This window comes from Fusarium musae, chromosome 7, assembly GCF_019915245.1.
Source record: "Fusarium musae strain F31 chromosome 7, whole genome shotgun sequence".
Classification (NCBI taxonomy): domain Eukaryota; kingdom Fungi; phylum Ascomycota; class Sordariomycetes; order Hypocreales; family Nectriaceae; genus Fusarium; species Fusarium musae.
Window position 1 is genome coordinate 3,088,718 of NC_058393.1, and position 224,933 is coordinate 3,313,650.

The window sequence follows — 224,933 nt, forward strand, 5'->3', positions numbered from 1 at the left end:
GATATAAACAGTGATCTTGATGCCTGCTGTTGATTGTCGTCACTGATTGACAGCATGTGGGCATGGACATTGATTAGGCGCCAAGCCCCTGGCGGAGGATATTGTGAATGATGCTCGAGTATCGAGCTACGAGGATATGACATCTCAGCACTTGCAGTGAACAGCAAGTCCTATGACGTTCCGGCAGGGGAACGCGCTTGGATGCCGTGAAGAGCATCCGTATCCAATAATAAATGTCGGCCCTGACCGGCCAACTAGGTGATAACTGTCAGTGACAAAGAACGCGTACTGCGGTATAAAAGCCCGATCGATCACTGGGTTTCCGACATTTCCACAAACCCAAGTCCCCACAAGATCCAAGAAAACTCCAACAACTATACTAAAACAAGAACACCATGTCAACCAAAGCCGAGATCCAATACCAGATAACCTGTCTCGGATACGAGAAGGAGAGGCTGGAAAGCGAAACAAAGGCTGCGAACGATTATACACAGCACATAACGCAGAAGAAGTTGGAACAGCAGGCAATAGTCTACGGGCCCTACGAACAAGACAGAAAAGACGCGGCCCAGAAGGAATATGACTATTATTGTGGAATTTTGCTTGATCTCCTTGATAAAGCATCAGAGCGACTAGATAGAATGCAGGAGCTGAGGGATAGAGAGAGAACGCTTTCTATGCAGTTACGGTTAGCACGATAGGTGACTACTTGCAGAAAATAAACAGAGGCTCCCGGGATTCCTGTATAACCTGAGAATTCAAGGTTGTTGAGAGAATGAAGTCGTGCAATATCAGAGAGACATTGATCATCAGTCAATCAATATTGGTCATCACATAGCTAACTCAATGATGCTTTGGCTTGATGCTATACCCACTGGAGCGAAGAGCTAGATGGGAAGCAGGTAATATCTGGTGGGTACACCGAAGCGACGGCGCCCTGGCACGAATGACCAATAATCATGATGCCAGCCGCTGTTTGTGTTTGTGGGCAGAATTAGCCGTCAAGTTCTTGGGGATCGTGATTACTGAAAGGAGGAAGCGAGCTAGGCTTTGGTGGAGAGGAATTTGAGGACAACATCCTGTGGTTCCGCAGTCCGTGAGGGGCATAAATATCTAAGGCACAGAGCGGCAATACATTACCCGCGATTAACTGGAGGAGATTAAGGCTCTCAATCAGGGAGATTAAGGTAGTTTGATATCTATATCTAGTAATTGAGGTACTGAAGCAAAGATGGAACGAAACTGTAACCACTTTGGTAGCGTATGTAACAGAACTTGATATCGCGATACCTTCTAATAAGATCCAATAGTGAGGTCTAAGGTACAAGTGTGAGGCGCGTGATGTGAGCCATCAGCTGAGGGGACTATCAACTCCAAATAACACTCTTATAAGAGTCAATCCGGGCAGTATAGAGGTCTAAGGTACAAGTGAAATAATCGCGGGGTAATAACAACCAGGCTGCAGGTGTGACGTGGCAGACGCACCTCCAAGAATACAGGTCATCAACGCTAATGCGAGTCAGACACCATTATATAATCCTACAATACTTGATTGCTCCTCCAATTCCCCTCTTTTCAGCACTTCAGCAATACGTTTCGCGGTAGAACTCTTATAACTGCCAGTAGAAATGGACAAAAGCCAATATGTGTACTCTGCCTTGAATGGGGATAACAATATCCGGTTACTTCGCCTACTGCCAAGTCCAGACCCATCAACTCGACTCCAGGGTCAGCTATTCGAGCATCCTTTGGCCCAAGGCATGCAGACAATGCACCTGTACGAGGCCTTGTCCTACACTTGGGGTACCTCTCAAAACAAAAAGTCAATTATAATCGATGATCAAGAACTCCCCATTACCGCCAACTGCCATAGTGCCCTTCTACAGCTACGAGATAGCTTTTTTGAACGGGTCTTATGGGTAGATGCGATCTGTATCGACCAGAGCAACATAATCGAGCGAGGAAAACAAGTCAGAATCATGGCAGAGGTTTATTGCAAAGCCCGACAAGTCATAGTTTGGCTTGGAGAAGCAACACCTGATAGTGAAGTGGCCATGCAGAAGATCAGCAAGGTTGCTGAGGGACATTATATCCCGGCCGAAGAAGACAAAATTATCCCTGAATCGATTGCTGCATTGCTCAAAAGACCATGGTTTCGAAGAGTTTGGGTAATATTTAAAACACTATTTGCAAGGCAGTGACTGATACAAAAGAAAAATAGGTACTTCAGGAAGTGGCCGCCGCGCAACATGTCCTTCTAGTCTGTGGCACGTCCCAGATTGATGGCTATGCTTTCTGTCTTGGACTTGCGCCGTACATGGATGCCTGTGAGGGGTTCGAATTTGTTTCCTCCGTCGAATACCTGATCAGAGGATCCATCTTTCGTCCCAAGTATAATAAGACAGATTCAGGTCTAATTACTTTAGGCATACGGTCTCTTGGCGAACTTATGGACATGTATCATGCCCATGAGGCTACTGAGCCACTCGACAAGGTTTTTGCCCTGCTTGGAATGAGCACTGACGGATTATCGACATCAGAGCTCAGGCCGAACTATAACATCTCTTGGGACGTCCTCTTCTTCAAACTCATCACTTTCCTTCTCGGGTCCAAAGTCTCAGTGAAGATATCCAACGGTAATAAGGCAGCTGTGATTAGCGGTCTGGGAACTATTGTTGGCAAAGTTACTTCAGTGGGACCGAGGAGCAATCGCAACCGGGACTTTCAAGTGACTATGGAATATACGAAACCTTACCAAACTCTCTCGCCTCGGATCGACCGAGACCTTCATGCCGGCGTCAAAAGAGCAAGGGAAGGCGATATTCTATGCTTACTAGAGGGTGCTTCAAATCCTATGCTAATCAGGCAGGAGGGAAATTGCTTTTCAGTAATTATGATATCGGTCCCGCCAACTCCCATAGAGATAAGACTACTTCAGACATCGAAATTACATAAGCTAGTTATTACCTGGAACTTGGAGGACTCGCTAAAAATGGCAAATGACATTCATCTCAGAACATGGCTCGACACGGCGACTTTGGCATACGGCGAGCCACATCCTGAACATGTTGTCAAGAACAGCCATATGTTGATGCTTTCGGCACATGTCCTGTTGGTAGGAGCCAGTATGTTCGAGGCTGCCATCGACCTATTCCAGAAAGCAGTTGAGGGCTATAATCATCATCTCGCGACGGACGATACGAACAGAATCAAATGTTTGGTCGCGATGGCAGTAGCTTATGGCTCCTTGCAGAGATGGCATGAGGCAAACAGAATCTGGGAATCTATCATACGCACGTGTTATGCCTCAAGCTACCGCCTTACGCAGACGACTGACTTCTTGGATTATCTTCTACCCATTGTTCAACAAGATGAGAACGACTACGATAGAAAGAAATGGCAAGCAGTTCGTGATGCAATAAATGCGGAACGACCCCAAACACCCCGACAGAAAAACCGCGTCCCGGACTTGGTAGACTATCTCGATTCTCCAATTATGAACATCTTGATTGATCAACAACCATATCCTTGGCCAGTCGTGAGAAAGCAGACGGCTGCTCCCGGAACCGAGATTAGCAGAGAGACGGTGGTGAGAGTGTTCCTTGATCGGCTAAGCGACGTGGAAATTACCGAACAGGTTTTCATTGCTGCAGCAAGTAATTTCTCGCACGGCCAGAAATTAATGGATATCATGCTTGATCGACAGGGCCAGGATGTGGAAATTACAAAAGCTGTTCTCAGATCGGCAGCGGTCAATAGCCGCAGCAAGAAAACTCTTATATCTTCACTTTTGGGACCTCAAGATATTGAAGTGTACTCGGAAATCGGCTCCGACGACGTCTGGGAGGCACTATCATCACTCATGTTAGGTTCCGAACCAACTAACGCGAAGTTGGATGTACTGTACCTGGCCAAACTCTACTCAACGACGGATGACACCACACTCCTGCGAACGTTGTATTCAGCTACGGACCCTCTCATCATACCCTATTTGCGGCGGGGGCTGTACCAATTTGCATGGGATGAGCAAAGATTCGGGCACTTAGACGAGCTTGTTCAAATGCTTCCATCAGCGGTGGAAGATGTCATCGCGACGATTACTAACGCACTTCTGTCAAATGACAAGCATACGGTTCACAGAGCAATCGAAATCGCTCGTCGCCAAAGGCTTGATACAACGAAGACAGATATGGTAAGTGAGGAAGTCGTCAATGGTTGTTCCAAAGTTATCGAAACCCGAAGTCCAGCGAAGTTGCTACAGTTCTTGGATTGTCTTGATGAACTCGGCATCTCATTTAGCTGTCAAGGCGAAGCTGAGTCTCCCCCTACCCAATCAGCGATACTTCCAGCAACAGTATCCAAAGACCCTCGGTTTCTCAAACTTCTTATTGAGAAAAAGGTTGTATCCCCGCGTATGCGACCTTTCACAGTATCCTCGCATTGTTGGTCGAATTTCGGTGTCAAGGATCAAGGTGTCCGCGAAGAAAGATGCCCTCCCATCGGGATGCCCGATTGGCCGCTATACTGTGCGATAATTCTCGCTGTTGACTCGGAATTCATACATTTCCTTTGCATCTCGGGTGCCCGTGTCGACCAAGACCATTCTAGTGCCAGTCCAGGGGGAAGAGAAGGCTCGATAATCAGCCGGCTAGAACATATCACAGCCTTTGATGATTTCAAGGGCCAGTTTCAGAATTTGACAAGGTTATGTCGTAACATGGCAGGCGCACAATTGGATGCTAATTATAAGGACTGGGATCTTTCAAAGGTTACTGATTTCCATGTTTCATGGGAAAATTCATTTGAACAGGCATGGAGGTCAATGGATAATGTGCTTCAATGGACTAATAGTGATAGGTGGCTGGATAACTATGATAAGCTCCCAGAGAGACTGAAAGATGAAGGGATGTGGAATATATGGCGTAATGAAATCCTAGAGATACTAAAGTCTTTTTAGAAATTGTATTATGCTCTTCTGGAAGTTATTATCTGCTTTCTACTAATCTGCTTTATATAAGTTAGTTATAGCTATCTAAAGGAAAGTGCAGTATATTACTTTATCTTATATAATTACTTAACAAATACGAGAGATATCTATATTAATCCGATTCATGTCCTGAATTTCACATCAGATAAAAAATCGTACTAGGCCAAAGGGAGACGTTTTTGATCCTATCTTCTCGACCAGCGCCACTTACGACATGGTTCTAACTTGAGGTCTAGCGTGGGCGCTTATTTGCAGCTCGATCCCCTTTATTGCTTTCAACCCGATTCACTTCTTAAGCCCAAGTCTTCCATGTCTAATGGAGTCGCCATCAGACATCGTCCTCTCGACACCCGGGTACTACGGGCCCGGGTCCATAGTGGCCTGGTACTGCATCGCAGCAGCCACAGCTATATCCTGGATATGGAACCCCGCCCATCGCTTCCAACCAACCTCGGATTTCATGGCGGCTATCTTGTATCCGTTCATCGCAATGATACACTTCGCTATACAGTTATGGAACTTCCCTTCCGATAAGACGCAGTATCTCAGGGCCAACCTTATGCATATCCTCATTGGAAATGGAGACGAGGGCCCTGTCTCTGCCAAATATGATTATCAGTACAAGAACCAAGTGCTTTTCGACAAGCCAGGTCCCGACATGTTCGAAGTTTTCCCACGTGTCGTCACTATCGATGCTGCTTTTCGAATCAACGATAATTGCTTTTGGCTCTGCTTGATTGCGCTTGGATTTCTCTTAATTGAGAGAAGGAAAGGCTGGACAGAACAACAGCTCAAGGGTTTCAACCGCGTTGAAAAATGCCTTGTTGCTGGCGTTGTACTGTCTTTAATGAACGGGATATTTCTACTCATTACTTGTGGCGATTCCCGAGCCTTTTGGATCCCTTTAGAGTCTACTCTCTTCAGATTCATGGCGGTAACCATGGGCATGTGCCCAGTTATGGTGGCATTCTTCATATATCTGCCACTAGAGACTGGAGATATTTCGTTCTCGGGGATACTGCCTGAAACAAAATCCATGAAACACTTTCCTGTGGAGCTCACTGTGAACCTGTTTCATCGGATCCGTAAAATTCGGCTGCTACATTTCGGGCTTGGTATCCTCTATCTTGTCTTCATTGGTATCTTGACTTGGGGCACAGTGAAAACCTTAAGAGTGGCATATCCCACTCAGCTGTTCATTCCAGCCGTCGGTATTTCGATTTTTGAGATGGAGCAAGTAGCGAGCTTGTTTGGGGGTATGGTCGTCTTGTTTTATAACATCCACTCAATTTACTACCCGCATTAGAGGTCGTTGATTTATATACCCATAGGACAATAAGCAATCATAAATCTCGTCTCCCGAATTCAATTTACTCCGATAATTGTTCCATGTCTTCTGCCGCTGTAGCACGCACCTTGAGCCCAAAATCGCGAAACAAGGCATAGCTCTCGGATCGCATCGGACTCAGAGGTTCTGTAAGTTGAAAGTCAAATGCGCGTAACAACTGTACCACCATAAGTCAGCAAGAATCACAAACAAGGGATAAACCCTGTGGGGAAGCAAACCTCAAAGTACACTTTTTGCAGCTCCATAAACGCCAATGGTTTTCCGGCACACATCCATCGGCCATGACCAAAGTTCATCTCAACGTTGCGGCGCATCTCAGCGAGATCGGAGGCTGAAAGGCCGATGAAACGCTCTGGTCGGAAAACATCGGCGTCTGGGCCAAAGAGGGCTTTTGAACCTAGAATAGCCGAGAAGTTGATGGCGATGGATGTGCCACCGGGGATGAAGTACCCGTTTATGGTGTCTCCTCCAGCTGGCACCTCTTTGGCTTGCTGTCCTGTTGTCACTGGGCGCATGCGAAGGCCTTCATAAATGACTGCCTGGTAACGGAGAGTCAAGTGTCAATCTTATTGTATGGGGTGAACTATACACGAATGGACTTACTTGTAGATAAGGCAACTCGCGTGCTTGAGCAGCAGTAATTGGATTGGACGCTCTTCCATCACGTATAGCATCTCGAATTTCTTCCTTGAGCTTACGGTAAACGCGGGGAGATGACATGAGGTAGAAGAGGGTCATCCGGATTGCGGATGCTGTGGTGTCTGAACCTGCGACAAACATGAAGAGTGTCTCAGATTGGGCGTTACCTTCTGATAGCCCGTGGACTTTGAAAGAGCTCTGATAAGAAGAGATATCAATCACCGTTCAAAAAATATGTCAGATAAGGAAGGTAGGATGCTCTGACGTACTAGCATATCTGTCTTTTCTGTTTGATCTTGACTGTAACGCTGGCGGACATTATCATTCGTAACCCTAAGCGCGATAGGTTAGTCTAAAGACTTTAATTTCCAGCGAAATACCCGACGATCGAACCGAGTGTGACTTACTTCATCAGTGGGCCAATTCCGTGATCATCAGTCTCGCGTGGCCCAAAGTACTTAAGGAATGTGGTTGAGTACATGATGGCTCGGATCCACGGAACATCACTCGTCAGCGCCATCAAAGGCATGTGCTCATCCAACCCTTCATAGAATCTATACGGATCCGAGTCAGAAGTGCAGCAACCAAACTCTGTGCCAAGCGCCACTTTGGAAATGACATCAAGGGTGAAGTACGACAAGACGTTGAGGAGTGGCAGTGTACGAAAGACACCAGCCGCAGGCTCTGAGAGATATCGGCGGCGAATCAAGGATATGAGGTTATTGACCTGCTGATCGACAGCGCCCTCGAGATTAGGCGTGTCACGACCACTATACGCGGGCGCAAGCCTTGCTTTCGCACGATCATGCTGTCGTGGATCTCTCACCGCAAACATAGTCTCGTGATACGGATTGAAACGCACGCCATCAACCCAAGAGGACTTGCCATAAGAGCTCTTTGTCGCCGACATGCGTTTGACAAGCTCAACATCTGAAGTGAGCAGAACCTCTGGCCCGATTCTGACGAGTGAGCCGTATTTCTCGTCGAGAGCGACGAATACGTGATGCTGTTTGCCACTGTAGGCAGTCCGGCCGATCCATATGTAGCTGAGTCCTGCGAACCAGGGGCCTGGGACGTGGCGGAGGCGATACCATGCGAGAAAGGTTGTGATGAACCACCATGATGATAGTAAGCAGAAGGCCGCTATGCCGATGCCACTGGAAGTTGAGAAATCTGATACATAAGAGAAGGCCATCGCTATCAATTGTGCTGTGCGTTCCTGTTGAATGGTGACTTGGGGCGTGGAGCTGAGAAAGGATGGAGGATTGAGCTGCATCACAATTGGGTTTCTGACATATTAATACACACAAATCAGGCTGTGAGTCTACAGTCTCTCTCTTGCAGATCAAACGCAGCTTGTATCAACAGTTCCGTTGCTTTGTATTTAGCCGGTTGGTAGTAAAGGCCAGCCATATCTACCTTTCCAGCCTCGCGCATATGCAGTTGCTTTGTCACGCTTATGCATTGCATTGCAGATTGGCATAAATACGACCGTATTCAACAGCCAAGAGCCAATGATTGACCTCTCGTTTATCATATACGTTCGCGAGCGTATCACTTGACTTTTTGTCCCTTCTGGGTCTGCAGGTAAGAAAGTCACATGCTTTGCATGCATATCTCAACGTCATACATCCCGGAGTAAAACCCGGAAAAGAACTTCCTGGTCGGAGTTCCTGAAGCTAATTCGACGTAGAAGGCCTCAAAATGGAATACTGCAGCTTGAGATGCAATATGCTGTACTTGAAGCATTGGAAGCGGATTTCTATAATCACTGCGCTCAGTTTGCTTCCTGTCTGGTTCCAAACTGGGATGTTGAGGTACTAGGATGTCTTTAAGAGGAAGACTCTCTATATATCCTGGTGAATATCAGTGACCAATGGTTGTATGCTGATGCAAAGGTTCGCATATTCTTGACCAAGTGTGGCAAATGATCATCCTGTTATTTGACTCTCAAGATAACGTTATCCGTAGGCAGTAAATATTCAACTGGCAAATCAACCCCACCAATCAAAGCCCCTAGCATCGTGTGTCGGATGTTCTCTGCGTACCTTGCTGTATATTGCCTCATTTCGACAGATATGCGCATATTGGTAGATGCTAAGGGCACTCTCGATCGAGGACCAGAGAGTCGGCCCGGGCTATCATGGCATGAGGTAAACATTCTAGAAATGCTCGGCTGAGTTTTACGGACTACTGAGGTAGTACTTTCGACGAATTGTTCCTCTCCAAAAAGTGATTCAAGTTCCGAGGCGGACATCTCCATCTGAAGTGCTACGCTCGTTGTGAGTCCCGCAGGTTGCGTACAAACCGCGGTCGTCTCTGCCATTACTACCCATGCATTGAGAGAACGCTGTGGCCTTGTGGTTCGGAGGTTTTGTCATGCAGGACTTACTACACGAGCCCTAATTTAACATCACGCACGGTGAGCCCAGGCTTGGCCCATACAAACCCGTGAGCCAAAATAGCTGAAACATCGCCGTGGGTCCGGGAACTTTTCGCTAGAGGTTACTACTTTAACAATATCAAACTTCAAAGTGCTAGTTGGAAGGATTTAAAGTTGATGTGATAAAGCGACCTAGTAAAGACTGCCTTGAGTACAGAAGGTTAGAATGATAGGTTGGGTAGGGCTGATAAAATTAAGCTTGACCTCTACAGACAGAACTTCGTCTTGACAGCCTGCACTTTTAACACTCTCCATAAATTGTCACTGAGAAGGTGGATCCTCGATGCTGATCGTCGGGGGATTTCTAAAGATAGTAAGCCCTGAATGGAGTCTAATGGACAGCAACTCGGAACTAAACGAAGTGCCATAGCGTATCCCTCGTATTCACTACGACTAGCAAGGGAGTTTGCCGATCAGCACGGAGGAGCCTACAAAGGCAGGATACAGATATATAACTATTACAATCCAAATGTCGATATGTTAATTACCTCTTGTAAGCCACTGAACTTTTCGAATCTTCGGAGTTTTAAACCTATCCTGTCGTTCATTCAGTTGCCTCTCGCCAAAATGCGCTTTTTCTCTCTTACCTTTCCCGCTGTTTGCGCGGCTGCAGCAGTCTCCAAGTGCGAAAACCCTACCAAGCGTATTGAATGGCGCGAGCTTGATGATGCAGCCCGCCAACAGTACACCGACGCCGTTCTGTGCCTCTCAACCAAGCCATCCCGTCTCGGGTTGAACACCACTCTTTACGACGACTTTCCCTACGTTCACGCTCATTTGGACAAGCAGAGTAAGTAAAAGTCCCCCGCTCGCGATTGCAAAACAATGTGCTGACAGTATATGGCGTCCAGTCCACGCCGTTGCTTCGTTTCTCCCCTGGCACCGATACTTTGTGCATGTCTATGAGGGTGCCCTCAAGGAATGTGGCTATGAAGGAGCTATGCCGTGGGTTTCTCCTCCCAACAGAATGGCCGCGATGAACTTCCTAACATGAATGTCTAGGTACTGGGACTGGTCCCTCGACGCCGACGACACGCCCAAGTCCACCATCTGGGATCCCAAGACTGGCTTCGGCGGCAACGGCAGCCCCAACAAGACCGAGTCTATCTACGATGGGCGTGCTGTTAGAAAGTGTCTCGACGACGGACCTTTCAAGGACCTCTTTCCTGCCTACCTGACCACTGAGTACGATCCCCATTGTCTGGCGCGAGATTGGAACGATGGAAGTGAAAATGTTGGGAATATGTTGTCGGAGAACTATAACAAAGAGGCAGTTGCAAAAGTTCAGGCGGTCAAGGACTATGATCACTATCGTCAGAAGTTGGAGGCTGGTCCTCACGGTGCTATCCATAGTGCGATTGGTGGTGATATGATTCCCAACACGTCCCCCAACGGTACGTCCCGTCTCCATACTCTCGTTCAGAAAGATCATGGCTAACATATCAGATCCCATCTTCTTTCTTCATCACACCCAGATCGATCGACTCTGGTATCTCTGGCAGCAGGAGAGCCCCAAGGCTCGCAGCATGGAGTTCGCTGGCTACAAGACTCAGGATCAGTTCGACGGAACCAAGCCTCCTCCTGCTTCCCTCGAGGATACACTCCTCATGAATGGCTTGGCGGATGACTTGAAGGTCAAGGATTTGATGATCACTCAGAGCTCACTTCTCTGCTATTACTACTAGTAGCAGAATTGGAAGCTCGGCGTGAAGGGCTCGTCAGATTCCTGCCTGGACTTGCTATATTAGTTTCGACCCACGCGATGAGCTTCAGATCTTACCTGGGGATTGATGGAGTTGTATTTGCACTGAAAGTTATCTGTTGTCTCGCAGTGTTGTCAATTATCGGAAATTGTATGCTCCATGCATCATGAGTAAGTTAGGTTCTGTCTGCCGGAATAAGCTCTCAGCCACAAGCCAAGCCTCAACTGCAAATAACACGAGTAAGAGAAGTGTGCAGACGTCGCAAATTACCAGTGTCAGTAGAAGGTATTCGCTTCTGGTGAGCTTAAGAGCTTGTATCAGCATGGAGAATGACGATAATTAGAATTCCAGGATATCGGAAACTGCTGTGAGTAACAAACGTCGAGAAAAGGATTGGGTTACGGCTCACCGCACACTGAAGTCTGATGAACAGCGTGGAACGATGGGGCGAGATAATGCTTGGCACACCGGCGGTTGGGAAACAACTCAGTGACATTCACGTTGGAAAGGCACCGATGCCCAGCAACGCTATAAGAACCAAGTTCAATTTACCTATCTTAACCCTCTGGTTCGCTCTCTGCGGTTTCCAAAGCTGTCTAATAACAATGGTCCTACAGACATGGGAGGTGCGTGATGTGGTCCATCAGCTGCGGAGTCTATCAACTCAAAACACCACTCTTACCAATCAGTCCGGGCCTTAGTCCGTATAATAACTGAACTAGGCACATGATACCTACTCAAACAGTGGCCATTCAACCTCCTCCCCTTTTCTCTACGGTACTTCGTTGACCTAGTAAAGTCAGTAACATATCTTTTCAGGATGGAGTTTGTGTATCTACTTACATCCATCGGCTAGAGGAGGTATTGGATGGCCTCGGCTCAGATCAATAACAGCTTCAGCAATTTCCCTAAGCTCTTCACTTGTCCTCTGACGTTTGCATGGAGGCTCAGCGTCTGCATCACCCGGTCGTGCACTCTCTGGACTAGAGTTCCGTAGTGTAAGCGTGTCAGGAGAAGATCCAGTGTCAGTCAAGGTGCTCCAAAGGCCAGGTGGAGTGCTATTCGAATCTCCATGGTGTGATGGATCACCAAGAATGGCTGGATCTTGAGCAGTGGGTTGCGGTGCCTGAGAAGAGGGCACGGCGTTCGTAACCGGAGAAGTCAAGCGGATAACTTCTCCATGGTGCGGCTGCACACGCTGTTCCTCTCGGCTTGGCTGTCCACGTTGAACAGAAAATCCCCAATATCCACTCGAGGGCCTAGCATTGTGGATTTCGCAAGGCCTATCAGGAGTTGCCTCATACATTGATGTATTCCTTCCTGTGGATGTATGTCTCCCGTGTTCACCGTACATACTACTCGGTGGCTCTAATTGCAGAGACATTCCATGCGGGGCCGGATGCGCACTTCCAGCTGCAGCCCGGTGTGGATCTTGGGTCGGGTATGACCTTCCCAGGGCCTCGCCGTACTGTCCAGAATGCCGATACTGGTACTGACCCTGATGCCTGGCGTCTCTGGGACGAGAGTCTTGATGCGGGAGGGGAGTTCCAGGGGGATATCCGCCTCGTGTAGAGTACCTGTTTCCCGAAGTCTCATACTCATTCCCATTCCTGCCTACCCATGAGGGTTCCCGATAGGTGGAGTTGTCTGGAATGGTTGGTCGATACGGACTTCTAGGTGGAGGTACAGTTGGATATCCACCATGTGTAGGGTTCCCATTTCTCAAAGTCCCACGTCCATGCCCGTCATACTGAGAACGTGGCTGATTCTCGCCGTAGGTTGCCCTGGTAATCCCATAGTCTTCGGTGGGAGGAAACGTTCTCATCGAAGGTAGCGGCGTTGGTGGTGGGCTCGGAGGGGTATAGGCGGGCGAACGACTTCCCGTACTGGACTTTTCGGTTCCGTCACCGTTGGGTCTCATGAGTAGCCTGGTCAGTTGTGGCGTATCAGTTGAAGAAGTCTGTGCCGACGGACCTTGGACCGGTCTGCCAGCAGGATCGTGATGCCCCCTCGGCGGTTCATGATCAGGATACCCCTGGTCGTGATAACGTGATGGTGGTACATAACCATGCTCAGACCGAGGGCGCTTGGCGGGTGTGCAACTCAAGGTAGGTACCGGACATGCAGCCCTTTCGTGGCACTTAGGTGGGTGACCACGGTCTGGTAGTCTGTGTCTTCGTGGAGTCTCATTGCTGGAACCTGGGTGAGATAGTATGCGGGAAAGTGGAGCTTTCCCGCAAGATTGACTCGCATGCCTATCGTCAGTAGACTTTGGATCAGGAGCTGGACGTTGAGATTGGCTTGAACCTTCATGGCGATGTTGGCTTGAGGGTCCACCGTTCTGATCATTCGCGTATCCCTGGTTCTGTGATGCTTGTGGCATTCGTGGGTGACCTAGGGAAGGTGGAGGAGGTAGCTGATGGCGTTGGGCCGCTTCGAGATGCCTGTTCTCAGGTCGACGGCTTATCTCCGACAATAGCTCAGCCATGCTACGAACAACCAAGACACGCGTGCCCTGAACCTTCATTTCCATGGAATTCTGCTTTGGCATGTACAATATGGGCTCCGCCTCAGCATTAATAATACCAGCAATGTCCTTCTCTACCGAACACCCAACGATGACAGCATTTTTCGGAGATACTCCGCAAGCATCCAAAGCCCTTTTGAACACCCTGAGGTCTGGCTTGCGCATCACCGGATCTTTCGTAATGATATTGGCATCAACGTACTGCCAGAAGTTGAGATCTTTCACGGCATCCCACTCAAGATCATCGTCGGCAACAACAATCGCATAATCGAGACTCTTCAGCTGCGCAAGGGTTTCAGACGCTCCGGCGACTTCAAACCGGTTGCGGTTGAATTCAGTTCCAAACTCTCTGCCGATGAGGTACGTGTCACTCCGCGACGGCGGTTCGAGGTTGAGCTCCCGAAACATCATCTCAACTTTATCCACCGGACCTTGTGTAGGATGACAGCCTAGTGCTGAGAGCTGGGAGTGGATGTGGTTTAGATACGCAGCGGCCATGCCATCATGATAGGCTCTCTTCAGTTCATCCATAGATTTGTCTCGAAGGTCTGGGATGAGTTGCTTGAATCTTATCAGACCGCGTTCGGTCGCAAAGTCGCGGTTGAAGAGGGTGTCGAGGGTGAAGAAGATGGCCTTGCCGCCTCGGAGATCGGGTTCCAGCTTATCTGGAGGAGGCAGCTCTGTGTTGGTAGACATGGTCTCCTTGCTTGAGCTTGGCTGGGAGGACACTTTGTAACGAGAACCTGTTGAAGAACTCTTTAGAGGATTTGGGAGGAGAAAAAGGCCCTGCTTTTATAGAGAGGCACTCGAAGTGAGGCAGGAAAAAGGGTTTTTTTATTAAAAGATAAATGCATTATGGGTTTGTTTTGTTTATTCGCGCAAAAGGATATGTTCCTACAGAGCGCTCTAGGTAAGATATAAATACATCATAGGCTTGCTTTGTTTATGCGCGCAAAAAGCCATATTCTCACTATGCGCTTGAGATGATAGATGCTTGCAGGCGTTAAAGACTTAGACTTTCATAATTCAATATCGACTTGAACTCTGTCGTCGCGTCCGCTAAGAGATCGATGAATTATACTTTTTAGAGCAGAGCTGAACCGGTGCGCTGTCCATATTGTCTTGAAAAAGTTGAACTTAATAGCAACTTTCCAGTGTGCTGGCTGGATACGTCTCGTCGACATCTCGTAAGCTTCGACTATTAGTCTAGCCAACACATGCTTGACGATGTAAGTTTGCTTCCACCTTGATTGAGGTCATATCTGCCTCCGATTGCAATCTAATTCCCTTTCGCGCCTGCTTTCTCATCACGCTGTCGTGATATTTAAATTTGTTATCTGGAAAAACACCCGTGATATACATAACGCAAACAGCATGACATAGACTTTCAGAAGCGCAGATAGGAGCGCGAGATATGATTGGTGATGCGAAAATGAGCTGTCAGGTCTGCCACAGCCAAATAATCGCGCCATAAACAGACTTCAGGCAGCACACCACATGGCACAATAATATCGGGACCGCGCCCCGGCCCAAGTGTGCAGGGTAAGAAGATTTGTTGTCCACGAACAAAGTGGTTACGGTGCCCACCGTGTCAGACTCTGAGTACTTTGGCTGATGGTAGAAACTGCACATCTCCATGGGGGTCAAGTTTTGTCTCTACTTGGTCAGACTCTATTGATGCTGCACTTTCCGCCTTTTTGGTGCTCGAAGGGCTTGCCCTGCTAGTTCATTCGACTGGAATGTGTTTGCCTGCTGATATGAACGTATAATACGGCGGAGAAAATTGTCGCATGTCCCTCTGCTGACGAGATTAAACTCACATATGTGTAGCATGCTGGCTCAAACCAATTGGCGGAGAGACAGTTTCGCAGTCGCTCCATCAACTGGCACGAACTAATGGTCGTAGACTCTGAAACTCGAGCCACCAATCTGACGAACACTCAGACTGGAATCTGTTTCGGGGGTCTGGTAGCCGATTGCAACCCCAAGGTTACCACTGACCAGATTGATCGACATGCTCATTTCGGTAATGGTGATATCGCATAATCGTCGGGTCATCTATTCCCGCAGCTCAACATGTATGATATGATAGATAAAAATAACCGACACTGGGTATCCACGTATCCACTGCACCTTGGCCATCAAGGCTCTGCTAAGGTATTAAGGTCATGATTCGGTTGGCGGCTTATCGAGCACGTGGGCTGTCGACGGCCACGTCTCTTGCAGGAGCCATGTCACGGTACCATCACAAACAAGGTTCAGGTTTATAGAGTTTCCCGCCAAATATGCATGATTTTGATAAGCTTGATGGTATTTAACTAGCAAAGTTTGTGCGAAATGCGCGAAACTTCGAATCTGGAAGTCTGTTCATCTCAACGCCACGATGAACCAATCAGCGCTGACCGTTAATGTGCGCACACATGTCCCTGCAAAGTTTAAACTACCATTCTTCAAACACGATTCGTGGAAATACTACTGATGACTCGTCCTAGATAATCAGGGACCACCAACTAATGCACCACGAACCGTGCCCTATCTCGGTCCCTAACACGTTTCATGATCAGCGCGAGTCATGTCTCATCTGTCAAACTGCGGGACCCTTGCATTTATCCTTGGGATTACAGGGCAAAGAGTAAATGCCGGGTTGTCACGAATGCCGTTGTCCGAGGAATACGAACTTCTTGATTGGTACTGACTTATCACCACTGCTACTCTAATTCTGCACTGTCCTTCAGGGTCCTTTTAACAACAAGGCCCTCCCATACTAGTTCGCCTCTGCTCCCTGCGCTCCACATTTCTTCTCACAGTAGTAGGTGAACTGGGATTCATCGTCAGTTGCAATTCAACATAACCCCAGTGACTTGGTCCGGGGATAGTGTGCTACGTTACTCACCTCGTCACCGCCAATATGCCAGCCATTAGATCCACAGACAAGACCATCCTACTCCATGTTAGCACCTCATTCCATCAAGACATTTGCAACTGGGGTTACCCACAAATTTACAATCAGGGCACTTGTCCCACTGGTTGTTACCAGTGTTGCGGTTCTTGTAGTAGGCGCAGGCGCAGTTGGTGGCGTCGGGGAGAATCTCATAGTTGACTTTCCAGTTGTAGCTGGGGCTCCATGATGTTCCTCCGATGGGGTCGTAGCGACGGTTGGTGACGCAGACAGCTTGGCTGTGGAGCTTTGCTGAAGCGCTGTTGAGACTTTGTTAGTTGTGGGATATTTGGGGAGGGTTTGGAGATTCGTACAGAGTTGCGAGGGCGAGGAGAGAGGTAATGCTGAGGAACTGCATTGTGATGATGGAGATAGAACCTAGAAGATTTGAGAAAGGAAGAAGGGAGACAAGAATGTGATGCTGGATGATATGCGCTTCAACAACGGGATCGGGAGTGCTTATATGTTCAACATCACGGCTAAAACTCGAGGACGACTCCGATGACGGAAGCTCCAATCCTTTGCTGCCAACTCATGACCCAGGCATCATCTGACTGTTATCTGAAGCTATACCCCTTTTTTGGACCTGACCTGCCAATTTCGTACTCGAGTCATTCTATACGACAGATAACCAGGATACATCATCTCACCAAGTCCTATCGCTCTCCCACGAGGTCCGGCAGTTGCCTCGCAATCAGAACTCATAGACGAAGACACCATGAGTAAAGTGGTGATAGCAATGGCCTTGCAAGATGTCTGACCAGTAATAAATTCATCCGTATCCCGGACCGACACATTAACCTTGTTGTCTTGATCATCGGTGTCAGTTGGACCCGTCGACTAGTGAGCCACCTTCCTAATGCACCAGAAGCTCGGGTCTTACCGAGACTTGGTCTGAGTGAATCCACAACCACCGATACGTTGAGCTTCTGTAAACTGACGATCTTCATAGCCGCGCAAATAGCTTCATGTTGAGTAACTTGAGAGATTACGAGGGAGTTTCCGGAATCGGATGAGAAGCAACTGCCGATGTTGTGGTGATGAGTGAATTATCGAGGGCTTTCATAGGAGAGATACTTTGAGAAGTTGAGCTTCCAGTTGGGTGTTTCAGGTATAAAGAGCTGAGCTGCTCCTGGCAACAGAAAGCTTTCATCCTTCACCCAACACCCTTTTTCCAACTCCTCAACAACCTCTTTTATCTAGAGTCTTCGAAGATGATTGCCCCTCAGTTCATCCTTCTCAGCCTGGCCGCTGTCGCCAGCGCTGCTCCCTTCATGACAGAGCGCGACCTCAACTCCACCATCTGGACCCCCGACCACGTCCTCAAGCAAGATGAAGTCATCCTCTACGGTGAAGGTCGCAGTAAGTCACTCCCTCCCTCTTCAGATCTCATCACCATTTAACATACCCAAGTGGAGGTCGTTCACGTCAGCGTCTATGAGAAACTTCTCGAGTCAGAGGGCATCAACCCCAACACTCCCGAAATCGATCACGACTGGCTCAAAGCCGGCTCCAAGGCTGTCGCACCCCGCGATCTAAAGGAACGTCAGTCCTGCGGTGCCACAACCTCCTACGTAACCGACCGCACCCAGCGCTTCGTCGACTGGGACGTGCAAATGTCCCCCGTCGTGATCGGCGCCGGCAGCGGCATCGACGTCAGCGTTGCTTCGTCCTTCAGCATCTCCAACAGCGTATCCGTCAGTGCAGGTCTCGATCTGACGGCTGTCAAGGACCGTCTCGGCGCTAACTTTGGTATTAACTACTCTCGTACTTGGACTACTCAGGCCACCGTCACTGTCCGCGGTACCGTGCGCGCTGGTGAAACTGGTGTTGTTATCACTCGGCCTTGGACTAACCGTCGTTATGGACGTGCGTTTAGGGGATGTGTTGGGTCTATGCAGCAGACTGGTACGTGGATGGCTGACGCGCATGAGGAGGGGTCTTATGAGGGTGTTAGATGGGTTGCTGGTGCTATTACCATGTGCATCAAGAGACAGAGCGGCATTCCTCTTTCTCGATGCAACGGCGGTGGAGACTTCCGATAAATTGCTGTCGATGGGTCTAGAGCCCGACCTGGGATCTTGCGTGGCTTGACGGGCGGGGAGGGAATGTCAACGGGTATAACGCGGAAACCTGGCCATGTGGTGACCATTGATGCAACATTGGGGACGTTGAATATCCTTGGTTGAACAGTATTGCCTCAGAATCTTCTTGGCGGATGAGAGCTTTATAGCTTGTTGGTACCAGTTGGTAATGCAGGTAGCTTGAATATACAACCAATAAGCTGAAATGTACCTATCTTTCATGATTCGCGACTTGCTTATGAAGTGAGTGGTCTCATTTTTCATCCCCCTCTCTCACCTGGAATATACAAACAAGCCAGGTAGTATCTGCATCAGTATCTGGCCCACGTTCCTGAGGACAAGAGGCTATTTTAATCTGCTTCGTCGAAGCATCCATGATGCGGGGAAAATGGACACTAAAGGCAATGGACCGTGAAGCGCGGTCTGTGCGGGCAAGCCTAGCCTCGGAGCGATGAAGCTGAGATGGTGAAGCATACCTTCTCAACTCCTCTGCTGTCATGTGGGACTGAGAAGAACGTCAAGAGTCTAGTTTATTTTCTAGCCTGGCGACCCTAACCCAGGAAGCATATTCCGCTGCGAGCTTGTTTTGTTGAAAGGCGAGTGCTTGCTAACAATGCCCAAAGACTTTTAGATACTAGAGCCTTTAGATATTAGCTTGGATCTTTTGTAAGGCTGGCTATAACAAAACCTAGATTTTTGTTGTGAAAAGAATTGAATGTTGAGCAAGACAGCTGGGCATGAGATGGAGAAATCTTGCAATGTGGGGAAATAAACTCTAAAGGCAGCTTCAGTATGGGGTATGGGGTTCCAACTATGCCTCCAAGAGTCTAAGCATAATCTAGCGTAAACTCTATTACCTGCCGTAGACATTTGCCGCCCTTCCGAGCCGAGGAGGGTTTTCGATTTATGTCACTTGACTGTCAATGGTTGATATTAAGCCGATATGCCGATGGAATATATTAAGCCAATATGCTGCAAGCCCACATCCTGTGAACTCACGCGAGATAACTGCGGTGGGGACCAACATATCACGTAGCGATGAAGTCAGCTACCATCCCAACACTATCTCTTGTAGAGAAGCTGGGTCTTGGGGTAAAGATACTTCTTCGTAAGTTATCCCTTCACACTACCGTTTCGTTGGCCTGCGTGGTTGACTCACAGATTCAAAGTACCCGGAACCATCGTGGGCATTCTCATTAGAGGCCTGCCACTTGCCATCAAATACAAAGTCCCGTTGAATCTCTGGTTTAGCTGCATGGTCGGACGCATCCTCCTCGGTAACTTCAACCCACGCCAGATCCAATTCCTCTCAACGCCAACGATAGATGCCTACACAGCCTGGATCAAAAAGCAGCGAGACCAGGGTCGTCACTCTCGTCTAAGCATCGACATTGAGCCGCTTACTGGCACTGAAGCTTCCATATTATGGATCGGCAATCGCAAGAAGGCATCTAAATTCGTACTCTTCTTGCATGGCGGCGGATACGTTGCGCCCCCTCTACCGGGCCACTTCACTTGGTGCTGGGAGACGTACGTCAACGGTGGACCTGGGACGGAAAAAGAGGTTGCTGTTGCGTTTTTACAGTACACTCTGGCTCCAGGTGCAAAATATCCCGATCAACTCCGTCAAGCTTCCGCCGCTCTGGACCATGTACTTCAAAGCGGCGTGAACCCAAGTGATCTGATAGTCGGTGGTGACTCGGCTGGAGGGAATTTGGCAGCTCAACTCGCTTACCACCTCCTACATCCGAACCCAGCTGTCCCAGAAGTCAAGCTTGAAAGACCATTAGCAGGAATGTTCTTAGTTTCTCCATGGCTAAGCGACCGAACAGACACGGCTTCCTTCAAAAGCTACGGCAATGTCGACATGCTTTCTGCAGGCTTGCTCCAACACACGTCCATACACTCATTCAGCAGTGAAAATCTGAAACCAAAAGTCAACCAAGCTCACCCCGCTCTCCCCATGGATGGAAATTTATCATGGTTGAGCGATCTCCCAACGATCACGAAAGCACTCTACGTTACCGTTGGAGCACGCGAGGTCTTTTGTGATGCAGTCGTCGAATTTGGGAAAGCTGCTCAGGAGAAATGTCGGTCGATTCCTGTAGTGCTTGAAGTTGGTGAGCGTGAGTGTCATGACTTTATACTGATTGAGAACCAAGCGGAGGTGATAGGGGATGCTACGGAGAGGATGAGGAAATGGGCGTCGAGGATATTAGTGGACTAGTGGTATTGGGCCAGAGAATCATTGGATTTTAGTGGATGGAAAGGATAATGTTCACACGGCAACAAAGTAACAGCACGGACAAGACTTGAAGAGGAGCTTTGGTGGTTTTGGTACAGGTTTAGCAATATCAGACATGGCAGCAGTTGGTATATTCTACGCGGAGAGCCCGTTTCAGAGAAATACCATTTGATGGCTTGCTACTCCACGCAGCTGAAGCCTATGGACCATTTTAGTTCAACAACATTGATCTCCGCTCTTCTCCATAAGTCACAGTTTAAGTAGATGCCTTCATCACCTCTGTCAGTTCAGCCAGCATCTTCTGCCCATCAACAACCTTGATGCTAGCAATGAGCAACGTAGAAGACATGCTACCGACGCCAGTCTCTTTGTTCGAGTCGGTAAAGCGAAGATACTGGGAGACACAGCCAGCACCGGAGCCATCGGGTGCATCCCAAGATTGGAGCTCTTTGGTTTCGTGGATGGTCGTTTTATTATCGACACGGAATTTGGCGATGATATCTGTGAATGATTGTCGGGTGAAATGATCATGGTTGATTCTGAGTTGCGCGATTAGTTTTGTTTATGATGAGACTTGCTTTGGAGCTTCACTTACCTGGCTGTAAAGTCTTCTGCTATGCACTCTTTGATGGTGTTTGCTGAGATTTCATCGTCTGGCTGGACGAAGATTCGGGCGTAGAGATCTTGCATCCAGCTCCCTAGGGCAGAAACGGGAAGGGTAGATTCGAGATTGCTGGCCATGGTGGGTGGGTAGCAGGTTCGTAGGAGCTTTGGGAGGTTGAATAATGTTGTGAGATGGAGGGGGAACAGTCGATCGAAGGCTTCATCAGCATTTATTTATACCCAGGCCATGATAGACATTGTCTATATAAGTCGGGAGTGGATCCACACAAGGTTTGAATCTAGCGTGCGGAACTCCGCATCTTAGTCAAGCTGGCCCGGAATGGTCGGGCTCAGCGCTGAGCGGCTTATTTTCCAGTGGCTACTATCTGGAGCACCATTTTTCTACTCCTGAACAACACTAGCCAGGATTAACACAGAGTTTTCTAATTTCATCCCTCAGGCATGGTTTCATCCAGACAAAAGTCATGCTCGGCCTGTGTCCGGGGTAAGAGGCGGTGCGACCTTGGATTTCCGCAGTGCGGACGCTGTCTTGCGAGGCGGCGCACCTGTGTGTATGCTTGGATGTCGCCCGACGACGAGCAAGAGACATCGGGAATCTCTGATGTGACTGTTTGGAATGATCAAGCCGACACTACCGAAACATCTCGACCCTACCATGAGTCGCGTACGCCAGAAGTGGACCATGATATTTCGCTGTTTCCAACTCCCACTACCATTCCGCCTCCTCTCGTGCCACTCATAGATGAAATCACCGGCCGCGGAAAAACGATATCATTGTTCACACCAGATCCTTGTATTTCACAGACGCTCTACGCAGGGGTGATCGGTGATACCACCTTGCAACCGTCGCAGGTGTCCCGCAATAGACCTGTCTATATAAACAATACCTTGAAGGAGCGTGCAGAGTATGAGGCAAGTCGACTGGCTCATCAGGTCAAGACCTTTGCAGAATCAGGGCAAACATGCTTCATCCACTGCTCTCAAACCGGCACCTCTACTGCACTACGCGATGCTTTCGCTGCTTGCTCCATCTACGCAGCACGCAACTCAGCGAATGCATCTCTTGTGGCATCCGAGATTTCGCGACAAGCGGAACTACTCTTGCAAGCTACAAACACGGCAATCGCTCTATGTCCTCCGAGCTCTCCGTGGACTCTGAGTCTTGACCTCCTACCCTCGGTCCAAGCCATGCTGGTATACCAGTGTATGCGGCTCTTCTCAGGTGACGACTCGCAAGAAGGACAAGCTGTTCAGGACGCCAAGTCGCTTTCCAGATGGGTTGATATCTTGCAAGCACAACCTCCCTCCAGCAATTCAAAGTCTGACCAATCGTGGAAAGATTGGGTCCGAGCAGAGAGCATCCAGCGAACCATGATCTTTGCAGATCTTGTCGAGAGCATTTACACATTTCTCAAATTCGGCTGGTACCAACCCAGTCTAAGGCTCGCTGAGCTAGGCTTCACAGGCCGCGCGAGCATATGGGACGCAAGGTCGCTGGCAGAGTGGCAACAAGCAATCGAGCTGAGGAGCTGGCTAAGAGTGGAGATGTCAAAGTTTGGTGATAGTGTCAAGGGGGCTTCTTTGGATGAGCTCGATGAAATGGGGATAATGATCTTGGTCAGCTATGAGGGTTTTGAGGTGTTGAAGAAGTGGGCTGGTGAAGATAAGAAGCTCATTGAGAGATGGGGTTTAAGCTCGGGAGGTAATAATCCTTTTGCATAATTCTATAAGTCTAGATATTAGACCTGCAACTTTGACTGCAATACTAATACAGCAGCTGCGTTTAGAACAGGCTCGCGAGCTGTGTTACTATGTACCCTATATGATGGCACTGAAGCCAGTATACATAAAATGGAGATTTGAATTGCCCCAGCAACTAGTTCTGAGTTGGCCTATCTAATATCTACCCCTTCCATTCAATCTTTCTCTTTCGACCACAACTTTCTTACATCAGGACGTCAAATGTGCTGTTTGCAGTAGTGACTTGTGGCTGAGGCTTATCTCGGCAAACAGAACTTAGTCACAGGAAGAAACATACAACCTGTCATAACTACTCCTCATCCTCCAATCCAACCAACTTGTTCGAGTCCTTCCACAGTCGCTCCGCCTGCTCAACGTCATACGCGTGTGGGGCATACCCAGGCCCAACGATCTTATCGTCCCCAGCAACAGACGCCTTAGCAATATCGCAATCAACGAGGTACTTGCCACCATCATGCTTCCAAGCTTCACCGACAGCCGCCCAAACTGTAGTGGCAGCACCTTGCTCCACGCTCTTCATCATAGGATAGATGTGCTCCATACCCTTGAAGGCGTCGGGGGGCATATGTCTGGTAAGTCCTGTGGTGATGATACCAGGGTGGACGCTAGTCGCGTGCAGGTGCTGTGCGCCGTAGCGGCGCTCGATCTCGTTGGCCATGTAGATATTTGCCGTTTTGGACTGAGCATAAGCGACCTTAGGTTCGTAGCCTCCGTGCTCAAAGGCGTAGTTATCAGAGTCATTGATGCCGCCGATGTTATGGGCGGAAGACGAGAGCACCACAACGCGAGAAGGTAGGTCAGGCGAGGCAGCAGCAAGGAGTGCAGGCTTGAGAAGCTGGAAGAAGAGGAAATGAGATAGATGATTGGTGCCGAACTGAAGCTCATGACCATCCTCAGTAAAGCGAAGGTCGGGAATAGCCATGATACCAGCATTGGCAATGAGACAATGGACCTTGGAGGTCTTCTCCAGAATACCTGCAGCTGCAGCGCGCACAGATGCAAGAGACCCCTGATCCATCTGGAACAGTTCCATGCGGGAGGGGTCAAAGATGCCATCTAGGGCAGTCATGGCCTTGTCGAGGTCTCGGGCTGTGAGGTAAAGAGTTGCTCCTGTGGCAGCAATGGCGCGGACAGTTTCGATGCCGATACCAGAAGATACGCCTGTGATGGTGAAGATTTGGCCCTGGCGCTTTTCCTCGAGACCTTCGTCTTTGATGATCTGGAGGGCTGTTGGGCGAGCGTCGCCTGGGCCTTTGGTGTCGGCGTGGACGGCGGTGTAGCGAGACATGATTGAATGTAGATGTGAAGAAGAGAGCTGGAAAGCTTTCAATAGTAGAGGTTCTCGAGTTGTTGTGGTTGATGAGAAACAAATGCTCAGTGTTGTTGAGATGAGGGCTCTTATATCATAGCTCTTAGTTTAAGCATATGATGTAGTTTTTATAATTGATCACTGTTATACGGCACTACATTGAAGAGAATCATTTACAAATCACCAGGTAGTATGGAGTTAAATCTTTGCACACAGCATTATCTCCGTGTACCGAAGGTGAAGCCTGAGAAACATAGATCGTGATTATTCAGTATCGAACTGTAGGGTGAGCTGGTGTACCTGGCTGATGACATTCCTGCCTTTCTAGGTCTAGCTTGTCCGACCTACAATCTAAGTCCGAAGGTGGAGCTGATGACAGATTATCCTTATCCAGTTTAGCTTGCGGGACTTGGGTGCTCCTCTAGCGCAGACGGAGAATTCCTCAGCTCGCCCAAGGAAGTTGGTCGCCGATTTCATCTCTTTACCATATCTCAAAGTCGGTAATTCACATCCCATGGATCCAAGAGATAACTACTCCGCGATTGCCGAAGCGAATAAGCAGCGAAGAAAGTTGCAGAACCGGAAGAACCAGAGAGCCCGTCGTGAGTTAACCCTGGTTAGATGGCTGGAAGCGCTTATTAATGGTTTTAGGACAACGAATTAAGGGTAAAGACTTTGAGATAGATCAGGTGTTGAGTTCGTTTGAGGTTAGGCGCTGGCGGGTCGATGAGGTTGATGATGACTCTTCCCAAGACAAAGACATAGACTCAACTGCCGTGTCAACAAACGATCATGCGTCTCATACACTTCCCTGCACTACCCAGAGTGCCGTTGCTTTTCAACCACCACCCACAGATCATACCGATCATATCATGACCATGCACTCAACCCCCCAGCCCACTAACATCACCTTCCCTCTCCCCTCAGACCAACTCCTCCACCTCATCCAATTCAACGTCTACCGCGCCTTCATCTCCATCAAACGCACCATAAACACAATATCACTAGACCCAACAACCTGTCCCGTCTTTGGTCCTTGCCTAGACGACACAACCCGCTACCCGCCTAACCCCAATATTCCCTCTTCTCTCGCACCTACGGCACTGCAGCTATCTCAATACCATTTCCCCTGGATCAACATTATGCCATTCGCCCGTTTTCGCGACAATCTTATACGACGTGAAGGTCGGTTTGACAATTTCGAATTGTGGCGGGATATGGTTGGCGATCTTATGAGCTATACTGCTGCGCCCTGGCAGCGAGGAACGCCTTTTAGCTTCTCTGCCTCCACCACGGAGCCCGAAGAATCACGGGGTTTGATGTTGGAGGATTACATAGATACGGATGAACTCACAGCTGGGCGCAACGGCCTGATCATTTGGGGTGAACCGCACGACATGCAGAGTTGGGAGGCTACACCTGGTTTTCTGACAAAGTGGTCATGGGCCGTCGAGGGCTGTGAAGAGCTCGTAGACATTAGTAATCGCTGGAGGACAAGAAGAGGGGCGGAGCCGATGCGTCTGTCGACGCGGCATTCAGGGCGACTGGTTGAGAATGGCAGTCTGTCCTAGTAGTCAAGTGTAAAACATAAACGTTTTAACGGAGAGTACGATCCGACGGAGGATATCATCCAAGATAACTGCTAGAGCTTCAATCGCCATCTGTTACTCCTCCGCGTTAAACCGAACAACTAACTTGCCTCCTGCTACCTGACCCGCCCGCAATTTATCCAGTCCCTCAAATATACCATCGAACCCACTCTTCAGCTCAATAGTCGGGATAGGTTTCAGGATGTGCGTAATTTGCGGTAGTGTCTCGTAGAAGCGAACAAGGGCGGCACGATCCTGTGGCCTGACTTCAAACTTAGGTCCAATTGGCGGTAGCCGCTGAAAAGCGTGGCCCATAGCTGTATACGACATGACAAGATCGTAGGTCACGCCAGGAGTACTGGACTTGCCGTTGGGCAATAGTGTAACCACCTTACCGCCATTGGGCTCGAGCACATCGGCGCAAACGGACGTTGATTTGCCTTCGGAAAAGCAATCCACCGCTTTTGTGATCTTGGGATACTCTTTAATAATGTCTTCTGCAACGGAGGGTGAATTGTAGTCAAAGACAGCATCGGCACCGTATTGTTTCACTAGCTGGGTCGAGCGTGACGAGGTAGTTGTGACGGCTGTGTACCCAGCTGCTTTTGCCAGTTGGATATTGTATAGGCCTGCGCTGGTTGACCCAGCGTAAATGAATATAGCTTCATCCTTGGGAGACAAAGGCTTTGTGTCCACGAAGGGAACCCTGTGGAGGACATTCAGGACCAGCATAGCCGTCACAGCAGAGACACCATATGTAGTTGCCTCAGTATCACTGATGCCCTCAGGTACTTTCCATGCCAGATCCGCATCAATCTTCAAATACTCGGCAAAAGCGCCCTTATCAGGATACAGCCCGCCATGCACAGCGCCAGCAACACGATCGCCAATTTTCCATCTATCGTTGACAGAATCTCCTACTTGATGAACAACACCTGCGTAATCGCATCCGATGATCGAGTTGGGGGGAGAGATGATGTCGAGATGTTTAAAGTCTGTCGGGTTGAGGGCTACGGCTTTGACTTTGACGAGGATTTCGTTGGGGTTGATGCTGGGGATGGTTACATTGTCTTGGACGCGACCGCCCTGGCCACCAATGGCTTTGAAGCGCGTGGCGTTCACGAGTCGTGTGACAATGCTGCGATTCGAGACGAGAGCTTTCATGGTAGTCATGATGACAATAACGATTTGGAATGCATAGAAGTAGAAATTAATAGACCTGGGCGCCGAATGCATGTTTTATATGCATTGTCGGTTTAGTAAACACGTCTTAAGCTATTCTTTTGCATTAAAGAGAACCGCATTTATCAATTTGTCGGGCAGCATGATGATATTGTTGAGTAATCGGCTCTGTACTTTTTTTAGGTTCAAGCCATTGCCGAATTGACATCTTCTCGCTTCTGATGTCCTGCTTGCGGAGCAACTATCTCCCCGAGACCAGGACGCTAATCTCAAAATTGGTCCGTCCCAGCAGAGTTTCGGGTCCGTGACCCGGTGTCTTGAGCAACGCTGCCGATTGTCGACCGGAGTAAAGCAGAATTTGAAGAGAAGTTTATAGCTATCTCTACTAACCTCCATTGTCTCTTGAAAAAGGGGCCAGAGCTACTGAAGCTTGGACTGTTTGGACCTGCTGATTGGATCAAGTAACGCCACTTTAAGGATAGTAAAACTTACTTTATCCCTTGGAAACTAAAACGTGTGCTGAGAGTAGCTGAATTGGCAGACCGTAGACATAATATAAAACTGCGAGCGCTGCTATAAAGCTTTAAGACTTCCCAAGGGATAAGCTAATCTGGATAGACATTATACTAAGAGGTTTATTTATAGTATTGATTGAATATCAGGGTAGAATTAGGTTTAAAATCCAGGAATAACGGGATAAATATTGCCCTTCAGCTCCAGGGGATAAAAGTTAAATTTCTGCAAGCTTGTATACTTAGCGCTATAGTATAATACATTACCTGTTTTTGATACTAAATAAAGTCCTCATGTTATACTGTTTATTATCAGTTTGTTTTCTTCTTTTCTTGTTTATCTTATTTCCAATTTTTATTACCACTTTTTATTAAAATGTATTTTGGATCTATACCTATTCCTGCTAAAAGATCTAGGCTAAATTTACGGCCAGTTATCCTTATACTACTGGTGAGCTCTCTTTAAAATCTAGCCGAGCTTGTGACCGTATAGCTCAGACAACTTATATCATATCAGATACTAGGTCTACTAGTATATCTAAGGCCTGCAAACCTTTTCTCGGAATCTTGGTGCAATGGATTCGATTTCAGGTCTCAGAATTGTCGTGCGCGGCCGCCTGTCGCATCTGACGTAGGAGAGAATGAGGCTTTGCTAAAGCAAACACCAACCCCGCCGCCATACCACTCTTTACGCGTGAACGCTACATTTGTCACCCTTGCGCGGAACAGCGATGTCTGGAGCATAGCCAAGTCGATACGACAAGTTGAAGATCGTTTCAATAGAAAGTACGGATATGATTGGGTGTTCTTGAACGAGAAGCCCTTCGATGCGACCTTTAAAAGAGTCACTAGCGCCCTTGTATCCGGCAAAACTTATTACGGCCTGATCCCGCCAGAGAACTGGTCCTTTCCTGATTGGATTGACCAGGATAAAGCGAAGAAGGTTCGGGAGGATATGGCCGAGAGGAAAATCATCTACGGAGACTCTGTGAGCTACCGTCATATGTGCAGGTTTGAATCAGGCTTCTGTTTTCGACAACCTCTCATGATGAACTATGATTACTACTGGCGGGTAGAACCAGACATTCAACTCTATTGCGATGTTGATTACGACCCTTTCAAATTCATGATAGAAACCAAGAAGAAGTACAGTTTTGTGTTGAGTCTTCCCGAGTATATCGAGACGATTCCCACCCTTTGGGACACTACCAAGCAATTCTTTGAGAACAATCCTGGCCATTTAAGCCCACATAACTCCATGGACTTTTTGAGTGATGACAACGGGGCAACATATAACAAGTGTCACTTTGTACGTCATCGCACGATACCAACCCAGTGGCTAGTGAGAACGCTGACATTTGGAATCTAGTGGTCAAATTTCGAGATTGGCGACTTGAACTTTTTCAGAAGTCAAAAATATATAGACTATTTCAACCATCTCGATCAAGCCGGCGGCTTTTTCTACGAGAGATGGGGTGACGCTCCGGTTCACTCTATTGCAGCAGGGCTCATGCTTGACAAGTCCGAGATTCATTTCTTTGACGACATTGCGTATTGGCATAACCCCTTTACTCACTGTCCAACCGATGCTAAGAAAAGACTCGAACTTCGTTGCCACTGCAATCCAAAAGACAATTTCGATTGGAAAGGTTATTCTTGTAAGTTCCCAATGACTCGTGATTAAGACGGCTTCATTAACGCAGACACTAGGTACATCAAAGTTTTTTGATTCTCAAGGGATGGAAAAGCCGGAGGGTTATGAGAACCAACAGGATTGATGGCGGAAAGGAGTTCTAGCGGGTTTTACATGAAATTGTAAAGGAGAATGTCCAGTGAGTGACTGCAACAGAGGTACTCAATGCTGACTTTAGTTGAACTTGGCTTTTAAATGTATTTTCCTGATATAGTGCCTAGTACCAGTGATCTAGTAGGTGTTAAAGTCACTCAGCCAGCCTCTTTCGCTTAGAAATACCATGTTTCAAAGCCCCGAGATGGTTATTCGACGCCTCAGTTGAGTCGAGTGCCAAACTCTCATACTAGAATCCCACGTATTGTTCAGGTACGAGGTGCTCTCAAGTCAAGGCTTAGTTTCCATCAAATCATGGCTAGACTCTCACAGACTGGATGGTCCAGCCGACGTTACATGCACATGCTTATCTGATAAGTTTAGACGAGAAACACTAGAGGGATAGGGGGACCGTAGATAACCTCAGCTGTGATATGTCTAGCAGATCTAAGCTCCAACAGTTGCCTTGATAAATGACTGAAACTCATCCATGTTTCGCGTCTGCACATAAACCGAGCCGGGACCGGTGAAACGGCATACCAGGCCCTCGCCCGTCTTCATTCCAGTTAAAGCTCCCCCGCCAGCCTTTTCAATGGAGTACTTGCAGCTCCAGGCCACGAGATGCCCGTTATCAACAATATGTTCCTCTCCAGGTCGAAGCTATTCATTCAGAATCAGTAGTGCCCGGTAGTAAAATGGTTGGGAAAACTTACATCTAGTCGGTCGACAGCACCAAAGCTCGTCAGCCACATAATGCCTTGACCCTCAATACGAAAGACAAAGAGATCTTCCCCCGAGAACAGCGCCTTGCCGATACCCTGAGTCTCCCTCTTCTTCGAAACCTCAGAAGTGCTGGCCAGGAACGCATCTCTGCCGATAGTCCAAGACTGGTGACCGTCGACCGGTAGGGTAATGATATCTCCAAACAGCGTTGGGCCGAGAGCGACACGTCCTGGGCCGGTGTACGTCGACTCATACAAGTTGCCGCCCGTGAAGAGCTTTCCAAGAGAGAACTTGGACTTTCCAGCTAGTTCGATCGAGCCAGACATGTGAATCATGGCACCCGACTTGGAGCGCACCATGGCGCCTTGCTGGAGGTCCACATTGAGAACGGCGTTGGTGTCGCGGTGGGCAATGCTGTACGTGCCGCCTGGAAAAGCACCTCTGTCATTGCTTGCGTGCTGCATCTGCTGTTGTTGCTGCGGGTATCCTTGTTGATGAGCCATGATGATGAATTGAAACGTAGAAGCTTGAAATTGAAAGATGAGGGGTTGAGGTAAGGAAGATGGCAGATGTCAGATCTATTTATATTTATTTAGCTCTGCTGACACTGATCTTATCTTTTCGCAGCAGTGACATAATGTTCGGTACTTCGGTAAAATGGAGCGCTCAGCTTTGCTGATCCTAGTAAGCCTTGGCCCGTTTAGGCAAGTCAGAAATGGAAATGTGCCTTGTCTTACCCTCCTCAGGACTAGAACAAAAAGTACGGAGGTTCCGTGCAGGGGCTTTTGACAAGTAAACAGCCTTATGTGCTTTAAATCCCCGAGCCATCCCTGTACTCTGATGATTGATTCGTTGTGAGTTGAGGTAACTGATATATAAGTCTGGTCAGTTACTTACGCAACTGTAATCACATGAAAATGTCATCTGCAAGCCTGTTTTGGGCACCCTCCTGCTCTATTATTGCTAGTATGCTGGTCATTCTGGAAGGGCAAATGCGATTCGTGTTAGACAAGGCTGCCGACTGCGCTGGTCGCTTCAGTTAGTAAAGTAAACCGCCAGTTTGAGTAGAGGCTAGTCCAACAGAGTATAAATGGCAACTGCTGCACAAAGACCAGGCCGGCGCTTTCGCTATATATTTAATTGTTATTCCTGAATCACCTCTAAAGGCCATAGTAGCCATTCCCTCCAGTAGCCCCCCAAGATATCTGCTATTACCTCCACTATCGCTTTGCCCAGCCCTCCAAGAACCAATAGTCCCTTATCTTATGTAGCAGTGCCCCGAATAGGGAAAACAAGATCAAAGCTGGCGGCTGTCTCTGCCGCAGGAGCGAGAAATATGATTCGGGTGCAAAATGGATGAACATCAGAGGTGCAGACCACTCTTTGTTATATCCCCAGTTGCTTCTGGTCTCGGAGTCCATTTCGCGGAACTGTGACGAGTAAAGTCGGCATTTGCGGAGAACTCGGAGGGCCTCTTCATAGACCTCAGCGCGGTCAGAGTCGCTCCAAGACTCACGGGCACGGCAGAAGTGGGCATCTTCAGGGTCCTGACTGCCCTGCTCTGGATCGAGTCCATCCCAGTTCCCAGTACTTATTATGGCCTTCATGCTGCTAGATCGTAAGTTATTATGGGTAGGCGCCAATACAGCTTCCAGACCGCGCATCATGGGAATCCATTCTGTGCCCAAAACCTTCTCTTTTTGCGCCGATGACGAAGAGTTGGCGCTTCCGTCTATACCCTGGTGAAGGGGGTTTGATGTAGCAAAGACGTACAGGACATTGCATATGGACCAGGTGAATAATGCTTCGCTGTTCTCCTGTGTGATGGTAGATAGTTCGCTGCGGAATCCAGTCAGGGCCTCGTTGTGATGATACATGCCGACTAGCCAGTTCCGCGTTCGGTCTGTTGGCGACGTATAAGCAATATGTAAAGCAGCGAGGCCTAGTAAAGCATGCAGGACGAATGGATATTGGAAGCCAATCTGAGGAAGTGCTTCCTGCCAGATGTACAGTGTCTTGGAACATCTGCAGAGGTCAACGCTTGTGCGGAGTGTCCAATGGTGAAGTAAATGTAAGTGATTTAAGTCCAATGCTTGGCTAGTCGCATGGCCAAGACTCTGAAGTGCTGGAGCTGGGGTTCCGGCTGATCCCGCCGGCGACGCTGACACACCCGGCGGTGAATGTACAGATGCGGAGGGCGGTATTATAGACTCTGGTGTTGTAGTAGATCCAACCGCGCCGTCTGGGTATTTACAAACAGCTCTGCGGCTCAGACATGCCCGGCATGTCGGGTGTTCCTCAGTACACTGACAAGGGGGGGAAAAGCTTGTTTCAGCCTGGGCCTGGCAAAGAGAAAAGGAATTCGGAGACAAAACAAGCTTACCTTTACTCGACGTTTTCTGCAAGTGAAGCAGCCATTCCTTGACTTGAGGTGCGGCCTCCGCGTCCGAGGTCTTATTGGTGATGGCCCCATGATTGATGCCTTGCAGACAGAACAGTAAGCAGTAAGCAGTCAGCAGGGATGGGTGCCGAAACTCTAAACGACGTATGAAAAAGAACGAAGAATGGGATCAAAAAGCGGTTTACAACGAAGACAAGACTGGAAGAAATCGTGTTGCTCAGCCTTGGCTGGCAAAAAGGAGTTCGGCAGATCACTTGGTGGGACAGTCTTGGAGAGTTTGATTGCTTTGGGCTCCATACCTCGTTCAGCCTCGTTTATTTCGTTTATTCGTTTAACGTTCCCACAGCTGATATGCCCTAGTGTCTGATCGCCGGTATCCCCGCCACCTCGATGTTTCGGCATTTACGCCCTCGATGGGTATCCTATCCAGCTAGGTTGAAAGACATTAGACGCTGGGTCTGGGATTAACCGCCACTGCCCATGATGATCGTTCAGTCAGGTCGTCACCCTATTCACTCCAGAATTGAAGATTAGTCAATAGGTAAGGAAAAACGTAACATTTTCGCCAATCACATGCCTATATTGCGTCTTGGGTGACGGAAAGTCCCTTATTACTCGACTTGCGGCATTCGTCGTTCTCGTTCCCATCGTCAGTACTCCTAACCGAGTCAGTGCCTACTAGACCCATACTAGTACGTTTTACTGGAATGCCTGACTCCATTGATAAAACCGAGCCGCCTCCAACTCCAACTGGCTAGCTAACCACAGCCCAAAAACACAAAATCATCAGACGTCACCGCTGCCTCCGCCAGTCGTCTGTTCTTGCAATAATCCCCCCCACGACCAGACCATCCGCGGTTGCGCAATGTCTGTAAACGCAACAGACAATGCGCCGCAGAGGGCCTCAGACGAAGGTGGCGCCCTTCTCATCAAAGGCCATGGCACTCACCTGGATACCGCAGCAGCTTTGAACGGTGAGTCTCGAGGATCAACGGCCCAACAACTTCAAACCGAGAGATGACGGCCATTAACACGATTGTCTGCTCAACAGATGAGGCCCGTGTCGACTTGACCTTTGACGGCAAAAGCTCCCTGCAGCATGTCCTGCAAAACGCGATGCCGCCCGAGTCCTACGCCAGCAACGCCGCGATACGTCCCCATCTCGGCGCGCGGGCGCCTTGTGCGCTGAATATTGTCCTGCAGATTGTTGGCAGCCGAGGTGACACCAAGCTCCGTCCAGACTCGTGTTTGCATTGGTCTAGCTAACCACCTGCTCCTAACACGCAGGCGACGTCCAGCCCTTTATTGCGCTCGGTACGGAACTGCAGAAGCACGGGCATCGCGTCCGCATTGCTACCCACGACGTCTTTGCCGACTTTGTGCGACAGTCCAACCTCGAATTCTACCCCACGGGCGGAGACCCTTCGGACCTCATGGCAGTAAGTCTGGCACCCACATCAAGGGGCCTTTGCCACTGTGGCGTATCTAATACCGCGAATCAAGTATATGGTCAAGAACCCCAGCCTAGTCCCCTCTGTATCTTCGCTTATGGCTGGCGACATCAGCCGCAAGCAGGATATGGTTCAAGAGATGCTAGGCAAGTTCTGGCTGTCATGTATCGAACCTGATCCCATCTCAGGAGCCCCTTTCATCGCCGAGGCTATCATCGCAAACCCCCCAAGCTTTGCGCATATCCACCTGGCAGAGGCTTTAGGCATTCCAGTGCATCTCATGTTCACTATGCCTTACAGTCCCACCCGAGCCTTTCCGCATCCGTTAGCGAATATCAAGCAGTCAAACCTCGATCCGAAGCTTACAAATTACTTGTCGTATGGAATGGTGGAGACGCTGACATGGCAGGGGCAAGTATTCTATCCAAGACAAGCATTCCAGGACTATATACTGAACTACAGCGTAGTCTCGGAGACATCATCAACGACTGGAGGAGGAAAACACTGAACCTGGACCCCGTCTCGTCTGCCGACGCACCCAGCCTTCTCAGCACCCACGAGATACCATATACGTACTGCTGGTCTCCTGCCTTGGTACCGAAGCCTCCAGACTGGCCTCCTCACATCGGTAAGTCCTTGGATCAGTATTATCATACAAGTTGAGGATTAATAGACTGGTCCTAGATGTCTGTGGCTTCTTCTTCCGGGAGGAACCGCAATACACGCCGCCCGATCATATTACCCAATTCCTTCAGGCAGGGCCAACCCCTATTTATATCGGCTTCGGAAGTATCGTCATGGATGATTCCGCAAGGATGACCGATCTGATATTGACGGCGTTACAAAGGTCCGGCGCCCGCGCCATTATCTCCAGGGGATGGGCCAAACTTGGTGAAGGCCGCAGCGCTGAAAATGCCATATTTATTGATGACTGTCCTCATGGTAAGCTGACAGACGGCTATAATATCTGATACCGGCCTTTGCTGAAGTATTCTTACATCTAGAATGGCTATTCAAAAACGTTGCGGGCGTGATACATCATGGCGGAGCTGGGACGACAGCATGCGGGCTGCTCAACGCCTGCCCTACCTTCATCGTCCCTTTCTTTGGAGAGTAAGCACACACATCCAACCAACCCTCTCCTCAAGGCGCGACATGATTAACGAGTACCTAGTCAGCCATTTTGGGGATCGATGGTAATCAGCCAAAGCCGGAGCTGGCCCATTCCCGATCCGTCACAAAGAGCTCGACATCGACAACCTCACCAAGGCTATCGAGACGCTGCTTGCACCTAACACAAAGACGGCAGCACTCCGCATATCAGAAACCATGCGAACCGAGAACGGCGTCGCGCAAGCCGTGCAGTCGTTCCACCACCATCTCCCGCGGGACACGCTCACGTGCGACTTGTTGCCCGGCGAGGCAGCCGCCTGGACATATGATGCCAAGCGATTGGACAAGAAAGACAGGAAGAGATTTAAGAATGGGCTGAGGCTGTCTCCTAGAGCCCTGAGCGTCCTCAGTAACCGCCAAAAGATCGACTTGACTAAGATGCAACTGTAAGTGACAATTCCTGCATGCTCGGCGACCTGGCTTACCAACGCACGGCGTAGGAATCATCCCAAGCCGCTAGACATCGAAAACCGCCGATGGGATCCATTGACCGCAACATCGTCAGCCCTCCTAGGATCGCTCGTCGAATTCTCCAAAGGCTTCGGAAGCCTGATGTCCGCTCCCGTCATCAAGGTCCGGCATGAGACTGCGAACCGGGAGAAGAGACACGCCGCAAGAGCAGCCCTCAAAGCTGATTCCCGGAGCAGATCGCCCGCAAGCTCCACAACAGCCATGGACTCCCAAGAGAGGAGCGCAGCAGATTTTTCGAAAGGAGACCGAGATGTATCTGCGTCGTCCAGCGCCGGGAAATCCGCCGGAAAGGGTATCTCCAAGATGACCTCGAGCGTTCTCAAAGGGTCACTAGTTGACGTGCCCCTCGCTCTCACCGAGGGCCTACATAACCTGCCCGGACTATACGGCGAAAAGGTCCGGAAGCACGACAAGGTGACAGACTGGAAAAGCGGCACCGCTGAAGCTGGTAAGGTATTTACTCCCAGAGCAGTCCCTCTCTATGTATTTCCAAAATTGTAGCGACTATATAAAGAACAGTGGTAACATGCCATAGAACTTTGCGTACAACTTCCTCGACGCCTCGTGGTGCCTGTTCAAGCAGCCCGCCGTCGGCGCAGTCAAGGGAGGCCCCGTGGGATTGGTCACGGGTCTCGGCAAGGCAGGCTTCGGGCTGATTGCCAAACCCGGAAGCGGTAAGTCTCTCAACATTCTGTACCGCTTGTTTGGACCAGGCGGTTTCGAATCTTTGCTGATGGGTTTGGTCTTGACTCGGTTAGCCATGTTTGGCCTTCTTGCATACCCTGCACTAGGCATTTACAAGAGTATTGTAGGAAGTCTTCCAAAGACCGAGAAGAAGGTCCTAGAAGCGCGGCTTGCGCACGACGAGTGCTTTGCCAAAATTGACCCAATTAGGGACCAGGAGATAGAAGTAGTCTTAAGATCACTTGGAGTGGAACAGCAGCACAGTTGGTGCATTTCGAAGTAGGCTTTGCAGAATTACATACAAAATATGGCTTTTCAGTGCCCAAGACCGTCCTTTGTGTACACTACAATCCAAGTGGTAGTCTACTGACAACCCCTGGCGACTAAGTGTGACGAGCCATTTCATTCGGGTGGCACTGACGCCGGGCCCTATGATACAGTGTTCAATCACTTGTAGTATCTCTATAGCAATGATATGAGACGTATACAATTCCATGGCTTATTTGCAGGTCATGCGCGTTTGAGTGCACACCCTTGTAAGAAGCAGAAACCGTTTCGAGACTGGATCTTGTTCTACTCTCAAATGTGACCAATTATTGTCTCCTCCGACAATTCTTGGTTTTCACGCTTCTATGAAGCTTTCACTGTAAGGTTGCCGCAGCAGCGTCCCCAGCCCAAGCTCTCCGTAGCATTTCCGAAATCCATTTGATTTCTAAAGGGCGTGGATTGGGATATTGGTTGCTTGTGGCGATCTGAGCTGCCTTCTCAATATCACTTTCTTTCATTCCCAACTCCTTCAATCCGCGGGGTACTGGCAGTTTCTCCAGAAGTAACTTCAATCCTTTCAGCGCATCCCCGTCGCTTCCAGGGAGGACCGCGGCTAGTTTGGCCATTTGGTCAGAGATACAGGGCGCATTGTAAGACAAGGAATACGGAAGCATGACGGTGTGCGTCTCAGCGTGAGGAAGCCCGAATGATCCACCGAGCGTATGGCAGATCTTGTGATGAAGTCCCATTGATGAGTTGCCTAAGACTGTGCCGCAAAGCCAAGCGCCATATAGAGCCTGCTCTCGAGGGGCGTTGGAGTCTGGGAGTTCGACGATCTGGGGTAAAGCTTCAGCCAATGACTTTATTCCCTCAAGGGCTAGTATCGAAGTGATGGGGTTAGTATTCTGGGCGTATAGTGCTTCCACTGCGTGCGCTATTGCGTTGATTCCAGATGTACTGCAGATAACAGGCGGTAGTGTCAAGGTGAGGTCCACATCGTAGATAACAACAGCAGGCAGGATCTTAGGGTCAGATCGAGTAGTTTTAATCTCATCTTGCGTCTCGCCGAGAATGGGAGTCATTTCAGAGCCCGAATAGGTCGTTGGAATGCTGATGTGAGGCACGCCTGAACGAATGGAGATGGCTTTTCCCAGTCCAACCACCGATCCTCCACCGATAGAAACAACACAGTCTGCTGATACAGGTCCAAGGAAGGCAGTTGCTTGTTCCGTTACAGATATTGGAGTGTGCGCTGTGGCGTGGGCGAACGTGCCAGCAACTTCGAGAGAAGCATCTTCGATGATAGCGGATAATTGGTCGGCGAGGTGGCGTTTACCTGGTGTGCAGAGGAGGAGCGGTCGGGAGATGTTGAGGCGCTTGATCTCGGCGGGGAGTTTTGTGATACTGCCGGAGCCAAAGATGACTCGGTTCGTCTGGACGTTGTACACGAAGTCTTTCATGTTGGGCTGGCACGAATCGCTTGAGTAACTTCCAGAGACTGTTAGGTCGAAATAGATTAAATTACTTTATTTAATTCTTTTATCACATATTCGGCCGGAAGATCCGGAAGAGTCGGAAAACTTGAGGTGTTGAGACCGGAAGACGGAAGATTTGGACTTTAGCTCGAGGTTTTCCGAGATAATGCGTGTTCTTCCGGAGGCTAGACCAGGACTTCTCGACGCGGGGCCCCGCGTTATAGGGTGATCGACGACTACTGTACATCGGATCGTTCATCCCATCCTACCGGTATTGCCCCGCATCCGGGGATAGATCCGGTTACAACACCACCGGAGATACTGAACCGGGTTGGGGAGATTAAACATAAAGCATGGACGTCCCCTCTGTTGCAGATCCTCTTGAAGTTTGGGCAGGCCATTTGTAAGCGCCGTTTGTTTCATTCAATCTTAATAACAGGCTATCCTGCAAGCCACTCACACTTGTATGAGTTCAAGCCAGTATGGACGATATCAAACCCAAGCAGTCAATAGATGAAGGCGACGCTGCACTGTCCTCGGATCTCAAAGATTCGGAAGGCTACATAGCTCAGGTTGACACAGAACACCATGGCAACCTCAAGCTCGCCAAGGATAGGCATACCGTTCTGATTCCCCAACCCTCTGACGACATACGCGATCCTCTTAACTGGAGTCCTGTCAAGAAACACGTTATCCTCTTCATCATCAGTTTCGCAGCCTTTCTTCCCGATTATGGCAGTGCCGTCGGCGCTGTTACTCTCATCCCCCAGGCAACGTGAGTAAACACCTCTTTACCAGAGGGATCATTCTGTTGATACGACTTTAGGCAATGGAACATGAGCCAAGACACAGTTAATCACTCCCAAGTTGGCAATGTCTTCATGCTCGGCGCAGGCGGTATCTTTGTCGTTGCCCTCTCCGCATGGGCAGGCCGTCTCCCCGTTTTATTCTACTTCCTTGTCATCGCTTCAGCTACGGCTGCTTGATGTGCTGCCGCTACGACATTTGAGTCGTTCATGGCTGCTCGAATCTTGAATGGCTTCTTCAGCACTGTCTCGCAAGGTGGAGGATTGATGTTCATCTTTGACATGTTTTATTTCCATGAGCGTGCTCGCAAGATTAATATTTGGGCTGCTTTCATCATCCTCTCTCCGTACATGGGTCCATTATTTACTGCCTTCATCATTAATACAGAGGCCTGGCCTATTGCGTTCTGGGTGTACTTTACTGAGGTATGATTGACGGGCCCGATGACTTTGGATTGAAAACTGACTGTACCATAGACCTCGCTCGTGCTCATCCTTACGGTCCTGTTTGTAGAGGAGACCTACTATGATCGTCGAATCCCTGCCGCCGATCAACCGCCCAGAGGATCACGTATCGGCAGCCTGTTAGGCTATGCCCAGTATCAATCTCGCCACCTCCGTAACAGCTTCGGTCAAGCCTGCATGCGCCCAATCCGCGTCATCCTCAAACCAACCGTCTTCCTGTCCTCCTTTTACTACCTACTCACCTTTGCATGGGTCGTCGGTATCAACACAACCTTGTCAATCTTCCTTACACCACTATACAACTTTGGTCCTAAGCAGATCGGCTTTTTTTATTTCGCACCTGTTGTTGCCGCTATTCTGGGAGAAGTTGTCGGCCACTGGCTACACGATAGAATTGCCACGCAATTCATTAAAATGCACAATGGTCACTTTGAGCCCGAGATCAGATTGCGTGCGATTTGGTTCAGCACCCCGTTCATGCTGGCCGGTTTAGTCGGATTGGGCCTCGCTCTTGAGGAAGGGTACCACTACATGATTACAGCCTTGTTCTGGGGCCTGTATGTCTTTGGTATCATGGTTACTACAGTTGCTCTGAACGCATATAATCTCGACAGCTATCCAGAGGCATCGGGGGAGGTGTCTGCCTGGATCAACTTTGCGCGAAGTAAGTCAATATTCTACTACTCACAGAATAGATTCAGACTATTGCTGACACGACACAGCTACTGGAGGGTTTATCATCAGCTATTTTCAAGTCAAATGGGCCAACTCGGTTGGGGCTAGAGTCAGTTTTGGTACCCAGGCTGGTATTTGCGCTGCTGCGTTTCTTATCATTCTTGTGTTGCAGGTATTCGGAAAGAGAATGAGAGAGAAGAGTGGAAAGCTATCCTTCCCTACTGCATAAAGAACTTGCTTTCAATAATATCATACAAGGCTGATTATCCTTCCATTCAAAACCCTTACCTAATGCAAAGTTTATTCATATCATTAAGAATCTGATTTCACGTAGCTTCTAGTAATAAATGGACAACAGATGCCCCAAAACAGCGACGCTCTACCAAAGCCAATCCTTAAATGCTTCCAAACCTTACTCCAATGTATCAAGCAGAACTCATTCAGGAGCCCAAGACCCAAAATCTGTGTCAGCAAGTCTCATCGACATTTGCTGCTGGTTTATTGTCCCGGCCTTCTCGGTTGTTTATTTTCGCAGGTGCTCGATTATTCTCAAATCGTAGATGAAATACGTTGCAACAGTGGCTATAGCCAGAGGCAAAGATACGGCGAAGTAGACCCAGAAGTGAGAGTGTCCAGGACTATAGGGCTCTGCCATACTGAAAAGCGAGGAAGCGAGAGAGAGTGGCACAAAAACGAGCCCGACCAGGACAAGCACCCTTACCCTTTTGGCTTCCTTATTTGACGCAATTGCTTCCTTGTTTGCAGTAGTTGCATGTGCAAGACTGACCAACCCTGCGATTGAGGAGTTTACAGCCCTGCATTGCTGCAGCAAATCTTGAAATCGGCGATAGAGGGCCTCAAATTTGGGCCTTGTGTCTTTCCAGTCTCCGTTTGCACTCCCAGTCCTAGGATTTAATAGGCTTAGACGGCCAATAACACGACTGAGTTTATCGCAATTATCTATCGAGCTGTCCTCGTTACAGTGGCCATTCTGTCGACGGGCCTCTAAATCTGCTGGGGTCAATGTTTCTAGCTTACTGTTGGCCATTCTATACTGAATACTTAAAACCTCGAATTTGAGTACATCGTGTTGCCGAAGGAAGTGTTGCAGGACTATTTTTTCGATAAAGAACGTCGGGGCACTGGGCTCTTCTAAGTTGAGGTAGCTAGAATGGCGTTTCAAGTAATAGTGAAGATCATCAAACATCGAAGTCCTAGGCGGCCCGGTGAGGCACTCTATCTGATCCTCGAAAGGCAAGATGTCATTATATCCACTGGCCCAAGGCTGGAGAAATATTTCGCTCTCTTCTGAGCCAATTACCAAAGGCGGGGGATCGCAAAGTATGACGGCTAGAAGATGGTCATATCAATAAACGGTGTTCCCATGCAAGGACGTGTTCGACTAACCGTTCCAGCTCCCATTTGCAGACAACATCGAGGACCAAAAGCTGCACTTGCGATCAACGGTAAGTGACGCGGAGTCACCCTCCAGGACATTCTGAATTGTAGTTCTGCCAGTCTTTAAACAATTAGACCAGTAAGAGTTGTCGTCGTCCGCATTTAACCAAAAGTCTTCAGGATACTCGAAGCAAATATAGTCCTGTGCACTACTGGCCAGGGCTATGTTATCGATGTTATGTCCTGTACTGGAAACGCTCTTCCACCAAAGATGATCGGTGAAAAGAATTGGATGGATCATGAGATGTCCACCAAGGATGGAAATAAACTCAGGATCAAGGCCTTCCAAGAGATATATTATTCGCTTCTTCGCGCTTTCCTTGGCTTTGTACTCTTGGAAGTGTTGGTCTAGTTCCCTTGGATCTGAGGTCTCCAAACACTCGTGGACGCTATTGCCTTGCATCTCCAGAGCCACAATGCGTGGGTTGTAGCAAGTTGGTGGCCAATCACTCTCGTTCGTTTCATCGCGGCTCCTCAAGTCAGGGCGACTTGCACAAAGCGAGCGGATTAGGTCGCGATACGGACCAGGGGCAGAGAGCCATGAGCCATCATTTTCTGATGTTGAGCGGCGAAGATAGCTAGAGGCCCTGGATGACCGCCGGGATGATGAAACACGAGACATAGTTAGAAAATGCAAATGTATCGAGCCAGGAGGTAAGATTTGAGGGTTGAGTAGTTTAAATTAGTTAATGGAGAGATGGCGATGATTAAATCAGTTTCTATGAACACCTCGTTAGGCATGAATGCATGTATGTGGCGCATTTAGGCCAATACATTCAGTTTGCTCGATTGGATAATTCCTAGGAAATAAGTATCTTAACATTCTCTAAAGCTCTTCTTCAGAAATGATATCAATTCTTAAATTACATTCCATTTCCTTTCAACAAAGTTAGACTACCCGTTGGCTCGAGCCGGGGGGGGGGGGCCAACTAAGCAAGCTCATACTTGCCTGTTCCCTCAACCACACTCAAGGATTTCGCTTAACAATTGGCCAATAACCAGCAGGGTAATCGGGGTTTTATTTATTCAGCGACGTCCAGCAACCATCCCCAGATTTTGAAATTGCGGGGTGTTAGCATGAATACCAACTCGATGCAGTTAGTGGATCTGCTTCGGCACTTTGGTGCGGAATTGACGATCTACCTCGAGCAAAATAGAATGGAGCTCGCTCGGACGGTCGTGCTGTTGAGCAAACTTGGACCTTGAATCCCGCATTTCCCGGTCTATTTTTGAGGGGTTCAACGAAAATCGAAAAATGTCTACGACTTCGACGACCAAGAAATCTAGCAAGAGGGATGAGTATACCTCTCATGCTTGGTAAGTGATTTATGTGCTTAGACTGAGTTTAGCTGACTAGGATCAATGCAGCACAGAGTGCCAGCGACGCAAGGTCAAAGTTAGTCACATCCACTCAGTCGGTATGGTTACTTCAGTGCTGAAGCTACATCGCAGTGTTCTGGACAATCCCCATGCCACAACTGTCTCGGCAGAGGTGCTGAATGTAGTTATCAAGATCCATCAAATGGATCTAGCAAGAGGAAGCGAAAGAGAGCGTCGTCAAATCCAAATAAGTATGATAGCACCACAGTGCATATGGTTCCTTCTTTCGTGCTATAAACTGACGGCCATCAAGAAGACGCGTAGTTCCCTCGTCAAGTGTGTCCACCTCTGCGTCAGAGGAGACAGCACTCCTCAAGGAGCAGCTTCAACGACTGCAGCAAGGCCTAGATACCTTGATGATGCAGCAATCACTCAGCTTTGACTTACTCACTTCGCACAATACTCCGCCACTGCCGGGTCTCTCACCAGATGAACCATTGAATCAATCCATCGAGGTATTTGAACCGCGGAGTGCAGCAGACAATCTTGGAGAAGAATCACCGAGCTCTTGTCAAGATGAGGTCACCTATGCCGAGACTGACACCTTTGTCCCCGGGAACAAATGGCTGAACCGATTCGCTGTTGCTTCGCAGATTTGTGATCTACGCTCTAGTGTCGGCGCAGATCCTGTTCTCCCAAATACAGCTCCCGCCAAGACCTTTACCGTTGTGCTCCCTTGCCCTAGGGACCTGACGCAGGCAATTAAAATAGGCCTGGCTGAGATCGACTGCTTATTTCCTTCCATCCATAGGACGAGGCTGGTAGAAACAATTTCACGAACTTTGGAGGCGCTGTGCTACTCTTCTACTACCCAGTCTATCGTCGTGACGGAACAGCATCACTTGATTATATCAATTCTTCTCGTCATCACTGCAGCTGCACAGCTCCTTGACGAAAAGGCCGCTCTCGATATGTATCCAGACAAGGCGTGGCCTGGCTCAGAAGCTTATTGGCAGAGTAGGAAGCTCGTTCAGCACTTTGAAGGAGGCAGTGAGCTGCAGACACATTGTGTCGTCTATCACTGCATTTCCGCGGCGTATCTCCTAGCAGCAGAGAGGTTACGTCTTGCCTCGACACACGTACTTAATGGGCTTCATTCCGCTGTCAGTTTGGGGCTAGGCCAAAGCCACAGATTTCCGACATCGTCAGAGGACGTTGTAGATACCCTGGCATTATGGGTTCATCTCGATTTCCTGGACAAGCGCATCACTCAGAAATGTGGCATTCCATACTTTGTTGGAAACAGTCTGGGGCATGTGGACTTTGAACACGAGGCCAGTCCTCACATCAACATGAAGGACAAGGCGTACCTGAAGACCATGTTCAGTCATGCTAGGCTTTGGGCATCGGTATGGGATGGGTTTCTGGCTCCCAATGCCCCGTTGGCGAGCGATTGGGTTGAGATCCAAGCATTTGATGCCAAGCTCCTAGCTTTTAGGGAGCAATACCCCGACATTCTACCATGGAACGGGGAGTCAGTGGACGACGCCATTTTCAAATCTCCTTCTGAGACAGAAGATCGACGGCGTCTTCTTGTTTTCCTGGTAAGTCTCGAAATGGCAGTTGCACGTGATGAGTAACGCAGCACTAATCAAGCACACTCTAGAGATATCAATCTCTCAGACTGAGTATCCGCCAAAAGACGCTGAGTCCACCAGAGACGAATGCCAGAAGGGCAGCGTCTTGCTTAAGTATTTCCATCGAGTCCCTGGATGCAATGGGGCATTACCTGGACAACTGGGGCGCAAACCCACGTGGTGGCTACATACTAACGTCTTCTCTGGTCGAGTCGATATACTACATCACCCTCGGACACCGGGAAGGTGTTTCTATAATCGACCCCAAACCATTCTCTCCAGCGCTTCGTCGAGCTAGAAATATGCTGGAATCTCTGTCTGCGACAATCATGTCGGCAGCTAGAGCCTTCAAAGCCTTGCAGTGCGTGCTGGATTTTAATTTTCATGAGTCGCGTCCGGATTATGATCTCATATTCCCACTGGAGAGTTTTCCAGAGTCCAACATGAACTTTGAAATGCCGCTTGATCAGGTTGATTATCCCTCAAGTACAGAGACATTTGATTTCGCCAAGACGTTTGACGCAATTATTCCAAACTCGATGGCGGGATCTAACCCCGAGGTCAGCTCAGTATTAGCTGGGATATTTAGTGAGATAGAGGCTAGATAGTCTTTCTATAGAGTGTATATTTCTGCTGTAGCTATCTCAACAGACTGCTTCGAAATTCAAGGCTTTGACTAACTACTATGAGCCATGGATGTTGACGTATGAAACCTTTGCAATTGCACTCGTAAGAATTCCACCACTGCCTGAATCCCGATATTGGTGACCTCGCCCAGTGGAATCAGTGTAAAGGCATGGCAAGCACCCTCAACAACATGCAGCTGAGCTTCACTCCCAGCGTTGATCCACCTAGCAGCCATAAAAATACTATCATCGAGTAGCGGCTCAACATTCCCCACGAGAAAATGCGCCGGCGGCAGGTCACTCAAGTCTGCATACAATGGTGATATGTCAGGTCTTTTTCTGTCACCAAACGGGATATGACCAAACGCCGCCTCAGAAAACTTCATCATGATCTCGCGACTGATGACTATATTTCTGTTATGCGACAGCAAAGAAGGCGTGTATGTCAAGTCATATATCCCATAGCCAGCACTTATTGCAGCGATTTGTGACCTGATGTCGATCTCATACGTATCCCGTAATTCTAGCGCAACTGCCACGGCGAGCCAAGCGCCAGCTGACTCTCCACCGAGTACTCGCAAGGGAGCTCCAAGATCACTAATGCCTCGGGCAGAAAGAGCATAGAGAGCAGCGTCCACGCAGTCATCGCGACCCGCGGGGAATGGATGCTCCGGCGCGAGGCGGTACTCGACAGACGCCACGGTGAGGCCGGATGCTTCGGAGAGGCGCGTCAGGTACCCATCGTAAGAAGCATTGCTCCCAATGACAAAGCCACCTAAAGACTGTCACTAAACTTGAACAGTTAGGCTAGACTAGCGCGTTGTCATACCTGCATGGAAGTGGAGGAAAACACCTTTAGAGGGTCCAGGCGGTCCAATCACGCGGAGTTCAATCCTCTGCCCGTCACGTCTGGTGGCATAAACCAAACGGGCTTGGTCATTGAGTTTTGGACGATCAAAACCGTGAGTTCCTTCTGCTCGTGCATTTCGATAGTCTTGAGGGTTGTCAAAGTCATACCATTGCTTGGCATTTGCTAATTGTTTCTCGAGGCGGTCGACAAGTTCCAGGCGGGTGGCACGGACTTGGTGAGATACGGGCTTCGGGCGTACGTTGACCGACATGTTGGAGCTGCGAAAAGCCAGGTTTCAAATTTTTAATATCAAGATGCGGTTCAGCCTTTAGAATATGTTTTGGGGGAGAGATATATTAGCGGAAGTCTTCTGGCCACAATGCACGGATCTGTTGATTCTTTGCCACGCTATCCCTGTTCAGCCTCTGACGCATCTTAGAGATGCAATTGTGATTGCAAAATTGCAACGGAACTGGTGATTCCGTGGGATAGCAGATTCCGCGGGCGACTCCGTATAGCCCGTTTTTCCAGTCTCCTGGTCGGTCCGATAATTAGTGAACTCTCTGATTGGTTGCAGTTTTGTAACCGACCAAGCCTCCCGGGTAAGTTGTGAACATGACCTCAGCATAATGGTCCTGGGAATAAAAGTAAGACACACTGAACTAAAATATAAACAAAAATAAAAATGCTAGAAGATAACTTCTATTTTGTACTTCTTCGATCTTGTGTATATAGCTTAAAATATATTTTCTACACTATAGATACTTCCCTGTTGAAAAATACATTGAATTCTGCCGGCCGGCTGAAACTTTCAGTCCATGCCTCCGCTAGAAAACCACACCTTGTCGTAAAATAAAGGCTGGCAGCTTAATCAACAAACTAATACCAGTCTTTTTTCCATCATGGCTTAGAGCTTTGTGAGAATCTGAGTTATCTGGGGTCGCGAAATAAACTGTGGCCAGGCCACATCCACGCCCAATTCCTGAGCGACCTTCAGAACCCAACTCGGCTCTTTCAGGAATTGTCTACCGACCGAGATCAAGTCAACGCAACCCGCATTACCCTCTTGAACCAAGTCTCTAGCCCTAAAAGCATCCGTAATCTCACCAACAGTACCTATAATCATCTTCTTACCTGCCTTCTCTAGTTCCTCGCTCACCCTCGCAGCCATGGCAGCTTGCTCTTTTCCGGCATCGAACACAGTGTGAGCGGCTTGTGGGTGATTGCCCGCGGAGCTGACGTCGAGGACATCAACGCCCAGGTCAGGAAGAAGCTTTGCGAGGCGGATCGTGCTGGGGAGGTCCCAACTTCCTCGATTCTTGCCTAGGGTAGTGTTCTCCATCCAGTCGGTTGCACTGATCCGGACGAACAGAGGCATGGATGCAGGTATAACACCTCGAACTGCTTGGATGATCTCAAGAACCAGCCGAGTGCGGTTCTCGAAGCTGCCGCCGTACTTGTCCTTCCTCTGATTCGTGATAGGACTGACGAATTGATGAAGGAGGTAACCGTGGGCCACATGGATCTCCAGTACATCTACACCGGCCCAGACAGCTCTCTCCGCTGCTTTGGCAAAGCTTTTGACCAAGTCGGAGATTTCGTCAATGCTCATCTCTCTGGGCTCCCAGAACCCTCCTTTTGGATCTTGATTAGACTTTCCATCCCAGACAAAGTCCGGGCCTCCGGATGGCCCAACAACGTCATTAGGCCACCCGCCTTGAGATTCATCAGCTCTAGCACTTCCCTGTCCCATACGAGTAGCAACCCACGGCGCCAGAGTGCTAGCCTTCCTTCCAGCGTGGCCAAGCTGCAACCCTATAAGGCCGCCCTGAGAGTGCACAAAGTCCGTAAGGCTCTTGAGGGCATCTCTCTGCGCATCGTTCCAGATTCCGGGACAATTGACGCTGATACGGCCATTCGGTGTAACACCAGTTGCTTCCAGCATGACCAGCGCCGCGCCCCTGAAGGCATAGTGACCGATGGTAGTATGGTACAGAGGAGTTAGAACGCCCGTCTGCGGTCCAGTTGCGGCACATGAGTAGTGACACATGGGGGACACACAGATACGATTTCGCAGGGTGACGTCGCGGATCTTGAGGGGGCGAAAGATTGTAGGAGTGTTTGGGTCAAGTTGCTTTGCGGTGCCTGTGCTTGGGTCCTGAGCTGGCGCAAAGAAGGGGATGCCTGGCACACCAGCGTTGAGTTGCAAGTCGCGAACCATGATGCCTATTGTTTGAACGAAAATGTTTGGGGAGGTTTTGATGATTGAGCCGTAATCAACATGCGATAGATGACGGATTGGTAGAGGATTATCATCTAAATCAGCAAAAGCTGCATTATGTAGTCCTAGTTCTCGAGTTCTCTCACAAAATTGAATGTAAGGTATTGTGCATACGTCTAGCCTTGACGAAAAAGTGGTCTGATATGTGTTGGCTGATTCCACGGAAGCAGCACCTTATTATCTTTGGGGTTTTCGGAACTTGACAATTTCCGAACCATGGAAGGGCGACAAGCACCGAGACTAAGACTTATCAGCCAAAGCTTGTTCATTCGTCGATTGATATTTATTAATTTAAGAACACCACGTTATTTCATAATATACGCGAAAACCGAATCATAATACCATCCCTTCCCTTCTCGTTTACCCTGCCCCAAACAGAGAGGCAAACTCAAGATGGCGACACATCAACCAATGAGCGCGCGAGACCGTGCCATCAAGCACTTCCAGAGTCTAGCTCCCGGGCCAGCCAAGCCAGGAGAAGCCACAGAAGTATACAAGGATGTTGATGATCTGGCCTATGCACTATCTCGAGTGCCCACGTTTACGCCCCGACCAGTGCGTATTATTGCAATTGGTGCGGGGTTTGCAGGTCTTTCGATAGCCAGGGCTGTTAGCGTTGGAAATCTTCAAAATGCTAGCCTTACGGTCTATGAGAAGAACAGTGACGTTGGAGGAACATGGTATGAGAATCGCTACCCAGGGTCAGTACTATATAGAGTTTGTCACGGCAATCCATCGAATTTCCGCTCATCTATCCACTTCATCATATACCTAGCTTTAGCTTCGACTTGATCTGACCTTCAAGCTAACGGTCTGCTAGATGTGCCTGTGATATACCAGCACCCAATTATCAAGTGAGTGAACCACAAGCTGGCTAAGTGTCGAACTCTGACGAGTCTACCAGTTCTCCTGGGCACCGAACCCATTCTGGAAATCGTATTACGCCAAGCAAGAGGACATCCATTCGTACATCAGAGCAGTAGCTAAACAGCATGATCTACGGCGCTACGTGAAAACATCTCACAAGATCACCAACGCTTCTTGGATCCCAGAGCGTGAGGTATGGCAAGTCACTGTCACCAAAACCGACGGCCGGGACTTTGTCGTTTCAAGTCCAGGTGTTACAGACGGTGAGACATCTACCACCTTTGTGGAAGAATGTGATATCCTCATCAACTGCACCGGTTTCTTCAACCACTGGAAATGGCCCAACGTGAAAGACAGAGAACAGTTTGAAGGGCGAATGCTCCATTCAGCAGCCTGGCCAAAGGACGCTGATAAAGACATCAAGGGGAAAACAGTGGCATTGATCGGTAATGGAAGCAGTGGCGTACAGATCCTACCTGCTATTGTCAACGATGTAGACAAGATATATGTCCACATTCGAAGTCCGACATGGATCACTACCAATTTCGCTTCCAAGTTTGCAGGTCCCGGGGGGGCGAATTACGACTATTCTGAAGAACAAAAGGCTGCGTGGGCGAAAGATCCAGATGCATATCTACAGTACAGGCGCCTGATTGAGCACGAGCTTAACAGTCGGTTCAAGCTGTATGTAGATCACTCTCCGGAGCAAAAGGATGCGCGCGAGTATGGAATTCAAGAGATGGCCAACAAGTTTGGGGAGAGGCAGGACTTGCTGCAGGCGCTGCTCCCGAACTTTGCTGTTGGGTAAGTCAAGACAAGAGACGACATGGAATGTGTTATTGACTTCAATGTACAGATGTCGTCGTCCAACACCTGGCAACGGGTATCTTGAGGCTCTCACGTCTCCGAAAGTAGAGGTAATCTGGGGCACAGTAGAGAGGTTCACCAAAAAGGGCATCCGCACCTCGTCAGGCCAGGAAACAACCGACGTCGACACAATCATCTGCGCCACCGGCTTTGACCTATCCTGCGCCCCTCGCTTCCCCATCAACGGCCTCAACGGAACCAATCTCCAAGACCTATGGAACGAAAACCCCCGGTCCTACCTCTCAGTAACAGCACAAGACATGCCCAACTACTTCGGCTTTCTCGGTCCATTCTCTCCCCTCGGTCATGGAAGTCTCGTAACTTCGATCGAAATGGTGACCAAGTATATCACCGACTTTGTGACCAAGCTTCAGACTCAAAACTACAGCTACTGCGTTCCCAAGACTCACATTCCCGCTGCTTACCAGAAACAAGCGCTCGCATGGCTTAACAGGACGGTTTGGGCGAGTGACTGCAGCAGCACGTATAAGAACGGGACAACGGGCGGACAGCTTAACAGTTTGCATCCCGGTAGTCGGGTCCATTACTTTGAGCTTTTGCGTACGCCGAGGTGGGAGGACTTTGAGTGGAAGAGCCTTTGTGAGAGTGAGGACTTGACTTTTGCTTGGCTTGCGAATGGGTTTACTTATAGGGAGAGCAATCCTACTGCGTATCCGGATACAACGTAAGTATTGGCCTTCTGTTCTTACCTTAATCTGAGTGGTGCGAACTAACAGTTGGATTTAGCTGGTTTATCAACTTTGACGAGCATTCAAAGCAGATCGAAAGGCGTAACATAGAGTAATATGGTAAAAGTGTTGTAAACGGGACAACAAAGCCCACAAAGGTATAGACGCATTAGCTAGACTGCATATGCTAAGTTAGATGAATATATGTAAAAACTTCTACTTTCTTTAATATCCCTGTCAGCTCTCTGTAGTTTGTGAAGGTTGTTGGTAATGTAGGTTGATAGCATAGCTTTGCAGGCCGACCATTGTACAGCGCAAAGTAAGCTAGTAATACCACCTGTAACACTTAGATCGAAATTGAGTACTCGACACGTTCTGTCTTGACATTTCATTAGTGCGATCATTATGGTAAAAGTAGTAATAAAGATGATCCAGGACAGAGTTGAGAGGCAGTCAGAGACAATATTACTTCAAAATAGTTATAGCTTAGAGGACCCAGACACACTCGCCTCGTCTCCCACCAACGTCTTTGCAAGGTTGAGTGTGGCAACGGCTGTCTTGGCTCTTGCACGGGTTGATCGGCCCTGGGGACCAGCATCTCCCAGTATGTGCACCTCCCTCCAACTCCCAATATCGCCAACCTCTAGAACAGTCCCCCCAACGTACTTAGTCTCAGTGAGCAATGCCATCATCGCCTTCACAACTTCCTGAGGAGGCAACAAAAAGTCATGGGATGGATCAACGTGATTCTGTGATCCCGAGTTATTACGAAGCAGAGGCGTGTCAACTAGCCTTGATATTATAAGTAAGATCAACAAATCAGGAGGGAATATGTACTTACCCTGGCGCAATGCCAACTACTCTGATACCGCACATCTCGTCGAGCGGTGCCATGCAACGGACGAATTGGCTGATAGCAGCTTTGGATACGGCATAAAGTGGAAGAACAACCGAAGGCTTTTGGGCTGTAATACTTGAGAGATGAAGGATGGTGCCCGGTTTTTTGGCCTCTCGCATCTTTCGGATCGCGATACGTGTCGTTCTGATAGGGTGCAACACATTAATGTCAAGAATCCCGTAGTTGAGCGTTTTGTCCTTGTCATTCCAGAACCCAGGAAAGGACCCTTCGTACACGCCCGCGCCTGGCACTACGATATCAGGTACTCCGCCGATCTTCTTGCCAAAGACCTCGAACATCTCGACTAATTGATCCAGTGACGTTACATCCGTCTTGTGAAATACCACTCGGGGGCTGGCTTGGTTTCCAAGAGACTTGAGCCATGCTGCGGCAGTGGGAGTCAGTGCGATGTCAGCGATAAGGACTGCGCATCCCTTGTCTCTAAGAGCCTTTGCAAGTTCCAGATTGATCCCTTTGTTTCAAAAGTTAGATGAAAGAACAGCAAAATGTAATGATAGTCGTCTTACCCGAACCTCCTCCTGTAACTAAAGCTGTTTTATTGGCAAGGTCACTCATGGTGACGGGATGAGTTGATGTGCAAGGGATCAAGTGGTGATGCTATTGGTACTGTATGTAGAGCTCCAAGATCAGTAGTGAACTGAGATTTCGAGTTGATAGGCCAAACTCACCAAATCTGTTTCTTGGCTGGAGGTCGGGGACTAAAGTTTGTTGTTGAGGCGAGGCTATTCCCTGTAAGCTCTAAAAGCGGGGAGGGCGCAGTGTTAACAGGCCTCCTTTACTTCCGAGTTCCGCGGGGCATGTACACGGAAACATTAAATACAACACCCCTGAAGAATAAGTAAGCTGATTCCATGGAAACAATATGACGGGGACAGCGTCTGAACACTGTAGTAGATAGTTTGACTTGACATCTCTATGTGGCTAGTCGATTGCTGCCTATGGGGTGAAGGGTGAGACTACCAAGACTCGTCAACTTTAGTTGCATCACAATATCGCCAGGGTCTGGAAACGCGGGGTGATAGGGTGATCAGCCACTATTCCGATCTTCCGAATCTCGCGGCGACCACGGGTTTACCCTGGCCAGAATCCAGACATGCAAGTAGATACAAGCAAACTATCTTTACTATATCGCACGTATTTAATCTACTCTTCCGTGGCATCACAGCTTTGTCTGATAAGCTCGAATATTACAAAACTCTACCACATTTATCGACTATGCCTTTCGGTACTCTCAAGACAAAGGAAGCTAGAGGCCCCATCCCTCTCTGCTCTCCGCCCTACCCTGTTGGCCTGGATGAATTCACCGACGTCACAGTTCTTTCGGTCAAATATCATACTATATACGATGCCGTCAAGGACATGATCCCCGAGGAACTAGAGCTAGAAGATGAACCCATTGTCACCCTCACCCTCTTCAACTATGGCATGAGTCCTATTGGCCCGTACAACGAGTTTGTCTGTGGAGTCGAAGTCAAGTTCCAGGGTAACAAGATGCCCTTTTCCATCGAGCTTGTCCTCAACAACGAAGGTGCCATTTATGCCGGACGAGAGCGTTGGGGTATTCCCAAATTGATGGGTGTCGTTGAGTTTGATCCCTCCGCCACGAATTCAGCTCCTAACGGAATCATCACGGGCCATGTCGAGCGTCCCGCGGGGTGCAAGCTGGTCCAGTTCGGGTTCAAGCCGCTCAAGAAAGTTCAAGACTGGGGTGTTCTTGACGGCATGAAGCGCCAGAGTCTTCACCTCCGCTCCATTCCTGCGGCGAATAGTCATGATCCCCCAATTCTCAGGGAGTTCATCCCTACCTGTATGGAGATAACTCATGCTGAGGTTTGGACTGGCGAAGGATCTGTTGGTCTCTTTAATGTTTCCGAGTTCGACCCGGTTCATCGACTCAAGGTCGTGAAATACGTTAGCGCAACTCTGTGCAGAGGTGCTAGAGCTGTTCTGCACCCAACTTCGAAGACCTTTGCTATCTGAGGACTGATGAAATGGCATTTAAGTGCCGCATTTAGTTAATAAGCATCTACATAAATACTACATTGCACTTCAATGCTCTATTTCGAGATATTTAGATGTGCGTTTTGACTTTGTGACTGTATATATACTGGTTTGCACATTATGTTGTAATGTTGAGAGTATTAGTTCCAAAGACTTGCTATTGAGAATAGTATTATGATTAACCGCGGTGATCATTTGCTGTCCTTCTTATAAAGAAGTTTAACCACAGTGACAGTCCTAAGATATAAGCAAAGATGCCAAGCTACATTTAGCTTTCTTACGTTATAAGTGCAGCAGTAATCAAGGATCAAGCAAGAAGTCGGTCACAACCGTATAGAGTGTAACATCATATTGTGATGTATATAGAAGTAGGACATTCCAACAGTGGTAGGTTGGCATTGCCACCAAAGACTTGTCATCAGATTCCAACTATATTTTACACTAAACTGAAGATCCCCCATCAATTCGAATGATCTGGCCAGTTATAAAAGCCGAACTGTCACTCAGAAGAAAACAAATCAACGCCGCAACCTCCTCGGCTCGTCCCTGTCTCGAAATCGGCTGCTTTGTAACCTTTTCTTTTAGAAACGCCTTGAACTCCTGGGGAACACTCTGAGTCATTGCAGTATCTATCGTGCCACTCAATCATAAGTTAGCAGAGCTTTACGCTTCTCAGAGTAGGATTTAATGCAACTTACGGTGCGACTGCATTCACTCTAATGCCATTCTTGCCCTCTTCTCTGGCTCCTGTTTTTGTGAGACCGACCACTGCGTGCTTCGAGGCCCCGTATTCTGCTGCACAGGGAACTGCTATTACTCCAGCCAGGCTTGCCACGTTGACGATGCTGCCGCCGTTGGTCATGGCGTTGAGTTCGGCTCGCATGGAGTAGAAGACACCAGTGGCGTTGATGCCCATACACAAAGCCCAGCTATCATCAGTCAGGTCGCGGATTCTGCCCTTGCCCATTTGGACAGCGCTTATTCCTGCAGAATTAACTGCGCCATCGAGTCTGCCAAATACCTTGACAGTATCTTCAATCCAGGACGTGATCCGGGCGCTAGATGTGACATCGACCTCTGCTGTCACGATATCTTGTTTATGTCGGTTTGGGTGCGTGGCAAGAAGGGCTTGGGTGGCTTGCTCAAGTGTAGTGAGTGATCTATCAGACAAGGATAACTTGGCTCCAGCTGCAAAAAGTAGCTGAGCAGTTGCAAGACCAATTCCCGATGCTGCACCCGTGACGGCGATGACTTTACCTTGGAAGTCTTGCATTCTCGTTAAGCTTGGTTATCGTAGTGTCGTGATGTTATTAGAGGTCGTATGAGCTGTGAACTTGCGATCTTGAGTCAGCTGGTTAATGCGGGGGAGATGGGAGTCCAGCAGCACAGTTTGCGCCAGCTATCTGCTGTTTTAATTGACTAACAGTTACTAAAGAATAGCTTGCATGTTGGAGGAGTTAGCCGAAGTTTTGTTTCGGAATAGTTGAGCAGAGCGCACTAACCCCCCGCGGAACCCCAGGCTCGGAGGGCAATGTTTAGTGCCCCCATCGTTGGGAATGACCAAAGTGGACCTGTGATGGCAGTTCCGCGGAAACAAGCCATAAAACGAACGTCGGTCATTTCACAGGCAATAATGACATAACTAGGCGTAGACTTATGACCAAGATATATTACAAAGTTATCGAGATGCAAAATCCCACCTCCCAGATCAATTATCAATCCATCACATACTAACAGAGTATAACCATATTCACTCTACCAACCGGCAATATGTCCTTCATTCTGTATCTCAGTTCCATGTCCTGGATTGAACTATCAGCCGGTGGCCTTTCTATCGTTCTACTGCTCTTTTGCCTATACAATCTCGCTCTTCCCAAGCCTATTCCCGGAATACCATACAACAGAAATGCCACAAAACGACTCCTTGGAGACCTTCCGGACTTGATAGAGTATCAGAAGAAAAATGGGCAGCAACGCAAATGGTTCCGGCTGCAAAACCAGAAGCTCAACTCGGCAATCTCCCAAGTCTTCGTCCGCCCCTTCGGAAAGCCGAGAATCGTTCTGACGGACTTTCGAGAAATGCACGATATCCTTGGGAAACGATTTAAGGAATTTGACCGCAGTGATAGAGGCCGGGAGGCATTTGCCGGGATCATCCCCCATCAGATGCTTTCGATGCAAACAGTGGATCCCAGGTTCAAGAAGCACAGAGAGTTGATGAAGGATCTCATGACACCAAAGTTTCTGCACCAGGTAAGGTAGCTCGATGCCATTGGAAAGCAATCTAACCGGCCTCAGAACTCAGCTCCCGAGATATACCGTAAAGTCAACACTTTGGTCAAACTCTGGCATGAGAAGTGCGTGCATGCCAACGAGCTTCCGTTTGATGGAAAGAGAGATATTCAGAGAGCTACCCTCGATGTCATTACAGCTACTTCCTTTGGTCTCGACGACGAGAACAGCGCTACGAAACGGCAGCTGGATGACATGTTGGCGCGATCTAATGCAGGTGTCAAATTCACGCAGCCCGGCAAGAAGGTTGTGGATTTTCCAATCCATCCCTTGACAAAAGAGTTAGATGCAACTTTGACTATTGTTGAGAGCTCCGCTGTTGGTTTCTCGTCGCCGATGCCCCGATGGCACTATTGGATCCTGAGTCAATTCCCGTACCTGAAGAATGCCGCTAGAATCAGGGAGGAGTGGACGCGACGGGAGATTGACAAGGCGGTCGCGGCAATTCCCAAAGATGGCTCAGAGAATACGTTGGCAATGCGTTCGGCACTCGAGTTCATGGTACTTCGCGAAGCTGCCGCTGCTCAAAAGGCTGGCAGACCGCCGAGGTTCCATCGTCGGCGAATCTATGACGAAGTATGCCTCCCCGGTCTTGTTCTTCTGCCGAGTGATAACTAACAATTCTGAATAGCTGTTTGGATTTATTATTGCTGGGCACGATACAACAGCTGCTACTCTCGAGTGGGGTGTCAGGTACATTGCGGATGCTCCGCATGCACAAGCAGAGCTCCGATCAGCTCTTCAGAATGCCTTCTCGACCGCTCTTGCGGAGCACCGCCAGCCAACGATAGACGAAATAACCAGCACGTCTATTCCGTATCTCGATGCTGTCATCGAGGAAACACTGCGCCACAGCGTGGTGCTCCCAATCGTAAGTCGAGTAGCAATGAAAGACACCACGATTCTCGGACACGCCATTCCAAAGGGCACCTTTGTCTTCTTTATCCTAAACGGACCCAGCCTGATGAAGCCGGCAATCGAGGTGCCCGAGACCGCTCGGAGTGAGGCCTCGCAGGGCACCAAGAATCGATACGGAGAGTGGCGAGCAGACGATGTCGAGAAATTCTTACCCGAGCGATGGATAGATGTTGACGACAAGGGTGTTGAGACTTTCAACGCCTTGAAGGGGCCGTTCATGACGTTTGGCAGTGGACCGCGGGGCTGCTATGGAAGGAGACTTGCTTACCTGCAGCTTCGGATCTTCTGGGTATTGCTTATATGGAACTTTGAGTTTCTCCCCATTGACCCGGAACTCAGGACCCAGGATGTTGTAGAGCATGTTGGGGTAGAGCCGTGCCAGAGTTATGTACGACTGAGAAAGGTAGCTTTGTAATATACAGAATGTCAGATGCAATAGTCTTGGGCACAGAAACCCGATATTCCTTATGCATTGCTTGCCTGTTAATAGCTTGCTCTTGAATCTCGATGGATTTCCTTGGGCATTTCCAACAGCTGAGCGGACGCCAGTACCTAAATCCTATAGCCTAATTGTATTGCCTTTCGACAGAGCAGACTGCGACAGGACCAAGATTAAAGACGCAAATCCGAGGACAATTGTAAAGGTCACCGCCATCTAAACTGGTGTTAGTAAAACCTTGTGACATGGAGAACACCACTTTCCTTAGAGTTGCCATCCCACCAGCCATCCTCTCTAGGCTTCGAAGGACCGAACTCAGTGCCAGCCCATATCAGAATTGTCAAGCCGATCACCATGCAGAATATGGCCAAGACCAGAAACGCAAGGCTGAATTCCCAGGCGTATACCTGCAGCCAGCTAGGTCGAGTCTTGATATCGGATTCCCGCCTTCGGCCAAGGCTATTTCGGATCAAAGTGAGGCCGTCGGGATGAGCAGATAGGCGGTGCAGTCTCATGCTCTGAACCCCTGCAATGACTACAGAGAAGAGGGCAAACACGAGACCGCTGAACCACATGGTTCGCACTGACCAGGGCTTGTTGCGGCCATTGGGGAGGACATCTGGCCAGGAACCTGTTGTGCTAAGACAACTTGCGAGAAGAGCGCCCTGTGTAGGACGAATGTCAGTGGGTATTAGACGAAAGGATGTAGAAGTCGCTTACAAGTGTACCAACGAAGTTCAATTCCTGCAGCTTATGGTCACGCCAGTTCTTTGTCATTTCGTCCTGCTCAGTCTGGCTATCTTCATTCAACATCTGAATGATAGTGTCGGCCGAAGTCGAGGTCTCTCCCAAGAAGCTGAAGTGAGGCATGGTGGCTGTTGTTCTAGCTCATATCAGTCTTATTGTACTAGAGCCTCCTCTTTGGCAACGAATGAATTTACCTAATGTTAGAATATCTTTGGCCTGCTCAGAGATGATAAAAAATTATTAGTTATACAATGATGTAACGAGGAGAAGGGAGAAAAACGCGGGGAAGTGGAAAGATCCCGCTTTCCTACAAGGCTAGCTAGGGTAGGTAAACATGGCGTCATTAGTCTGTAATGGATTTTATTAAAGTGATAAAACTTCTAACAATTGCTAGCTATCTGAATATCAATAAAAGATTTAATTAACAAGCGATCTTAATCACGGTCTTCTTATTTTGGATTCCTTAGAGGGGGAATGATTAAAAGTGTCGTTATTCCTGAACCTCTGATGCTGACGATTGTTATCTGTGTCGTCACTGGAATGCCCATCCTCTTGGCATTTTCTTTCAACATGACCTGCCCCGAGACTCAGACTCAAGCCATGATGACTATGTATGTGGCCTCCGGCCAAAACAAGCCCTCTGCCTTTGTGTATCAGGTCGCTCTCTGCATCTCAGCTATTTATGCCATGTGTAGCCCTCATATGGCAATCGCATCTTGCCTAGATCATTGTGCTCAGTCAGGAGTTCCTCATAGAAGACTCACTCATCAGCAACTGGGTTCAAATCAGACGTTGTAAATGCAATATCTTGATTATTAAGAGACTAAAATAATTGAATGAAATAGCACCGCACCTCAATACCCTATAATACCCCATAACACTATAGTAATGCATAGGGATCCTGCGAGAATACTGAAATCTTGTCGCAGAGACTTTCAAACATCTGTTCCGCCAATTCCTTGCTTACATGTCCATTCCCATTGTAAACCAAACAAACTTCAGTGCTGTCGACATTTTGAGGCGTCGTCACAACACTGAGATCAGCACAGTCTTCCTGCGAACCCATTGCGCCAACTTCGTACCTGTTTCCCCCCATCTCGAAGCTCTCTGTTTGCGGCATACTCTGATGCTGAACAACAGTAGAGAAACCATTGACTCCATCATCATCCCAGTCGGTGCACTTGCTGATGATCTCTCTGAATCCCAGTGTTTCGTACGGCATATTGTCTACCTGCTGGTTCTGTATGTATTGGGAGAGATCCAGAACGGTCCAAGAAGATTGTTGCCGAACACGTACGGGAACGATGTCAAGGCAGGGACCGACAATGCTTTGGATCCCAGGTATGTTGCTGGCATTCCGTCCGCTGATAACGTTCCCGAAAATAACGTCAGTTTTCCCTGTGACCTTTGCCAATACGGTTGACCAGGCAGCCTTGATGACCGTTGAGGTTGTGATGTTGACCGACGCGAGTGAGGGCGTAGATACGGTCTTTCTCAAGACTAGGGTAGGGCTTGTTCTCAAGGATGTTCGCGGTCGTTGGATGACGTTGGTGGGAGCGGAACCCTTTAGAAGGGCCGTCCAATACGCGTAGCATCGTTCCTTGTTCGCTCCCAGCGCCGTCTGGATGTAGCTTGCGTACGAGGGTGTGGGATAGATAGGTTCTCCATCGAATGAGGCCTTAAGACTCTGTAGGATTGTCGGGAAGCACACGCCGTCGTACTGCGCGTGAGATATGCGGATGAAGATTCGATGACGTTCTGATGACTTCTGTTGCGCTACTATGAAGCGGAGTGAGGGTATGTGGGGATGCGGAACCTCGTGCTTATGGGCCACCTGAAGCTCGGAAGTGAACTGATCTATACTCTCCACATCTTCAACAATGACCGTGGGTTGGACGTGGCGGAGGATGACCTGCAAATAACGGCCTTGATGAGAGACAAACACAGTGCGCAAGATGTCGTAAGCGGCCACGACGTTTGTGATAGCTTCTTGTAGTAGAGTCATGTCAAGCGAGCCCGAAGAGTCCAGATGGAAATAATTGAGCTGCCATCGTGACTCTAAAAGACCTCCGTGGATGGCCTGGTCTTGAAAGTCGGTAGTAGGGAGGACGTCGATGATGCTGGCTCGGGAGACCCCGACAACAGGACAAACATGGCTTCGCACGAACTGCTCAGTATCATCTGCGTCAAGCATGGAGAGCGGCTTGTAAGGCTGGTCAGTGATGACATATTTCTCCTTCTTGGAGACCAACATCTCCACGTGACCATGGATAGATGACCTGTCACTATCCTTGTACGACTTGTCGTTAAGACAATCTAACAAGGAACCAAATTCGGGATTCTTAAAAATATCAGCCACAGTGAGCGGCAAGTCCAAGTCTCTGGCATTGCCAACCATGGACATGGCGATAATCGAGTCACCGCCAGACTCAAAGAAATTGTCGGTAGGCGAGATTGCACAACCTTCATACTCGAGACTGTCTCTCCATAGTGCGGATAGTTTGTTGTGGAGATGTTTTCTGTCGCGGGAAAATGAGTTGCACATGTTGGATGACATGGAGGCTGCGTCGCCGACGTCAATCAAAGTCGAAGATGCACTGATTCCTGAGCTCTGTGCTTTGGGCTGGTTGTTCGTGTCGTCATGCTCGGACGTCCAGCCGTCAACCTCGGAGGATTGTGTGTATGTGCTGCGAGCCATTGGTGAGATCTGTGATAGCCGGAGATGGACCAGAGTACTCTCGCTGTAATCAATGAAGTCCTCAAGGAGTTCAGACATGTCTGTGGCGAGCTTCTGGGCCTGCAAGCTTGAGAGTATGTTGGTCCAGTAGCGGAGGACAATGCCTTCGTCACCACGTGTAGCATTGGCATTGAGAGTGACGGCGTATTCGCTTGGATCATAGGCATTGACTGACTCGTAGGTAAGCGAGTCTGGCTCGTAGACACTTGCTACACCGGCGTTCTGGATGGACACAGCCGTATTGAAGAAGCCCCGCTTTGATTGGCCTAGGGTATGGCTCACACGAGCCAGAGAGAAGTGCTGGTGCGGCAGACTGGCCATGTAATCATCTCGAGCGGCGGAGAAGAGTGTCTTGAGAAGTGTCTCAGTTGTGAACTGGAAGCGGAACACAAGCATGTTGATGAGAGGACCGACAATACCATCGACTCCAGTGATACAGGCATCACGTCCAGAGGCTAGATAGCCAAAGCACACGTCCTGGCGGTCTGTGTATGCTCCAAGTAACAGGGCCCATGCCACCATGACAATGTTTGAGAATGTCACGCCGAGTTTGGATCCAAGAGCTTGAAGCTCCGAGAACCGTTCGAACTGGACAATGACAGACTGTAGGCGGCGGCTAGCTATCAGTTCTGGATTGAGTGTTGGAAATGCTGTGTGTTGTGACTCCCAGAGATAGCCTGTCCAAAAGTTCAGGCTTGAAGCGGTGGATTGATCGGAAATGTATTTGATGTATTCCTTATAGCAAGGAGCTGGAGTTGGAGACAAGCTGTCGGTGTAGGCGTTGGAGATGTCTCGGAGGAGGATTGATGTGGAAGCACCGTCGGTAACTGCGTGGTTCAGCTCAAGCTTCATGAAAACCTTCCCTTGTGGTGTTTCGCAAATAGTGATCTGATAGGGGAGCATGGGACCATCGTGTCGCTTGTTGGTCTCACCGAGCGACATGGAGTTGAGCTCGGCCATGACATCAATCTCCCGACACTTGATGGTGCTGACGCGAGACTCAAAAGGCCGCAGAACGACTTGATCGAACGAGTCGCCTTGACGCAGGCTATCAATGAAGATGGTCCGTAATGCTGGATGACGCTCAATGACTCTGTGACAAGCCTGGACGAGTTTTGCAGTATTAATTGCTGAGCCGTCGGGAAGAGTGATTTGAAGAACAACGTGGAAAAGATATTGAGATGGATCGAGGAGCTGGCTGAGCAATATGCCAGTTTGAATAGGCGAGCATGGATAAATATCTTCAACCATGCCAAGCGACACATGAGCATTGGGGAGATGTGTGGTCGTTATCTCGTGCAGATCCGTGTAGCTGATAGGTAATAGAGGAAAGTCGCTGAGCGTCGGGGTAGAAGGGGTCTCGGCAAGTTTTCTGGTAGTGTTGATGAGAATCTGCTTGTAATTGGATACCCACTTCTCAATACCGTCTTGGTGAAGCATGTGTCGATTATACATTAATGTAAACCCGATGCCATCATCAAGGACGGATATCGAGATCTCGAAGAGAGCTAGGCGGGAGGTCTCAGGCGCGACGTCGGAGAGGGCCAGGGTGTCCTCCTCCGTAAATGGAAAGTCAACGGCTGTGAAGAGAGCGTCTCGGTGGTTTTTTTGTTGAGTGTGGCCAAGGTAGTTCAGCAATATCTCGATAGGTTCATCATGGACACTCTCTGAGCTGGTGAGATAGTGGTGAGCAAAGTACGGGCGGCCATTATTAGGAATGCTACGCCGGACATCCTTTACCCTACGAACATGGTCAACCTCATCGCCGAAGTCGAGGCTCTGCCGTTTAACGTGAACAGGGCACAGCGAGGTGAACCATCCGACGGTTTGAGCAGGGTCAATGGTTTGATCCCAAGGTTCACGACCATGACCCTCGTTGAACAGTGTTGGCAACTCCCGGCTGTCGAAGGTCTGTGCAAAGGATTTTAGAATGGCCGTGATGAATAGATCGAGTGGCTCGGTCTTGAGGGCTCTGTGCGAGTCACCCAGGATGGAGGAGACGACGTCAGGGTCTGTGATGACGACCGACTGTTGTCTCATGTCTCCGTAGACGTTGGAAATCTTTGACATGCCCCAGAAATCCAAGTCGGCAGGTTGTACAGCAAATGGTAGAATTGCTTCACGACTTTCGAGGGAATTGACGTGTTCGATCTGTGAAGCATTCCATCTGCGGAATGAGAGGGGCTTGGTGGGTGGAGAGTAGGTAGAGGTCAGTAAAACCTCGAGGTCGTGGATAACATTAATCCAAGAAATGATGTCAATGACGAGATGATGAGCTACAAGTGACAGCACTTGAGACCCGTGAGGCAGTGCGAATAGGTCAACCGCAAAAACGGGACCAGAAACATCAATGCTTCTTTGGCTGGCGGCTATGATCGGTATCATGTCAGGCTCTGCAATAATCTCATGGCGTTGAAAGCCATATGAACCTTGGACATGTGAAACTATATGCTGTGTCCAACCGGCAGCAGAGGACTTGTTGAACCGGGCGCGAAGCATTGGATGTCTTTCAACAAGAGCATCAAGAGCCTCTTGGAGGGTGGACACGTCGAAAATCTTGTTGATGGATAGAAGTTGACTTTGGTTGAAACGGTCCCCGCGGCCCTTATTAGTGCTGTTGCTGAAGAAGAGACGTTGGATTGGTGACAGCTCGAATTCTTTATCGTCGTCTTCCTCGTAGTGGTCGAGCACTGGCTGCTCTTTAAAGGCGGCGAAAGTAGATAACTCGGAGATTCCCTTGGCCCTCATGATGTCCTGCATAGTCAATGAAATGGACTGGTCATGACAGCGTGTAAGTATCTGAATCGCCATGATGGAATCACCGCCGAGGGAAATGAGAGAGCGGTTCGTAGGGGTTTCTGTCTCTGGAATGTTAAGGGTTGACGCCCAGATGCGCCTGAGCTGTTGGATAACTGGTGTCATCACTGAGTCCACCGCATCTTGACCATCACCCAAGTCGACAGTAACCTCGCAAAAGTTCGCTTGTGCATCGGCAAGCCAACTGCTTGCACTCGTTCTGTCAAGCTTTCCAGATAGTAAGAGTGGAATAGCTTGGACTGCGAGCCAAACTGACGGTATCATGTAAGGTGGAAGTGTAGCAGCCAGATCGTGTTGTACGGCGCGGATCTGTGTTCGGGCAGTATCCATGGCGGATTCGAGGATAGGGACAAAGCCAGACGTGGTAAGAGGTGCTTCGGTGGATGAGGGACCCTCGAGAGAGGTGATGGCAACCAGGCGGCCCTTGAAGATGCCTGACTGCGGAAGGTTGACCAAGACCTGGCGAATACGCGGTTCAGACTCAAGACGAGCCTCAATCTCACCAAGCTCCATGCGCTGGCCATGAAGCTTGACTTGATGATCCTTGCGCCCAAGATACATGAGTGATCCATCAGGACAATATCTGACCAAGTCGCCTGTCTTGTACAGACGCACTTGCTCAGTGGTGAACAAGTGCATCCACGCTGGATCCTCGATGAAGGATGCCGCCGTCCGTTCTGTGTCGTTCAAGTACCCGCGGGCCACGATGGGACCACTGATGAGGAGTTCTCCAACACACCCCACAGGGACAAGAGAGTTGTGGTCTCTCGGATCGACGACCCAAGTGTGGTTCCCGTCCATGGCGTGACCGATATTAGCCTTGGCAGTAGAAACAGAACTGTTTGCAACCGCAAATATGGTACACTCTGCTGGCCCGTAGCCATTCATCAGCTCGACCTTGCCTCCCCAGGCACTAATTGTTTCGGGTGTCAGAGTCTCGCCTCCACAGACCAGGGTCTGTAATGTGGTGAATTTGGAGGAGTCCTGCAGATTTGCGACCGAGGGCGTTAGGAATGCCCAAGTGACACCAAGGGAGTTCATGGAACCGGCGAGATCCACCATTCTCATCTCTTCGCTAGGGATGCAGACACAGGCACCGATGGTGAATGGAGCAAACGTCTCTCCCATGGCAATGTCGAATGCGTAGGATCCAAAATGGAATACACCGGAGTCCGGACCTATGTTCATGCGATTCATGAAAGCCCTGGAGCTTGTCACAAAAGAGCCGTGTTCAATGACAACGCCTTTAGGCTTTCCAGTACTGCCCGAGGTATAGATGACAAACGCGGCATCTCGAGGTGCGACGACTGGTAGATCCTGCGTGAAAAGCTCGGGGGTAGTGAACGAGTCGGAAGTGACCAAGACAACAGTCTCGACAAGGCCCTGAAAGCGGTCTTGATACTGAGGTGCGCACAACGCAACACGGGCCTTGCAGTCGCGTGCGATCTCGGCGTGACGGGCGGAAGGATGCGCTGGGTCCATAGGAACGATAGTGCCCCCGACGAGTATCACAGCGAGCATTGAGACTGTCGTCCAGAGAGATTTGTCCATACAGCATGGAACCAGCTCATGAGCGCGTACACCATGTCGCATGAGCATCCTGGCGAAATGCGAGGCGTGCTGGGCAAGATCTGTGTAGCTAAGTTGACCGTCCCAGGCGCGAACGGCGGTCTTGTTGGGCTTGGTTGCTACTGACTGCCAGAACAGGTCCGGAATACTCTCTTCTGAAGGCTGTAGGACAAGGCTGTTCCATCCTCTGATGGTCTCCACGTCCGCTTGGCTATAGAGCCGAAGATCCGATACCTTGCGAGCGGGTCCTCCAAGAGATAGGTCCGTCAGTTGACCTACCAGCGCTTCGAACTGCTGCGCGATGTGCCGTGCGTCCCATCCAGAGATGACCTTGTTGTCGTGGTGAATTGTCAAAATGAGCTCATGCTTCTCAATGGAGCATTCCACAACCAGTGGATATGTGAAGAAGTTTTTCTGGTCAACTTCATGTTGGGGAGAGCTCAACAGGTCATTCGGGCCCGTTACCTGGTCAAACGACTGTATCACCAGTAAGTTCTGGAAGTCACAGGCGACTGCTATGGCATCGCCTAAGCGACTAATACGCTGCAGACCCGCATGTTGATGAGGGATCACGTCCGTGGCCCGTTCACGAAGGTTCTTCAAGAAGTCACTAATGGTGCTATGGCGACTGATATGAACTCTTGAGGGTACCGTGGTCAAGGTAGGTCCAAGGATGTCTTGTACATGGTCCAGGGCGATGTCACGCCCAGATAATGTTTCGCCGAAGACGACATCGTCAGATCCAGTCTGAGACCCCAGGACAAGCACCCATGCTGCCCGGACGATTGTCGGAACGGTTATATCCATGCCAAGGTCGTTTCTGTTGTAGTGCACTGTATGTGTCAAGGTTTCATGATGTGATTGCGCAGCAGACGTCGAAGAAACTTTGGGGAAGTGAGATACCAGAGAAGCGTCTTGGAACCTGGCCCTCCAAAAGTCATCAGAGGCTTCAGTGTCAACCTCGGCTAGGTACTTGATGAAGTTGGCGTATTGTCCCACAGGCTCATGGGCGGTATCTCCGTGGTAGAACTGCGACACAAGTTTGAGGAGAGATGGCATGCTCCACGCATCATAAAGCGCGTGATGGACAACCCATATAAAGTGACAAGGCCCATCATCATGTGCCTCGACGATACTGTAGCGGGCTAGAGCTCCTCCATTGTGATCAGGTACCGATACAGCCTTGACAGTAGCTGACTCAAGGTCGTCATAATGATCCCACTGAATGTCATGAGGGGCAAGAACGAGTTGGTATGACTTGAGCGACGTGTTGACAATGCGGGTTCTCAAAATGTCGACTCGATCAACAGTATTTTGCCAAGCAAGCTTGAAACGATCAATGGAGATGCCCAAAGGAAGGTTGAAAACATAAGTAGCGACATATGCACCCGGTTGCTGCAAGGTCGAGGCAACAAGACCCTCTTGGAGGGAGCTACAAGGGTACATATCGAGAATCTGACTCTCCTGCACACCACAACGGCCTGCAACCTCGCGCAGAAGTAACGAAGGATCTTCAGTATCTGGAAGAAGCGAGAACGGGTCTACACTTGAGACAGGAGCTTCATCCGAGTGTTTGCAAGACATTGCCATGTCTGAAAGGACAGGATTGTTGAAGATAGCCATGACTGTGATGACAAGGCCTTCCGCCCTAGCAGCCGGAACGAGCTTCATGGCATCGACGGAGTCGCCACCGAGTCTGAAGAAGCTATCGGCTTTGCTGATCTGGACAATAGGAATGTTCAAGACTGCAGCCCAGGCTTTCTGCATTTTGCGCTGCATTGCCGATGTAGGGTGATCCCCTCTTCGAGATGAGCCAGAGAGCTTGTAGGAGGCCATCAGCTGAGCTGGCACGGATTTGGCTATGGTCTTGAGTCTCTGGCGATCAAGTTTGCCAGCCAAGGTCAATGGCATCTTGGACAGCGGTATGTAGATGGCAGGGACCATATACGATGGGAGAGAGTCTCTGAGGGCTGACTTGAGGGATTGGGCAAGGTTAGTCGAAGCACTCGACATGCTTGCAAGAAGAGGATCAACGTTTTCGGTGAGAGTGTCCCCGAAATCATCGTCGCTGGTAAAGAAGACGGCGAGTGCCTTGGTTGACGTCTTGCTCTGCGGAACAACTATATCAACAGCGGCTTGAATGCAGTCCGGTAAGTGAGCCTGGACATGGTACTCGATCTCCCCAAGTTCAATACGTTGTCCATTAAGCTTGATCTGTGTGTCCTTGCGCGACACATACTTGAGCGAACCGTCCGAGTTGTACATGACCAGATCACCAGTCTTGTATAGACGATGTGTGCCATCTCCCTCAAGATTCATGTCTGCACGCCAGGATGGAGGATCGATGAATGCCTCTTCCGTCTTCGTCTCGTTGTTGAGGTAACCTCGGGCAACAATAGGCCCTTCCACGATTAGTTCGCCGATGCCGCCAATTGGCATCAGGCGATTGTGGTTGCGCGCATCCACGACCCAGCAACGACTACCAACAGCGTTGCCGATAGTAGATGGGTCGCTGTTGAGGATATCTCCATCATGATCAACCTTTGTGCTCGTTGCAGCGATAACGCTCGTCTCACTGGGGCCATAAGCATTGACGAGAGCGGCATGGCCAGCCCATTTCGTAATGTGATCTCTCGACATTGCCTCGCCGCCGGTGACGAGGACCTTGAGGCAAGGAAGACTGCCCGGCTTGAGAACACTCGCGACAGACGGTGTGAGCAATGTCCAGTTCACGTTGAACTTGGTGATGACGCCTGACAAGTCGTTCATGCGGTCTTGCTCGTTGGGTATGCATATACAACCGCCTACTAACAGGGTGGACAGGATCTCCATAACGCTAGCATCGAATGTGTGAGACGCAAACTGCAGCACTCGCGAGGATGATGTCATCATGATAGCCTTTGCATGAGCGGTTCCTCCGGTGGCAAAGGATGCATGCTCGATTATCGTTCCCTTAGGAACACCCGTCGTTCCTGAGGTGAAGATGACGTAGGCAGCGTTGTCAGGCCGAACAATGATGTTGGGTGAGCCTGGAAACACGGAGGGCAGCATCGACATGGTTTCCTTGCCAAGAGGAATAGCCGGAAGATCCAAGCTGTCGAACTTGGCCTTCAAGGACGAGGAGCAGATGACTAGCTTGGCGTTGACGTTGCTGACCAAAAACTTGATGCGGTCGGGTGGATGAGTAGGATCGAGAGGAACAAAGGCTCCGCCGGCTTTGAGGACTGCCATCATGGCAACGACTGTCCAGGCTGACTTTTCGAAGCACAGTGGGACGTACGCCTCTGGCCCGACGCCGAGAAAGACGAGGTACTGAGCGAATCGCGAAGCAGCTGCATCAAGTTCAGAGTAGGTAAAGGTGGCGTCCCAGGCGTCGATAGCGGGAGTATGGTCTGATAGTCGTTGACAATTATTCTCAAAGACGTGGTGCACACACTCATTCAAGACCTCAGGCTCAGCGTTGTTCCACGTCATCAGTTGCTGTCTACCGTGGTCACTGAGAATGTTCAGTTGGTTTAACGGAAGTGCTGTGTCGCATGTCGCAATCGAAGAGAGGATCTGGTCAAATGTTGAAGCAATATTGACAGCATGCGCGTCTGAGACTTTGTCTTGCCAGTAACATAACTGCAATTCCACGTTCGAGTCCCAGACTTCGACGTTGACAGTCACGTCGTACTCACTAGGGTCCTGCGCATCCCTGACGTCGAACGAGAGAGTACCTGTCGCCATATTCTTGGACACTGACCTACGCTGGAAAGAATAGGCGGTGTTGAAGAGAGGCTCGTTGGTGCCCACGGCGTTTTGAAAGTTGGCAAGCGAGACATTCTTGTAGTTCATGGCTGTAGCGAGATCGTCCTGCATGGTTCGCAGGGCGGTGTTGAGAATGGTGGACGGATCGAGGCGGACGCGACAGACGAGCATACTGATGAATACTCCAATTGCGTCGTCTATACCACTGATGGGTACATCTCTGTCAGCGACGAGATAGCCGAAGCACACATCGTCAAGGCCTGTGTATGCTTGGAGGACCAGTGCCCACGCCAGCTGCAGCAAGTTGGATAGAGTGATGCCTCTTTCGGTGCAGAGTGACTGGAGCTCAGCGGCATGCGAGATACCTTGGGTAAGGGTTCGAAGGGTCCTGGGCGCTGTGGTCCCGTCTGAAAGGAGGGGTAAGCAACAAGGCTCAGCGCCGTCCAGATACGCCTTCCAGTACCTGGCATCCTTAGAATCACCATTTCGCTGCAAGAAGGAGACGTAGTCCCTGTAAACGGTCAGGTTGGCAGTATCCAAAGTGCGCTCGTACGCTTGGCCAAGATCGCGGAACAGGATAGGCATAGATGTTCCATCAGAGATGGCATGGCTCATCTCAAGCACGCACAGCACTGTGTTCTCTGTGGTGTTGAAGATTGTAAGACGGTGAGGTGGCTGATTGGTAGGAAGGCCGAGCGGTGGATGGTCATTAAGCCTGTGGTCTACCTCTCTGGAAGGACACTCAACGATAGAGACGTTGGCGTCGTGACTCCTTAGAACGACTTGACTGACAGCTCCCTCCTGTAGTGTGCTGTCGACGAACGCAGTTCGAAGGCTGGAATGGCGATGGACTACACGCTTCCAAGCTTCTGAAAGTCTTTGCACATCGATCGCATCGCCTTGTCGTGTGGATGTAACTGAAAACGTGATGGAGTAAGAGTAGTATCCAGGGTCCTTGATCTGGGACAAGAGGATGCCCTGCTGAACCGAGGAGCATGGATATACTGCTTCAACGTTATCAGGAGAGATACCCAACTCAGTGAGAGCCTGCGTAACCTGGGACTCTTTCTTGAAGGCCAGAGGAAGTAGAGATAGATCTTGGGATAGCTCTCGTGTATCTTGAGATATTACTTGAGCTGCTCGGTGTATACAGGCACTGCAGGTCTCGATCCACCTGCTGATAGACGGCTGGTGGCGCATGTGGCGGTTGAAGGAAAAGTCAAAGATCAGCCCTTCTTTGGTGAAAGAAGCTGAGATCTCGATGAGTGCCAAACGTGGGACGTCGGCCCCGATATCGGACTGCGAGCTCAAAGAGTTCAACATGCTTACGTCGACAGACTTGAACACAGAATCCTCTGCTCCAAACTCCTGTGTGTGGCCAAGGAAATTAAAAGCAATCTCGACCGGGAATTTGATCGGGGATTTCGAGTCAGCCAACATGCTATGAGCAAAGTAAGGTCGACCGTTGCCAGGAAGCTTTCTCCGGTAGTCCCGTACCCAATGCACAACATCAAGGATGTCGTACTCGTTAGGAATAGTCTCAGGGAGAACGACAGGACAGAGGGTGGTGAACCATCCAACGGTGCGTGATAAGTCCAGATTGTCATCGGGAGGCTCTCTTCCATGGCCCTCGTTGAATATAGGGGGTATCGAAGAACGGTCTGGAAAGGTTTGGCGGAAGGATGCTAACATTGATGCCAGCAAGACGTCGACGACATCATGGCTACTACCTGAGAGCAGGCTTGATGTGCCATTGGGTATCGTCATAGTCTCTGTGACTGAGTCGCCATGAAGATTCGGTACATCTTCCATCCCCCAGTACCGGCGGTCTGATGGAGGGACTGGGATATTGTGGAATACACGCTCCAGTGAAGCTTTCTGAGCCTCGTCGCGTTGCTTGGAAATCCACGTCTGGAAGGAGACAGACTTCGCAGGTCTGTAGGTTGATGCTGACAGGAATCCTTCGAGATCTTGCAGGATGATGTTCCAAGACACGACATCAACCACCAGGTGATGAGCCACGAATGTAATAATTTGGTCACCAGTTGCCTCTATCTCAAACATGTCGACAGCCAATATCGGCCCATCGACAATGCTTAGGGTAGTCTGACTCTCCGCCACCAACTCCAAAAGTCGTTCCTCATGGACAATGCCATATGAACGGAGAGCGTAGGATCCAGCGACATCGCTAGTAATCCGCTGCGTCCAGTTTCCGTCAGCCTGCGAGAACCTAGCACGCATCATGCTGTGCGTCTCGACGATAGAGCGGAGAGCATCCGATAATTCCTGCGAGGTGATGATGCGGGTCGTAGCCAGGGTCATGCTCTGGTTGAAGTGGTGAGAGTCTACACCAATATCCTCGAAGTAAACCTTTTGGATAGGTGATAGTTCAAAAGGTTTCTCCAGCTGTTCGTCGTCGTACATGGCTTCCTCGACGTTGGTGACAGCAGACGCAAGGTCGATGATGGACTTGGCTCGCATGATCTGGCTGACAGATACAGCCATGTCTAAGGAGCGACAAACAGCCATCAACTTCATAGCGGATATCGAATCGCCGCCGAGATGGATGAAGGACTGCTTGAATGGAACCATATCGGCCTTGAGGTTAAGGGCCTTGGCCCAAGCAGCCCTAAGCTTGATCTCCATCTCCGATGGTTCTCTATCCAGCGCAGACGCCTCTTCCTGCGCGTCAAGAACTAGATGGTATTGTTCATGAGACATATCATCGACCCATCGGACGGTGCGCCTGCGGTCAAGCTTGCCAGAGGGGAGAAGGGGAATATGGTTGACGACAATCCATAGAGATGGGATCATGTAAGATGTTACATTCCTTGCAAGACCTTCACGAATACCCACCAAGAGGGATGGAGGGTACTTGGTTATGGACTGGATCTCTTCTTCTCCGTTGATGGTCGTGAGAGAGTGGAGAGATAGAATGGCCACCAGGCGGGCTTTGAAGGGGCCAGAGCCCGGGACTGCGGCTAGACAGGACTCGACGGCTGGATCTGCGCTCAAATGATGTTCAATCTCAGAAAGCTCGATTCTCTGACCATTGACTTTGACTTGATCATCCTTGCGCCCATGGAACTCAATACCATCCTCGGTAAGTTTGACCAAGTCTCCCGTCTTGTAAAACCTGCGTTCCGCGCCTGAAACAGCCGCTGGGAACTGTTGACACCACCTCGGGTTGGTAACAAAAGATCTTGCAGTTCGCTCGGGGTCATTCAGATACCCTTGAGCGAGGATCGGACCTTCTATCACGAGCTCGCCCACAGCGCCGATGGGCATAAGTCTGTCGTGGTTGTCGGCGTCAGTGACCCAGCACATGCCCCCGACAGCATGTCCGATATTCGAGGGAGAAGAGTCCAGTGTAACGCTCGGGTTGACGGCAGCTACCACTGCAGTTTCACTGGGTCCATACGCGTTCATAAGACGAACTGACGGCGCCCACGAAGAGATATGAGCAGAAGACATGGCCTCACCTCCCAGCACGAGAGTCTCAAGACCAGGGACTATCGAAGGCTGAAGCAGCTGGGCCACCGAAGGCGTTAACAGAGCCCAGTTGACGTTCATTCTGTTGATAGCCCCGGAAAGATCGTGGAGACGCTCGTCGGAACTTGGAATGCAGACTGTCCCGCCGTGGATGAGTGTGGTGAGGATCTCCATGATGCTGGCGTCAAAGGTATAGGAGGCAAACTGCAAGACGCGTGATGACTCAGTTATGCCCATGGCGCTACCGTGTGCATACGCGCCAGTGCAGAATGCGGAATGGTCGATAACGGTTCCCTTTGGCTTTCCAGTTGTGCCGGAGGTGAAGATGATGTAGGCTGGACTGTTGGCAGATAATGATAGAGGTACGTGGCTGGTTGCATCGTCGTGACTGTGAGTCCTACCGTCTGCCAAAGCCTGCGAGACGGAGATGGCCCTCGATCCGAGGTTCTTCAAACGCTCGACGTGTTGATCAGACGAGAGAACGACTGTGGCCCCAGTATCAGCAAGAATGCCGTTGATCCGGGCATCGGGGTGCGCTGGGTCTAGAGGCACGAAGGCAGCACCTGACTTGAGAATAGCCAGGATGGAGATAACCACTAGAGATGACTTGTCCATGCAGAAGGGAATGACGGAATGGACTGAAACGCCATTTGCCACCAATGAACGAGCAAGACGTGTAGATTGAGAGTCCAGATCAGCGTATGTGAGGCTCTGGTCCCATGACACGACAGCGAGCTTATCTCGTGGTTGAGCCACTGCCTGAGCCCCGAACACGTCGTGAAGGAGTCGTCTCGATGGCGAAGGGATAGCACGGTTCATTTCACGCAGCGTCTGTAGGTCACTGTGGCTGATCAAAGGCATATCGCGAAGCTTCTCATCCAGCAGATCAGGCGACGACACGGACTCCAGCATCAGTGCAAAGTGATCCATTATGCGCTGCATCTGAACCTCAGGTATAACGTTGGGATCAAAGTGAACGACAGTCTCGAGCTCACCATCTGTAAAATGACACGACAGCATGAGAGGGTACGACGAATAGAAGTTCGTACCAGCCATCTCGTTTGACTGCTCGAACCAAAAGGCATCCGTCGACTCTCGAGGTCCATAGTTGATGGCCAAGAGGTTCTGAGCGCCGCAAGCGAGGGTTGTATCAGCGTTGATGTTTCTGATGCACTGAATTCCAGCAAACTGATGTCTTCTCACAGCCGCTGAGTGATCCTGCACGGAGACAAGAAGCTCAGCAAGGGTGTGTGAAGGGTCGATGACTACACGTGTGGGAACAGTCGCCAGTGTGATACCAGCCATGTCCTCAATCCCGACAACAGGAGCATCGCGCCCCGTCATGGTCTCCCAGAAGACAACGTCGTTGGCTCCAGAGTAGGTAGACACCGCCATCGCCCAGGCTGTGCGGATTCTAGTGGCTGCAGTTATCTCTGATCCTGACGGGCTCGTCAAGGTTGCTTTGTGGACTAGCAGACTCGTTGCGGAAGACTGGTAATCGGCGTTGGGAAGACGTGGGAAGTGCTGGGTCGAGATGTCGGAGAGATGGGACTCCCAGAAGTCGATGTCCTGATCCCGGTCAAGGTCTGTGAGGTGCTTAATGAAGTTGGTGTAGTCAGGGCCCTTTATTTGTGTGGAACTCAGATTGTCGTGGTAGCATCGTTTAACCTTGTCGAGGATGAGAGGAAGACACCAGCCATCATAGATCGCATGATGGATTGTCCACACGAAGCATTTGCCTGTACAACCATCGTCAACGATACCGTAGCTGGCCAATGTCGCACCATTATACAATGGAAGCTGGCGCCGAGTTGTGTCGGTATCTGAGAGGCTGGTAAAGGTGGACCATTGAGGTGTTTCTCCGGCAACAACAACCTGCACAAACCCAGCATCTTCTGTATGAACGATCCTTGTTCTCAGCATTGGCTCGGCTTCCACCACAATTGTCCAAGCCTCCTGGAACTTGTAGACGTCGATGTCGGCTGGTAGCCGATAGACGAGTTGCGCCACGTAAGCTCCAGGCTCCTTGGTGGAGAGAGCCATGAGACCCTCTTGCAACGCAGAGCACGGATAGATGTCCTGAACATCACTAACGTCGATGCGAGCAGAGCCGGCAACTGTTTGTCGCAGCTTATCGACAGAACAATCGCCGGATAACAACGAGAATGGTTGGTATGTTGTAGTAGGCGCTTTGGATAACGGAACCGCGGACTCGGCCATATCCAGCAGTGATGGCTTCTGGAACACCCCAGCAACAGTCAAGTCAATGTTGGAACATCGAGCCAGCGTCACCAGTTGCATGGCCCCAATCGAGTCGCCTCCAAGTTTGAAGAAGTGATCCTGGACTCCGATAGACACCACGTCAATGTTGAGCAGCTGAGCCCACATAACAGCCAATTGCTTCTCCACCTTGCTGGACGGCGCTCTGCCACTCTTGAGAGCAAGCTTGTAAGACTTCATCTTCGCTGCAGGCACCGACTCTCCCAGAAACCTGAGACTGCGCCGATTGAGCTTGCCTGACGAAGTGAGAGGCATCTTGGAGACGGGGAGCCAGGCGGATGGGACCATGTAGGCGGGGACTGCATTGAAAAGCACAATCTCGAGCTTCTTGGCGTGAGACCTGAAAGACTCATCCATGTCCAGCAGCATGCTGTCATCGCTGGTTTCTCTGAGGGAGATATCAGCATCTGCACAGATAAAGCAGGCGAGCAGCTTCCTGCCCTGTGATGTGATGAGCTCCACGGCAGATTCCCAGCCCTTGGGGAGATTCTCCTCGATGTGGTGCTCAATTTCTCCGAGTTCAATGCGCTGGCCATTGAGCTTGACCTGGGTATCCTTCCGCCCGAGGTAGGTAAGTGTGCCGTCCGAGTTGTAGCGCACAAGGTCGCCGGTCCTGTAGAGCTTGCGATCCAGTCTGCCATTCTCAGTGATTCCCTCAATGCAGGCGGGCGGAGGAACAAAAGACTGGGCCATCTTGTCTGGGAGGTTGAGGTAACCTCTAGACACGATAGGGCCATCAATGAGGAGCTCACCAACGCAACCAATTGGGACAAGAAGGCTATGATCGGTCGCATCGACTACCCAAGCGACGCTACCAATGGCACGACCAATGTTGTTCGCCTTACCTGGCTGGGCGATATCTCCAGAGAAAGTCGAGTTGACGGAGCATTCCGACGGCCCGTAGCAGCACCGCAGAGACACAAAGTCGCGCCAGATGCCAACGCACTTGGTAGTCACCGCTTCACCCCCAAGAGCCAGAGTCTTCAAAGTCGGAACCTCGGATGGCTCGAGGAAGCAAGCCACAGTGGGCGTTATATCAGCCAACGTGACGCTGTACCGATTAATTGCTCCCGCTAGGTCGTTCAGCCTCTCATGGTCCGATGGTACGCATACGCAGCCTCCCAGACTGATAGTGCTGAAAATCTCTGCGAGACTATTGTCAAAGGTGTACGAAGCGAACTGCAACACCCTCGAGTCTGAGCCGTAGCCTAACTTGGGGCCTGAGTACATGGCGTTGCTGGCGATGCCTCTGTGCTCGAGGACTACACCCTTGGGGCGCCCTGTGCTACCAGACGTGTAGATAACGAAGCAGGCGTTGTGAGGTGTGACTTCGGGAAGAGGCGACTCAAGTGCCGTGCCGATAGTCTGTAGCAAATCTGCGTCTACAGCCACGACTGTCGCAACAATAGAGTTGAGCTTGGGTACTAATGAAGGAGATACAAGAGCGATAGTAGACGCTGTATCTTCGATACGAAGACGGTGCGCAGCCTCCGGATGCGCTGGGTCCAGAGGTACGCATACACCGCCAGCTTTGAGAATGGCCAGCATAGAAACTATGGCAATTGCAGATTTCTCGAAGCAGACGGCCACAAAGGTCTCTAAGCCAACGCCTAGAGAGGCAATATGATGGGCCAGCTTGTCAGAGGCGTTATCAAGCTCGGCATAGGTGAGGTTCGTGTCCCATGAAGCAATCGCAGGCCTGTCAGGCCGTGATGCAACCTGCTGTTTGAACAAGCCGTGGACGCAACTCTCAATTGCATCAGGAATACGCTGGTTCCATCGACTAATTTGAGAGCTATGCCAGGAACCCAAATGGTCGAGCTGCGCAATGGGCTCGTTGCAATGATGCAGAATATTGCTAAGCGCATTTCTAAACGTGCCAGCAACATTGGCAGCTTGTCCATCAGAGAGAGTATCGGACCAGTACATCAAGTCAATCGCCATGTCATGCTCGCCGGCCTCGATATTGACCGACACGTTGTACTCATCAGGATCGTAGGTAGGGCAACATTCCTCAAACACGAGGTCCGTCTGCGTCGTTGGTGGTAGCTTTCTGTACGACAATGCTGTGTTGAAGAGAACAGCGTCGGAGAGCTGAAGGGCGTGGTAGACCTGGGCTAGCGGCGTATGGCGGTACTCTAGACTTTCGAGATAGTCCCTCTGCACTGAGCCCATCATGTCTGTCAAGCTGGTAGTACTATCAGCATTGACACGGCATGTGACCATGTTGATGATGGGACCAACGGCATCTCGGATACCTTCGATTGGCAAATCACGAGCCGATGTCAGATAGCCAAAGCAAACTTCGTCAGAGCCAGTGTATAAACGCAAAGTGACTGCCCAGGCAGCATAGATGGCGTTGACAATAGTGACTCCCAGTCGCTCACAAAGACTCTGAAGTTGAGCGAGCTCATCAAATCGGACCCTCAAGTGTCGCAGCTCCTTGACCTCTGCAGTCTCCCCATCATCCAGAACGGGGAAGAGACAGGGCTCGAGACCAGCTAGGTAGGACTTCCAATACTCGATACCAGGTTGTACCGGCTGACTTTGAAGGGCTTTGATGTAATCGCAATACAGCGGGCCTGTTTCAGCCTTGAGGATACCTTGATATGCCAGGGCAAGATCTCTGAAGAGGATTGACAGCGAAGTTCCATCCATAATGACATGACTAATGTCCAATCTGCAAAAGACCTTGCCGCTCATTGCTTTGCAGACGTGGAAGTGGTGTAGTAGTCGGCATGCGTTGTCGCCATGGTTCGTAGGTAATTTGAGCGCCGCAATCGCTTCCTCGTCTGTGCTACTCTCAGAAACAGTGAACGGAACTTCAACTTCCTTGAGCACGACTTGATCGTAGATGGAATCCTCCAACGTCACGCTCTCCAGGAAGATAGTCCTGAGGATCGGATGGTATTGCACCATGCGCTTCCAAGCAGCAATGAGCTTCTCGACATCCACAGTCTCTCCGCTCCTGCTCTTGACCTCATGGAGCGTGTAGGCAGCATAAGCGATGTTCTCCCTGGTGGTGCTGACCAAGAGTCCGGACTGCATCGGAGAGCAAGGGTATGCATCTTGGATAAGACTGACGTTTGAGATCCCAGCCTCGGGGAGTTTCTCCTCTGTGAATACTCTCAATCGATCGTAAGTGAGGGAGAGGAGCGGGAAGTCGCTTAGAGTAGGCTCAGGTTCCATCGAAGCTAGAGATGTAATGACTTGGCCGAGACTCTGTTCGCAGCAGGAAATCCACTCGCGGATCTGCGGCTGGTGTTTCATGTTCTGGTTGAAACCAAACGAGAAGCGGAGAGATCCCTTGACTACGACAGCTGACACCTCGAAAAGCGAGATGCAAGCTGTCAGAGGCCCGATGTCTGCACCTTGACTAGCCTCTCTAATCTCACCTGCGATATTGCTCTCAGGCGTGAAGAGAGCACCCTCACGCTCCAATTGCTGGTACTGGCCCAGGTAGTTGAAGGTGATCTCCAGAGGCCAGTGGTGAGAAAATGCTTCTTGACCCTCCTTTGTCAACCAGCGGCTCGCAAAGTAAGGCCGCCCGTTATCAGGAACTTTGCGTCTTCCGTCTTTGATCATTTTGACAGTGTCGATGAGACTGGTCTGCGAATCTGATCCAGCAAAGACTGGGTAAATGGTAGTGAACCATCCGACCACGTTAGACAAGTCGATTGAGGTGTCCCAGACTTCTCTGCCGTGACCTTCTGCAAATATGGCTGGGATTGAACGGTCGGTGAAGATCTGGCCAAAGGAATACACCATCGCTGCCATGAGAACATCCGGGATCTCGGTCCGTAGGGCGCCATGACATTTGGATACAAGAAGAGATGTTTGTTGAGGCCCGATCTCGAAGCCTTGACGAACCATCTGCCCATAGATGTTAGGAGTGTCTGCCATGCCCCAGTACCCAGCATCACCGTCGGGAATGCCGTGAATTGGCAGGACTTTGTCCGGTATCTGTGCCTTGGCCTGTTCAGACTGCATCTTACACCAGACCTGAAACGGAAGCGGAGGATCAACTTCCTGCAGAGCTTCGGGTCGTAGTAATGTCTCCTCGAGCTCTTGAAGGATAATTCTCCAAGATACAAGGTCGATTACCAGGTGATGCGCCACGACGAACAAGAGCTGTTCTTCTGTCCTTCGGTCGATCAAGTCAGCAGCGACAAGTGGGCCTCGGACAGGATCTAGGCAGGTTTGGCTATCGACGAGCGAGTCATCAATGTCCTCCTGCAGAGACAGTTCCAATGTGCGCAGGCGATATGACGCCGCAACGTCGTTGGTAATGCGTTGCTTCCACTCCCCATTGACTTCCTGTTGGAACCTCGCGCGAAGCATAGAGTGCCTGCAAATAATAGCCTCCATCGCCTTGCGCAGATCTACTTCATCGATATGCTGACTCGTCCGTAGCAGGAAGCTCTGGTTGTAGTGACCCTGATCGTAGTTCGGCCTCGCGAAGTACAGCTTCTGAATAGGCGAGAGGTCAAACGGCTCTTCTGCCGTCTCATGCAGAAGTACAGGCCTTTCGATATCCTTGACCCGTAGCGCCAGTGACCTGATGGACTTGCAGTTGATGATGTGCGAGACTGCCAACCCGAGTCCACGTTTCTTGCACTCGCTCATTACTTGCATGGCGGAGATGGAATCTCCACCGACGCTGAGGAAGGATTGCGTGAGGCCGAGCTGTTCTTCTTTGAGGTTCAGGACATACGTCCAGATCTTGTGTAACTCCAACTCAATCCTGCTTTCGCACTTGAGATCCTCGGAAAGCTGAGTCGCCGCTATTACAGGGTTGAGCTGTCGATACAGAGCCTCGCTCATGCCATCGACCCATTTTCCAGTTTGCTTCCTGTCGAGTTTCCCAGATTGGAGACGAGGGATGAACTCAACGGCAAGCCACATAGAGGGTATCATGTACGAAGGTAGCCTCTCGCTAAGTAGATGCTTGACCTCTGCGATATTGTTCTGTACGATACTCTCAAGATCGCCTTCGATGAGCTTAAAGGGCTGACCATTGGGCACGAGGTCCTGGTCCAGGGCACCGCAGAGCTGCACGATGGCTAGGAGTCGGCCCTTGCAGAAACCCTCTGTCGGTAAGACAACCATTCCGTGTTTGATACTGGCGCTAGCATTGATGTGATGCTCTATCTCTCCGAGCTCGATCCGTTGCCCGTGAAACTTGATCTGTGCATCCTTACGGCCGGCGATGTGAAAAGTTCCATCGTGGTTGTACCTGACGAGATCACCCGTCTTGTACATTCGTCTAGAACGAGCCCGCGACAGCTGGTTCTTTGCCCACGATGGATCTTCAATAAAGGCTTCGCGCGTCTTCTCTGGCTCCTTATAGTACTCGCGTGCGAGCGTATGGCCTTCGATGACCAACTCGCCCACTGCGCCAACGGGCATGAGACGGTCGTGATTGTCCCGATCCACAACCCAGCAGTTTACACCGACCTGGTGGCCAATGTTGAGAGGATTGGTCCCTTGCACCATGCCTCGATGGACATGGGAAACCACAGACGTCTCAGCAGGGCCGTAGCAGTTGATGAGGTTGATGTGCGACCATGAGCGGATGACAGCCTGCGTCATCGCCTCTCCGCCAGTAACGAGCGTCTTCAAGGTTGGGACATTGGCGGGGTTAATGAACTTGACGAATGTCGGGGTCAAAAGCGCCCAGTTTGCTCGGAGCTCGGTGATTGCCTCTTCAACTGCGTTGAGGCGAGCTTCTTCGCTGGGTATGCAGACACATCCACCCAAAATCAAGCAGGTCAAGATCTCAGTGATGCTCACGTCAAAGGTAGAAGCAGCGAATTGAAACGATCGCGTGTTGGAGTCCATCATCATCGCAGGCCCATGAGCAAGTGCGCTCGACATGAGAGCTCCATGTTGTATGAGGGCTCCTTTGGGCTCGCCCGTTGTGCCACTCGTGAATATCATGTAGGCTCCGTTCTGCCACGATCCACAGTCGACCTCGTCGCTCTGGTCGGGCAGCTCGGTGAATAGCTGCTCATCAACGGGGATCAACTCTGGCGCTATGCTTGCTAGCATGTCCTGATGTTGAGGGGAGCACAAGATGGTCGTAGCATCCACCTTTTGCGCGAGAGACTTTAGACGAAGCAGTGGTTGCGAAGGGTCAAGGGGCACAAAGATACCGCCTGCTTTGAGGACTGCCAGCATAGAAACAACAACCCATTTGGACTTGTCGAAGCAGATGGGTACAAAGACCTCGGGCCCAACACCCGAGGCTTGTAGACGACAGGCAAGACGATCTGCCAGGGACAAGACTTGTTGGTAGGAAAAGCTTCCATCCCAAGCGCAAACAGCTTCTGCATCGGGTTTCAACGCTCCTTGCATTGACAGAGCCTGGTGGATGCACTTGCGCACATTTCTCATGGGGCTGCTATTCCAGGCCAAGACTTGTCGTTCGTTTTGCTCACTGAAGAGGCTGATCTGTGATACAAGAGTCTCCGGGTGGTTGTTTATTTCCCTGAAGATTTTGTCGAAGGTGCTGCTGACATTCTCAGCCTGGCCGCGACTCATGAAGGAAGAGTCGCATATCAAGACAGTTTCGAGCGTCACGGGATCTACCGTCATGCGAATTTTACACCACAAAGGATGTTCTCCACTGTTGCTACTACGCTCATCGCTGTGGTTCTGGATTGACAAAATCGTGTTGAATGCTGTTTTGGCTTTCTCATCGCTCATCAGGACCAGCGACGAAAGGCTGCCATTGAGGATTTCTTCCACGCGCTGATTGGCAGGCAGCCGGACATGCAAAGCTTGTCTCATGCGCTCTGCGTGTCCCGACGTGTCGGTAACGCTGTGCTGACTGTCAAAGCCGAAACACACACCATCCAACCCGGTGAAGCAGCCAAGAAGGATCGCCCATGCTGCACAGAGAGCAGCGCACGTGTCTCTCAGGTCGTCTTGTGCAACGTGGTAGATCCGGCTGGCATATTCCAGGCGCTCACAACCTGTCTCAGACAGATCGAACTGCGGAAACATGGCAGACTTCAGATCCGGCATTGACTGATCGGCAGTCCTGACACAACCGCAAGAAACGGTGGGTGCCATTGTTTAGGTTATGTAAAATGATTTGGTGGGTATTTGCTGTTGGTGACTTGTGTGACAGACACTTGTAGACTATCAAACGAATAGAGCGTGAAATTCGTGCGTCACGACAGCAATAATTTTCTTTAGGGTGACTGCATCTATTTGGATGGAGGTTACAGCAGATATATCCTTGCTACAGATCAGCAACATCACTACTAAGAAACAGCATTCAAGGTGTCATTCAGGGATATACACAGAAAACCCTACCGAATTGGAGGACTACTTTTCAGCTCTACAGCGACCTGCAGCCTCTTTCGCCAAGCTGGCTCCCTTTTCTTGCTTCTAAACTGCAAGACGATAGTTGTCTCCGCCCATTGGCCACTCACAACGCCGCTACACCAATGATAACATGGTAAGTCCAAGATTCCCGCTCTTTTCTGTTTCTCCCTTTCCTCATTTCACGCATCCCACCATATACGAACAAGTTTTGTGACTCGGAAAGCGCGGATGTAGCCCGAAGTGGCATGGAGCCCGGAAGTATCTTGTTGACTGAGACATTAGAGGCGGATGAGAGTCTAGGATGCTTCAGGCGATCAACTTGACAAAGAAAACTTGGCCAAGCCAGTGTTCAGAGCACGTAGGCGGCGCAGCCCGACCAGAAAGAAATCGGATAATCCGAGTGGATCCATGATGGCAAATCTATCCTTGTCACTTAAGTGCCTGATTCACACTCAACGAGTGTTGGACTGACAAATGTAGCACGCAAGGGCCAGTAAACTAGATGATTCATCTAAATACCTACTCCATTAGCCGGCTTGGGGCTGGGAAACTGCAGCTAGTCATGAGCCGCCCATGCAGCCGTTGCGGCCGTTATTTTCGTTTGGTGGGGAGACGCAGCTTTGTTTTCACTAGTTTCTTGGCGGTGGACGATTGGGGCTGCGGAGGCTACCTTGGTTCGGTTCCGCTACCAGGAAGAGAAGTTTGGCAGGCCTCATGAGAAAGGCATTCCGCACGTCATGACTAGGGTGAATCTATGTCAGTGCGCAAGGGGGCGCGGTAAAGTATTAGGAGCTGCGCCCTAGTCAATGGAAGGTTTGGGGAAACTTAGCATAATTCGGTAAAGGTTTCGCAGATCTTAGGCTAAGCTTTCTAGTACCTTGATCTAATATCAAAGTTCTTTTGCACCCCGGCCTGGTGTGACAAGGTGAGGTCTGGCTTACAGAAAGTGAGGTCATATGGCGGTTGTAGTACCAATATGAGAGAAATCTTTTTTGATACGACTACGTGTTCACGCCGAATTTAGGATTTCACGTAGTCACGGACGACTCACGGGGCGCATATGCATGTAACGTGCCGGTATGGACTTTGGTGCAACACACAGGGATAAAAGACCTCAGAAACTGAAATACGAGCCTTGAAGTGGAACTAGTTATCTAATTTCATGACCCGAGCAGGCCTACTCAGTGGGGACAGAAAAAGCAAAATATTGATGATCAGGGCGTTGAGAGAAGTGATGATCTCTCTCAGTCTCGTAAAGGAAGGTAAAGAAGAGTATATCCAGATGGCGCAAGATCCGTACTTAGCCTTCAGAACGGGATTGTACGGCATCTTTCTCAAGAGCCAATCAAGCGATTAGGCACTAATAGCCGCTGCCGTGCTTGCATTAGTCCGCGCCGGTGAGGTGGCGCCCTAGCCGCCTAGCTATACCGGTCACGACTATGATCGCCGCTAGGGAGACAGCTGAACACTACCCCGGGAGATTTACCCTAGAAATCGCCGATCTTTAACACATCAGTCCCGTTCCTGATCCTCCGAAAGGTTGCAGGTTGATCATATCATGGCATCTCGGAGTCCAGATATAGAGTACGTACCGAGTATCGCTTGCGACCGGGCCGCCGGATCATTTCCACCGGCTTCGTATCTCGGCCATCCATTTGTACTACGCCGTTGCGAGCCGTGCTGCGTCCCTTGCCTACCTACCCTGTACGTAAACCCTTGCACCATGTCTGACGTGGCTCGCTAACTTTGTCGTTTATCCTGGTTTTCAGCCTGTGGAGCAGTTGCTCGGCTGGCAACAGCAGGGAGAGATTTCTCGTCTCGTTTAGTTTGTAAGCAATCAATTGATACCCCGTTGATCAAACAACCTCAATCGATTCTTCCAAAAAATTTGATTGTGATTACAGATTGTAAAACCTTTGGTCTCACATCAGGCACAATCATGGTCTCGTTGTCGTGCGACGACAACTCTTTTGGCCCATATGGTCGTGGTTGTAGAGGCGGTTTCGACTTTACACTGCTTTTTGAAGAGTCAATCCTCACTATACCTGTCACTGCTCTGGTGCTTCTCGCTGCCCCATGTCGAGTCCTGTACCTCTTGCACAAGAATAAGGTCAAGGTGGAAAATAGCCGCTGGCTGTACTGTAAAATAGTGAGTTGATTGATGTGCTCGCATGTCGTGTCTCGGGTACTAACAGCCTCACGACATTATGTCTCGGTCTCCTAGCAGCGCAGATCAGCTTTCTCATCTCGTGGACTCGCTCTTCCGCGGTTGCGACCAGAGCCTCTCTTGCAACCGCTGCCTTATCTTTTGTCGCATCGATTGGAATCTTATGCCTATCCTACGTCGAGCACGTCTATTCGTATCGGCCGTCAACAGTGCTCATCCTCTTCCTGCTCTTGACTGCTCTTTTCGATGCTACACGTACACGGACCCTATGGCTTCAGGGCTACAATCGGACCGCCGCAACCACTGCCCTTGTCGCGACGGTGATAAAGATTGTCATGCTCGCGGTCGAGGCAATCGAGAAGCGTCGTTTCTTGCGGCCCCAGTACCGTGCCTTGCCCCCCGAAGTCACTGGTAGTGTCTTGTCGCACTGGTTCTTCTCTTGGCAGATACCGCTGTTTCGCGCTGGCTATTCTAAGCACCTGGAGATCGAGGCGTTGTTTCCTCTCGAAAAGCATTTCAAGTCTTGGTATCTTCAAAAGCTTTTGCAGACAGCGTGGGCTAAAGGTTTGTCATTCTGCCAATTCTGCAGACAACATTTGGCTTACAGGATACTGACAGTGGCATAGCATCTAGGAAGGGCAATCATGCTCTGATGCTTACAGTCCTGAGGACCTTGAAGTGGCCGACCCTGTCTATCATCTTTCCACGTCTGTGCTTCATCGGCTTCACCTTTTGCCAGCCATTCCTCATCTCTGCAACCCTCGAGTGGGCAGAGAACGACAGTGACTCTGACGACATGGACCAAGGATATGGCCTCATAGGCGCATGGTTTCTGGTGTTCATGGGTCTAGCAGTATGTGCATATCTGTCACTATAGGCGCATCCTACTAACGTTTCACGCCACAGGTGACGAGTGGCCAGTATCAACACCTCACATATCGCGCCATCACCATGGCACGCGGCCAGCTTGTTTCGATCTTGTTTGACAAGGCCACGGATATCAGTATCGCTGCTGCTGATCCTAGCGCAGCCCTGACTCTGATGAGTGCCGACATTGAAAGGATCGACACGGGCTGGCGCACTGCCCATGACGTTTGGGCCAACTTGATTGAGATTGTTATTGCAGTCTACCTGTTGGGACGCCAGCTCGGCATTGCGTGTCTGATTCCCGTCGGGGCAGCAATTTGTGAGTCAATCTTGAAACGGGGAGCAATAGAGAACGAGGAATGAATGTACTGACGCCTGTAGTCTCCATCATTGGGTCTGTTATCGCGGTCAGTTTTGTCATGGCTCGTCAAGCGGCATGGCTAGAGGCCATCGAGAAGAGAATATCTGTTACGTCGCAGATGCTAGGCAGCATCAAGGGCGTCAAGATGTGTGGACTGACCGACGTGCTTAGCACTCGTATTCACAACCTGCGAAACGACGAGTTGCGTATTTCCGGCAAATTCCGTAGGTTGTTGATCTGGAATATGGTCTTGGGTGAGTGCTTCCCTTGCATGGTTCAACCCGCTTCGATGGAACGGTTTCTTACGAGACAACCATAGCATACCTGGCTCCTATCTTTGCCCCAATCCTCACTTTTGCAACGTACAGTCTTGTCGCCCAGTCACGGGGAGGAGATAACAACCTGGACGTAAACCGCATGTTTACGTCTTTATCACTGTTTGCACTGTTGAATGAGCCTATTTCTTCGTTTGTTACGTCGTTGTCCTCCTTGATGGGGTCCGTCGGGAGCTTTGCGCGTATACAAGCTTTCCTCAACACAGACATCCGCATCGACAGCAGAATCATCTCATATGATGACAAGAGCGGAGGCCCATCAACCCCAATTTCTCTCCGCAGCGAACAGGAGAAGGATTCGGTATCGTCCGAGAAGGAGCCTAACACTGCCCAGAGAGGCCCATTGCCGGTCGATTCTCTGGACGGCAACTGTATCGTTGTCAAAGCAGGCGCTTTTGGATATGATTCTACCCAGAAACCCATCCTCAGTGGCATCACCGCTCATGTTCCACCGGGCAATCTTACCCTTGTCGTGGGGCCAGTGGGAAGTGGCAAGTCAACTCTCCTCAGGGCATTTCTCGGAGAAGTGGCAGTCACAGCAGGATCTATTCATGTGATGGACTCGGAAATCGCCTACTGCGACCAAACTCCCTGGCACATGAACGGCACCGTGCGAGACAGCATCATCGGCTTCTCACATGCCGACGAACGTTGGTACCAAAAGGTCCTACAGGCTTGTTCTCTGACAGAAGATCTCGGCCAACTGCCCAACGGCGATCTCAGTAGGATTGGGAGCAAGGGGATCGCTCTCAGCGGAGGTCAGAGCCAGCGGGTCAGTCTAGCGAGAGCTGTCTACGCACAAAAGAACATTGTCCTACTTGACGATGTCTTCAGTGGTTTGGATATGCACACTGAGAACGCTGTCTTCCATAGCCTACTCGGCACTGATGGCCTCTTGCGACAGTCGAATACAACCGTCATCATGGCGACTTCTCGTGGTACGTTGCACACTCCATCCTCCCTATCCTACTTATGCTGACACTGCTGCAGCAAATCGACTTTCCTACGCAGACCACATCATCAGCCTCGACGGTACTGGTGTAGGATGTGTACAGGGAAGCTTTGACAAGTTGACCAAAGCGGACAACTACGTGTCCCGCTTGGCTGTAGGGTCCGCGAATTGGACCTATAGCCAAGCAACTTCGGTCTCTTCGTCAGAACCTTCGGCTGATGCGTTGCTGGATGCAGAGGTACTCCTCTCGGAGGAAGCCAAGGATGGCGCTGGTCGTCGCACTGGTGACATGGCAATATACCTATACTACATTCGCGCCATCGGCTGGGTTCCAAGCTTGATCTTCGTCTTTGCCATATGCGCCTTTATAGTCTGCCAATCCTTCCCCACTATCTGGCTCAACTGGTGGGCCGCCGCCAATGCTAAAGACCCCTTTGCACGTCTGGGTTATTACCTGGGCATCTACGCGATGCTAGGTGGGCTCGCGATTATCTTCCTAGTCCTCAGCACCTGGCAGATGGTCGTCACCATGGTGCCGTTGTCGGGCAACAGCTTCCACCAGAGTCTTCTCAAGACGGTGCTCAACGCCCCCATGTCCTTCTTCGCTGCTACAGACGCTGGCGTCACCATCAACCGCTTCAGCCAGGATCTTCAGCTCGTCGACATGGACCTGCCACTGTCAGCGCTGAATACCTTTGCCACGTTTGTGTTGTGCATCGCTGAGATGGTTCTGATCTCTGTAGGTTCGTACTACACAGCCATCGCTTTTCCCTTTCTGTTCGTCGCGTTGTGGGTGGTCCAGCATACATACCTTCGGACATCTCGGCAGCTCAGATTCATGGATCTTGAGGCAAAGAGCCCGCTGTACGCCCTCTTCACAGAATCTATCGCTGGACTTGCGACACTGCGTGCCTTCGGCTGGCGTGATGCACTGGAGAAGAAGCATCATGACCTTCTAGATCGGTCTCAGAGACCGTTCTATCTTCTCTACGCGGCTCAGAGATGGTTAACCCTTGTTCTTGACTTGTTTGTAACAGTCATTGCTGTACTGGTCGTGGTGCTTGTCACACAGTTGAGAGGTGTGCTGCCGACTGGGTTGATCGGCGTGGCTCTTGTCAATATCATTCAGTTTAGTCAGCACCTAAAGCTACTGATGACATTCTGGACGACCTTGGAGACGCATATCGGTGCAATATCCAGGATCAAGTCGTTCACGTCTGAGACTGCCTCGGAACACGAGCCGCAGGAGAAGGAACAGCCGCCATCAATATGGCCATCAAAGGGCCAGATTGTCTTCGACAATGTTTCTGCCGGATATACGTGTGTCCACTCTCATCCAAACTCGGAATAACTCGCTGACCAGTTTGTTCATAGGCCGTCTGAGAATGTCTTGAAGAGTATATCCTTATCGATCGAGGCAGGTCAGAAAATTGGCATTTGCGGACGAACCGGAAGGTAACATGTGATCATCATTCACGAGTAATATCTAAGCTAACCTGAATCCACTTACAGCGGTAAAAGTTCCATGGTCTCTTGTCTTTTCCGTATGGTGGACCTTCACAATGGTAGAATCCTCGTAGACGGGCTCGACATTAGCACGCTTCCCCGTGAACAAGTTCGCACTCGACTAGTTGGCGTGCCTCAAGATGCATTCCTCATCGAAGGAAGCAGCGTGAGGCTGAACGCGGACCCTGCTCAGGCACTCTCAGATGCTGCCATTGAAGACGCCATGAGGGCCGTTGAGCTCTGGGACATTGCAGCTGAGAAAGGCGGCCTTGATGCGCCCATTGAAGAGCTTCACCTCTCCCATGGCCAGAAGCAGCTCTTCTGCATTGCACGCGCTATCCTGCGCCCTTCGCCTATTGTAGTCCTGGATGAAGCTACCAGCAGGTAAGCCGTAACCGTTCATTTGCCGCCGTCTTGACATCAAGAACTGACATCACGACTAGTGTTGACTCGCATGTTGATAAGCTTGTGCAGCGTGTCATACGTGAGCGGTTTGAGAATCGCACAGTTATTGCAATCGTGCACAAGCTCCAGTCAGTCCTACAGGACTTTGACATGGTAGCCGTGCTTGACAAGGGTGAATTACTAGAATTTGGACCTCCACGACAGCTTCTGGAACAGGGGCCTGAAAATTCTGCATTTGCTGCTTTGTATGCGAGTCTAGATACAGGAAACGAGGAAGCACCGCAAGAATGATGAAAAATGGGATACTGTTAGAAATGTATGATGGAGCGTGGTACCATTCGCTTCGGCGCCAGCCAATGGATTCTGAGCTGGACCAGTGCACTTCTTCCTACAACTTCTAGCAGGTGGTTTTGCTTAGAGCTTTAATTATGGTTACTAAAGATCCAACATAAGATCGCCAGCTAAACCACCTGAAATATCTTGCGCTCCAGGCTAGAGAATCAGTCAATGGCCTCATACGCCTACCCTGCATTGAGAGATCAAGCAAGGGCTTGCGTCAAGGCCAGTGAAAATGTGGCCATATCTGGAGGAAGTACGAAAGCCTCCTATGTCATATTCTTATGCTTGCCGTGCTACCCACTATCGTGGGGCCTCAATTTCAAAATTTCATCTTGCAGCTGCAGCCACAACTACGAGACCATGTATTTGCGCCAAGTCTTATCTGCTGTCCTATTATTTTACCGGAACACAGAACTTCCGATAGCCTCACTTTCCGCGATCGACATGGTAGCATTACAAATGAACATGTCGGATTTCTCGGGCTGTTTCCAGCTCCAGGCGTTGGACCGGAGCTATATTGTGTGCCGTGAAAAAGCCTTGCAGCATGCAGTAGTGCATTTGGTGGCTGGCTGATCAGATGTCACTCACAACAGGCCCTGGCTGCCCGCTATTTTGCTTCGTACCGCCCCCAGCCGTGCCGTACTAGCCGTGTTCCCCCTTGCGTAGCTGTGCCCCGGGGGTGGCCTGCCCTTCGCCTTCCAGGTTGTTTACAGCCCTATAACCGTAACATGCGTCTACCTGTCTTTTGCAGGTCACCACCATCAACACATCCACCATTTTCTGTGCCACCTCAGGCCTTTGATTACAGGCGACCATGCGTCTCACTGTCAGCCTGATCCTGTGCCTTTTTGCCGTCCCGAATGGGATATCGGCTTATCCTGGCCCCGCTGGTCCAGCAGCGCGACCTCATTCCCTTAAGCGCCTTTCAGAGTACAAGTCCTCGGGAGCAGGATGCAGCTCCGGTAAAGAGGTACTCGTCAAGGCACCAGTGAAGAATATTTTTCAAAGTCTCACTGATGAAGAATATGCCCATGTTACGGCGTATCTTCATGAGCAAAAAGACCTTAACTTGACTGCTGTCGTTAACTCTACCTCGTGAGTCTCAGTTTCGTTTACCTCCTTAACCAAACTTTGTTGAACATCTTGTGCTTTCTTCTTAAATAGATCTATCGTGAAACATGAGCTAATGTTGCCCAGTTGGGACAATGTCATCGTGTCTCTTGACCTATTACAGCCGAACAAGACAGATGCATTGGCTTACCTTGAAGGCCATGGTCCTGCTCCAGTTCGTTATGCGAGAGCGACTCTCCAATTCAACTCAAATGTGCAGCCCTACATTCAAGAGTACATGGTTGGACCATTGCCAATGCGGCAGGGCCTGACGCATCATGAGGAACTCAACTACATGTTCACATCTGGCCGAGGCAGAATCAATGTCTACAACGCTGACGGTGAAGCCATCGCTGCTTTCAACCTCAAGATTGGCACCGAGATAAAAGACATCACCAAGGAACTTCTCAACGGCGTTCGTATACCCCTCAATTATGCGTCGAGAAACACCTCGGCTAACGACGTCAACAGACCGCAACAGGTGCCGAAACCGATAATCTGCTGATTGCAGGCAGTGACCCTTTGATTCACCGTAACGATAGGGTCTACCAGTGGAACGAGTTCTACTCTGCTCATACAGGCGAGTTCTACTCAGAGACAGTACTACCCACCAGTTTGCAATTCAAGGTTGACCTCACGGGCCGTGACCCATCCAAGTGGAAGGTTGTGGGCTGGTACTACGACGGTAACTTCTGGCCAACGACTTCCGCCTTTCGCAAGGGCATCAAGACATTGAAGCGAAGGCCAGGACCAGTCGTTGATGGATCCTGGACTTCTACTGATCAGCAAGGCGATAGCTTTCCTCGCGATCATCTATACCCTCCCGTTTCAGTCCAACCTGATGGTCCCCGATTTGGAGTAGATATAGAGCAGAACTACGTTGAATGGAGTGAGTTCTTTGGACATTGCTTTGGTAGATCTAGCTGACAATACTTGAAAGTGGACTTTAGCTTCTTCCTTTCTAATCACAAAGAAACGGGTTTGCAGTTACACGATGTTCGATTCAAGGGCGAACGTCTGATCTACGAGTTTGGTCTCCAGGAGGCTCTTGCACATTACGCTTCACAAGACCCGCTGCATGCCTCATCGGCATATCTTGATTCATCCTACGGTATAGGCACCAGTCAGTGGAACCTCGTCGATGGTTTTGACTGCCCATCTCACGCTACCTATCTCAACACAACGTTTTACATCAGCGAGACTACCCATGTGCACCCCAACAGTTTGTGTCTATTTGAGTACGATACCGGCTATCCTATTCAGCGACACTTGACCACGGACTATGTTTCTGCTACAAAGAATATCATTTTCACCGTACGCAGCGTTTCCACGGTGGGCAACTATGACTATCTCTTTGAGTACTCTTTCTACTATGATGGATCCATCGCCGTTACTGTTAGGGCCTCGGGCTATATCCAGGGAGCCTTTTGGTCAGGAGACGGTGATTATGGTTATCATATTCATGATAATCTGTCTGGATCTATGCATGACCATGTCATCAACTTCAAACTGGACCTGGATGTCAAGGGTACGAAGAACAGTCTGATGAAGACGGAGTTTGTACCACATACTCAAGTGTAAGGTGCAGTCCAGCGTTTGTATTCAGCCCGCTGACTTTGTATAGCTATCCATGGTCTGATGGTCAGTCTATCAATACCATGAAGGTTAACCGCTCGTACATTGCCAGCGAAGACGACGGCAAGATAAACTGGGCACCAAATGGAGCTGCATCATATTCCGTTGTGAATAAGGATGAGCTGAATGACTTTGGAGAGGCGCCCGGTTACTCCATAACCCCAAGTATGATACCCATCCCGTACGCATGATCTCACATGATTACTAACAGAGTCTGGAGATAGCGGCAGCACTGCGCATCTGACTGTCAAGTCATCTTCAGCCCTCGGTCAAGCCGCCAATTGGGCCAACCATAACCTCTACGCCCTGCAGCACCACGACACTGAGCCCAAGAGCGCATACGCCTTCAATAGCCACGACCTGCAGCACCCAGCTGTAGACTTTAACAAGTTTTTCGACGGAGAGAGCCTGGACCAGGAAGATATCGTTCTGTAAGTACCTCCTACGGAGACGTGGCCGGAGCTAATACATATTACAGATATTTTAATCTGGGCATGCACCACCTCCCCAACACAGCCGACCTACCCAACACTGTAACTACAAAGGCTGTCTCTTCCATGATGATCTCTCCGCAGAATTATTTTGCCGGTGACGTATCACGACGAACAGTGCATCAAGTCCGAATGTCCTTTGACAAGAGCTCCAATGTCACCGAGGTCAAGAGGTTCGGTGTAAAGCAGCCTACCTGCGCCGTTGATATGAAAAGTGTGGCACCAGATTTAAGCAAGTTTGTCGGGGAGATTGAGATTCCCAAGTTTCCCTGGAATCCAAGCGGTAGTCTGCAGACAAACCCTGGTGGCTAAGGAAGAAGGACAGTGATTGAGCAAAGTCGGTGTTGTGTATCTTAGCTTAGAAAAAAAAAAAGTAAAGAGGCATAAAAAGTAGGTTGTTTAGACAGCAATGTGTGAAGGACAGATAAGAGCTGCAATTTAGATAATAAACAAATGGTGGAAGCTCTAGTCCGAGACGCGCTATAAGTGAATTGGGATCGAGTTTTGCTGACCGGACCTAACCGCACCGGAGATTGTCGGCCGAGACAACAGTTATGGCCGGGCATCACGATCGGAGTTAATGGCCGTGAAATTATGGGGAACGGAAATCCCGGGCAGTACTAACTAATGTTCCCGATGAGCGGCAGAGAGGACGACACTGCATTTTCCGCTGCAATTCCTCTATTTCAGCTATAAATGCGTAGGAATGTGACTTAAAGCTTAAGAGGTAAATATCACTAGGCTCTCGATCCGTCTCTGTTCCTGTTATATTCACACAGTTTTTACTCTTGACTTACCCTGTAAGACAAAGAAGTCTAGCAAAATGGACGGACGCAAGCTCGTGCTTGTGACAGGTGCCAACACCGGTCTCGGTTTCCAAATCGTCAAAGCTCTTTGCAGCTCTGATAAGGGTATATGGTCTTGGTTGGAGGTAGATCCCTTCAAAAGGCTGAACAAGCCGTCAAAAGCCTCAAGGAAGAGTTTCCCTCCAGCTACCTTCATGCAATTCAACTTGATGTTGAAGATGATATGTCTATTGCCGCTGCAGCTGAGTATATAAAGACAAAATACGGGAAACTCGATGCTCTCATCAATAACGCAGGTGAGTTGCTTCCATTATATGAACGCGTTTTACAATTCTAACTTGGCTATCAACCATAGGTGCCCAACTCGATCAACAGTGGACTGCTGGCAAGATGTCAGCTAGAGAAATGTGGAACAAAACCTATGATGTGAACGTGACCGGGACACATATCTTGACTTGGACCTTGGCCCCATTGCTTCTCAAGTCGAGCGATCCCCGCCTCATGTTCATTGCCAGCGGTACATCCTCCCTTAATGGATCTGAGAATCTCGAGTTGCCCATCAACAAGCAGCCCAACAAAGGATGGCCAAAGGCATTGAACAACTTCAATTTGCCCGCGTACCGAAGCAGCAAGACCGCAATGAATATGATGATGAGGTATTACAACCATCCTGGTCAGCACGAAAGAATAGAGCTAACTTAGAAACCAGGGAGTGGTTCCGGCTTCTTGGCCAGGATGGCGTCAAAGTATGGGCTATTAGCCCCGGATACCTGGCAACCGGCCTTGGTGTTGGCCAAGAGCAGAACAAAACACAGGGTGCAATTGATCCTTCCATTGGAGCCGCGATTGTTAGAGATGTTTTGGAAGGGGTAAGGGATGATGAGGTTGGTAAGGTTGTGTCAAAGCAAGGTGTTCAGCCTTGGTAGGGTTCGGTTCACAGCCATAGGTAGAGCTGCCAAGGTCGCCGCTAGATTGATACTGGGCTTAAATCACCCAATGCGTCAGGCATTTAGCAATGATGGGCAGCTTTACTTTCTTTCTTTAACATAGTTTATACTCAAACAGATGCTCTGAAAATGCGGCATTCTTAAATAATTAGCACAGATCCGGGTTATCCTGTTGCTGGCGATGTCTCAATGAGATCAATGACTTATAATACATACCTTATCTAAAGGCTCAAGGCCGAAACCCTACCAGTTCCAGAAGCAAGAGTTTCTAGTAGATAGAAGAGAGGGTATGTGCTTCACATCTTACTACATTCATCGGTTGATATGAAAGTTGTTAACCTAGCTGTGCATGTCTGCTGTAAGTTGTCGTGTCGAGCAACTGAGCGGTCAAGCTTTGGGTGTTCGGGGATTAAAAAAACACTTTAAAAACTCTGCATACTCCTACCTAATGAGTAGTTGCTCCGTACTCCGTAACGCGCGCTCGGGTGTCGTGACTTGTTATGTCCGCTCGAAAACCCTAAGTCGCCAAGGTTCATGTTGTCCCGGGGTATCACGCCTGCGTCTGTTTTCAGCGGTTAGCTGCTTGGAGAATTGCTGGCTGTTATCCCACAGATGACGAAGCGGTTCGGAAATCTAACAAGCCTCGGCATATGAATCAGCCCGCCGGTAGTTGAGACAGTCCGCTGGGACACGACCAAGAGGGCTTGGTCTTCCTGTTAGAGCCTACTAAGATAGCAGAGCACCATAAGCAAGAGAATATAAAAATGTTACTTCAGATCTTCCTCGTCTTTTCTCCGTCGTTCTCAATCAACTTTGTTTAACAAAATTCACCATCTATTCAACAATCGGCATGTCTGCCCAAGCACCCAAGTCCATTTTCCTATCCGCTCAGGGTGAGCTTCTCGTCCAGCCAGTGACAGAAACGTACACGGTCCAAGGCTCCCAATGCCTCGTCCGCGTCGGCTATTCAGCCGTCAACCTCTGCGATTACAACTTCTTCTACATGGGACTCAATTCTTTCATCACTGGATTCGAGATGTCCGGTACTGTTGAGCAAACGGGCCCCGACTCACAATTCCAAGTCGGAGATGCCGTCTTTGGCATCTCCCCTGTCATCACCCCAATGCCATCCTCACACGGAACCCACCAGGACTTGGTCGTCGCGAGGTCTGAACTGCTATACAAGATCCCAGCCGGTGTATCGTCAAAGGACGCCAGCGTGATCTGCATGCCTGCGCATACAGCGGCAGATGCCTTGTTCAATGTCATTGGCATGGGACTTCCAGTCGCTGGCGTGCCTGGCATTGACCCTGTCGGCAAGGGAATTCTCATCTGGGGCGGCGCGAGCAGTGTTGGTATGATGGCCATTCAATTGGCCAAGGCTGCTGGACTCCAACATGTCTTTGTAACAGCCTCAGCCAAGAACCATGATATCCTCCGAGAGTTGGGAGCCACCCATTGCTTCGACTACAGGAGCCGTACCGTGGTTGAAGATATCCAACAGACTCAAAAGACACTCGGCATTTATTTTAACCTTGGCGTTCGATACTGTCTGCAAAGGAGTCATGGGTCCTCCTGATGCTGGCATTCCCAGCACTCCCGAGCTTACAAAGAGTGCATTGGGCGCTTCTGAGGGTCTTCGTCTAGCCTGCACGCTCCCGGTCTACCAAGACCCTGCTTTCGGTATGTGCACGTCTTATCGGCCAAGCGGTAGTATGAACGCCATGGGTGCAACTCAGGATCCGGACTCAGCTATCCGTATACGCAAGATTATGGATCACCTACTGGCTGCCAAGGATGGGTTCTTGAGACTGCCTGTTGTGACAGTTGTGAAGGGCGCTGAGGCTGGTATTGAGGCAATCCGGCGTGTTGCCGGAGGTGAAATGAGCTTGGAGAAGCTAACACTGAAGCATCCACTGGAATAGTTACAGCAGCTATAGAATGTGGAGGCCGGACTGAGACTATAGTTACATTGTATTATCAAACTTATGTTACCTCTACTTAATAATATCGTACTGCGTTATATAGTAGTTTGTTTTAAGCGGCAATATCTGGTTCCAGATGCACCTGGTACCGTAGAAACGCATGGCGGACTTAAGCCATCCGGTTGAACACTAGCCCCAATAAAGATTAGCGTCTAAGGTAGCACGCATCAACCTAAAGCCCCCTCATGAAAGTCTCTGCTCTATTCGTTTCTCATCGTCATGATCGAATTTATCCTGCATTAAACCATGAGGTCCGCTTCTAGACTGAAAAGAACAGGGAGCGACTAGCTTGTACAGCATGTAGACAAAGGAAGCTCAAGTGTGACCGTGAAAGTCCCTGTGGCAGCTGTATTCGAAGGAGAGATGTTCCATCCTGCTCCTACGAAGTTTCCATCGATGACAGTCTCCGCCATACACAGGCCCAAGCACGTCTTGAGCATCTAGAGCATCTCGTCTGGTTACTCGCCAAACAGCGTTCAACTACCACTATTGGGGTTCAACATGGCACTCCGGCTGATGAGTTGCCACACGATTCGGACACTGCGGAACGCACAATCGCATCGTCATCTTCTCGCTCCGACCAGGCTGGAAGCGGTGCAACACATTGGTCAGCTATGCTGGATGACATACAAGCTCTCAGGTCTACACTTGATCCTGTTGAGAGCAATGATATAGATGTAGGATACACAAATGCTCCTCTGGCAGAGGTTGGAATGGGAATAGATGTCATGTTCGGCACTGGCCTTTCACAAACCGTCACGATTGAACAAGTACTCAATACATATCTCCCATCGCGAAGGAGTACCGACCGCCTCGTATCCGCATATTTCCGCGTTCGGTTATATATCACGCCATATATACATTCAGCGCAATTTCAGAGGCAGTACGAGGCTTTCTGGAGCGATCCTGGCGCAGCCTCGCCGCTTTGGATATCGATCCTCTTTTCAATGCTGTTCATCTCCGCCAACATATCCCGAACGGGTCAAGAAAAAGAGATACCCGGGAATGGATTTACAGTTGCTGCCGCCCAGTGTCTTGCTCTGGGCGATTACTTCCGCCCCAAGGCCTTTTGCTTTGAGGCACTCCTGCTTTATCTTCATTCACGCTTCATCACTTGCTTGGAAACATCTCCAGATATGGGTGCTCTTCTTAGCGTGCTTACCCATATTGCCATGACTTCAGGCTATCACAGAGAGAGTAGCGTCCCAAGTCTTAGTCCCTTCACAGCAGAGATGCGACGCAGGGCATGGAGTTCGTTCATGCAGCTTGATCTTCTGGTATCATTCCATCTGGGTGTTCCATCGAGAATCACCTTAGCAGTCTCAGACACACGAGCTCCAAGCAATCTTCTCGACTCTGATTTTGATGAACAGAGCGTTCAACTGCCCTCTTCACGACCGGACTCTGAGTTGACTGGTGTAACATTTTCCATTCTCAAGCGCAAGTTCATGAAGATATTTGACAAGATCCTTCAACATGCGCTGGCAAATCCTTCACACGAGACAATAGACGCTCGCATTGACTCTTTGGATACCGAACTCAAGCATTTATACGAGAGCCTGCCGGAATTATATCGACCTCGGCCAATCGAGAATTGTATAGTCGACCATCCTCAACTTATCATCGCTCGTCTTTGTATCTCTTCTATTTACTACAAAAGCCTATGTGTTCTTCATCGTCCACATGTAACAAAACATCGAGATAAGAGCATTCGAGAATGCTATTCGGCATCATCTGCCCTGGTTACTGACCTCTCACAAGTCTATGAGGAGTGCAAACCTGGAGGCCAACTGGCTACTGAGGAGTGGTTCATGAAGAGTATCACCTGGCATGACTTCTTGTTAGGTGTAACCACATTGTGTCTTGTGGCCCATGCAACCAACCAGACCACGGGGGGGTTTCATATTGATCAACTGGGTGTACAGGTTCTGTTGCAAAGGGTCAGAACAATGATTCAAACTGAAAAATCCGAAGATGGATCAAGGGCTCGATCCAGAGCTTTATCGATAGTGGAAGCCACAATTTCTCGTCTAAGAGCGCGACGAAACAGCGATGGTATAGAAATAATGGCCGATGTGCATGCGTCACCAAGTGTGACTGAGGGATGTAGGTGGGAATTGGGGGATGCCCAGCAACACGAAACTAATTGGGAACATCTCAACGATCTGTTTGATACCTCTCATCATGAGATATTCACCACATCGGAAGTATAAGGTCCAGTAAACATAGTCTGGTCCAGGCATAGAAATGAACTTGTTTCTTCTCGAACCGCCGCATGCGCCGCCCTTTTCATGCATTGAAAGAGACCAATACTGCGGTCTTGTAAATACTCTCCTCAGCAGAACTCCAAAATGGTGGTATCAGTGCGTACATCCTCAGGCGGCCCCGCGAGCTGGTGGATGAAAATAGATATACGACTAAGGGTATTGGAAAACACGGGTTTCGGTCTACACTGTAGAATGATATGGAAAGCTAATGTGCTCTTAATGTTCAATACTCTGTATTTCAAATAAGGAAAGGTCCCAGAGCAAAGACAATGCGGGCTATGTGCACGGCAACGTGCTAGGGACAAGATGGCTATTTGAGATAACAAGCAAGTTCCAAGCGTTGACGCTAAAACGCGGGGAAGTGCACCAGTCGCTCCAGATTTCCATATTGAGACCAGGTTCAGATTACCCCAACTACGATAGCTTATCTGCCCTCATGTGACTGATATACATCTGCAAGTAGATTGGTCAATCGGCACAACCACAATAAACTTTAAACCTTGGCTATCGCTGTTAGCCTTGGCAGCCAAGTCTAGTCGGCAGCTCAGGGATAGATATGGTTCAAGTCGCCTGAACATTCTGTAACTGGCATAGTCTGTTTGACTTGAATGCTGCAGATAACGGGATCTGCGATAGTGAATCTGAACCCAACCGCGAGCTTTACTCGCAAACAAGGGCGAAACCATTTTAGAGTAGTGAATCGACATGAATATATATATCTCTCAATATCCGCGCATTGAGCGCTTCCATAGCTCAGTGTCAACACTTGAGTGACGCCCAGAACCTTTGTTCATACCCAAGTTTACTTAATTTCTGCCATCATGGATGCCAACAAGACTGAACTTGGAATCGCACCCGTGGAAAGCCACCGTCCTGGCTCTCTACTTTACACCGATCACAAACCGGTAATCAATGAGCTGGTTCAGAAGTACGGACAGACCCAGCGTGGTCTTAAACCCCGTCACGTACAGCTCATGGCCATAGGTGGCTCAATCGGAACAGCACTATGGGTAAGCCAATCTAATTCTACCCATGACCAAAGCTGATGAGAGTCAGGTCGGTATCGGAGGCTATCTCAGTCAAGCCGGACCACTCTCTCTTATTCTGGGATACACATTCTGGGGTATTTGCTTCATTTGGCCCACGTATCTGTGCGTGGCGGAAATGATGGCGTATCTCCCTGTTCGCGGCTCCATTTTTGAACTTGCATCTCGCTTCGTTGAACCAGCTGTTGGCTTTAGCTTGGGCTGGACTTATTTTTTTGGGACGTGTATGCTTGTTTGTGTTGAGTACAGTGCTGTTGCCGCTGTGGCTGAGTACTGGGATAGTACGACTAATCCTGCTGTCTGGATTGCCGTCTCAATGGCTATCTGTATTTTCCTCAATGTTGTGGCTGTCAAGTAAGTACCCTAGCGCCCATTGCTAGAGCAGTTTAATAACAGTATCACAGATGGTATGGAGAAGCCGAGTTTATTCTCGCCATAACCAAGGTGTTATTGCTCATTCTCCTTGTCCTCATCACCATCATCACGATGGCTGGTGGAAACCCCAAAGGTGATGCCTATGGGTTTCGCAACTGGAAGGACGGAACCATGCATGAGTATTACGCCAAAGGACCAACTGGTAAATTTCTCGGCTGGTGGTCTGTTGTTATCTATGCGGCATTTACTATCGCTGGCCCTGACATGATCGCCCTTGCGGCCGGTGAGATCCAGAACCCTCGTCGCACTATTCCCCGAGTTGCGCGTATGATATTCTACCGTCTTGTAGGGTTTTATATCATCGGAGCCCTTTGTGTTGGCATCATTTGCTCTTCACGGGACAAGAGGCTCGTCAGCGCAATCGCAGATGGTTCTTCTGGCGCTGCTGCTAGCCCTTGGGTAATTGGCATTCAGAATCTTGGAATCGGGTTCTTGCCTCACTTTATCAACGCTCTCATTCTCGTGTCGGGGCTTTCCTGTGGCAATGCTTATCTTTTTGCTGCGAGTCGAACGCTATATGGCCTTGCCAGAGGTAAGCTTGATCCACTACTTATCGAATTTATTTGATTACAGCACTGATAAGGATTTTAGATCATCAAGCTCCCAAGATTTTGATGAAATGTACCAAGACTGGTGTCCCAATCTACTCAACGGCGGCTGTCTCCTTGATCTCTTGCGTTACCTTTCTTGTGGCATCCAACTCTGCCATAGAGGTCTTCTTCTGGTTCGTTGACTTGACCACTACCGCTTTCATCGCCTCGTACTGTTTCATGCTGCTTGCATACATTGGATTCTACCGTGCTCGCAAAGCACAGGGTCTCACTGATGAGTCACTCTCTTATGTCGCGCCTTTTACACCATACACCCCCATTGCGGCGCTTACTCTGGGATGCACGGCAATATTTTTTGTAGGCTTTGATGTGTTCAGCCCATTTAGTGTGCGAGGTTTTGTCACATCTTACTTTGCTGTTGCATTCACTGCGGTTATGTATTTAGTCGGCAAGATCAAGTATTGGAGAGAAGGCAAGGGTATTGTCGATCCCAAGGATGCAGATTTGATCACTGGTAAGGCCGAGATTGATGAGGAATGCAGACACTGGGAAGAAGGCGGCATTGAGGAGGTTGAGAAGGCTAGACTGGCTGAGATGACCTGGGCCAGGCGAGCTTGGGAGAGAATGTGGTAGTCCTGAGGTGGACATCTTCCTTCTTATTAGTGAAGACTCGAATTTACCACTTTTACGCATTTACCGATATCCTTCTTTTTCTATGGGCATTGATGGCGAAATGCAGTGCTGCTGATCATATATACCGGGTAACCTAACTAAATTAGCTCAATGTGCCCAACATGTACGATGGTTTTTGAAAGGTTCAGAAATTGATCTAGGCTAGGTTCTCTCTGCTGGAATAAGCTCACGGCCACAAATCTCAACTGCAAATAACACTTCTAGCCTACAACTTAGGCATTTGCAGTCACCGAGTCGCCATCCATTTCAATTATGTAGAAAATGACAAAAGTACATTAGTTTCTTGGCATACAGGTTATCTTTCACTGCCTCATTCCCGGTTATTCATCTGTGTCAAGTCGTCTAGGAAAAAACCGCCACCCATTCATCATTGACTGGGGAGAAGTTGTCAGTTTCCGGGGTCATAGTCAGCTTCCTACAGCCTTTCTTGAGAGAAACCTTGTTAAAGCGATCCTCGATCCACGACAGATAATATTGCTGTGAAGCAGGAAGAACAGCACCGTGACCAAGGCCAGGGTACAGCCTAAACTCAGCCGTCGTCGAGCTAGCGAACGCTTTGCAGGTTTCATTAAAAGCCTCCTCAGATGTGTCAGGATATACTAGGGTATCCTCGGCGCCTTGGATCACGAGCATTGGAGCCGCTAGTTTATGAGGCCCCGCACCATTATACACTTTCTCCCATTTGATGAAATCGGGGTGTTCAATCCAGCTGGTGTTCTTGTAAAGTTGGCTGATAGTCAGGTTGCTGTAAAGAGAGGCTGAAGTGTAGAAACATCCTTGGTCGGCGAGAGGCATCCGGGCAAGAAGAATATCTGAAGCATAGTCCTCAACTTTGAATGAGGGGTAGATCCTTGAAACTGTTTGTACTACGAGGGAAGAAAGAAAGTCTCCAGCAGGGCCGCCATTTGCTGCACGGCGGATCGTTTCACCAATAATCTTGCTTGGGACAAGGCCGGGAGAAAGGGCAACGGCGCCGAGAAGGCCGCCTACAGCCACAGGCTTTGCCTCTCGCTCGTTGGTGCGCCAAGAAGACATTCCGCCTTCGCTGTGGCCTACGACAACCCACTCCTTTGTGATCTTGCTGCCGAGAGCTTTGCGCACAGCCTGGACGCTCAAGCTGGCATCTGCTGCGTGGAGGATACCAGCCTCGTACTGAAAGCCTTGAGCCTCGCTTCCCTGGCCTGCATAGTCAGGGGCAATAACGACGTAGCCCGCAAGTGCTAGGGCAAACGGAGCTGTCCACCCATAGAGTAGTGCGCGATGGTTCGATGGTGAACATTGTCGGGTTCCGCCCGCTGTCCCGTGCGTCCAAACGACGGTACGGAATGGCTTACTCCCCTGGGGATTGGTGTATGGAATAAGCACGATACCCGTCGCTGGAAGGGGTTTCCCTTCAATATCCTCAGACATGTAGTAGAAACGGGTCAATGATATGCCCGCGGGGACAGTCCATCGCCGATAAGCCTGCTCAGCTGGGATCTTTTCCCATTTCAATATGTCTCCAGTCGAATACTTTGACACATTCTTGGGGGTTGAATAGAAGGGGTCAGTGGTGATGTCTTGGTTAACCCAACGCTCCTCTTCCATAGCTAGCACCTGTCGGTAGGCGATTTGGCAAGTGGCATCGCATCGATTTGGTTCATTGGCATAGGTGGGAGGGTTTTGAGGCGCTGCAAGAGCGCTTGCAATTAAGACAATGGGAAGGAGTTTGGACAACATGGTGCAGAGGAATGCTCAATGATCAGTGGGAGCCGGAGGGACAAGGAAACATTGGATGTACCTTCAGGATCCAAGATTCCCCGCGCAAGATTATTCCAGGGAATTGTTAAATTTATATATGCTGCCAACACTACAAATATCCCTCAGCGGCGGTTGTATGACAGCAGTGGAATGAGGTTCGATTGTGGCGCTTGTAGTGTTTAATTAGACGTTAAGCCACATCATTCCTAGAAGCCTAGAACTACCACGTGAGAGAAGGACAGTGACTCCAAGTTGTTAGTGTATAACTTGACATGAAGTATAATGCATTTGAGTTTTACTCGTTGGAGATATCGCTAAACTCGTGACTATACAGATGTTTAGATTCTTACTAGAGGAGAGTAGCTCAGCCGCAAAGCATATATAACATTGAGGCATTTTCTACTAGTATCTGGGCTGTTCCGGATCGGGGCTCATTATTTACAAGTCTGGAACTAGGCAAATGGCGTATAAGCCGCTACCTCGCTTGGAATGTTAGTAAACTCAATTCACAAAGCGTTCTCAAATGCTCTCACAACAAAGGAAACAGACCAATGCATTTAATCTGAGCTCAAGCGCGGTTCAAGCAAAAGAGCTGTTCTGCAGTTAATGGTCTGAATAACGCTAGCATCGAGAGACTGTCGCTGCGCGGAAATGTCATTGATAAGCTAAGCAAGATAGTATCTTGCTTGGAGATGATGGCAAACCTTGGTACATGAAAAAGATGAACTAGTCGCATGCCATTGGTCAGTCATCGTGGTATCGATGTCTAAGTTGTGGGCTAGAAGTGTTATTTGCAGTTGAGACTTGTGGCTGAGAGCTTATTCTGGCAGAGAGAACCTAGAACTAGTCGCATACAAAGTGGCTAAAAAAGCCATATTCTCGTAACGAAACATTTCGGCCTCTGCTACAGTTCAACGGCAGCGGATGGGAAAGGGCGGCTAGGAGCAAATTATGGCCCACGAGTCATATAAAACCACGCAGCTGACATAACCTCAGAACTGTAGCTCGGCCGTGCCCGCATCAAGTGGATTTCTTCAAGACTTGGATGTTCTGTTCTTGAATTCTTCTGTGGCACAGGATATTATATATTTCTTGCGTCTAGATTTTCCTCAGGGTCAGCCTGCAATTTGTACAGGATCCTCTGAGTGTTTTAATACATTTCAGCTCTCGGCGACAAGCCATACGATTTCCTGCGTTAGTATTCCACTGTACGGTGAAATGGCTGACTTTATATCAATAGAGTTTTCTTTACTATCAATCTTCTTTTCTATAACAGCCGTTATAATATGCCATCTCTCAAGCGATAAATAGTAAGTTGACGTCAGGTGGTTTTCTGTCGTCGTGCTTACCTAACGAAGTTACACTGTTTTAATTCCTGGTGATAGGTAATGGCCTGTTGGATTACTTCCTTCTCTAACTAGAGGTGTTGCGAACCGATTAATTTTCAATATTCTATTTATTTATAAAGGCCTAATAAAACTGTTATAACTTTCTAAACATATCTTAGAAGCTAAAGTCCATTGCTTAGTAGCCTTCTGAATATTAATAGCCTGTCTAGTATAGCCAGTCTTGATTATATACTTTTCCAGGGCAGTCTGGATATAGTCCTGTAGCTTCAAGACGCCATTATACCTCTTTTCAATTGCTAATGGGAGACTAATAAGTGGGCAAAGGACTCCCATTAGCAGCATGGCTGTTTCGTAATTGGAAAGATATAAGAGAACCGGGAAACTACCATTAGATAACTCTTCCGGAGCTCGTGGGATAATTCTCAACCAGTTTCGGACAGGGAACATGATGGAGAAGATGTCATTTTGTAGTCTCTTACGAGATCCTAGGAAAGAGCGAGTGTTGAAAAGAAAATTCGATATGTCCTTTACAGCGACCTTGAGATCATTATCAAGGTCGCATGCTGATAGCTGATCGAAAGACTCAGCGACGGTGTTGAGAAGTCTATAGTCGTGTTCCGGCTGGGGACCTATATTCCGCGGATCTCGAGGCAGAGAGAGCAGGTGTATATGCGGTTCCAGAGTATCAAAGTGCTCTAAAAGGAAGCTGTCACTGCATTTTGGCCATAACTATAGCTGTGATTTAGATCCCCATATAGTACTAGGAAACTGTCAAGAGGAGACTTACGGCAAAAACACCATTTAAAAGATACTTATATTCGTGCCTGAAGAGTTATTAGCAATTCCTTCCAACGTCGTTAAATCTAGCAAACCGATTACCTAGTATTGCTGTACCAGGCCATGAGGATTGTTGATGCAAGTAGGGCCTCTGAAGACCCTTTATGCTCTTGGTGTGGGGAGGCAAGTACAGCATTGAGCTGCGTGGCCATCTCTCGTATGGCCTTTGTTCTATATCGGCACTCAACTTCGTGTTCTGTAGTGGATTTGTAGAGAGTTTTCAGGTGACCTGCGGCGATACTACACAGACAGGACCGAAGGTGGTCGTACTGACCAGCCATTGACATAAATCTTTGAGAAGCTCAGTACCGACTCGTATAGTGGTGGAGGCTTCCTAATTACCTGTTCCATTGAGTCGCACCTGTGATTATGTCGAGATCTATTATATTGTCAAGATCACTTCGGACATAACAGAGATGCTGAAGAAGTCGTTTCTCCTCAGTAGCTACGTCGGTAGGCCACCCATACTGAGATATGATTGAGAGAGAATTGCTAGACATGGGACTGGGGGCAGTTTCGTCCTGATGGAGAGATGTAGATGCAGTACCGAGATTGGTTCCCTCTGGGTAACAGCAAGGATAGAGTTGCCTGCTCTTGGCAATCTGCCTTAGACAATATGAACTAGGTAGACTGTATTAATGCAAATTGTCAAGTGCGACGACTTAAAATAACACATACCACTGAGGTTTAAGTTCATCGCATTTAACCTTACGCTTTTTACAAGCAATGCATCCGCTGCGGACTTTTCGGTGTGTTTGCTTCATGCTTTGGGAAGTATCTGGCTGGCTTTTCAGCTTGCGATCACCAGGTTCATCTCAACTATTTATTTATCCAGACCTGCAATCAGCATTGACGAGTCAGACTGTGCACTAATACGTCACCGTGGCAGCTTTGCTGGCTCCCGATTGGGCAAAAAGCCGGACACGCCGAACTCTCCGGAAGTAGTAAGCCGCTTAAGGGAGACGTTGCAAGACGTTGGAGGCAAAACTCATATGGAAGATGGAAGTAAATAAGACCAAAGGCAACGATTCATATTGTCCTACAGAGGAAGTCAGAGCTTAAGCAAAAACATCGGCCCAGTATCTCTCCCCTTTCATGCTGTCAAGCCAATTGGACGCCGATTCCTGATCGCAATCTGCCGCTTCAGCCCTTATCTTGGCCAACACCTTTTGAATGCTGCTTCCCACGACTCCAGCCCCGCAAACGTAGAATTGAGCGCCTTCTCGGAATGACGTTACGATGTCTTGCCTGTCAAACCACATCCTGTCTTGCACGAACTTGCAATTCTCTGACTTTTCCGGGGCAAATGTGTATGCACGATACACCTTGACTACCCCGTCACGCTCCCACTCATCGAACTGCTCACGATAAAGATCGTCCTCGTCAGGACCGTTACAGCCGTAGAACAGCTGAGCCGTACCAACCGCCAGGCCCTGGCTCTTCTTGACGGCGCGCTCCGCTACAAATCCGTAGAAGGGGGCGAGACCTGTGCCTGCGCATGCCATGACGATTGGCGTCTTGCTCTCGGCTGGGAGGTGAAACCCGGAGCGGCTCGGACGAACACCAACTTGGATATGATCTCCTGGTTGGAGGCGCTCAAGGTAAGTGCTCGCAACACCCAGATAGCGATGTCCCTGAGAGTTGCCTTTGGCAGGGGCGTCGATGACGCTGTATGTCAAGGAGCACTCGGACGGTGACGCTGAGGCTACGGGTGAGGAGGAGATGCTGTATTGGCGTAAATGGAGGGCTGGTAGAGCGGCCAAGTACTGCCCGAAGGAATATGTCGCAGATGGATAATCCTCCAGGAGGTCCAGTAAAGTGGTGTTTAGCTTGGAGAGATTACCCTGCTTGACACGCTCCTTCAGCTCATCCGACTTGGTCTTGTCCGGAATTGTCTCGGCCAGCTGCAGTGCCTGACGCTCCGTGACTGGTTGACCGAGCTCTAGCATCCCAGCCAGTAGATTCTGTACGGACAACGGCTTGCCTGTTGGTAGGCTCGTCGATTTGGAACCATCGATGCAAACAGTTGCATCCCAAGGGAGATGGAACCTCCTCATAACCCGGTGGACAACGTGGGGATGGTTCAGCGGCAGGACTGCCAAGTAGTCACCAGCCCGGTACGTCGATCCAGAAGGTAGAACGATACCAATGTGACGCTTTCTAGGCGCACCAGGCTTGGTCAGCAACCGCGTCTCGGAAACCTGCGCGGTCATGACATCTTGTCGAAGGAGACTTGGTCTCAGCCCAAGACTAATATCCAGTTTCAACTCACGGGCTCCGCCCGATGCAGTGTTGCTTGACTTGCCAGAATGTTTCTGCAGAGCTGGCCATAATTCACTTTCCTGCCATTCTTCGATAGTCTCGAGGCAATTGGTTTTGGCTACATCAATAGCTGCCCGAGAGACGAGGCGCGTGGCACCCGCCTTTTCAAGCTGTTCGTCAATGAGACTTGGGATTCTCTGGTATGTGTTATGCCACTCCTCTGCAGACATTCAGTTAGGTAAAAGGGGGGGGGAAAGGTAGCTTATGGAGAGAGGAAGTCGGCTTACCATTACCAACACCAAAAACAGCGTACGGAACCTTGCTGAGCTCTCCCGACGAAAGCGATGCTAGCCACTCCACAAAATGAGCTGCATTGTCTGGCGGCTGACCTTCGTAGCTTCCGGTAATTACCACTACCGGCACATTGGGCTTGAGCGACGAGATTGCGTTGTCTAAGGAGTCAACTTTGGGGGCATAGCCATTTTTTTCTGCAGAACTAGCGACAGACTGCGCAAGAGCTTCGCACGTCCCTGTGTTGGATCCGAAAAAGATGGAAATGGGCTCCGAATTGCCTTCTTGTTTGGCAGCATGGGCTTTGGATGGTGTTTTAGAAGAGGCCGCGTTGCCAGAGCCACTACCATGGCCTAATTCAGCACCTTCGAGAAATGAAGGGTTCCTGAGTTTGGCTCGAATCTTGAACCCCTGGGGCTTGATGGTTAAAGCTGTCCGAATTTGAAGTTGGTATGACGGATTGTCCTTGGTTATGTGGAATGTCTGAAGAATGGTAGCAGTCGCAAGGATTGCCTCCTGTATAGCAAAGGGTCTGCCAATGCAGGCTCGAACGCCATGACCAAACGGCTACGGACATGTCAGCTTGTGATACTCAATTTCAAGTTGATGTATTACCTTCCATGTATTCGCAGGTAGTTTGTTGAACTTGTCTGGCAACATACGAGAGGGGTCAAAGTCTTCTGCGTCAGGGCCATACACGTCGGGATCACGATGGAGTCTTGCCAGCAGAATAGTGACGCACTCCTTGTCCTTGATCGTGTACTCATTATTCAATACCTGGTCACCTTTCGCCCGGAGAGTGAACCCGGGTGCCGTGGGGTAGAGTCGTAGCGTTTCCTTCAGGCAGGCATCGATATAAGGCAACTTGGCGAGATGTGCAACCGTGATGGGTTGGGAGCCAAGAACCCTGTCGACCTCCTCCACCGCTCGCCTGAGAGCTGAGGGTGTTTCGAGCAACAGGTAAAAGAGAAAAGATAAAAGACCAGACGTGGTCTCGTGGCCTGTTAATCTGTCAGAAGGATGCTGTGACTCGGGGATCGCTTAATGTACCCGCGATTAGAAATGTTATCATGTTTCGTATGATTGCGTCGTCATCTAGTCCCTCGCCCGTCTTGGGATCTCTACCGTTGATCATTGCATTGAGGAGGTCCTTCTTGTCTACGAGATTCTGTCGACGTGCTTCAAGAAGCTCCCTCGAGATGTTCTCCAGCTCGGCAATATCGGATTCGTATCTCGCGTTACTGGCTTTCATTACTGCAGAGGCAAAGGCCGGGCGTCGAGAACGGGCAAAAGACTCGACAAGCATGTTGTTCATGGCGCCCACAAAGGGATGGTTATCATCATGGTAGAACGAGTTGAACCGTTCTCCCATGGCACATCTTGTGAGAGTTGGTCAGTATCACTGTTGGCGCGGTGGAATGACCAACATACAGGGCAATTGAATCGAGTGTCAGCTTTGTGAAATCTGTTGAGACGTCGATGGGTGTACGTGGCCCAAATCTAGCCCATCTTGTAACCATCTGAGACACGATGTCCTGCATCTCTAGAGAGTCCATTAGAAAAGGACTCCAGAACTAAATGTTATACCACACGCACCACCAAACATGTTCTGGATAGAAAGAGGCCCAAAAGCTGGCATGAGGGTTCGATGTGCAACCTCCCAGTTGTGCTCTCCTGGGTACGCCGTGAACAGGCCATCCTTAGTAGCATTACGGACTTGTTCCAGAGGACCTATAACAGCTTTCTCGAATCTCGCCTCATCAAACAGGTCTTTTGCGAGGGCGTAGTTAGCAACAAAGATCCTTTCAGCTGGAAGATAGAGTCTGAAGATCGGTCCTGCAGCAGAATTATTAGCACCGGCATCACGTACAAGGAAAAAGAGGGTAATTTAACATACCATATGATTCAGAAATTTGTGCAAGACTTTCCTGAGGGTGGTCTGGGTTCACATCGAGCACATTGCCGATGAAAGGGTAACCTTTGGGGGTTGGGATTTGCTTAGACATATCGGGATGGGATTTATTGAGGAAAGATATAAGATTTAGCAGCGCAATGGATTATATGAAAAATGCAGGTACTGGATAAAACCCAAGTGTCACTGAGGTCAGGTTTTATATCTTTGTATCTAATCAATACCTAGGGTACGAGTTCAAATATGCCATATGACATCAGGTCTACCATCGCTATGTTGAATCGTATGTACTGACATCCACTAACCCTTCTGAACCATCTTTCGGAGAAATCGAGATGCAACCTACCTACGCCCTGCTGTTCTTTGTGGCTCATCCGATTGTGCCAAGGTTCCGGTATAGGTGAAGTTGGCCTAGCAGATCTCCATTCAGCTTTGAGGTGATGTAATCAACCCCACCAAGAAAGCACGCGTAGCTGAGGAGCTGATAGTATTATCCTGATTAAAGCCGTTGATAGCTTAGCCGTCTTCGTTCCTGCAGGCTTTATCCCAAATCCAGCAGGGAGCAACATTGAACCCTTTCCCCAGCCGGTTACTTCGTAAGTAGGGCTCTCGTGGCAATTGCTGATCATAAAAGGCGGGGGGCCTGGGGACTATCAGAAGGTTTTTCGTTTACGCATATCTCGAGCTTAATTGCGCGCTAGTGTAGGCCAAGCGGATGACTGACACAGATTCAACTATTCAGGGTCCGGAATTGGGTGAGGATACACCTCGCTTATTAGCCCAAATTCCGGTCATTTGATCAGGATGACGAGCAAGTCTCCGCCATTGAGCTTAACCCCATAGGAGGCAGTCAACCATAGCTGAATAGCAGCCACTTCATCTCCCTGGCTGATGGTGTTATACACCATCCAACCAACCAACGGCTTTGCATAACCAATATGGGAATCCCTCCATTAAACCACACAAGTGTCCCTTTCGTCATGCCACTTTTCGTGTCCATGGTAAGGTACGTCAGTTGGGGCAGCGAAACTGAGGACTCGAGTCCGTGCCACCGCCGGAAGTCCCGGGCCAAGCATCCATTGATCAGCAAAGATCTTAGACAGGTTTTTGCGTTTATGTAGATTCCCCGCAGTGGCTTGATAGCACCTTGACGTCTTGCATCCACCTGAACAGGATAAATGGAAACAAAATAGCAACAGACTCACCAGTGCCAGACGCCAAACACTCGACTTGACTTGGCTCACTCTTACTTTTAGGAAACTTTTTTTTTCTGGTCGCTCACATCTTAAACGCCATGTCATCCCAAAACCTCTCGGGATAGCACTTCGCCGACGTGGAATACCTTCTGTTGGTGACCTGAGTGCCACCGACTTCTCAAGTAATTTTCCAGTGTCACTCCCGGTTTCCCTCGGACACATCTATAGCATGCCAATTTTCACGGCCAAGAGCTTCCCATCATTCCCAGATTCTTGAAGTCCCAAGCCGTGTTTAGTGGATAGTCAAGTGGACAATAGCAAGAACCCGGCTAATGCTGGCTCAGGCAGCAGTGTTTCAAGCCAGCCATGATAGGCCTTACCGGAAAAGACGATTCTGAACTTAGCGGTGTTGAACAGGAGGCATCTCCATCGACGTTGATAAGGCGGGTCTCGACCCAATACTCGAGACGTCTTCGCGCGATGAATCACACGACATGATAAAAGCAGATATGCTCAAGTACTCTTCCGCAGAGCTGGAGCTGAAAAGCATGGAGCACGGTTTCTGCGGTCAAGCCTGTTATTCTCCTACTCAGTGGCGGACAACCTCCCTGGAGAAGAGTCTGGAGCCTGTTGTCAATTACTGGCGAACCAACTCTGGTTCAACCCTTCGCCTCCACCTACCTAAGATTCTCAAGAGGATGCAGGATAGGTATATATTTGCGCACGTGACTTCAGACCTGCATGTTGAAGAACTGCTCTACATCCTGAGTAACCCCTGGGCAAAGCACTCGGACATTCCGAACAGGGGTTACATGGTTGAGTTTGAGACGGCCTGGGGCAAGAGCCATAACATTTTGTCGCCTATTATTCAGCGCAAGAACGAAAGTGTAAGCCCAAGATGGACTCACGGACCTGTCCCGTAGGAGCAGCGAGAATGCCGCCTGGGCATAGGCGCATCTCGAGTAAGGTACCAAGTTAATTCGTAAAGAAACCTGGGGTTTATTTGCATTACACAGTCTGGCTTGAGCTTGAATGCAATCGGTTAGTTGTTCAATATTTTATCACTTCCGTAAGACCTGGAGTTTAATAATAGCCTACCAACGTTGTAGTGGAAGGCTTGGCAGAATTGTCGATCCCAAGAAGATGCATGATGACATGTAAGAAATTAGCCTCGCGCAGCGCACAGCCAATGAAGAGCGCTACATTCCGAACATGCCAATCGGCTAATTGAGTATCTAATCCTTTGATAAGACATCATAAATACCACGCAGTCCTCACATTTGCAAGACTCTCATATTCATTCGAAGTCAGACGTAGATAAAGTAGGACCAGAACGTAAAATGAAGCACGTCAGTGTTGCCATCATAGGCGCCGGTAAGTATTCGCGCGACATATCCTACCGATCTCTAACGTGGCAAGGTCCAACGGGCATTTCTATGCTCAAGCAGCTTCTACAAGATGGCTTCAGCGTGACTTTGTTTGAGAGACGTAGTTCTGTCGGAGGCTTATGGGCATACGACGCAAACAATGGGTGGACTACTGCATTAGCATCAACGAGTGCGAATATCAGCAAGTATACCTGTGGATTTACCGACTTTCCAATACCAGACAGTAAGTTGGCTATGGCTCTGCTGACGTGATGATGCTGACGGGAAGCAGAGTATCCTGTCTATCTGAGTGCAGCGAACTTTCAAGAGTTTATGCAGACTTATGCTGAGCACTTTAAACTCACAGAGCATATTTCGTTTAATAGCAGTGTTCAAGTCGTCAACCGCAACAGCGATGATAGTGGGTGGATAGTGCAGGTTGAGAAACTCGGGACGAGCGAAACAGAGGCTCGCTCATTTGATAAGGTCGTTTTCTGTCATGGTTACCAGACTAAAAGAGTGATGCCGACGTTTCCGGGGCAGGATGAATTCGAGGGAGAGATTATACACTCGCAGCAATATCGAAGGTGTGTAATACTCTGATGCGCAACTATTTGGAGTATACTGACCAGCAATTCCAGCCCAGAAACGTTTCAGGACAAAACAGTGGTGATCCTCGGTCTATCTACGACAACAGGCGAGATCACGCCGCAAGTCATCAACACAGCGAAAAAGGTCTACGTCTCCCATAGAAGCGGCCAAATGATGGTCAAGCGCATGCGCAAAGGACGACCAACAGACTTACTAGTCTCATGGAGACGTCGTCAAATCACTCAATGGATGGCAAAGAACATACCTGATTTTTACAGGTACTTAGCCGGCTGGGGAGCCAGACTTCTCTCGTCTCAGTTCTCGGATGTGAAACTTGACCCAGAATGGCGGATTCAGTCATTCCGCAACCCGACGTTGCGATTACCGGGTCTTATTCAAGATATTGTTCCTCACTTGCAGGATGGCAGCTTGACGAGTTTGCATGGGATTAAACGCTTCTTGGGTGGACGATCAATCGAGTTTGATGACGGGACTGTAGTGGATGGCGTTGACTGCGTTATCTTGACTACAGGATACTGCGCCGACTTTTCTGTCGCTCCTTTCATTGAGAAGAGTATGCCAAAGTCGCCCTCTTATCATGGTCCTACCATTCAACGGCTATACATGAACGTGTTTCCACCAAAGTACGCAGACAGCTGCGCCGTGCTTTGCTACTCAGCATATGGCAAAAACAACGGTTTCTCATTCAGCGACGTCATGAATATGGCTATTTCGAACATTTGGCGCGGCGTGAGCAAATTACCGTCATACGAAGAAATGGAGAAATGGGTTGATGACCATCAAAACTGGATCGCTGCAAACTGGGCGCGCGAGCCGCATCTCGACGTGAGCATGGTCAAACAATATGAGTTCCAACCCTGGATGCACGAGCAAGCCGGAACGGGTATGGAGAACCTTGGCTGGGGATGGGCAGGATGGAAATTCTGGTGGAAGGATAGAGAAATGTACAACCTCATGAATCACGGTGTAGAGACAGCACACATGTTTCGGTACTTTGAGACGGGCAAGAGAAAAACGTGGGAGGGCGCGAGGGATGAGATTATTCGTCAGAATAGGATTGTTGAGGAGAGCTTTTCTGGGAAGAGTAAGAAGCTGAGGCAGGAATAGGTTGCAGCCAAGTCAGGAGACGTTTTCTAGAACGACAACTCGTGCATATTGAGCCCGGCATTAGAATCGGATGTAGGTGGCTATATTTGGTTTTCACTGGAATTATGACCGCATTTTCATTTATGAACCCTGCACATAACGGCTTTGCTTAAGCCCGGCGAACGGACCAGTTTCCTATCCTGCACAGCATAACTCTTCACCAAAATTATTATAGTCAGGAGAAAACGGTGGAATCGAATCCTAGCCGCTGATCGCCCCTGCAGCGGGGGTTTTGATGGTTCTGGTTGGTGCCATGTAACGGCGTGCGGCTCAACGCCCCGGTTGTGTCGATGATGCCGCGGGAGTGGACCCCGGGCCAAGCTCTATCTTCGGGGATGGGGCGGAAAGGCAGCTAGTGTGAGCCGAAGTGTTCGTCGGGGTGGTATTGCACTGCCTGCTATGCGATGTGTGAGCCAAGCCTGTAGATTCTGCACTCGATTTTGGGTCTGGTAGCTAATCAGTATTGGTTGTGGATGTATAATGGGAGTTGGTGGTGCAGTTGACCCCTGACTTGTTCTGGAGTGAATGCCGAGGTCGTTGCATCGACGAGACCTCCCCTGGTTTAAATCGGGTTACTGACGATTCTACTCCGTTTTGATGGATAGATAAATAGCATGGTGTAGCCGACTTACGTTGATCCTCACCATCCATTCATTACAGTCATTCCTTCATTCTCCCTCACTGACCTATCGGCCACAGGGACGTCATTCTTTTATAACACTCTTTTGATTGGATCTCACTTGATACATCATGAGACACGCCTTTTTCGCCGGCCTTTTGGCCGCTCCCGCCTCCGTGTGCGCCGTCGCCCTCACAGGCTACGAGTACATCGTCGTCGGCTCCGGCGCCGGAGGAGGTCCTCTGGCTGCTCGCCTTGCATTGGCTGGTCACAAGACCCTCCTTATCGAGGCTGGTGACGACTATGCCTCGCTCAACTACACTGTTCCTGCATACTCTGCCAACGCGTCTGAGGATCCTGAGATCTCGTGGAACTTCTTTGTTCGTCACTATGCTGATGATGAGCGACAAGCGCGTGATTACAAGACTACGTATGATACTCCTAACGGAGAGTACACTGGTCTTAACCCCCCCAAGGGCGCTAAGATGAAGGGTACTCTGTATCCCCGCACTCAAGCTCTTGGTGGTTGCACAGCTCATAACGCTTTGATCGCTGTGTATCCTCACCAGTCTGACTTTGAGTACATTGCCTCTCTGACCGGTGACGATTCCTGGTCAGCGGATAACATGCGCAAGTACTTTGTCAAGGCTGAGGACAACAACTACCGTCCTGCTGGCGAGGCTGGCCACGGTTATGATGGCTGGCTCAGCACTGAGACTGCTCCTCTTAGCATTCCCCTCAACGACGAGCAGCTCTTCAGCATTCTTGGTGGAGGTGCCGTTGCTCTGACTGAGATGAGTGGCAAGAACATCACCCTGGATGGTCTGCTCGCCGACGATGCCAACGCCGATACTCTGGCTCGTGACCAGGAAGCTGGCTTCTACCAGATCCCTCTGTCAACCAAGGATGCTAGCCGTATTGGACCCCGTGAGTTCATCCTCTCTGTCCGCGATGCCAAGTACCCCAACGGTACAAAGAAGTATCCTCTCGATGTCCGAACCAACTGCTACGTCACCAAGGTCACTTTCGATGACTCCAAGCCCCCTCGTGCCAATGGTGTTGAGTTCCTCGACGGCAAGCATCTCTACAAGGCTAGTCCTCTTGCCACCGGTGCTGCCGGCACTCCCGGTAACGCTACTGCTTCTCGTGAGGTTGTTGTTGCCGGCGGTGTTTACAACACTCCTCAGATCCTCAAGCTTAGCGGTATCGGACCTGCTGATGAGCTGAAGAAGTTTGACATCCCCGTCATCTCCGACCTTCCCGGTGTCGGTACCAACCTGCAGGACCACTACGAGATTTCTGTCCAGGGAACTATCGAGAACAACTTCACTTCCTTCGACGGCTGTACTTTCGGTCTCTACACTGATGAGGACCCCTGTGTCGACCGCTGGAAAGCTCCCGTTAATGGCGATCACGGCATCTACTCCTCTTCCGGTCTTGCTGCCTCTATGTTCTACAAGAGCTCCACTGCTGAGAAGGACAACTTTGACATTTTCGCTTTCGGTGGTCCCGTCAACTTCAGAGGATATTTCCCTCAGTATGCTGTCAACGCTACCATTGAGCACAACTGGTTCTCCTGGGCTATCCTCAAGGCTCACCCCCGCAACAACGCCGGTGAAGTCCTCCTCCAGTCGGCTGATCCTCTTGACATGCCTGCCATCACCTTCAACTACTTCGACACTGGCAACGGCGACTACTCTGCTGATCTCCAGGCCCTGTATGAGGCCGTCGAGCTTACCCGCAGCGCATTCGCCAACCAGGCTGTCAACGTCACCGAGGTTCTTCCCGGTACTGGTGTTACTTCTCAGAAGGACATTGAGTCTTATGTCAAGGATGTTGCCTGGGGACACCACGCTTCGTCGACTTGCCCCATTGGCGCTGACGATGACAAGATGGCGGTTCTGGACTCCAAGTTCCGAGTTCGTGGTGTCGCTGGTCTTCGTGTTGTTGATGCATCAGTTTATCCTCGTATCCCTGGTACCTTTACTGCTGTGTCGACTTACATGGTTGCTGAGAAGGCTGCTGATATCATGCTGGCTGAGCTTGAGGAATAGATGTTTATGAGATGAGTGGTTGTAATGTGTTAATGTTGAGCTGATCTTAGACGAAGACTAATACCAAGTAATGTTTGAGATATAAACCTTTCTCATTGATTGATCAATATGTGATGTTCATCTATGGTGAATCTAGCTATTTTCTCTGAGTATTCAAGGACAGTCACCTGCTTATTCCATCTATGCAAAGCCGAGGTTCAAAGTGTACTTCAGTGGCGTCTTGCCTGTGACGTACACGTGGCTCCCTTGCAAAGTGAGATTGCCCCCATGCCAACTATACTGCTCACCCGCATCGGAGGCGATTAATCCCTTTCCGTTCCCTGGCCCAAACGTGATCTTGTCATCGCCCATGCTGTACTCTCCCTTTCCTTCAATCAGATGGTAAATGGTTGTGTTATCGCTATCAAGAATCTCCTTCACTCCCTTAAACTTGCCCCCCTCTCTGAAGGTCAGTTCAAAAGTCAACTCAACATTGTCCTCGCCGGAAACTTCAAAATCGAGATCATAACCCTGCTTCGTCGGCTTAATCTCAACATCAGTCTTGAGACGTCGAACACTCGTCGGCCGATTCGTAAAGTCAAGCATAGCATAAAAACGGCCATCCACCGATTTAGACAGCGCATATGTACCGTTGTCGTCACGTTTATCAGCTGGAATAGGTAGGTAGTATGGGACTTCGATCTCGCTCCCCAACTTGATGACCCCATCCTTGGAGAGCTCAACGCCATTCGATCGGAAGTGACCCATGCTGAAGAAGCTGGCACTAAGACGCACGGCCTCGAGAACAGCCTTTCCGTTCCAGGCTCGGAACATGGTCGGATTCGTCGATAGGCCCGAGCCCATTCGGTTGTAGAACTCGGCCTTCTTTCCGTCCGTGGTATACCAATCTGACCCACCGAATGCCGAGACTGTGAGCTTTCCGCGTCTGGCTCGCACGAGACCTGCGGATTTGTAGTGTTTCTTGAAGTCGGAAAATGGCTGCTTTGGCTTGGGGAGTTCTGCGGCTAACTCAGGGCGTTCGATGAGGTTGCCGAGGAAATCGCCCAATTGAGGTCCAACGCGCTTCTCAATGAGACGAGCCATTGAAGCGAATCGGCCGTTCTCGTCTAGCAGCGCAAGTTCGCGGAATTGCGGGTAGAAATTGCCCATGTTGTCCCCTGGAGGTTGAGACTGGTCCTGTCGACGACTCTGGATTGTCTCCATCTCGCCGTTTGGCTCTGCGTGCTCAATGGAAAGCTCGAGGTTTTTGCGGACAAAGCTGACCAATTCTGTGTAATTAAGCTCGTGAGCTACCGTCAACAGAGAAGGGTTCGACACGGCCGAGTAGTAGTTAGGGCTACGCTCCGAGTAGATGCCATCAGCGTCGATGTCAATTCCCTCGGCAAGCCACTCATCGATTCTCTCAATCAGGCTGGGATCTTCGATGATGTTGGAGATGCGTGCCAAGGCGCTGCAAATCTTCCATCTATGGTTGGGAGTATGAATCCCGCCCTTTGCAAGACCAGGCGCAGCTTTTTTGAGAATACCACGCATGGCTTGGGCGAAAGGTTGAGAAGCCTCGTGATCGTCGCGTTCGAGGATGCGTACCATGATACCAAAGTCTTCGATCAAGAAGCCGGTATCAGGTGGGGAGTGTCGATTGCCGACGGTGTAAGTTCCGTCATCATGCTGAACCTCTACCAGGACTGACAGCATCTCCTCAATATGCGGCAATAGAGATTCATCGTGGTAGTAGGTCGAGTTTGGCCAGACAAATGGGGTGACGAGGCGACGAACCTCACGCGTCAATGACCTCGGTGAGCCAGTCAATGAGGCATTTTTACCATCGATGACGGTCTGTACCTGAGCATCGGCAGACTTGGTGAGAAGCTTCAGACTGGTCCAATCCTTGGATGGAGTAGAAGAGGCAGTGGCGGTGATGGCAAGCAATGCCACGCCTGCTGCCCTGAGGGCACTTGGTATACAGGGGAGATGCATTGGAACGCGACAAGACTGGAAATCCGTGCCTTGGCTACATGATGAGAGTCAGCGCATAGCTCGAGCTTAAATAAATGAATAAAGACTGCCAAGCCCGAGGTTCGGGGTCTGATATACCGATTACAGCAGCAATCGGGTTCATGAAGAGCTACCGAAGTCCACTTCCCCGCGGGGAAAACTTTCAGTACAGGTTAGACTCTGTGGGGGTGATGTTGGCTAGCACGATTAAGCTTAACCTTAGTGAATGAAGATGGACATTGGGAGATTGCTCGGACAAGTGTCCGAAATGATGCGGTTTGTATTTATAATTGCTTTGCCTACTCTGCGTCGCTTCATAGCAGTGATGAAATACTAGGGCGCTGGGCTCTGCGTTGATAGATTATAGCTTCCCAACAAACTCAATTGTTCATTTCGCTCGCGGTTGAGTTTGTGTTGTCGCTTCTTGACACTCACTGTAGTAATGACAGTATAACAGGGCTTATGCTTGATATAAAAGGTCATAAAGAATCACGGCTATTGAATATCCCTTCATTGCATCTACCGTTCATCACTCAATCAACTGATAGGCAAGATGAGAGTCATGATGGGGATACCTTCATCTTGTATTTACCCGGTAGCGTTATGTCAGTCTGCTAACTCTCGGAGCCGTCTCGGCCGAGCCGAGCTCCGTCGGCTTTTGATCAACGTGGACGGTTTCCGCAGATCATTTCATTTATAATCAATTGAATTTGACTCGAAGTCAACGAAACCCTTTTAAAAAGTTTGAAAAATTCTCTTAAACTTGAAAGATCATTCAGTTGACATGATTCCCACTATGCGTTCACTTAGCCGCACAGCGCCTGGGGTTTCACTGCATGGAAAATCATCAACACCCGCCCTGTTAGTCTTGGACGACTATCTTCGTATCTCAGCGAAACATTTCGAGCACTTGCAGCCTCCAAAACTGCAAGTTGAAGTTTTTGATACCTATATCCCTCAGCGAACTGTTGAAGAAAAACGCAGCTTGGTTGAGAAGCTCTACCCATACGACATCATCTCTACCATGCGTGAGCGAACTCCATTCCCTGGGGAGCTACTACGCCAACTTCCCAATTTGAAGTTACTCTTATGTACCGGTACTCAATTTGAGACCTTTGATCTAGAGACTGCTAAGGATCTGGGGATCACAGTTGCTTCAGCGCTAGGTCGCGGGCGGAGTGATGGAGCACAGCATAAGCAGGACATCCGTAAAGGAGGAAGTCATCCTGCAACGCACCATACATGGGCTATGATCCTTGCTCTAGCGAGAAATATTGCAGCAGATGATGCCTCCATCAAAGCTGGCGCATGGCAATCAGACATGGCTGTTGGTCTATCCGGAAAGACGTTGGGGGTTGTTGGTCTGGGAAGGTTGGGAGCAGCAGTGGCGAGAATCGGGTCTTTGGCTTTCGGCATGAAGATCAAGTGCTGGAGCAGCAGTTTGGACCAAGCAAGGGCTGATGAGATGGCTGTCAAGCTTGGTCTGCCTATTGTGGATGAAGATGGTGACAAGACCTTTGAAGCAGTGAGCAAGGCAGAACTCTTCGAAACTGCTGATATAGTCACTCTGCACTATGTTTTGAGTGAACGATCCCGCGGTATTGTTAGCGCTAAAGAACTTGCCGCGATGAAGAAGTCGGCGTTGCTGGTGAATACATCCCGTGGCGCGCTCATTGATGAGGCGGCACTGTTGGAGGCAGCGAATGAGGGCTCTATTCGCGGCGTTGCACTGGATGTCTTTGAGCCTGAGCCTCTGCCTGCGGATAGTCCATGGCGGTCTCAAGACTGGGGAAAGGGTAAGAAGAGTCGTGTTCTGGTGACACCGCATATGGGATATGTTGAGGAGGGTATCATGAACAACTGGTATGCTGAACAGGCTGAGAATGCTGAGAGATGGTTGGACGGAAAGGATGTTCTTCATCAATTGGTTTGAGGCAGTAATATCGTCTCTTCAGTATAAATGCAGATTGTATAACTAAACAAAAGAGAGAAAACATCTCGATATAGGTGACACATTGCGTGTAGTATATTAAAGAGAATCTAAACAACTCTCAAATCATATCTAAGATAAGTCATCAACGCCATCGTATGAAAGAAACCTGCTCTAATAATATCAATAAATACATTCTAAATCATCTTCATTCTCGCTCCTAATCATCTCATCAACCGCCGACAAGAGCACTGAGTGACCAACAAACTCACTCACTCCTCGGCAGACTTATTCGCCTCAGGCTCTTGCCCAACAATTGACTCGAGTTTCTCTCGGAACGAATCGTCATAATAGCTCATAACAGAGGACGTCCGCGCCGTGTCCATCGACGTGCGAGGCGACGGGGCATACGCGCTGCCGTCCGCCGAGAAGATGGACTCGCGCACCGACGCGGAGTACTGGCTGCTTGTGTTGCGCGCGGGGAGTTGGAGGCGCTTGGTGGTGGAGGACGTCACAGAGAGGTTCTTCTTCTCGAACATGGCGAGCTTGTCGGAAACGGAGCCAGCTCGTTTCTGAAGCGCGGTCAGGTCGTTGTTTGGTTTGGTGGTGTCTTTTTCTTCGAGCTTGCGCATCCAGGCGAGGCGGTCGGTTAGTGCGCCTGGGCGCTTGGAGGGTGCTCTGCTGAGGGGGGTTTGAGATTCTGAGGGTGAATCGGTGGGCTTGGGGGGAGGGCCGAGGCTGGTGGGTCTCTTGAGGGCCAATTGAGGGTTTCGTGGGATTTGAATGGCCTTGGATGGTGTAGTAGACGATGAGTCAATTGGGCTGGTGCTGAGTGGTCTTGGTGGTGGGGGCATAGCTAATCGTGCCTCACGCTCTGCAGTCCATCTTGGCGATTCTTTCACAGATGGAGTAGATGGAGTGGTGATGAGACTTTCATTCGGCACCAGGCGAATAGTGGCGGTGCGTAGTGCATTTGAATCGTGATCTTCGTGAGGAGCCTGGAACATAGTCTCCAGGTCTAGAGGTAATGACTTGCGATGGTTCTTGAGGTTCTTGACAGGCTGGTGAATTAAATGCCTAGCCTCGACCGGTCGCCCACGGTCCAAAATACTAGGCGTCGTCGAGCGATCCGGACTGCTGAGGGCTTCCAGTGCTGATGCCCGCGCTTGGTGCTGGTCTGCATCGCTGCTGTCGATAAACGTCAAGGGTCGAGAGACTTCAGTGCGATTAACCGGCTTCCTCGAAAAGTGATGACTAAGTCTCGTTGACGACGCATCGACAGGCTGCTGCTGCTTGTCGGCGTCCTTGGGCTGGAGGAGCCAACTACTCGGGAGACGAAGGCTCTCGAGGCCGTTTAACTGGACATCAAGGCGAAAGTCGGCGGACGCGGTGTTGGACTGCGCGGCGTGATCGGACCTGACGTCGGGCTTTGATTTGGCTTTATTGAGGCGGCGCAGCGGGATAAGGCTGGAGAGTTTATGGGCCAGCGGTCGCCACAGAGGTTTATCGTTGCTGTTGCTGTTGCTGCTGCTGGTCTTGTTGCCTGCCATTGTCCTGTCTTACGACTCTCTCTCTCTTATCTTTGTCCAAGAATCAAAAGGGTTGCATCAAGGGTACCGATTGCATCACACACTATTCTGGCTGCTGTAAAAAGCAGTCATAAGCTTTTGGTTTTGGCTGCTCTGTCTGTGTTTGTTTACAGGTGCATGTTTTGGTTTTTGGGGCGCAAAAGGGGCGAGGAATGCGTTGCATTGCTCGCTTGACGCTACCCCCTTCATTGTTTCAAATGACCCGGTGCCTAGTTCGGGCTTAGCCGATATTACTGCATGATTTCACTATGGGCTTGACTTGTTTGGGTCAAGTCTTTCTCCAGTAAAAGATGTGGGGTAGACTTGGCTGAGGTTGCATTCTAACGGTCCTCACTAACCTAGAGTAAACAATTGAGCAGTTAAAGAGATGTTCAATAGGAAATGGTAGACTATAAAGTGTATAGAGATGCAGTTGGAAACAAACTGAAGGAATTGCTGTTCTTTCATGTGCCGGAAGGTTGAAGTGAGATGATGTTGTTGTTGTTGTCTGTGCTTCGTAATATCTCGTTAAAACGTAAATGTCATCAAGCTTAATGCAATCCAATTCACATGACGAGATTCCTCGCGGGGCACGCACCACCAATTATTGATTCTACAACAAATCACAACCAGTAGCCGCAATTGCAATATCAGACTGCAATTTAATCCCGTGATCTCTCATGTGATTCAATGACGTCCCGAAATCCCCAGGGTCAAACTCATCTCACCAAAGGAATGCACACTAACGCTAGTTAATCGGCATGGCAACGTCGCTTCATTGATTTTATGACTTCGTTAATGACAACATTTAGAGAACTCGTACTCCGTACTAATGACGTTTTATGAGATTTTATCGCGACTCTTCATGTATCACAACAGCTTTGTCGAGGTCACCTGAGTGTCGTGCAAATCTGGTTTCAAATGCCAGACTTGTATGAAACGATGTCTGCTTGGCAGTGGCAGACAGCTGACGATGTTTTGAAACACCAATATGAGAGTTTAAGTAATTCTCGCGACTCAAGGACATAAAAGGATATTGATTGTATATAATAGCTTCATTCTCAAAGTGATCTAATTTGAGAGCTTTGCCTTGAATCAATTTTTTGATCGTTTCCTAAACCAGCTTTGATGTAAAGTACGGCTTTTATGATCTCAGAGAACTAAATTCCGAAAATAAGCGTTTGAATCAAATACCACTGAAGGGATGATATATAGCTACTAGGCTATGCCTCATGCGATTCTGGCTTACGGCCGTACACATAGCGTACCACAAAATAACCATGAATCTTGCGGTTGCGGAGAGCCTTTCTGATCTGCATTAGGAACACCTGGTACTCGTCCTTGGGCCACTGCAGCACATTATTCCACAACAGCAGAGTATATCCTTACCAATTTGTAAGCATAGGACTCAAACAAATGATAGACGTAGCATACCTTCAATGTCATTCTCCAATGTCAGCTTGACAAATCGGCCGACCTCAGCTAGCCTTGGGTCCTTGGGCCAATCCCCAATCGGGATCTGCAATCGCGCACGGAATCAGCCTTGTAAGAGCTCTCTGCTCAAACCAAAACTCACCTTGTAGTCCACCGTCTTGATGTCCACGAACCTCGCTTCTTCCATCCCCTTTGGTTGCAACTCATTCACAAAGAACGGTCTACCAATCGCCTTACCGCCCTCTTCATACAGCTTGTTGCACAACTTATACACCTCTTGTTCTTCAGCTGTGCCATCATCACTACGAAAATGAATATCGGCTTCAACAGACTCAACCCAGCCCCCCGGCGCACAAACACGGTAGGCTTGTTGGTACAAAGCAGTCCAGTCCTGAATAGCCCCGAAGAGATAACGCATGTGGACGAAATCAAAGGCGTTGTCTTTCCAGGTCCAGGTCTCGGTGGCGTCGTCGATCTCGAAACGCACATTTGGGGGGACCCATTTTGGCTGTGTTGGTGAGAGATCAGTTGCTGTTACTTCGGCTTGGGGGAACTGATCTGCGAAGTCTCTGTGGTTGTGTCAGCGTCACGTCGCGTAATAGAGCATTGGGTTGTCGTACATTGCCCAGATTCCTAGTCGGCTTGTTAGCTACGAACATGAATCAATCCTACACTAACTCACCACTTCCCGTACCAACGTCAAGCGCTTTCTAATCATGCATTAACGTCTATGATCCTTCATACCCATGACGATTCTCCACGTACCTGGACGTTGTCTCCGATGGGAGCCAGATATAACTGACCGTCGAGCAGGACCGTTAAATAATGATGGCTTGGCATTTAGTGAGCAGGCGGGCATGAAGGGTAGGGATGACGTCTCTCACCTAATGTCAACAGACTCGAGTTGTTGTTCATCATTCGGAAACGAATATTCAGTCACGAACTTGTCGCTATGGAACGTGCGACCCTGAATACTTCTGTAGTGAAGGATACTCGAAGAAACAGAGGCAGTCGAGCTCTCACTGTAAAATATTGTCAATATGGATTGATCATGACGGCAAGAGTAAATCTTACGCGTCTGTCTCAAGCGTTGAGTCGGCGTCGTCTTGAACATCCTTTTCAACAAGTTAGCATATCTAGTAGCACAGAATATTCCACAAAACCTCACATCATCGTTGTCAGCGGCGGGGATGAGCTCATTGTGCGGAGAAGGGGTTGACTTGGGCCCAGACGCCGGAGATGACGGCCCAGTCGGCGATTTGGTCTTTGGCGAAGACATCAAGAATTATCGCAATGCGACGCTGAATCAAAGTCAATCCGAGAGGTATTTTTGACAGTTTAAATTGAGTGGACGTGAGAGGGAGAGGGGAACCCTGGCCTCGCCAATGACCAGCTGTGCTGACGTTGCGTTGCATCATGGTGGGCTGAGTAACAGCCATTTTATCAGATCATATCATGATCTAAGCACGACGATTGGCGTCCGTTCTCAACGGAAATGCTCAGGAAAAGAGGTATTATAGATAGGCTACAATACTATGCACAACTCATGTCGTGGTGCCACTATCGATATGCAAATGCAGCTGCATCCTATGCAATGAGAGTGATAGCGAAATCCGCGACGGAACTCCGGTATTATCCAAAATCTTATTTAAAATCTCTAGGAGGCCGCGAAACCAAACATTTGTGCCTCGAATTAAGGAACTATAATATCTAAATATTGATTGGAGATTCTTCTTTATCCAGATTTTCGCCATCCCGAGTTTTCTAGTCCGTCTTTGTCTCCTTGGACGGAAAATTCCATAAGCTCTTAACCTTTCTATACAACAGTATGGTGAAGCCTACAAGGCTGCCAACAACCAGCGGCAATCCGTATCGGAACCATGTTATAGGCTGCCAAGGGCTCACGGTAGGAATGAATGGCTTGATTGCCAGTTCAAGTATCTCTGGCGTTCCGTCGGCCCTTTTGCCAGTGAATGCTTCAAAAGCCTGAAGCACGATCTTCACAACTTGCGTGGGCTGACTCAAGAACGGCGAATGGCTTGTCTTCAGCTCGGTATAAACCACGCGACAACCCAACATCCTCACCATCCCGATCTGAGCTCTTTGGATAAGAACAGGAAGCCCCTGATCTTCAACAGTTCCGATGAACCATACAGGCACATCTAACCATCCGGAGTACGAGCACTCTCTACCTTCAAACAGTGCTTTGAGACTCTGTGTGGTGAGCATAGAAGTCGCGCGGTCTGCCTCAACAGGCGGTAGATCATGGTAGAAGAATTTCTGAGGACGGACTGTGAGATCTGCATATCCGGTCTCTTTGTTGATGCGGAAGAATGGCGGAGTTATATTGAGAAAGTGGTCCATGAATGTGAGCCCGGTGAAGCAAAATCCCGTTGCGATGGGGATAATACCGACGACGTGTCCTGTCTCTGGAGTCCGTTCGCGGGACGAAGATGGTGATGCTGAGCTTTGGCCTGATACGGATGCCTCGGTTGGCCTAGAGAAACCTTTAACAGCACTGTTCCCAACCGTTCCTCCATAAGAATGCGTAATGACAATCACGTCACGGCCGTTTTCTGTTTCCTGTCTGATAGCAGAACAAACGGCCTCAACGTCGTCTTTGAAACTCGCCATTGGGTCATCCATTGTTGTTGGGAGCGTGACGGGAATGCATCTCAAATGATGTTGGGTTTGTAGCTGTTCCATTACTTTGCGGTAACATGATGGCTTATGCCATGCGCCGGGAACAAAGACCAAGCTGGTTTCACTGGACATTTCGTCGAAGTGGCAACCGACAAGATAGTGGTAGAAAGGAGATTACTGAGGAAAAAGACAAAGGGGAGTTGATAGAAAGTGTTGAAGCGGAATATAAATAGCAGAGCAAAGCGTGGAGACAGTCGATATGGGCATCATGGAGAACCAACGATCACTTGCCTGATTTGGACTGATTGACGAGCGGACTTAGAGGCAGCGGACTTTGTCAACCAATCAAGTCAACTAATTCCACATTTTTGCAAGGTGATATCCACCTTTACTAACTAGCATACTCGATGTTAAACTTGTGTTCACGCTTATTAGACCCAACACGAACCTCCCACTTCGGCTCACCTTGCAATCCCATAGTAAGCTCAAGATCGTTGTGTTTTCTATAACCCTCGGATGGATCCCCTACTGGTTGCCACTCAGTGATAGGCTTGTCCCAGTCACACTCAATCCGACACAAGCTCAACACGGCAGAATTTGACCTCTTTGGTGCTGGATCCTGAGCGCTGTATACGATGTAAAAGGTGCACTTTTCGGGCATATCACTAGGGCGATAATAATGGTGGTAGAAGAAAGGAATCCGTGATTTCTTGTCAATCTTATCACCCTGTTATGGTCTAGTATTAGTACTTGCACGCGTCTCGAACAATTGGCTTCTCGTACCTTTAGCAAATACCACCTCATTCTTTCCACTCTCTTGAAGCCTTCTGGATTGAGAGTGACTACATCCTCAGGGTCAAGATCGAGACCTTTGATGGAAGTGCTGACTACAATTCCATAGTGGTACCTTGATCGACGAGAAATAACATCCGGTATTCTTCCAAGAGCTTCTCGATCCTCTGGTGAATGGACTGGCTGAGCCGAAATGTTCTCTTGTAGTAGCCGTAGCACTGCACCTCGAGCGACAGCGGACCATCTTGACAGCTTCTATTAATACATGGATCATACGAGTGGATATGTCTTACCCATCGCTTGGTCTGAGGACCTTGTTGGAGAAGATTTCGGTCAGCTTGTCATAGACATACTCTGAGCTGCCCAAACCCCCAACTAGGAGGATTTTCTGGAACACGTGTGAGTTAGTTCATCTGGATCCCAGTGAGTTTCTTATATGTTACCTTTGGCGGTTTCCCAGTTTCCTCTTGGACCTCTTTGCATTGATTCCCAACCAGAGTCCGAATGCCTGTCAGAGATCTGTTGAAGAAGCCCGTCATTTCTTCACTTTTCAGACACGTCAGTATGTTGCCATTCGATCGTGATGAGAAAAGCATACTTGCTGATGATCAATGTATCTTTGTGTCTGAGCCGCGCAAGGGTACCGTAGGCTTTACTTGGTGGGTGAAGGTGATAGTTCTCTTGAGCGTTAGAAATACTGAAACTTCTTTTTGCGCCGAGTTCCCACTCCCGTAGAATGAACTGATTGTAATCAAAGTCCTTGAGAGAACTGATCTTCAGCTTAGCCTTACCACGGACGTAGGATTCAAATGCTTGGTCAATCTGGAAAGCGCCAGCCAGTTTTCCTACGCCGCTATGTTAGATATCAAACATCCGAAAGCCATTGTACCTAACAGGTACCACTCACCTGATCCAGGAACACACTCTTCTAGTTTGAAAGGGCGCTCAGAGACAACTTTGTAGCTGATGACATCCTGATCAATGTGTTAGCTTTGAAAAGATACCAATAGAAATGAAGACTTGGTGTCATACTACTGTACCACCGCCTGCGTCGCAAACAACGAAGGATTCATTTTGCTGTACTTGGGGTTAGCTTGATTCGACAGCTGAGACTTGAGTGACTATACGTACTTGAATCTCCGGAGAAGAGTTTCTCTGGAAGAGACTCGCCAACGCGGCAGCCTCGGGCTCTTGTACGAGTATGAGAGTCGTTTCCCCAATGTCTCTGTACTTCATGATTCCCGCAATTTTGGCAGCCTCTCTCATCGCACTCTGTGCATAGGCGGGCCATATGGCGGGGATGGTGATGGCAACACGCAGGGGTAGGTTGTCAATATCCAGCATGGACTTGAGAGCTGTATAGGTGTGATCCCATACGTTCTTCAGGTAGTACCCAACAACCTGTACTGCCGTAAGTCTCTTCCGTGAGCTAGACAAGATGTCTCTGGCCTGTTGGAGTTGAGGTGCGTTGCGAATCTCTTCTTTGGCGATGTCTTCGTTTTTCAGTAGCAGGAGTTTGAACCACTTCATGGGCTTCATATCAGGCGTGATTTCAAAGCCCCATTTACCGGAATCAATGTCATAGAGAGTTGGCACTTGGACTTCGTTCTGATTGCGATGATCATCGGATGCCCAACCGGTGATGGAATTGACTTCCTTGGGATTGGTAGATCGTGCCCAAGAAACGCCCGAGTAACTGCATTATAGAGATACTTCTATTAGTCACTTTCGTCTAAGAAGCAAGCGCTTCTGTGACATCTTGGCTCACTCACGTCGTTCCGAAATCGATACCAATGGCAACGAATTTGGGCGAATAGTCATCAGGATATGTATGGTAAGAATGCATATTGGAACAGACGACAGTAGGGGCTGGCCTTTAGGCTGACAAGTGAAGGCTCAAACTCTGCGACTGACGGTCTGATTTGGAGAAGACTGGCTAGGTATATGAGAAGTAGTCTGCATCTTAATGTAAGCCTAAATTTAGCTTGTATCTTCTCAAAGTTAGTCTAAGGCCGCTCTCGAGTCGCCAAGTTCATCCAGCTGCGGACGCCTTGTCAGGCAGTCTGCTTCCCCACTCGCATAACTGAGACCAAGTTAGGCGCTGAGGCGTCTGCATGAGGCGTAATATTGCTTTGCCCGCATATTTCTCACCCACCTGAAATTGCACAAGCCCGCTAAGGTGGCAGTGGTGGGTGGATTGGCTTTTACTCGCAGCCTGATTTCGGTCAGCGCTCAAATAGAGGCATGCTTATCTTAAATTGTCTTGTGCCAGCCTTGCAAAAAGAGAATTGACGAAAGCAATCAAGATTTACGGATACAAATATGCAAATGGCTAAACCAACCATGAATCACAAAAGCGATGGCGTTATTCTAGTTATGGGAGTCACTGGAGCTGGAAAAAGCTATTTCTTGAACCAGCTCAAAAGCGAATCGGTTGCTGAAGGCCACTCCCTGTATTCAGGTACACATTACCCCTCACTTTGCCTCACTATCTCTGGTACCAAAACTGACTGCATTTACAGGAACACAGAAGTGCCAGGCTGTTCACATCATCCTTGATGACGATGAGAAGCGCAGTATAACTGTGGTTGATACGCCCGGTTTTGGTGATACATTTCGCTCGCAAGCAGAAATTGTTGGCGAGATTACGGACTACCTTGCCGCCCAGCATCTGTCTGGCCTGCCTCTTCGAGGTATTTTATACCTGCACAAAATCACGGACAACAGAGTTACCGATGCTTCGCAACAGCACATTCAAATCCTCAGAAAGCTCGTCGGAGATAATGCCATGACCAATGTCATTCTGGTTACAACAATGTGGAATATTCTCCGCCCGGAGGACCATCGGCGTGCTGTACAGCGCGAGCAAGAACTTGTAACCAGCTTCTGGAGCTCCATGATAGACAATGGGTCTATTGTCGCCCAGTTCAACGGCACACCAAAATCTGCTTATCCTCTTATTCATCAATTGGCGGATCAGCAGAGCGTGGTCCTCGACATCCAGAAAGAAATCGTGGATGAGGACCGATCAATCTTGGAAACTGCCACAGGCATGACCCTTGTTGAACAGCTGAGAGAAGATCATGACGCTTACCAGCTCAAGCTGTGCAACCTACGGGACGAACTTGGCCAGGAACAAAAGCTAAAGCCGGCTAACAAAGTGGAGCTTAAGCGGCTGAAGAGTGAGATCAAGTCAACTGAGGAGGTTCTGGATGCTATAAGCAGTTCGGTGGGTCGCATGAGCGTTCGACCTGGTGCTCCAATGCGCCAGCGAATGAAACAGGCTCTGAGGGAACATGGCGGGAAGGCTCCGGTAGCAATCGGGGTGGCGCTCAACATTACATTGTTTGTAGTCGGACTGTTCATATAGTGTGTCAGGCACTCAAGCGGGGGATGACGCCTACAAACCTTACTACGTTATAGATAGTCTTTTTCTTCTTTCTTTTTACAATGCCGTGTCTCCTTTTTCAAAACCTCGGGCTTGAACTGTCAGTTGAGGTGAGGGGTATCAGTTTGGAGGTCAGCAGTGACAGTTCCATGCACGCCACGGTGAGAATATTGGATGGTGGCGGCTGAGTGGCGAGCGCGTGGGGGCTACCACGAACACCTATAGAGAATACCCATGTTTTCAGCTAAGCCGCAGAGCGCTTAACAGGTACAGTGACTGTGAGACTCAATCGCGAGTTTCAGGTGACACGGCTTATTACGTAGGTTAATGGTATTAATAACTTTAAATTAAGGAAAATATCAATCCCGTGCCAAAGCTGGTGCATACAATCCTTAAAATAGTAGGATAGTAGGTACATTGTATAGAATCAGGCTGTGAAACCAACGTTTTTGCAGAGCGACATATCAGGCTTTGAGTCAGCCCCAGGTCTGGCCAAAAACTAATTCTCGGCTAACCAGAAATGAGCAGCTCGTATATGCATGTCTTGGACGTCTTGCAGGGCGGTGCAAATGCGAACCAGCGCGCATACAAGGCTTTCTCAAAGAGCAGACAAAGTGAGATCAATGTATTGTGTGGATGCAGAGCCCAGATCCAGGCAGTATTTGTGCCAATGTAACCGATACCTCTACCTTGTTCTTCAATCCGAGGGACTGCGTGTTCTCCCTCTTCACCCTCAGCCCTCCCCCCAAAGAGCTTCCCTCCCTTTTCTGGATCCCAAGTCAAGAGACACCAAATATTCCTAAAGACCATTCCTGTCCTTATTGACTATGAATCATTCCTATCACGCTGAACGAGAACCTGTCAACCACCCTCCAATCACCAAGGCGCGCCGGCCTACCGAGCCCTCCTATAGTCCAAGGTCAGAAAAGCCTCATAGGAGCAGCTCCAAATCTTCAAGACATTCAAATCACTCCAGACGTCGCTCAGTGGACATGTCGGAAGTAGAAGAAACCACTGGCGATCTTGTTAAAAGATCAAAACGGTTTATCAAAAATAAGTTCTCATTCACTCAACACTCATCTAAGAACAATGCCGTCAAGAACCCTGAAAGTCCTGGGAGGGGATCTATCAACTCAATTGAGAAGTCAGTCGAACTGAACGTACCAAATGGAGCACAAAGCCCAGAATCCCCGGTTGATGAAACAAACCAACTTGGCACTCAACCAGATGGCACTTCACATGCATTTCCTGTCGATGGCCAAGGCCCTCAGGACACTTTCCACGTATCGCAAGGTGTTCAAAGTCCTTCATCTGGGCTACCAACTGAGAGCCCTGTGTTCAATGGAGTTTGTGCACCAAATGGTTTTCGAGCCGCACAATCCAAGGAACTTCCGCTTCTTCCGGCAGCTCACCAAACCCAAGCCATGGGTGCCCCTCGTGATGAGAACATCTCGTATGGGCAGAAGGATTTAGCAATGACTCTCAAGGAGCAATCGGAGTTTATCGACAACCTCGTTGCCAAAAACAAGTCTCTTTCACAGCAACTGGAAGCAGAGCGTCAAAAGCGCCAGAAAGACCTTGCATACTGGAGAAACCGCACCAGCGAAGCCGCAAGCAAGAATGCCAATCTTGTTCCTGGAATGCCTCTCAGTCAGCCAGAAACCGAACTGCGCAACGAGTGGCGAAACCTGGCCTTTGACGTGAGGAACTTGGTGGACAACTACTTTAAGAAAGTGAGCACTAGCAAACTTGAGGCTTGGGGAGAAGAGAACGGGGATTTCCTTCGCAAGATCACCCCGACTTATCAACAAGTCATAAGAGGGGGGCGGTCAGGCCTTGCTATGGTCGAGGCGGCTGTTTGGCAGGGCCTCTGTAAGGCAGTGTTTGGGGGCCTGAGGGAAGACAGCCCCATGATCTGGGCTGGTCCATATCAAAGTAGTCTGAGAGTATTAGGTGGGCACAACAAGTTTTATTGTTTGATATCAAGGCAGAACTAACAATTTATTAGTGAACGAACTCCAGCAAGACCAAAAGCAGAACAATTCCGAGCAGTTTTCTCCCCTCTTCCATCAGTGGGGTACTCTTACGGCCAATCTGATAGAAGTACTTCGGGCATCCGAACATCATTACCAACGGATCCATCCCGTAGTCCAAGATCTAGAAGATCTATTCTTTGCCTGTCGCTCTGTCGGCGTGATGTACAAATCCGACACATATCGACGGGACTTGCGGGCCCTGGTCACGAAGGCCATCAGGTTTGACTTCAACTTGTCTGGTCAAACGGCTGAGTATTTCATCGATTGGCCGCGGTGTGGTCGATTCAACGTGCCGTTTGATCAGAAGACAATGCAAGTGTCACAACGGAGTCCCCAGTCTACCAGGAATGTAAGGTTTATGATACAACCTTGCTTTTTTCGACTTAGTAGGCAGGATGGCAGTTTAATGGCCGTTGATGAATGTACTGTTTGGATGTCTTAGTTGATTGATCGATACTCAAAGCTTATGACGCCTCAGCGAGACATATCAAGCCACCACACTGAGAAATCCCATCTAAATTTCGCTTTCAGAGGGCAATATGATTATATGGTATATATAATATAATGGAGCTTAGTTCTAAATCCCACCACGCTGCTATCACTATTCGTCCAGTCCACTGTCTATCTCATCTACACCGGGTTTCACAGCACTCTTCAGGCCTAAGGCATATACAGTCTACAGATCATCCCTCATCTTCAAATAATCGCTCCAATGCAATCTGGCATAGTTGTCGAGGCTTTATTTGGCATCCTCATCGTGCTCAGCGACTTTTGCACATTTACCCCTTGGATCCCAGCAGCTTTATCACTACCTCTATGGGGACTCAGCCATATTGCGGCTCAATACCGTCTCTAGAGGGTTTGAGGATGGCGTCAGGGTATTATCGGCGGGAACTATGTGTAAATTCACAGGGTTGCTATTGATACAATTGCCTGGTAGGAGAAGAAATTAACAATAGGGGGAAGTTCTAGGCTTGACTATACTGGTGGTCACTGTGGAATTATAAAAGCCATGTCACTGTAGTCGGGAAAATGATTCACTTAGTTCAGATTCAAGCAGGCAATCATTGGTATAAAAAAAACAGATAGATTAATTAGCTAGCAACCAGATCAGAACAAGTGAGAAATCCCTTTATATATCTAAACCAAAGCCCTTCCGTGAAATCCATATACTAATATCCGACCCTTAGTTAATGATGATGCGCTGAGACTTGGGAGTAGCCTTGGGAACCACTATGGTCAAAAGACCATCCTTGAGGTCGGCAGTGACCGCGTCGTGGTTGATATAGGTGGGGAAAGTGAAGTAGCGGGAGAACTCCTTGCTATAGCCAGAGCGTTTTGGCTCTTCGGGCTGCGCGGGCTGCTTCTCCTGTGCCTTCTCACTGAGAGTCTCCGGCTCTGGCTGGCTGACAGTCTTTGACTTCTCTGATGTGTGACTCAAAACCTCAAACTCGTCGTCATCGACATCATCCTCGACAGTGGCCTGGTAAGAGCTTCTGCTTCGGGTGTCTTCATTGTCTGACTCGGTGGCTGGGGCGGGAGCAGCCTCCTCAGTGGTTGTTGTGGCGGTTTCAACTGCCTTGGGCTCCTCTGTGAATCGCTCAACCTTGCCGCTGACGACAAGCTTGCGAGGCTCAGGGAACTCGACAGTGACGTGCTCCTTGTTCATGCCTGGAAGCTCGCCGTAAAGAACGAAGGAGTCCTCAGTCTCGTGGGCCTCAAATCGGGGCTCCCATGGGCGGGAGTTCACCCGATAGGCAGGGCAGGAAGCTTGAGCGCGGCTCTTTTGTTGAGGCTGGCATTGGCGCTTTCGCTGGGGCTGCTGAATCGACTGGTCAAGCTCCCGGAGGAGATGGTAGAGTGGGTTCTGGGGAGCCTGGATGTGGTAGAAAGTCTGGGGAAGAAAGAATGCCATTGTATTGGTGTGTTTTGGTTGTGAGTTGTGAAGGATGTTTGATATGATGGTTCGGACTTTTGATTGGCTGAGAGGAGGGCGGTTTGTGTTTCTGGGCTTTGTTTGGATTGAATGAGTAGTGAAGAGATTGAATTCTGATGATCAAAAAATTTCCAAAGTCGTCGGAAGTGATTCATTTATACATCGATATTCTGTAATTGACAATTAGGCAGGGCGTTCTTGCGCAAGCTGTTACTCACCATCTCGAATTGCCATGATCTTGCTCGAAGCATCGAGAAGGTTCTTGAGACTTTTCCTAGCTGAGTAAGACGCCATTTGTCAGTATTCTGCACTAACACCAGCCACTGTGGCTGCGGCGGGTGCTTGGAAATCCACAATCTGAACTTGGACCAATGAAACTGAGTCAGTATTGATGACAAATTTGTTTCCCTAATGTTCCGCGTTAACGCCGCCCGGACTTTGGCAGTCCAACCGTAATAAGTCTACCCGATAGCTAAGCAAAGTTTAGAATGAGACATGGTAAATGGCGTAAACTGCGACAATAATTTGATTTATTATTTTTTAACCTCTTTGGCTCCTCTACCTATTTTAGTATCGCTGCGACATTACTGCGAATAGCCAGAATAAGCGACTCAGTAAATTTATTTCCTCTGAAGGACAACTAACATCTGCAACATGATATACATCCAAGACCCAGACTCTTGTTCAACAATCACGCGGCACAAATCCCTAATATGACATTTATTTAATGCCCTTTCTATTAAGCCTTCTGCAATCGTATACAGATTTGTTATCTTGCTTTTAAACGCGACAAGACTTGCGGTCCAGATTGCAGAATTACATAAGCCGATGAAACTGAGGATAACACCCAGCACCTCCCTTACAATGTCTGGTTCGGTCCGATATTATCGGCGTTGGTAAGGGTGCCACGCTTAATCTCATATATAAATATACGTCAGAGAATTACGTTCATCCACTTTTGCAAAATAGAAGTCCAGACTCTTTTCAAAACAGCATGGAAATCCACCAGACCCAAGTGGAATAGTGGCCAAAAATCCTACCAGTAAAACAAAAAAGATAAGCGACATTATCCCAAAGCAGCAAGCGTAGCTCGGCATCATTTGTCACTTTTGTCTCCAGCATATCGATAGTCAGCGCCATAGATTTCGTTAATAGCACTTAGCTCATAGCCATAGCGACAACATGCCTTCTGACACTGAGCTTCGTAGGTAAAGCTAGGAGAGTCTAGACTCCTGGCGTATATTTGCCTCAGAATATGGTCTGATGATAAGACTTTCAGCTTTCAGCTCGACTTACTATTGACTTTCCATGTAAATAGAGTTATTAGTAGCTACCTGCGCTTTATCCAGGGTCTCTGTAGCTCTTGAATAAAATCTCTTGGCTTTCCACTAATTGCATCAGCACATCGTACCTCCAACAGACATATTCCAACTATTGAACGTCATTTTATCTATCGGTTATTTACTCCTGCCTGTGCCATGGAGATCGCCGACGGATCTCCACTTTACCAGGGAGCTGGCTCTAACCTTTCCAACCCGAAGTATGGCTACGACTTTGTCATCTCAACTACCCAAGCCAGTATAAATTCGGATCTGTGCATGTACCTGCACAACAACATTTTGCCTTGTAACTACTTTTGCTTCCTCTCGGTATGTCGCCTCATGTCGCAATCAGATAACCTCAGGGGCATGATACCACCTGTGAAGCCAGCTAATCAGGTCCAGAATCCATCGAACGCAAATGCAGTGGTCCCAGTCACCTTGGAAGACCTTGTTGCCAAAACAGGCGGGGTTGATCCCTTCAAGGTCCCACGGGATACCCCGCATACAGACCCTCGGGTCCAGGCGCTAACCAAGGTGGGATTCGCTGTCGGTGTCAAGATCCGTATGGGGCTTCCTCCAGGTGTAGAGCCCAAGGATCTCCCTCTCATTCTAGAGCTTGGCGATCTTGCCAACTTTGCCACGTTCAATATTCTCTGCTCCGACTTTCATATTGTTGAGAATGAGCTGGGTACCTCAGCCAGCCCCGATGGTAAATGGAATGTCTGGAGGCAACCCTCGGGCCGTCCATGGACTCTCAAAACATGGGTCAGCCTTGTTCATGCCAGTCTCGACAATCAGTTGAATGGTTCACCGCACTTTGCCAAAAACCCAGCCAAGAAGCAACGACTCCTCAAAAGGCTTCAGAACATTTCTAGCACGTCCTTCAGTCTGCAACAGCTGTTGCTGGATATGGATAATGCGACGGTTCAGAATGTCCCTGTCATTGAAGGCATGAGGCCTGGCAGTCGAGCTCACCTTGTTGTCTCTGGCCAACTTGGGAACATCTGGACGGCTTTCACCAAGAATTGCCACTGTCCCCCAATTTCCGTTGTCGCCGTTCCTCAAACATCATCAGACCCTTCTAAGCTCCACTTGAAATCCTTCGATCTCCAAGTCAACCGCGTCAAGGACAGCAACGGAGATGCGGTCAAGAATCCTACCAAGGAACAACTTGCTGCAACCACTCTCGATTACCGTTGTATGACTAGTGGTACACAACTTCCGCCTGCTAAGCATTTCTCCTGGAACTGGGTCGAGCCAGCCAGCGTCAATTCCGAAAGCGGTGTTGTTGCCATCAAGCGAGAGGTCTTTGCTAAGTATTTACTCGATGCTATTCTTCCACAAGCTAAGGCAAGCTGCATCACCACGGATCCCGTCGTGGGAAAACGAGCGTACGAAGACGGGAAACTTTGGGCTGATTGGACATTGACCACGATCAACAACCAGACCCCCAAGTCTCTTATTTCTCGTGGGGGTGATAATATCTGCGTCATTGCATACTCTGCCATTGACGATCCAGATACAAGCTCGACACGTGGTTCGGTAATAGGCTCAAAGCATTGCAGGTTAGACGTCATACCTGAATACGAATGCAGAGTCTCACTGGTTGGCAACACTCTGACGATTAGTCAACAACTCGCTGTCAAAGTCTTGTTTGTATGTACCGGTGCAGAAATTCCCTACATAGATGTCGACGATTTCAGTGATGAGTGTACGCCATTTTGCGCAGTTTCTGTCGATGACTATGAGCTATCAGTTGGGCAGACGGGCTGTCTTCAAATTACTCATACCAACAACACTCCAGACCCTACGCATACGGGATTCAGTAAGAAGCACGTTTACTTCCAGACTGATCAGCTAGCGGCAAGAATCGGAAGCTTCTTCAAGGCACCAGCAATCATCGACTTGACTTCCCTCAATGCCGCAGCTTTGCAGAACTTTGTGTTCCCAGGAGGAAAGGTCTTTACTTACAAGAATGTCAGAGCAGCGCCGAGTGGCGATCTCCTCTGCAGCCTGACATATGTGGACCCCGACGAAGCCATCACTTCCCCAGCGATGCTCAAGGTATGCCCAGAAGACTCACGATCCAAAGTAGTCTATGCTAATCCACTCTGTAGATCCCAGCGGCGAAAGCAGAGGATGATTCCCAGTCTGCTCCCGTCGCCGTACCCGCCCCAGTTCCGGCTACTCCAGCCTCCCTGACTTTTACAACGGAGATGATGCAGAATTACGTCCCCGGCGAGATTGTCAATCCTGCTGGCAAGTTTGAGGCCTTACAGACGCAAGATGGCCACTCAATTCTTTTCAGTCTAAGCTCTGCAAATGTGTTCCAGGCTATTGTTGAGCAGAGCGGAGCCAGCTCAACAGGATGGCGTATAGTAGACCTCTCATCCAGCACCCTCAGTTCCGCCTTTGCCAGCGATAAGAGTGCAGTTGTCAAAACATTCGACGCCAACCAAAGCGCTGTGGACGGTACTATTAGCCTGGCAATGGTTGTTACTTCTGGGGGTACAGATCACCTGCTCTTGTCTCTGTACAATCACAACTCAACAGCTGCATGGACTCCCGCACCAACTCTGTCCTGGAAAACGATTCCATTTGATGCTTCATCAACATCTAGCACTGCGATAGGCATAGCAGGTGTCATGTTCGCCGAGTCAGATGCCACTCACAAGCAGCACATCATTGTTGACATCGACCGCTCAACCTCCGACAAAATCAAGCAGATCTCTCGATTCTACGTCAACCCACTAGCAACCGACAAACACTGGACTCCGCATGATGTCCCGGTAGACATCCAAGACGGTAAATACCAAAGCTGCGTTGGCAGGTTCCAGAATGAACTCGTTGACGGAGTCTTTACCTGCGGTGTATCTGGAACCTCGGGCCAACTTGTCTATGTCCCCATTAGCAACGCCTTTGGATCTGGCCCGCCTGCGTCTCGCACCCTCAGCCTACCCGGAAACGTCACTGCGTCGGCGATAGCAACGGCAAGGGCGTACAATAACTCGACAGACTTGTATGCCATTGGGGGCCAGACTCTGTTCTGGTTCCCTGCAAACAGTCAGGCAGGACAATTAATTGCTACGACAATCTTCAGCAACAGTATATTCCAGGGTACGACTGAGCTATCAGCCATGACACACGGCGGTGTTACGACTGTTTGGGGCAAGAATGGTAGTGATCAGATCTACTACAGCTCTTGTCCCAATACACAGCTTGGCACGGCGGCATCATGGAGCACACCTCTCCCGCTGATGAACGGCATAGAGAACATGTCGGCCTTTGTGAACCGCACGGGCTACAGCAACACCATCTTCGCTTCTGGAGGAACCTCACTTTGGCGATTGGTGCAGGCTACAGAGACAACTGCCAAGCTCTGGAGACAAGAGTCTCTTGTTATCGAGGCACCGCCAAAGACCAAGGCTATCGCATTTAACTCATACACCACCACCATCCAACTGGCAGACGACAAGAAGATGCCTGCAGGGAATGTCTCTGTCTCTGTCACAGCACCTTCTAGAACTCCAGTTTACATCAATGGCTTGTACTACGTCCTGAGTTCAACTACCATCACCGTCTCCTCGGACAAGACTGGTAGTTTGACGGTAGTTGAGAACACGCACAACACCCTAAACGGAACATCCATCACTGTTACCTGTGGCGGTCATCCAACAGTCATAGATCCATCACATAAGCATTTCCAAAAGATCACCTCGCTCAACACACCCACTGCCTTGGGAGCAGCCACAATCCCCAAGAATGTCGTCGCAGGAGGTACATCTGGGCCCTCAACTACAGCCCCTCTCATCGACCCATCCACTTCATCCAACGACACACAAAGTGCTGCAACTACCTTGGGCAATCTCAACACTGTCTACGGCGCCATCAAAAACCCAAATGCACCTCTGAAGGTTGCCCCCAAGCCAGTCCCTCCCAAGCCAATCCCAGAGCATCATCCCAGCTCAGGTCTTTTCGGGTCTATTTGCGACACCTTTGAAGATATTGGCCATGCGATCGAGGCTGACGTTGGCGATATTTTCCACGCCCTCAAATCAGTAGGGGAAGCTATCGTTCACATAGTCAAGGAGGCAGCAAGCGACGTGTGGCATTTCGTGACCACCATTGCAGGTAAGGTCTACCATGCAGTTCTTAGTACAGTTGATGCAGTCGTTGGTGCCGTCGAATGGGTTTTCAACGCCATCAAGACAGTGATTCAGGATGTGATCCGCTTCCTCGAGTTTCTCTTGGATTGGGAGGATATCAAGCGCACCAAAAACGTCATCTACAACATCGCCAAGCTGTTTATGCAGGGGCAGATCGACCTAATGGCATCCGCAAAGCCGTTCTTCAATGAGAGTTTGGATGCCGTCGTAACCATGATCAACAAATGGGCTGGTGATACAAGCTGGGCGGCCACAATTGGCCAGGCTACAACCCAGCCCTTGTCAGCAAACTGTCAGAATCCGTCAGCAGGTCACACATCTGGCTCACAAATGCTCTCTAACCACTACAAGAACAACGCTTGTTCCCTGACTCTCGTTGATACCGACACAGATGACAGTGCGGTAGAAGAGCTTGTCAATAACGTCTTGACTTGTCTGGAGAATGAAAACAAGACTGTAACGGCAGCATACAACGACCTGAAGACCCTTGCCCACAACGTCCATTCTCAACCTCTGCAAGAGTCTCTGAAACAACTCCTTGCAATTCTTGCCGATGTCTTGATCTCTACCCTTGGCAACGTTGGGGATGCTATTCTGGATCTTCTGACAAAGTTCGCCAGTTCCGCCATGCAGCTTCTTGACACAAAGTTCCATATCCCAATTGTTTCCGACATTCTCAGTGATCTGGGGATAAGCGCGCCTTCTTTACTTGACCTCTTCTGCTGGATTGTAGCCGTTGCCTATACCGTCATATATAAAATCGCCAACAACAGTGCCCCGTTTCCCGACAACGACGATGTAAATGCCCTCATCAACTCCGATACCTGGCATACACTCCAAACCGTTCTGGGTCAACCACCTCCTCAGGACGAGCTCTCCTATTATTCACGTGCTGCTTCATACATCTGGTTAGCGTTGAAAGAAATCAGCGATTCGACGAAGAAGAGCATATACCGCTGCTTGCACACCATTGGGACCGACATTGATCTCTTGAATGTGTTCATCATCCCTCTTGAGGCCGATGGCTCCTCAGACAGCAAAGAGAACGCCTTTAGTGGGCCTATGTCAGTCCTAAAATATTTGCATATCGCTTGTCACGTTGTTGCTGGAATGGCTGTGTCCCAAGATCCTATATCAAACGACATTCTCAAGGGCTTCCATTACAGGAATATTGCTGTGAAGGTTGTGGCTGGTCCTGTTCTCAAGAAGACAATGAAAAACAGGACCAATAGAGGCTTTCCTACTCTTGATAAGCGCGGGATGGCGGCCTTGATTAGCATGGTTATTGGGAACTGGGGGCTGTTTGTCACGGCGGGCCATCTCTACGAGCTGAGTCACGATGCTGCTAGTTCTGACCGGACGGCAGCTATTCTCTTGGAGGTCGGTAATATACTGGGTGAAGCAAGCAATGTTGCATATTGCGAAGCTGTCAATAATCCCGATCGAACTACCAGAGAGGTTCCTCTCTTAGTTGTAGCTGGAGTGGGATTGATTCAGGCTGGGTTGGAGGTGTCGTTACTGGCAACTGTTGACTAATAATTTAGGGTTATCATATGTTCATGACATGCAAGCAATTGTTTAATGAACACCGATCCTCTAATGCTTCTCATCCCTGAGAATAGTCTCGTGACTGTCCTCTCTCGCAGCCTGAACCCAACCCCGCATAGTCATGTCCAAAAGTCCAACCGCTTCAATGATGATCTGTCGCTTAACTAGCTCCCATACTGCGGCAAGTTCTTATTACAGGAGTACCAAGCTTGCGATAGTAAAAGCTAAAGCAGCTGTATGAAAGCCGACTTGTGCACCCTTTACAGCACCATTTCGGATAAGGTCAGAGCCTTCAACGGCGTACTTGTCGCTCTCGAGTGCTGATAACCAACTCCCAGAATTGTTCATGAACCTCGCCTCAAAGGCATGCACCGCGTCTGGTGAGATTGAGGCGCCCGTCTTGTTGATGCTTTCGACGACCCCGTCAGGATTCCATTTATACGAGCCCGCCGGGAGCGAAAGATTCTTATCGAGTTCCCAGCCCAACCGGCCGCTACCGTCACTGGTCATGAAATAGAACCAGAGATCGAGTGCGCGAGCCTCTGGTTCGATGAATGATCCACTGTTTGCGTTCCATGTGATTGTTACTGGCTGAGTGAGATCAAGCTTCTCCGAAGAGTCAGGGCCAGTAAACTCGAATGCATAGCTGGCATGGAAGAAGGCGCAGCCAAGAGTGGCGAGTAGGGGGGCGTAGCGCATTGTGTATTGCGAGATGGGCACTGACGAGTACCTAGGTGTCGAGAAAGGGATAGGCCGTAAGTTAATTTGGCGCAGAGTTAGTCAAGCCGAGCTGTTTGTTAATGACACTTCAAGAAAAATACAGTAAAAGATTTGTTTTCTCAGAAAAAGAGATCAGAGGGTAATAAGCGATGGAGAATGCAAGTCTTGTGACCAAGCGTTCATTCCAAGAATAAAAAGGCACGAGGTATATCTACCCGCAAATGGCAGGTGACGAGCCTTTCTTGTTGGTTGACCCTTGACTGCTGAGAAAGAGTTCCGTTTTGAGCCTTGTCGCTTACTGTCTGATGCATAAGAGGCGCTTGGCATAGAGTCGAGACCGCGACAAATGCCACGTTAGTAGGGCGGTTGAAACCCGGGATGCAAATGGCTGGCATACAGTCGTCGAAATGAAGTTAGCAAGGAGGCAGCCCGAAGGATTGATATAGGCTAAACTTGGTTTGAGGGCAAGTGACGGTGAGAAAAAGAATACATGCTGTTGGTCGAGAGAAACTGGCTTGGCGTGAGGGGTATTGTGGATGGTCGCTGGGACAGGTTTTGCACGGCTTACGCCAAGATACAATCCGTACACAATATTGTGCATGCCCTAGGGAAATAGAATATGCAGGAATTGCTACACAGATTTTAAATAGAATAAACCAGACTGTATACTTTATCTCCAGATCGTAGTAGCATGCTTATTAACAAGCAATGCCCCCAGTTACCAGTCTGCGAAATAAACAAGATTGAGTTCAAGATCATCGCCTCAGACAGATATTCGTCGAAATCTAAATTACACTGCCTCCTCTTCGGCCTCGTGCGATAAGTGAAATAAGAGTTATAAAGTAGTATATGCTAGTAAAGGCATCACAAAGGTTGGGGTAACCTTCCGACTGCTTCGCAAGAAAAATAAATTAGATAGATAGGATTTGTCTAAGATTAAGCTCTGAAATAAAGGTTATTACTATACAATATAAAGCCAAGCCATTGTGCCTTACTCAGTAATAGTTTCAGTAGTCGTAGGCTCCGGAATTGTAGTTGTGAACGCAGTAACGCCAAACTGAGAGCAAGCCTCGTAGTAGGCTGATGGGCTATCGCAGTATGTAGCGTAAGCTGGAACACTAGTCGGAAAGATAGTCGCTGCCGCCTCGCCCTCGGCACGACGCACAATCGGATTTGTAGGGATGATTATAACGTTGCCGCGCTTCTTCACTGTCATAGTCCTGGGAGATCGTCAGCTGGTTTTCTACTAATTGATATAGATGTTACCTACACTTGGTAGGAGCTGACTGTGACTATATTCAAGTCCTGGCAGTCCGCAATCCGATCTGTGAACTCAGGCTCGCCATTCATATCGTAGAGGCTTTCTGCACAGCTGTCATCTGGTGGAGCTGTTGTTGTTGACTCGGAGCCCGAGGTCGTGGTGGCTTCGGCGGTAGTGGTCGCATCCGAGCTGGCGATGGAAGTGACTACGTCTGTGCTCTCAGTGACGGCTGTAGAGGATGTTGCTTCGTCGGTGACGGAGGTCTCAATATAGGATGACTCGGTCGACCCGATAGTGGTCGACACAAGCTCGGTGGAAGAGCTGGTGGGTTTACAAGGTCCGGCAAGGGCAGTGACCGCGAGTGCGGCAAGAACGAGAGTGTTGCGCATCATTTCGATTGTAATGACCGGTGTTGATACTCGAGATAAAAAAGAGTGTATATGCCCAAATTTCACAGCAAGAGAAAACAATACTAAAAGTCTAGAGTTTACAATCGAGGAAAACAAGGAGATAAATACATAAAAGCAGGCCGCACTACTCCGCGGCTTTATCACGCATATTGTAACCGAGCTTTTCTTTTTTAGATGCCCTCGGCTGCAATGGAAACCTCTAGTCAGGGGCAGCTGAAAGACTATTGAATTGCTAGACCTGTCTTGGTGTTTTTGCTCAAACTAATTCGACACTATCGAGACGCTACAAGATTAGAGCCAACAAATAAGCCGACCCCTGTTATTTTCTCTGGTGCGGAAAGCTCGAGGTACCCGGCTGCTAACAGTATGGACCCAAAACATGGGCTTGTCAAGATAAGCGTTATGTAATTAGTAGATGCCCACATTTCCGTTCTGACAACGCGCTCAAGGACAGTACTTCATAACAACCAACACATTGAAAAAGTGGTACGATGTTGATTCGCAAAGTCACCGAGATAACCAACTAATCTGCGTATACCGGAGGATCTCCCCAAAGTCCTGCAAGACTAATGTAGCAAGGCTCCTCAGTGCCATTCTGGGTCACAACTAAGTCGTAATCGTTGTCTGGCTTCTTGGTACTGATGACGGGAGCTCCCGCTGCTAGCAGAATGCGCCAAAAGACGAGACATTATGATCCAGCCCCGCTCGACGCCTCTCAACGCCTCTTAGCAAGTCCTAGTAACCCAAAAACGTGAATATTGCGGGAATGGAGGAAAGCTTGCATTAGCTCTGAGCTAGACTTGATAAATTCTACGAGGTCTAATTACGAGTTTTGTAACGTGTATCGTAAGTCGTTTGTATCTGCCGAGTTGGGTGTTCTATTTAATTTTATACTGAAAATACTTTATTCTATATCTTATCCTATTTAACAATCGCCTCTAAACCAAACGGCGCAGGAACTTAATCCACTCGGATTAGTAAAGTCCTTCAATATTCAGGTCGAGGGCAACATACCTCCAAGCGGTTTAAACCAGATTCATTTTCGTTTTCATCACTATTGGATGGAGTAAGAAGGATTCGCGCTAGGTCTCGTTTGGAGGCTTGTGCCTCTATAATTCTCTGGTAACGCTCTTAGTTTAGCGTTGTATTGTCGGTGGTTTCTACAATCTCACCTCTTCGAACGAGTTCTGCACAAACATCCTCAATGTAGTCACTTCTTGGGTCTGTCCAATCCGGTGAATTCGTGCCGGCGCCTGGTCTTCCAGTGTCGGATTCCTATTCCGTAGTGAGTCATCAAATCAGCGCAAAAGGCTACTAACATACCAGCTTGGCTCCATCAAATAAGCTCGAGAAGCTTCCGTCAATGTAAGTCTGTTGATAGGAACGTCAGTGTATCAACTTTAGAAGAGAGAAACATCAATGGCTAACCCAACTGCACCACACGTCAAGGTTAAAAGTAGAACCCTAATATGAGGGTCATTGCGGAACCTCTCGATAACGCTGTGCCTTTCCTTCTGCATAATAGTGCCGTCGAATCTCAGACATGGAATATGCTCATGATCAAGACTGGCCTGGATGACATTAAGCGTAGTCCTCCAAGAAGAGAAAACGACGCTGGAAAAAGATCAGTCATCCCCGGTTATTGTTGAATTCCAAATGACGTACCATTTAGTTTGTGGAGACTGCTTTTCAAGATCGCACAACAACATTGCCACCTTGGAGGGTATTTCGTGAGAATAGGTTGGTATGCCCACCGACAAATCTGAGAACGGGGTGTCTGTTGTGACCGTAGCGATGCAGCATAATGGCTTATGAGGGCAAAATTTCTCTCGATTAGTCTCGCTTTGAGAGCAGACTGGACATAGGAATGCAAGACAACGAGAGAACCAGGGCTTCCCTCCTTGCACTCCCTCGTCGACAAGACTTTCCATTTCGTCGAGGCGAAGACCGCATAATTGACACTGAATAACGCCTTCTTCGCGTCTCAGGTTGAACGCCCTTTGTGCTTCTGATTGCCAATCATTAGATGATTCGTGGAAGGATGGCTTCTCGTGTCGCAAATGATATTGAAGACCGAGGTTGCATATCATGCGCATGGCCTCAATCTTCTGTAGAATATTGATGAAGAAATTTGGCTGCAGGGACTTTAAAGATGCCGGGACTGAATCGTTGAGCTGGGAAAGTACTTGTAATCTGACATCTTCATACAGTTGTCGCTCGGCTGTTGTAAATTCCACTTGGAGCTGTAGATTATGAATAGGAGGTAATTGAATCACAGTTTTTGGACGTCGGAGTAAGAGACAACTGGTAATCCTTTTTAACCGCTGGACTGCTTTCTCATCGTTGCCTGACTTCCACAGACTTGAGATGTCAGCGTCAAAATGTCTCTTCTCCGAATATGGATGGACACGTAAGAATTTGAATAAAGCCGTGAGATCAGATAGCTTGTTTTGTATGGGTGTTCCTGTTACAGCCCACCTGGACACAGAATCAAGACTGCATATGGCGCGAGAGAGTTGCGAGTTGATGTTTCGAATGTAGTGAGCTGGTTCCGGGTCAGATATCTTCCTGCAAGATGGGTGTAAGAAAAGAATATACCTTCATCGAGGATGACCCTTTTCCATTTTGTTCTGAAAATGATGGATTGATCTGTCTCTTTGGCCTTCTTCCATTCTGTCATTACTGTGTGGTATGTTGTTAAGACGATTGCTATTTGATCTAGGTCTGAAGCCATTGGTTCAGCGACAATTCCTCCATAAAACTGAGGTGGTTGCTCAACTTGAACGGCGCCCGAAACTGTGTTGTAGAAACTTGAGGCGGTTGTTAATATGCTCATATAGGAGTGTAATGGCTTAACTTACTACGACTCATGGCCATTATCCTTTACTTCTCATATGTCGGTTCGACACCCATCCCATGCCCAGCCACACTCTCTTTGAAGTAGAAATGTCAAGGCTTGCTTTTGATGGCTATATAGTATGAGGTTAATGAGGTTATAGCGCTGTTATTTGGCCACTTACGGTTTCAATGGTGTTCTGATGGGTAGTAAATATACCGTCAACATCAATACAGAGATGAAATACTGGCTAGCTGAGACAACCGACCTCCCGGAGACCCTCAGACCACTTTGGGACCGCATGTATCGCAGCCGCGATAAAGGATCAGAAGTTGCTACTAAGATGTATGGCTGCCGGGGCTATGTATCGCATCATAATCTTGATCTCTAGGGTGATTCGGCTCCTCACGACAGTGGAACAGCTTATTCCATCTGGCCATCAAGTAACGTCTGGCTCTCTCAGCTTATGATGGAGCACTATCGATTTACTGGTGACAAAACGTTTTTGAGAAAAAAGGCTTGACCGCTATTCAAAGACATCGCAACATTCTTCGACTGCTATCTCTTTGAGTTTAATGGTACATGGACCTCTGGGCCTTCAACTTCACCCGGGAATGTTTTCATTATTCCTAAGGATGGGTCAAAGGCTGGCAGCAAAGAGTCTCTCGATGTTTCCGTCACCATGGGCAACTCTCTACTGCGCGAATTCTTCTCCAACGTCATCGAGGCTGCCGAAATCCTTGACATCGATATCAGCAAGGATAGGGTCCCTTCAAAGGCACAGACATACCGAAATGGTTTACGACCCACCGAAATCGGGGCTCGAGGTCAGATTCAAGAGTGGCGTAAGAACTACACGGAAGCTGAACCGGGACATCGCCATTACTCACACCTTATTGACCTCCTCCCCGCCAGAGCAATGTCCCATCTTCTCAACAAGACTCTTGCAAATGCAGCTCAGAAGAGTATCGAGCTTCGACTCGCTGCTGGCGGTGCATCCACTGGCTGGTCACGCATGTGGACAGCAGCGCTTTATGCTCGATTGCTCAATGGGGACAAGGCTTATGACAACATTCAGACTCTAATTGGTCGTCACCCCGCCACGAACTTGTTTCATAATATTGAACCTGGTCAGGCGTTCCAGATTGACAGCAACTTTGGTCTGGTTGCTGCTGTGGCGGAGACACTCCTCCAGAGCCAAGCTGGCATTGTGCACATCTTGCCTGCACTAGGCTCCCAGGTGAAGTCTGGCTCAGTTTCTGGACTTGTTGCTCGTGGGGGCTTCCAGGTATTCATCGTTTGGAAAGACGGGCTTCTCGTGGAAGCTAAAGTCAAATCCAGACTAGGAAATACTCTCAAAGTAAGAGTCGCGGGTGGTTCGAGCTTTGAGATCGATGGAAAGGGGGTAGACGAGGTTGAGACCACGTCAGGACAAACATATACTATCACACTGGCTTAATATTCATCAATACACAAGGTAGTTCTATCTAAGAGAGACTTCTTGCCACCTGAAGCCAGGCTTTTCCAGCATCTCCCCGTTCATAACCCCATACACATAGCCACCTCCAACCAGCTCATATGAATCATGATGGGTTACACTCTGCCGTAGTACAAGAGGTAGACCGCATCCCTTGATAATCCAAATAGAGTCCCCAGGACGGGTGAACTTTGGCAACAGAGCAAAGAGACCCTTCTTGGTTTTATAAAAGCCCAATCCCCTTACCTTGTGTATTCGAAAGCATAGCTCCCATAAAGTGGATCTTTCATCTTGGAATCCAGAAATGATCCTCCCCATAATGGTCTCTTCCTCGGTGGCCTCTGTTTCCTCCGCATCTTCTCCCGTCGTTTTGTTCTCAGCATCTTTGGAGAAGGCGACGGAAGGCAAGGACAATCCCATACGCAACAAGGCCTTGAATTCTTCGTCATCAGGGCTCATGGTGTCTTGTTCGTTGTAATCCAGCATTACCTTCAGAGCCGCTTCGCAAACAGGATCAGAAGTTAGAGGATATAGTGGATCTGAGTCACCGACTGACGATTCAGGTCCGGTGAAGAAGTTGAACGCTTCTTGAATCCAGAGAGCCAGTGCAACCAAGTTGAAAGGATCAGAAGCCCCATTGGGCGACATGTCTGTAATATCGTCGATATAGTACCCTTGGACAAAACACTGATCATTATCATCCTTACTGAAGCATATAGACCACGTGTCTGCTGGCCCCCCTGCTGCATGCCCTGGAGTACATACCGGACGCCCCATCCAGACATGCTTCATCAGTTTTGGTGCAGAAAGATCTCGTATCCAAGAAGGGTATTCTTCGGCACGACCAGGTAGACCAGCACAAAGCAGGAGCGATCCTCCTGCATGGGTCTGCAATGCATATTTCCAGAATCACATTGTTATGTCCCTCATCGGGCAAGTATAATCAGGCCGAAGACTGAGTGCTTTCTCTTTGTCGTGCTCAACCACCATGCCGAGAATACCAAAATAACGGTCTCGCGGCACACTGCAGCCGTGGGAGGAAAAGAGCACCATGCTTACTGACAAGCTTACTTGATTCATCTCGAGTCCGTTAAGGAGTACTTGGGCAATGTTGTTAAATCCACGGCCATGTGACGTGTTGAGATCGATGAGTCGAGTTGAAAGAACGAGACACATGGAGTTGTATGATGTGAAAAGTCTTACTAGGTCCTCGTTGGTGAACTTTACAGGGTCCCATGGCCATTTGACTCCTTTGAACCATAAAGTGCCTACCCAGAGCCGCCCCCAAGGTATGTGTCGACGCCCTACGATCATGAGTACATGACGTCCAAGGACAAACTCTTGCACGACCCAAAGACGGTGAAACCATGGCGCGGAGATGAATTCAAGATACCTCGCAGGCCATTCGCCTCCTTTAACATCTTCAATAGCATCTGCCTCCTCATCTGTCGGGTATGGGATATCCAAGAGCTTTGCGGCTGACTCTCCGGAGAGCATAAGGGAGTCCCCCTGACCCAACACAAGTCCGCGACGGATGTTTCGTTTCCAATAGCGCTCCATGGCGTCTAGTATAATGGTGGAGTTCTCTGTTTCTTCGCCAATATGGCACAGAACCTTTATGGCAGAGCTGTAAATGATGCCCATGAGAGACACTTGGACTTCTTTCTCAGCCATATCTGACTGATTGATGCAAAGGCCATCAGCCCAGTAAATATGGGACTTTTCCTCGTCTCGAAGCCGTCGTAGAATAGAAGCGAGTGATGCTGTTATGGGGATGGATCCCTGGGGGGTGAAGAAGGTGTCTGTGAAGGTTGACTCGCCCCAAACATAGGAGATCGCGTTAAAGCAAACGTATTTTTCTGGGTCTAACAGATCTACTTGAGCTGCAGTGCCTGATTTTTGTCGTGGAGGAAGCTCTTCCAAGCTTTTGGCAATGAGCTCGCCATTTAGCTGATCCCCTTCTTGGCCGGCGTTGAGGCGTAGCAGCCTTATCTGCCCAGCGCTGAGTGGTATGTACTGGTAAGGCAAGTTACCAGACTCAGACCCTGCGTTCTTTGGGCGCAGAACTAAGGGAGTTCGCCCATTTTAACAACAAAAGAGAACGAAACCCGGTGGTTTTTTGGTCTTGAGATCTCCAATGCTAGCGCTGACCGGCGATAGCGACCCCGCGGACCAAGGATCCTGTGGGACCAGCGATAACCAATAACAATTACATCTCATGATTCGAGCGAATTGAGCCTCAAAAGCAATCATGATTGCACACTCACGGACCCGGCTCGCGTATTGTGGCAACCCTGAGTGAGAAAAGTCCCAGTGCCATAGATTGCACGCACTTGTATACATTGGATGTAGCTGCACAACCAAGATAAGAGGGAGCTGGGGGGAGCATTGACTTAGTACGGAGTAATGGCAAAGGCAATAGATACAGTCCTGCTGACTAGGCTATGGTGAGGTATCAGAACAGACGCCTGTAGATCGAGAGCCAATCACGATACGAGTGTACGCCTCAACAGCTTTGATTGTTTACTCGCCTGCTTCTGCTACCCTAATTAATTACATCGTACGTTTAAAAGAACGGGTCAACTAACAAATAAGCAAGACTGTATCACATGCCGTGAACGGATAAGGCCTATCTGTGCATCACAGAGAATAGTATTAACTTATAGCCTATATATACAAAGAAGAAACAACAGAAGATAGTACCAGCTATATGTCATGTTCTACACAACTTTGGTGTACTTCTCCCCACTCAGACTCAAAACTTAGCAAGAGGCACCAGAGGGAATACCCTTGCACTTGGTAGAGGTCTTTCCACCAGTGACCTTGTTGTTGGTCCAGGTCCAGTTCTTGCAGTTGGCGCAAAGGATGTAGACATCAGTTCCGCTAGACTTGACAGTTCCGGTGACCTTGTTGATGGTGACATCGGTGATGGGGACACCAGCAGTAGGGGTTCCAGTGGGAGAACCGTTCTCGTAATCCTGCTCAATGACGATACCGTACTTGGCGATGTTGGAGAGAGTGATGGTGTCGTACTTGACGTCAGAAACAGAACCGGTAGCGCCAGAAACGGTCTTGATGCGGACGCCGTTGTCGGAGTTGGAGATGGCAGAGTTGAGGATGCGGACGGTCTTGACGGTGTTGTCAGAGCGTCCACCGACGGATCCGATGGAGAGGCCGTGGCCACCACTGCAGTTACCGCCAGTGAAGGTGATGTTGGTGCCGGAGTTGATGGCGAGGCAATCGTCCTGGTTCTTGACGACAGCTCCGGAGATGTACACGCCGGTAGAGGAGCCAACGTCAAAGGCATCGGTGTTGTGTCCACCAAGAGAATCGCCGAGAGAGTTGTCCATGTGAACGCCATAGACACCCAGGTTGGTGACGCTGTTGATGCTGAAAGCCTGGACAGGAGTGTTGAGAACGTTCAAGTTCTTGATGTTGGAGTTCTTGAGGGAGTGGGCGCTGAAGAACTTGGGCTTTGTCTTGCCGCCGTTGCTGCCCTTACCGTCCCACCATCTCTTACCCTCGCAGTCGATGGAGTGTCCAGAAGCGCCCTCGATCAGAAGGTTGTTGCCGGTGAAGGAGATGAGAGGGCCCTCCCATTCGGCATAGCCGAAAGTTGTCTTGCCCTGGAAGATGACGTGAGTGCCATCATTGAGCTTGGTCAAGTCGAGAGTGGTCTTGGCAGGAACGGCAATGTTGTTGAGGATGATAGTAGAGCAGCCAGCCTTGTTCTTAATGGCAGTAGCGGCATCGGTGAAAGTGCAGCTGGCACGAGGCTCAAGAGCTGGGGCTGCGAGGACAGAGGCGACCAGGCCGCTGAGAAGGACAGTTGAAGAGAACATGTTTAATGAATGTAATGTTTAAAAGAATGGAAGTTTTGAGAAAGTGTATATACGAATTGAAGTATACTGCTGAATGTAATGCTGACGCCAAGAACAAGATAGACGATGCCAAGAGCGTGCGGCTCTCTTATATACAAAGTGCACTCCCTAACTATATCTGAAGCGCGTATTTGAAGCTTGAATCATGAGGTATGCGCGGATAGATGCCGTTCAGCCGTAACCGTGGCCCGTGTTTACATCTTCATCGGCCCTGCATCTTGATTAGGGATCGCGAGTTTGGTTCGGGAATTAGCAGAGTGCTCCACATGGCCCCCAATCTACCGGGGTTAAGATTGAAACACCAACATCGACGCCACAAAAAGTCTAGTCAATTGGTGGACTGCATTTTTCCAGAACAAACCCGTCTGGCTGTCATGTTTCACCATTGAGTCTGGAATCTGAACCATCTCGGATGCCCGGCACATTCCAGCTGTTTCTCAAACGACTTTTCAAATAAGTAAAACTGCTGCACTCGTAAAGTGGGAGATGCAATTCAATTCCTCAATTGCACTAGTCAGTGTAGGTTCCCCCAAAGATTTCGGCAATAAGGCACGTCGGTGATTTTTTTCATTCGTGGGTGTATTTTCCCAGATTATGTGATCGCATAAGCTGGCACTACCTTCTTCATCAGCAACGGAACGACGAACTTTATTCTCTTTAGAATTTAACTTTACTACATTACTGTTGATTTTTACCTCCTGGAGGTCCGGCACTAAATGTAGCATGGATTGATCGATCGTCGTTCCCTCTAGGTCCGATATGTCCATTAGTGTGATTGGGGGCATGGCGCTTTGAATGGGGGAGTAATCGTCTCAAACTTCTCAGAGCCCAAGTGTCTTGTTTCTATTTCTCACTATTTGCAAATAAAGCACTTGCTTATAGCCAAAGTCTCAATATACTAAGTAGTCACCTGAGGCATATGCTTCATACACTCTCGAAACGCCCAGGGTCGCAATTGAGAGTTCGTGAGACTAGGTTGACCGAGATATGGCGGTCTTCTTTGAATGGGTACAAGGACTGTTGCACCCGTTTGAATACATTGGGGAGCTCTTATCAGAGTAGTCACCAACCATGGCCCCAGTCGTTGAAGTGAAGTCAACTTTGGGTTGCTATAGCTGCAGCCTGTGGCAGATATCATAGGTGTCTCCGGGGGCATCTTGCAGCATTTCCTGCACTGTGAAGTATCAACTCAACAACAATGGGATTTTCAGGACCTGAGAAACAGTGAACTTAAGTTGGCCGAATTCGATGGTGATAAGTGCCCGCCGTATAGCCCTATCCTGTTTTCTTTATCCTAGAATGGAGCTGGGCAGGGAGTAAAGGAAAAGGGTAGACCAGAAAAAGGGCATTGGCGTCTAGATTGTATTTGTGAGACGTGTTGTTCAGAGATGTGTGTCGAGATCATGAGACTTGAATGAATAACGGACGCCCAGTCGGGACTTCTAACGGAGCCGCAAATCTCCACGCATCGAGGCTATAGCATATTCCAGTAGTCATTACACCATGGGTCTCGCGTCACAGCTGATTACATAGTAGGAACTTGCACTGGTATCAACTACCGGCTCTAAGTTATTATATAAAGCTAGCTTAAGTAGACAATAGATTCGAAGTTACTATACCTTAAACAAGATCATGGCTCGAAAGACTGGGCTTAGTCCTCCTTACGATTATTCTACTCAGTCGTCTTAAGATTTAGGACCCTCTCGTATTATAATCTCTCGACAGATCCGTTAGCTTACACACGCAATCTTCGGCAAAACCACTTATGATCGCTGCTTTGACGTATGAGCCACATGGTAAGATTAATCAAAATAGTAATAAATTGTAGTCTATTGTCGGCCCGATGACTCTTATTAGCCCCTGTCGCGGCTAAATGTTTATAGGTATAGGGAGTTCATAGCCCGCTCAATCGGCCGATGACATATAATCGAGTTAATACCGACATGCAGGTTTTATTTATTAGTAAGGTTTTAAAAAGGTTCCTTATCAATAAATGCAGTTCTTAATTATTAACAGGGGGATACCCAGGGTTATATATTACTTATAATATTAGTAGATGAAACAACTTGCCTAAACCCCTGTTCCAAAAACTAGAACTTCAATCAACTATTGCGTTATAATATCCTGACTTGTTATGTTTGAAATTGTCAGGATTATGGCTTTCCTTAATCGCTTGTCAAAATCGCTCGCGTGAATCATTCAGAAACACGTCAGTGCCTGATCATCCGGAATGAGCCGAATAGTACAGGGTAGTTCAACGGTTCGTCCTGGTTCGATACTGAATTTGCTATGATTTCTGGAAAGGGCTAAGGCGACCCAGGAATACAGCAGGGACTGTATAATTTTATACCACGCGCCAATTGCAATAAATTTATCATTAGAGGCCTAAACTAACGGCGATGCTACGATTCTGTCTAGTATCTTCTTCAGTGGCTGAAACACTGGTACTGTTATAAGTGACAACCATATTGCTGAGGCAGAAGTGTAACGAGTCAAGTCTGTGTTCCTCTTAATGTGGTTGAATGTCTCGGTTGGAATACTCTCCGTGAGGGCAAAGTTTTACTCGCCAAGGAACGCCTTTACTAAATTGACCAGTTACAGACTGATGGCGTGATGCACGGCTACTCGAAAGATCCTGGGACGTTCAACCCTCTGATATTGAATGGCGCCAAATAGAGTTTGCACATATAGATTACACAGAGGGGAAAAAAACCGCCTAAACTAAATAGAGTTAGTAAATAATGCACTGCATAAACATTTTCAGCTACAGTAGTCGCGGCATGTGACCTTCTTGTTTGGAAACAGCGGATTGCTACTATAACTTTAACAGCTAATTACAGTCTCTATTTATTGCTGCAAGTAAGGCCTAGATATGGCTTAGGTAGTAAGAATGAATTTGACCCGGTGGCTTGGCTTTATATTAAAAAGGGTATCTTGAGAAGCGTGTTTTAAGCAGATGTTATCTGGAGTTGAACCTTGCCAGGCACCTTGTGGCTTTGTTTTAATCTGTATTCTCGCCTTCTTGGAAAAACAGTATCTTATAAAATAGAAATGTCCTTATTACTACAGCTATATCTAGTAAAGAAGAAACCTAGAGGCTATACCCCCGTGATGATTTCCCATAATAGAGAAGTCATTCTGCGTAATGACATATTAGGAAGCTGTTGAAAAAAGTTAAGATCATTGTAAATCCTCCCTGACGTGTTTCAGAATTACTAGTCTTAAATGCCCTGTAACTATAATCACTGACTGATACCCGCGCTCGGATCTTACCTTTACCGGGCTTAATATGCTTAGTGCTATAACTAGAGCAAAAGTGTATAGTCAGGGATCGTAATGCTATAAGCAGTAAATATTTTATTTATTATCCTTAACAAACATAGCAAAGTAGCCTACTAAACTTTTATTTCTTTCTATCTAGTCAAGCGCTTTAATACTATTAACAATGTCCTACTACGACTTTTAGAATTACTCTTGGCCCCAAAGTCCATAAACATTCAGCAGCTTGTCTTGCCAATTCCCAGGATTGGAAGATGATTAAGTTATAAGAAGTGCCTTTAAGTCCTTGGACCATTGTGTTAAAACTAAAGTATATTTTCTAACCTTATAACTAACTTATAAACTTAATACTACTATTACCTTTTAATTACCTTAAACCTTCTTTAATCTAACCTTTATCTTAGCCTTAATAGTATTAATATATATATTATTATAAAACTTTCTATTAAGCTTTTTTTATATATTAGTATTTTTTAATAATTTTAATAGCTATATATTATATTTAAAAGATTTTATAAATAAATTACTATTTATATATTAAATATAAATATAATTTAAGCTTAATTTTACTAAATTAATTATATAGTTACTTTTTAAATTATTTTATTTTTTAATTTTAATAACTTAAATAGTACTTTTTTTTTTATTAAATAACTTAAATAACTTTAATAAGAAATCTATTATAAGCTATTATATAAGTAATAGTTTTATAATTAAAAAGAGCTAGCTAAATAAAGAAGTTATTACTTAATTAATAAAAATCTTATATAAAGATATACTTTATAATAGCCTTATAATAATCTTTAAAGTCTATAAAGCTATTATTATTTTATAAAATCTCTTTATATATAAATATAACTTAAAATATAATTATAATTTTATTAATATAATTATTAATATTTAATATTTAGTAAAATTAATATTAATAAAAAATTAATCTTATTAAAGCTATTATTTTAAAAATTTAAGGTATTTATAATATTAAGTTAACTTTTTTTAATTAAAAAATTAAAGCTTTATATACTTTTAAAGCTAGCTAAAAAGTTATTATTTAAGTTTATATTATATTAGCTTTATATTATAGCTATTAGTTAATTATTATAGTATTAATATTTAAATTATAGGCTAGAAGTGTTATTTATAGTTATGGCTTATAGCTAAGAGCTTATTCTAGTAGAGAGAACCTAAAGTCCTTAGATAGCTTTATTTTTAACCTTCTGCCTTTTACTATATATAATGCCATAAGGGAGGATTCAGAGACCTTTCCAGAACGGAAGCTATTATATAACTCTTTGTCATCAACTTCATATTGTCCTATAGCTAAGGAATCGCCTGACCTCGATAAAAAGGCAGAACTACATATTTGTACTCTATCCTATCTTACGCTTATAAGCCGTCAGCAACTGGAGCCTATGTTATCGGATAACATTACAGGTACCGTTGTAAATGACTGCCAGAGTCTCCACTACCGAGTTCACAACTGGCTGTCAACTCTGCCTGACATACCATGGCTGAACATTATGTATGTGGGTGTAAGTTATAACTACATTAATCTCCACAAAATGGTATCTAATTGCTCTTCAGCCAATCTACGAGGATCCAGTCATAACAGAAAATTCCAAGGAGAAGGAATTGGCAAGCACGGAAGGAAATAACTTTCTCCATCACCTAGACTTATACGATTCCAACCAAGCTGAAGTTTTAGAGATGGAGGAATATAGCGGTACAATGGAAAGAGAACTGAAAGCTGAAGACGAATCTAATTCTTTACTGGACGTTCATGGAATTCGAGGTGCATATCACGAAGCCCTGCTACAAATCAACTTAGCATCAACTCCTAACGAAAGGATAACCGGGCCCTTTCGGCCATCGATCCGGCGTCATTATCCTTAGGGTCTGGAGGAGGCAGGCCATCGAAGATTAGCCTAACAGTGTAACGACCATACCTAACTTAGATAAGATGTAGTGCCTACTAGTCTAGATGACTAAGAGTTTTAGAGATTATTTAGCATAGCGATGTCGATATCGTTTCTTACGGACTGTGAGCTCTCGTATGAAGAGGAACGGAGGCCCAACACGATGGATCTATGGGACAACTTCTTATCAGATATTGACCTATCTTCTACCTTCCGCACCTTTGCCGATGTCTGGGGGGGAACGCACGCTTATAAGAGAGGCGGTTTTGTATTAGACCTGACCGAGACATGGCGGAACCCTCAAGACCGTACGAGGGTACGCTACGTCTGTTGGGGTCCTTTGCAGGATGCATACTAAATTTCTTGGTATTCTGTTAGCTTATCCAAGGACTTCTCACCTTTCAAGTCTATAGACACTCTCGTGGACACGTTTCACGCCCTCAACACTGCATCTTCCAACAAGAAACAAGATCCACCCCCTCTTGATCACACATGGCGGGATGCAATCCAGCGCTATGACACCCAAAGTCAACTTGATATCTACGATAAATTGGAAGATTTAAGGCGCACTGACACAGATTTACCATTCCTCGTTATTGGTCTAGACAAAATATAGGTGTACTTCAACTCTGGTGACTGGAAAACCGTTCTCTTCGTCCTCTACAAGATTGACCAGTGCTACGATGATATCTGCAGGCTCAGAGGCACCAACATTAACGATTTTAGCACTCTTGAACAGAAACGATGGATGACCACTAGGAGGGTACAGTGTCTCAAGTATCTTGGGCGGAGATCAGAGTCTAAGGCGCAGATTGAAGAGCTGAAGAAAATTGTAAGCCGGAGGGAGGACCTGTGGTCGATTCGAGATCGACGTAACGAGGAATATCGAAACCTCACAGCGCTCATGGAGTGCCAAGTAGGTAGATTGTCCCCCTCAACGAGAATCAACGCCGGAGACTATTTCTTTCGTCCCAGAACGCTTCACCAAGCTAAGGTGCCTCAAATTCAAGACTTGACGGTGTCATCAGAGCTTGGGACCGATATAGAAACTGAACAGGCCGGCGGTTTTGCCCAGGAGGCAGGAGATGTAGATGCCACATTTGCTAATACAACGAGAGTGGGAGCCTTAAACAGAAGTCCAAGCTGCCACGACATCGAAGATGAAGACTCGGATAGCCTCTCCCTGCTTAACAAGCCCTGGATGAAGGAAGTTATTGGGCTTCTCAGTTCCTTTAAGACTCCTGTAGAAGAATACTACAACTACCAAACACCCTCATGTTGTATAGGTGGGCTATTCTTGTATCAATCGCTTGTTAATAGCCGACGAATTCCTCAAAGCGCTGGGTGTTATTCAGCCATAATTGACGTAAGGATATAATATATAATAACGTTATAAAAATCTATATGAGGTAAAGCCTTAAGGGGTCTTAGAGCTTTACAGCCTTTAATATTATATTAAGAGAGATAAGACAGAGTATGGAAATGGAGGTCATTATCAAGCCAGATGTTTGACTGCAAGTATTTTTATTTACTCCTGTAGTCAGTCTACCTGGGCGAGAGCCCTGAGAAATAAGCACATAACATAGCGCACGACGCCTGGTTAGGACCAAACTAGAATCGTTTGATAGACTTCTTCGGACTATGAGGAAATGAATGATACAGCCAGCTTAGAATGTGTCAGGCTCAGTATAAAACTGTATTCAACTATTTATTCTCCAAGCCCCTCCGGAACTCGTGACATACTTATATTGACTACTATACTATGAGGATGCGACTAGGCAGACTCCTTACTTGAAAACCCGCCGTGCTTCTTTTCCAAGTTCTTAGCGTCCTGAGCAGCAATAATGTCCTCTCCAGTTATAGCAAACTCCACCATGCTTTCAGGGGCTGGGAAAAAGTGGTTGAGGATATAGTAGAAGACGCCAGCAGATATAAAAGAATAGACATAGCCGATATAGAAGCTATTATACATATTTCAGTCAGAATGCATAGATAGATAAGACTAAGAGCAGGATGGAATATAAGACTTACAGGTGTTGACCTCCTAGCGAGACACCGGTATGGCCACCGCCCGCTTGGACAATGTTATCGATGAAGCCAGGAAGAGGAGGAGTGCAGCCGATGAAGAAGGCAACCACAGCACGCCAGTTGGTTCCCCATTTCTGCGAGTAGCGGTAGATGCCATGGAAATCGTACATGTCTGGGACCGAGACTTTGCCGCGGCGGAGAATGTAGTAGCTGGAAAAGAATTAGAGTCAGTGGACCTTTACAGAGTTATCATACGCAAAGGTTTAGAAGGACGCACTCTGTCATGAGGATAGAGGTCATGGGACCCAAGAAAATCGTATAGCCGTTGAGGAAGGCGATGAACTTTTGAGCCGATGCCAGGATTTTCCACTGTAGCATTAAGTAAGTCATTTAGTTAACCGAGCTCGGAATTTTGGAGACTGGGATGTCGTAGCAACGAAGGTACAAGTTGCATTTACTTACCGGAACAAAAGCCCAGCTACCAATTACGGCGGCGAGAATCTGACCACGTCGGATGTTGATATACCGGGGAGCAAAAGCCATCAAATCATTGGCGGCACTAATTGAGTTGGCGGAAATGTTGATACCAAGCGTAACGATAATCAGGCCAATGGCGGCGAAGGCAGCTGCAGCACGCCCACCAGAGGAACCAGATTTCATCCACAGGTTAATAATATCGATGGGGTTCCAGAGAACCTCACCGTACGCAGATTGGGAAGCAGCTGCGGTGAAAATGCCCAGAAGGCCGACAATGGCTAATGACACTAATTAGCAATTTTAACAGAGTGCAGGAAAAGGAGAATCGCACTGAAGATAAAGGGGATGACGATGGCTTGCACGTTTTGAGCGCTAGGCTTGTTGGCATATCTCGAAAAGTCGGCGATGTTGAGACCGAGCGTGGAGTAGTTACCCAAGACTCCGTTAAGATCTGAATTATTCAGTTATTAGAGGATGAAAGAGAGCACCGGAACTGCCTCGCTCACTATTGAAGAAGGCCCATGCCAAAGTGGCACCGTGAATGGTAGTGCCCTTGGAAATCACAGTGCTGTGGCTGATTGTTCCACCGGCCTTGTGCAATGTGTCGCCAAAGACGGCCAGGAACACGATCGGGGCGATGATACTCTTGAAGGCAAAGAAGTATTGAACCTGTGATAATCAGTCTGATGTTCAGCTCTCTCACGGCATATAGAGTAGTACCTTGGTGTACGGGATACACAAGAAGGGAAGCTGAAGGAGGAAGTAGAGCACGAATCCACACATGCCTGCAGTGGTGATACCCTCAGATTCAGGAATGTGATTCGGGATGTTGGCAAAGCTCGGCCAGATGGCGGTCAGTAGAACGGTCATGCATTGACCTCCAGTCGTGGTTTGCACACTATAAGACATCTATCAGTCACGCACCTTGCAGTATCAAGAGGACAAAGTGCACTTACCCGAGCCAGACAATGGCAAGGACACAGCGGGACAAAACAACAAAGTAACTGAAGTAGTAGCCGAAGGGCATGCGAGAGAGAACCGGGAAGGGAGTGTGGAGCTGTGAACAGGTTAGTCGATGAGGAGCCGTACTCACAAAGTGAGAGACTCACAATAGCTCCGATTCTTCCATTGACAGTAATGACAATGCCCATGAGAAAGTTACCAAGAACACAGGCTCCAATTGCCATTCGCCAACTCAGTCCGACAGCAATCATTGACGAGGCTACGCCACGAAATATTAGCAATCCGCGCTCTTCCTGTGACTATGAATAACGTAGCAAGCTTACCGACTTCCCAGTTCGACACAGCCCACGCATCTGCCATCCAATAAGCCACGTAAGCACCCCAATTCCAGGTTCGCTTCGAAGGTGGAATCGGGTCGAAATCGGCATTGGAAAAATTCTTCGACTTTGCAAAAGAGCTCGGTTCCTGATCGACTTCGAGGCTAAAGTTGAACCCGAATCGTCGTCGCCTCACCGCGCCGACTTGCCCCGGTTCGGAGTCGGAAGTGACCCCGAAGCCATTTTTAGTGTCGGAGCCGTCTGACTGCATCTTGATTCTGGGCAGCAAAAGCGCAGTACCGAGTCAATCAATATGAGTACACAGGAAACCGAGCTGTTGGAGACAAATGCCAAGCGCTTTAACGGGAACTAAATGGGGGGAGTCTGGGGGTTGATATCCGAAAACAAACACGCTGTAAAGCTTATCTCCCCCAATCGATAAATCATAAGACCTATTGATAAGCCAGAAGGGATCCAGCTTAGCTCTATCGCCACTTAACTCTAATTCGTGGCTTCTGTCACCGCCTGGCCAGTGAGATCCATGAACGTTATCTTCTGTGATACGCTGAAGTGTGACTAAAACTCGAAGGCCTTACTTGTTCTTATCGTGTCAGAAAAACAATCCTCAGCTCACAAACCATTAAGGCGACTTCATATCGCGTGCCTGCCAACCCAATTCAGCTACACTCTCACTGACAGTGCCCCCGGAGTTGTCAATCTTTGATTCCAGATCTCAAATCGACCCCACGGCCTCCGATCTGGCGATATGGAGCCTACTGTAAGAAGATTTGATTGGTTTGTTTATCTAGCGGCCGGCGGCCATGTCCCTTTCCGACGGCGATCAGCACCTCTCCCCTTCTGCAGATAGAAATGAGATAACGGGGCCTGGACCCGAGATTTATCGATAAGCATCAAGTTAATGCATTTTTGAAGCTTTTAACACTTATTTGGCCACCCAGTTTCGCAGTCGCAAAGTTAAATACCGCGAAACGGAAGCCCGTGAACCACTGCCACCTGTTATGGAGTACAAATGTGCCGAGCTGCTTCCAGCTCTCACCGTCAAGACTATAGTAGAAGTGTGCTTCCCTCACAGGAGACAGACCGAAAGCTGGGGTCACATCAGCTTCAACACGAAGCCAGATCTCGTGCGCGTCTATGGAGGGACCTGTTGCTGCGACCGTGCCTCTGCTGACAGTCTGCCACTGCTGGTTCATATTAATCTCGTTCACAAACACAACCTTAGTGCCATTTGTATCTCGGTGCACGCCTATATATGCCGATTCGTCGCGGAATATGGCTGCCCCAGCACGATCACCTTGGGTGAGACCGCTGATATTGAGGTGCCAGGTCGCTGCAGATCGTGGGCCTGTAATGCGATGAGTTAGAGTGTTTCGTGCATTAAAGAGGTCCCCAACGACAGAGGCAGTCTTGAGAGTCAAGCCGTCTGACCCGAGTTCGAAGTATTCTGAGTCAGGGCTGTGATTCCACTCCCACTCTGGATGCAAGGTTGGCGCGGAAAAGTCATCAAGACGTTCGACACCTGGGACAGTCTTGTTTGTCTGAACCGGAATAGCATATGTCACTCCCCAGCCGCCATTGGCATCGAGTACAATCGATGGCCAGTCATCCTCAGACCACGTGATGGGGGCCAGAACAGGAACACGGCCGGCAGGATAAGCATCCATGAAGGCGAGGTAATGCCAGTCGCCTTCGGGAGTGTCCACCATGCCGCCCTGGTGAGCATAGCCGGCGTTGGAGAGTGGACCAGAAAGATTATCCCAGAACTCCCGGACCTCGTATTTGCCGAACGGCTTAGTTGAGCGAAGGATGTATTGGCCGCTAGCAACTTTCGTAGGACACACCCAGTAGTAGCCCCGGGTTTTGTACAGATGGGCGCCTTCGAGATACAAATCATCGCCGCTATCGTAAATGGTCTCGGTACGCACGACGCTCAGCCCATCATCGGAAAGCTGAGTAACGCGGAGCTGTCGGTTGCCCCATGTCACGTACATGGTATCATCATCATCGAAGAAGATTCCATTATCGTAGAAGCACTCGTCAATGGTCCCTTCAAGAGTCCATTCCCAATTGTCATTCTCGCCGTCGTTGTCGGCGGCACCATTCCCTGGAGCCGTGTAGAGGAAGGTCTTGCCAGTGGATTGAATGCAACCCATCCAGTAGAATTTATCGTGAGACTTGCGATATCTCATTGAGCTCGCCCAAACACCTTTGACATAAGCGCGGTCATTGTCGCCATTGAGTTTGTATTCTTTCCCAAAATCCACAACGTCGGGAACGCTGTGTGTTACTGGCGTCCAATTCACCAAGTCGTAGGATTTCAGGACTGGAGCCCCAGGAGAGAAGGCGAAGGTGGATGTCGAGTAGTAGTAGACAGAGCCGACCCGAAAAACATCTATATCTGGAAGATCCTGAAATAGGACCGGGTTGCTGAACGTTCCCTCCTGCCGTATGTCTAGGGCCATCCGAGCCGATGTCGCGGCACTGAGACCAGACATTAGACCGGCTACCAGCAAAGAAGATATGTACGATCGCATTGGTAGACAGGTTGGTTACAAACGGAGACAAATCCAAGATGAGTGAGCCGAGAGAAACGAGGAGTAATGTCCTGTTATGTGTAAATGGCTATTATATATGTAGGGGATTTCTCTTGCGGATAAACAAGACTGCCAGTGTAATGAGATCTGTTGTTTCTATTTACCCGGCATAATACCCTAAATGTCCTCACAACTTCTGTGGCCCTTGGAGTCTTGGAAGTGCTTGTCCCACTTCAGGCTTTCCGCGCCAATCACATTACGTTGTGCCCCCCTTTTGGGCCAGGATCAGAGCAGGAATTCCACTAGTACCCCGCAATGCTGGGGTATTGAAATTTCACACCAGTAATGCGTTGCGCAAGTCTTGAAGACAATGAGTACGTGAAGTCAATAAACCCAGTCTCGGTACTCTGTACAGGGTATGATATGCGTCATGTCTATAGCACCTAACGTGGCGGTTATACTTAAAGAGTCATAAAGATGATAGCTAATTCAGAGATTTCTAGAAGTCGTCACTGTATTTAAAAGTGCCTGATGACATCGATTGAGGTATATTGACAGACTATGGAGTCACATCAAGTATTTGCCTATCGGTACTGAATCTGCTAGTTTAAAGACTAAGAACTGATAGGTCTCTTGATAGCAGAGCTTATAGCATTGTCTATCTAGACAGTATCTACTTAGTTCACTCAACGATTTACTATACTCTTAAGCAAACTCTTTCTCAACTGCACTGGTAATACTCTTCTCATCCGCCTCGCCTCGGATCTTCTGTTGCTCGGCGATGGCCTTATCTGCCTCAAAGTAAACGTCAGGCCTTGCGAGCTGAGTAGCAGTTTTGTTGCGGAAGACGAAAATGTCCGGATGCTCAGCGAAAAAGCGGTCAATGTCTTCCAAAGAGCGATTTGCAGTCTCGGGGTAGAACAGGTAGGTGATCGGCACGAAGGCAGCACAGATAACAGCCCAGATCACCCAGAAGCGGTAGCCAAGATTGGCAATGCCTGGAGGCGTAATCTGAGCAACCATGTAGTTCATAATCCTAAACCATTGTGTTAGTAGACATTGTTAGAAGGTACGATGTTGACCTACCAGTTGGATGCCATAGCCAAGCTAGCACCCTTGGCCCGGAAAGCCAAAGCGTTCACCTCTGTAGGATAGAGCCACGGCACGGCCAAGACGCCCATACCGAACGCCGCAAAGAAGGCAAAGAAACCAAAGATGGCGGCGCAACCCCACGAGAATCGGTTGCCCTTGCCGAGTTCGATCTGGGAGGCGGCGATCGAGATGATGGTCCAGCAGAGAGCACAGGCGGCGGCAGACACCATCATGACCTGACGTCTACCGTAACGCTCAATGACAAACCAGGCGAGAAAAGAGAAAACGAGGTAGTCGATCGATCCAGCAGCAGCTAGAACCCGGGCCATAAATTCGCTGAGGCCGAGGGCGTTGATGAAGACGTATGTCATGTAGTAACTAGTTACGTTGATGCCCGAGATCTAGTACTTCTTGGTTAACCCTCTCCGTACCATTGAATCGTGAGTAATGGAGATAGGGAACAATGGAACTAACCTGGTTCATACATTGCATCCATGCGCCGAGAATCATTCTCCTTACTGCACCAGATGGACCATGCCCGGTGATGAGCTGCCACCATGTACACTCATCACCATGTTCCTTATCCATGATATCCTTGATGATGGCATATTGGGTTCGTACTGAGGGTGAGTCCACAGTAGCACCGTGCCCTTCAAGCGCGGCTAGGACCTCAAGAGCCTCTTCATGTTTCTCCTTGCGCATAAGCAGACGGGGAGAGTCGGGGAGGAAGGGACACATAAGACAGACGAGGGCAGAGAAGACTTGGAATGCAAATTAGCAACGGAGGCTTTATTGTATAAGGACATTTGGAATGGAACTCACAGATCTGAAATGCGAGAGGGAATCTCCAGCTGGCGCTTCCTGGTACGAACGAGAAGCCGAGTGTCAACCAATTAGAGATGGAAAAGCCTGTGATACAGTTGGCCATCTGAATAATTATCAGCTTGCCACGGCTGGCAGTCTTTGCTGTTTCCGACTGCCATACGCCAGCAGTCGCAGTGTTCATGCCAGTTCCGACACCTGAAGCATGTGTATCAGCAATCTCTATTGATAAAGGGACAACATGGGAGTCGAGTTCTTACCTGCTACAACGCGACCAACATACATCTGTGCTGGACCGAAAACAGTAGCCTGAATAATAGCGCCGAGGGCAATGATCAAACTTCCAACAATGAGCGTCTTGGGTCGTCCAAGTTTGTCACCTGTATATAGCGTTGAGAGCGCACCACCAAAACAGCCAAGGTTGTATACAGATGTCATGGTTCCTTGTGCCTCGACGGAAGGATGGCCCACGGTCTCGATGAAATCTTTGGAAACGAGAATGTTACCAAAAACGCCCTGATGAGTTGGTCTTGTTAGCAGAGGTCGTCTTACAGGATTGTCTGCTTGCTTCTCATACTTGATCGTAGCCGTAGAAGACTAGCACAGTTGACGCTGCGAGACTGATCCAAACAGTCAGGCTCTCTCCAGAGCCGCCAAGGTACTTTCGGCCCATGATGTACTCTCAGTCACCAAGGAATGGTGAACTGTGCTTGATTTATGAGGTTGCCGGCAAATGCTAATGGATGGTTTGCAAGATCGGACCATGTGTTGTAAGATCTACAGTGTGGAAATGGGCCCCATATCGCCTTTTGTACTTGAATGTCAAGAGCCACTTCAATTCACTTAACACAAAACGGACTGCGGGCCTTGATACATGATCAGCATCTTAATTGGCGAATCAAGACCTCACGATGCTCGGAAAGCCTGTTTGCGACTTTGACTTCTCCGCATTCTGGCTCCTAGAAATCTGGGGCCGACTGCTGAATTCCGGGGTAACGCTAGCCGAGTCGGCACTCTTATTCTTCCGTTTGTGGACTGGTGCTCAGTGAACAAACTAGACTTGAGCGAGTAAAATTTGCGGTAGAATTGAGGATCTTTGCGGGGTTCGGTTACAAAAACGCTGGTCCGATACTCAATGTGGAAATTTAAGCGCTGGGTGCAACCCTTGCTCGTATTTCCATCTGCCCAACCTCCAGGTCTTCGAACTAATGATGTCTTGATATGCATGACACGTGAATACCCCGCGGGGTTAGTATCGTGGGGAAGCATGCTTTAGTTAGATTCTGAGTCATATCATGAGCTGCCAACACTCTCTGTGTGGAGGATGGACCGGAGGCGAGACATTCCTCAAAGGTCGCTTAAAGTCAAACACTGACTTGTTCATTCAGTTCACTTGACTACAGTCGAACCCGTTTTTGCATTATCTACACAAGCTTACTTTCAGCCGTCAGTCATTCATCGAGCTTCTTTTACCTTGGACGAAAAATATACATCACGAAAGAACAATGTCACTCACAGTCAAAGGCAAAACCGCTGTTGTCACAGGAGCAGGCTCAGGAATATGCTATCATTTCTCCAAAGTCCTCCTCGAGCGGGGATGCAATGTTGTCATGGCCGACCTTGCTCTTCGGCCTGAGGCGGCCGAGTTACTGAAGGCATTCCCTTCTCAGGCTTTATACCAGCCGACCGATGTCACAAAATGGGATCAACTCGATCACGCATTTGAGGTTGCTAAGAAGGAATTTGGAGGCTATGACATCGTGTGCCCTGGTGCTGGCGTATACGACCCGGTAAGTATTCCTCAAGTCTATTATACCTAGTCTATGTGCGAGCACAAGTCTTGACATTTTCTAGCCCTTTTCAAACTTCTGGCACCCAGCCGGCACAGCGTTATCAAAAGACGTGCACAGCGAAAGTCGTTTCACAAGCCTTGACATCAACTTGACGCACCCGATCTACGCAACCCAAAAGGCCATTGCGCATTTCACAGAGAACAAGAAGCCAGGATCTATAGTGCACATCTCGTCTATCGCAGCACAAGGCCCAGTCTTGTCGGTACCCATGTACTGCGCAGCCAAGGCTGGAATATCCCATTTCGTCCGGTCGCTCGGAGGTCTTGAGACACCTCCCGAAAGCACCAACCTGGCTAGCATCCGTGTGACAGCAGTTGCACCGGGAGTGATCAAAACACCACTGTGGACAGAGCATCCAGAGAAGCTGGCGTGGATCGATGGCGCAAAGGACGAATGGGTAGAGCCTGAGGATGTTGCGTTGGCAATGCTTAGTCTGGTTGAGAAGGATGAATATGTTGGAGGAACGGTTTTGGAAGTTGGAAAAGGTCAAACAAGAGAGGTCCATGTTCTCAATGATGTTGGGCCATCTGGCTCGGGACATACCGTCAGCGGCCTGAAGAAGGGCGTAGATGAGGTTTGGGAGATCCTTTCACAAAAGAGCCATAGCTGAGCTAGGTTATCAACGTCTGTAGAAAATACTGTTGTAGATAATTTGAATCAACCTGGTACTAGTCTCTTCTTCGCATTATTAGAGACGTGTTACACCAAAGCTCAGCATATGCAATGCCATTCCTACTCTCTCACATGGAGAGGATTTAACCTTTCGCTCTTGTCTTGATGATTATGTTTCTTGTATTGGGAGTACTTGCCATGTCTCAGTCGGGAGAGGTGCCGAACACCGAGTTGGTGTCTTCCAGCTCTTTTGTCTACCAACTTCACTCGAAGCTTGTGTGGAACCTTTACCGGGATGGCCAGTGAGGCCTGAGAGAGATGAAGAAGGCTAAGCCAGGTTGAAAGAGGAATAGGAACCTTCCCGACTGGTTCCCCTCGTCTTGAGCAAAAGTGGCTCCCCTCCTAGGGTCCGGACGATAATGCGATATGCATGTAGCTAGACCTAGATTGCGGAGCCGACTGAAATAGCATGGTAACGAGATGTTCAAAGACATGATATCTTGCTGAGGATAAAATCTCCCGATTTGGAAATTTAAGCGTTAGGTCGGCGTTTGTATCATATCATGTATCGCTGGAAATGGCGGTAGTGTGCTAAACCTTGGTTTAGCTCACTAGTTATCTGGAAAGGGTAATTCTGGCGCGCTTCCAAAACAATAATGCAAGGTCAATCAGTGCAAGACCTTCTACAGCACTCATGGAGGCTTTATTATCCTCATCCTTCTCTGGTACTAGCAAGCTCAACGGCAGAGAAGATTGGTTTCCGGCACAAAGAGAAACAATATTGGACAAATCTATTTCCCGCCTGCAAGATCTTGTTTTCTTGGCTAACGTCTCATATTCTTTGTTCAACTGTTACCCCTGCTCTCATGACAATGGCTGCTGCTGATACCGACGTGCTCATTATTGGCGCTGGCATGTCTGGCATTGGATTCGCCATCCAACTGCAAAAGAAGTACAAACATGCCAGTTTCGAAATCTACGAGAAAGGCACCGAAGTTGGAGGAACCTGGGCCGTGAACACGTATCCCGGCTGCGGAGTTGATGTCCCATCCCACTTCTACTCATACTCATTTGGCCTGAACCCGCATTGGACGCGCAAGTTCACCATGCAGCCTGAGATTCTGGCCTACTTCAAAGACGTCTCCCGCCAGCACGACATCGACCCCCACATACGTTTCCAGCACAGCGTCACCAAAGCCGAGTGGCAGTCCGAGTCCAGCACTTGGCTCGTTACGATCCACAACCACCGTACTAACAAAATCACCCAGCGGCGAGCCAATATCCTCATCTCAGCTGTCGGTGCCCTCAGCATCCCCAAGAAATGTGAGGTTCCTGGTCATGAGACCTTCGAGGGCAGCATCTTCCACTCTGCCACGTGGGACCATAGCTTCGACCACACCGGTAAGAATCTCGTGGTGCTTGGGAACGGTTGCAGCGCCACGCAGTTCGTGCCTGTCATTGCTCAGACTGCCAGAAGCGTCACCCAGTTTGCGCGACAACCGCACTGGTTGCTCGAGCGTCCAAATCCAGAGTATTCGACCCTATTTCGCTTCATGATGCGCTGGGTTCCTGGTGCCATGACGTTACTCCGCACCATCATCTACGCCCAGCTCGAGGCCGAGTGGCTCATGTTCAATACTGCAACGGGCAAAGATGCGCGTCAGAAATTGAGTGATGCATCTAAAAAGTATATTGAAGAGAATGCACCGGCTGAGTATGTCGATGTGTTGGTTCCCAAGTTTGAAGTTGGTTGCAAACGTCGCGTGTTTGACACGGGATACCTCGAGGCGCTGCATAGGCCTAACCTCCATCTCATCTCAGACGATCCCGTTGAGCGTATCGGGCGACATAGCGTCTTTCTTCGCTCGGGCAAGGAGCTTCCAGCTGACGGCATTGTGCTGGCTACTGGGTTTGAGACGACAAAGCTGCTCGCTCCGATGGAGATTATCGGTCTAGAAGGAAAAACCGTTGAAGATCATGTAGGCACTCATCTTTCACATATAAATAAAATGACTGACAGAATGGTTCGAACAGTGGAACAAGCATAACGATGGACTACCCCAAGCCTACTACGGTACTTGCATCGCCGGCTTCCCAAACATGTTCATCATGATGGGGCCCAACACACTCACCGGCCATCTGTCAGTTACATGGTCGACCGAGTGCCAGATAAACTTTACCCTCCGCGTCATCGATCCCATTCTTCGTTCCCTGCACCCGCCAAGAATATCTCTTTGGCCCTCGCAAAGAGTGGAGGCTGTACAAGTCAAACAGCAGGCCGAAGACGAAGAGAACTCATGGATTCAGTCCAAGTGCAAGAGCTTAGTCTGGTCGTCGGGATGCAGCAACTGGTATGTCGAGCCAAAGACAGGCAAGAACCTGTTGATTTACCCTGAATGGCAGTGGCACTTTTGGCTGAGGAGTATATTTATCCGCTGGGGAGACTTTCGATTTGTTTCTGACCTCAAGAGGGGTGGCAGCATCTCTCCCCTGTGGGCATTGCTGCCAGCTTTTGCTAGTCTTTCATTCATCTTGGATAAGAGTGCAATGTCATCCGTATGGCGTCTGCTGAATGACAAGCTTGCCTTATCTGTCGCAAGTAGATAGCGTAGAAAGAATCAGTATATGATTGTATCTCAATAAGAAACAACTTCAATGTAAATAATCTTCGCCGTTATAGTTATGATTTTACCAGAACAACGTACAAAGATAAGAATAGATATCCTCAAATTCCACTATCAGTATCTAAACCCCCACAAAAAGATCAATTGCAGCAATCCATGATCTCGTTCCGATTCATGCCCCATTCCCTAAGTAAGTCCTTCACCCGGTATCTTGAGCTCCATCCCAACTCGGTCTCAATGGACTCAAGCAGTCTGAGAACAACAGCACGATCAGCTCTGGTGTGTAGACAACGACCTGCAAGATAAACAGGCTGCAGCATATGTATTCTCGCAGCTGCTTCGGGTCTAGACAATGCAATAGCGCAAATCTCTGTAGCATGATACTGCAGCACCCGGTTCATCTGGTTAAACCTCATCAAGACATCGGTAGGACCTCCTGAGGCAGAAGGTCGTGAAACAGGTACTGCTAGGCTCTCCGGCTTGTGAATCAGGAGGAGTATCTGACTCATGTGATAAGACTGCATGCTAGAGGCACACATACTGCTGCTGTACCATGTCTCATAACTAATCAACGATCCAGGCTGATACGTACACCTTGGGCACACCTCAGCACCCTGACGAGGCGTGTATGGTACTCGGTATGATGGTCGAAAGCTAGAGGGTAGCCCTTGGTGCCATATTTCAAAGTCCTGATTCAACGAGAGCCACGTATCCTCCAGAACTCTCGTCGATTCTGCTTGCTGCTTTGAGTCGGTAGCAAGCGCAACGTAGTTGGCTAGCCTTGAGAGAAGCCATACAAGCGTGTTAGATATTATGTCAGGCCGTAAAGCCTGCGAACAGGCATCTTCTGGGATATTTGAATGCACGTGGGCCATTGGCCTCCCATGTTCAGAGACGCTTAGACCCATTCGCCGCCAGATAACTGGATTTTCGGTATCGAGACGAGTCTTGTGGCCATTGATCACTAACTGTGTTAGCTATGCCTTAATTGGAAAGCAGTGACGTTAAGGAGTGAGGGGGGAAAAAAGAACATGTCTCACAAGCTGCAAGAAAGTCCTGCCTTGCAAAGTTCCAACAGGCAGCTCGTAGAAGACTTGGCGGTAGAGGATCGAGAATAGGGCTTGCTGCTGTGGGTTGAAAATTGAAGCCCAGTTCGTCCGACAGACGAATGAATGATCGGATGCCATCAAGGTGTTCAGACCAGGTCTGGTCATCGGCGGTGAGAAACTCGTATACTGATAAGATGGTAGCCGCTATGATGATCTCATTTCTACATGGCTTGGGATTGGGATCATGCTCGTTTTGTTGCTCAGCAGTTTCCTGCCCAGAGTCTCCTTCGCTGAGATTGGAGACATACCTCAACAGTAACGAGATGGCACCATCGTAGTACTTGGTGCTATACCACGCAAAGTCCTTGTGGGAGCTGGTCTGCCAGTACTGCATATGGGACCGTGGCCTCTGTGCCTGTGAGCAGGGTTCAACTAAAGTGAGCTGCTTGGCTGCTACGGCACAAGCAGAATAGAGAAGAAGTGGGCTGGTCCATGCGAGTATTGGTATGACTCTATGGTAATGCTGATCCATATCGAACAAGTCCATCCTATTGAAATGATTAGGATGCAATGTCACGGTCTTGATGTTTGGTGCGGCCTACCACTTTCCCATTGTGTCAGCAAACTGCCGCAAGAAAAATGACAGCTCAGGGTCAGTTTGTATAATCTCCGATTTCTGGTCTATCAAGTTCGCCGAAGACACGCCTCTTGCATTTGTGCAGTCTTCAAATGGTTTGAGAGCATGCGCCGTGGCCGTTGCTGGCAAATGCAGCAAATTGTCATCTGCTCCAAAGGTTGAGGACGAGATGGTGAAGTCCGATGCCTCTGGAATATTGAATTCCAGGTCAGGCGCTTCTGGCTGCACTGCCATGCTGTTTGATGTAGGCGAGCTCATTGTGCCTGATTTGTCGGGCGTGGTGGCTACACTCGCCATGTGAGGTTGAGCTTCATTAAGATGAACCGTGGGTGGGCTCGCCAGTTGCGCCAGAATGCAGCCTGCGTCATAGACAGCATTTGACATTGGGCTGGGGTCACTGGGCATCTCGGCACTCACGTCTAGACTTAAAGCCATGGTACCTTCACGACAAGGTAAATGCCAAGATCTGCCATGAGTGCTAATATTGTCGTCGTCGGCATCGTGGCAACTGTTATCAACCGGGTCAGGTTCTGGTGGCTTTGACGGCTTATGATCTGTGGCAGGTTCATGTTCAGAAGCGCGATTATAAACGCGGAATCGGGAGCTAGAGATGTTGCATGCGCGATTGCGTTTGTAACATTGTTGACAGCAGGGTTGAGTTTCGTCACACTTGATCTTCTGGATGCGGCACGGTAGACTAGAAGCAGCAGATAAAAGGTGTTAGCAAGCGAGCAACTCAGTGAATCAGAGGCATTCCTATACCATCCAGTGCGTGATCTTTGCCCATGGGCTCGGCGTCTCGGCGTCTTGTTCATGGCCGCTCAGCGAGTAAAGGAGCGGAGGAAGAACCTTGGGTAAAGTAAAGCAAGCTAAATTGTGGGTGAAATGTGATCCGTTCACTAAAACGCGGGGAAAGCTGTTCATCATGTGCATGACGATTTCAAAGCACGCTAAGTAGATTTAGCGTTTTGTTATTTATTTAGTTAGGATAGCTAGTAGCGGAAAATACTATAAGGGCTATTTATGTTTTTTATTTAATAATATAGCTGCAAATTGCCCTATTAATAAATTAAGGTTATATATATATAGTAAAGTAAATTATAAATTCCTTTTTATACTATATATTTAAGGGTTGCCAGTAAGACTATTTATTACTAGAATTACTTAAACTAACCTTATACTGCTAAGAAAGACTTACTTATACTCAGTTACTCTTTTCTATTTCTAGAACCTTGGAATAATTACTATAAGTATAATAAAATCTATTGTCCTCTTGGCATTAACTTAGCCAGCTACTTAGCAGTATTATCCTCGGTATGCCACGCAAGATAAGCTCCCTCAAGATCAAAGGCTGTCAGTTTGCCCGCTAGAGCGAAGCTGCGAAGAATCATGGCAGACTGCAAAGTCTAGTGCCTTCAGTAGGACGAGGGAAGGGAATAGGAGGAAGATACGAGAGAGGGATTAAATAACAGAACTATATAAAAGCTCTTCTAATATTATAACTATATAGAGCTATTTTAGAGCAATTTAATGTTATTCTTTATATAGGATTATTATATTATCAGTTATTGAATATTTATGTTACACTCTAGTTCTCAGGCTTTACCAATCTCGAGCTGTCTTAATATTTTACATATGACCAAGATTGCTCAATTAGCCCTCCAGTGCTCGAGCTAATTGGCATGCCATAATGGCCGATTTGTTTCAGTTCCTGTTCCTGTTCCTTAGTCTCTCCCCATATCTATAAAAGAGGATAGGTAGTGGAATGAAGGCCACGGAGAGGAAGCCTAACACAGAGTTGCCCCAACCAAGGCCCAAGTTGTTGTACATAGGTGGCCCGGCCAGAGGAAGGAATGCGGCAAACAAAGAGCGGAACACAGCAAGCGCGGCGAGAGCTGAAGCAGCCTTTTCTGCGCCAAAGAGGTCGACGACATATAACTGAGAGGGCAGCTAGAGGAGACCAAGGTTAGAATTGGACAGCGGAAAATATTGTTATATCCGGATGTACTCACCATAATAGATAAGATGCCGAATCCGACAAAGGCAGTTCCTATTATTGGAACAATCCAGTGAACCTTCTCCTCTGCGGACCAACCATACCAGAACAAGCCAACAGCAAGGAGTGGAGTTGCAACCATTGTCATTGCCAGCCTAGACTCGGGCTTGGGAGTTGCATTTTTGGCATTGATCATTTTATCGGCGATATTGAAGGCAAAGAGGCCAGTGAACATGCCTGTCCCTACTCCGATATAACTCAAGCCAGAGACACCGCTACCGAAGCCGTACTGGCCTTCGAAGACTTGGGTGAAGGTAGTAAATAGAAGGTATAGAAGACCAAATGCAAAGGCATTAAAGAGTGACAGCACGAACAGAACGGTACTGGTAAACAGCATGGCGGTGGCCTTTGTGATGGTCTGCAGGATAAGGGCCGAGGAGCCGATAGAGCGAGCCCCAGCTGCTCGGAGATTTTTATTGCCAGTCTCCTTGCGAAGTCTTGCGGCTCGGTGGGCTAAAATGGTTGGTCCATAGGTCTCGCGCATAAATAGGACACAGACAATGCTATTAACGCCACTCTATTGCCCAAGTCAGCCAAGAAGTCTGTATCGTTGATGGCGGAGAATCCACTTACCAGGATTGTAATTATCCAGAATGTCCATCGCCACCCTAGATCAGCGCTTATGAAGCCACCAGCAATTGGACCAAGGACCTTGGTACTTAATGTCAGCAGGAAGACGGAAGAGGAGATTGGGGTAGTGGACTTACGGGTCCGAGGAGAGGCCCAAGAGCCCAACCCGCCATTGCTTTGGCTCTGTTGTTCGGGTAGGTCACATCGGCAATCGTGCCGCCCCCGATTGTCAATGGAGCAGAACCAGCTATACCGGCGAGGAAGCGGCAAGTCATGAAACCTCCCAAGTTGGGAGCTTTAGCACAGCCTATAGTCATACCCAAGATAACCAGGTTGCAGACGTTATATATCCAGTACCTTCCGTGCAATTCTGATAGAGGCGCAATCATCAGGGGCCCGAAGGTGAACCCCAACAGGTAGATGGAAACGGTGAAGGTCACGACTGTCGAGTCTTTGATGTTGAAGTCTTTGGCAAGGTCGGATGCGGCCGGGGCGAACATGGTCGCAGCGAGGTTACTATCATCAGCAGAGGTAAGCGGTTGAACCGGGAAGTCGGTAGAGTAGCTTACACAGTAAGTGTCATGAAAGAGATGATGACAATATGAGCGACAGCCTTGTAAGCAGGCCAGTTCAAAGGGTTCTCCGGGTCATTTTCCTCCCAGTCAACGATATTGGGGTCTGGAGATGCGGCGTTGGCTTTGGTCTCGTCGCCCAACTCTTCTCTCGAGCCCCGATCATGGTTGGATTCGACAGCGGTTTCGACGTCGGAATTCATGTTGACAATATTAGAAGGGGGTATGCTTTATGAAGGAATGAGAGGGAGACCGTGAAGACGCCAAATGTTTATCTAGTCCAGTACTTAAAGACCTTGCTTGACTGGATATGTCCACGGACATAACTAAGGGGTCGTGCATCGGCACATTTTGTATCCGTACCCGTACACGGCGGATGCATGTTTGAGCCGTCTCGGCTAAGTAACCTGGTTGGGTTAAGCGGCGCTCGTACGGGGTGCGCTATAGCGGAGGGTCGGCAGAGGGAGCGGATGATCGGTGCTGGCGGAACATCAAAATCCACCGTTGGCCCCATCCTGTAGCCCCCTCTTTTCCATCCTACGTACGTTTCTCTTCTTGGCTCTATCAGCTTGTATCCGTGGCTGCCGAAATGTCTGACGAAAGTTCTCACGAAACAGATCTCTGTTCTACTCACAGCGCCGCGGATCTAAGCCCTCCGCCTGCAGGCCCTCCGCCTCAGCGCCGTCGCGATAAGAAACAGCTTTCATGCGAATTCTGTCGCAAGAGAAAGTACAGTTTGAGCCTACTCGCGTCTACAGACTCGTCAAGAATAACTTTCTGACTTTTTCGTCTTGCTTTTGTTTTCCAGGTTAAAATGTGACAGAACGCAGCCATGCTCTGCTTGTACATCTCGCAGCTTGAGCTGCTTCTTTCCCAGTGCTCGCGCACCTCGGCTTATATCGCGGCCGGCGCCCAGGCCCCAAGCTTCACAGAAGCCAAGCCTCTCAGTTCTTGAGGGCAAAGTCAAATCCTTGGAGCAGATGATGATATCGACTTTGGCTACCATACGTCACGAGCGACCTGACCTCGACGCTTCGTCGCCAGTAAGCAGCAGCGGCATCCCGCTGCGACCTCATCTAGCCGAGGCTGGGACGATGCGCCGCGGTAATCAAGGGACAGAGTATTTCGGAGGCATTCACTGGGTTGCCATAATGGATGGAATCTCGGAATTGAAAGGCCACTTTGAGAATCTAAATGAGATTCAGTCTCCCGAAACGTACAGTTACGAAGTACCCGACGAGTCGCGCCAGCGTCCACTCTTGCTATACAGCGGTACACAGCCGCCTCCAAAGGAAAGATTAATCTCTGAGCTGCCTGAGAGAAATATAGTAGACAGGATGGTGTTTTATTATTTCAGTGAGATATCGATGATGCCGCGTAAGTATTTAGAATCGTGACTCCCGCAGCATCTACTAACGATACATTCCAAGTGATGGCCCTTCATCCCCCGACGTTTCTTCGAGAAGTAAGTAAACGCACCAGTAGCACCACTCATTCAGGACATGTCGACGGCATACTGAGCAACTTTAGTACGAACAATTCTGGGCCAACCCTTGTCATGTGTCCATCCACTGGATCGGCCTCCTCTATAGTATACTCAGCATCTCGACCGTATTCTCACGCAAATCGGAAGCCCCAACCGGTGATACTATGTCGGATTCCGGATACACTACGCAATATTCAGAATATGCCCGTCAAATGGTACACTGCCTGAAGGCTGGAGACTATGTTCGAGGAGGACCATACATTCTTGAGACACTGATCAATTACACGGTGCTGGAACTTATGATGACATCTCCCTCCCCGAGTGTCCATTCAGGGATGTATGCAACAACAGGGCTGATGACGCAGATCGCCTTTCGCATGGGCTACCACCGTGACCCGTGCCACTTCCCCCAGATATCTTGTTTCGAAGGCGAGATGCGGCGGCGAATCTGGGCCACGATCCATATCTTGGATACCTCAATGTCTGTGCTCAGTGGCTCACCAAGGGTCATAGCTGAAGGGTCGTGGGACACCAAACCGCCTCGGAACCTGCACGACGGTGACCTCGATCCAAGCTGCACTACTCTTCCTGAGTCACGCCCAGACTCCGAACTTACTCCAGTGTCATGCCCACTGGCCAGGTATAAGCTGAGTCTCACCGTCGGTTGGCTGATCGACGCCAACGTTTTTCAAGGTCTCATACTGCCTTCTGAGAAGCGACACGCAGAGGCCCGCCTTGCAGAGACGTGGAACGCCATTCCGGATAGATTCAAGTTTGAATCGCTGAGCAATTGTCTTTCCGAGTCCCCAGCAGGAGTAGGGCAACGAATAGGCCTCACCACCCTCTACAACAAGATGTACATAATGCTACACATATCTCACCTTCTCAAGAGCCCCGGATCGGCCGTCGATGGAGACCCTCCTGCGGAAGAGGATGTCGAGTATCAACTGCACTCACGACGTAAATGTATACAAGCAGCCCTACAAAACGTAGAGTTATTCATTATCATGGAGACGGAATCTCGGCCCGGTGGCGCTCTGACTGTGCTGAGGAATAAGATGTCTCTACTCGCAGTGCACGAGGCCCTCGTTGCAACGGCGGTTCTCAGCACATTCCTCTATCATTTCGGAACATGGCCTGCGACGGCCGGCGAGACCGACGGTATTGACATGACGCACATCGAGGCTACGTTGAGGAATTGCAGGGACACGTGGGTGCGATGGAGTGAGTGGTCGTCAGACGCCAGAAGGGCTGTAGAATTGCTGGCCCTGGTGTTCCAGAAGCTGGATGGGAGCATGGAGACGGTGCCGATGAGTGAATTCTCACTGGCTTTGGATGGTATGGGCTTGAATTTTGGCTGGGATATTGTGTATTTATGATCTGTTATTAATATCGGTGAACGTATGATGCCCCCACGCGACCCATTCACGACAAACGCGACGTGGCCCCTTTTTATGTCGCGTAGAACTGTGCCACCCTTGCCAGATCCATTTAAAAACCACCAGCCACTTTGTCGTTTCCCATTTGGCCCGTGTCAGCTCATACTTGGTATGACCAGCTACCCTGTACTATGTACAGTGAATAGATGCTGTCCAGTTCATCAAGCAATTCCACCAAGCCTGAATCAATAATCAACATCGGAGGAATTCCAGGGACAGATTAAAGGTAACTATAGTTAATTGATATATAAGTAGCCATCAAGGCCAAGGGTCAAGAGAATGTATACAAACCAGAGAGACTATCGACTTGCTCCTATAGCTGCCCATAATAAATACACTCTCACAGATATCACACAAAATCTTTTACATAATCTGGGCATTTTTGCAAGAACCCTCAGATGTTTTACACTTTTGATAAAGAGAAAGTGCTCCTGGGCCTCCACAGATCTGTTCCTTATTGCCTGCACAAGTCATCTCGCATTTACCCAGCTGTCCCTTCACGGGAAGCTTGCTCTTATCCACGGAATTCCCGCAGTAGCACTCTCGACCGTATTCGAGACCGGCGAGCAAGTAGCCCCGACGCTCACAGTAGTCAAGACACGACTCAATCGTCATATTATCAGCACTGCCTTGGGCCATATCAAGGCTGCGCGAGCCGTAAGAGTCCTTAGCACATCCCAGATAGCGAAACTTCTTGGTGTCTGTAACGTCGGTAAAAGGCCACTTTGGTGGGCTGATCTCCTTGGTAGCATTGCACACTTCGCCGACAACGGGGGCAGCAAGCTCCGGACCGAGTGTAACAGGGTTGCAACCGGGGAGTGTTTTGAGAACACCATTGGTCTTCTCGTCGACCTGCACAGGCACACGACACCCGTTCATGGCATCGTCGTCGAAGAACGTAAGGACAGGGCACTTCTCAATGACCCCAGAAGCATCAGTGCACTCATTGACTGCCTTCTGTAAGACCTTAACGTCCCAGCCGTTCAGGAAGTCACCATGAAGGCCGTAGCCAGTGGGATCGCCGTTGGAGAAAACAAAGGGATGCGAATCGCCATGCCACCTGTCCTTGAACTGATCGACCTGAAAGACCACCTCATAGAATATCGTGACAAGGCGCTTTGGATGCGATTGTGGGCAAACGCCACTATCAACACGATCCGGATATGCCATATGGCTTTTGTGGTCAGGCGAATCCAGGTTCTTGCCATCCCAGCAGGAGGGGAACATGACTTGAGCACGCAACCCATTAGGGCAATTATGAGGAGGGATCTCATGAGTTTCGGGCCCGCTTACCCCAAGGCAGGCATAAGAGATGGCTCTTTGTTCGAGCGTGTTGTTGAAGCTTCGCAGGTATGGGTTACCTGCCAACATCTGAAAGCCCTCAGGGAACGCAAGCAAGCCCTTCTCGTACTCTGGATCCTTGGGGTCCGATCTCTGCAAGTAATACACCAGCATGCCACCTGTCTGAGGCACATCTTCGAAAGTGCCATCAGGGGCGCGATAGTAGAGGTTGGGAATCCAATAGTTGCTCAGATCTTCTCGGGCCTTGCAGGTAGTGCAGGTCGAGGCTCTGGCCGTATCGAAGTCCATGGTGAAGTTGAACCCGTTTCCTCCCATAACCGTGTGAGAGTGGGCTGACAGTTTTCCTGGATTGACAATGGGATCAACACGCTGGACAGTGACGGGACGGCTGCAGGGCAGCCTGAAGAAGGCAGAGGCTGGGCTGACCACTAGGGCCAAGGTCGCAGCAACGGAAGAAGAAAAGGTACGCATTCTAATAAGCAAAATTTATACGAGTAGCAAGAACAAGGAATTGAAAAGAGTGACAGATAATGAATGGAAAAGAAGTACAACTGAGCTACAGAAGAACAGGACCATAAGCAGGACGGACATGGAGGATTAATAAATAGTATCTTCTTTTATTACCTCTGTGTCCGACATCAAGGTTTTATCTACGGTAAGCTGCCAAGCAAATTTAAAACAGATTGAGATGAATAAAGGACTGCGCTGACACGCTATGGCGTTTTTTATAGGTAACTTAGTTGAATGCTGTCTTCCTGAAACGTTAGTTTAAGCGCCCTGTACGCCGGCGCCTATTTAATTGGCTGTTCTTGATGATTTTGTGTCGATGTTTAAGATCTGTCATTTTTCCATAATTATTTTTAGTGCCAAGGATGTCTGCGTTATACGCCAGCGTCTATTTAATTGGTTAATCCTAATAATCCTGGGCCGATCTTGAATAATGTTTTGACACTCATCTTGAGAGCCTAGCATGTCTTCCGCTTCTGATAAACAGAGTTATAGATAGGGATTCCACAACTTGTAGTTATTCTCATAAGTAATGTAAGTTAGAATTTAGCCCAGGACCCATTAACAGAGAGATATATAGTCTATCAAGCTGCATGAGTTAACGAACCCTACAGCTAATGCTCATATCACGCGTCTCACACGTCTATAAACTACGGGTAAATAAAATATAACACAGATTTTGGAATAGAATAGGGAGACTCCAGCATCTGAAAGAGGCCGTCATAAGAGCGACACTACAATCTCTGAGGATAGAATAAGGCAGGCCAGTACGGATATCATTTACACTAATGACAGGATACCATATACCTGGGCTGAGCTATACATTTACTGATAAAAGCTCTACTTAGAAAAGGCTGCATGAACATACTTGATGAGCAAATCAACTTGAGCAGAAAACGCCTGCTAGGCTCTTAACTAGAGCTATCAACAGCTAGAGAAATCCTTTTAATTAGACACTGCCCAACGCAACGAATCCACTCTCCTTTATTAAGCTCATGTCTGAGAATCATCTGCATTGAACACTGAGCCAAAACCATCGAATCCGAACAGCATTAGGTCCTGGTCGGAATACTCTAGCAGCCATGGTTCCAAATCCGTAAACAAGGTTTGATTGCTGAATAAAATAGAAGATTCGTAGTTACTGGTAGAAGCGAGGGGAAGATTTCCAGCACTGCCGAAAGGCTGAATCTGAGATAGGTCCTGATCCCCCACCATCCCCGACAGCGAAGTTTGGTTCATGGCAGAGCTCGAGACCTCAACACTATTAGACTTCTGAATAGCCTCCTGTAGGCGTTCGATAAGTCGCAGTGCGTTCATGGCCAACCTACTGCCCTCGGCCATAAACTTCAGAGCATTTATGCCTTGTGTGATTGGTAATGAATCATAAGTGGGATAAAGGACAGAGTGTAATAAAAGTACAATAGTGGCAGAGCTGCATGTATGAAAATCTGTAAACGAATACTTGGAGAGTAGGGCACGGTGATGCAACTGAGTAATCCAGTTAATGATCGTTGCGGCTGCCTCTCTGCACTTTTCCACCAGTCTTTGCGATCTGAGATATGCTGCTTGGTCTCCTAAAGCCATTGAGACAGATGAAGGCTGAAGTGTTTGGCGAACAAGACGTAATGTGGCACCGCGGCCAACGTTTACCCAAATCATGAGATAGATTATCTGTAGGTGGGCTTCGGCTCTGAACAACGGTCCTGGGGACTTGGAGATATCAATTGGAACCGGCGGCCTGAGAGATTCCATTTTAAATAAGGCCCATTTATATGTACTCTCACTCTTGTCAATGGGCCTGGAGCTTGTCAGCTAATGTGATATGTCTGTCATGGAATAGATTGTTCCATACACTTCATTAACAATCTCATCCATCCCCATGGTCAGCTTAGTTACTGCAATTAGGCGATCGACAGCCTGACAGTCATCGCCATCTAGATCTTGTCGCTTCTGTGGTAGCGAAACGCTGATGTCCTTGACTTGTAGCATTGTTGGAAGACCCATAATACCAGATATTAGACTATATAAATTGTCAGCTGTCATGAATACATAAAAGGTTAACGTCTGTCATACCGTTCCATAGTGTAGATAGTCCAAAAGACTCGGACTTTGACCTCCCGAGCTTGAGGAGTTTCCTCGCTATCCCCCCTTTCGCGGTGCATCGAGAGGCCAAGTGCTTGATTCAGGGCCAATCCTAGATATATATGGTGGTGCTCAATATCGTCAGTCGAAAGCAGGTATAGAGATGCCAAGAGGGAGCATATCACGCTCTCGACAGAGTTATCTGCAATTACTCTAGGTATCAGCCTGGTAGCATTTGCAAAGAGCTTGCCACCTGGGACATCTCGGTCTGCATCTGTAAAGTGGAATGGTTCGACCAAATGCTTGAACGTACTCGCCAAAGCCAAGACGAGAAGGACATGACAGACATTGGCACAGCGAAGTTGCTGCGTGGAAGGTCTATCGGCATACAGTTCGGTAAAGATGTCTCGAAACCTCTTCTTGTCGAAGTAGTACCAGTTATTCTCGAGAAATGTAAAAAATAAATTAACAAGATCTTCAGAAACCTCGCGGGGAGGAAGCTGGCCGAGTATATTGCTGATAGAATATGCATCCTCTTGCTGAGCAAGGCTGCGGAAATGTAACCGATCCTGTGCATGCTTGGTAAGAACATGCCAAGAAGAAGGAGACCGTAGTGGCTTGTATTACGCACGTAGTGATCTTTTGAAGAGACCGTGGGGATAGTCTCCGAGACTGCAGCTAGGAAGCTAGAGTGGGATACCGAAGACGTATGATCTACTAGAGAAGATAAGCCATGACCTAGTACTTGCCGAATCAACATTAGACATACTGTTCTGTACTGTCGCTGGCAAGTCGTTCGCTTCAGGCTCCGCGACAACTCTGGGCGGAGAAACCGGCTCCGGCGCCATAGATAATGGTCCAAGAGAACTATCGTTTTGAAGAAACAAAAGTGGACTCCTCTTCCAAACAGCTTCATTGAAGAGATTTGAAACAATTGACAGCTGTTCAGAATTGAGCTTGATGTCAGGAAATCTATCTTGCAAACATCGGGAGACGTCTGTCGTCACCGTATCCCATACTGACCAGCTTTAAGTCAAGGAATCAGTACATGGAACTCTTAAGATTATATGAAAATGGTGGATGAAGAACTAGGATGCGAGCGAGTCTTACTTACCTATACCGTCTCGGTGGACCATCACATGGTTGGTTGCCACGATCCTTGAGAACTGGCTCAAAGGTGCATGCAAGGCCGTACCGAGTGCACTCTTCGCATTGATCCACCGAGGTCAAGACGCACTTCTTCTTACTGCCTCTACAAGAAGAACATGCGCGTACCGCTCTTTTTCGCTTTTCTAAAGGGACGCGCGGGCGGTATCTCTTGGATGGGCCTGGTTGCAGCGGAGGGGGCATTATAGACACAGCAAGCTCGATAATTGTGATGACTCAGGTACAGCATCAAAAGTTTTTCAATCATCAGATGACAAATCGCAGCGCTCAGGAGGAGGAGTGGATGACGAGGTTTGACTTTAAAGGAGGGGTTGCCGAGACTAAAAACAATCACGTGAACACCATCTACCAGCCAAGGCAAAACAACACTAATTTTCAAGTATTTTAAGGGGCTGAATCCGATAAGGTTGAGAAATAAATTTGTGATTTTTAAGAGTTAATAGAAGCTTATATTATGGAGAAACACTATGGACCCTGTACTAATTGCTATGTCGGCAAATCAACATAACACATTTCTCTATAGGCTTGCATATTATATATTCAGTTTGATAACCAGTATATGCTGACTTCACTTGGCAAGAATGATCTATTGTTAGTTTCATGACAGAATGTGATGCGTCTCTTGATCGGGTCTACAAGCTAAGCAATATTTACTGTTCGGCTGAAGTAGGTTTCCAGTTCTGACCACCTAGACGCGAAGACTCGTCCATCCTTGAATGTCGCCAGTACATGCTTCTCCGGTGTATCCAGAACGGTAATATCCTCCAATGGATTCACGTTCAAGATCAGAAGGTCGGCAGCAAATCCTGGGGCGACCTGGCCCAAGAACTTTTCCTGCCTAAGCATTCGAGCAGCGTTGATGGTCGCACTTTGCAGAACTTCAAGCGAACTTTGAACCTGCGATCGGAGCCCGAATTCGCGGGACTGCGCAAAATGTAATTGCCCGAGGAGGTCACTTCCGAAACATATTGTTACTCCAGCCTCCGTTGCAATCTTGATGGCTTCCAATCCTTTCTCCAATACCTCCCTGTTCTTCTTGGCTGAAGCAGGTGGGAGAAAGCCTTCAAATTGCTCCATAGTTGCGTAAGCAACTAGGGTCGGGGTCAGAAAGACTCCTTTGGCAGCCATGAGTTCAGCGGTTTCTTTATCGATGAGATTTCCATGCTCGATACCCAGAACTCCCTGGTTGACTGCCTGTTGGATCGCTTGAGGTGTGTAGGCATGAGACGTCACGTATGTGCCTGCGTTAGACGCGACCGTCACAATAGCCTTGATCTCCTTATCTGAGAACTGGATGTGCTCGATCTTATCTGTTGGACTAGCCACCCCACCACCGCCCATGATCTTGATAAAGTCGGATCCTTGGCGAAGCTCCTCCCGGGTATACTTCAAACAATCTGGCACGCCATCAATGATTCGCCCAATCCCTTGGATAGTTCCGCCGCAACACTCATGTTCGTTTAGCTGTTCGCGGACGTCTGCATGACCGCCTGTTTGTGATAATGCATGCCCAGCGATGAATAGCCTTGGGCCTGGATGAACATAGTCCTCAATCGCTTTTTTCAAGGGAGCTAGAGCACCACCGCAATCTCTCACGGTTGTAAATCCCCTCTCCAACATAGATTTGCAGACTTGTGGCTGGCGAAGGAGCGAGGCTGAAAGGTTGAAATTCTTCAAATCCTCCAGACCCTTCTTCCCAGGAACTGCCGCGAGATGCACATGACAATCTATCAGGCCGGGACAAACATACTTTCCGCCCAAGTCCATTTTCACAACAGACGGATCGTCGCTCCATTCTGTTGCATCGCCATTGATAGATTTGATGATACCATCGCAGAGATGGATCGTTGCGTTCTCTAGTACGGTGCCTTGAACAGGGTCAATAATATTGGCGCTGGTGAGAATGTATCTTGGTCGCGGGGGAGGAATCCAAGGAATGATTATGTGATCGGGGATCATAGGGATTTTGGCCATGATGTCGTGAGCTAGTTTGTAACGTAGTAATAAGATAAGGTGTTGACGCTTTCACCATGACTCTTATCGGCGAGGGTGTTTCCTGTTTCTAAATACATTTTCGCAGCCCAGGAATGGGAGAAGAAAGCTGGAAGACTGACTTCGGTTCGGGTACGTGTACCCGTTTAGGTTGAGGGTCTAAGAATCTGGGGAAGTAGCTGACATCTAGTCGGGTACCTGTACCCAGCCAATCGGATTGCTCAAGATCTGGGTACATGTACCCGGGGCCACATTTCTGGGCAATTGGGTTTGGACCCATAGCTGGAGGGGTCGATAGCCGAGATAGTTGACGAGGATCCGTCTTGCACAAGTTCATCTCGAGGGTCGTTCGTTTCTACTCGTTATCTTTGTGGCTTGACAGAGTGGTATATAAAGAGCAACACAACCTCTACAAAAATTCATGAATCATCACAATTCGAAAACCCATCGAACTACAACACTACCAGCAACAAACAACACGATGAGTTTAAAGGAAAGTCGCAGCTGTCCTAGCCAGGATAAAGCCTCAATAGAGCTTTCGAACAAGCATCCTAGTGCTAGTGTCGGAGAGGCAAACTCAACCTTGACAATGACCCCGGCCGAGGAGCGAAAACTCGTTCGAAAGATTGACCTGCAGTAAGTCATTCACTGTTTCTGATTGTACTTTGACTTAAGAGTGCTACAGTATGATGCCCTTAATGTTCGTTCTATACCTCCTTCAGTATCTTGACAAGACGTCCCTTGGCTACACTGCAATCATGGGTATCTTGCAGGATGCAGTAAGTCAACCTGTCATCTATATCAACAAGAAACATGAACGATAATAACAATGTCCTAGAACCTTAGTGGCAATCAATACTCCTGGGTATCTAGCTTCTTTTATGTGGGATTCCTCGTTGCTAGTCCTCTTTCTTCAATTCTCTTGGTCAAATTCCCAGTGGCCAAAGTCGTCGTCTTGACTGTGTAAGTTTCTTCCCTCAAAGTCCCTGAAACACTCTTATGTACTTGTGTTGATGTGTTGAACTAGACTCATTTGGGCAGGCATCCAGATGGTTATGGCTGCTGGTAAGAGCTTTGCCAGTCTGGCTGTTTTGCGTATCCTACTCGGTGCTTTTGAGGCTGCTATTGGCCCAGGCTTTACAATCATCACGTCCACTTGGTACAAACCCTCTGAACATGCCTTGCGTCACGGTCTCTGGTATGGCGGAGCTAGTGTGGCATATATAATAGGCGGTATCATGGCGTATGGCATCTCCCATATCGACAGTGCAATCAAAAGTTGGCAGGTATGTGAGGGCATGATTCAGGCAAGGGATAATGTGTGGTTCAAGAGCTAATCACTCCCCTAGTTCCTATTTATCATCTTCGGAGCAGCAACCTTTGTTTGGGGCTTGATTGTTTGGTGGCTTCTACCTACTAGTCCCCAAAGTGCTTGGTTCCTTAACGAACACGAGAAGAAACTAGCTTTTGCAAGAGTACAGGGAGCGAGGCATTCTACACAAACAGGCAAATGGAACTATGCACAGATGAGGGAAGCCTTCATAGACCCGAGGTCTTGGTTATTTTTTCTCCTCTGTGTGTTTTCAACCATTCCAGGTGGTGGTTTGACTGCTGTAAGTGATGCACGATGCCCAAGGCCTCGTCTACCCATAAGATTAATTGGAACCGCTACTAAACAGTTCAATCACAGTTTGGAAGCGTTATCATAAAGGACTTTGGATACAGTGTGCTCCAAACTCAACTTCTGTCTATGTCGGTAGGCGCGTTTCTTCTCTTCTTTGTCATCCTGACTGTAGCTATTTCGATGACACTGAAGAATGCGCGCTGCCTGTCTATTGCTATTCTCAACTTTATATCCTTGGCTGGGGTCTTGATGGTCAAGCTTCTTCCAGAGTCCAACAAGATAGCCCGTCTTGCAGGCATCTGGCTGGTTTGCGCACAAGCTAGCGCTTTCCCAACAACTCTCAGTTTGGTTTCCAGTAATATCACCGGGCACACAAAGAAAGCTACTGTCAATGGGATGCTATTCGTTGGATTTTGCGTTGGGTATATTATCGGGCCACTTACGTTTATTGCAAAAGAAACCCCTGGTTATAAGGTAAGTTTAGGGTATCCACTCTGTGACTTATTGGTCAGTACTAATCTTTTTACCAGACGGCATTCAATATCATGGTAGCCTGTTATGTCCTTAATATTGTCATTGTTATGTCCATGAGACAGATAATGGCAAGATGGAACAAACAAAGGAATCAGCAGCATGGAGCTGAGGCTGTGTCGAATGGACACATTCTTGAAGACGCAGGCCAAGCAGATCTTGATGAGACTGATTGGGACAACAAAGAGATCCGTTACTCTTTGTAAATGAGGGTCGTCTAACAACCCTTTAATAAACTGTTGAGGTTAATATGTAGTTGTGACTCATTTAGCATATTTGATCTTATGGATGGGGCACTGGACATCGGGGTGATGTATAATGGTGAGGTGAAGGACATGAGGTGGGGCGCCACTTTGGGCTTCTTGTCAGCAACGACACACTCGATGGTATTGATGCATTGGTAACACGGGTACTGCCTATAATAAAGAACCTAGGATAGAATCTGTAAGCGCTGAGCGTTAATATATTCATGACTCGGGCGGGAGTCTGTATCTTGCGAACGCGGCAGCTCTGCACTATGAAACCGTCAGCTAAGCTACTAATGGGAATTTGAGAGGGTTGTGACAATGGCTGCAAGACGAACTTAGACATTGCGGTCTGTTGATAGAGGTTCTGGCGTGTCATCTCCGTGAGCAGCAGTATCCTTACCTATGATGAGCGATACCGCATGAGACCAGGCATGCAGGCGGTCGGCGGGTGAATGGAAGCACGGACAGCGACAGGAAAGATCGTACCCGGGCCCGTCGAGAGTAGGCCAAAGACCAATGAAATGAGTTTGTAAATGTGCATGTCACACTGAACACGTTCATCATGGCCCGTCGGTTCTGTATGATATTGTTATAAGACCTATCACTATATCTCTACCTCCTTGCCCCCCTTTACTGCCTACACCTCAAATAATATACTCCCGTAAAGTTAAATAATATTTCGGACAGCATTCTTGATATATGCCACAGCACCTCCCTGGTGCTTTTCCTCTCCCAACTCAGCATTACTAGCGTCTCTGTCCTCTGCAGAGATACCTACACTATTGATCTCCCTCATGCCTGTGTAGATATCAATGTCTTTTGTTCTGATGAACAATGGGCGGTGTGCTGGCACATAGACCCAGCTGTAGGCCTTCCAGACTATGTAGAGGAAGATCAGTAGCGGACCGGCGAGGTAGAGCTGGAAAAAGTTTGTTGCATTCAGGTTAGGACCGCCAACGGGATAAAGCGCGACGTAGAACTGAGCGATCAAAGCAAGAACGCAGACAAGCAAGCATATCCAGGAACCCCAGACGCCGCAATTGGCCTTGTAGGGAAGCTCGTCCAAGGTATGACCGTTCATGGCCCTGTTCGAAGTTAGTCATTGAAGGAACAAAGCAGGCCAGAAAAACAGGTGATTTGCTTACCAGGCCTTGCGGAAGCGGATATGAGCCAGAGCGATGCCACCGTAAACGAAGAGGATGGTAAGACCCGACAGTGACAGGAGCCAATTGAAGATCGTGCCACCATTATGCGCAAGGTTAATAAATGCTAGCAGCCCAAAGAGAAGCTGAAGAATGACCACGGGAATAGGACGACCCTTCTTGTCAACGTAGGCCATTTTCTTTGGGAACATTCCTGTACAGAAAGTGTGTGTTAGCGTCTCAACAACATGTTCATATCATCACGCAGCACGCACCATTTGCAGCGAGAGCCTGAAGCGTTCGAGTCGAGCCAAAGGTGCACGAGTTAGCAACACTCATAACGGCGATCAGGATAACGGCGTTAAAAATCGATGGCAGGACCTTGATGCCAGCAAGCTCAATTGCAATGACAAAAGGTGACCCTTGCGACGCGGTAGTCGCACTGCCGTACAGGGGACTGTTTGCCGGTACGACGAGTCCAACAAGAAGAAGGTTGACGACGTAGAAGATACCGATTCGCCATGCGACCTGATTCGAGGCCCTGGGAATCTCCTTCTTTGGATTGGTTGTTTCCGCAGCAGCCAGTCCTGTCAGCTCGGTGCCAGTGTATGCGAACGCTGCAGTGACGAAGACGCTGCAGAAGCCGTGGAAGCCATTGAGGAATGCGCTGTAAGGATCGTTCCTGTTTCGAAGTCCATGTTAGCCTAGTTCAGTCACTTGGCGGCATGCATAACATTACCAGTATCTTCCACCGATGTAGCCTCTGTCGTCTGTTGGAACGCCGCCACAGTTGATTATTATTCCCAGGATGATAAAGCCTATACAGGCGAGTATCTTCATCAAACTGAGAACAAATTCGACCTAGTTCAATAATCGGTCAGCTCATTGTCCATAAATCTCAAGGCTGGGAACTTTTCAGGCAGCTGGGGCCATACCTCGCCGTATCCCCTGACGCCGAAGAATTGAATGACCACCAAGGCGACAAGTAGCGGGACGATCCAAGCACTGTTGTTAATACCGTGCGAACCCGGCCAGAAATGGATCATGTTGCAAGCAGCGGAGATCTCAAAGGGAAGCACAGTCAGCCAGCTGATGGCGTACTCGATGCCGCACGCCCACCCGAAGGAGGGGTCAACGAAGCGGCAGATGTACATGGTGAAGGCACCGTTGATCGGATACAGGACAGTCATTTCGGCGAGGGCCTGCATCATGAGGTATCTAAATGATCTATATCAATATCCATCAATCGAAAGGAAAGATGCTTGTCGAGGGAACGTACACCATGACACCTGTAGAACACACGCGTTAGCTATCGCACCACGACCAATGCAGGGTACACAACTTACCAACAATTAGGAAACCAAGAAAAACAGAAGCAGGTCCACCAGTCTGGAAAGCAGTTCCAGAACCGATGAACAGGCCGGCACCAATTGCACCACCACTTAGAAAAGCGACCATTAGTTGATATACGACTGAGTACTTGGTATTAAACCCTTACATGGCAATCATCTGCATGTGCCTGCCCTTGAGATTTTTATGGAGGGCATTAGTCGTCCCGGCCTCTGGGCTGTCGACGGGTAACTGCCGGCCGGCCGCGGAATCAACCGTACCCGATTTGTAGTCGGCGCCATCGCTGCCGCCATTGTTTTCGTCCTTGAGACTCATCGTGACGAGGGCAGAGGAGAGGGGAGGGGATAGGTAGGAATAGAAGAAATGAGAAAGATGAAAGATGAAAGAAAGAAATATAGGTAGAAGATGGAAGCTACCCCAATTTTAGAGCTCCAGGCAAATCATGTGCCCCCCCATGGGAGCCATTGCTTACGGTGCTGGCATGATACTGCCTTCCTCAATGGAGTACTCCGCACGGCTGCTACGGCATCAATCAAGAGCTAATGTGTCCAATTGGCGATGGTTTGGCGATAAGCAGCCTGTTCCAATCTTAATCCACGCGATGGCACTCTGTCAACGAGGGGAAATGTGGGCCGGCGAATCCGGTCTTCAGACACTCGGTATCGTAAGCTCTCATGTCATTCGTGGTTCTCCTGTGCTCCTTATCACACTCGACAGAACTACCTGCCGTTTGCGGAAATACGAGTAGTACATGTGGATTCCGGGGGACAAGGTTCAGCTTCCCTAAATGACCTAGTTGCGGCCAAGGCGATACGCGAATGCTTGTCCCATGACCTCCACGCCTACCTGAGTCGGGCGTTAGCTCGAACCCTGGTCAACACACAGCGTGCCGGTTAGCCGAAAGTGAAGCTAGTACTGTACTGTGAGCTGATGGCAAAAACGGTATCTATCTCATAAGGCCATATCGTGCTTATGGATCCCAGTAACGAAACAGCTGGCTAACTAATTAAACAAGATTAGCTAAGCGATTGGTTCTCATTTACTCGACTGGAAAGCCGACACTGATATCAAGGATGAAGCTGGCTGGACTCCGCTTCATGTATCCAGTCTCTATGGAACCAACACCATCGCAGATCTTCTGTTTGAGCGAAAAGCAAATCCGAACGCGCAAGCATCAGATGGTCTAACTTCTCTCCACGCTGCAGTAGACTTCGGAAAAAAAGATGTGATCAAGAATCTCATCAAGCATGGTGCACAGATGCATCCGATGCGATAGACAACAATGGACAAACACCACTTTACATAGCATCAATGAAGAGGCCCTTTCCTCCTCCCGTATCCCTGATGTTGGATCTCGGAGCGTATCCCAAGCTAGCAGATGAGAAAGGACGCACAGCCCTCCATTTTGCCGTTCAAGCAGGCCATAATCCAGCCCTGGCCGTTATTCCATTGCTCCAACGAAGCGCCAATTGAACATTGCCGCAGCTTTTGTGTGTTATTAATCGGATGACCAAACCAGGTGACTACAGTGAGGCCGTCCTTACGACCCTACTCGATACAAGGGTTGCCAATGTAAACCGCCTAATCACTACCCCTTCTGGCGATACTACGCCCCTGATTCTAGCCATCAAGGCCAGAAGTCGGCGAGCAGTACAACTACTCACAGACCATGTTGCAGACATCACGATTCCGGTAGAGCGTAATGGGCATCGTATCACTCCTGTTCTCCAAGCCGCCGCGTGCCATAGCCCAGAAGAGGTCGAAATCCTCCAGCAACTGCTCACCGAAGCGAGTTCCAAGGAGAGGACGGTGGCCGACATCAGCCTGGCTCATATTGCTGCCCTTCATGGGCACTTTGACTCTCTGCAACTCGTGCTGGAATACGGTGCCGACGCTAACGGCATAGCGAACGACAGAATCACTCCTCTACATGAAGCCGCGAGCAACACAGATGAGGAGTTTGTCCGGTTGCTACTGTGGGGGCTGATATGTTGGTTAGATGTGATAGAAGAACGCAGTCACCTATAGACATCATGAGGGAGAAGGTCAGATTAGAAGTGGATGAGAATGTGCAGAAAAGGCATTTGTGGATCCTGACCATTATGATAGAAAGGCTGGCCGAGAGAGATCCGCGAGTAGCGGAAGTTTCGCAGGATAGACAAGAGGGCTAGAGTATTGAGGTAATACAAGAATTCTGCGTGCCTGATGAAGAAGAGAGACCACGGGGGCCAACAGTAGCAAAACCAAAGGCAAGATACCAGTCTCGATTTGACCCGGAAGAAGGACTATATTAGCTACTTGCTAGTGTTTGTGACATGGTAGATATCTTATAATCAGCTTTCTTACACATAAATTAATCTCTACCTTGCTAATAAGTCTCAGGTTCGCTTCCTAGGATATCTCTTTGAATAAACCCTGTCCAGGTCTTCTTTAAACTTTCTCTCAACCACTTTCCTTGATATACTAACCTTTGCAGTTCTTGGTAGTGTAGCATTGGACAAGACAATAATAAGTCGCGAGTCGAGAATACGCTCGTGTTTATATCTGCGCTCATGGAATGGTGTAATTCAACCTAGAACTTCAGCCTGCAATTCATCATGCCCCTCAGTTTGTTTGGCCTCGACAAAAAGGTCTGGTGAAAGTCTGGCAGCTCCAATAACCACCGCGGCGCTGATGAGATCCTTGCCACACGTCTCAAATGCGTTGTTCTCAATGGAACGCGTATCACAGCGCAGCGATATCTCCATCTTGATCCAATCGTCATTACGACCCTTGGAGATGTAACGGTCTGCTCCGACTTCCAGAAAGACATCGCCTGTAATGAAGTCACCTGTTGTTGGGTCACAGAGCGAAGGGTGCGGACATTCAGGCGCATGCTTGGGGACCGCTAGTTCCACGAGCTTCTCAGTTGGTGCACCGTTATCAGCGTTGATAGGAGCACCGCTCACAGTAACATCTGGCACGACAGATATGCGTCACATCTCAATAGTTGATCCGGGCCACATCCACAATAAACTTCCAGACTGTCCCCCAACACCCATGAACATACAGCCGACTCCTGTGCTGGCGAACAGGTCGACTAGACTGATACCCTGCCCCCGAGCCCAAATTGCTTCAGTATCCTCCAGTGGAAGTCCACCGTAAGCGCAGGCATCAAAGGTCTGGAGCATGGGAAGAAGCTTGTGGTCCTTGCGAGCTTCTTTGATGACGCCGGCCATGAACGAGGAAAACATGTTAAGCACTGTCACCTTACACTCCTTAAAGACTTCTTTAGCTCGGAAAGTAAATAGGGGAGTGACGAGGGCAGGGCCATGCAGGAGCCTTTGTGCTTCCACTATATAGCTACGTTAGTCGATACTGACTTCGATAGTTTGCTCGCTCACTTAGCCACAACAGTCTCCTGGTATTCAGCTGCTGGACCCCGGAATGTATAGTGCTGGGCTTTACGAATGTTGCAATCTAGCTAATACGTGGTTGCAGGAACTAGCTTCGGTTTCCCAGACGTGGATATAGAAAAGTACAGGATAAAAACGACCTCTTCACCCGACGCGGGGCTGTTGATTTCAGCCAGCGGAGGCTGCTCGACCACCAGACAGAGGAAACCAACAGCATGAAATGTGAAAACATTTTCACCCACAGACACAGTAATCGCCGGATCATGGATAAGACCCTTTGCTTTAGCTTCGCTGAGGAGCTCGCTGACCACGGCGTTGTCAAGTGAGCCGAAATAAGCTGAAAAACGCATCCAGCTCTGGATATACCCCATATATGCAGGAGATCCAGATAAGTGATTCCCCTCAGCCTCAAAGCAGGTCAGTGACCATATCTGACCCTTCGATAATCTCTTACTTACCAACACCCGATGACTGATACATTGTCAATTCCCTTTTCCGAAAGCTCACGAGACCAATACTTGGCGGCTTGCTCAACGTCATGCAAAAGCTGCGAGTAGGTGATATCTTTCCACCCTTGGAGCTCACAATCTGATGAAAAGTGTGATATCTTAAGGGCCGGGAGCAATGGAGTGGCCTGAGTTGTTTTCTGCAGTAGTGTGAGATAGGTCTTATAGCCAGCCATTTTTGAAGTTCGAATAACAGATGGAGATCCAGTAAACAAGATATAGTATAGTTATATTTAGTATAAGTGTGATATGTAGTTTAGTTAATATTCGAGAAGAATCAGGAAAGGAGGCTCTATGGTATTGTATTTAGGCATTATTATACTGTTTCGCTGCCTGTCATAACTAAGCCTCCGGCTACGATGACGTTGTATTGATATGCAACCGCCGAATGGATTTAACTTTCACAGCTTGGCTGGCCGTTGCGCGAGCACTGTGCGTTTATTCATCTTTGTGGAATCATCCACTCGATGAACTTGTGCGAGTCACGACAGAATGTGGTCTTGACATAGTATCTGATGTATCAAGTACCCTTATAGACTAGATAAACCTTTGAGTGTGGCGGTTAAACTTACTTTAATTGGGTTTTAACCATTCTCGCGTGTTTAAAAATTCCGAGCTGGTAACCCTACGGTAACATAGCCTCATCCCACCACTCTGAACTCTATAGGCTTACAAACACATATATCACGAGTTTTCGGAAATTTCAGCTGAAAAGTAAATGGCACTTGATACATCTGCATCTCCGGCGTCTCCGCTAAATTGGATTGTCAATGAGTATGCAACCTATTCCAAATGACCGTCACACAATGCTTTTGCCTGCATCGTAAGGCATGATAGCTGGAAGCCACTAACCCGTATAGCTCTCAATAGCGACATCGTCAGTAATTTAAGTGTGCAGTTAGTACAAGGTTGCTTTACACCACATCTGAATCTCTATTATGTATGGAGCAATTAGAAAAGAACACCCCGTCTTGCTTCGGCCAAAAGCCAAACAGCATAATCATAAAGAAGGTCTCGGCGATTCATTGACAATTCTTCTTACGAACCATTCTTTATAACTAGTCCATCTAACAAGAAGCCGAGTTTCACCGAGGTGAGGTCGATACGCTCCTAACCGCGGTTCCTTGTACGTCCCTTCGGAATACAGGTAGATACTATGCCTCTGGTTATGGTAAGGTTACTCTATGGGTAGGAGTATCAGTCCTGAGATTGCCACTCAGCATGTCGCTGTTATGGGAGCTGACATCTACGAGTAGTACTACAGCTGTCCCACACGGCGTCGATGCAAGCCCTAAGTAACAAATTCTTATAGACCATAACACTTATCTATGAAATTGTGTATATGTTGTGTCTTATTGTGTTGACAGTGAGGCATAAGAAACAACACAGGGTCAGTTGCTGATCTGTCAATGACAAGCTAAGCTACTATAACATCAATTCTTTATTCGAGTGACATTGTTTATCACAACTATAGCCTGTATCTAAATGACTTATTTTCCCGGTCTGTCAGATCCTCCAAGCCGTGGCTGTGGTTAGGAGAGCCATAAGCCGTATCGCGACGCTTGTTCTCCCGATCAAGTAACCATCGAAGTACGAGGGCAGCAAGAACACAGACCGTAAAGCAGATCATGATGCCTGTAAATGATTCGTCATAACGAGGGGCAAATTTCCTATAACAGTCAGCATTGATGCGGTTATACGATCCGTAATGGTTGTTCACTTACGCGTCAAACATGAGAGGACCGATGATGTTTCCAAGACAGTATCCAATAAAGGTCGAAGCAGCATAGACAGCTTTCTTAGTATGTCCAGCAACATTGGAAGTCCCCAAGCCGATGCACTGAACCCAGGCTGAGGAAAAGAAGTTGACAAGATAGAAGCCGATGATGCGTCCTGCTTTGTTGGAGTCTGGAAGTTGCCATATTAAGGAACAACCGAGAATAACAGGAAGGCATGCTCCGGCGACTACGAACAACCTTGAGTTGGGGACCTTCCTACCAATGTAGCCTGAACCGAGAACACAGATGAAAGCGAGGGCTCCAATAGGTAGGTTAAGCAACAGCGACGTAAAAACGTCAAATCCCATATCCTTAAAGACAATAGTTCCAAAAGTTGTGACAGCACCGGAGCCTGTGCAGGACACAATAGATAGAATCATGATTCCCCAAAGCCGATAGTCAAATAAGGCCTCCCAGAACTGGTAGGACTTGAAATGCTTATCCTCAGTCCCGGCATTGTTTTCTCGCACTCGCTCAAGGAGAAGATGGCGCTCGGCTTCTGTAAAGCCCTTAGCATGCTGGGGGCTATCGGGGAACAGCCACCAAAGGGCAATACCCCAAGCCAGAGTAGCGAGTCCGGCAATAAGGTACATCCACTGCCAGGAGTTGAGAACGCCTCCCTTGATATGGCCAAGCCCGTAATTGATCAAGGGTGAGATAAGCAGAGATCCACCGCTGCAGGAGTACCACCAACTAGATCTTGAAACCTGCTCCGAGTGGGTGTACCAGAGGCCTACAACGAGCATGAAGATGGGTGATACGCCTGCCTCGACAAGACCAAGCATAAAGCGATTGATGAGAATTCCGGTATAGGAAGAACATGCCGGCGTACAAAGGATGACAAAAGACCATATAATGCAGATAGCGGTGCAGACAATTCGAATTGGGTATCGTTGGGCGAGAAATGAGGCAGGATAAGTACCGGCGATGTATCCGAAGTAGAAGATAAGAGAAACCCAAGAGTACCGGATGCCAGTAGTGAGTTTCAGGTCCTCTCGTAAGCCGAAGATGGCAGCCTGACTGAGGATGGCCTTGTCGTAGTATTGTAGCGCGTAGGTGAAGCAGAGCTTTTGGAGTCAATTTTAGATTAGACAATCAGGTTAAGATGACTTACGACAGGCATCAGTTTTCGGTCAATCTTTCGAAGCAACTTTCTCTTGGTCTCCTCGTCAAGCTCGACGCTGGCTCCATTTGCTGAACTTGAAACGGTTTCGAGATTGATGGCAGAAGCTTTGCTGTGAATGCTGGCCTTGGAGCTTGCTTCGTTTTCTTGACGTGTCATTGTTGTGATCGAAGGTGGCATGGATAATAGATAATATCAGAAGTTGAAACGGAGTATGGAAGCAACAAGGTCGATGAAAGAAGGACCTCGTTGTCTAGAGTAAGATGAGCAGAGTAGACCGATGTTGTGTGTTTATATAATTGATGGCAAATGCCTCGACTGCACCAACCCCAGATTATTTACCCCAGATCCGATCACTTCGAGTGAACATGGGCTTGCAGTGCACTACCCCACACCACTACAGAGCAGGTCAAATCACACCAATCACGCAGTTTAATGTCACAGTGCGTATCCGGTGACTCCATAAATATCCGAGCCGGTCGGATATCGAACTCGCTAGTCTACTCTGGGAACATCCGAATCCGCGATTTGCCTCGGCCACGGTTTCCCCAATGCACTCATCCCCGATTTTAAGCATTGAAGTGGAACTTCATCTGGCTACTGCAATCAGAAGCACGTGAGAAACAGAGCTTTCTACTTATCCTATTGAGATCACCCTGCTATCAAACTTTTGAAGCGGCAATACACCATCCTTTTTACATTGCATTCACATACAAACAAATTCCAAGATGGTACTCGCATCACCAGCTTTGTCGAGCTCATCCCGGCCGTCATTATTATCTCTGTCAAAGCGATGTGTTGCTGGACGTCAGCCTCTTTCGTTCAGCAGATATGTTTCTTCCAACGCGCGGTCCAGTCAGCAGAGACATTATCCTCTAAGGTACTTTCTGCTGGGACTAGGAGCCGCAGTGAGCGGCATAGCTCTCGCACGGTCTCTAGACATTGATCTACTCCGAGTGTCAACACAGGGCACCCCTCCTCGATGGCGAGAAAGCAACAACTCACCCATTCCAGTGAAAATGGCATATGCGGATAGAGCAACTATGCTTAAGGTAAGCTATCTTGGAGATTTCGAATGTTAGTAATCCATTTTGCTGACCGTTTAGGCTGTCGATGAGATACGCCAATTACTCGGTGAAGATATCGTGAGCGTAGACTCGGATGACCTCGATGAGCATGGCTACTCAGAGTGGTCTACGTCAAATACTAACGTACGACCAGTGGCAATTGCCCGACCAAAGACGACAGAAGAGGTCTCGAGCATTGCGCGTATTTGCACCAAGTATAAGGTACCCATGACTCCATACGGTGCTGGATCCAGCGTTGAAGGCAATTTTAGTTCACCGTATTCTGGAGTATGTCTTGATCTATGTGGCATGGATAAAATCGTGGCATTTCACCCCGAAGATATGGATATCGTGGTCCAGGCTGGGGTCAATTGGACGAATATGAACGAAGAGATCAAGGATACCGGGCTCTTCTTGCCGCTTGATCCGAGCCCTACTGCATTGATTGGAGGCATGATAGCTACGAACTGCAGTGGTACCAATGCCATGAGATATGGAACCATGAAGGATTATGTTATTAATCTCACAGTAGTGCTCTCAGATGGATCTGTTATCAAAACCCGTCATCGACCTCGTAAAACATCAGCCGGATATAACCTCACAGGCCTTTTTACTGGGTCTGAGGGGACGTTGGGTATAATCACTGAAGCGACGTTAAAGCTGGCCATAATTCCGGAGAACTTCTCTGTTGCAACAGCCACTTTCTCAACCGTCAAGGAGGCGGCAGATGCGGCCTTCAAGATGATGCGACGGGGAATACCCCTCGCCGCCCTGGAGATGATGGATGATGTTCAGATGAGGGTCATTAACCAGAGCGGCGGGGCAGGTGGAAGAGTATGGGATGAACATCCTACACTTTTCCTTAAGTAAGTTGCAAGCGGCTGCTATTGGTTCGAGAATACGTCCGAATACTTACCAAAGTGCAGATTTTCAGGCTCTCAGAATGCAGTTCAAGACAGTATCAGGCTGGCCAAAGAGATCGCCAAGTCCAACAGCTGCGGTTCTTTCGAATTTGCCAAGACGGAGGATGAGATTCAATCCCTTTGGTCTGCCAGAAAACAAGCTTTGTGGGCGAGCCTCGCCGTTCGACCTGAGGGTACTCAGATCTGGTCTACAGATGTTGCTGTACCTCTGTCTCGAATGGCCGAACTAATCGGTGAGCAGCATGAACCCCTCCAACATTGGCTTGTGCTAACAAGATATCGACAGAAATATCGAAGCAACAGGCCAGTCAACTAGGGCTTTTTAACAGTGTTATGGGGCATGTTGGTGACGGCAACTTTCATCAAATTGTCATGTACAATCCAGATAATAAAACGGAACGCCAAGCTGTGTCGGATTGCGTGGATGGAATGATGGTGAGGGCACTAGAAATGGAGGGTACAGTATCAGGCGAGCATGGGATCGGACTCGGAAAGAAGGTAACTAAGTCATCGCCTCGACCTGCCTCGCTCCAGCTAACAGACTTAAGCATTGCTTACAGAAAGAGCTCGGCCCAGCCACGATAGGTATCATGAAAGCTATCAAAGATACCTTGGATCCCCAGTAAGTACACAACAAAGAGAGTCATATGATCAACCGTGAGTATTTGCTAAGCCCGTCGTTTAGTTGGCTATTAAATCCGGGCAAGGTGTTTGACTCGTGAAAAGAGAATGTTGACAATCCCTGAACTCTTCTTCTACTCGACTTTCTCATGGCTGGCTGCTGCAAGAATGGGGATATGCATCTTGGTTGGCGGAGACGGGATATAAGTATCTAGAGACTATATATATGCACTTATGGAGTGACTTTTATTCAATTTTTAATTGACCGAATTCTCCCAAGGCCTGACTCTCTTGTACTGCAGAAGTGTATGCTTATGATGATGGAGATAGGAAGGCATGTATACTCCAGTGTTCCATCATACGTAAGTTGCGTGCCTAATCAGGCTAGTTCGGGGCGAGCGGCAGGGAACATCACAAGTGCAGTGCGGGGTTGGAGCTGGTCAAACCGATTTGGGGCAAGCTTCCCCCGGATATTTAGAAAAGCCGGAACAGAGAATTGTATCCGATCATTGAGGATGCTCCCCTGTCTACCACTAGCGAAACTCCGAAACATTCGTCCAACTGTCCCAAACGGCAGTCAGTCGCGCACTATTTACGGTGTGGAAAGCTGTAGTAACAATGCTCGGATAATCCAAAGATGACGGATCACACCGGTAACGACGGCTGGCAAGGCCTTCAGCTTGGCTTCGTCCCCATCAACCAAGCAGACTCACCTCCTGGATCTAAGCGACGCCGAGCGTACTTATCTTGCGAACGTTGCCGTAAGCGCAAGACTCGCTGCGAGCCAGCACCAGATCATAAGCAGCCGTGTAAGCGATGCTCAGCAGACAATCAACTTTGCGAATTCAGAGCGTCGCGACGCACCAAACGAAGGTTGTCGCTTCCAGCTGAAACCACTGAGCCAGTCTCGCGTGACAATGACACGGGCACCGATTTCGGCATCCCTTCTTTGACACCACTTGCGTCTCGAGATGTTCCAGTTCGTCCCATTGAGAGAGAGTACGTAGATGACACACCCGTCACCGACAATTCCCAAGATCCAAGATCGCCAACCGCACTCGACGCAAGAACACGGATTATTTCTACTCATATAAGCAATGCATCAGATGCACTTGATCTTCTCACATTCGCTGCAAGCGATACCCACGCCTACAACAACCCTTCTGCTACGCCTAGCCACGAAAGCCAAGTCCCATCTATCACTTCCCCGACTGTTATCTCAGATGTGGCCCTAGGTCGGGACAGAGTATGGAAAGGCTTCTCCCTCATCAGAAAAGGGATAGTATCCCAACAAGAAGTGATGAACTACCTAGGCTTCTTCTTCGACTATTTATGGCCTCTCAAGCCAGTTGTACCCTCTTATTACCGCGATCGGGCCACCTATGGTCAGCTTGTTGCTGAGGAGCCTCTTTTGGTGGTCTGTCTCGTCACACTCTCTTCCAGATACTTCCCACTGCCTGGAGACCATGGCGAGATTAGGTCTGAGCGTATACACTGGCAAGCGTGGAGGATCCTACAGCGATCCCTGCAGTCCGTTATGTGGGGATCTACGACGACGCGTTCTCTTGGAGCGATAGCGTCGATGCTGCTTCTGATTGACTGGCATGTAAAGGCGATTAATAACCCCTCCGACTTCACAGAAGGAGAGGACGAAGTTAATGATGATGCCGATAGCCATAGTTTCAAGCTTTCGTCTAACAATACAGACTTACTTACTGGACCGCGACGATATGGGATGGTATCGCTAATGGAAAGGCTGAATATTGTATCACCGGCATATCGAAGTAACAAGATGTCATGGTAAGCATACTATACGCCTGATTAGCTTGTCCATCTCGATGTATTGTACTCACTCATGACTTTAAAATAGGAGTCTTCTTTCCAACGCTATTGCTTTAGCACACGAAGGCTGCTGTTTTCACAGCGAATCCTCCAGCTCCAGATTTGTCCCCTCCAATCGAGATTCTGTCAGAAAAGGGTGGAATGGGCTTCTCTGCGTGTTCATATACCTTGCAGATGAAAGCCTAGCGACTCGACTCGGTCTTGAGCCCTTGTTGCCTGAGAAGTCAAGACAAATAGTCAAAGACCGATTCGCAACGACATTCACCGAATTTTTACCAGACTGTCATCTATGGGAAGGCTATTATGAACTCTCGATAGAGACTCGAAAGGGAAGAGATTTCTTGTTGTCATTGAAATCCCGAGACGGGTCTCTTTCCAACTTGGATCTTGTGCCTCAATTGGAACGCTTGCGGAGGGCTCTGCATCGCTGGAGACGGCAGTACTATCATCAAGAAGGTGGGTTCAAGAGACGAGATAGCGCATCCCAGCTTACAATTCCCAGATTTCAACTCATTACTGAACGCATGTCTTCTTATTGAATTCTACTATATAAGCTTGTTCTGCTTTGCCCCGGCAGCTCAGGCTATCCAAACCGGTTCCACCTCTTTGCCGCAAGAAACACTTCAAGCCTTGTCTGAGTTTGAGGATGAAGCAACACTAGCCAGCCACGCACTTCTATCCATAGTTGTGGATTTTCTGAGGCCTTCAGGGCTCATCAAATATCTTCCAGTTCGATGTTGGCTATTCATTGTTGCTGCAAGCCTCCATCTCCTCAAGGTATTTCATATACTCAACCCCAAGATATTCCTGTAAACAGCTAATAAGCATGAAATACTAGGCAACTCTAACAAGGACCAAAGACGTAGGTCGGGCACACCCAAACATCCATCTTCTATACCGCGTTATCAATGCAGTCCACAATGGCTCCCCAGATGACTCGCATATGGCAATCCGATATGCCAAGTTTCTAGGCATCATGGTACAAATAGCTGTCCCTGCTGCGTCGAGCAGCTCCAATTTAGCATCAAGAACGGGACCCAGGGAGGATAGTAATGGTACTGAACACCAGGTGAGGGACAGAATCGAGGAAGTTGCCTATCCTTATACGTTTAATGATGTGGCAGTTGAGGGTATAAGTGATTGGAATGCTCTTCTTGACTTAGACTTGGCTCCAGATCTTTTTCTGTGGTGGGAGTCTATGCATAGCTGATGTGGTTCTCCTTGAGTTCCTTGTTCTTATGTAAGATTATGGTGAACTCATGCTCGATCGATCGTCATCGCAACAATATCTCAGATACTGTATTTAAAGAAACATATCAGGTAAGGATCTCAAAGTAGAAATAGGCTCACTAAAGATGCTAATAAGAGCATATTCATCATCTTATCAATTTTGTGATACTAAGGCTTTGTAGTACTAAGGTTACCTGTGCCTATAATATCACCATGCTCCTCCTTACCGCTCTGTGCCCGGTCAATGCGGAACTGGCTTGTCTGGAACAAGCGAGGCAGTTTCGTCTCCTCAAACTGAGACCCTTGCGCTACCATCCGAGCAAGCTCTTTGGCGGCCAACCAGATGACGGGCATGCCGTGTCCATTGAACCCAGCTACGATAAACTGCCCATCCTTGCTGGGAACTTTACCGATGTGTGGATTGGAGTCATATGAGTAACCCATGACGCCAGTCCAGATGTTGCTCACTTTGGCACCAGTCTTCTCCCAGCCACGGTAAGTTTGCTGCATGTAGTCCTCGTAGTAGTCCCTTGCAGAGTCGATAAGCACGCTGTCATCCACATTGTCATACCACTGTTCCTTGAATGGGCGGAAAAGAGATGAAGCACCACCGACAATTATGCTGCCATCATGTCGAGGGATGAAGTATGAGAGTGTGTTATCCTTGGTGCGGTTTATGTATGAGTTGTTCAATAAAGGCGCTGTAGTCCCCTCTGGGACAGTGATACGACAGCAAATACCCTTGCAGGGGATGATGTTCTTGCTGTACTCGGGAAGAAGAGCTGAGACATAGGCGTTGTTGGCGTGGATCACCTTTCCTGCCCGCATCTTGCCACGCGGCGTTTCGACGATGAACGAACCGTCACCCGAGGGGCCTGGCGTCACGGAAGTGACGGGTGTATGTGCCTGGACGTTGACGCCTGCGGCGATGAGTTTTCTCGTGACGTGCATCAAGAATTTAAAGGGCCACATGGTTCCGGCTGTAAAGCTTGCGCATGCGACAGCGCCTTTAACACCACAGATCTATTATATAGATGTCTGAGTCAGTACATAACTCAAAGAAAATCCTCAAAACAACCTGGGCTGGTATTCGGATCACTTACGCCTTCGACTTTGTCGCCTGTATAAAACACAACATCATCCATGTACTCAAAATTGTGAGACACCATTGATTGGTATACGGCTTCTGCTTTCTTGGCTGATTCCTCGTTGCACCAAACATCAATGGATCGGGTAAGAGTGAAGTCGCAATCGATTTTCTCTTCATCAATAATATTCTTGATGGCGCGCAGATTCGCAATCTCAAACTCGGCAATCTCAGCACCAGCGCGCTCACCAGCTCGATCTATATAGGTAGGAATATGACCGTAGAGATCTGGCCTACAGTGCCCACCGTTGCGACCAGTAGCTCCAGAGCAGATGCCCCGGGCCTCAAGGATACAGATAGACTTGGCACCAGCATCTCGAACGAGGTGGTGCGCTGTGCTGAGGCCTGCGAATCCAGCACCGATGATGACGATGTCGCTGTAATCAAGGAGCTGCTTTGAAGAGCGGTGGTCACGTAGCTCATTCAAATCCTGTGGCAGGTCTTGTTGCCAGAAGCAAGGCGCTGGATTCGGGCCGGGCATGCACTTGGGCGTACCGGCGGTGCGAGATGTGTTGCCGTTTGAGATGGCCATGATTGCGCTATGATGTGATGAGAGTTTGCTTACAAGGTCAAGTTCAGTATCTCAGGTATGTTATGTATTAAGGCAATCTGGCATACACTGATTCAGTTTAGTTGAACGTTATTTGGAGGCTCGTGCTATCGAACTCGCTCGGATTTGTCAGATTGGTTTGTATGCAGTCAGATAGACCGGCGTCGGGGTCCACCGGGCCGACGTTACCTAATGTGGACAAATCGCTCCGGCTCCGGTGGACAATGCCGCTAACGCTATATCGCTCACCACGGTGGGAGCGAGAATTACAGGGTCCCTCAGCTTTCAGAGTGCCAGACAGCCAATCTGGTCTCATGATCTCATCGCGCTTTTCATATCTCCATAGCCGGTCTACCCCGGTCTGATCTGCAGCTATCGACCTAGCCAGAACTTCCCCAGATTTGCCTAGGGTTCTGGACGGCTGGGTCTACCTACTGATAAGCCGTGGCCAATTGTGGCAGACATAAAAACGTTTCGTAATACGGGGTAACAAATAGTCGGGATCATCCACTCATCTCGTTTACCAGAGAGACCATCTTGAGTTGACTCAATTACCTTTACTCTGCCTTAGTTGCTCGTGTAGCAGTCTCCAATTCAACCGCCTTTCTTATCTTGGCAAAAGTCAATGTCAACTCGCGACATTTCGCCCCAGCTTCTCCAAGTCGACGCTATGCCTTCGGAAAAGAAACTCGATAGTCCTGTAACCGATATGCGGAGGGACAGCGATGTCGAGAATATGGCTGGAACAGTCGTGGAGTCTCACGAGCTGAGACAGGGCCTACATCAACGACATATCCAGATGATTGCCCTGGCAGGCACAATTGGCACTGGCTTGTTCCTGAGCTCTGGTCGAGCCATTGCCTATGCTGGCCCGCTCGGTGCGTTCCTGGCATATCTTATAATTGGCTTGGCTGTCTCGAGTGTTGTCTGTGGCGTTGGCGAGATGGGTGCTCTGGCACCTCTCAGTGGTGGTGTAATTCGCTACGCCGAGCTCTTCTGCGACCCTGCTCTTGCATTTGCCAACGGATGGAATCAAGTCTACTCATACATGGTTTCCATCCCCGCCGAGGTCGTCGCGGCGGCCGTCATCATCGAATACTGGGTCACCATCAACAGCGCCATCTGGATCACTGTGCTTGGCATCCCCATGATTGTCAGTTCGCTGCTGGCTGTGCGCATTTACGGCGAGCTCGAGTTCGGCTTCTCCATAATCAAGATCATGCTCATTGTTGGCGTCAACATTATGGCTCTGGTCATCACCTGCGGTGGCGGTCCAAACGGCGAGGCCATTGGCTTCGAGTACTGGAAAAGTCCCTACGGGCCCATGGTTCAGTACCTCGGCATTGCTGGGTCTCTTGGTCGGTTCTTAGGCTTCTGGAAGACACTGAACAATGCTCTTTACGCATACTCCGGCATCGAGAACATCACACTGGCTGCGGCTGAGACGAGGGACCCTCGTCGGTCTATACCCATGGCTGCCAAACGTATCTTCATCCGTATCGGCCTCTTCTACGTCGTGACCATCTTCATGATTGGCCTGGTCGTCCCGTCCACCGACAAAAAGCTAGTACCATGGACGGGAGACGCTTCCATGTCACCATTTGTCATTGCTGCCCAAAACGCAGGCATCAAGGCTGTGCCGTCAATCGTCAACGCTGTTGTGCTCACTTCGGCATGGTCAGCGGGCAACTCCAACATGCTCGGCGGTTCCAGAATCCTGTACGGAATGGCAGCTCAAGGCCAAGCCCCGTCCATTTTCCTGCGCATCAACAGATTCGGTATCCCCTATATCGCTGTCTCCCTGTATGGCCTATTCATGGCCCTGGGATACATGACCCTGTCCGACTCGGCTAGCACGGTCTTCACCTGGCTGCAGGATCTTGTCTCCATCTCAACCCTGGTCAACTGGATTACCATCTGTATAGTCTATGTCCGCTTCGTCCACGCCTGCAACAAGCAAGGGATCGATCGTCAAAAAGAACTCCCTTGGGCCGCTCCTTTCCAGCCCTATACGACTTACGCCTCTCTTGTCTTATTTGTGCTGCTTTTCTTCACTGGCGGCTTCACGACCTTCATTCATGGCCAATGGGAGATTGAGTCGTTCATTTCAAACTACTTCAATTTGCCCTTCACTCTGATCATGTATTTCGGTTATAAGCTCTGGTTCAAGACCAAGATCATTCCATTGGAAGACGTTCAACTTCGTCATTTGATCGATCGTTACGAGGGTGAGCCGAGGGTAGAATTGAAGCCGAGGCGAGGGCTGGCAAAGCTGAACTTTCTGTGGTCTTGAGAGTTTGGGAATAGTGGGAGTAGTTTTATGGGCTTCATGCTGTATTGGTTCAAGACACGGGGAGATTTGATATGTTCGAAAGTGGTGATCGCTTTGGCGTAGTGTAGCTATTGTTTATTTATTATTCTTATGACGCGTCAATGACCTACCCTGTACCTTGTAAGCCGCAATTTATGATACCCTGTATGAGATTTTAAGTGTCAGAGTGGTACGCATGAAATGTATGAATTGAGTTTCTTTTAACAATAGTAAGCATATGGCCAAGTATAACATAGCAGAAGTCCATTGGTGTGACAAACAATAGCGCAGAATGGTCAGTCTGTCGCTCAAACATTTTGTGGGGAAGTGGGACATGTGGGAATGCCGAGTATGCTGCAGATTCTCGCTCTATCGATAAGTTCTGAGATAACCGGGCCGGAACATCGGGAGCCCCTCTTGTCGCGTTGACATCCAGATACCGCTAAACTCCTTTGTTAGCCGCTAGCATATCTCCGATTCGGAGCCACGAAAGTGAAGAACCAAATGTGGAACCCCCGATAATGATGGCTGATAGCCACTGAGCGACTAGCTGAGATAGCCAATCATATCTGACCGGACCGGTCCTACTATATCAGGCTAGATCAAGATAAATTAGCGATAACTGCCGGTGCGGTGGAGTACAGAGTACCAGTATCACAGTCATTATTGGATAAAAGAGGCCATTTCACGTTGTTGTTAATGCTGCAACTCACCTCCTCTTGAGATAACTCGTAATCGTCTACTACGTAACCTCAGGTCATCGCGCCCTTTCTATCTGCATCTTATCTTGTTTCGCCAAAGTTTCTGTCCCCTCTTTCCCCGCTCTCCTCTACTCTCCAGCATCACAACCAAGGTTGACATCAAGCCCCCATCATGACCAATCAGAAGCATGTCGTCTTCGACGTCGTCGGCACCTGTGTCTCATTTGATGCCTTCTACAAAGGCATCGATCGCGTCATTGGCGAGAAGCTAGCCTCCAAGCACATCACAGCCAATGCCTTCGGCTACACTTGGATGACAGCAGCCGAGCTGGAGTTCACCTTCCTCTCCGTCTCCGAGCGCCACCGTCCCTACAAAGAAGTTCTGCGCACCTTGTTCTACCGCACGCTCTTCATGGTTGGCGTTGCGGAGCCAAGAAAACTCGTCACGGACGAAGAAAGGGACGCCTGTGTCCTGGCCTATTCGGACCTCGAGTTGCGACCCGGAGCCGCAGAGTGCTTTCAAATATTGAGAGACGCAGGCTTCACAGTGTGGTGTTTGACAACGGGCGATGTCAAGCGTGTGGGTGGATACTTTGAGCGCGCTGGCGTTGACATGCCGCTCGAGAATCTCATCAGCTGCGACGGACAGGGCGTGGCCAAACCAGCGTTGGCTGCGTACAGGCCAACTCTAGCTCAATTCGCACCCGATGATATCAAGTGGTTCGCTGCTGCTCACATGTGGGACGTATCAGCTGCAGTCAAGGTTGGCTTCCGAGGTGCTTACTGCACCATATACGAACAGGATCCTTGCGCTGAGATCTTTGATACCAAGATGGAGGTTATAGCTGATACACTACCAGACATGGCAAAGGGGATTGTAAAGGGATCGCTTTAGTTCTTGACCGTTTCAAACAAGCTCGATTAATCTCGTTTTAATTTAATTCGCTTGCACTGCCTAGCTTCCTCCATGAGGTCCTGTAATGAACCGCCCCAGTATTTCCGTCTCTGATTGAGTAAGCCATCCATCAGTCGGAGAGAGATTTTCGGTACCAAAGACGGGCAGTTGGAGTAGAGGATCAGCCATAGGGTCATAAGCGCTGAAAAAGTCCATGCTGGACAGGGCCTGGAAGTCAACGGGCCAGCCAGACACGGAGTCTATCTCCGCTTGACCACCTGAGGCATTCGGAGCCGCTGATGTAGTGGCATCGAGCCCATTCTTGCCTGCCAGGGTGGCTCCCCAGCTGCGGAATGCTTCGTATGCCGAATCAGCATACACTTGGTCTTGGCTGCTGCCCACGTCGCTCGGTCGTGTTCCAGCGTGCAGACGCGCGAGAGCACGTTCAAGGGACTCGATCAAGGCAATTTCAGAGCGCGCCGACTCTCCCACAGCAGACATTTCCCGTATCATATCCAATCCCTCACATAAAGTCTTGCGGAACTGGTCAGAGAGATTGCGGATCGAGTAGGCAATCAGCACCAGCAGCGATGCTCGACACGCACTGTATTCGGAATACGAGGCCCGAGCGAGACCCATCCCGCTCGACCGCAGCTGCTGACAAATATCGAGGGCTTCCGTTGCCGCTTTGATGCAGTCGCTTATCAGCTCCTCTCGGCTAGTCACGAGCTTCGAGGCACTTCTTTCGTTGGTGCCGGGGCTGCTTTCGGGGACGGACGGGCTTGTCGCAATATCTTTGGTATCTTTCTTCAATAGAAATGGTCTCCCGACAAACATGCGCACTAGGCAGTAATCGAGTCTTAAATGCATCGCCGAACGTGATTGTGTCATTGTTGGTTGCTCATTCGCGTCGATTGTATCTGGAGGGAGGGATTGCCACCATGTAGTCAAGCCGTCCTTTTTGGCCACAAGTCGGGATACAATCGTAACTATCTCTCGCTTTCGACAATTGCGCAAGATGTTGCTATATGAGAGTTAACTCACAGCGTTCTGGATTTTACCTCGTGCGTCACGTTTGGGTCTCAGCTTACATTTCGTGATACATGTCTTCGAGGAAGTGTACCAGCTGTACAGAAACTCTAGTGTAAGAAGCTCGTTTGTGCCAATCAACTGATTGCAAACCGTCCTGATGTGTGGGTAGACTGGCATCGATATTTGACCGAGACACCGAGATAGGCCGGCCGTGGAAAATAGATATCTTTCTACTCTTCAGTCAGCATTCGCAGTCTTAGGTGACAGGAAGCTATGTCTTACCTTTCCAACACGTAGGTCGTCCACCAAACGCGATTTCGAGTCTCGATGACGCTTGCGTTAAAGGCGCTGTTACTGCATTTCCGATGCATGCCATTCTGTATCCCCAGCCTGGTAGCCAGGTTGATGTATACAAATCCCAAGCCAGAAGCGTCAATCGGCAGGGAATAGTATCCAAACAATAGGCATGCCTGCACACTTTCGAGGGACGAGATCTCAATGATTTCTGGGAGTAGCCGAATTGCTTGTTGATAAAACATGGCACCTATCTCTTCCTCCAAGAGGCCTGACGTTGAGGTGCTATCAGAACTGTCGGTGTGCTCAAGATGAGCGTATTGTGTTCCAATGGCAAGGACTGTTAGGAGGATGCTGACTGTCACTTCACTACCAGCTTGGGACAGACCTTGAGGGCTCTTGTAGAGCTGGTCTAATTTCTCGAAAACCCAATTTTCTTCAATAAAGAAGAGATAGCTCTCTGCGAACTTGAAAAAGACTGTCACCAGGAAGTTTGATATGTTGGTAGGGGGGAACGATGATGTGGCTTCCGACAAGTGATTACGCCCAGGACGCAGATGGTGCGCACGTGGAAAAGCATCCGGGTCATCATTCCGGCTGTTGCTCTCCTACTTATTGTTAGTTAATGAGGTACGAGTGGGAAGCATTGCCTGTTGGTAGCATAACATACTCGTCGGCTCTCCGGCTCCTGTATCTGGCTCTCGATGAGATTTTTGATACGCATGGAGAAGTTCCAGTACGAGAATTCCCCTGAGAAATCTGTCATAGATTAATACCCGTGCTCAGTGCAAGTGAAGTATAAGGCCAACAAACGCGCTGTCGTATCTCCAACTGGTTGCATCGTACACGCCTCATCATTGATCTCCAATTCTTCCAAATTATCTCCCAGCCCTTCCAAGTCCCTCTGACCATCTGAGGCTGGATTGACACCCTGGTGCTCGGCTTCGAGTCTGTCTGCGATATTGGACAGGTTTTCGGTGTCAAGCGAGACTCCCGGCATGGTACGCCGTAAGATCCGCTCCATGTGTTTTGATCGTTCAATCAGCTGGCTAGTATCCGGTCTCCGACGGCTTTCCCTTCGAGGTGTGAGACTTGCTCTCGACAGTCGTTGGAGCTACCCACCTTGGAACGTACGCGCGAAACTCACGTGGTTTCGGGATCGGATCCGTGTACTTACATTGTCGTTGAAGATGAGAACACCTGCGACATGGGAAGCCGCTTTCACACTTCTCTTTCAATCGACGGCATTCATCGCAACTATCGCGTCCGGCATTAGACAAATTGGGTATATCCCTTCCTGGCTTGTCTTGGGATCTTACGCTCGGGAGACGCGCCTTCGCTGCTCCATGATCACTGGGTCTGTAACTGAAGTCAAGTATTGAATCAAGTAGGGGACTCAGTATGAGATAAGGGGTCTTGGACAGGTATGAATGCATGTTCCCCCAATGTTGGTCGGCTACGGGCTAATCATCGACGTGATTTGCATGCACCCCGCTTTTCCAGAAGCTATCCCAGAATAGTTAGTCACTACAGTGGCTTATCTTGAGCAAGATAAGCTTGAAGTTGGTGAGTAAGGTAATTGATAGTAAGAGCTTATGACACCTCAGCGATATATATCAAGCTGGCACAACCTAATTTCCAATGGCCTACCTGGCCGAGATGATGGTAGCCATCCATTTCAAACTCTGTCCTCGAGAGAATCGCACTTGGAGTCCCCCATGGCTGGGAAGACATTTAACGCTATATCTGGCTTCTAAAAGGCAAAGAGTAAGTAGTTTCAAACTACAAATACATCTCTAGATACTTACCTGAAGTTACTTTGAGATTTTTACTGTATTGGCTTGACTTATTCTGTTAATAAGACACTAGAGGGAAGCTTTCACTGTCAATCAGTCAATCAACCGGGTTCCACTTGCTATAGTGGGCCTTGAACTCTAAATACTACCTACCCCTCGCAAACTGTGTCTTGGCGGCAGGTTTCCTTTGTGGGGTCGGCTCAGCAGACCATTTTAAATACCCTTGATCTGCCAAATACAGGTTCTCGTATGTGGGATAAGGAGGGGAGATTTCACTTGCTTGCTCTCCCATAAGTATCTTTTATTGTATCCTAAGACTAACTGCCACATTATCTGCTTCCAATTGAAACATCGGATCTACAGTTGCGAAAACATTAACTTCTGTTAGCTATTAACGAAATCATGTCCTCCGCTAACGCGAACCCTCATCCCGTTATAATCGTTGGGGCTGGTCCGGTTGGTTTAATCACGGCAGTAAACTTGGCAAAACTCAATGTGCCAGTGCTGATTCTAGAGAGAAACCACGAAGTTGACCAGTCTCCCCGCGCAGCTGTTTACCAGCCTTGTGCACAGGCAGAGCTGCTCGAATCCGGCACACTTGACGATGTCCGAAAGGAATCTGTTCTCAATGATGTCATGACTTTCTGGAAGAACAAGCAAAGGGTAGCTTCTATCACGAAGACTCAAGATGCCGATATATTCCCTGCCGGACTCAATTGCCCGCAACCCAAGCTTGCCAAAATCTTGGTTGACCATCTCCTCAATAAATACAATGCCGAGATCAAGTTCTGCCAGAAGGTCATTCAAATCAACTCCGATTTTGGACAAGATACAGTCGAAGTCGTGGCCTTGGACACTACTACAAACCAAGAGATCAGATATGCGTGCAACTGGCTGGTAGGAGCCGACGGCGCTGGGTCAGCCGTCCGCAGACTCTCCGACATCACATTTGACGGCTTCTCTTGGCCCAAGGAAGACTTCGTCGCGACCAACGTGCGCTTTGATTTCATGAAGCATGGATTCTCGACCGCCAACTTTATCATGGACCCTGTGCACTGGTCCGTCGTATGCATTCTAGACGACGCTGGCCTTTGGCGTTGTGCCTTTGGTGTTAAGGCGGGAATGACAAACGATGAGATTCGGGCCGAGATTGAAGAGCACTACAAGCACATTTTCCCAGTCTGGCCTGTCGAATACGAGCTAGTGGAACTAAATAAGTATAAGCCTCATCAGAGATGTGCTTCGACTTTCAAGAAAGGGAGAGTTTTGCTGGCGGGAGATGCAGCTCATGTGAGTACTAATGCTCGGACCTTTGTAACCACATTCGAAGAGATCGTCTAGCTGATAGCCATCAGAGCAACAACCCAATTGGAGGGCTGGGCTTGACTACAGGCCTCTTGGACGCGGGACCCCTCGGCCGCGCTCTTGGTGCCGTGATTAACGGTCGAGCACCAGAGGACCTTCTTGACTACTGGGCCAACGCGCGTCGGGAAAAATGGCTCACATTCACGAATGCATTCTCCATCGAGAATAAGAGAATGATCCAGATGGGAGGATACAGTGAAGACCCTCTTGGTATATGGGCCGATGACCAAGTCGCCAAAGAACACAGTATGGAGAAGTGGGTAAGGACTGCAACGCCTGAAAAGAGACAGGAGGACGCTGAGTTCCATAAGTCCCTTGCGGAACTTCATAACCAGGATATGGTCCATGTGAAGCAATGGAGCATTACTCTCGATCCTCGGTGGATGGAGGAGTACGAGGATCCAGAGGTTGTAAGATACAGAATTTCACTTCGGCCAGATAGAACTTGAGTATAAGTATGCTGGTCTATCTATATACCAACCAAGACATACATAACTCGGTATTACTAGAAATACATTATAAGCTATTCCTTAGCGCTTAGCTATTGAACATTCCTTCCGAAAGGTAGAGATGCCTATAGAGAGATAACTACAGTAACAAGAAGGAATGGGCTTCAATCAAATTATATAAACTATTTATACCAACAACTGCAGTCGAATGTATCGCTTAGTTGTCAGGAGTGAAGACTAGTTTACATAGAGGACAGGTAACTCCAAAAAAAGCTATTGTCTTGTTTCTGCCGCAAGGTCCGCCCAGTAAGCACATTTCTCAAGTAGCGAGCTGCTTATTTGTTCCATCCTAGTATTGTTCGTCTCAATGTTAAGAAAGCTACCACCGATAGACTTGTTCCAAGCCGGCGTTCCACTTGCCCTAAAGATATTGGGATTGCCAGAAGATCGCGCGAAACTAGTCCAAAAAGCCTGCACGACAGGTACTATCGCAGCATTAGATTGACTGGGTTCGTAACTAATGGCGCCCGGCAAAGCAGCGTAGTTGACGGCGAATGAAGGCCCCCAGACAGCCTGCGTGTCCCAAGTATGTGGCACAATGTAGCCAGTCGCGACCTCGACCGGATCTAGGATACGATCGAGATACAAGTACGCTGGAACACCAGCATGATGGAGACCGGCGGCAAACTGGAAAGCCGGACAAAGGAAGGAGGAATCGCCGAACATCTCTGCTGCTCTGTAGTATAGTGGAGCCTGCGTGACGTTGACGTTGGGAAACGTCGCTGGTATGTCTGAGTAAAGGTGGTTCAGCCTACTCAGGGCCTCTTTTGTCAGACTAGGGATTTGCGCCGTTAGGAATTGGTTCACATCGTCAGTAGTGTTGGCTTGCGGTGCAAAGACCGTTCCCTCCGTATTCGACGATCCCAGGATTATTGGTTTGTCTTTAGCAAAGCGTCCCTGTTGAAGCAGACTGGAAGGCCGATCTGGGAGAAAGCTGCCGTCGATGGTCGGGCCATATCCAAAAAGAGCAGGCTCATGTTGCCCAGGAAACGGGATAGCCGTGTTCTTGGCTTGAAACTGTTCAGTAGGCAACTGGCGCAGACATTCCAAGTCGCTACAGTTCGTTGCCGTAAGCAGGTGATCGTAATGGAACTTCATCTCATCAACAGTATAGACTGAGGGGAGATACATGGACTCGGCAATTCCTGCCCTCCACTGCTTAGAGCTGTTCGTGGAGTTGCCTCCATATGCCAGCAAATGTAGAAGAACACTGCCTCCGCCAACTGAAGTACCAAAAAGTGTCACTTTTTCCGGATCGCCTCCGAATTTGGAGATATGTTCATGAATCCAGTTGATGGCGGCCATCTGATCATGAAGTCCTACGTTCAGGTTTCCTTCTTCTTTCAATTGATGGTTGGCAAGGAACCCGTAAGGTCCAACACGGTAGTTAAAGGTGGCCACAATCATGTTTCCCCGGGTTGCTTCGATGAGGCCGGAGCCATTGTAGTTTGCATTGATGTTCTGGACAAATCCGCCACCTTGGATCCACAACATGACTGGAAGACCGCCATCTTTGTTGAGGGTCGCATTTTTCGGAGCGTATACGTCGATGAACAGGCAGTCTTCTGAGAACTCCAAGTCGGGGGTCGGAACAGATGGGTTAACGCCATAACAGACAGCGCCATGCTAGTATTTGAAGATCAGATATAGGTCCAGATTGCAAGTGAGTAAACTCACCTTGTGAGCTTGGACTAAGTGCTTTTCATCGAGCGGTCGATCAGGCAGCCGGAAACGGCGTGATCTCGTGGGCGGCGCGGCATATCTGAGCCAACATCAGCAGCATGTCGAGATGAGAGCGTTGTAAGTATCGACGTACCGCATACCCAGGAACTGGTTGACACCATTGGAAAGGGCCATACCTTCGTAATTCGCATAGCCTAAATTAACACGAGGTGCAGTCGTTGACGAGCAGCTGTCACCAGGCTTTGCGGCTCTGGTGATGCCTGTGAAAGAGGACGTGCACAACAACACGATGTACAAGAGTCGCGGCAACATGGTGGGTAAGTCTGGTGCTCTTGGAGATATTGTAAAACAAGAATATTTGGCAGTCTGTGACTTGATTTGAGATAGGAGTAGTTTGTGACAAGCACCTTATATACGTATCACAGGACAAATCATCACCGGGTATTTAAGATAATTGCAGATCCTACACAACCAAGAGAGTAAAGCGTAAACTGAGTAACATTTGTAAGCGCACTGCGGATCAAACCACATTTGTCAGGACTCCAACTTGACTAAACAGTTTGCGCGCGCTTGTCAGTAATCGTAAGATGGATTTCGGCCCTAATACTGTTTAAAAAGTGAAGCTTTTACTATTTTAATTAATCTTACCATGCGGCTCATACGCCAAAGCAACGATCATAGGTGGTTTTGCCGAAGATCGCGTACCCATGCCTACGTGGCTATACCTAGTCGGGAATAGCCTTAAGAATCAACCTTTTTTAACTCTAAGGGGTGAGATACCTAGCAAGAGAGATTTCTTTTAACTTCATTTTGCCACTCTTAGCAAATCCTTACTTGCAGAGCTCGTGGTATCTAAAATTGCTCCCTGTATAATAGATAACCCGAAGACTCTATAAGGGGAATCTGCTGATTAATGCTGCCTATGCTGTTGCATAGCGGGCTGTAGATTGCAATTCCATAAGGGTCGATATGCTTATTTCTTAAGAGCCTTAAGGTAGGTAAGAAGCTTATAAGGAGAAGTTATAATTCTAAATTAACAGCTATATTACTAGAGAGACACTTAGCATAAACTTTATTAAGCTTTTAATAGATTCTTTCTGTAAAATGCCAGGTCTTAATATACTATATAAACCCTTTATATAGTCTCTTAACTACTATTATATAAAGGTATAAAGCCTCTTTTATCCCTTAACCTTAAAGCCTATTTTAGTTTTTTAAAATAGTTATTTTTAAAAAAAGATTAGCTATCTTACCTTAGCTATATAGCCTTATACTTTTAATTTAATATAAAGCAAGCTTTACTATTTATATTATATTATACTATTAATTACTATAATAAAAAGCTTTAAGAAATACTATATTAATAAAAGAAATATTAAATAAAGTTATTTTTACTTAAAAAATAAATTAATATATTTTTTATTAGCTTATTAAAAGAAAAAAAATTATAATATCTTATTATTTTTAAAAGCTATTTAGTAAAGCCTTAAATAAAAGTATAGGGGTAATATATATCTTATTAAGTAGTAATATAAGCTTTTAAAGCCCTAGATAGGATTATAGTAGTTTATCCTATATTAAAGAATATAAGATACTCTTAAACTTAAAATCGGGCCAGGATTGGGAGCAGATACTTATGAAAATTAAAGTCTTGAAGACCTAGGACGTATTCTCGATAGATAAAGCCTTTATCAATGGGGCAGGGAAGTTTCGGGCTTGTATTCCTGGACAGTGAACATGCTTCGGCATCTTCTCTGGATTATCGATAATAATAACGTTATTGCGGCATTGTCGGGATGTCCCTTTGATTACTTATCTGCCCTGAATGCCTTTCTTATTACACGCTTTAACACTAAAGCAAGCCACAAGCTGCCATGAGTAAGCCTCAGGCGTATCGGGATAGTGGCGATAGCGTCCAAGGCGTCGATATCTCGGAGATTACGTCCTGGTCAAACTCTCGAAATGGCTTAGTGTTACTGTGATATCGCCAAGGGGCTGCGTGGACTACAGCTTGGTAAAGACGGATCAATTCGTGAAGAGAGGCCCGTCGTTGCGCTCGAGAGGAAAGTAGATAAGAACAGGCTCATTGTTCTAAGGAGTAAGATTGTCAAATGAACCGTTACCTTGTTTGGGCAGCTTGACTGCTTCATCAATGGCATGGTGCTCGACTTTGAGCATGTTTGTCTTCTCAGCGTAATGCATGCTGGGCTGTCTTCTTAGAGATATCATCTACTCACTCAGTGCGGATGGACATGGCCCCAGGCTATGGTTCCGATGGTCTGCGAGGCAAGATAGAGATCTCGTTGAAGAGATACAGATACACCAACAAGGCCATTCATGGACTGTCCTTCCCAGCCAATGGTAAGCCAAAGGTTGAGGATATTATCAGAGTGGTCAGCAACAATGGGCTTCAGAAATACCAATTCAGCCCTGAATGGGAAGGTTGTAGATTCTGGATATTTACTTTAATTTCCTATCTTGAGCAGGAAGGTATTGCTGAATCTGGAAGTGCTAGTTAAACTTATAGCGCGGTATCTTACTATTATATTAATCCCTTAGGATATAAAAATCAAGAAGTTAAAGAAAGAATATTTTAGTTATTTATATAAGTATATATAAAAATATAGTAATATTAAGAGTAATAAAAAATAGATATTTTTTTATATAAGAGGCTATAAATAAGGATTTTACTTTTAAAATATATAAAATACTTATTAAATATTATATATTATATAATTAATAATCTCTAAGCTTTATAATATATTATTTAATATATAAAATAAATTAGAGTTATAACTAATTTTTTATTACTTTTATATATTTTAATAATACTTTAAAAGCAAGTACTAAAATACTTACTATTTTATTATTAAAAATACTTTTTATATACTAAAGTTAAGTAATAATATATTATAAACTCTTTTTATTTTTATATTTATTATAAGTACTTTTAAAAGCCTGATTTTATTAATAAAAGTAAGCTAGATAAGTATTTAAAAATTAAATATTATATATATATAAGGTATAATTATAAGTTTAATAACTAAATACCTTTTTAATATAATATAGCTATATATAATAAATATAAGATATATAGTATATTAATAGAAAATATAATATAAAAATATCTTTTATATAAAAAAATAAAAATAATTATTTTTATAAGACTAAAAGTAAAGGAAATAAGGAAAAGGAAAAACTATAATAAGAATTAACTTTAATTTTTAAGTAAATATTTAATAAAATAAAAATGCTTTTTTTATAAAAAATATACTTATTAAATACTAGGTTTATTTCTTTTTTTTTATCTTTTTTAATTTACTTTTTATATTATAAAAGTATAATTTTTTATTTTATTTCTTTATTATAACTTTAGTTAGCTAGGGCTTAGATTTTATTTAAAATAAATTAGCTTTTTAATTATTTTATTTAATTTATAACTGCCTTTTATAATATTATTTTTAATAAATTCTTTTATTAATAGCTAGAGGTTTTTTACTTACTTTATTATTATATAATAAGTTATTTATAAGAAGGATATATAAATAGTTTAATATTATAATTATAGTTATATTAACTATATTCTAGATTTAAGTAATAATATAAAACCTATTTGCCTTTTTTTAAAGCTTTAGTAATTACTATTTACTTATATTTATATTTCTAGGATTTCTGCTATTAAAGACCTATATCTTAGCTAGGTCTTGGGTCTTTATATTAATTATATTAAAGAAAATAGAGGATCTTCTTCCCCTTATATAAGCAGCTATTATGCTTTAAAAAGCTAAATCTATTAGCTTTTATAAAAGTATTAATTAAGTTAAAGAGAGTTTTAACTATTAAGCTATTTAAGATTAATAGATTTAGGATTATATTTAAAGTAAAGGGTAAGGAAATCTTAAAAAATAAAAATTTAATTTCTTTAAAAAATAATAACTAGCTAAATAGCTCTTAAAGCAGTAAGTAAAAAAAAAGGGATTTAAGTATATTTAAATTAAATAGTAATAAATATTATAAACTAGCTCCTTAGCTATAACTAGAGGATATTAATATAAATATATTATTAAATTTAAAAAAAGAAAGAAAGAAAAAGGAATTTCTTTTAAGAAATTCCTTTAAATACTTTTAATTCTAGCTTAAATCTATCTTAAATCTAAAAGTTACTTAATCTTATAGAAGCTTAAACTAAAGCTTAAGCCCCTAATATACCTTTCTCCTTTTCCCTGCAGTTTATCTAATACTTCTTAAAGAAATTAAAATTCTAGTCTAGATTTATATAAAATGCTTAATAAGACCTTTCTAATTTTAATCTAGATCTAGATATAAGCTAGGTACTTATTTTCTTAGACTTATTTATTTATTATATTATATATAAAAAGAGTTTTACTTATTACTTAATTAATACCTATAGTTTCTTTTACTTATAATAACTTAAGTTTTTTATTTAACTTTATTTTTTCTTTTTTTCTTCTTAAATTATAATATTATAAATTTAATATATTACTTATTTTTACTTATTTCTCTTTTCCTTTTATTTTATTAATAATCCTTATAAAAAGCTTTATTTCTTTATTTTATATACCCTTTTTTTTAAAATCTTTTATCTTTTAAAGTCTATTTTAATTTAAGCTATATTTAGGCTATATCCTGGCCTTTACTAATCTTAATTATAGCTTTATACTTTTTATAAATACTTTACTTTTTATTTTAAATTTTTTATTATAGCTATTACTATTACTCTTTTAAATAATAAGAATAATAAAGAGCTTTAATACTTTTTTCCTAGCTTTTAAGCTATTAGTTATTATTTTTATAAAAGAGACTTTAAAGATAAGGACTTTATATTCCTTTTAATTATCCTATTTTTATATAAGTAATATATTAATTACTTACTAAACTATAGTTATATTATTAACTATATCTTTAGTAAATACTTTACTTATACTTTATATATTAAAATTAAGTTTAGTTATATATAATATAATAATCTATTTATAATAAACTTAAGTTTATATTAGCTTTTTTAAGAAATTTAAAATATTACTAAAACTATATTTATATTATTAATAAAAAGCTAACTTTAAATATATATATTACTACTTAATATAGCTTTTTTATTAAAAAGGGTTATAAAAAGCCTAAGTTTTAAGGTTATTTTATAAGCCTTATTTAATAGCTTTACTATTTCCTTAATATAAATTATAATTTCTAAACTCTAGGCTAAGCTATATATATTTATAATAATCCCTTATATATACCTAGGTTTACTACTACTTTTATTTATTTTATATAACTTTAATTTAATAATAGCCTTTTCTTTTTTACTTTTTTTAATTTAAGTAATACTTTAGCTAGCTTTAGGCTTATTATTACTAATATATAGCTTTTTTTAAATATATAAAAGGACTTTTAAGCTACTTACTAAGCCTTAGAAACTTAAGTAAGTAATACCTAGGCCTTTATAAAAGCTATTATTAATTTTAGGAATATATTTACTCTAGCTTATACCTTAACTTATACTTTTAATTACCTCCTGGCTTTTTTAAATTAATATTATTATAGTAATACTTTAAAAAGTCCCTTTAAATAATATTATAATAAGTCTTAATTTCTTTTTTTTTTTACTATTTTCTAATATTTTTTCTTTTTAAATATAGTCTTTCTTTTTTAAATCTAGGTTAAGATCTTAAAGGGATCTAAAGAGTTTAAAAAGTTTTTTAACTTTCTTTTTCTTTTTATATATTATAGCAGATATTACTATTTTTATAGTTTTAATACCTATACTAGTAATAACTATAGTAATAATAATAAGGATTTTAGTAATAGTAATAATAAAAATAATAAAGATCTTAGTAATAATAAAAATAAAGCTAGTAAAGATCTTAATAGTAATAAAAATAAAGCTAATAAAGATTTTAATAATAAAGAAAATACTAATACTAATACTTAAAAGTATCTTAACTTAAGTTTTTTTATACTTTAAATAAATAAAAGCTAGATTTAAGCTAGATTTAGCTTAAGTTTTTATAATATATAATTCCCTTTATTATTATTATTATATTTATTATAATTTATTATATATTATTAAGTCTTTTTATTTTTTTTTATACTTTATAAGTACTTTAATATTTATTATATTTTCTAATAATTCTTAAGTAAAAGTTAATTACTTTTTTTATTTAATAAGTATATTTTTATTTTTTTTTATCTTTTTTATATTCTTTATTACTAATACTTCTTTTATTATATATTTTTTTACTAGTTCTTGATTATTTTTTTATAATACTAACTTTAATTTAAGTCTAGTTTCTTATAATAGCTAAAATAAAAAAAGGTTTTCTATTACTTTTTCTATAAAGTTAATATAAAAAATATTATAAATACCTTAAAAGGTATTTAATTTAACTATTAATAAAAACAGGACTTCCTTAACTTTATATTTTACTATAACTTAATCTAGTTTCTTATAAAGTCTATTTATCTTAAAGTTTTATAAGTCTAGCTATATTATATTACTAACTTTAAACTATTTTACTAGCTATTATTTTTTATTATATACCTTTTAGTATTATTACTAAATATAAGTATATATAGCTTATACTATTTCTAGCCTTTCCTAGAGTTATATTATAAATTATATTACTTTCTTTTTATTTAATATCTTATTTTTAATATATTTATTAATATATTAAATAGTCTTTATTTTATATTTATAAAATAAGTAATTTAAACTAAACTTAATTATTAATAAAACCTTATTATTAAGTAATACTTATATTATAGCTAAGTAAATAAATTAATTAAATTAGTAAAAGGCTATAAAGAGTTATAGTATTAACTATACCTTTTAATTTACTTACTTTATTTTTCTATTAATTTAAAAGTAATATATTATAAAAAGGCATTATTATATATTTATAAGTTTATAAAATATCTTTTAAAACTTACTTAATTAGTTTAAGCTTTTATTTAAAATTATATCTTTAAAAAATCTATAAAACTTTTACTAATAGTCTTAAAACCTTTAGATATATACTTTAACTAATATAATTATTATTACCTTAAGCTAGATTAGCTTTAATAATCTATTAGTAATAATTATAAAAAAGGTAAAGTTAATTTTAGTTTAAGCTAGTAATTTAATTATAAAGTTAATTAATAATATTAACTAATACTTATTTAAAATAAGTAGCTATTATAAAAGGCTTTAATATTACTATTTATTTTTATAAGTACTATTATAGTAATAGTTCTTATAAAATCTATATATATTTTAAAATATACTATTTTAGTAATAGTCTTTATATAAAGCTTAAAAAGTACTATTTTTTTTTAAGTAGTTTTATATAAGTAATTTATAAACTTATTAAATAACTATAGTAATTAATAGTTTTTATATAAGTAACTAGATTTAGTTTTTATATAATAATACCTTTTATTTATTAATACTATAATCTTAAACCTATTTCTTTATTTCTATTTTTTTAAAGAAATACTATTTTTTCTTTAATATAGTATTTAGCTAAGTAATATATAAACCTAAGCTTTATATTACTTAATTTTAAAACTTTTATAATATTATATTTATAAAAATCTTTTTTTTTTAATAAAGTCTTAGCTAAAGTTTCTTTTTTATTAGTTTATATTTTAGCTAAGTCTAGAATAAAGTTTTTAAATTCTTTAAATAAAGTCTTAACTAAAATTCTCTCTTTATTAGCCTATATCTTAATTAAGTCTAGACTGAAGTTTTTTAATAAGTATATTACTATTAATAATATCTTTATAAGTTTTATAATTTAGTTAACTTATTTTACTACCTTTTAATAATTCTAGTCTTATTAAAATAATATATTAAATTAAAAAGCTTTTTTTTTTAATTAATAATAAAGCTTATAATTATAGTAAAATAGTAAGTTTATTTATTATATTTATTATTTTAAGACTTTTTATATTATTATAAAGTATTTAAGATTTTTATAATTTATTAAAATTATAAATAGCTTTTAAACTTTTTATAGCTTTATTAACTATATTTTAAAGTAGCTAATTACTATTAATAGCTTTTTATTATAAATTATATAATTTTATTATATTAAGTTTAGTAATATTAAGTAATATATAATTAAATATAAAATACTTCTTTTATTTTCTTATAATAAGTAGCTTCTTAAAGCTTTTTTAAAGCTATTAGCTTTTATTATAGTCTTTTTATCTAGTCTTTATTATATTAAGATAAGACTTATTATAAAAAGCTCCTTTAACTTATTAATGTAACGGTTGGGGTTTCTAAACAGGTAAACTAGTCTATACTAGGTTTATGTTTGCAGATTGCATAAGGCGTTATACTAAGCATATTAGGGTATTATATCTCTTAATAGTTAATAGTGCAGGTTAGGCTTATTAAAGTAAAGAAGTATTATTAATAGCTAGTAAACTAAGTTCTATCTACTGCTAAATAAATATATATATATACTTAAGTAATATATAAGTTAAATAAGGTTAGTTTAATTTAGTTTATCTTATATATAAGTTAAATAGAGTTAGTTTAACTCTGTTTATAATAGTTAGTCCTGTAAGTTAAATAGTATATGTTTAACTGGTATAGGGTAGGTAACTCTTAATTAGGAAAAAAAGGTAGGGTGTATATATATATATATTAGAATATATTAGGTTATAACATGATCTCTCTCCTTTCTAGGGTCTTATCCTTAAAGCCTATAAGTAACTAAGCGTATAGTTTATTAGTATATACTAAACTTACTCTTATAAACATTTTCTTATACTAATAATATATCTAGCTATATTTCTAAGTATACTAACTGTCCTAAAGTGGCTTTTAAATATTATAAAGATATTTTTAACTTAATCTATAAATTCAGTTTTAAGATACCTTAATATTTAGCCTGTTTTTATACTAATTGTCCTTAATATATAGTTTCTAAAGGTAAATAGTAGTGCGATTTTTATATTTTTAAAAAATATACTAACTATAACTTTAGTAATATAACTTCTTAAGCTTATAGGTTTTCTTTTATCTTTTTTTCTTTTCCTTGCTAATTCTGTAGTTATGTGTGTTTTATATAAAAAGGATTGTATAGATAAGTAAAAGGAATAAGCAGAGGCAGACCTTTAGGAGGCCCTAGCTTGGCTTTAGTATTTATATTATTAAGAGAAGTATTTTTATAAGAAGGCTGCTGAGATAATCTATTATAGTTATAAGGATCTAGATAAGCTAGAGGAGTTAGAGAATTAAAAGTCTTCTAATTGCCAGGCTGCTAAGTCTTTTGCCTTTAATAATATCTAATTATTAGAAGATTATAGTATTATTAACTAGAGTTCTATGCTTAATTCTTATTTCCTTAAGGTTAATAGAAGTTCTTTAAAAGTCGCTAGGCATTAGTAAGGTATTTTAGTAGTTTTTATATATTTTTATTCTTTAAGTAGTCTTTTTATTTTACTAAATATTCTCTTTTATTATTTTTTATTTATATTTCCTTAATTACTTTTACTTTATAAAGTTTTAGTCTATTAATCTCTTTTAGTTTATTACTAATCTTAATATATATTATATTAGCTACTGACTCTAGTAATATAATATAAAAGATCTTATAGAGTCTGACTTTTATTAGTAGATTTAGCTTATAGTTATTTTTAAAGATCTTTTTAATAATTTTATAGAGTTTAATATATTTAAAATCTAGTTTATAATTTAGTTATTTTATTATAATATTTTTAGTAAATAGGTATATTATATCTCTTTCTTTAAAAGTTAGTTCTTTTAACTTTTTAGAATTATAGTACTGTTATATCTATTTATTAATAAATTCTAACTCTATTTAGAGTTTATTATATATATTCTTTAAATCCTTGCTTTTAATTATTGCCGCAGGGTTAACGATTTCGGTTTCTTGTGCGTTGTAGTATGCTTTTAGTATATAGCCGAAGTTAGCGTCCGATAGTGTAAGCTTTGTGCTTTGGGTTAGGGTTAGGGTTAGGGTTAGGGTTAGGGTTAGGGTTAGGGTTAGGGTTAGGGTTAGGGTTAGGGTTAGGGTTAGGGTTAGGGTTAGGGTTAGGGTTAGGGTTAGGGT

The 224,933-nt window shown here is 47.6% G+C and overlaps 75 protein-coding genes across 75 annotated transcripts; 32 read left to right on the forward strand and 43 right to left on the reverse strand.

Moving 5' to 3' along the window:
* Positions 1–6,357: 6,357 nt before the first annotated feature.
* J7337_010135 (uncharacterized protein) lies at positions 6,358–8,169 on the reverse strand (the record flags this gene model as incomplete). The annotated part of the gene is made up of 5 exons (XM_044827721.1): positions 6,358–6,492; positions 6,554–6,874; positions 6,939–7,172; positions 7,244–7,307; positions 7,382–8,169. 5 exons carry the CDS (start codon positions 8,167–8,169, stop codon positions 6,358–6,360), a joined length of 1,542 nt encoding a protein of 513 aa, XP_044678315.1.
* A 1,815-nt stretch (positions 8,170–9,984) lies between these two features.
* Positions 9,985–11,102, forward strand: J7337_010136 (uncharacterized protein; the record flags this gene model as incomplete). The annotated part of the gene is made up of 4 exons (XM_044827722.1): positions 9,985–10,207; positions 10,269–10,362; positions 10,420–10,811; positions 10,864–11,102. The coding sequence occupies 4 exons, from the start codon at positions 9,985–9,987 to the stop codon at positions 11,100–11,102; spliced, it is 948 nt and encodes a 315-aa protein (XP_044678316.1).
* Positions 11,103–13,223: 2,121 nt separating this feature from the next.
* J7337_010137 (uncharacterized protein) lies at positions 13,224–14,343 on the reverse strand (the record flags this gene model as incomplete). Its single annotated transcript, XM_044827723.1, has 2 exons — positions 13,224–13,375; positions 13,428–14,343. 2 exons carry the CDS (start codon positions 14,341–14,343, stop codon positions 13,224–13,226), a joined length of 1,068 nt encoding a protein of 355 aa, XP_044678317.1.
* A 2,255-nt stretch (positions 14,344–16,598) lies between these two features.
* Positions 16,599–16,943, reverse strand: J7337_010138 (uncharacterized protein; the record flags this gene model as incomplete). The annotated part of the gene is made up of 2 exons (XM_044827724.1): positions 16,599–16,845; positions 16,900–16,943. The coding sequence occupies 2 exons, from the start codon at positions 16,941–16,943 to the stop codon at positions 16,599–16,601; spliced, it is 291 nt and encodes a 96-aa protein (XP_044678318.1).
* Positions 16,944–17,799: 856 nt separating this feature from the next.
* J7337_010139 (uncharacterized protein) lies at positions 17,800–18,630 on the forward strand (the record flags this gene model as incomplete). The annotated part of the gene is made up of 2 exons (XM_044827725.1): positions 17,800–17,947; positions 17,999–18,630. 2 exons carry the CDS (start codon positions 17,800–17,802, stop codon positions 18,628–18,630), a joined length of 780 nt encoding a protein of 259 aa, XP_044678319.1.
* A 2,540-nt stretch (positions 18,631–21,170) lies between these two features.
* J7337_010140 (uncharacterized protein) lies at positions 21,171–21,655 on the reverse strand (the record flags this gene model as incomplete). The annotated part of the gene is made up of 2 exons (XM_044827726.1): positions 21,171–21,453; positions 21,510–21,655. The coding sequence occupies 2 exons, from the start codon at positions 21,653–21,655 to the stop codon at positions 21,171–21,173; spliced, it is 429 nt and encodes a 142-aa protein (XP_044678320.1).
* A 444-nt stretch (positions 21,656–22,099) lies between these two features.
* On the forward strand, positions 22,100–23,260 carry J7337_010141 (uncharacterized protein; the record flags this gene model as incomplete). The annotated part of the gene is made up of 1 exon (XM_044827727.1): positions 22,100–23,260. One exon carries the CDS (start codon positions 22,100–22,102, stop codon positions 23,258–23,260), a length of 1,161 nt encoding a protein of 386 aa, XP_044678321.1.
* A 328-nt stretch (positions 23,261–23,588) lies between these two features.
* J7337_010142 (uncharacterized protein) lies at positions 23,589–24,587 on the reverse strand (the record flags this gene model as incomplete). Its single annotated transcript, XM_044827728.1, has 1 exon — positions 23,589–24,587. The coding sequence occupies one exon, from the start codon at positions 24,585–24,587 to the stop codon at positions 23,589–23,591; it is 999 nt and encodes a 332-aa protein (XP_044678322.1).
* Positions 24,588–26,272: 1,685 nt separating this feature from the next.
* J7337_010143 (uncharacterized protein) lies at positions 26,273–27,370 on the reverse strand (the record flags this gene model as incomplete). Its single annotated transcript, XM_044827729.1, has 1 exon — positions 26,273–27,370. The coding sequence occupies one exon, from the start codon at positions 27,368–27,370 to the stop codon at positions 26,273–26,275; it is 1,098 nt and encodes a 365-aa protein (XP_044678323.1).
* A 2,754-nt stretch (positions 27,371–30,124) lies between these two features.
* J7337_010144 (uncharacterized protein) lies at positions 30,125–30,903 on the reverse strand (the record flags this gene model as incomplete). The annotated part of the gene is made up of 2 exons (XM_044827730.1): positions 30,125–30,337; positions 30,391–30,903. The coding sequence occupies 2 exons, from the start codon at positions 30,901–30,903 to the stop codon at positions 30,125–30,127; spliced, it is 726 nt and encodes a 241-aa protein (XP_044678324.1).
* A 717-nt stretch (positions 30,904–31,620) lies between these two features.
* Positions 31,621–32,180, reverse strand: J7337_010145 (uncharacterized protein; the record flags this gene model as incomplete). The annotated part of the gene is made up of 2 exons (XM_044827731.1): positions 31,621–32,132; positions 32,174–32,180. 2 exons carry the CDS (start codon positions 32,178–32,180, stop codon positions 31,621–31,623), a joined length of 519 nt encoding a protein of 172 aa, XP_044678325.1.
* A 1,638-nt stretch (positions 32,181–33,818) lies between these two features.
* J7337_010146 (uncharacterized protein) lies at positions 33,819–36,863 on the forward strand (the record flags this gene model as incomplete). The annotated part of the gene is made up of 8 exons (XM_044827732.1): positions 33,819–34,047; positions 34,089–34,240; positions 34,305–34,576; positions 34,720–34,880; positions 34,937–35,194; positions 35,463–35,811; positions 35,866–36,349; positions 36,432–36,863. 8 exons carry the CDS (start codon positions 33,819–33,821, stop codon positions 36,861–36,863), a joined length of 2,337 nt encoding a protein of 778 aa, XP_044678326.1.
* Positions 36,864–37,221: 358 nt separating this feature from the next.
* On the reverse strand, positions 37,222–38,307 carry J7337_010147 (uncharacterized protein; the record flags this gene model as incomplete). The annotated part of the gene is made up of 1 exon (XM_044827733.1): positions 37,222–38,307. One exon carries the CDS (start codon positions 38,305–38,307, stop codon positions 37,222–37,224), a length of 1,086 nt encoding a protein of 361 aa, XP_044678327.1.
* Positions 38,308–38,804: 497 nt separating this feature from the next.
* J7337_010148 (uncharacterized protein) lies at positions 38,805–39,308 on the forward strand (the record flags this gene model as incomplete). The annotated part of the gene is made up of 2 exons (XM_044827734.1): positions 38,805–39,097; positions 39,149–39,308. The coding sequence occupies 2 exons, from the start codon at positions 38,805–38,807 to the stop codon at positions 39,306–39,308; spliced, it is 453 nt and encodes a 150-aa protein (XP_044678328.1).
* A 30-nt stretch (positions 39,309–39,338) lies between these two features.
* J7337_010149 (uncharacterized protein) lies at positions 39,339–40,497 on the forward strand (the record flags this gene model as incomplete). The annotated part of the gene is made up of 3 exons (XM_044827735.1): positions 39,339–39,554; positions 39,606–40,257; positions 40,316–40,497. The coding sequence occupies 3 exons, from the start codon at positions 39,339–39,341 to the stop codon at positions 40,495–40,497; spliced, it is 1,050 nt and encodes a 349-aa protein (XP_044678329.1).
* A 2,968-nt stretch (positions 40,498–43,465) lies between these two features.
* On the forward strand, positions 43,466–44,686 carry J7337_010150 (uncharacterized protein; the record flags this gene model as incomplete). The annotated part of the gene is made up of 1 exon (XM_044827736.1): positions 43,466–44,686. The coding sequence occupies one exon, from the start codon at positions 43,466–43,468 to the stop codon at positions 44,684–44,686; it is 1,221 nt and encodes a 406-aa protein (XP_044678330.1).
* Positions 44,687–45,681: 995 nt separating this feature from the next.
* J7337_010151 (uncharacterized protein) lies at positions 45,682–46,430 on the reverse strand (the record flags this gene model as incomplete). Its single annotated transcript, XM_044827737.1, has 3 exons — positions 45,682–45,715; positions 45,820–46,084; positions 46,139–46,430. 3 exons carry the CDS (start codon positions 46,428–46,430, stop codon positions 45,682–45,684), a joined length of 591 nt encoding a protein of 196 aa, XP_044678331.1.
* A 636-nt stretch (positions 46,431–47,066) lies between these two features.
* J7337_010152 (uncharacterized protein) lies at positions 47,067–48,380 on the reverse strand (the record flags this gene model as incomplete). The annotated part of the gene is given in 2 exon segments (XM_044827738.1): positions 47,067–47,275; positions 47,294–48,380. The coding sequence occupies 2 exon segments, from the start codon at positions 48,378–48,380 to the stop codon at positions 47,067–47,069; spliced, it is 1,296 nt and encodes a 431-aa protein (XP_044678332.1).
* A 453-nt stretch (positions 48,381–48,833) lies between these two features.
* J7337_010153 (uncharacterized protein) lies at positions 48,834–50,863 on the forward strand (the record flags this gene model as incomplete). The annotated part of the gene is made up of 3 exons (XM_044827739.1): positions 48,834–49,157; positions 49,345–50,111; positions 50,164–50,863. 3 exons carry the CDS (start codon positions 48,834–48,836, stop codon positions 50,861–50,863), a joined length of 1,791 nt encoding a protein of 596 aa, XP_044678333.1.
* Positions 50,864–51,342: 479 nt separating this feature from the next.
* On the reverse strand, positions 51,343–52,337 carry J7337_010154 (uncharacterized protein; the record flags this gene model as incomplete). Its single annotated transcript, XM_044827740.1, has 3 exons — positions 51,343–51,655; positions 51,705–52,233; positions 52,289–52,337. 3 exons carry the CDS (start codon positions 52,335–52,337, stop codon positions 51,343–51,345), a joined length of 891 nt encoding a protein of 296 aa, XP_044678334.1.
* A 660-nt stretch (positions 52,338–52,997) lies between these two features.
* Positions 52,998–53,722, forward strand: J7337_010155 (uncharacterized protein; the record flags this gene model as incomplete). Its single annotated transcript, XM_044827741.1, has 2 exons — positions 52,998–53,693; positions 53,714–53,722. The coding sequence occupies 2 exons, from the start codon at positions 52,998–53,000 to the stop codon at positions 53,720–53,722; spliced, it is 705 nt and encodes a 234-aa protein (XP_044678335.1).
* Positions 53,723–54,224: 502 nt separating this feature from the next.
* On the reverse strand, positions 54,225–55,056 carry J7337_010156 (putative secondary metabolism biosynthetic enzyme; the record flags this gene model as incomplete). Its single annotated transcript, XM_044827742.1, has 2 exons — positions 54,225–54,423; positions 54,482–55,056. The coding sequence occupies 2 exons, from the start codon at positions 55,054–55,056 to the stop codon at positions 54,225–54,227; spliced, it is 774 nt and encodes a 257-aa protein (XP_044678336.1).
* Positions 55,057–55,553: 497 nt separating this feature from the next.
* J7337_010157 (uncharacterized protein) lies at positions 55,554–57,408 on the forward strand (the record flags this gene model as incomplete). The annotated part of the gene is made up of 3 exons (XM_044827743.1): positions 55,554–56,036; positions 56,082–56,651; positions 56,707–57,408. The coding sequence occupies 3 exons, from the start codon at positions 55,554–55,556 to the stop codon at positions 57,406–57,408; spliced, it is 1,755 nt and encodes a 584-aa protein (XP_044678337.1).
* A 251-nt stretch (positions 57,409–57,659) lies between these two features.
* Positions 57,660–58,302, reverse strand: J7337_010158 (uncharacterized protein; the record flags this gene model as incomplete). The annotated part of the gene is made up of 2 exons (XM_044827744.1): positions 57,660–58,097; positions 58,153–58,302. 2 exons carry the CDS (start codon positions 58,300–58,302, stop codon positions 57,660–57,662), a joined length of 588 nt encoding a protein of 195 aa, XP_044678338.1.
* Positions 58,303–59,059: 757 nt separating this feature from the next.
* J7337_010159 (NRPS protein) lies at positions 59,060–81,901 on the reverse strand (the record flags this gene model as incomplete). Its single annotated transcript, XM_044827745.1, has 2 exons — positions 59,060–73,542; positions 73,594–81,901. 2 exons carry the CDS (start codon positions 81,899–81,901, stop codon positions 59,060–59,062), a joined length of 22,791 nt encoding a protein of 7,596 aa, XP_044678339.1.
* Positions 81,902–84,661: 2,760 nt separating this feature from the next.
* On the forward strand, positions 84,662–85,556 carry J7337_010160 (uncharacterized protein; the record flags this gene model as incomplete). Its single annotated transcript, XM_044827746.1, has 3 exons — positions 84,662–84,890; positions 84,989–85,179; positions 85,233–85,556. The coding sequence occupies 3 exons, from the start codon at positions 84,662–84,664 to the stop codon at positions 85,554–85,556; spliced, it is 744 nt and encodes a 247-aa protein (XP_044678340.1).
* A 56-nt stretch (positions 85,557–85,612) lies between these two features.
* On the forward strand, positions 85,613–89,043 carry J7337_010161 (uncharacterized protein; the record flags this gene model as incomplete). Its single annotated transcript, XM_044827747.1, has 6 exons — positions 85,613–85,778; positions 85,874–86,827; positions 86,880–88,161; positions 88,216–88,296; positions 88,354–88,731; positions 88,791–89,043. The coding sequence occupies 6 exons, from the start codon at positions 85,613–85,615 to the stop codon at positions 89,041–89,043; spliced, it is 3,114 nt and encodes a 1,037-aa protein (XP_044678341.1).
* An 862-nt stretch (positions 89,044–89,905) lies between these two features.
* On the forward strand, positions 89,906–91,782 carry J7337_010162 (uncharacterized protein; the record flags this gene model as incomplete). The annotated part of the gene is made up of 4 exons (XM_044827748.1): positions 89,906–90,186; positions 90,289–90,616; positions 90,673–91,090; positions 91,175–91,782. 4 exons carry the CDS (start codon positions 89,906–89,908, stop codon positions 91,780–91,782), a joined length of 1,635 nt encoding a protein of 544 aa, XP_044678342.1.
* Positions 91,783–91,859: 77 nt separating this feature from the next.
* On the forward strand, positions 91,860–92,639 carry J7337_010163 (uncharacterized protein; the record flags this gene model as incomplete). The annotated part of the gene is made up of 3 exons (XM_044827749.1): positions 91,860–92,001; positions 92,048–92,267; positions 92,315–92,639. The coding sequence occupies 3 exons, from the start codon at positions 91,860–91,862 to the stop codon at positions 92,637–92,639; spliced, it is 687 nt and encodes a 228-aa protein (XP_044678343.1).
* Positions 92,640–93,150: 511 nt separating this feature from the next.
* J7337_010164 (uncharacterized protein) lies at positions 93,151–94,059 on the forward strand (the record flags this gene model as incomplete). The annotated part of the gene is made up of 4 exons (XM_044827750.1): positions 93,151–93,238; positions 93,352–93,429; positions 93,489–93,789; positions 93,843–94,059. The coding sequence occupies 4 exons, from the start codon at positions 93,151–93,153 to the stop codon at positions 94,057–94,059; spliced, it is 684 nt and encodes a 227-aa protein (XP_044678344.1).
* An 871-nt stretch (positions 94,060–94,930) lies between these two features.
* On the forward strand, positions 94,931–96,005 carry J7337_010165 (putative secondary metabolism biosynthetic enzyme; the record flags this gene model as incomplete). The annotated part of the gene is given in 2 exon segments (XM_044827751.1): positions 94,931–95,630; positions 95,644–96,005. 2 exon segments carry the CDS (start codon positions 94,931–94,933, stop codon positions 96,003–96,005), a joined length of 1,062 nt encoding a protein of 353 aa, XP_044678345.1.
* Positions 96,006–99,153: 3,148 nt separating this feature from the next.
* J7337_010166 (uncharacterized protein) lies at positions 99,154–100,997 on the forward strand (the record flags this gene model as incomplete). The annotated part of the gene is made up of 4 exons (XM_044827752.1): positions 99,154–99,342; positions 99,389–99,732; positions 99,783–100,345; positions 100,405–100,997. The coding sequence occupies 4 exons, from the start codon at positions 99,154–99,156 to the stop codon at positions 100,995–100,997; spliced, it is 1,689 nt and encodes a 562-aa protein (XP_044678346.1).
* Positions 100,998–101,399: 402 nt separating this feature from the next.
* Positions 101,400–102,776, reverse strand: J7337_010167 (uncharacterized protein; the record flags this gene model as incomplete). Its single annotated transcript, XM_044827753.1, has 1 exon — positions 101,400–102,776. The coding sequence occupies one exon, from the start codon at positions 102,774–102,776 to the stop codon at positions 101,400–101,402; it is 1,377 nt and encodes a 458-aa protein (XP_044678347.1).
* A 3,265-nt stretch (positions 102,777–106,041) lies between these two features.
* Positions 106,042–108,908, reverse strand: J7337_010168 (uncharacterized protein; the record flags this gene model as incomplete). The annotated part of the gene is made up of 4 exons (XM_044827754.1): positions 106,042–107,465; positions 107,533–108,103; positions 108,152–108,537; positions 108,587–108,908. The coding sequence occupies 4 exons, from the start codon at positions 108,906–108,908 to the stop codon at positions 106,042–106,044; spliced, it is 2,703 nt and encodes a 900-aa protein (XP_044678348.1).
* A 183-nt stretch (positions 108,909–109,091) lies between these two features.
* On the reverse strand, positions 109,092–109,542 carry J7337_010169 (uncharacterized protein; the record flags this gene model as incomplete). The annotated part of the gene is made up of 2 exons (XM_044827755.1): positions 109,092–109,372; positions 109,434–109,542. 2 exons carry the CDS (start codon positions 109,540–109,542, stop codon positions 109,092–109,094), a joined length of 390 nt encoding a protein of 129 aa, XP_044678349.1.
* A 3,231-nt stretch (positions 109,543–112,773) lies between these two features.
* On the forward strand, positions 112,774–113,730 carry J7337_010170 (uncharacterized protein; the record flags this gene model as incomplete). Its single annotated transcript, XM_044827756.1, has 1 exon — positions 112,774–113,730. The coding sequence occupies one exon, from the start codon at positions 112,774–112,776 to the stop codon at positions 113,728–113,730; it is 957 nt and encodes a 318-aa protein (XP_044678350.1).
* Positions 113,731–114,519: 789 nt separating this feature from the next.
* Positions 114,520–116,442, forward strand: J7337_010171 (uncharacterized protein; the record flags this gene model as incomplete). Its single annotated transcript, XM_044827757.1, is given in 2 exon segments — positions 114,520–114,942; positions 114,958–116,442. The coding sequence occupies 2 exon segments, from the start codon at positions 114,520–114,522 to the stop codon at positions 116,440–116,442; spliced, it is 1,908 nt and encodes a 635-aa protein (XP_044678351.1).
* A 180-nt stretch (positions 116,443–116,622) lies between these two features.
* On the reverse strand, positions 116,623–118,419 carry J7337_010172 (uncharacterized protein; the record flags this gene model as incomplete). Its single annotated transcript, XM_044827758.1, has 1 exon — positions 116,623–118,419. One exon carries the CDS (start codon positions 118,417–118,419, stop codon positions 116,623–116,625), a length of 1,797 nt encoding a protein of 598 aa, XP_044678352.1.
* An 814-nt stretch (positions 118,420–119,233) lies between these two features.
* Positions 119,234–120,370, forward strand: J7337_010173 (uncharacterized protein; the record flags this gene model as incomplete). The annotated part of the gene is made up of 1 exon (XM_044827759.1): positions 119,234–120,370. One exon carries the CDS (start codon positions 119,234–119,236, stop codon positions 120,368–120,370), a length of 1,137 nt encoding a protein of 378 aa, XP_044678353.1.
* A 269-nt stretch (positions 120,371–120,639) lies between these two features.
* J7337_010174 (uncharacterized protein) lies at positions 120,640–121,917 on the reverse strand (the record flags this gene model as incomplete). The annotated part of the gene is made up of 1 exon (XM_044827760.1): positions 120,640–121,917. One exon carries the CDS (start codon positions 121,915–121,917, stop codon positions 120,640–120,642), a length of 1,278 nt encoding a protein of 425 aa, XP_044678354.1.
* A 1,241-nt stretch (positions 121,918–123,158) lies between these two features.
* Positions 123,159–124,117, reverse strand: J7337_010175 (uncharacterized protein; the record flags this gene model as incomplete). Its single annotated transcript, XM_044827761.1, has 4 exons — positions 123,159–123,319; positions 123,370–123,454; positions 123,512–123,927; positions 124,114–124,117. The coding sequence occupies 4 exons, from the start codon at positions 124,115–124,117 to the stop codon at positions 123,159–123,161; spliced, it is 666 nt and encodes a 221-aa protein (XP_044678355.1).
* Positions 124,118–125,176: 1,059 nt separating this feature from the next.
* Positions 125,177–126,015, reverse strand: J7337_010176 (uncharacterized protein; the record flags this gene model as incomplete). Its single annotated transcript, XM_044827762.1, has 2 exons — positions 125,177–125,185; positions 125,212–126,015. The coding sequence occupies 2 exons, from the start codon at positions 126,013–126,015 to the stop codon at positions 125,177–125,179; spliced, it is 813 nt and encodes a 270-aa protein (XP_044678356.1).
* A 388-nt stretch (positions 126,016–126,403) lies between these two features.
* Positions 126,404–127,343, reverse strand: J7337_010177 (uncharacterized protein; the record flags this gene model as incomplete). The annotated part of the gene is made up of 3 exons (XM_044827763.1): positions 126,404–126,739; positions 126,796–127,059; positions 127,248–127,343. 3 exons carry the CDS (start codon positions 127,341–127,343, stop codon positions 126,404–126,406), a joined length of 696 nt encoding a protein of 231 aa, XP_044678357.1.
* Positions 127,344–127,347: 4 nt separating this feature from the next.
* Positions 127,348–128,650, reverse strand: J7337_010178 (uncharacterized protein; the record flags this gene model as incomplete). Its single annotated transcript, XM_044827764.1, has 4 exons — positions 127,348–127,649; positions 127,712–127,778; positions 127,936–128,500; positions 128,577–128,650. The coding sequence occupies 4 exons, from the start codon at positions 128,648–128,650 to the stop codon at positions 127,348–127,350; spliced, it is 1,008 nt and encodes a 335-aa protein (XP_044678358.1).
* A 530-nt stretch (positions 128,651–129,180) lies between these two features.
* J7337_010179 (uncharacterized protein) lies at positions 129,181–130,174 on the forward strand (the record flags this gene model as incomplete). Its single annotated transcript, XM_044827765.1, has 2 exons — positions 129,181–129,265; positions 129,327–130,174. The coding sequence occupies 2 exons, from the start codon at positions 129,181–129,183 to the stop codon at positions 130,172–130,174; spliced, it is 933 nt and encodes a 310-aa protein (XP_044678359.1).
* A 1,010-nt stretch (positions 130,175–131,184) lies between these two features.
* Positions 131,185–131,945, forward strand: J7337_010180 (uncharacterized protein; the record flags this gene model as incomplete). The annotated part of the gene is given in 2 exon segments (XM_044827766.1): positions 131,185–131,925; positions 131,937–131,945. 2 exon segments carry the CDS (start codon positions 131,185–131,187, stop codon positions 131,943–131,945), a joined length of 750 nt encoding a protein of 249 aa, XP_044678360.1.
* A 1,469-nt stretch (positions 131,946–133,414) lies between these two features.
* On the reverse strand, positions 133,415–134,143 carry J7337_010181 (uncharacterized protein; the record flags this gene model as incomplete). The annotated part of the gene is made up of 1 exon (XM_044827767.1): positions 133,415–134,143. The coding sequence occupies one exon, from the start codon at positions 134,141–134,143 to the stop codon at positions 133,415–133,417; it is 729 nt and encodes a 242-aa protein (XP_044678361.1).
* Positions 134,144–135,642: 1,499 nt separating this feature from the next.
* On the forward strand, positions 135,643–141,188 carry J7337_010182 (uncharacterized protein; the record flags this gene model as incomplete). The annotated part of the gene is made up of 3 exons (XM_044827768.1): positions 135,643–135,813; positions 135,889–137,550; positions 137,604–141,188. The coding sequence occupies 3 exons, from the start codon at positions 135,643–135,645 to the stop codon at positions 141,186–141,188; spliced, it is 5,418 nt and encodes a 1,805-aa protein (XP_044678362.1).
* Positions 141,189–141,392: 204 nt separating this feature from the next.
* J7337_010183 (uncharacterized protein) lies at positions 141,393–141,899 on the reverse strand (the record flags this gene model as incomplete). The annotated part of the gene is made up of 1 exon (XM_044827769.1): positions 141,393–141,899. The coding sequence occupies one exon, from the start codon at positions 141,897–141,899 to the stop codon at positions 141,393–141,395; it is 507 nt and encodes a 168-aa protein (XP_044678363.1).
* A 1,012-nt stretch (positions 141,900–142,911) lies between these two features.
* On the reverse strand, positions 142,912–143,573 carry J7337_010184 (uncharacterized protein; the record flags this gene model as incomplete). Its single annotated transcript, XM_044827770.1, has 2 exons — positions 142,912–143,140; positions 143,191–143,573. The coding sequence occupies 2 exons, from the start codon at positions 143,571–143,573 to the stop codon at positions 142,912–142,914; spliced, it is 612 nt and encodes a 203-aa protein (XP_044678364.1).
* A 3,536-nt stretch (positions 143,574–147,109) lies between these two features.
* Positions 147,110–147,886, forward strand: J7337_010185 (uncharacterized protein; the record flags this gene model as incomplete). The annotated part of the gene is made up of 1 exon (XM_044827771.1): positions 147,110–147,886. One exon carries the CDS (start codon positions 147,110–147,112, stop codon positions 147,884–147,886), a length of 777 nt encoding a protein of 258 aa, XP_044678365.1.
* Positions 147,887–147,910: 24 nt separating this feature from the next.
* On the reverse strand, positions 147,911–149,578 carry J7337_010186 (uncharacterized protein; the record flags this gene model as incomplete). Its single annotated transcript, XM_044827772.1, has 3 exons — positions 147,911–148,591; positions 148,670–148,792; positions 148,976–149,578. 3 exons carry the CDS (start codon positions 149,576–149,578, stop codon positions 147,911–147,913), a joined length of 1,407 nt encoding a protein of 468 aa, XP_044678366.1.
* Positions 149,579–150,624: 1,046 nt separating this feature from the next.
* PG1 (Polygalacturonase 1) lies at positions 150,625–151,746 on the reverse strand (the record flags this gene model as incomplete). Its single annotated transcript, XM_044827773.1, is given in 2 exon segments — positions 150,625–150,665; positions 150,681–151,746. The coding sequence occupies 2 exon segments, from the start codon at positions 151,744–151,746 to the stop codon at positions 150,625–150,627; spliced, it is 1,107 nt and encodes a 368-aa protein (XP_044678367.1).
* Positions 151,747–158,754: 7,008 nt separating this feature from the next.
* J7337_010188 (uncharacterized protein) lies at positions 158,755–160,512 on the reverse strand (the record flags this gene model as incomplete). The annotated part of the gene is made up of 8 exons (XM_044827774.1): positions 158,755–158,941; positions 159,012–159,218; positions 159,286–159,377; positions 159,471–159,763; positions 159,817–159,936; positions 159,974–160,154; positions 160,206–160,383; positions 160,442–160,512. The coding sequence occupies 8 exons, from the start codon at positions 160,510–160,512 to the stop codon at positions 158,755–158,757; spliced, it is 1,329 nt and encodes a 442-aa protein (XP_044678368.1).
* Positions 160,513–161,708: 1,196 nt separating this feature from the next.
* On the reverse strand, positions 161,709–163,281 carry J7337_010189 (uncharacterized protein; the record flags this gene model as incomplete). Its single annotated transcript, XM_044827775.1, has 2 exons — positions 161,709–161,779; positions 161,823–163,281. The coding sequence occupies 2 exons, from the start codon at positions 163,279–163,281 to the stop codon at positions 161,709–161,711; spliced, it is 1,530 nt and encodes a 509-aa protein (XP_044678369.1).
* A 744-nt stretch (positions 163,282–164,025) lies between these two features.
* Positions 164,026–165,907, reverse strand: J7337_010190 (uncharacterized protein; the record flags this gene model as incomplete). The annotated part of the gene is made up of 6 exons (XM_044827776.1): positions 164,026–164,356; positions 164,407–164,813; positions 164,887–165,173; positions 165,235–165,432; positions 165,495–165,750; positions 165,812–165,907. 6 exons carry the CDS (start codon positions 165,905–165,907, stop codon positions 164,026–164,028), a joined length of 1,575 nt encoding a protein of 524 aa, XP_044678370.1.
* An 832-nt stretch (positions 165,908–166,739) lies between these two features.
* J7337_010191 (uncharacterized protein) lies at positions 166,740–167,697 on the forward strand (the record flags this gene model as incomplete). The annotated part of the gene is made up of 2 exons (XM_044827777.1): positions 166,740–167,024; positions 167,089–167,697. 2 exons carry the CDS (start codon positions 166,740–166,742, stop codon positions 167,695–167,697), a joined length of 894 nt encoding a protein of 297 aa, XP_044678371.1.
* An 874-nt stretch (positions 167,698–168,571) lies between these two features.
* On the forward strand, positions 168,572–170,306 carry J7337_010192 (uncharacterized protein; the record flags this gene model as incomplete). The annotated part of the gene is made up of 2 exons (XM_044827778.1): positions 168,572–169,678; positions 169,734–170,306. 2 exons carry the CDS (start codon positions 168,572–168,574, stop codon positions 170,304–170,306), a joined length of 1,680 nt encoding a protein of 559 aa, XP_044678372.1.
* Positions 170,307–176,577: 6,271 nt separating this feature from the next.
* On the forward strand, positions 176,578–178,072 carry J7337_010193 (uncharacterized protein; the record flags this gene model as incomplete). Its single annotated transcript, XM_044827779.1, has 2 exons — positions 176,578–176,584; positions 176,892–178,072. The coding sequence occupies 2 exons, from the start codon at positions 176,578–176,580 to the stop codon at positions 178,070–178,072; spliced, it is 1,188 nt and encodes a 395-aa protein (XP_044678373.1).
* Positions 178,073–178,495: 423 nt separating this feature from the next.
* Positions 178,496–179,722, reverse strand: J7337_010194 (uncharacterized protein; the record flags this gene model as incomplete). Its single annotated transcript, XM_044827780.1, has 2 exons — positions 178,496–179,401; positions 179,426–179,722. 2 exons carry the CDS (start codon positions 179,720–179,722, stop codon positions 178,496–178,498), a joined length of 1,203 nt encoding a protein of 400 aa, XP_044678374.1.
* A 2,008-nt stretch (positions 179,723–181,730) lies between these two features.
* J7337_010195 (uncharacterized protein) lies at positions 181,731–182,022 on the reverse strand (the record flags this gene model as incomplete). Its single annotated transcript, XM_044827781.1, has 3 exons — positions 181,731–181,767; positions 181,794–181,961; positions 182,015–182,022. 3 exons carry the CDS (start codon positions 182,020–182,022, stop codon positions 181,731–181,733), a joined length of 213 nt encoding a protein of 70 aa, XP_044678375.1.
* Positions 182,023–183,829: 1,807 nt separating this feature from the next.
* On the reverse strand, positions 183,830–185,164 carry J7337_010196 (uncharacterized protein; the record flags this gene model as incomplete). The annotated part of the gene is made up of 1 exon (XM_044827782.1): positions 183,830–185,164. The coding sequence occupies one exon, from the start codon at positions 185,162–185,164 to the stop codon at positions 183,830–183,832; it is 1,335 nt and encodes a 444-aa protein (XP_044678376.1).
* Positions 185,165–185,771: 607 nt separating this feature from the next.
* On the forward strand, positions 185,772–186,519 carry J7337_010197 (uncharacterized protein; the record flags this gene model as incomplete). The annotated part of the gene is made up of 5 exons (XM_044827783.1): positions 185,772–185,818; positions 185,868–185,961; positions 186,021–186,145; positions 186,210–186,396; positions 186,469–186,519. The coding sequence occupies 5 exons, from the start codon at positions 185,772–185,774 to the stop codon at positions 186,517–186,519; spliced, it is 504 nt and encodes a 167-aa protein (XP_044678377.1).
* A 1,733-nt stretch (positions 186,520–188,252) lies between these two features.
* J7337_010198 (uncharacterized protein) lies at positions 188,253–189,458 on the reverse strand (the record flags this gene model as incomplete). Its single annotated transcript, XM_044827784.1, has 4 exons — positions 188,253–188,670; positions 188,731–188,941; positions 189,003–189,409; positions 189,445–189,458. The coding sequence occupies 4 exons, from the start codon at positions 189,456–189,458 to the stop codon at positions 188,253–188,255; spliced, it is 1,050 nt and encodes a 349-aa protein (XP_044678378.1).
* Positions 189,459–189,593: 135 nt separating this feature from the next.
* Positions 189,594–190,392, reverse strand: J7337_010199 (uncharacterized protein; the record flags this gene model as incomplete). The annotated part of the gene is made up of 4 exons (XM_044827785.1): positions 189,594–189,945; positions 190,007–190,016; positions 190,074–190,168; positions 190,226–190,392. The coding sequence occupies 4 exons, from the start codon at positions 190,390–190,392 to the stop codon at positions 189,594–189,596; spliced, it is 624 nt and encodes a 207-aa protein (XP_044678379.1).
* Positions 190,393–191,733: 1,341 nt separating this feature from the next.
* Positions 191,734–192,178, reverse strand: J7337_010200 (uncharacterized protein; the record flags this gene model as incomplete). Its single annotated transcript, XM_044827786.1, has 2 exons — positions 191,734–192,003; positions 192,176–192,178. 2 exons carry the CDS (start codon positions 192,176–192,178, stop codon positions 191,734–191,736), a joined length of 273 nt encoding a protein of 90 aa, XP_044678380.1.
* A 466-nt stretch (positions 192,179–192,644) lies between these two features.
* Positions 192,645–193,295, reverse strand: J7337_010201 (uncharacterized protein; the record flags this gene model as incomplete). The annotated part of the gene is made up of 2 exons (XM_044827787.1): positions 192,645–193,033; positions 193,127–193,295. 2 exons carry the CDS (start codon positions 193,293–193,295, stop codon positions 192,645–192,647), a joined length of 558 nt encoding a protein of 185 aa, XP_044678381.1.
* A 2,403-nt stretch (positions 193,296–195,698) lies between these two features.
* Positions 195,699–197,038, reverse strand: J7337_010202 (uncharacterized protein; the record flags this gene model as incomplete). The annotated part of the gene is made up of 2 exons (XM_044827788.1): positions 195,699–196,823; positions 196,871–197,038. The coding sequence occupies 2 exons, from the start codon at positions 197,036–197,038 to the stop codon at positions 195,699–195,701; spliced, it is 1,293 nt and encodes a 430-aa protein (XP_044678382.1).
* An 860-nt stretch (positions 197,039–197,898) lies between these two features.
* Positions 197,899–199,185, forward strand: J7337_010203 (uncharacterized protein; the record flags this gene model as incomplete). The annotated part of the gene is made up of 3 exons (XM_044827789.1): positions 197,899–197,931; positions 197,986–198,812; positions 198,873–199,185. The coding sequence occupies 3 exons, from the start codon at positions 197,899–197,901 to the stop codon at positions 199,183–199,185; spliced, it is 1,173 nt and encodes a 390-aa protein (XP_044678383.1).
* Positions 199,186–202,730: 3,545 nt separating this feature from the next.
* J7337_010204 (uncharacterized protein) lies at positions 202,731–204,241 on the reverse strand (the record flags this gene model as incomplete). The annotated part of the gene is made up of 2 exons (XM_044827790.1): positions 202,731–203,585; positions 203,666–204,241. 2 exons carry the CDS (start codon positions 204,239–204,241, stop codon positions 202,731–202,733), a joined length of 1,431 nt encoding a protein of 476 aa, XP_044678384.1.
* A 688-nt stretch (positions 204,242–204,929) lies between these two features.
* On the forward strand, positions 204,930–206,552 carry J7337_010205 (uncharacterized protein; the record flags this gene model as incomplete). The annotated part of the gene is made up of 1 exon (XM_044827791.1): positions 204,930–206,552. The coding sequence occupies one exon, from the start codon at positions 204,930–204,932 to the stop codon at positions 206,550–206,552; it is 1,623 nt and encodes a 540-aa protein (XP_044678385.1).
* An 891-nt stretch (positions 206,553–207,443) lies between these two features.
* Positions 207,444–208,166, forward strand: J7337_010206 (uncharacterized protein; the record flags this gene model as incomplete). The annotated part of the gene is made up of 1 exon (XM_044827792.1): positions 207,444–208,166. The coding sequence occupies one exon, from the start codon at positions 207,444–207,446 to the stop codon at positions 208,164–208,166; it is 723 nt and encodes a 240-aa protein (XP_044678386.1).
* A 60-nt stretch (positions 208,167–208,226) lies between these two features.
* On the reverse strand, positions 208,227–210,492 carry J7337_010207 (uncharacterized protein; the record flags this gene model as incomplete). Its single annotated transcript, XM_044827793.1, has 4 exons — positions 208,227–209,190; positions 209,481–210,100; positions 210,163–210,251; positions 210,339–210,492. 4 exons carry the CDS (start codon positions 210,490–210,492, stop codon positions 208,227–208,229), a joined length of 1,827 nt encoding a protein of 608 aa, XP_044678387.1.
* Positions 210,493–211,690: 1,198 nt separating this feature from the next.
* J7337_010208 (uncharacterized protein) lies at positions 211,691–213,102 on the forward strand (the record flags this gene model as incomplete). Its single annotated transcript, XM_044827794.1, has 2 exons — positions 211,691–212,578; positions 212,644–213,102. 2 exons carry the CDS (start codon positions 211,691–211,693, stop codon positions 213,100–213,102), a joined length of 1,347 nt encoding a protein of 448 aa, XP_044678388.1.
* A 273-nt stretch (positions 213,103–213,375) lies between these two features.
* Positions 213,376–215,019, reverse strand: J7337_010209 (uncharacterized protein; the record flags this gene model as incomplete). Its single annotated transcript, XM_044827795.1, has 3 exons — positions 213,376–214,788; positions 214,840–214,924; positions 214,979–215,019. 3 exons carry the CDS (start codon positions 215,017–215,019, stop codon positions 213,376–213,378), a joined length of 1,539 nt encoding a protein of 512 aa, XP_044678389.1.
* Positions 215,020–224,933: the final 9,914 nt, after the last annotated feature.